General features: G+C 46.3%; 64 non-coding genes across 64 annotated transcripts; 31 read left to right on the forward strand and 33 right to left on the reverse strand.

Annotated features, from left to right (window-relative positions):
- Positions 1-320: 320 nt before the first annotated feature.
- Positions 321-394, reverse strand: TRNAN-GUU (transfer RNA asparagine (anticodon GUU)). The gene has a single exon. It is a non-coding gene; the product is annotated as a tRNA-Asn (tRNA).
- A 2,142-nt stretch (positions 395-2,536) lies between these two features.
- TRNAI-AAU (transfer RNA isoleucine (anticodon AAU)) lies at positions 2,537-2,610 on the forward strand. The gene has a single exon. It is a non-coding gene; the product is annotated as a tRNA-Ile (tRNA).
- Positions 2,611-7,636: 5,026 nt separating this feature from the next.
- Positions 7,637-7,710, reverse strand: TRNAN-GUU (transfer RNA asparagine (anticodon GUU)). The gene has a single exon. It is a non-coding gene; the product is annotated as a tRNA-Asn (tRNA).
- A 2,143-nt stretch (positions 7,711-9,853) lies between these two features.
- On the forward strand, positions 9,854-9,927 carry TRNAI-AAU (transfer RNA isoleucine (anticodon AAU)). The gene has a single exon. It is a non-coding gene; the product is annotated as a tRNA-Ile (tRNA).
- A 4,956-nt stretch (positions 9,928-14,883) lies between these two features.
- TRNAN-GUU (transfer RNA asparagine (anticodon GUU)) lies at positions 14,884-14,957 on the reverse strand. The gene has a single exon. It is a non-coding gene; the product is annotated as a tRNA-Asn (tRNA).
- A 2,143-nt stretch (positions 14,958-17,100) lies between these two features.
- On the forward strand, positions 17,101-17,174 carry TRNAI-AAU (transfer RNA isoleucine (anticodon AAU)). The gene has a single exon. It is a non-coding gene; the product is annotated as a tRNA-Ile (tRNA).
- A 5,095-nt stretch (positions 17,175-22,269) lies between these two features.
- Positions 22,270-22,343, reverse strand: TRNAN-GUU (transfer RNA asparagine (anticodon GUU)). Its single transcript has one exon. It is a non-coding gene; the product is annotated as a tRNA-Asn (tRNA).
- Positions 22,344-24,486: 2,143 nt separating this feature from the next.
- Positions 24,487-24,560, forward strand: TRNAI-AAU (transfer RNA isoleucine (anticodon AAU)). The gene has a single exon. It is a non-coding gene; the product is annotated as a tRNA-Ile (tRNA).
- Positions 24,561-29,516: 4,956 nt separating this feature from the next.
- On the reverse strand, positions 29,517-29,590 carry TRNAN-GUU (transfer RNA asparagine (anticodon GUU)). The gene has a single exon. It is a non-coding gene; the product is annotated as a tRNA-Asn (tRNA).
- Positions 29,591-31,736: 2,146 nt separating this feature from the next.
- On the forward strand, positions 31,737-31,810 carry TRNAI-AAU (transfer RNA isoleucine (anticodon AAU)). The gene has a single exon. It is a non-coding gene; the product is annotated as a tRNA-Ile (tRNA).
- A 7,176-nt stretch (positions 31,811-38,986) lies between these two features.
- TRNAI-AAU (transfer RNA isoleucine (anticodon AAU)) lies at positions 38,987-39,060 on the forward strand. The gene has a single exon. It is a non-coding gene; the product is annotated as a tRNA-Ile (tRNA).
- Positions 39,061-44,016: 4,956 nt separating this feature from the next.
- On the reverse strand, positions 44,017-44,090 carry TRNAN-GUU (transfer RNA asparagine (anticodon GUU)). The gene has a single exon. It is a non-coding gene; the product is annotated as a tRNA-Asn (tRNA).
- A 2,145-nt stretch (positions 44,091-46,235) lies between these two features.
- Positions 46,236-46,309, forward strand: TRNAI-AAU (transfer RNA isoleucine (anticodon AAU)). The gene has a single exon. It is a non-coding gene; the product is annotated as a tRNA-Ile (tRNA).
- Positions 46,310-51,265: 4,956 nt separating this feature from the next.
- Positions 51,266-51,339, reverse strand: TRNAN-GUU (transfer RNA asparagine (anticodon GUU)). Its single transcript has one exon. It is a non-coding gene; the product is annotated as a tRNA-Asn (tRNA).
- Positions 51,340-53,483: 2,144 nt separating this feature from the next.
- On the forward strand, positions 53,484-53,557 carry TRNAI-AAU (transfer RNA isoleucine (anticodon AAU)). The gene has a single exon. It is a non-coding gene; the product is annotated as a tRNA-Ile (tRNA).
- A 7,173-nt stretch (positions 53,558-60,730) lies between these two features.
- Positions 60,731-60,804, forward strand: TRNAI-AAU (transfer RNA isoleucine (anticodon AAU)). Its single transcript has one exon. It is a non-coding gene; the product is annotated as a tRNA-Ile (tRNA).
- A 4,956-nt stretch (positions 60,805-65,760) lies between these two features.
- On the reverse strand, positions 65,761-65,834 carry TRNAN-GUU (transfer RNA asparagine (anticodon GUU)). Its single transcript has one exon. It is a non-coding gene; the product is annotated as a tRNA-Asn (tRNA).
- A 2,142-nt stretch (positions 65,835-67,976) lies between these two features.
- On the forward strand, positions 67,977-68,050 carry TRNAI-AAU (transfer RNA isoleucine (anticodon AAU)). Its single transcript has one exon. It is a non-coding gene; the product is annotated as a tRNA-Ile (tRNA).
- A 5,026-nt stretch (positions 68,051-73,076) lies between these two features.
- On the reverse strand, positions 73,077-73,150 carry TRNAN-GUU (transfer RNA asparagine (anticodon GUU)). Its single transcript has one exon. It is a non-coding gene; the product is annotated as a tRNA-Asn (tRNA).
- Positions 73,151-75,293: 2,143 nt separating this feature from the next.
- TRNAI-AAU (transfer RNA isoleucine (anticodon AAU)) lies at positions 75,294-75,367 on the forward strand. Its single transcript has one exon. It is a non-coding gene; the product is annotated as a tRNA-Ile (tRNA).
- Positions 75,368-82,540: 7,173 nt separating this feature from the next.
- Positions 82,541-82,614, forward strand: TRNAI-AAU (transfer RNA isoleucine (anticodon AAU)). The gene has a single exon. It is a non-coding gene; the product is annotated as a tRNA-Ile (tRNA).
- Positions 82,615-89,787: 7,173 nt separating this feature from the next.
- Positions 89,788-89,861, forward strand: TRNAI-AAU (transfer RNA isoleucine (anticodon AAU)). The gene has a single exon. It is a non-coding gene; the product is annotated as a tRNA-Ile (tRNA).
- A 5,026-nt stretch (positions 89,862-94,887) lies between these two features.
- TRNAN-GUU (transfer RNA asparagine (anticodon GUU)) lies at positions 94,888-94,961 on the reverse strand. The gene has a single exon. It is a non-coding gene; the product is annotated as a tRNA-Asn (tRNA).
- A 2,143-nt stretch (positions 94,962-97,104) lies between these two features.
- Positions 97,105-97,178, forward strand: TRNAI-AAU (transfer RNA isoleucine (anticodon AAU)). Its single transcript has one exon. It is a non-coding gene; the product is annotated as a tRNA-Ile (tRNA).
- Positions 97,179-104,351: 7,173 nt separating this feature from the next.
- TRNAI-AAU (transfer RNA isoleucine (anticodon AAU)) lies at positions 104,352-104,425 on the forward strand. Its single transcript has one exon. It is a non-coding gene; the product is annotated as a tRNA-Ile (tRNA).
- A 4,956-nt stretch (positions 104,426-109,381) lies between these two features.
- Positions 109,382-109,455, reverse strand: TRNAN-GUU (transfer RNA asparagine (anticodon GUU)). Its single transcript has one exon. It is a non-coding gene; the product is annotated as a tRNA-Asn (tRNA).
- A 2,144-nt stretch (positions 109,456-111,599) lies between these two features.
- TRNAI-AAU (transfer RNA isoleucine (anticodon AAU)) lies at positions 111,600-111,673 on the forward strand. Its single transcript has one exon. It is a non-coding gene; the product is annotated as a tRNA-Ile (tRNA).
- A 5,164-nt stretch (positions 111,674-116,837) lies between these two features.
- Positions 116,838-116,911, reverse strand: TRNAN-GUU (transfer RNA asparagine (anticodon GUU)). Its single transcript has one exon. It is a non-coding gene; the product is annotated as a tRNA-Asn (tRNA).
- A 2,144-nt stretch (positions 116,912-119,055) lies between these two features.
- On the forward strand, positions 119,056-119,129 carry TRNAI-AAU (transfer RNA isoleucine (anticodon AAU)). The gene has a single exon. It is a non-coding gene; the product is annotated as a tRNA-Ile (tRNA).
- A 4,956-nt stretch (positions 119,130-124,085) lies between these two features.
- Positions 124,086-124,159, reverse strand: TRNAN-GUU (transfer RNA asparagine (anticodon GUU)). The gene has a single exon. It is a non-coding gene; the product is annotated as a tRNA-Asn (tRNA).
- A 2,144-nt stretch (positions 124,160-126,303) lies between these two features.
- TRNAI-AAU (transfer RNA isoleucine (anticodon AAU)) lies at positions 126,304-126,377 on the forward strand. The gene has a single exon. It is a non-coding gene; the product is annotated as a tRNA-Ile (tRNA).
- Positions 126,378-131,333: 4,956 nt separating this feature from the next.
- TRNAN-GUU (transfer RNA asparagine (anticodon GUU)) lies at positions 131,334-131,407 on the reverse strand. Its single transcript has one exon. It is a non-coding gene; the product is annotated as a tRNA-Asn (tRNA).
- A 7,163-nt stretch (positions 131,408-138,570) lies between these two features.
- On the reverse strand, positions 138,571-138,644 carry TRNAN-GUU (transfer RNA asparagine (anticodon GUU)). Its single transcript has one exon. It is a non-coding gene; the product is annotated as a tRNA-Asn (tRNA).
- A 2,144-nt stretch (positions 138,645-140,788) lies between these two features.
- On the forward strand, positions 140,789-140,862 carry TRNAI-AAU (transfer RNA isoleucine (anticodon AAU)). Its single transcript has one exon. It is a non-coding gene; the product is annotated as a tRNA-Ile (tRNA).
- A 4,956-nt stretch (positions 140,863-145,818) lies between these two features.
- Positions 145,819-145,892, reverse strand: TRNAN-GUU (transfer RNA asparagine (anticodon GUU)). The gene has a single exon. It is a non-coding gene; the product is annotated as a tRNA-Asn (tRNA).
- Positions 145,893-153,053: 7,161 nt separating this feature from the next.
- Positions 153,054-153,127, reverse strand: TRNAN-GUU (transfer RNA asparagine (anticodon GUU)). Its single transcript has one exon. It is a non-coding gene; the product is annotated as a tRNA-Asn (tRNA).
- Positions 153,128-155,273: 2,146 nt separating this feature from the next.
- TRNAI-AAU (transfer RNA isoleucine (anticodon AAU)) lies at positions 155,274-155,347 on the forward strand. Its single transcript has one exon. It is a non-coding gene; the product is annotated as a tRNA-Ile (tRNA).
- A 4,956-nt stretch (positions 155,348-160,303) lies between these two features.
- On the reverse strand, positions 160,304-160,377 carry TRNAN-GUU (transfer RNA asparagine (anticodon GUU)). Its single transcript has one exon. It is a non-coding gene; the product is annotated as a tRNA-Asn (tRNA).
- A 7,161-nt stretch (positions 160,378-167,538) lies between these two features.
- Positions 167,539-167,612, reverse strand: TRNAN-GUU (transfer RNA asparagine (anticodon GUU)). Its single transcript has one exon. It is a non-coding gene; the product is annotated as a tRNA-Asn (tRNA).
- Positions 167,613-174,831: 7,219 nt separating this feature from the next.
- TRNAN-GUU (transfer RNA asparagine (anticodon GUU)) lies at positions 174,832-174,905 on the reverse strand. The gene has a single exon. It is a non-coding gene; the product is annotated as a tRNA-Asn (tRNA).
- A 2,141-nt stretch (positions 174,906-177,046) lies between these two features.
- TRNAI-AAU (transfer RNA isoleucine (anticodon AAU)) lies at positions 177,047-177,120 on the forward strand. Its single transcript has one exon. It is a non-coding gene; the product is annotated as a tRNA-Ile (tRNA).
- Positions 177,121-182,076: 4,956 nt separating this feature from the next.
- Positions 182,077-182,150, reverse strand: TRNAN-GUU (transfer RNA asparagine (anticodon GUU)). The gene has a single exon. It is a non-coding gene; the product is annotated as a tRNA-Asn (tRNA).
- Positions 182,151-189,310: 7,160 nt separating this feature from the next.
- On the reverse strand, positions 189,311-189,384 carry TRNAN-GUU (transfer RNA asparagine (anticodon GUU)). Its single transcript has one exon. It is a non-coding gene; the product is annotated as a tRNA-Asn (tRNA).
- A 2,143-nt stretch (positions 189,385-191,527) lies between these two features.
- TRNAI-AAU (transfer RNA isoleucine (anticodon AAU)) lies at positions 191,528-191,601 on the forward strand. The gene has a single exon. It is a non-coding gene; the product is annotated as a tRNA-Ile (tRNA).
- A 4,956-nt stretch (positions 191,602-196,557) lies between these two features.
- On the reverse strand, positions 196,558-196,631 carry TRNAN-GUU (transfer RNA asparagine (anticodon GUU)). The gene has a single exon. It is a non-coding gene; the product is annotated as a tRNA-Asn (tRNA).
- Positions 196,632-203,791: 7,160 nt separating this feature from the next.
- TRNAN-GUU (transfer RNA asparagine (anticodon GUU)) lies at positions 203,792-203,865 on the reverse strand. The gene has a single exon. It is a non-coding gene; the product is annotated as a tRNA-Asn (tRNA).
- A 7,161-nt stretch (positions 203,866-211,026) lies between these two features.
- On the reverse strand, positions 211,027-211,101 carry TRNAN-GUU (transfer RNA asparagine (anticodon GUU)). Its single transcript has one exon. It is a non-coding gene; the product is annotated as a tRNA-Asn (tRNA).
- Positions 211,102-218,261: 7,160 nt separating this feature from the next.
- Positions 218,262-218,335, reverse strand: TRNAN-GUU (transfer RNA asparagine (anticodon GUU)). The gene has a single exon. It is a non-coding gene; the product is annotated as a tRNA-Asn (tRNA).
- A 2,144-nt stretch (positions 218,336-220,479) lies between these two features.
- TRNAI-AAU (transfer RNA isoleucine (anticodon AAU)) lies at positions 220,480-220,553 on the forward strand. The gene has a single exon. It is a non-coding gene; the product is annotated as a tRNA-Ile (tRNA).
- A 4,956-nt stretch (positions 220,554-225,509) lies between these two features.
- Positions 225,510-225,583, reverse strand: TRNAN-GUU (transfer RNA asparagine (anticodon GUU)). The gene has a single exon. It is a non-coding gene; the product is annotated as a tRNA-Asn (tRNA).
- Positions 225,584-227,710: 2,127 nt separating this feature from the next.
- TRNAI-AAU (transfer RNA isoleucine (anticodon AAU)) lies at positions 227,711-227,784 on the forward strand. Its single transcript has one exon. It is a non-coding gene; the product is annotated as a tRNA-Ile (tRNA).
- A 4,886-nt stretch (positions 227,785-232,670) lies between these two features.
- On the reverse strand, positions 232,671-232,744 carry TRNAN-GUU (transfer RNA asparagine (anticodon GUU)). The gene has a single exon. It is a non-coding gene; the product is annotated as a tRNA-Asn (tRNA).
- A 2,141-nt stretch (positions 232,745-234,885) lies between these two features.
- Positions 234,886-234,959, forward strand: TRNAI-AAU (transfer RNA isoleucine (anticodon AAU)). Its single transcript has one exon. It is a non-coding gene; the product is annotated as a tRNA-Ile (tRNA).
- A 4,956-nt stretch (positions 234,960-239,915) lies between these two features.
- Positions 239,916-239,989, reverse strand: TRNAN-GUU (transfer RNA asparagine (anticodon GUU)). The gene has a single exon. It is a non-coding gene; the product is annotated as a tRNA-Asn (tRNA).
- Positions 239,990-242,132: 2,143 nt separating this feature from the next.
- On the forward strand, positions 242,133-242,206 carry TRNAI-AAU (transfer RNA isoleucine (anticodon AAU)). Its single transcript has one exon. It is a non-coding gene; the product is annotated as a tRNA-Ile (tRNA).
- A 4,956-nt stretch (positions 242,207-247,162) lies between these two features.
- Positions 247,163-247,236, reverse strand: TRNAN-GUU (transfer RNA asparagine (anticodon GUU)). Its single transcript has one exon. It is a non-coding gene; the product is annotated as a tRNA-Asn (tRNA).
- Positions 247,237-249,379: 2,143 nt separating this feature from the next.
- TRNAI-AAU (transfer RNA isoleucine (anticodon AAU)) lies at positions 249,380-249,453 on the forward strand. The gene has a single exon. It is a non-coding gene; the product is annotated as a tRNA-Ile (tRNA).
- A 4,956-nt stretch (positions 249,454-254,409) lies between these two features.
- TRNAN-GUU (transfer RNA asparagine (anticodon GUU)) lies at positions 254,410-254,483 on the reverse strand. Its single transcript has one exon. It is a non-coding gene; the product is annotated as a tRNA-Asn (tRNA).
- Positions 254,484-256,626: 2,143 nt separating this feature from the next.
- On the forward strand, positions 256,627-256,700 carry TRNAI-AAU (transfer RNA isoleucine (anticodon AAU)). Its single transcript has one exon. It is a non-coding gene; the product is annotated as a tRNA-Ile (tRNA).
- Positions 256,701-261,656: 4,956 nt separating this feature from the next.
- TRNAN-GUU (transfer RNA asparagine (anticodon GUU)) lies at positions 261,657-261,730 on the reverse strand. The gene has a single exon. It is a non-coding gene; the product is annotated as a tRNA-Asn (tRNA).
- A 7,172-nt stretch (positions 261,731-268,902) lies between these two features.
- Positions 268,903-268,976, reverse strand: TRNAN-GUU (transfer RNA asparagine (anticodon GUU)). Its single transcript has one exon. It is a non-coding gene; the product is annotated as a tRNA-Asn (tRNA).
- A 2,142-nt stretch (positions 268,977-271,118) lies between these two features.
- On the forward strand, positions 271,119-271,192 carry TRNAI-AAU (transfer RNA isoleucine (anticodon AAU)). Its single transcript has one exon. It is a non-coding gene; the product is annotated as a tRNA-Ile (tRNA).
- Positions 271,193-278,363: 7,171 nt separating this feature from the next.
- TRNAI-AAU (transfer RNA isoleucine (anticodon AAU)) lies at positions 278,364-278,437 on the forward strand. Its single transcript has one exon. It is a non-coding gene; the product is annotated as a tRNA-Ile (tRNA).
- A 7,171-nt stretch (positions 278,438-285,608) lies between these two features.
- Positions 285,609-285,682, forward strand: TRNAI-AAU (transfer RNA isoleucine (anticodon AAU)). The gene has a single exon. It is a non-coding gene; the product is annotated as a tRNA-Ile (tRNA).
- The last annotated feature ends 975 nt before the right edge of the window (positions 285,683-286,657 follow it).

Here is a 286,657-nt window from a genome sequence, read left to right on the forward strand (position 1 = left end):
CATGAAACTGGGTATTGAAAGACAAACGCCTATGCCAGATTCCCACATCAGAATACCAGAAATATAGGGCCATGAAAGTGGGTTTTGAAAGACAAACGCCTATGCCAGATTCCCACATCAGAATACAAGAACTATAGGGCCATGTAAGCGTGTATTGAAAGACAATCAGACTGGCCATGGATGTGTGACTTGAGGGAAATGTCAGCACAGGAAGCACCTTACATATGGTTTCAGAATTAAGCAGTGCACCCTGCACGTTGGTTGTTTTTTTTTTTTTGAACGGGAGTTGGCTCACGTTTGCCAAAATCCAAAATAAACTGCGTCCCTGGGTGGGCTTGAACCACCAACCTTTCGGTTAACAGCCGAACGCGCTAACCGATTGCGCCACAGAGATGATGTGTGCCCTGCTGCGCAAAAGCCATATATGTAGGCTAATCGCGCAGGCCTGGATCCAGGTGAAGACTTCATCTTTTATTAAAGCCCTGGGGAGGAGCGCTGTCTGCACACAGCAAGGCTGTAAGTTAGGATAGGCGCCTCCATTTCTCTGAAGCGTCTCTTTCTCAGTATGGTACAAGTAATGTTCAGCTTCAAACAGTACACAAAGCACTTTGGGCTATGGGCTTGATTGAAAAGCCCGTTTTGGGCTAACATTTGAATGTCCTGCCACACAGTGCACCATAGAGACTGCTGAGCACCTCACCATTGCAAGACTTATTTATCTCTCCAGCTCCACAGCTATCTATGACTTCCTAAACACTGGTGGCACCTGAAACCCCTGAGAAGTATTAAGGCAGCAGGGGGCCTGGCTGCTGCTTAACTCCTCACACCTCCTTCCTACCAGCAGGGCGGGCTGAGAATGTGTCACCTCCCGTGAGGCCCCATTTTAAGATGAAAGTTGGGATGGGGGGGGGCACTTGCTTATTGCGGATAACAGTCCGAGAAGCACGGAGTAGCCAGCATTTCAAGAGTGGGGTTGGGGGTGAGCCATGAACAAAGTCCTGCTACTCCTCCCCCTAAATGCAGTGGGTGCAATTGCATTCGGTCTCATTCGAGCCCCCACACCACCCACCCTGCCCCAATCTACTTTTTTGGTAACATTAGTAACTGATGGTATTTTGACACATAACGAAAAAAATAAAACTGCAGGAACATTACAGATGCAGGAAACTCATCTATAAGAGCTCTGTCCGGGCGTTCTGGGGCAAAATACATGCAAACATTCTACTTTGCATATGGATTGCACGGACAGAAGTGACTTCCCGGAAAAAAGACATTTCAAGGAGCATCATCAGTCTTTGATACTTAGAGGCAGAGCTTTAAGTGGGCTGGGGCTAGCATGGGCCGAGCCCCGGCAGTCTCCAGAAAAGGCTCCTGAGCCGGGGCCCTGCCGGGGGCTCACCCCCGACTAGCTCCAGCCATGCTGACACCTGAGGCCGCCCGTGCAGCGGCTGCACGGTTACACAAGCTGCCTGCAGGTGTCAGCACTATGGTTTAGAAAAAAAGCAATTGCCTTTTCTTTTTTTCTAAACCAAAGTGCTGTCACCTGCAAGCAGCAGGTGCAGCCTTCCAGTGCGGGCTGCCTGGTGGCTCTGTACTCTGAAACAGGAGGAGGGCTGGACTGCCAGGCCTCCTTTTGTTTCTGAGTAAATAGCCATCACCCAGCATGAAGCCCCTGCGCTACTCACGCTGGCTAATGGCTATCTACTCGGAAACAAAAGGCGAGCTGGGCAGTTCAGACCTCCTCCTGTTTCAGAGTACAGAGCCATCAGCAGCAGGCATCACTTTCATTCAAGGAGCCTGTGGTAAAGCATTGCAGCATGTGGCTCCTTGAATGAAAAGGCTGCCTGCTGGGTGTGAGCTGTGGCATATTGGTGTCACACCTTTGCTCCGCTTAGCCGGGGAGGGGCTGTGCGCATTAAATGTAATAATGCCAGTGCTCCCCAGCTCTGCTTCTTTTAGCGGCCCCCACCTCTTAGGCGACGGGGGCTCTTGATGGGGGCATGGACTAAGCACACCCATGCCTAGGCCAAACCCCCTAACGAGAGCCACCCTCAATTTCTAATCCCACTTAAAGCACTGCTTAGAGTCACCTTGGAAGTGACTTTAGAATAGGTTGCCATAAGTAAGTCAAGTGGCAAATAACTATGTGGTGCAAAATACCTAAATTGCACTCGTATTATATATGGAGCAACTCTATAGTCATTAGGCATTGAGGCTTGGCCAGGACAGCTGCCCCTCATAATGTAGCCTCGAGCGTGGAGTCTATAATGGCAGCAGTCCGTGGCAGCAGTAAGCCTTCCCAAAAGTGGTTGTAACTGGCCCAAAGACGACATCTTGTGCAAATGCTCTTATCCAGTGCATGCCAAAGAATGGTCTAGATGTCACCTGCTCCATCTTGTCAGGCGCGTCTCCTGGGCTGCAAGTTGCCTTCCGATGTGCTGACAGCAGGCGCTAAGGGCTGAATGGGAATGTACTAAGAACATTGTTCTGTTGACAGTGGCTGCTAGTAGCTGTTGCTGTGATCTTGAGTATTAATGGCCGGTTAGCTCAGTTGGTTAGAGCGTGGTGCTAATAACGCCAAGGTCGCGGGTTCGATCCCCGTACTGGCCACACCTTTTTTAAGTTTCCTTTTAAAATTGGAGCTTCATGAATGAAGAACTCTCATTGGACGAATATGAAATCTGTAAAATAATAAGCCGATGTGGAATTCTGAGTAATAGCACAATATAAGCAAAGACTTCCTCTGGCTAATACCAAAAACAGTTCTTTGGCTCCTGAAATGACTACATGTCCTAGTGCTGTAGCAAAAGGGCTGCAAGAAGGCAGTCTATCCGTGGTCCTCCTCTTCTTAGCCGGTGGTGGCAGCACAGGTATTTCCCTCCAGTCCCAAATTGATAACATCACTCCAACTTTGCAGTGTGCTGACATCTCAGGAGTCTTCTGGCTTCTGAATTGTGGGAGTCGGATCACCCTGCGGGGAGGAGATGGGCCCAACATCGCAGCACAGCACCCCTCTGGCCCGCCATGGGTAACTTAAACTTTGGACACCCCCTGGGCACCCCCCCTTTTTTGCAGGCCCCCCATCAAACAAATCGCTGTGTACCAATCTTTCCTCTTGGTTTCCTCTACAAGGTCTCAATGTTTGGAATAGGTCAAGGACCTACTGGGATATCCTATCAGCAGCATCCCTGCCCCACTTAGCCGTGCCCAGCTTCTGATCCTGGCAAATGCTATGGGACCTGGGCAGTCATTGCCAAAGAATGGCAACTGATTGATTGCCTGTGCAAATGATAACTATGCCCGGCAAATGTGTGAGTGCAAAGGCAATTGATTAGAATTCCTGTAAATGGAGCAGGTATCTGGCAAAGGATAACAGGGCTGTCACCCACTCAACTGAAAATGCTGCAGGCAGGAGGCATGACTGCGCAACGATGCTCAATACGGCGGGGTAGAAGCGGCTTGGAATGGGGAGTAAGCAAGAGCACAACAAATCTCACAGCTTTGAGAGCAGAGAGTGAGTGTTTAAACAATCATTAACAGGCAGCAACCCCAAAGGGACGTCATTTCACCAAAATGCCAGGGGTAGCGGAAGTGACATCACACGACCGTTGACCCCCTGATGACATCACAGGAAGTGATTTCATTTGACCCCACCCTGAAGTGATATCGCAGGAAGCGATGGAACACAACCATTCACCCGTTGATGAAACAGGAAGTGGCATCACATAGCATTGTACACCACAAAAAATATGGTTACAAAATCACTATAGTGTGATGTACATAATGTGATGTACATTTCATACAAGAATCGATCGCCATATGTATTGTTAAGATCAGAGTGTATAGGCCCATATTACCAAATTACTGTGAATGCAAGCAGAAGTCCATGACCAAATGATAATGATGTGTTATTATGTAGCACTTACGCTTAAGCTCTTTATATAGTAAAAATATACACCCAATATCACCCAACATGTGTTGGTACTCTTTTATCGACCTCAGAAAGATGAAAGGTTGAGTTGAGGCGTTTAAGAACAGACTAAATCAGTGACTCACCCCCTGAAGTGTGCCTGAAATAAACCTTTAATAAGTCTAGCAATGATTGTATAGCATTCCAGAAATACACATTATTTGGTATTCCTATTCTTTCTTATTTAGGGTCAGTGCCGAAAGTGTTAGACTTTTGGCACTCCTGTTCTTATTTTTCTTATTTTTTTTAACGGCCCTGAACAAGAAAGCCAGCCACTCCAGATTTAAAGAGCTACATGGTGCTGGCCGCAGCCTAGGAGCTTGCATTACAAAACCCCCCCAAAAAAACAAAAAAGAGAACTTTTTTTCAAGAGGTTGCAAGGGAGAACAGAGATGTCGCAAGGGAGACCTCAGAGGTTGCGACCCCCAACTGACGTCCCCGGGTAAAGTGGCAGGAGACATCTCTGCCCATATCAATATACGCCCCAGGGTGAAGACAAAGACTTAATGCTGGGCCCGATTTTACATGCCTCGCACTCCCAATGATTAGTCTCTCTTTGTGAAACTAAATATCCTCAACATTGGGGTGGAAAATGGTTGCCATTGGCCAATGGAAGTAATACTAGATGAAGGAAGCGAAATGCACCAACATTCAACCTGATGCCTCAGAGGAAGTCCAGTTTTTTGCAGCATGTGTTTGTGTGCATGTGTGTCTTGCAAGTCCAAGGTTTGAAACCTGATAAGCTCGCCTAGTGGTTTAATGCACCTACCACAGCAATCTATATGTAACCTGCAGGCAATACATCCAGTTCCTGGTGAGATACTGACACATTATTGCATTCTGTGCCTGGACTCCACCTCATGAAGGTGCTGTGGTCTAACGGAGCGGGAGCGGTGCTCTTCTACTTTTCTTAATCAGGTTCTACTGTGTCTATAGTTTTATTTTAAAAAGAACCCGTTCCGGAATGGTTTTGGTTTAAAATAAAAGTGTAGGAAGCAGTTGAAACTTGCACTGCACTAAATGTTCCCTTAAACAGCAGGCACATGTGTTTGGGGGTTTGTGTTGTGTGTGGAAGGGGACGTGGCCATGTGGTTTGTGGGGAGCGGGGCAGGCCAGCAGGGAATATAGTTCCACTACTTGTTTTCATACACTTTGACCACTGGTGCCTGTTTTCATTCCCAGCACAGGTAACTTATCAACAGTGATCCCTATGCATCACTTTAGTTCCTCAATTTTCTCCTCAGGTCACTTGGGAGCAGAGAGACAGCATATGTATTTCCAGCACTACGGAGGCCAGAGTACACAAATCAAAGGCATAATTTATAGTGGGCACGCAGGAACTTGCAGGTGCAGGGGTTATTGTACCGGGGTATTTTATGAACACTTATGTACCCACTTGGAGGTGTTGCTAGGCTCAAGATTAGCTTTATAAAACCATACTCTAGCCCCCTGTGCGTATGGGCCTTTAATCACATTAACCGAAACAGTCCCACCACTTAAGAAGTGAGCACACGGTTGTGCATAAAGCAAGTTTATTGTACACAGTTTCAGGGAGTGGTTAGATGGTGTTGCAGGACCAAACTAACCCAGGTTTGAACAATACAACATCAGTTGGCATCTTACATCCTTTTCGCAACAATTACAATAATCCCAGATGTTCTATAACAATCCACCCCCAAAATATGATTGGACCAAAATCTTTTAAAAGGAATCCCATCTTCTCCCAATTCTCCACTTATCCTTGGTCAGTTTTATCTTGATAGTCATCTTCATGTCATAATCAGAGCACACCTTCTTAGGATTGGTCCGTAGGAGGCCATGGCGTCAGTACATGGTTAAACATTGGTCTTGAAAACATAATTAATTGCTAGCAATAACTGGCCTAAAGCCTTTAACTTTCATTGTGGTTGCACATGGTCCGCACAACAAATTTGAGCAAATAGAGGAAGGCCTGAATAAACAGGATCTCAACTAACCCATACCCCATACTCCTGGCGCTTCTGAAGACCTACTAATTTATACGACCACAACTTCAGAACATATAGCCACTGATGACCTTTAAAGACAATTAACTGTCAGATACCCTGGCCTCAGGCCTAACTTTTATTACCACCGAACAAAAAACCAACGCCCTCTAGCGACACCAATCCAATGAGCGAGATAACATCTGTTCCCTTGCAGGACTCTTAAATCATAAACCGTGTCCTGCTTCTGAGCTGACTTTCATACTAGGTGACTAATATTTCTTTCCGTCAAGACTGTCCCTGCTACTTAAAATTCATGTGCAGCAGCGAACCAAGGAGATGAAAATGAATGATTTACTCATTTGTCTGACATCTGCAAACCTTAGAAAGTCAGTTTAAATCTCAACATGCATTTTGCAAGAGAGTCCCAACTACCTTTTTACAAAGCACCCCGTTGTGTAGATTGTTTTCATGTTGCATTTGCAGTTTATCCCTCTACGTGCGTGGTGATTATGTATACATTCTAAAGAGCTGTAACATTAAAAGAAACATCATAACTAACTGCACTCGATACAAATGGGTTCACATATTGTGACCAGTTCGCTGCCATCCGCCATCATCAATGTGGTGCGCTCAACATTAATCCCTCATAATAATGGGGACCCTTCCTGACCTCCCGGACACCCCCAAAAAAGTTAAGGGAGACTCCTCTGTTGTCAGCGCTGCTATATAGGGTGGGCAATGGAATAGCAAAATGTGTCCTTCCCAAACTAGTGCTGCAACGCCTCTGCCAGATTCCCACATCAGAATACTAGAACTATAGGGCCATGAAATCGGGTATTGAAAGAAAAACGCCTATGCCAGATTCCCACATCAGAATACTAGAACTATAGGGCCATGAAATCGGGTATTGAAAGAAAAACGCCTATGCCAGATTCCCACATCAGAATACAAGAACTATAGGGCCATGAAACCGGGTATTGAAAGGCAAACGCCTATGCCAGATTCCCACATCAGAATACAAGAACTGTAGGGCCATGAAACTGGGTATTGAAAATCAACCCCTATGCCAGATTCCCACATCAAAATACTAACTATAGGGCCATGAAACCGGGTATCGAAAGGCAAACACCTATGCCAAATTCCCACATCAGAATACCAAAACTATCGGCCCATGAAAAAGGGTATTGAAATACAAACGCCTATGCCAGATTCCCACATCGGAAAACAAGAACTATTGGGCCATGAAACTGGGTATTGAAAGACAAACGCCTATGCCAGATTCCCACAACAGACTACCAGAAATATAGGGCCATGAAAGTGGATATTGAAAGACAACGCCTATGCCTGATTCCCACATCAGAATACCAGAACTATGGGGCCATGAAACTGGGTATTGAAAGACAAACGCCTATGCCAGATTCCCACATCAGAATACCAGAAATATAGGGCCATGAAAGTGGGTTTTGAAAGACAAACGCCTATGCCAGATTCCCACATCAGAATACAAGAACTATAGGGCCATGTAAGCGTGTATTGAAAGACAATCAGACTGGCCATGGATGTGTGACTTGAGGGAAATGTCAGCACAGGAAGCACCTTACATATGGTTTCAGAATTAAGCAGTGCACCCTGCACGTTGGTTGTTTTTTTTTTTTTGAACGGGAGTTGGCTCACGTTTGCCAAAATCCAAAATAAACTGCGTCCCTGGGTGGGCTTGAACCACCAACCTTTCGGTTAACAGCCAAACGCGCTAACCGATTGCGCCACAGAGACGAAGTGTGCCCTGCTGCGCAAAAGCCATATATGTAGGCTAATCGCGCAGGCCTGGATCCAGGTGAAGACTTCATCTTTTATTAAAGCCCTGGGGAGGAGCGCTGTCTGCACACAGCAAGGCTGTAAGTTAGGATAGGCGCCTCCATTTCTCTGAAGCGTCTCTTTCTCAGTATGGTACAAGTAATGTTCAGCTTCAAACAGTACACAAAGCACTTTGGGCTATGGGCTTGATTGAAAAGCCCGTTTTGGGCTAACATTTGAATGTCCTGCCACACAGTGCACCATAGAGACTGCTGAGCACCTCACCATTGCAAGACTTATTTATCTCTCCAGCTCCACAGCTATCTATGACTTCCTAAACACTGGTGGCACCTGAAACCCCTGAGAAGTGTTAAGGCAGCAGGGGGCCTGGCTGCTGCTTAACTCCTCACACCTCCTTCCTACCAGCAGGGCGGGCTGAGAATGTGTCACCTCCCGTGAGGCCCCATTTTAAGATGAAAGTTGGGATGGGGGGGGGGCACTTGCTTATTGCAGATAACAGTCCGAGAAGCACGGAGTAGCCAGCATTTCAAGAGTGGGGTTGGGGGTGAGCCATGAACAAAGTCCTGCTACTCCTCCCCCTAAATGCAGTGGGTGCAATTGCATACGGTCTCATTCGAGCCCCCACACCACCCACCCTGCCCCAATTTACTTTTTTGGTAACATTAGTAACTGATGGTATTTTGACACATAACGAAAAAAATAAAACTGCAGGAACATTACAGATGCAGGAAACTCATCTATAAGAGCTCTGTCCGGGCGTTCTGGGGCAAAATACATGCAAACATTCTACTTTGTATATGGATTGCACGGACAGAAGTGACTTCCCGGAAAAAAGACATTTCAAGGAGCATCATCAGTCTTTGATACTTAGAGGCAGAGCTTTAAGTGGGCTGGGGCTAGCATGGGCCGAGCCCCGGCAGTCTCCAGAAAAGGCTCCTGAGCCGGGGCCCTGCCGGGGGCTCACACCCGACTAGCTCCAGCCATGCTGACACCTGAGGCCGCCCGTGCAGCGGCTGCACGGTTACACAAGCTGCCTGCAGGTGTCAGCACTATGGTTTAGAAAAAAAGCAATTGCCTTTTCTTTTTTTCTAAACCGAAGTGCTGTCACCTGCAAGCAGCAGGTGCAGCCTTCCAGTGCGGGCTGCCTGGTGGCTCTGTACTCTGAAACAGGAGGAGGGCTGGACTGCCAGGCCTCCTTTTGTTTCTGAGTAAATAGCCATCACCCAGCATGAAGCCCCTGCGCTACTCACGCTGGCTAATGGCTATCTACTCGGAAACAAAAGGCGAGCTGGGCAGTTCAGACCTCCTCCTGTTTCAGAGTACAGAGCCATCAGCAGCAGGCATCACTTTCATTCAAGGAGCCTGTGGTAAAGCATTGCAGCATGTGGCTCCTTGAATGAAAAGGCTGCCTGCTGGGTGTGAGCTGTGGCATACTGGTGTCACACCTTTGCTCCGCTTAGCCGGGGAGGGGCTGTGCGCATTAAATGTAATAATGCCAGTGCTCCCCAGCTCTGCTTCTTTTAGCGGCCCCCACCTCTTAGGCGACGGGGGCTCTTGATGGGGGCATGGACTAAGCACACCCATGCCTAGGCCAAACCCCCTAACGAGAGCCACCCTCAATTTCTAATCCCACTTAAAGCACTGCTTAGAGTCACCTTGGAACTGACTTTAGAATAGGTTGCCATAAGTAAGTCAAGTGGCAAATAACTTTGTGGTGCAAAATACCTAAATTGCACTCGTATTATATATGGAGCAACTCTATAGTCATTAGGCATTGAGGCTTGGCCAGGACAGCTGCCCCTCATAATGTAGCCTCGAGCGTGGAGTCTATAATGGCAGCAGTCCGTGGCAGCAGTAAGCCTTCCCAAAAGTGGTTGTAACTGGCCCAAAGACGACATCTTGTGCAAATGCTCTTATCCAGTGCATGCCAAAGAATGGTCTAGATGTCACCTGCTCCATCTTGTCAGGCGCGTCTCCTGGGCTGCAAGTTGCCTTCCGATGTGCTGACAGCAGGCGCTAAGGGATGAATGGGAATGTACTAAGAACATTGTTCTGTTGACAGTGGCTGCTAGTAGCTGTTGCTGTGATCTTGAGTATTAATGGCCGGTTAGCTCAGTTGGTTAGAGCTTGGTGCCAATAACGCCAAGGTCGCGGGTTCGATCCCCGTACTGGCCACACCTTTTTTAAGTTTCCTTTTAAAATTGGAGCTTCATGAATGAAGAACTCTCATTGGACGAATATGAAATCTGTTAAATAATAAGCCGATGTGGAATTCTGAGTAATAGCACAATATAAGCAAAGACTTCCTCTGGCTAATGCCAAAAACAGTTCTTTGGCTCCTGAAATGACTACATGTCCTAGTGCTGTAGCAAAAGGGCTGCAAGAAGGCAGTCTATCCGTGGTCCTCCTCTTCTTAGCCGGTGGTGGCAGCACAGGTATTTCCCTCCAGTCCCAAATTGATAACATCACTCCAACTTTGCAGTGTGCTGACATCTCAGGAGTCTTCTGGCTTCTGAATTGTGGGAGTCGGATCACCCTGCGGGGAGGAGATGGGCCCAACATCGCAGCACAGCACCCCTCTGGCCCGCCTTGGGTAACTTAAACTTTGGACACCCCCTGGGCATCCCCCCTTTTTTGCAGGCCCCCCATCAAACAAATCGCTGTGTACCAATCTTTCCTCTTGGTTTCCTCTACAAGGTCTCAATGTTTGGAATAGGTCAAGGACCTACTGGGATATCCTATCAGCAGCATCCCTGCCCCACTTAGCCGTGCCCAGCTTCTGATCCTGGCAAATGCTATGGGACCTGGGCAGTCATTGCCAAAGAATGGCAACTGATTGATTGCCTGTGCAAATGATAACTATGCCCGGCAAATGTGTGAGTGCAAAGGCAATTGATTAGAATTCCTGTAAATGGAGCAGGTATCTGGCAAAGGATAACAGGGCTGTCACCCACTCAACTGAAAATGCTGCAGGCAGGAGGCATGACTGCGCAACGATGCTCAGTACGGCGGGGTAGAAGCGGCTTGGAATGGGGAGTAAGCAAGAGCACAACAAATCTCACAGCTTTGAGAGCAGAGAGTGAGTGTTTAAACAATCATTAACAGGCAGCAACCCCAAAGGGACGTCATTTCACCAAAATGCCAGGGGTAGCGGAAGTGACATCACACGACCGTTGACCCCCTGATGACATCACAGGAAGTGATTTCATTTGACCCCACCCTGAAGTGATATCGCAGGAAGCGATGGAACACAACCATTCACCCGTTGATGAAACAGGAAGTGGCATCACATAGCATTGTACACCACAAAAAATATGGTTACAATATCACTATAGTGTGATGTACATAATGTGATGTACATTTCATACAAGAATCGATCGCCATATGTATTGTTAAGATCAGAGTGTATAGGCCCATATTACCAAATTACTGTGAATGCAAGCAGAAGTCCATGACCAAATGATAATGATGTGTTATTATGTAGCACTTACGCTTAAGCTCTTTATATAGTAAAAATATACACCCAATATCACCCAACATGTGTTGGTACTCTTTTATCGACCTCAGAAAGATGAAAGGTTGAGTTGAGGCGTTTAAGAACAGACTAAATCAGTGACTCACCCCCTGAAGTGTGCCTGAAATAAACCTTTAATAAGTCTAGCAATGATTGTATAGCATTCCAGAAAGACACATTATTTGGTATTCCTATTCTTTCTTATTTAGGGTCAGTGCTGAAAGTGTTAGACCTTTGGCACTCCTGTTGTTATTTTTCTTATTTTTTTTAACGGCCCTGAACAAGAAAGCCAGCCACTCCAGATTTAAAGAGCTACATGGTGCTGGCCGCAGCCTAGGAGCTTGCATTACAAAACCCCCCCAAAAAAACAAAAAAGAGAACTTTTTTTCAAGAGGTTGCAAGGGAGAACAGAGATGTCGCAAGGGAGACCTCAGAGGTTGCGACCCCCAACTGACGTCCCCGGGTAAAGTGGCAGGAGACATCTCTGCCCATATCAATATACGCCCCAGGGTGAAGACAAAGACTTAATGCTGGGCCCGATTTTACATGCCTCGCACTCCCAATGATTAGTCTCTCTTTGTGAAACTAAATATCCTCAACATTGGGGTGGAAAATGGTTGCCATTGGCCAATGGAAGTAATACTAGATGAAGGAAGCGAAATGCACCAACATTCAACCTGATGCCTCAGAGGAAGTCCAGTTTTTTGCAGCATGTGTTTGTGTGCATGTGTGTCTTGCAAGTCCAAGGTTTGAAACCTGATAAGCTCGCCTAGTGGTTTAATGCACCTACCACAGCAATCTATATGTAACCTGCAGGCAATACATCCAGTTCCTGGTGAGATACTGACACATTATTGCATTCTGTGCCTGGACTCCACCTCATGAAGGTGCTGTGGTCTAACGGAGCGGGAGCGGTGCTCTTCTACTTTTCTTAATCAGGTTCTACTGTGTCTATAGTTTTATTTTAAAAAGAACCCGTTCCGGAATGGTTTTGGTTTAAAATAAAAGTGTAGGAAGCAGTTGAAACTTGCACTGCACTAAATGTTCCCTTAAACAGCAGGCGCATGTGTTTGGGGGTTTGTGTTGTGTGTGGAAGGGGACGTGGCCATGTGGTTTGTGGGGAGCGGGGCAGGCCAGCAGGGAATATAGTTCCGCTACTTGTTTTCATACACTTTGACCACTGGTGCCTGTTTTCATTCCCAGCACAGGTAACTTATCAACAGTGATCCCTATGCATCACTTTAGTTCCTCAATTTTCTCCTCAGGTCACTTGGGAGCAGAGAGACAGCATATGTATTTCCAGCACTACGGAGGCCAGAGTACACAAATCAAAGGCATAATTTATAGTGGGCACGCAGGAACTTGCAGGTGCAGGGGTTATTGTACCGGGGTATTTTATGAACACTTATGTACCCACTTGGAGGTGTTGCTAGGCTCAAGATTAGCTTTATAAAACCATACTCTAGCCCCCTGTGCGTATGGGCCTTTAATCACATTAACCGAAACAGTCCCACCACTTAAGAAGTGAGCACACGGTTGTGCATAAAGCAAGTTTATTGTACACAGTTTCAGGGAGTGGTTAGATGGTGTTGCAGGACCAAACTAACCCAGGTTTGAACAATACAACATCAGTTGGCATCTTACATCCTTTTTGCAACAATTACAATAATCCCAGATGTTCTATAACAATCCACCCCCAAAATATGATTGGACCAAAATCTTTTAAAAGGAATCCCATCTTCTCCCAATTCTCCACTTATCCTTGGTCAGTTTTATCTTGATAGTCATCTTCATGTCATAATCAGAGCACACCTTCTTAGGATTGGTCCGTAGGAGTCCATGGCGTCAGTACATGGTTAAACATTGGTCTTGAAAACATAATTAATTGCTAGCAATAACTGGCCTAAAGCCTTTAACTTTCATTGTGGTTGCACATGGTCCGCACAACAAATTTGAGCAAATAGAGGAAGGCCTGAATAAACAGGATCTCAACTAACCCATACCCCATACTCCTGGCGCTTCTGAAGACCTACTAATTTATACGACCACAACTTCAGAACATATAGCCACTGATGACCTTTAAAGACAATTAACTGTCAGATACCCTGGCCTCAGGCCTAACTTTTATTACCACCGAACAAAAAACCAACGCCCTCTAGCGACACCAATCCAATGAGCGAGATAACATCTGTTCCCTTGCAGGACTCTTAAATCATAAACCGTGTCCTGCTTCTGAGCTGACTTTCTTACTAGGTGACTAATATTTCTTTCCGTCAAGACTGTCCCTGCTACTTAAAATTCATGTGCAGCAGCGAACCAAGGAGATGAAAATGAATGATTTACTCATTTGTCTGTCATCTGCAAACCTGAGAAAGTCAGTTTAAATCTCAACATGCATTTTGCAAGAGAGTCCCAACTACCTTTTTACAAAGCACCCCGTTGTGTAGATTGTTTTCATGTTGCATTTGCAGTTTATCCCTCTACGTGCGTGGTGATTATGTATACATTCTAAAGAGCTGTAACATTAAAAGAAACATCATAACTAACTGCACTCGATACAAATGGGTTCACATATTGTGACCAGTTCGCTGCCATCCGCCATCATCAATGTGGTGCGCTCAACATTAATCCCTCATAATAATGGGGACCCTTCCTGACCTCCCGGACACCCCCAAAAAAGTTAAGGGAGACTCCTCTGTTGTCAGCGCTGCTATATAGGGTGGGCAATGGAATAGCAAAATGTGTCCTTCCCAAACTAGTGCTGCAACGCCTCTGCCAGATTCCCACATCAGAATACTAGAACTATAGGGCCATGAAATCGGGTATTGAAAGAAAAACGCCTATGCCAGATTCCCACATCAGAATACAAGAACTATAGGGCCATGAAACCGGGTATTGAAAGGCAAACGCCTATGCCAGATTCCCACATCAGAATACAAGAACTGTAGGGCCATGAAACTGGGTATTGAAAATCAAACCCTATGCCAGATTCCCACATCAAAATACTAACTATAGGGCCATGAAACCGGGTATCGAAAGGCAAACACCTATGCCAAATTCCCACATCAGAATACCAAAACTATCGGCCCATGAAAAAGGGTATTGAAATACAAACGCCTATGCCAGATTCCCACATCGGAAAACAAGAACTATTGGGCCATGAAACTGGGTATTGAAAGACAAACGCCTATGCCAGATTCCCACAACAGACTACCAGAAATATAGGGCCATGAAAGTGGATATTGAAAGACAACGCCTATGCCAGATTCCCACATCAGAATACCAGAACTATGGGGCCATGAAACTGGGTATTGAAAGACAAACGCCTATGCCAGATTCCCACATCAGAATACCAGAAATATAGGGCCATGAAAGTGGGTTTTGAAAGACAAACGCCTATGCCAGATTCCCACATCAGAATACAAGAACTATAGGGCCATGTAAGCGTGTATTGAAAGACAATCAGACTGGCCATGGATGTGTGACTTGAGGGAAATGTCAGCACAGGAAGCACCTTACATATGGTTTCAGAATTAAGCAGTGCACCCTGCACGTTGGTTGTTTTTTTTTTTTTGAACGGGAGTTGGCTCACGTTTGCCAAAATCCAAAATAAACTGCGTCCCTGGGTGGGCTTGAACCACCAACCTTTCGGTTAACAGCCGAACGCGCTAACCGATTGCGCCACAGAGATGATGTGTGCCCTGCTGCGCAAAAGCCATATATGTAGGCTAATCGCGCAGGCCTGGATCCAGGTGAAGACTTCATCTTTTATTAAAGCCCTGGGGAGGAGCGCTGTCTGCACACAGCAAGGCTGTAAGTTAGGATAGGCGCCTCCATTTCTCTGAAGCGTCTCTTTCTCAGTATGGTACAAGTAATGTTCAGCTTCAAACAGTACACAAAGCACTTTGGGCTATGGGCTTGATTGAAAAGCCCGTTTTGGGCTAACATTTGAATGTCCTGCCACACAGTGCACCATAGAGACTGCTGAGCACCTCACCATTGCAAGACTTATTTATCTCTCTAGCTCCACAGCTATCTATGACTTCCTAAACACTGGTGGCACCTGAAACCCCTGAGAAGTGTTAAGGCAGCAGGGGGCCTGGCTGCTGCTTAACTCCTCACACCTCCTTCCTACCAGCAGGGCGGGCTGAGAATGTGTCACCTCCCGTGAGGCCCCATTTTAAGATGAAAGTTGGGATGGGGGGGGGGCACTTGCTTATTGCGGATAACAGTCCGAGAAGCACGGAGTAGCCAGCATTTCAAGAGTGGGGTTGGGGGTGAGCCATGAACAAAGTCCTGCTACTCCTCCCCCTAAATGCAGTGGGTGCAATTGCATTCGGTCTCATTCGAGCCCCCACACCACCCACCCTGCCCCAATCTACGTTTTTGGTAACATTAGTAACTGATGGTATTTTGACACATAACGAAAAAAATAAAACTGCAGGAACATTACAGATGCAGGAAACTCATCTATAAGAGCTCTGTCCGGGCGTTCTGGGGCAAAATACATGCAAACATTCTACTTTGTATATGGATTGCACGGACAGAAGTGACTTCCCGGAAAAAAGACATTTCAAGGAGCATCATCAGTCTTTGATACTTAGAGGCAGAGCTTTAAGTGGGCTGGGGCTAGCATGGGCCGAGCCCCGGCAGTCTCCAGAAAAGGCTCCTGAGCCGGGGCCCTGCCGGGGGCTCACCCCCGACTAGCTCCAGCCATGCTGACACCTGAGGCCGCCCGTGCAGCGGCTGCACGGTTACACAAGCTGCCTGCAGGTGTCAGCACTATGGTTTAGAAAAAAAGCAATTGCCTTTTCTTTTTTTCTAAACCAAAGTGCTGTCACCTGCAAGCAGCAGGTGCAGCCTTCCAGTGCGGGCTGCCTGGTGGCTCTGTACTCTGAAACAGGAGGAGGGCTGGACTGCCAGGCCTCCTTTTGTTTCTGAGTAAATAGCCATCACCCAGCATGAAGCCCCTGCGCTACTCACGCTGGCTAATGGCTATCTACTCGGAAACAAAAGGCGAGCTGGGCAGTTCAGACCTCCTCCTGTTTCAGAGTACAGAGCCATCAGCAGCAGGCATCACTTTCATTCAAGGAGCCTGTGGTAAAGCATTGCAGCATGTGGCTCCTTGAATGAAAAGGCTGCCTGCTGGGTGTGAGCTGTGGCATACTGGTGTCACACCTTTGCTCCGCTTAGCCGGGGAGGGGCTGTGCGCATTAAATGTAATAATGCCAGTGCTCCCCAGCTCTGCTTCTTTTAGCGGCCCCCACCTCTTAGGCGACGGGGGCTCTTGATGGGGGCATGGACTAAGCACACCCATGCCTAGGCCAAACCCCCTAACGAGAGCCACCCTCAATTTCTAATCCCACTTAAAGCACTGCTTAGAGTCACCTTGGAAGTGACTTTAGAATAGGTTGCCATAAGTAAGTCAAGTGGCAAATAACTATGTGGTGCAAAATACCTAAATTGCACTCGTATTATATATGGAGCAACTCTATAGTCATTAGGCATTGAGGCTTGGCCAGGACAGCTGCCCCTCATAATGTAGCCTCGAGCGTGGAGTCTATAATGGCAGCAGTCCGTGGCAGCAGTAAGCCTTCCCAAAAGTGGTTGTAACTGGCCCAAAGACGACATCTTGTGCAAATGCTCTTATCCAGTGCATGCCAAAGAATGGTCTAGATGTCACCTGCTCCATCTTGTCAGGCGCGTCTCCTGGGCTGCAAGTTGCCTTCCGATGTGCTGACAGCAGGCGCTAAGGGCTGAATGGGAATGTACTAAGAACATTGTTCTGTTGACAGTGGCTGCTAGTAGCTGTTGCTGTGATCTTGAGTATCAATGGCCGGTTAGCTCAGTTGGTTAGAGCGTGGTGCTAATAACGCCAAGGTCGCGGGTTCGATCCCCGTACTGGCCACACCTTTTTTAAGTTTCCTTTTAAAATTGGAGCTTCATGAATGAAGAACTCTCATTGGACGAATATGAAATCTGTAAAATAATAAGCCGATGTGGAATTCTGAGTAATAGCACAATATAAGCAAAGACTTCCTCTGGCTAATGCCAAAAACAGTTCTTTGGCTCCTGAAATGACTACATGTCCTAGTGCTGTAGCAAAAGGGCTGCAAGAAGGCAGTCTATCCGTGGTCCTCCTCTTCTTAGCCGGTGGTGGCAGCACAGGTATTTCCCTCCAGTCCCAAATTGATAACATCACTCCAACTTTGCAGTGTGCTGACATCTCAGGAGTCTTCTGGCTTCTGAATTGTGGGAGTCGGATCACCCTGCGGGGAGGAGATGGGCCCAACATCGCAGCACAGCACCCCTCTGGCCCGCCATGGGTAACTTAAACTTTGGACACCCCCTGGGCATCCCCCCTTTTTTGCAGGCCCCCCATCAAACAAATCGCTGTGTACCAATCTTTCCTCTTGGTTTCCTCTACAAGGTCTCAATGTTTGGAATAGGTCAAGGACCTACTGGGATATCCTATCAGCAGCATCCCTGCCCCACTTAGCCGTGCCCAGCTTCTGATCCTGGCAAATGCTATGGGACCTGGGCAGTCATTGCCAAAGAATGGCAACTGATTGATTGCCTGTGCAAATGATAACTATGCCCGGCAAATGTGTGAGTGCAAAGGCAATTGATTAGAATTCCTGTAAATGGAGCAGGTATCTGGCAAAGGATAACAGGGCTGTCACCCACTCAACTGAAAATGCTGCAGGCAGGAGGCATGACTGCGCAACGATGCTCAGTACGGCGGGGTAGAAGCGGCTTGGAATGGGGAGTAAGCAAGAGCACAACAAATCTCACAGCTTTGAGAGCAGAGAGTGAGTGTTTAAACAATCATTAACAGGCAGCAACCCCAAAGGGACGTCATTTCACCAAAATGCCAGGGGTAGCGGAAGTGACATCACACGACCGTTGACCCCCTGATGACATCACAGGAAGTGATTTCATTTGACCCCACCCTGAAGTGATATCGCAGGAAGCGATGGAACACAACCATTCACCCGTTGATGAAACAGGAAGTGGCATCACATAGCATTGTACACCACAAAAAATATGGTTACAATATCACTATAGTGTGATGTACATAATGTGATGTACATTTCATACAAGAATCGATCGCCATATGTATTGTTAAGATCAGAGTGTATAGGCCCATATTACCAAATTACTGTGAATGCAAGCAGAAGTCCATGACCAAATGATAATGATGTGTTATTATGTAGCACTTACGCTTAAGCTCTTTATATAGTAAAAATATACACCCAATATCACCCAACATGTGTTGGTACTCTTTTATCGACCTCAGAAAGATGAAAGGTTGAGTTGAGGCGTTTAAGAACAGACTAAATCAGTGACTCACCCCCTGAAGTGTGCCTGAAATAAACCTTTAATAAGTCTAGCAATGATTGTATAGCATTCCAGAAATACACATTATTTGGTATTCCTATTCTTTCTTATTTAGGGTCAGTGCCGAAAGTGTTAGACTTTTGGCACTCCTGTTCTTATTTTTCTTATTTTTTTTAACGGCCCTGAACAAGAAAGCCAGCCACTCCAGATTTAAAGAGCTACATGGTGCTGGCCGCAGCCTAGGAGCTTGCATTACAAAACCCCCCCAAAAAAACAAAAAAGAGAACTTTTTTTCAAGAGGTTGCAAGGGAGAACAGAGATGTCGCAAGGGAGACCTCAGAGGTTGCGACCCCCAACTGACGTCCCCGGGTAAAGTGGCAGGAGACATCTCTGCCCATATCAATATACGCCCCAGGGTGAAGACAAAGACTTAATGCTGGGCCCGATTTTACATGCCTCGCACTCCCAATGATTAGTCTCTCTTTGTGAAACTAAATATCCTCAACATTGGGGTGGAAAATGGTTGCCATTGGCCAATGGAAGTAATACTAGATGAAGGAAGCGAAATGCACCAACATTCAACCTGATGCCTCAGAGGAAGTCCAGTTTTTTGCAGCATGTGTTTGTGTGCATGTGTGTCTTGCAAGTCCAAGGTTTGAAACCTGATAAGCTCGCCTAGTGGTTTAATGCACCTACCACAGCAATCTATATGTAACCTGCAGGCAATACATCCAGTTCCTGGTGAGATACTGACACATTATTGCATTCTGTGCCTGGACTCCACCTCATGAAGGTGCTGTGGTCTAACGGAGCGGGAGCGGTGCTCTTCTACTTTTCTTAATCAGGTTCTACTGTGTCTATAGTTTTATTTTAAAAAGAATCCGTTCCGGAATGGTTTTGGTTTAAAATAAAAGTGTAGGAAGCAGTTGAAACTTGCACTGCACTAAATGTTCCCTTAAACAGCAGGCGCATGTGTTTGGGGGTTTGTGTTGTGTGTGGAAGGGGACGTGGCCATGTGGTTTGTGGGGAGCGGGGCAGGCCAGCAGGGAATATAGTTCCACTACTTGTTTTCATACACTTTGACCACTGGTGCCTGTTTTCATTCCCAGCACAGGTAACTTATCAACAGTGATCCCTATGCATCACTTTAGTTCCTCAATTTTCTCCTCAGGTCACTTGGGAGCAGAGAGACAGCATATGTATTTCCAGCACTACGGAGGCCAGAGTACACAAATCAAAGGCATAATTTATAGAGGGCACGCAGGAACTTGCAGGTGCAGGGGTTATTGTACCGGGGTATTTTATGAACACTTATGTACCCACTTGGAGGTGTTGCTAGGCTCAAGATTAGCTTTATAAAACCATACTCTAGCCCCCTGTGCGTATGGGCCTTTAATCACATTAACCGAAACAGTCCCACCACTTAAGAAGTGAGCACACGGTTGTGCATAAAGCAAGTTTATTGTACACAGTTTCAGGGAGTGGTTAGATGGTGTTGCAGGACCAAACTAACCCAGGTTTGAACAATACAACATCAGTTGGCATCTTACATCCTTTTCGCAACAATTACAATAATCCCAGATGTTCTATAACAATCCACCCCCAAAATATGATTGGACCAAAATCTTTTAAAAGGAATCCCATCTTCTCCCAATTCTCCACTTATCCTTGGTCAGTTTTATCTTGATAGTCATCTTCATGCCATAATCAGAGCACACCTTCTTAGGATTGGTCCGTAGGAGGCCATGGCGTCAGTACATGGTTAAACATTGGTCTTGAAAACATAATTAATTGCTAGCAATAACTGGCCTAAAGCCTTTAACTTTCATTGTGGTTGCACATGGTCCGCACAACAAATTTGAGCAAATAGAGGAAGGCCTGAATAAACAGGATCTCAACTAACCCATACCCCATACTCCTGGCGCTTCTGAAGACCTACTAATTTATACGACCACAACTTCAGAACATATAGCCACTGATGACCTTTAAAGACAATTAACTGTCAGATACCCTGGCCTCAGGCCTAACTTTTATTACCACCGAACAAAAAACCAACGCCCTCTAGCGACACCAATCCAATGAGCGAGATAACATCTGTTCCCTTGCAGGACTCTTAAATCATAAACCGTGTCCTGCTTCTGAGCTGACTTTCATACTAGGTGACTAATATTTCTTTCCGTCAAGACTGTCCCTGCTACTTAAAATTCATGTGCAGCAGCGAACCAAGGAGATGAAAATGAATGATTTACTCATTTGTCTGACATCTGCAAACCTTAGAAAGTCAGTTTAAATCTCAACATGCATTTTGCAAGAGAGTCCCAACTACCTTTTTACAAAGCACCCCGTTGTGTAGATTGTTTTCATGTTGCATTTGCAGTTTATCCCTCTACGTGCGTGGTGATTATGTATACATTCTAAAGAGCTGTAACATTAAAAGAAACATCATAACTAACTGCACTCGATACAAATGGGTTCACATATTGTGACCAGTTCGCTGCCATCCGCCATCATCAATGTGGTGCGCTCAACATTAATCCCTCATAATAATGGGGACCCTTCCTGACCTCCCGGACACCCCCAAAAAAGTTAAGGGAGACTCCTCTGTTGTCAGCGCTGCTATATAGGGTGGGCAATGGAATAGCAAAATGTGTCCTTCCCAAACTAGTGCTGCAACGCCTCTGCCAGATTCCCACATCAGAATACTAGAACTATAGGGCCATGAAATCGGGTATTGAAAGAAAAACGCCTATGCCAGATTCCCACATCAGAATACAAGAACTATAGGGCCATGAAACCGGGTATTGAATGAAAAACGCCTATGCCAGATTCCCACATCAGAATACTAGAACTATAGGGCCATGAAATCGGGTATTGAAAGGCAAACGCCTATGCCAGATTCCCACATCAGAATACAAGAACTATAGGGCCATGAAACCGGGTATTGAAAGGCAAACGCCTATGCCAGATTCCCACATCAGAATACAAGAACTGTAGGGCCATGAAACTGGGTATTGAAAATCAACCCCTATGCCAGATTCCCACATCAAAATACTAACTATAGGGCCATGAAACCGGGTATCGAAAGGCAAACACCTATGCCAAATTCCCACATCAGAATACCAAAACTATCGGCCCATGAAAAAGGGTATTGAAATACAAACGCCTATGCCAGATTCCCACATCGGAAAACAAGAACTATTGGGCCATGAAACTGGGTATTGAAAGACAAACGCCTATGCCAGATTCCCACAACAGACTACCAGAAATATAGGGCCATGAAAGTGGATATTGAAAGACAACGCCTATGCCTGATTCCCACATCAGAATACCAGAACTATGGGGCCATGAAACTGGGTATTGAAAGACAAACGCCTATGCCAGATTCCCACATCAGAATACCAGAAATATAGGGCCATGAAAGTGGGTTTTGAAAGACAAACGCCTATGCCAGATTCCCACATCAGAATACAAGAACTATAGGGCCATGTAAGCGTGTATTGAAAGACAATCAGACTGGCCATGGATGTGTGACTTGAGGGAAATGTCAGCACAGGAAGCACCTTACATATGGTTTCAGAATTAAGCAGTGCACCCTGCACGTTGGTTGTTTTTTTTTTTTGAACGGGAGTTGGCTCACGTTTGCCAAAATCCAAAATAAACTGCGTCCCTGGGTGGGCTTGAACCACCAACCTTTCGGTTAACAGCCGAACGCGCTAACCGATTGCGCCACAGAGACGATGTGTGCCCTGCTGCGCAAAAGCCATATATGTAGGCTAATCGCGCAGGCCTGGATCCAGGTGAAGACTTCATCTTTTATTAAAGCCCTGGGGAGGAGCGCTGTCTGCACACAGCAAGGCTGTAAGTTAGGATAGGCGCCTCCATTTCTCTGAAGCGTCTCTTTCTCAGTATGGTACAAGTAATGTTCAGCTTCAAACAGTACACAAAGCACTTTGGGCTATGGGCTTGATTGAAAAGCCCGTTTTGGGCTAACATTTGAATGTCCTGCCACACAGTGCACCATAGAGACTGCTGAGCACCTCACCATTGCAAGACTTATTTATCTCTCCAGCTCCACAGCTATCTATGACTTCCTAAACACTGGTGGCACCTGAAACCCCTGAGAAGTGTTAAGGCAGCAGGGGGCCTGGCTGCTGCTTAACTCCTCACACCTCCTTCCTACCAGCAGGGCGGGCTGAGAATGTGTCACCTCCCGTGAGGCCCCATTTTAAGATGAAAGTTGGGATGGGGGGGGGGCACTTGCTTATTGCGGATAACAGTCCGAGAAGCACGGAGTAGCCAGCATTTCAAGAGTGGGGTTGGGGGTGAGCCATGAACAAAGTCCTGCTACTCCTCCCCCTAAATGCAGTGGGTGCAATTGCATACGGTCTCATTCGAGCCCCCACACCACCCACTCTGCCCCAATCTACTTTTTTGGTAACATTAGTAACTGATGGTATTTTGACACATAACGAAAAAAATAAAACTGCAGGAACATTACAGATGCAGGAAACTCATCTATAAGAGCTCTGTCCGGGCGTTCTGGGGCAAAATACATGCAAACATTCTACTTTGTATATGGATTGCACGGACAGAAGTGACTTCCCGGAAAAAAGACATTTCAAGGAGCATCATCAGTCTTTGATACTTAGAGGCAGAGCTTTAAGTGGGCTGGGGCTAGCATGGGCCGAGCCCCGGCAGTCTCCAGAAAAGGCTCCTGAGCCGGGGCCCTGCCGGGGGCTCACCCCCGACTAGCTCCAGCCATGCTGACACCTGAGGCCGCCCGTGCAGCGGCTGCACGGTTACACAAGCTGCCTGCAGGTGTCAGCACTATGGTTTAGAAAAAAAGCAATTGCCTTTTCTTTTTTTCTAAACCGAAGTGCTGTCACCTGCAAGCAGCAGGTGCAGCCTTCCAGTGCGGGCTGCCTGGTGGCTCTGTACTCTGAAACAGGAGGAGGGCTGGACTGCCAGGCCTCCTTTTGTTTCTGAGTAAATAGCCATCACCCAGCATGAAGCCCCTGCGCTACTCACGCTGGCTAATGGCTATCTACTCGGAAACAAAAGGCGAGCTGGGCAGTTCAGACCTCCTCCTGTTTCAGAGTACAGAGCCATCAGCAGCAGGCATCACTTTCATTCAAGGAGCCTGTGGTAAAGCATTGCAGCATGTGGCTCCTTGAATGAAAAGGCTGCCTGCTGGGTGTGAGCTGTGGCATACTGGTGTCACACCTTTGCTCCGCTTAGCCGGGGAGGGGCTGTGCGCATTAAATGTAATAATGCCAGTGCTCCCCAGCTCTGCTTCTTTTAGCGGCCCCCACCTCTTAGGCGACGGGGGCTCTTGATGGGGGCATGGACTAAGCACACCCATGCCTAGGCCAAACCCCCTAACGAGAGCCACCCTCAATTTCTAATCCCACTTAAAGCACTGCTTAGAGTCACCTTGGAAGTGACTTTAGAATAGGTTGCCATAAGTAAGTCAAGTGGCAAATAACTTTGTGGTGCAAAATACCTAAATTGCACTCGTATTATATATGGAGCAACTCTATAGTCATTAGGCATTGAGGCTTGGCCAGGACAGCTGCCCCTCATAATGTAGCCTCGAGCGTGGAGTCTATAATGGCAGCAGTCCGTGGCAGCAGTAAGCCTTCCCAAAAGTGGTTGTAACTGGCCCAAAGACGACATCTTGTGCAAATGCTCTTATCCAGTGCATGCCAAAGAATGGTCTAGATGTCACCTGCTCCATCTTGTCAGGCGCGTCTCCTGGGCTGCAAGTTGCCTTCCGATGTGCTGACAGCAGGCGCTAAGGGATGAATGGGAATGTACTAAGAACATTGTTCTGTTGACAGTGGCTGCTAGTAGCTGTTGCTGTGATCTTGAGTATTAATGGCCGGTTAGCTCAGTTGGTTAGAGCGTGGTGCTAATAACGCCAAGGTCGCGGGTTCGATCCCCGTACTGGCCACACCTTTTTTAAGTTTCCTTTTAAAATTGGAGCTTCATGAATGAAGAACTCTCATTGGACGAATATGAAATCTGTTAAATAATAAGCCGATGTGGAATTCTGAGTAATAGCACAATATAAGCAAAGACTTCCTCTGGCTAATGCCAAAAACAGTTCTTTGGCTCCTGAAATGACTACATGTCCTAGTGCTGTAGCAAAAGGGCTGCAAGAAGGCAGTCTATCCGTGGTCCTCCTCTTCTTAGCCGGTGGTGGCAGCACAGGTATTTCCCTCCAGTCCCAAATTGATAACATCACTCCAACTTTGCAGTGTGCTGACATCTCAGGAGTCTTCTGGCTTCTGAATTGTGGGAGTCGGATCACCCTGCGGGGAGGAGATGGGCCCAACATCGCAGCACAGCACCCCTCTGGCCCGCCTTGGGTAACTTAAACTTTGGACACCCCCTGGGCATCCCCCCTTTTTTGCAGGCCCCCCATCAAACAAATCGCTGTGTACCAATCTTTCCTCTTGGTTTCCTCTACAAGGTCTCAATGTTTGGAATAGGTCAAGGACCTACTGGGATATCCTATCAGCAGCATCCCTGCCCCACTTAGCCGTGCCCAGCTTCTGATCCTGGCAAATGCTATGGGACCTGGGCAGTCATTGCCAAAGAATGGCAACTGATTGATTGCCTGTGCAAATGATAACTATGCCCGGCAAATGTGTGAGTGCAAAGGCAATTGATTAGAATTCCTGTAAATGGAGCAGGTATCTGGCAAAGGATAACAGGGCTGTCACCCACTCAACTGAAAATGCTGCAGGCAGGAGGCATGACTGCGCAACGATGCTCAGTACGGCGGGGTAGAAGCGGCTTGGAATGGGGAGTAAGCAAGAGCACAACAAATCTCACAGCTTTGAGAGCAGAGAGTGAGTGTTTAAACAATCATTAACAGGCAGCAACCCCAAAGGGACGTCATTTCACCAAAATGCCAGGGGTAGCGGAAGTGACATCACACGACCGTTGACCCCCTGATGACATCACAGGAAGTGATTTCATTTGACCCCACCCTGAAGTGATATCGCAGGAAGCGATGGAACACAACCATTCACCCGTTGATGAAACAGGAAGTGGCATCACATAGCATTGTACACCACAAAAAATATGGTTACAATATCACTATAGTGTGATGTACATAATGTGATGTACATTTCATACAAGAATCGATCGCCATATGTATTGTTAAGATCAGAGTGTATAGGCCCATATTACCAAATTACTGTGAATGCAAGCAGAAGTCCATGACCAAATGATAATGATGTGTTATTATGTAGCACTTACGCTTAAGCTCTTTATATAGTAAAAATATACACCCAATATCACCCAACATGTGTTGGTACTCTTTTATCGACCTCAGAAAGATGAAAGGTTGAGTTGAGGCGTTTAAGAACAGACTAAATCAGTGACTCACCCCCTGAAGTGTGCCTGAAATAAACCTTTAATAAGTCTAGCAATGATTGTATAGCATTCCAGAAATACACATTATTTGGTATTCCTATTCTTTCTTATTTAGGGTCAGTGCCGAAAGTGTTAGACTTTTGGCACTCCTGTTCTTATTTTTCTTATTTTTTTTAACGGCCCTGAACAAGAAAGCCAGCCACTCCAGATTTAAAGAGCTACATGGTGCTGGCCGCAGCCTAGGAGCTTGCATTACAAAACCCCCCCAAAAAAACAAAAAAGAGAACTTTTTTTCAAGAGGTTGCAAGGGAGAACAGAGATGTCGCAAGGGAGACCTCAGAGGTTGCGACCCCCAACTGACGTCCCCGGGTAAAGTGGCAGGAGACATCTCTGCCCATATCAATATACGCCCCAGGGTGAAGACAAAGACTAAATGCTGGGCCCGATTTTACATGCCTCGCACTCCCAATGATTAGTCTCTCTTTGTGAAACTAAATATCCTCAACATTGGGGTGGAAAATGGTTGCCATTGGCCAATGGAAGTAATACTAGATGAAGGAAGCGAAATGCACCAACATTCAACCTGATGCCTCAGAGGAAGTCCAGTTTTTTGCAGCATGTGTTTGTGTGCATGTGTGTCTTGCAAGTCCAAGGTTTGAAACCTGATAAGCTCGCCTAGTGGTTTAATGCACCTACCACAGCAATCTATATGTAACCTGCAGGCAATACATCCAGTTCCTGGTGAGATACTGACACATTATTGCATTCTGTGCCTGGACTCCACCTCATGAAGGTGCTGTGGTCTAACGGAGCGGGAGCGGTGCTCTTCTACTTTTCTTAATCAGGTTCTACTGTGTCTATAGTTTTATTTTAAAAAGAACCCGTTCCGGAATGGTTTTGGTTTAAAATAAAAGTGTAGGAAGCAGTTGAAACTTGCACTGCACTAAATGTTCCCTTAAACAGCAGGCGCATGTGTTTGGGGGTTTGTGTTGTGTGTGGAAGGGGACGTGGCCATGTGGTTTGTGGGGAGCGGGGCAGGCCAGCAGGGAATATAGTTCCACTACTTGTTTTCATACACTTTGACCACTGGTGCCTGTTTTCATTCCCAGCACAGGTAACTTATCAACAGTGATCCCTATGCATCACTTTAGTTCCTCAATTTTCTCCTCAGGTCACTTGGGAGCAGAGAGACAGCATATGTATTTCCAGCACTACGGAGGCCAGAGTACACAAATCAAAGGCATAATTTATAGTGGGCACGCAGGAACTTGCAGGTGCAGGGGTTATTGTACCGGGGTATTTTATGAACATTTATGTACCCACTTGGAGGTGTTGCTAGGCTCAAGATTAGCTTTATAAAACCATACTCTAGCCCCCTGTGCGTATGGGCCTTTAATCACATTAACCGAAACAGTCCCACCACTTAAGAAGTGAGCACACGGTTGTGCATAAAGCAAGTTTATTGTACACAGTTTCAGGGAGTGGTTAGATGGTGTTGCAGGACCAAACTAACCCAGGTTTGAACAATACAACATCAGTTGGCATCTTACATCCTTTTTGCAACAATTACAATAATCCCAGATGTTCTATAACAATCCACCCCCAAAATATGATTGGACCAAAATCTTTTAAAAGGAATCCCATCTTCTCCCAATTCTCCACTTATCCTTGGTCAGTTTTATCTTGATAGTCATCTTCATGTCATAATCAGAGCACACCTTCTTAGGATTGGTCCGTAGGAGTCCATGGCGTCAGTACATGGTTAAACATTGGTCTTGAAAACATAATTAATTGCTAGCAATAACTGGCCTAAAGCCTTTAACTTTCATTGTGGTTGCACATGGTCCGCACAACAAATTTGAGCAAATAGAGGAAGGCCTGAATAAACAGGATCTCAACTAACCCATACCCCATACTCCTGGCGCTTCTGAAGACCTACTAATTTATACGACCACAACTTCAGAACATATAGCCACTGATGACCTTTAAAGACAATTAACTGTCAGATACCCTGGCCTCAGGCCTAACTTTTATTACCACCGAACAAAAAACCAACGCCCTCTAGCGACACCAATCCAATGAGCGAGATAACATCTGTTCCCTTGCAGGACTCTTAAATCATAAACCGTGTCCTGCTTCTGAGCTGACTTTCTTACTAGGTGACTAATATTTCTTTCCGTCAAGACTGTCCCTGCTACTTAAAATTCATGTGCAGCAGCGAACCAAGGAGATGAAAATGAATGATTTACTCATTTGTCTGACATCTGCAAACCTGAGAAAGTCAGTTTAAATCTCAACATGCATTTTGCAAGAGAGTCCCAACTACCTTTTTACAAAGCACCCCGTTGTGTAGATTGTTTTCATGTTGCATTTGCAGTTTATCCCTCTACGTGCGTGGTGATTATGTATACATTCTAAAGAGCTGTAACATTAAAAGAAACATCATAACTAACTGCACTCGATACAAATGGGTTCACATATTGTGACCAGTTCGCTGCCATCCGCCATCATCAATGTGGTGCGCTCAACATTAATCCCTCATAATAATGGGGACCCTTCCTGACCTCCCGGACACCCCCAAAAAAGTTAAGGGAGACTCCTCTGTTGTCAGCGCTGCTATATAGGGTGGGCAATGGAATAGCAAAATGTGTCCTTCCCAAACTAGTGCTGCAACGCCTCTGCCAGATTCCCACATCAGAATACTAGAACTATAGGGCCATGAAATCGGGTATTGAAAGAAAAACGCCTATGCCAGATTCCCACATCAGAATACAAGAACTATAGGGCCATGAAACCGGGTATTGAAAGGCAAACGCCTATGCCAGATTCCCACATCAGAATACAAGAACTGTAGGGCCATGAAACTGGGTATTGAAAATCAACCCCTATGCCAGATTCCCACATCAAAATACTAACTATAGGGCCATGAAACCGGGTATCGAAAGGCAAACACCTATGCCAAATTCCCACATCAGAATACCAAAACTATCGGCCCATGAAAAAGGGTATTGAAATACAAACGCCTATGCCAGATTCCCACATCGGAAAACAAGAACTATTGGGCCATGAAACTGGGTATTGAAAGACAAACGCCTATGCCAGATTCCCACAACAGACTACCAGAAATATAGGGCCATGAAAGTGGATATTGAAAGACAACGCCTATGCCAGATTCCCACATCAGAATACCAGAACTATGGGGCCATGAAACTGGGTATTGAAAGACAAACGCCTATGCCAGATTCCCACATCAGAATACCAGAAATATAGGGCCATGAAAGTGGGTTTTGAAAGACAAACGCCTATGCCAGATTCCCACATCAGAATACAAGAACTATAGGGCCATGTAAGCGTGTATTGAAAGACAATCAGACTGGCCATGGATGTGTGACTTGAGGGAAATGTCAGCACAGGAAGCACCTTACATATGGTTTCAGAATTAAGCAGTGCACCCTGCACGTTGGTTGTTTTTTTTTTTTTGAACGGGAGTTGGCTCACGTTTGCCAAAATCCAAAATAAACTGCGTCCCTGGGTGGGCTTGAACCACCAACCTTTCGGTTAACAGCCGAACGCGCTAACCGATTGCGCCACAGAGATGATGTGTGCCCTGCTGCGCAAAAGCCATATATGTAGGCTAATCGCGCAGGCCTGGATCCAGGTGAAGACTTCATCTTTTATTAAAGCCCTGGGGAGGAGCGCTGTCTGCACACAGCAAGGCTGTAAGTTAGGATAGGCGCCTCCATTTCTCTGAAGCGTCTCTTTCTCAGTATGGTACAAGTAATGTTCAGCTTCAAACAGTACACAAAGCACTTTGGGCTATGGGCTTGATTGAAAAGCCCGTTTTGGGCTAACATTTGAATGTCCTGCCACACAGTGCACCATAGAGACTGCTGAGCACCTCACCATTGCAAGACTTATTTATCTCTCCAGCTCCACAGCTATCTATGACTTCCTAAACACTGGTGGCACCTGAAACCCCTGAGAAGTATTAAGGCAGCAGGGGGCCTGGCTGCTGCTTAACTCCTCACACCTCCTTCCTACCAGCAGGGCGGGCTGAGAATGTGTCACCTCCCGTGAGGCCCCATTTTAAGATGAAAGTTGGGATGGGGGGGGGGGGGCACTTGCTTATTGCGGATAACAGTCCGAGAAGCACGGAGTAGCCAGCATTTCAAGAGTGGGGTTGGGGGTGAGCCATGAACAAAGTCCTGCTACTCCTCCCCCTAAATGCAGTGGGTGCAATTGCATTCGGTCTCATTCGAGCCCCCACACCACCCACCCTGCCCCAATCTACTTTTTTGGTAACATTAGTAACTGATGGTATTTTGACACATAACGAAAAAAATAAAACTGCAGGAACATTACAGATGCAGGAAACTCATCTATAAGAGCTCTGTCCGGGCGTTCTGGGGCAAAATACATGCAAACATTCTACTTTGTATATGGATTGCACGGACAGAAGTGACTTCCCGGAAAAAAGACATTTCAAGGAGCATCATCAGTCTTTGATACTTAGAGGCAGAGCTTTAAGTGGGCTGGGGCTAGCATGGGCCGAGCCCCGGCAGTCTCCAGAAAAGGCTCCTGAGCCGGGGCCCTGCCGGGGGCTCACCCCCGACTAGCTCCAGCCATGCTGACACCTGAGGCCGCCCGTGCAGCGGCTGCACGGTTACACAAGCTGCCTGCAGGTGTCAGCACTATGGTTTAGAAAAAAAGCAATTGCCTTTTCTTTTTTTCTAAACCAAAGTGCTGTCACCTGCAAGCAGCAGGTGCAGCCTTCCAGTGCGGGCTGCCTGGTGGCTCTGTACTCTGAAACAGGAGGAGGGCTGGACTGCCAGGCCTCCTTTTGTTTCTGAGTAAATAGCCATCACCCAGCATGAAGCCCCTGCGCTACTCACGCTGGCTAATGGCTATCTACTCGGAAACAAAAGGCGAGCTGGGCAGTTCAGACCTCCTCCTGTTTCAGAGTACAGAGCCATCAGCAGCAGGCATCACTTTCATTCAAGGAGCCTGTGGTAAAGCATTGCAGCATGTGGCTCCTTGAATGAAAAGGCTGCCTGCTGGGTGTGAGCTGTGGCATACTGGTGTCACACCTTTGCTCCGCTTAGCCGGGGAGGGGCTGTGCGCATTAAATGTAATAATGCCAGTGCTCCCCAGCTCTGCTTCTTTTAGCGGCCCCCACCTCTTAGGCGACGGGGGCTCTTGATGGGGGCATGGACTAAGCACACCCATGCCTAGGCCAAACCCCCTAACGAGAGTCACCCTCAATTTCTAATCCCACTTAAAGCACTGCTTAGAGTCACCTTGGAAGTGACTTTAGAATAGGTTGCCATAAGTAAGTCAAGTGGCAAATAACTATGTGGTGCAAAATACCTAAATTGCACTCGTATTATATATGGAGCAACTCTATAGTCATTAGGCATTGAGGCTTGGCCAGGACAGCTGCCCCTCATAATGTAGCCTCGAGCGTGGAGTCTATAATGGCAGCAGTCCGTGGCAGCAGTAAGCCTTCCCAAAAGTGGTTGTAACTGGCCCAAAGACGACATCTTGTGCAAATGCTCTTATCCAGTGCATGCCAAAGAATGGTCTAGATGTCACCTGCTCCATCTTGTCAGGCGCGTCTCCTGGGCTGCAAGTTGCCTTCCGATGTGCTGACAGCAGGCGCTAAGGGATGAATGGGAATGTACTAAGAACATTGTTCTGTTGACAGTGGCTGCTAGTAGCTGTTGCTGTGATCTTGAGTATTAATGGCCGGTTAGCTCAGTTGGTTAGAGCGTGGTGCTAATAACGCCAAGGTCGCGGGTTCGATCCCCGTACTGGCCACACCTTTTTTAAGTTTCCTTTTAAAATTGGAGCTTCATGAATGAAGAACTCTCATTGGACGAATATGAAATCTGTTAAATAATAAGCCGATGTGGAATTCTGAGTAATAGCACAATATAAGCAAAGACTTCCTCTGGCTAATGCCAAAAACAGTTCTTTGGCTCCTGAAATGACTACATGTCCTAGTGCTGTAGCAAAAGGGCTGCAAGAAGGCAGTCTATCCGTGGTCCTCCTCTTCTTAGCCGGTGGTGGCAGCACAGGTATTTCCCTCCAGTCCCAAATTGATAACATCACTCCAACTTTGCAGTGTGCTGACATCTCAGGAGTCTTCTGGCTTCTGAATTGTGGGAGTCGGATCACCCTGCGGGGAGGAGATGGGCCCAACATCGCAGCACAGCACCCCTCTGGCCCGCCTTGGGTAACTTAAACTTTGGACACCCCCTGGGCATCCCCCCTTTTTTGCAGGCCCCCCATCAAACAAATCGCTGTGTACCAATCTTTCCTCTTGGTTTCCTCTACAAGGTCTCAATGTTTGGAATAGGTCAAGGACCTACTGGGATATCCTATCAGCAGCATCCCTGCCCCACTTAGCCGTGCCCAGCTTCTGATCCTGGCAAATGCTATGGGACCTGGGCAGTCATTGCCAAAGAATGGCAACTGATTGATTGCCTGTGCAAATGATAACTATGCCCGGCAAATGTGTGAGTGCAAAGGCAATTGATTAGAATTCCTGTAAATGGAGCAGGTATCTGGCAAAGGATAACAGGGCTGTCACCCACTCAACTGAAAATGCTGCAGGCAGGAGGCATGACTGCGCAACGATGCTCAGTACGGCGGGGTAGAAGCGGCTTGGAATGGGGAGTAAGCAAGAGCACAACAAATCTCACAGCTTTGAGAGCAGAGAGTGAGTGTTTAAACAATCATTAACAGGCAGCAACCCCAAAGGGACGTCATTTCACCAAAATGCCAGGGGTAGCGGAAGTGACATCACACGACCGTTGACCCCCTGATGACATCACAGGAAGTGATTTCATTTGACCCCACCCTGAAGTGATATCGCAGGAAGCGATGGAACACAACCATTCACCCGTTGATGAAACAGGAAGTGGCATCACATAGCATTGTACACCACAAAAAATATGGTTACAATATCACTATAGTGTGATGTACATAATGTGATGTACATTTCATACAAGAATCGATCGCCATATGTATTGTTAAGATCAGAGTGTATAGGCCCATATTACCAAATTACTGTGAATGCAAGCAGAAGTCCATGACCAAATGATAATGATGTGTTATTATGTAGCACTTACGCTTAAGCTCTTTATATAGTAAAAATATACACCCAATATCACCCAACATGTGTTGGTACTCTTTTATCGACCTCAGAAAGATGAAAGGTTGAGTTGAGGCGTTTAAGAACAGACTAAATCAGTGACTCACCCCCTGAAGTGTGCCTGAAATAAACCTTTAATAAGTCTAGCAATGATTGTATAGCATTCCAGAAATACACATTATTTGGTATTCCTATTCTTTCTTATTTAGGGTCAGTGCCGAAAGTGTTAGACTTTTGGCACTCCTGTTCTTATTTTTCTTATTTTTTTTAACGGCCCTGAACAAGAAAGCCAGCCACTCCAGATTTAAAGAGCTACATGGTGCTGGCCGCAGCCTAGGAGCTTGCATTACAAACCCCCCCCAAAAAAACAAAAAAGAGAACTTTTTTTCAAGAGGTTGCAAGGGAGAACAGAGATGTCGCAAGGGAGACCTCAGAGGTTGCGACCCCCAACTGACGTCCCCGGGTAAAGTGGCAGGAGACATCTCTGCCCATATCAATATACGCCCCAGGGTGAAGACAAAGACTAAATGCTGGGCCCGATTTTACATGCCTCGCACTCCCAATGATTAGTCTCTCTTTGTGAAACTAAATATCCTCAACATTGGGGTGGAAAATGGTTGCCATTGGCCAATGGAAGTAATACTAGATGAAGGAAGCGAAATGCACCAACATTCAACCTGATGCCTCAGAGGAAGTCCAGTTTTTTGCAGCATGTGTTTGTGTGCATGTGTGTCTTGCAAGTCCAAGGTTTGAAACCTGATAAGCTCGCCTAGTGGTTTAATGCACCTACCACAGCAATCTATATGTAACCTGCAGGCAATACATCCAGTTCCTGGTGAGATACTGACACATTATTGCATTCTGTGCCTGGACTCCACCTCATGAAGGTGCTGTGGTCTAACGGAGCGGGAGCGGTGCTCTTCTACTTTTCTTAATCAGGTTCTACTGTGTCTATAGTTTTATTTTAAAAAGAACCCGTTCCGGAATGGTTTTGGTTTAAAATAAAAGTGTAGGAAGCAGTTGAAACTTGCACTGCACTAAATGTTCCCTTAAACAGCAGGCGCATGTGTTTGGGGGTTTGTGTTGTGTGTGGAAGGGGACGTGGCCATGTGGTTTGTGGGGAGCGGGGCAGGCCAGCAGGGAATATAGTTCCACTACTTGTTTTCATACACTTTGACCACTGGTGCCTGTTTTCATTCCCAGCACAGGTAACTTATCAACAGTGATCCCTATGCATCACTTTAGTTCCTCAATTTTCTCCTCAGGTCACTTGGGAGCAGAGAGACAGCATATGTATTTCCAGCACTACGGAGGCCAGAGTACACAAATCAAAGGCATAATTTATAGTGGGCACGCAGGAACTTGCAGGTGCAGGGGTTATTGTACCGGGGTATTTTATGAACACTTATGTACCCACTTGGAGGTGTTGCTAGGCTCAAGATTAGCTTTATAAAACCATACTCTAGCCCCCTGTGCGTATGGGCCTTTAATCACATTAACCGAAACAGTCCCACCACTTAAGAAGTGAGCACACGGTTGTGCATAAAGCAAGTTTATTGTACACAGTTTCAGGGAGTGGTTAGATGGTGTTGCAGGACCAAACTAACCCAGGTTTGAACAATACAACATCAGTTGGCATCTTACATCCTTTTTGCAACAATTACAATAATCCCAGATGTTCTATAACAATCCACCCCCAAAATATGATTGGACCAAAATCTTTTAAAAGGAATCCCATCTTCTCCCAATTCTCCACTTATCCTTGGTCAGTTTTATCTTGATAGTCATCTTCATGTCATAATCAGAGCACACCTTCTTAGGATTGGTCCGTAGGAGTCCATGGCGTCAGTACATGGTTAAACATTGGTCTTGAAAACATAATTAATTGCTAGCAATAACTGGCCTAAAGCCTTTAACTTTCATTGTGGTTGCACATGGTCCGCACAACAAATTTGAGCAAATAGAGGAAGGCCTGAATAAACAGGATCTCAACTAACCCATACCCCATACTCCTGGCGCTTCTGAAGACCTACTAATTTATACGACCACAACTTCAGAACATATAGCCACTGATGACCTTTAAAGACAATTAACTGTCAGATACCCTGGCCTCAGGCCTAACTTTTATTACCACCGAACAAAAAACCAACGCCCTCTAGCGACACCAATCCAATGAGCGAGATAACATCTGTTCCCTTGCAGGACTCTTAAATCATAAACCGTGTCCTGCTTCTGAGCTGACTTTCTTACTAGGTGACTAATATTTCTTTCCGTCAAGACTGTCCCTGCTACTTAAAATTCATGTGCAGCAGCGAACCAAGGAGATGAAAATGAATGATTTACTCATTTGTCTGACATCTGCAAACCTGAGAAAGTCAGTTTAAATCTCAACATGCATTTTGCAAGAGAGTCCCAACTACCTTTTTACAAAGCACCCCGTTGTGTAGATTGTTTTCATGTTGCATTTGCAGTTTATCCCTCTACGTGCGTGGTGATTATGTATACATTCTAAAGAGCTGTAACATTAAAAGAAACATCATAACTAACTGCACTCGATACAAATGGGTTCACATATTGTGACCAGTTCGCTGCCATCCGCCATCATCAATGTGGTGCGCTCAACATTAATCCCTCATAATAATGGGGACCCTTCCTGACCTCCCGGACACCCCCAAAAAAGTTAAGGGAGACTCCTCTGTTGTCAGCGCTGCTATATAGGGTGGGCAATGGAATAGCAAAATGTGTCCTTCCCAAACTAGTGCTGCAACGCCTCTGCCAGATTCCCACATCAGAATACTAGAACTATAGGGCCATGAAATCGGGTATTGAAAGAAAAACGCCTATGCCAGATTCCCACATCAGAATACAAGAACTATAGGGCCATGAAACCGGGTATTGAAAGGCAAACGCCTATGCCAGATTCCCACATCAGAATACAAGAACTGTAGGGCCATGAAACTGGGTATTGAAAATCAACCCCTATGCCAGATTCCCACATCAAAATACTAACTATAGGGCCATGAAACCGGGTATCGAAAGGCAAACACCTATGCCAAATTCCCACATCAGAATACCAAAACTATCGGCCCATGAAAAAGGGTATTGAAATACAAACGCCTATGCCAGATTCCCACATCGGAAAACAAGAACTATTGGGCCATGAAACTGGGTATTGAAAGACAAACGCCTATGCCAGATTCCCACAACAGACTACCAGAAATATAGGGCCATGAAAGTGGATATTGAAAGACAACGCCTATGCCAGATTCCCACATCAGAATACCAGAACTATGGGGCCATGAAACTGGGTATTGAAAGACAAACGCCTATGCCAGATTCCCACATCAGAATACCAGAAATATAGGGCCATGAAAGTGGGTTTTGAAAGACAAACGCCTATGCCAGATTCCCACATCAGAATACAAGAACTATAGGGCCATGTAAGCGTGTATTGAAAGACAATCAGACTGGCCATGGATGTGTGACTTGAGGGAAATGTCAGCACAGGAAGCACCTTACATATGGTTTCAGAATTAAGCAGTGCACCCTGCACGTTGGTTGTTTTTTTTTTTTTGAACGGGAGTTGGCTCACGTTTGCCAAAATCCAAAATAAACTGCGTCCCTGGGTGGGCTTGAACCACCAACCTTTCGGTTAACAGCCGAACGCGCTAACCGATTGCGCCACAGAGAGGATGTGTGCCCTGCTGCGCAAAAGCCATATATGTAGGCTAATCGCGCAGGCCTGGATCCAGGTGAAGACTTCATCTTTTATTAAAGCCCTGGGGAGGAGCGCTGTCTGCACACAGCAAGGCTGTAAGTTAGGATAGGCGCCTCCATTTCTCTGAAGCGTCTCTTTCTCAGTATGGTACAAGTAATGTTCAGCTTCAAACAGTACACAAAGCACTTTGGGCTATGGGCTTGATTGAAAAGCCCGTTTTGGGCTAACATTTGAATGTCCTGCCACACAGTGCACCATAGAGACTGCTGAGCACCTCACCATTGCAAGACTTATTTATCTCTCCAGCTCCACAGCTATCTATGACTTCCTAAACACTGGTGGCACCTGAAACCCCTGAGAAGTGTTAAGGCAGCAGGGGGCCTGGCTGCTGCTTAACTCCTCACACCTCCTTCCTACCAGCAGGGCGGGCTGAGAATGTGTCACCTCCCGTGAGGCCCCATTTTAAGATGAAAGTTGGGATGGGGTGGGGGGGGCACTTGCTTATTGCGGATAACAGTCCGAGAAGCACGGAGTAGCCAGCATTTCAAGAGTGGGGTTGGGAGTGAGCCATGAACAAAGTCCTGCTACTCCTCCCCCTAAATGCAGTGGGTGCAATTGCATTCGGTCTCATTCGAGCCCCCACACCACCCACCCTGCCCCAATCTACGTTTTTGGTAACATTAGTAACTGATGGTATTTTGACACATAACGAAAAAAATAAAACTGCAGGAACATTACAGATGCAGGAAACTCATCTATAAGAGCTCTGTCCGGGCGTTCTGGGGCAAAATACATGCAAACATTCTACTTTGTATATGGATTGCACGGACAGAAGTGACTTCCCGGAAAAAAGACATTTCAAGGAGCATCATCAGTCTTTGATACTTAGAGGCAGAGCTTTAAGTGGGCTGGGGCTAGCATGGGCCGAGCCCCGGCAGTCTCCAGAAAAGGCTCCTGAGCCGGGGCCCTGCCGGGGGCTCACCCCCGACTAGCTCCAGCCATGCTGACACCTGAGGCCGCCCGTGCAGCGGCTGCACGGTTACACAAGCTGCCTGCAGGTGTCAGCACTATGGTTTAGAAAAAAAGCAATTGCCTTTTCTTTTTTTCTAAACCGAAGTGCTGTCACCTGCAAGCAGCAGGTGCAGCCTTCCAGTGCGGGCTGCCTGGTGGCTCTGTACTCTGAAACAGGAGGAGGGCTGGACTGCCAGGCCTCCTTTTGTTTCTGAGTAAATAGCCATCACCCAGCATGAAGCCCCTGCGCTACTCACGCTGGCTAATGGCTATCTACTCGGAAACAAAAGGCGAGCTGGGCAGTTCAGACCTCCTCCTGTTTCAGAGTACAGAGCCATCAGCAGCAGGCATCACTTTCATTCAAGGAGCCTGTGGTAAAGCATTGCAGCATGTGGCTCCTTGAATGAAAAGGCTGCCTGCTGGGTGTGAGCTGTGGCATACTGGTGTCACACCTTTGCTCCGCTTAGCCGGGGAGGGGCTGTGCGCATTAAATGTAATAATGCCAGTGCTCCCCAGCTCTGCTTCTTTTAGCGGCCCCCACCTCTTAGGCGACGGGGGCTCTTGATGGGGGCATGGACTAAGCACACCCATGCCTAGGCCAAACCCCCTAACGAGAGCCACCCTCAATTTCTAATCCCACTTAAAGCACTGCTTAGAGTCACCTTGGAAGTGACTTTAGAATAGGTTGCCATAAGTAAGTCAAGTGGCAAATAACTTTGTGGTGCAAAATACCTAAATTGCACTCGTATTATATATGGAGCAACTCTATAGTCATTAGGCATTGAGGCTTGGCCAGGACAGCTGCCCCTCATAATGTAGCCTCGAGCGTGGAGTCTATAATGGCAGCAGTCCGTGGCAGCAGTAAGCCTTCCCAAAAGTGGTTGTAACTGGCCCAAAGACGACATCTTGTGCAAATGCTCTTATCCAGTGCATGCCAAAGAATGGTCTAGATGTCACCTGCTCCATCTTGTCAGGCGCGTCTCCTGGGCTGCAAGTTGCCTTCCGATGTGCTGACAGCAGGCGCTAAGGGATGAATGGGAATGTACTAAGAACATTGTTCTGTTGACAGTGGCTGCTAGTAGCTGTTGCTGTGATCTTGAGTATTAATGGCCGGTTAGCTCAGTTGGTTAGAGCGTGGTGCTAATAACGCCAAGGTCGCGGGTTCGATCCCCGTACTGGCCACACCTTTTTTAAGTTTCCTTTTAAAATTGGAGCTTCATGAATGAAGAACTCTCATTGGACGAATATGAAATCTGTTAAATAATAAGCCGATGTGGAATTCTGAGTAATAGCACAATATAAGCAAAGACTTCCTCTGGCTAATGCCAAAAACAGTTCTTTGGCTCCTGAAATGACTACATGTCCTAGTGCTGTAGCAAAAGGGCTGCAAGAAGGCAGTCTATCCGTGGTCCTCCTCTTCTTAGCCGGTGGTGGCAGCACAGGTATTTCCCTCCAGTCCCAAATTGATAACATCACTCCAACTTTGCAGTGTGCTGACATCTCAGGAGTCTTCTGGCTTCTGAATTGTGGGAGTCGGATCACCCTGCGGGGAGGAGATGGGCCCAACATCGCAGCACAGCACCCCTCTGGCCCGCCTTGGGTAACTTAAACTTTGGACACCCCCTGGGCATCCCCCCTTTTTTGCAGGCCCCCCATCAAACAAATCGCTGTGTACCAATCTTTCCTCTTGGTTTCCTCTACAAGGTCTCAATGTTTGGAATAGGTCAAGGACCTACTGGGATATCCTATCAGCAGCATCCCTGCCCCACTTAGCCGTGCCCAGCTTCTGATCCTGGCAAATGCTATGGGACCTGGGCAGTCATTGCCAAAGAATGGCAACTGATTGATTGCCTGTGCAAATGATAACTATGCCCGGCAAATGTGTGAGTGCAAAGGCAATTGATTAGAATTCCTGTAAATGGAGCAGGTATCTGGCAAAGGATAACAGGGCTGTCACCCACTCAACTGAAAATGCTGCAGGCAGGAGGCATGACTGCGCAACGATGCTCAGTACGGCGGGGTAGAAGCGGCTTGGAATGGGGAGTAAGCAAGAGCACAACAAATCTCACAGCTTTGAGAGCAGAGAGTGAGTGTTTAAACAATCATTAACAGGCAGCAACCCCAAAGGGACGTCATTTCACCAAAATGCCAGGGGTAGCGGAAGTGACATCACACGACCGTTGACCCCCTGATGACATCACAGGAAGTGATTTCATTTGACCCCACCCTGAAGTGATATCGCAGGAAGCGATGGAACACAACCATTCACCCGTTGATGAAACAGGAAGTGGCATCACATAGCATTGTACACCACAAAAAATATGGTTACAATATCACTATAGTGTGATGTACATAATGTGATGTACATTTCATACAAGAATCGATCGCCATATGTATTGTTAAGATCAGAGTGTATAGGCCCATATTACCAAATTACTGTGAATGCAAGCAGAAGTCCATGACCAAATGATAATGATGTGTTATTATGTAGCACTTACGCTTAAGCTCTTTATATAGTAAAAATATACACCCAATATCACCCAACATGTGTTGGTACTCTTTTATCGACCTCAGAAAGATGAAAGGTTGAGTTGAGGCGTTTAAGAACAGACTAAATCAGTGACTCACCCCCTGAAGTGTGCCTGAAATAAACCTTTAATAAGTCTAGCAATGATTGTATAGCATTCCAGAAATACACATTATTTGGTATTCCTATTCTTTCTTATTTAGGGTCAGTGCCGAAAGTGTTAGACTTTTGGCACTCCTGTTCTTATTTTTCTTATTTTTTTTAACGGCCCTGAACAAGAAAGCCAGCCACTCCAGATTTAAAGAGCTACATGGTGCTGGCCGCAGCCTAGGAGCTTGCATTACAAAACCCCCCCAAAAAAACAAAAAAGAGAACTTTTTTTCAAGAGGTTGCAAGGGAGAACAGAGATGTCGCAAGGGAGACCTCAGAGGTTGCGACCCCCAACTGACGTCCCCGGGTAAAGTGGCAGGAGACATCTCTGCCCATATCAATATACGCCCCAGGGTGAAGACAAAGACTAAATGCTGGGCCCGATTTTACATGCCTCGCACTCCCAATGATTAGTCTCTCTTTGTGAAACTAAATATCCTCAACATTGGGGTGGAAAATGGTTGCCATTGGCCAATGGAAGTAATACTAGATGAAGGAAGCGAAATGCACCAACATTCAACCTGATGCCTCAGAGGAAGTCCAGTTTTTTGCAGCATGTGTTTGTGTGCATGTGTGTCTTGCAAGTCCAAGGTTTGAAACCTGATAAGCTCGCCTAGTGGTTTAATGCACCTACCACAGCAATCTATATGTAACCTGCAGGCAATACATCCAGTTCCTGGTGAGATACTGACACATTATTGCATTCTGTGCCTGGACTCCACCTCATGAAGGTGCTGTGGTCTAACGGAGCGGGAGCGGTGCTCTTCTACTTTTCTTAATCAGGTTCTACTGTGTCTATAGTTTTATTTTAAAAAGAACCCGTTCCGGAATGGTTTTGGTTTAAAATAAAAGTGTAGGAAGCAGTTGAAACTTGCACTGCACTAAATGTTCCCTTAAACAGCAGGCGCATGTGTTTGGGGGTTTGTGTTGTGTGTGGAAGGGGACGTGGCCATGTGGTTTGTGGGGAGCGGGGCAGGCCAGCAGGGAATATAGTTCCACTACTTGTTTTCATACACTTTGACCACTGGTGCCTGTTTTCATTCCCAGCACAGGTAACTTATCAACAGTGATCCCTATGCATCACTTTAGTTCCTCAATTTTCTCCTCAGGTCACTTGGGAGCAGAGAGACAGCATATGTATTTCCAGCACTACGGAGGCCAGAGTACACAAATCAAAGGCATAATTTATAGTGGGCACGCAGGAACTTGCAGGTGCAGGGGTTATTGTACCGGGGTATTTTATGAACATTTATGTACCCACTTGGAGGTGTTGCTAGGCTCAAGATTAGCTTTATAAAACCATACTCTAGCCCCCTGTGCGTATGGGCCTTTAATCACATTAACCGAAACAGTCCCACCACTTAAGAAGTGAGCACACGGTTGTGCATAAAGCAAGTTTATTGTACACAGTTTCAGGGAGTGGTTAGATGGTGTTGCAGGACCAAACTAACCCAGGTTTGAACAATACAACATCAGTTGGCATCTTACATCCTTTTTGCAACAATTACAATAATCCCAGATGTTCTATAACAATCCACCCCCAAAATATGATTGGACCAAAATCTTTTAAAAGGAATCCCATCTTCTCCCAATTCTCCACTTATCCTTGGTCAGTTTTATCTTGATAGTCATCTTCATGTCATAATCAGAGCACACCTTCTTAGGATTGGTCCGTAGGAGTCCATGGCGTCAGTACATGGTTAAACATTGGTCTTGAAAACATAATTAATTGCTAGCAATAACTGGCCTAAAGCCTTTAACTTTCATTGTGGTTGCACATGGTCCGCACAACAAATTTGAGCAAATAGAGGAAGGCCTGAATAAACAGGATCTCAACTAACCCATACCCCATACTCCTGGCGCTTCTGAAGACCTACTAATTTATACGACCACAACTTCAGAACATATAGCCACTGATGACCTTTAAAGACAATTAACTGTCAGATACCCTGGCCTCAGGCCTAACTTTTATTACCACCGAACAAAAAACCAACGCCCTCTAGCGACACCAATCCAATGAGCGAGATAACATCTGTTCCCTTGCAGGACTCTTAAATCATAAACCGTGTCCTGCTTCTGAGCTGACTTTCTTACTAGGTGACTAATATTTCTTTCCGTCAAGACTGTCCCTGCTACTTAAAATTCATGTGCAGCAGCGAACCAAGGAGATGAAAATGAATGATTTACTCATTTGTCTGACATCTGCAAACCTGAGAAAGTCAGTTTAAATCTCAACATGCATTTTGCAAGAGAGTCCCAACTACCTTTTTACAAAGCACCCCGTTGTGTAGATTGTTTTCATGTTGCATTTGCAGTTTATCCCTCTACGTGCGTGGTGATTATGTATACATTCTAAAGAGCTGTAACATTAAAAGAAACATCATAACTAACTGCACTCGATACAAATGGGTTCACATATTGTGACCAGTTCGCTGCCATCCGCCATCATCAATGTGGTGCGCTCAACATTAATCCCTCATAATAATGGGGACCCTTCCTGACCTCCCGGACACCCCCAAAAAAGTTAAGGGAGACTCCTCTGTTGTCAGCGCTGCTATATAGGGTGGGCAATGGAATAGCAAAATGTGTCCTTCCCAAACTAGTGCTGCAACGCCTCTGCCAGATTCCCACATCAGAATACTAGAACTATAGGGCCATGAAATCGGGTATTGAAAGAAAAACGCCTATGCCAGATTCCCACATCAGAATACAAGAACTATAGGGCCATGAAACCGGGTATTGAAAGGCAAACGCCTATGCCAGATTCCCACATCAGAATACAAGAACTGTAGGGCCATGAAACTGGGTATTGAAAATCAACCCCTATGCCAGATTCCCACATCAAAATACTAACTATAGGGCCATGAAACCGGGTATCGAAAGGCAAACACCTATGCCAAATTCCCACATCAGAATACCAAAACTATCGGCCCATGAAAAAGGGTATTGAAATACAAACGCCTATGCCAGATTCCCACATCGGAAAACAAGAACTATTGGGCCATGAAACTGGGTATTGAAAGACAAACGCCTATGCCAGATTCCCACAACAGACTACCAGAAATATAGGGCCATGAAAGTGGATATTGAAAGACAACGCCTATGCCAGATTCCCACATCAGAATACCAGAACTATGGGGCCATGAAACTGGGTATTGAAAGACAAACGCCTATGCCAGATTCCCACATCAGAATACCAGAAATATAGGGCCATGAAAGTGGGTTTTGAAAGACAAACGCCTATGCCAGATTCCCACATCAGAATACAAGAACTATAGGGCCATGTAAGCGTGTATTGAAAGACAATCAGACTGGCCATGGATGTGTGACTTGAGGGAAATGTCAGCACAGGAAGCACCTTACATATGGTTTCAGAATTAAGCAGTGCACCCTGCACGTTGGTTGTTTTTTTTTTTTTGAACGGGAGTTGGCTCACGTTTGCCAAAATCCAAAATAAACTGCGTCCCTGGGTGGGCTTGAACCACCAACCTTTCGGTTAACAGCCGAACGCGCTAACCGATTGCGCCACAGAGATGATGTGTGCCCTGCTGCGCAAAAGCCATATATGTAGGCTAATCGCGCAGGCCTGGATCCAGGTGAAGACTTCATCTTTTATTAAAGCCCTGGGGAGGAGCGCTGTCTGCACACAGCAAGGCTGTAAGTTAGGATAGGCGCCTCCATTTCTCTGAAGCGTCTCTTTCTCAGTATGGTACAAGTAATGTTCAGCTTCAAACAGTACACAAAGCACTTTGGGCTATGGGCTTGATTGAAAAGCCCGTTTTGGGCTAACATTTGAATGTCCTGCCACACAGTGCACCATAGAGACTGCTGAGCACCTCACCATTGCAAGACTTATTTATCTCTCCAGCTCCACAGCTATCTATGACTTCCTAAACACTGGTGGCACCTGAAACCCCTGAGAAGTATTAAGGCAGCAGGGGGCCTGGCTGCTGCTTAACTCCTCACACCTCCTTCCTACCAGCAGGGCGGGCTGAGAATGTGTCACCTCCCGTGAGGCCCCATTTTAAGATGAAAGTTGGGATGGGGGGGGGGGGCACTTGCTTATTGCGGATAACAGTCCGAGAAGCACGGAGTAGCCAGCATTTCAAGAGTGGGGTTGGGGGTGAGCCATGAACAAAGTCCTGCTACTCCTCCCCCTAAATGCAGTGGGTGCAATTGCATTCGGTCTCATTCGAGCCCCCACACCACCCACCCTGCCCCAATCTACTTTTTTGGTAACATTAGTAACTGATGGTATTTTGACACATAACGAAAAAAATAAAACTGCAGGAACATTACAGATGCAGGAAACTCATCTATAAGAGCTCTGTCCGGGCGTTCTGGGGCAAAATACATGCAAACATTCTACTTTGTATATGGATTGCACGGACAGAAGTGACTTCCCGGAAAAAAGACATTTCAAGGAGCATCATCAGTCTTTGATACTTAGAGGCAGAGCTTTAAGTGGGCTGGGGCTAGCATGGGCCGAGCCCCGGCAGTCTCCAGAAAAGGCTCCTGAGCCGGGGCCCTGCCGGGGGCTCACCCCCGACTAGCTCCAGCCATGCTGACACCTGAGGCCGCCCGTGCAGCGGCTGCACGGTTACACAAGCTGCCTGCAGGTGTCAGCACTATGGTTTAGAAAAAAAGCAATTGCCTTTTCTTTTTTTCTAAACCAAAGTGCTGTCACCTGCAAGCAGCAGGTGCAGCCTTCCAGTGCGGGCTGCCTGGTGGCTCTGTACTCTGAAACAGGAGGAGGGCTGGACTGCCAGGCCTCCTTTTGTTTCTGAGTAAATAGCCATCACCCAGCATGAAGCCCCTGCGCTACTCACGCTGGCTAATGGCTATCTACTCGGAAACAAAAGGCGAGCTGGGCAGTTCAGACCTCCTCCTGTTTCAGAGTACAGAGCCATCAGCAGCAGGCATCACTTTCATTCAAGGAGCTTGTGGTAAAGCATTGCAGCATGTGGCTCCTTGAATGAAAAGGCTGCCTGCTGGGTGTGAGCTGTGGCATACTGGTGTCACACCTTTGCTCCGCTTAGCCGGGGAGGGGCTGTGCGCATTAAATGTAATAATGCCAGTGCTCCCCAGCTCTGCTTCTTTTAGCGGCCCCCACCTCTTAGGCGACGGGGGCTCTTGATGGGGGCATGGACTAAGCACACCCATGCCTAGGCCAAACCCCCTAACGAGAGTCACCCTCAATTTCTAATCCCACTTAAAGCACTGCTTAGAGTCACCTTGGAAGTGACTTTAGAATAGGTTGCCATAAGTAAGTCAAGTGGCAAATAACTATGTGGTGCAAAATACCTAAATTGCACTCGTATTATATATGGAGCAACTCTATAGTCATTAGGCATTGAGGCTTGGCCAGGACAGCTGCCCCTCATAATGTAGCCTCGAGCGTGGAGTCTATAATGGCAGCAGTCCGTGGCAGCAGTAAGCCTTCCCAAAAGTGGTTGTAACTGGCCCAAAGACGACATCTTGTGCAAATGCTCTTATCCAGTGCATGCCAAAGAATGGTCTAGATGTCACCTGCTCCATCTTGTCAGGCGCGTCTCCTGGGCTGCAAGTTGCCTTCCGATGTGCTGACAGCAGGCGCTAAGGGATGAATGGGAATGTACTAAGAACATTGTTCTGTTGACAGTGGCTGCTAGTAGCTGTTGCTGTGATCTTGAGTATTAATGGCCGGTTAGCTCAGTTGGTTAGAGCGTGGTGCTAATAACGCCAAGGTCGCGGGTTCGATCCCCGTACTGGCCACACCTTTTTTAAGTTTCCTTTTAAAATTGGAGCTTCATGAATGAAGAACTCTCATTGGACGAATATGAAATCTGTTAAATAATAAGCCGATGTGGAATTCTGAGTAATAGCACAATATAAGCAAAGACTTCCTCTGGCTAATGCCAAAAACAGTTCTTTGGCTCCTGAAATGACTACATGTCCTAGTGCTGTAGCAAAAGGGCTGCAAGAAGGCAGTCTATCCGTGGTCCTCCTCTTCTTAGCCGGTGGTGGCAGCACAGGTATTTCCCTCCAGTCCCAAATTGATAACATCACTCCAACTTTGCAGTGTGCTGACATCTCAGGAGTCTTCTGGCTTCTGAATTGTGGGAGTCGGATCACCCTGCGGGGAGGAGATGGGCCCAACATCGCAGCACAGCACCCCTCTGGCCCGCCATGGGTAACTTAAACTTTGGACACCCCCTGGGCATCCCCCCTTTTTTGCAGGCCCCCCATCAAACAAATCGCTGTGTACCAATCTTTCCTCTTGGTTTCCTCTACAAGGTCTCAATGTTTGGAATAGGTCAAGGACCTACTGGGATATCCTATCAGCAGCATCCCTGCCCCACTTAGCCGTGCCCAGCTTCTGATCCTGGCAAATGCTATGGGACCTGGGCAGTCATTGCCAAAGAATGGCAACTGATTGATTGCCTGTGCAAATGATAACTATGCCCGGCAAATGTGTGAGTGCAAAGGCAATTGATTAGAATTCCTGTAAATGGAGCAGGTATCTGGCAAAGGATAACAGGGCTGTCACCCACTCAACTGAAAATGCTGCAGGCAGGAGGCATGACTGCGCAACGATGCTCAGTACGGCGGGGTAGAAGCGGCTTGGAATGGGGAGTAAGCAAGAGCACAACAAATCTCACAGCTTTGAGAGCAGAGAGTGAGTGTTTAAACAATCATTAACAGGCAGCAACCCCAAAGGGACGTCATTTCACCAAAATGCCAGGGGTAGCGGAAGTGACATCACACGACCGTTGACCCCCTGATGACATCACAGGAAGTGATTTCATTTGACCCCACCCTGAAGTGATATCGCAGGAAGCGATGGAACACAACCATTCACCCGTTGATGAAACAGGAAGTGGCATCACATAGCATTGTACACCACAAAAAATATGGTTACAATATCACTATAGTGTGATGTACATAATGTGATGTACATTTCATACAAGAATCGATCGCCATATGTATTGTTAAGATCAGAGTGTATAGGCCCATATTACCAAATTACTGTGAATGCAAGCAGAAGTCCATGACCAAATGATAATGATGTGTTATTATGTAGCACTTACGCTTAAGCTCTTTATATAGTAAAAATATACACCCAATATCACCCAACATGTGTTGGTACTCTTTTATCGACCTCAGAAAGATGAAAGGTTGAGTTGAGGCGTTTAAGAACAGACTAAATCAGTGACTCACCCCCTGAAGTGTGCCTGAAATAAACCTTTAATAAGTCTAGCAATGATTGTATAGCATTCCAGAAATACACATTATTTGGTATTCCTATTCTTTCTTATTTAGGGTCAGTGCCGAAAGTGTTAGACTTTTGGCACTCCTGTTCTTATTTTTCTTATTTTTTTTAACGGCCCTGAACAAGAAAGCCAGCCACTCCAGATTTAAAGAGCTACATGGTGCTGGCCGCAGCCTAGGAGCTTGCATTACAAACCCCCCCCAAAAAAACAAAAAAGAGAACTTTTTTTCAAGAGGTTGCAAGGGAGAACAGAGATGTCGCAAGGGAGACCTCAGAGGTTGCGACCCCCAACTGACGTCCCCGGGTAAAGTGGCAGGAGACATCTCTGCCCATATCAATATACGCCCCAGGATGAAGACAAAGACTAAATGCTGGGCCCGATTTTACATGCCTCGCACTCCCAATGATTAGTCTCTCTTTGTGAAACTAAATATCCTCAACATTGGGGTGGAAAATGGTTGCCATTGGCCAATGGAAGTAATACTAGATGAAGGAAGCGAAATGCACCAACATTCAACCTGATGCCTCAGAGGAAGTCCAGTTTTTTGCAGCATGTGTTTGTGTGCATGTGTGTCTTGCAAGTCCAAGGTTTGAAACCTGATAAGCTCGCCTAGTGGTTTAATGCACCTACCACAGCAATCTATATGTAACCTGCAGGCAATACATCCAGTTCCTGGTGAGATACTGACACATTATTGCATTCTGTGCCTGGACTCCACCTCATGAAGGTGCTGTGGTCTAACGGAGCGGGAGCGGTGCTCTTCTACTTTTCTTAATCAGGTTCTACTGTGTCTATAGTTTTATTTTAAAAAGAACCCGTTCCGGAATGGTTTTGGTTTAAAATAAAAGTGTAGGAAGCAGTTGAAACTTGCACTGCACTAAATGTTCCCTTAAACAGCAGGCGCATGTGTTTGGGGGTTTGTGTTGTGTGTGGAAGGGGACGTGGCCATGTGGTTTGTGGGGAGCGGGGCAGGCCAGCAGGGAATATAGTTCCACTACTTGTTTTCATACACTTTGACCACTGGTGCCTGTTTTCATTCCCAGCACAGGTAACTTATCAACAGTGATCCCTATGCATCACTTTAGTTCCTCAATTTTCTCCTCAGGTCACTTGGGAGCAGAGAGACAGCATATGTATTTCCAGCACTACGGAGGCCAGAGTACACAAATCAAAGGCATAATTTATAGTGGGCACGCAGGAACTTGCAGGTGCAGGGGTTATTGTACCGGGGTATTTTATGAACACTTATGTACCCACTTGGAGGTGTTGCTAGGCTCAAGATTAGCTTTATAAAACCATACTCTAGCCCCCTGTGCGTATGGGCCTTTAATCACATTAACCGAAACAGTCCCACCACTTAAGAAGTGAGCACACGGTTGTGCATAAAGCAAGTTTATTGTACACAGTTTCAGGGAGTGGTTAGATGGTGTTGCAGGACCAAACTAACCCAGGTTTGAACAATACAACATCAGTTGGCATCTTACATCCTTTTTGCAACAATTACAATAATCCCAGATGTTCTATAACAATCCACCCCCAAAATATGATTGGACCAAAATCTTTTAAAAGGAATCCCATCTTCTCCCAATTCTCCACTTATCCTTGGTCAGTTTTATCTTGATAGTCATCTTCATGTCATAATCAGAGCACACCTTCTTAGGATTGGTCCGTAGGAGTCCATGGCGTCAGTACATGGTTAAACATTGGTCTTGAAAACATAATTAATTGCTAGCAATAACTGGCCTAAAGCCTTTAACTTTCATTGTGGTTGCACATGGTCCGCACAACAAATTTGAGCAAATAGAGGAAGGCCTGAATAAACAGGATCTCAACTAACCCATACCCCATACTCCTGGCGCTTCTGAAGACCTACTAATTTATACGACCACAACTTCAGAACATATAGCCACTGATGACCTTTAAAGACAATTAACTGTCAGATACCCTGGCCTCAGGCCTAACTTTTATTACCACCGAACAAAAAACCAACGCCCTCTAGCGACACCAATCCAATGAGCGAGATAACATCTGTTCCCTTGCAGGACTCTTAAATCATAAACCGTGTCCTGCTTCTGAGCTGACTTTCTTACTAGGTGACTAATATTTCTTTCCGTCAAGACTGTCCCTGCTACTTAAAATTCATGTGCAGCAGCGAACCAAGGAGATGAAAATGAATGATTTACTCATTTGTCTGACATCTGCAAACCTGAGAAAGTCAGTTTAAATCTCAACATGCATTTTGCAAGAGAGTCCCAACTACCTTTTTACAAAGCACCCCGTTGTGTAGATTGTTTTCATGTTGCATTTGCAGTTTATCCCTCTACGTGCGTGGTGATTATGTATACATTCTAAAGAGCTGTAACATTAAAAGAAACATCATAACTAACTGCACTCGATACAAATGGGTTCACATATTGTGACCAGTTCGCTGCCATCCGCCATCATCAATGTGGTGCGCTCAACATTAATCCCTCATAATAATGGGGACCCTTCCTGACCTCCCGGACACCCCCAAAAAAGTTAAGGGAGACTCCTCTGTTGTCAGCGCTGCTATATAGGGTGGGCAATGGAATAGCAAAATGTGTCCTTCCCAAACTAGTGCTGCAACGCCTCTGCCAGATTCCCACATCAGAATACTAGAACTATAGGGCCATGAAATCGGGTATTGAAAGAAAAACGCCTATGCCAGATTCCCACATCAGAATACAAGAACTATAGGGCCATGAAACCGGGTATTGAAAGGCAAACGCCTATGCCAGATTCCCACATCAGAATACAAGAACTGTAGGGCCATGAAACTGGGTATTGAAAATCAACCCCTATGCCAGATTCCCACATCAAAATACTAACTATAGGGCCATGAAACCGGGTATCGAAAGGCAAACACCTATGCCAAATTCCCACATCAGAATACCAAAACTATCGGCCCATGAAAAAGGGTATTGAAATACAAACGCCTATGCCAGATTCCCACATCGGAAAACAAGAACTATTGGGCCATGAAACTGGGTATTGAAAGACAAACGCCTATGCCAGATTCCCACAACAGACTACCAGAAATATAGGGCCATGAAAGTGGATATTGAAAGACAACGCCTATGCCAGATTCCCACATCAGAATACCAGAACTATGGGGCCATGAAACTGGGTATTGAAAGACAAACGCCTATGCCAGATTCCCACATCAGAATACCAGAAATATAGGGCCATGAAAGTGGGTTTTGAAAGACAAACGCCTATGCCAGATTCCCACATCAGAATACAAGAACTATAGGGCCATGTAAGCGTGTATTGAAAGACAATCAGACTGGCCATGGATGTGTGACTTGAGGGAAATGTCAGCACAGGAAGCACCTTACATATGGTTTCAGAATTAAGCAGTGCACCCTGCACGTTGGTTGTTTTTTTTTTTTTGAACGGGAGTTGGCTCACGTTTGCCAAAATCCAAAATAAACTGCGTCCCTGGGTGGGCTTGAACCACCAACCTTTCGGTTAACAGCCGAACGCGCTAACCGATTGCGCCACAGAGATGATGTGTGCCCTGCTGCGCAAAAGCCATATATGTAGGCTAATCGCGCAGGCCTGGATCCAGGTGAAGACTTCATCTTTTATTAAAGCCCTGGGGAGGAGCGCTGTCTGCACACAGCAAGGCTGTAAGTTAGGATAGGCGCCTCCATTTCTCTGAAGCGTCTCTTTCTCAGTATGGTACAAGTAATGTTCAGCTTCAAACAGTACACAAAGCACTTTGGGCTATGGGCTTGATTGAAAAGCCCGTTTTGGGCTAACATTTGAATGTCCTGCCACACAGTGCACCATAGAGACTGCTGAGCACCTCACCATTGCAAGACTTATTTATCTCTCCAGCTCCACAGCTATCTATGACTTCCTAAACACTGGTGGCACCTGAAACCCCTGAGAAGTATTAAGGCAGCAGGGGGCCTGGCTGCTGCTTAACTCCTCACACCTCCTTCCTACCAGCAGGGCGGGCTGAGAATGTGTCACCTCCCGTGAGGCCCCATTTTAAGATGAAAGTTGGGATGGGGGGGGGGGCACTTGCTTATTGCGGATAACAGTCCGAGAAGCACGGAGTAGCCAGCATTTCAAGAGTGGGGTTGGGGGTGAGCCATGAACAAAGTCCTGCTACTCCTCCCCCTAAATGCAGTGGGTGCAATTGCATTCGGTCTCATTCGAGCCCCCACACCACCCACCCTGCCCCAATCTACTTTTTTGGTAACATTAGTAACTGATGGTATTTTGACACATAACGAAAAAAATAAAACTGCAGGAACATTACAGATGCAGGAAACTCATCTATAAGAGCTCTGTCCGGGCGTTCTGGGGCAAAATACATGCAAACATTCTACTTTGTATATGGATTGCACGGACAGAAGTGACTTCCCGGAAAAAAGACATTTCAAGGAGCATCATCAGTCTTTGATACTTAGAGGCAGAGCTTTAAGTGGGCTGGGGCTAGCATGGGCCGAGCCCCGGCAGTCTCCAGAAAAGGCTCCTGAGCCGGGGCCCTGCCGGGGGCTCACCCCCGACTAGCTCCAGCCATGCTGACACCTGAGGCCGCCCGTGCAGCGGCTGCACGGTTACACAAGCTGCCTGCAGGTGTCAGCACTATGGTTTAGAAAAAAAGCAATTGCCTTTTCTTTTTTTCTAAACCAAAGTGCTGTCACCTGCAAGCAGCAGGTGCAGCCTTCCAGTGCGGGCTGCCTGGTGGCTCTGTACTCTGAAACAGGAGGAGGGCTGGACTGCCAGGCCTCCTTTTGTTTCTGAGTAAATAGCCATCACCCAGCATGAAGCCCCTGCGCTACTCACGCTGGCTAATGGCTATCTACTCGGAAACAAAAGGCGAGCTGGGCAGTTCAGACCTCCTCCTGTTTCAGAGTACAGAGCCATCAGCAGCAGGCATCACTTTCATTCAAGGAGCCTGTGGTAAAGCATTGCAGCATGTGGCTCCTTGAATGAAAAGGCTGCCTGCTGGGTGTGAGCTGTGGCATACTGGTGTCACACCTTTGCTCCGCTTAGCCGGGGAGGGGCTGTGCGCATTAAATGTAATAATGCCAGTGCTCCCCAGCTCTGCTTCTTTTAGCGGCCCCCACCTCTTAGGCGACGGGGGCTCTTGATGGGGGCATGGACTAAGCACACCCATGCCTAGGCCAAACCCCCTAACGAGAGCCACCCTCAATTTCTAATCCCACTTAAAGCACTGCTTAGAGTCACCTTGGAAGTGACTTTAGAATAGGTTGCCATAAGTAAGTCAAGTGGCAAATAACTATGTGGTGCAAAATACCTAAATTGCACTCGTATTATATATGGAGCAACTCTATAGTCATTAGGCATTGAGGCTTGGCCAGGACAGCTGCCCCTCATAATGTAGCCTCGAGCGTGGAGTCTATAATGGCAGCAGTCCGTGGCAGCAGTAAGCCTTCCCAAAAGTGGTTGTAACTGGCCCAAAGACGACATCTTGTGCAAATGCTCTTATCCAGTGCATGCCAAAGAATGGTCTAGATGTCACCTGCTCCATCTTGTCAGGCGCGTCTCCTGGGCTGCAAGTTGCCTTCCGATGTGCTGACAGCAGGCGCTAAGGGCTGAATGGGAATGTACTAAGAACATTGTTCTGTTGACAGTGGCTGCTAGTAGCTGTTGCTGTGATCTTGAGTATTAATGGCCGGTTAGCTCAGTTGGTTAGAGCGTGGTGCTAATAACGCCAAGCTCGCGGGTTCGATCCCCGTACTGGCCACACCTTTTTTAAGTTTCCTTTTAAAATTGGAGCTTCATGAATGAAGAACTCTCATTGGACGAATATGAAATCTGTAAAATAATAAGCCGATGTGGAATTCTGAGTAATAGCACAATATAAGCAAAGACTTCCTCTGGCTAATGCCAAAAACAGTTCTTTGGCTCCTGAAATGACTACATGTCCTAGTGCTGTAGCAAAAGGGCTGCAAGAAGGCAGTCTATCCGTGGTCCTCCTCTTCTTAGCCGGTGGTGGCAGCACAGGTATTTCCCTCCAGTCCCAAATTGATAACATCACTCCAACTTTGCAGTGTGCTGACATCTCAGGAGTCTTCTGGCTTCTGAATTGTGGGAGTCGGATCACCCTGCGGGGAGGAGATGGGCCCAACATCGCAGCACAGCACCCCTCTGGCCCGCCATGGGTAACTTAAACTTTGGACACCCCCTGGGCATCCCCCCTTTTTTGCAGGCCCCCCATCAAACAAATCGCTGTGTACCAATCTTTCCTCTTGGTTTCCTCTACAAGGTCTCAATGTTTGGAATAGGTCAAGGACCTACTGGGATATCCTATCAGCAGCATCCCTGCCCCACTTAGCCGTGCCCAGCTTCTGATCCTGGCAAATGCTATGGGACCTGGGCAGTCATTGCCAAAGAATGGCAACTGATTGATTGCCTGTGCAAATGATAACTATGCCCGGCAAATGTGTGAGTGCAAAGGCAATTGATTAGAATTCCTGTAAATGGAGCAGGTATCTGGCAAAGGATAACAGGGCTGTCACCCACTCAACTGAAAATGCTGCAGGCAGGAGGCATGACTGCGCAACGATGCTCAGTACGGCGGGGTAGAAGCGGCTTGGAATGGGGAGTAAGCAAGAGCACAACAAATCTCACAGCTTTGAGAGCAGAGAGTGAGTGTTTAAACAATCATTAACAGGCAGCAACCCCAAAGGGACGTCATTTCACCAAAATGCCAGGGGTAGCGGAAGTGACATCACACGACCGTTGACCCCCTGATGACATCACAGGAAGTGATTTCATTTGACCCCACCCTGAAGTGATATCGCAGGAAGCGATGGAACACAACCATTCACCCGTTGATGAAACAGGAAGTGGCATCACATAGCATTGTACACCACAAAAAATATGGTTACAATATCACTATAGTGTGATGTACATAATGTGATGTACATTTCATACAAGAATCGATCGCCATATGTATTGTTAAGATCAGAGTGTATAGGCCCATATTACCAAATTACTGTGAATGCAAGCAGAAGTCCATGACCAAATGATAATGATGTGTTATTATGTAGCACTTACGCTTAAGCTCTTTATATAGTAAAAATATACACCCAATATCACCCAACATGTGTTGGTACTCTTTTATCGACCTCAGAAAGATGAAAGGTTGAGTTGAGGCGTTTAAGAACAGACTAAATCAGTGACTCACCCCCTGAAGTGTGCCTGAAATAAACCTTTAATAAGTCTAGCAATGATTGTATAGCATTCCAGAAATACACATTATTTGGTATTCCTATTCTTTCTTATTTAGGGTCAGTGCCGAAAGTGTTAGACTTTTGGCACTCCTGTTCTTATTTTTCTTATTTTTTTTAACGGCCCTGAACAAGAAAGCCAGCCACTCCAGATTTAAAGAGCTACATGGTGCTGGCCGCAGCCTAGGAGCTTGCATTACAAAACCCCCCCAAAAAAACAAAAAAGAGAACTTTTTTTCAAGAGGTTGCAAGGGAGAACAGAGATGTCGCAAGGGAGACCTCAGAGGTTGCGACCCCCAACTGACGTCCCCGGGTAAAGTGGCAGGAGACATCTCTGCCCATATCAATATACGCCCCAGGGTGAAGACAAAGACTAAATGCTGGGCCCGATTTTACATGCCTCGCACTCCCAATGATTAGTCTCTCTTTGTGAAACTAAATATCCTCAACATTGGGGTGGAAAATGGTTGCCATTGGCCAATGGAAGTAATACTAGATGAAGGAAGCGAAATGCACCAACATTCAACCTGATGCCTCAGAGGAAGTCCAGTTTTTTGCAGCATGTGTTTGTGTGCATGTGTGTCTTGCAAGTCCAAGGTTTGAAACCTGATAAGCTCGCCTAGTGGTTTAATGCACCTACCACAGCAATCTATATGTAACCTGCAGGCAATACATCCAGTTCCTGGTGAGATACTGACACATTATTGCATTCTGTGCCTGGACTCCACCTCATGAAGGTGCTGTGGTCTAACGGAGCGGGAGCGGTGCTCTTCTACTTTTCTTAATCAGGTTCTACTGTGTCTATAGTTTTATTTTAAAAAGAACCCGTTCCGGAATGGTTTTGGTTTAAAATAAAAGTGTAGGAAGCAGTTGAAACTTGCACTGCACTAAATGTTCCCTTAAACAGCAGGCGCATGTGTTTGGGGGTTTGTGTTGTGTGTGGAAGGGGACGTGGCCATGTGGTTTGTGGGGAGCGGGGCAGGCCAGCAGGGAATATAGTTCCACTACTTGTTTTCATACACTTTGACCACTGGTGCCTGTTTTCATTCCCAGCACAGGTAACTTATCAACAGTGATCCCTATGCATCACTTTAGTTCCTCAATTTTCTCCTCAGGTCACTTGGGAGCAGAGAGACAGCATATGTATTTCCAGCACTACGGAGGCCAGAGTACACAAATCAAAGGCATAATTTATAGTGGGCACGCAGGAACTTGCAGGTGCAGGGGTTATTGTACCGGGGTATTTTATGAACACTTATGTACCCACTTGGAGGTGTTGCTAGGCTCAAGATTAGCTTTATAAAACCATACTCTAGCCCCCTGTGCGTATGGGCCTTTAATCACATTAACCGAAACAGTCCCACCACTTAAGAAGTGAGCACACGGTTGTGCATAAAGCAAGTTTATTGTACACAGTTTCAGGGAGTGGTTAGATGGTGTTGCAGGACCAAACTAACCCAGGTTTGAACAATACAACATCAGTTGGCATCTTACATCCTTTTTGCAACAATTACAATAATCCCAGATGTTCTATAACAATCCACCCCCAAAATATGATTGGACCAAAATCTTTTAAAAGGAATCCCATCTTCTCCCAATTCTCCACTTATCCTTGGTCAGTTTTATCTTGATAGTCATCTTCATGTCATAATCAGAGCACACCTTCTTAGGATTGGTCCGTAGGAGTCCATGGCGTCAGTACATGGTTAAACATTGGTCTTGAAAACATAATTAATTGCTAGCAATAACTGGCCTAAAGCCTTTAACTTTCATTGTGGTTGCACATGGTCCGCACAACAAATTTGAGCAAATAGAGGAAGGCCTGAATAAACAGGATCTCAACTAACCCATACCCCATACTCCTGGCGCTTCTGAAGACCTACTAATTTATACGACCACAACTTCAGAACATATAGCCACTGATGACCTTTAAAGACAATTAACTGTCAGATACCCTGGCCTCAGGCCTAACTTTTATTACCACCGAACAAAAAACCAACGCCCTCTAGCGACACCAATCCAATGAGCGAGATAACATCTGTTCCCTTGCAGGACTCTTAAATCATAAACCGTGTCCTGCTTCTGAGCTGACTTTCTTACTAGGTGACTAATATTTCTTTCCGTCAAGACTGTCCCTGCTACTTAAAATTCATGTGCAGCAGCGAACCAAGGAGATGAAAATGAATGATTTACTCATTTGTCTGACATCTGCAAACCTGAGAAAGTCAGTTTAAATCTCAACATGCATTTTGCAAGAGAGTCCCAACTACCTTTTTACAAAGCACCCCGTTGTGTAGATTGTTTTCATGTTGCATTTGCAGTTTATCCCTCTACGTGCGTGGTGATTATGTATACATTCTAAAGAGCTGTAACATTAAAAGAAACATCATAACTAACTGCACTCGATACAAATGGGTTCACATATTGTGACCAGTTCGCTGCCATCCGCCATCATCAATGTGGTGCGCTCAACATTAATCCCTCATAATAATGGGGACCCTTCCTGACCTCCCGGACACCCCCAAAAAAGTTAAGGGAGACTCCTCTGTTGTCAGCGCTGCTATATAGGGTGGGCAATGGAATAGCAAAATGTGTCCTTCCCAAACTAGTGCTGCAACGCCTCTGCCAGATTCCCACATCAGAATACTAGAACTATAGGGCCATGAAATCGGGTATTGAAAGAAAAACGCCTATGCCAGATTCCCACATCAGAATACAAGAACTATAGGGCCATGAAACCGGGTATTGAAAGGCAAACGCCTATGCCAGATTCCCACATCAGAATACAAGAACTGTAGGGCCATGAAACTGGGTATTGAAAATCAACCCCTATGCCAGATTCCCACATCAAAATACTAACTATAGGGCCATGAAACCGGGTATCGAAAGGCAAACACCTATGCCAAATTCCCACATCAGAATACCAAAACTATCGGCCCATGAAAAAGGGTATTGAAATACAAACGCCTATGCCAGATTCCCACATCGGAAAACAAGAACTATTGGGCCATGAAACTGGGTATTGAAAGACAAACGCCTATGCCAGATTCCCACAACAGACTACCAGAAATATAGGGCCATGAAAGTGGATATTGAAAGACAACGCCTATGCCAGATTCCCACATCAGAATACCAGAACTATGGGGCCATGAAACTGGGTATTGAAAGACAAACGCCTATGCCAGATTCCCACATCAGAATACCAGAAATATAGGGCCATGAAAGTGGGTTTTGAAAGACAAACGCCTATGCCAGATTCCCACATCAGAATACAAGAACTATAGGGCCATGTAAGCGTGTATTGAAAGACAATCAGACTGGCCATGGATGTGTGACTTGAGGGAAATGTCAGCACAGGAAGCACCTTACATATGGTTTCAGAATTAAGCAGTGCACCCTGCACGTTGGTTGTTTTTTTTTTTTTGAACGGGAGTTGGCTCACGTTTGCCAAAATCCAAAATAAACTGCGTCCCTGGGTGGGCTTGAACCACCAACCTTTCGGTTAACAGCCGAACGCGCTAACCGATTGCGCCACAGAGAGGATGTGTGCCCTGCTGCGCAAAAGCCATATATGTAGGCTAATCGCGCAGGCCTGGATCCAGGTGAAGACTTCATCTTTTATTAAAGCCCTGGGGAGGAGCGCTGTCTGCACACAGCAAGGCTATAAGTTAGGATAGGCGCCTCCATTTCTCTGAAGCGTCTCTTTCTCAGTATGGTACAAGTAATGTTCAGCTTCAAACAGTACACAAAGCACTTTGGGCTATGGGCTTGATTGAAAAGCCCGTTTTGGGCTAACATTTGAATGTCCTGCCACACAGTGCACCATAGAGACTGCTGAGCACCTCACCATTGCAAGACTTATTTATCTCTCCAGCTCCACAGCTATCTATGACTTCCTAAACACTGGTGGCACCTGAAACCCCTGAGAAGTATTAAGGCAGCAGGGGGCCTGGCTGCTGCTTAACTCCTCACACCTCCTTCCTACCAGCAGGGCGGGCTGAGAATGTGTCACCTCCCGTGAGGCCCCATTTTAAGATGAAAGTTGGGATGGGGGGGGGGCACTTGCTTATTGCGGATAACAGTCCGAGAAGCACGGAGTAGCCAGCATTTCAAGAGTGGGGTTGGGGGTGAGCCATGAACAAAGTCCTGCTACTCCTCCCCCTAAATGCAGTGGGTGCAATTGCATTCGGTCTCATTCGAGCCCCCACACCACCCACCCTGCCCCAATCTACTTTTTTGGTAACATTAGTAACTGATGGTATTTTGACACATAACGAAAAAAATAAAACTGCAGGAACATTACAGATGCAGGAAACTCATCTATAAGAGCTCTGTCCGGGCGTTCTGGGGCAAAATACATGCAAACATTCTACTTTGTATATGGATTGCACGGACAGAAGTGACTTCCCGGAAAAAAGACATTTCAAGGAGCATCATCAGTCTTTGATACTTAGAGGCAGAGCTTTAAGTGGGCTGGGGCTAGCATGGGCCGAGCCCCGGCAGTCTCCAGAAAAGGCTCCTGAGCCGGGGCCCTGCCGGGGGCTCACCCCCGACTAGCTCCAGCCATGCTGACACCTGAGGCCGCCCGTGCAGCGGCTGCACGGTTACACAAGCTGCCTGCAGGTGTCAGCACTATGGTTTAGAAAAAAAGCAATTGCCTTTTCTTTTTTTCTAAACCAAAGTGCTGTCACCTGCAAGCAGCAGGTGCAGCCTTCCAGTGCGGGCTGCCTGGTGGCTCTGTACTCTGAAACAGGAGGAGGGCTGGACTGCCAGGCCTCCTTTTGTTTCTGAGTAAATAGCCATCACCCAGCATGAAGCCCCTGCGCTACTCACGCTGGCTAATGGCTATCTACTCGGAAACAAAAGGCGAGCTGGGCAGTTCAGACCTCCTCCTGTTTCAGAGTACAGAGCCATCAGCAGCAGGCATCACTTTCATTCAAGGAGCCTGTGGTAAAGCATTGCAGCATGTGGCTCCTTGAATGAAAAGGCTGCCTGCTGGGTGTGAGCTGTGGCATACTGGTGTCACACCTTTGCTCCGCTTAGCCGGGGAGGGGCTGTGCGCATTAAATGTAATAATGCCAGTGCTCCCCAGCTCTGCTTCTTTTAGCGGCCCCCACCTCTTAGGCGACGGGGGCTCTTGATGGGGGCATGGACCAAGCACACCCATGCCTAGGCCAAACCCCCTAACGAGAGCCACCCTCAATTTCTAATCCCACTTAAAGCACTGCTTAGAGTCACCTTGGAAGTGACTTTAGAATAGGTTGCCATAAGTAAGTCAAGTGGCAAATAACTATGTGGTGCAAAATACCTAAATTGCACTCGTATTATATATGGAGCAACTCTATAGTCATTAGGCATTGAGGCTTGGCCAGGACAGCTGCCCCTCATAATGTAGCCTCGAGCGTGGAGTCTATAATGGCAGCAGTCCGTGGCAGCAGTAAGCCTTCCCAAAAGTGGTTGTAACTGGCCCAAAGACGACATCTTGTGCAAATGCTCTTATCCAGTGCATGCCAAAGAATGGTCTAGATGTCACCTGCTCCATCTTGTCAGGCGCGTCTCCTGGGCTGCAAGTTGCCTTCCGATGTGCTGACAGCAGGCGCTAAGGGCTGAATGGGAATGTACTAAGAACATTGTTCTGTTGACAGTGGCTGCTAGTAGCTGTTGCTGTGATCTTGAGTATTAATGGCCGGTTAGCTCAGTTGGTTAGAGCGTGGTGCTAATAACGCCAAGCTCGCGGGTTCGATCCCCGTACTGGCCACACCTTTTTTAAGTTTCCTTTTAAAATTGGAGCTTCATGAATGAAGAACTCTCATTGGACGAATATGAAATCTGTAAAATAATAAGCCGATGTGGAATTCTGAGTAATAGCACAATATAAGCAAAGACTTCCTCTGGCTAATGCCAAAAACAGTTCTTTGGCTCCTGAAATGACTACATGTCCTAGTGCTGTAGCAAAAGGGCTGCAAGAAGGCAGTCTATCCGTGGTCCTCCTCTTCTTAGCCGGTGGTGGCAGCACAGGTATTTCCCTCCAGTCCCAAATTGATAACATCACTCCAACTTTGCAGTGTGCTGACATCTCAGGAGTCTTCTGGCTTCTGAATTGTGGGAGTCGGATCACCCTGCGGGGAGGAGATGGGCCCAACATCGCAGCACAGCACCCCTCTGGCCCGCCATGGGTAACTTAAACTTTGGACACCCCCTGGGCATCCCCCCTTTTTTGCAGGCCCCCCATCAAACAAATCGCTGTGTACCAATCTTTCCTCTTGGTTTCCTCTACAAGGTCTCAATGTTTGGAATAGGTCAAGGACCTACTGGGATATCCTATCAGCAGCATCCCTGCCCCACTTAGCCGTGCCCAGCTTCTGATCCTGGCAAATGCTATGGGACCTGGGCAGTCATTGCCAAAGAATGGCAACTGATTGATTGCCTGTGCAAATGATAACTATGCCCGGCAAATGTGTGAGTGCAAAGGCAATTGATTAGAATTCCTGTAAATGGAGCAGGTATCTGGCAAAGGATAACAGGGCTGTCACCCACTCAACTGAAAATGCTGCAGGCAGGAGGCATGACTGCGCAACGATGCTCAGTACGGCGGGGTAGAAGCGGCTTGGAATGGGGAGTAAGCAAGAGCACAACAAATCTCACAGCTTTGAGAGCAGAGAGTGAGTGTTTAAACAATCATTAACAGGCAGCAACCCCAAAGGGACGTCATTTCACCAAAATGCCAGGGGTAGCGGAAGTGACATCACACGACCGTTGACCCCCTGATGACATCACAGGAAGTGATTTCATTTGACCCCACCCTGAAGTGATATCGCAGGAAGCGATGGAACACAACCATTCACCCGTTGATGAAACAGGAAGTGGCATCACATAGCATTGTACACCACAAAAAATATGGTTACAATATCACTATAGTGTGATGTACATAATGTGATGTACATTTCATACAAGAATCGATCGCCATATGTATTGTTAAGATCAGAGTGTATAGGCCCATATTACCAAATTACTGTGAATGCAAGCAGAAGTCCATGACCAAATGATAATGATGTGTTATTATGTAGCACTTACGCTTAAGCTCTTTATATAGTAAAAATATACACCCAATATCACCCAACATGTGTTGGTACTCTTTTATCGACCTCAGAAAGATGAAAGGTTGAGTTGAGGCGTTTAAGAACAGACTAAATCAGTGACTCACCCCCTGAAGTGTGCCTGAAATAAACCTTTAATAAGTCTAGCAATGATTGTATAGCATTCCAGAAATACACATTATTTGGTATTCCTATTCTTTCTTATTTAGGGTCAGTGCCGAAAGTGTTAGACTTTTGGCACTCCTGTTCTTATTTTTCTTATTTTTTTTAACGGCCCTGAACAAGAAAGCCAGCCACTCCAGATTTAAAGAGCTACATGGTGCTGGCCGCAGCCTAGGAGCTTGCATTACAAAACCCCCCCAAAAAAACAAAAAAGAGAACTTTTTTTCAAGAGGTTGCAAGGGAGAACAGAGATGTCGCAAGGGAGACCTCAGAGGTTGCGACCCCCAACTGACGTCCCCGGGTAAAGTGGCAGGAGACATCTCTGCCCATATCAATATACGCCCCAGGGTGAAGACAAAGACTTAATGCTGGGCCCGATTTTACATGCCTCGCACTCCCAATGATTAGTCTCTCTTTGTGAAACTAAATATCCTCAACATTGGGGTGGAAAATGGTTGCCATTGGCCAATGGAAGTAATACTAGATGAAGGAAGCGAAATGCACCAACATTCAACCTGATGCCTCAGAGGAAGTCCAGTTTTTTGCAGCATGTGTTTGTGTGCATGTGTGTCTTGCAAGTCCAAGGTTTGAAACCTGATAAGCTCGCCTAGTGGTTTAATGCACCTACCACAGCAATCTATATGTAACCTGCAGGCAATACATCCAGTTCCTGGTGAGATACTGACACATTATTGCATTCTGTGCCTGGACTCCACCTCATGAAGGTGCTGTGGTCTAACGGAGCGGGAGCGGTGCTCTTCTACTTTTCTTAATCAGGTTCTACTGTGTCTATAGTTTTATTTTAAAAAGAATCCGTTCCGGAATGGTTTTGGTTTAAAATAAAAGTGTAGGAAGCAGTTGAAACTTGCACTGCACTAAATGTTCCCTTAAACAGCAGGCGCATGTGTTTGGGGGTTTGTGTTGTGTGTGGAAGGGGACGTGGCCATGTGGTTTGTGGGGAGCGGGGCAGGCCAGCAGGGAATATAGTTCCACTACTTGTTTTCATACACTTTGACCACTGGTGCCTGTTTTCATTCCCAGCACAGGTAACTTATCAACAGTGATCCCTATGCATCACTTTAGTTCCTCAATTTTCTCCTCAGGTCACTTGGGAGCAGAGAGACAGCATATGTATTTCCAGCACTACGGAGGCCAGAGTACACAAATCAAAGGCATAATTTATAGAGGGCACGCAGGAACTTGCAGGTGCAGGGGTTATTGTACCGGGGTATTTTATGAACACTTATGTACCCACTTGGAGGTGTTGCTAGGCTCAAGATTAGCTTTATAAAACCATACTCTAGCCCCCTGTGCGTATGGGCCTTTAATCACATTAACCGAAACAGTCCCACCACTTAAGAAGTGAGCACACGGTTGTGCATAAAGCAAGTTTATTGTACACAGTTTCAGGGAGTGGTTAGATGGTGTTGCAGGACCAAACTAACCCAGGTTTGAACAATACAACATCAGTTGGCATCTTACATCCTTTTCGCAACAATTACAATAATCCCAGATGTTCTATAACAATCCACCCCCAAAATATGATTGGACCAAAATCTTTTAAAAGGAATCCCATCTTCTCCCAATTCTCCACTTATCCTTGGTCAATTTTATCTTGATAGTCATCTTCATGCCATAATCAGAGCACACCTTCTTAGGATTGGTCCGTAGGAGGCCATGGCGTCAGTACATGGTTAAACATTGGTCTTGAAAACATAATTAATTGCTAGCAATAACTGGCCTAAAGCCTTTAACTTTCATTGTGGTTGCACATGGTCCGCACAACAAATTTGAGCAAATAGAGGAAGGCCTGAATAAACAGGATCTCAACTAACCCATACCCCATACTCCTGGCGCTTCTGAAGACCTACTAATTTATACGACCACAACTTCAGAACATATAGCCACTGATGACCTTTAAAGACAATTAACTGTCAGATACCCTGGCCTCAGGCCTAACTTTTATTACCACCGAACAAAAAACCAACGCCCTCTAGCGACACCAATCCAATGAGCGAGATAACATCTGTTCCCTTGCAGGACTCTTAAATCATAAACCGTGTCCTGCTTCTGAGCTGACTTTCATACTAGGTGACTAATATTTCTTTCCGTCAAGACTGTCCCTGCTACTTAAAATTCATGTGCAGCAGCGAACCAAGGAGATGAAAATGAATGATTTACTCATTTGTCTGACATCTGCAAACCTTAGAAAGTCAGTTTAAATCTCAACATGCATTTTGCAAGAGAGTCCCAACTACCTTTTTACAAAGCACCCCGTTGTGTAGATTGTTTTCATGTTGCATTTGCAGTTTATCCCTCTACGTGCGTGGTGATTATGTATACATTCTAAAGAGCTGTAACATTAAAAGAAACATCATAACTAACTGCACTCGATACAAATGGGTTCACATATTGTGACCAGTTCGCTGCCATCCGCCATCATCAATGTGGTGCGCTCAACATTAATCCCTCATAATAATGGGGACCCTTCCTGACCTCCCGGACACCCCCAAAAAAGTTAAGGGAGACTCCTCTGTTGTCAGCGCTGCTATATAGGGTGGGCAATGGAATAGCAAAATGTGTCCTTCCCAAACTAGTGCTGCAACGCCTCTGCCAGATTCCCACATCAGAATACTAGAACTATAGGGCCATGAAATCGGGTATTGAAAGAAAAACGCCTATGCCAGATTCCCACATCAGAATACAAGAACTATAGGGCCATGAAACCGGGTATTGAAAGGCAAACGCCTATGCCAGATTCCCACATCAGAATACAAGAACTGTAGGGCCATGAAACTGGGTATTGAAAATCAACCCCTATGCCAGATTCCCACATCAAAATACTAACTATAGGGCCATGAAACCGGGTATCGAAAGGCAAACACCTATGCCAAATTCCCACATCAGAATACCAAAACTATCGGCCCATGAAAAAGGGTATTGAAATACAAACGCCTATGCCAGATTCCCACATCGGAAAACAAGAACTATTGGGCCATGAAACTGGGTATTGAAAGACAAACGCCTATGCCAGATTCCCACAACAGACTACCAGAAATATAGGGCCATGAAAGTGGATATTGAAAGACAACGCCTATGCCTGATTCCCACATCAGAATACCAGAACTATGGGGCCATGAAACTGGGTATTGAAAGACAAACGCCTATGCCAGATTCCCACATCAGAATACCAGAAATATAGGGCCATGAAAGTGGGTTTTGAAAGACAAACGCCTATGCCAGATTCCCACATCAGAATACAAGAACTATAGGGCCATGTAAGCGTGTATTGAAAGACAATCAGACTGGCCATGGATGTGTGACTTGAGGGAAATGTCAGCACAGGAAGCACCTTACATATGGTTTCAGAATTAAGCAGTGCACCCTGCACGTTGGTTTTTTTTTTTTTTTTGAACGGGAGTTGGCTCACGTTTGCCAAAATCCAAAATAAACTGCGTCCCTGGGTGGGCTTTAACCACCAACCTTTCGGTTAACAGCCGAACGCGCTAACCGATTGCGCCACAGAGACGATGTGTGCCCTGCTGCGCAAAAGCCATATATGTAGGCTAATCGCGCAGGCCTGGATCCAGGTGAAGACTTCATCTTTTATTAAAGCCCTGGGGAGGAGCGCTGTCTGCACACAGCAAGGCTGTAAGTTAGGATAGGCGCCTCCATTTCTCTGAAGCGTCTCTTTCTCAGTATGGTACAAGTAATGTTCAGCTTCAAACAGTACACAAAGCACTTTGGGCTATGGGCTTGATTGAAAAGCCCGTTTTGGGCTAACATTTGAATGTCCTGCCACACAGTGCACCATAGAGACTGCTGAGCACCTCACCATTGCAAGACTTATTTATCTCTCCAGCTCCACAGCTATCTATGACTTCCTAAACACTGGTGGCACCTGAAACCCCTGAGAAGTATTAAGGCAGCAGGGGGCCTGGCTGCTGCTTAACTCCTCACACCTCCTTCCTACCAGCAGGGCGGGCTGAGAATGTGTCACCTCCCGTGAGGCCCCATTTTAAGATGAAAGTTGGGATGGGGGGGGGCACTTGCTTATTGCGGATAACAGTCCGAGAAGCACGGAGTAGCCAGCATTTCAAGAGTGGGGTTGGGGGTGAGCCATGAACAAAGTCCTGCTACTCCTCCCCCTAAATGCAGTGGGTGCAATTGCATACGGTCTCATTCGAGCCCCCACACCACCCACTCTGCCCCAATCTACTTTTTTGGTAACATTAGTAACTGATGGTATTTTGACACATAACGAAAAAAATAAAACTGCAGGAACATTACAGATGCAGGAAACTCATCTATAAGAGCTCTGTCCGGGCGCTCTGGGGCAAAATACATGCAAACATTCTACTTTGTATATGGATTGCACGGACAGAAGTGACTTCCCGGAAAAAAGACATTTCAAGGAGCATCATCAGTCTTTGATACTTAGAGGCAGAGCTTTAAGTGGGCTGGGGCTAGCATGGGCCGAGCCCCGGCAGTCTCCAGAAAAGGCTCCTGAGCCGGGGCCCTGCCGGGGGCTCACCCCCGACTAGCTCCAGCCATGCTGACACCTGAGGCCGCCCGTGCAGCGGCTGCACGGTTACACAAGCTGCCTGCAGGTGTCAGCACTATGGTTTAGAAAAAAAGCAATTGCCTTTTCTTTTTTTCTAAACCGAAGTGCTGTCACCTGCAAGCAGCAGGTGCAGCCTTCCAGTGCGGGCTGCCTGGTGGCTCTGTACTCTGAAACAGGAGGAGGGCTGGACTGCCAGGCCTCCTTTTGTTTCTGAGTAAATAGCCATCACCCAGCATGAAGCCCCTGCGCTACTCACGCTGGCTAATGGCTATCTACTCGGAAACAAAAGGCGAGCTGGGCAGTTCAGACCTCCTCCTGTTTCAGAGTACAGAGCCATCAGCAGCAGGCATCACTTTCATTCAAGGAGCCTGTGGTAAAGCATTGCAGCATGTGGCTCCTTGAATGAAAAGGCTGCCTGCTGGGTGTGAGCTGTGGCATACTGGTGTCACACCTTTGCTCCGCTTAGCCGGGGAGGGGCTGTGCGCATTAAATGTAATAATGCCAGTGCTCCCCAGCTCTGCTTCTTTTAGCGGCCCCCACCTCTTAGGCGACGGGGGCTCTTGATGGGGGCATGGACTAAGCACACCCATGCCTAGGCCAAACCCCCTAACGAGAGCCACCCTCAATTTCTAATCCCACTTAAAGCACTGCTTAGAGTCACCTTGGAAGTGACTTTAGAATAGGTTGCCATAAGTAAGTCAAGTGGCAAATAACTTTGTGGTGCAAAATACCTAAATTGCACTCGTATTATATATGGAGCAACTCTATAGTCATTAGGCATTGAGGCTTGGCCAGGACAGCTGCCCCTCATAATGTAGCCTCGAGCGTGGAGTCTATAATGGCAGCAGTCCGTGGCAGCAGTAAGCCTTCCCAAAAGTGGTTGTAACTGGCCCAAAGACGACATCTTGTGCAAATGCTCTTATCCAGTGCATGCCAAAGAATGGTCTAGATGTCACCTGCTCCATCTTGTCAGGCGCGTCTCCTGGGCTGCAAGTTGCCTTCCGATGTGCTGACAGCAGGCGCTAAGGGATGAATGGGAATGTACTAAGAACATTGTTCTGTTGACAGTGGCTGCTAGTAGCTGTTGCTGTGATCTTGAGTATTAATGGCCGGTTAGCTCAGTTGGTTAGAGCGTGGTGCTAATAACGCCAAGGTCGCGGGTTCGATCCCCGTACTGGCCACACCTTTTTTAAGTTTCCTTTTAAAATTGGAGCTTCATGAATGAAGAACTCTCATTGGACGAATATGAAATCTGTTAAATAATAAGCCGATGTGGAATTCTGAGTAATAGCACAATATAAGCAAAGACTTCCTCTGGCTAATGCCAAAAACAGTTCTTTGGCTCCTGAAATGACTACATGTCCTAGTGCTGTAGCAAAAGGGCTGCAAGAAGGCAGTCTATCCGTGGTCCTCCTCTTCTTAGCCGGTGGTGGCAGCACAGGTATTTCCCTCCAGTCCCAAATTGATAACATCACTCCAACTTTGCAGTGTGCTGACATCTCAGGAGTCTTCTGGCTTCTGAATTGTGGGAGTCGGATCACCCTGCGGGGAGGAGATGGGCCCAACATCGCAGCACAGCACCCCTCTGGCCCGCCTTGGGTAACTTAAACTTTGGACACCCCCTGGGCATCCCCCCTTTTTTGCAGGCCCCCCATCAAACAAATCGCTGTGTACCAATCTTTCCTCTTGGTTTCCTCTACAAGGTCTCAATGTTTGGAATAGGTCAAGGACCTACTGGGATATCCTATCAGCAGCATCCCTGCCCCACTTAGCCGTGCCCAGCTTCTGATCCTGGCAAATGCTATGGGACCTGGGCAGTCATTGCCAAAGAATGGCAACTGATTGATTGCCTGTGCAAATGATAACTATGCCCGGCAAATGTGTGAGTGCAAAGGCAATTGATTAGAATTCCTGTAAATGGAGCAGGTATCTGGCAAAGGATAACAGGGCTGTCACCCACTCAACTGAAAATGCTGCAGGCAGGAGGCATGACTGCGCAACGATGCTCAGTACGGCGGGGTATAAGCGGCTTGGAATGGGGAGTAAGCAAGAGCACAACAAATCTCACAGCTTTGAGAGCAGAGAGTGAGTGTTTAAACAATCATTAACAGGCAGCAACCCCAAAGGGACGTCATTTCACCAAAATGCCAGGGGTAGCGGAAGTGACATCACACGACCGTTGACCCCCTGATGACATCACAGGAAGTGATTTCATTTGACCCCACCCTGAAGTGATATCGCAGGAAGCGATGGAACACAACCATTCACCCGTTGATGAAACAGGAAGTGGCATCACATAGCATTGTACACCACAAAAAATATGGTTACAATATCACTATAGTGTGATGTACATAATGTGATGTACATTTCATACAAGAATCGATCGCCATATGTATTGTTAAGATCAGAGTGTATAGGCCCATATTACCAAATTACTGTGAATGCAAGCAGAAGTCCATGACCAAATGATAATGATGTGTTATTATGTAGCACTTACGCTTAAGCTCTTTATATAGTAAAAATATACACCCAATATCACCCAACATGTGTTGGTACTCTTTTATCGACCTCAGAAAGATGAAAGGTTGAGTTGAGGCGTTTAAGAACAGACTAAATCAGTGACTCACCCCCTGAAGTGTGCCTGAAATAAACCTTTAATAAGTCTAGCAATGATTGTATAGCATTCCAGAAATACACATTATTTGGTATTCCTATTCTTTCTTATTTAGGGTCAGTGCCGAAAGTGTTAGACTTTTGGCACTCCTGTTCTTATTTTTCTTATTTTTTTTAACGGCCCTGAACAAGAAAGCCAGCCACTCCAGATTTAAAGAGCTACATGGTGCTGGCCGCAGCCTAGGAGCTTGCATTACAAAACCCCCCCAAAAAAACAAAAAAGAGAACTTTTTTTCAAGAGGTTGCAAGGGAGAACAGAGATGTCGCAAGGGAGACCTCAGAGGTTGCGACCCCCAACTGACGTCCCCGGGTAAAGTGGCAGGAGACATCTCTGCCCATATCAATATACGCCCCAGGGTGAAGACAAAGACTAAATGCTGGGCCCGATTTTACATGCCTCGCACTCCCAATGATTAGTCTCTCTTTGTGAAACTAAATATCCTCAACATTGGGGTGGAAAATGGTTGCCATTGGCCAATGGAAGTAATACTAGATGAAGGAAGCGAAATGCACCAACATTCAACCTGATGCCTCAGAGGAAGTCCAGTTTTTTGCAGCATGTGTTTGTGTGCATGTGTGTCTTGCAAGTCCAAGGTTTGAAACCTGATAAGCTCGCCTAGTGGTTTAATGCACCTACCACAGCAATCTATATGTAACCTGCAGGCAATACATCCAGTTCCTGGTGAGATACTGACACATTATTGCATTCTGTGCCTGGACTCCACCTCATGAAGGTGCTGTGGTCTAACGGAGCGGGAGCGGTGCTCTTCTACTTTTCTTAATCAGGTTCTACTGTGTCTATAGTTTTATTTTAAAAAGAATCCGTTCCGGAATGGTTTTGGTTTAAAATAAAAGTGTAGGAAGCAGTTGAAACTTGCACTGCACTAAATGTTCCCTTAAACAGCAGGCGCATGTGTTTGGGGGTTTGTGTTGTGTGTGGAAGGGGACGTGGCCATGTGGTTTGTGGGGAGCGGGGCAGGCCAGCAGGGAATATAGTTCCACTACTTGTTTTCATACACTTTGACCACTGGTGCCTGTTTTCATTCCCAGCACAGGTAACTTATCAACAGTGATCCCTATGCATCACTTTAGTTCCTCAATTTTCTCCTCAGGTCACTTGGGAGCAGAGAGACAGCATATGTATTTCCAGCACTACGGAGGCCAGAGTACACAAATCAAAGGCATAATTTATAGAGGGCACGCAGGAACTTGCAGGTGCAGGGGTTATTGTACCGGGGTATTTTATGAACACTTATGTACCCACTTGGAGGTGTTGCTAGGCTCAAGATTAGCTTTATAAAACCATACTCTAGCCCCCTGTGCGTATGGGCCTTTAATCACATTAACCGAAACAGTCCCACCACTTAAGAAGTGAGCACACGGTTGTGCATAAAGCAAGTTTATTGTACACAGTGTCAGGGAGTGGTTAGATGGTGTTGCAGGACCAAACTAACCCAGGTTTGAACAATACAACATCAGTTGGCATCTTACATCCTTTTCGCAACAATTACAATAATCCCAGATGTTCTATAACAATCCACCCCCAAAATATGATTGGACCAAAATCTTTTAAAAGGAATCCCATCTTCTCCCAATTCTCCACTTATCCTTGGTCAGTTTTATCTTGATAGTCATCTTCATGTCATAATCAGAGCACACCTTCTTAGGATTGGTCCGTAGGAGGCCATGGCGTCAGTACATGGTTAAACATTGGTCTTGAAAACATAATTAATTGCTAGCAATAACTGGCCTAAAGCCTTTAACTTTCATTGTGGTTGCACATGGTCCGCACAACAAATTTGAGCAAATAGAGGAAGGCCTGAATAAACAGGATCTCAACTAACCCATACCCCATACTCCTGGCGCTTCTGAAGACCTACTAATTTATACGACCACAACTTCAGAACATATAGCCACTGATGACCTTTAAAGACAATTAACTGTCAGATACCCTGGCCTCAGGCCTAACTTTTATTACCACCGAACAAAAAACCAACGCCCTCTAGCGACACCAATCCAATGAGCGAGATAACATCTGTTCCCTTGCAGGACTCTTAAATCATAAACCGTGTCCTGCTTCTGAGCTGACTTTCATACTAGGTGACTAATATTTCTTTCCGTCAAGACTGTCCCTGCTACTTAAAATTCATGTGCAGCAGCGAACCAAGGAGATGAAAATGAATGATTTACTCATTTGTCTGACATCTGCAAACCTTAGAAAGTCAGTTTAAATCTCAACATGCATTTTGCAAGAGAGTCCCAACTACCTTTTTACAAAGCACCCCGTTGTGTAGATTGTTTTCATGTTGCATTTGCAGTTTATCCCTCTACGTGCGTGGTGATTATGTATACATTCTAAAGAGCTGTAACATTAAAAGAAACATCATAACTAACTGCACTCGATACAAATGGGTTCACATATTGTGACCAGTTCGCTGCCATCCGCCATCATCAATGTGGTGCGCTCAACATTAATCCCTCATAATAATGGGGACCCTTCCTGACCTCCCGGACACCCCCAAAAAAGTTAAGGGAGACTCCTCTGTTGTCAGCGCTGCTATATAGGGTGGGCAATGGAATAGCAAAATGTGTCCTTCCCAAACTAGTGCTGCAACGCCTCTGCCAGATTCCCACATCAGAATACTAGAACTATAGGGCCATGAAATCGGGTATTGAAAGAAAAACGCCTATGCCAGATTCCCACATCAGAATACAAGAACTATAGGGCCATGAAACCGGGTATTGAAAGGCAAACGCCTATGCCAGATTCCCACATCAGAATACAAGAACTGTAGGGCCATGAAACTGGGTATTGAAAATCAACCCCTATGCCAGATTCCCACATCAAAATACTAACTATAGGGCCATGAAACCGGGTATCGAAAGGCAAACACCTATGCCAAATTCCCACATCAGAATACCAAAACTATCGGCCCATGAAAAAGGGTATTGAAATACAAACGCCTATGCCAGATTCCCACATCGGAAAACAAGAACTATTGGGCCATGAAACTGGGTATTGAAAGACAAACGCCTATGCCAGATTCCCACAACAGACTACCAGAAATATAGGGCCATGAAAGTGGATATTGAAAGACAACGCCTATGCCTGATTCCCACATCAGAATACCAGAACTATGGGGCCATGAAACTGGGTATTGAAAGACAAACGCCTATGCCAGATTCCCACATCAGAATACCAGAAATATAGGGCCATGAAAGTGGGTTTTGAAAGACAAACGCCTATGCCAGATTCCCACATCAGAATACCAGAAATATAGGGCCATGAAAGTGGGTTTTGAAAGACAAACGCCTATGCCAGATTCCCACATCAGAATACAAGAACTATAGGGCCATGTAAGCGTGTATTGAAAGACAATCAGACTGGCCATGGATGTGTGATTTGAGGGAAACGTCAGCACAGGAAGCACCTTACATATGGTTTCAGAATTAAGCAGTGCACCCTGCACGTTGGTTGTTTTTTTTTTTTTGAACGGGAGTTGGCTCACGTTTGCCAAAATCCAAAATAAACTGCGTCCCTGGGTGGGCTTGAACCACCAACCTTTCGGTTAACAGCCGAACGCGCTAACCGATTGCGCCACAGAGATGATGTGTGCCCTGCTGCGCAAAAGCCATATATGTAGGCTAATCGCGCAGGCCTGGATCCAGGTGAAGACTTCATCTTTTATTAAAGCCCTGGGGAGGAGCGCTGTCTGCACACAGCAAGGCTGTAAGTTAGGATAGGCGCCTCCATTTCTCTGAAGCGTCTCTTTCTCAGTATGGTACAAGTAATGTTCAGCTTCAAACAGTACACAAAGCACTTTGGGCTATGGGCTTGATTGAAAAGCCCGTTTTGGGCTAACATTTGAATGTCCTGTCACACAGTGCACCATAGAGACTGCTGAGCACCTCACCATTGCAAGACTTATTTATCTCTCCAGCTCCACAGCTATCTATGACTTCCTAAACACTGGTGGCACCTGAAACCCCTGAGAAGTGTTAAGGCAGCAGGGGGCCTGGCTGCTGCTTAACTCCTCACACCTCCTTCCTACCAGCAGGGCGGGCTGAGAATGTGTCACCTCCCGTGAGGCCCCATTTTAAGATGAAAGTTGGGATGGGGGGGGGGCACTTGCTTATTGCGGATAACAGTCCGAGAAGCACGGAGTAGCCAGCATTTCAAGAGTGGGGTTGGGGGTGAGCCATGAACAAAGTCCTGCTACTCCTCCCCCTAAATGCAGTGGGTGCAATTGCATACGGTCTCATTCGAGCCCCCACACCACCCACTCTGCCCCAATCTACTTTTTTGGTAACATTAGTAACTGATGGTATTTTGACACATAACGAAAAAAATAAAACTGCAGGAACATTACAGATGCAGGAAACTCATCTATAAGAGCTCTGTCCGGGCGTTCTGGGGCAAAATACATGCAAACATTCTACTTTGTATATGGATTGCACGGACAGAAGTGACTTCCCGGAAAAAAGACATTTCAAGGAGCATCATCAGTCTTTGATACTTAGAGGCAGAGCTTTAAGTGGGCTGGGGCTAGCATGGGCCGAGCCCCGGCAGTCTCCAGAAAAGGCTCCTGAGCCGGGGCCCTGCCGGGGGCTCACCCCCGACTAGCTCCAGCCATGCTGACACCTGAGGCCGCCCGTGCAGCGGCTGCACGGTTACACAAGCTGCCTGCAGGTGTCAGCACTATGGTTTAGAAAAAAAGCAATTGCCTTTTCTTTTTTTCTAAACCAAAGTGCTGTCACCTGCAAGCAGCAGGTGCAGCCTTCCAGTGCGGGCTGCCTGGTGGCTCTGTACTCTGAAACAGGAGGAGGGCTGGACTGCCAGGCCTCCTTTTGTTTCTGAGTAAATAGCCATCACCCAGCATGAAGCCCCTGCGCTACTCACGCTGGCTAATGGCTATCTACTCGGAAACAAAAGGCGAGCTGGGCAGTTCAGACCTCCTCCTGTTTCAGAGTACAGAGCCATCAGCAGCAGGCATCACTTTCATTCAAGGAGCCTGTGGTAAAGCATTGCAGCATGTGGCTCCTTGAATGAAAAGGCTGCCTGCTGGGTGTGAGCTGTGGCATACTGGTGTCACACCTTTGCTCCGCTTAGCCGGGGAGGGGCTGTGCGCATTAAATGTAATAATGCCAGTGCTCCCCAGCTCTGCTTCTTTTAGCGGCCCCCACCTCTTAGGCGACGGGGGCTCTTGATGGGGGCATGGACTAAGCACACCCATGCCTAGGCCAAACCCCCTAACGAGAGTCACCCTCAATTTCTAATCCCACTTAAAGCACTGCTTAGAGTCACCTTGGAAGTGACTTTAGAATAGGTTGCCATAAGTAAGTCAAGTGGCAAATAACTATGTGGTGCAAAATACCTAAATTGCACTCGTATTATATATGGAGCAACTCTATAGTCATTAGGCATTGAGGCTTGGCCAGGACAGCTGCCCCTCATAATGTAGCCTCGAGCGTGGAGTCTATAATGGCAGCAGTCCGTGGCAGCAGTAAGCCTTCCCAAAAGTGGTTGTAACTGGCCCAAAGACGACATCTTGTGCAAATGCTCTTATCCAGTGCATGCCAAAGAATGGTCTAGATGTCACCTGCTCCATCTTGTCAGGCGCGTCTCCTGGGCTGCAAGTTGCCTTCCGATGTGCTGACAGCAGGCGCTAAGGGATGAATGGGAATGTACTAAGAACATTGTTCTGTTGACAGTGGCTGCTAGTAGCTGTTGCTGTGATCTTGAGTATTAATGGCCGGTTAGCTCAGTTGGTTAGAGCGTGGTGCTAATAACGCCAAGGTCGCGGGTTCGATCCCCGTACTGGCCACACCTTTTTTAAGTTTCCTTTTAAAATTGGAGCTTCATGAATGAAGAACTCTCATTGGACGAATATGAAATCTGTTAAATAATAAGCCGATGTGGAATTCTGAGTAATAGCACAATATAAGCAAAGACTTCCTCTGGCTAATGCCAAAAACAGTTCTTTGGCTCCTGAAATGACTACATGTCCTAGTGCTGTAGCAAAAGGGCTGCAAGAAGGCAGTCTATCCGTGGTCCTCCTCTTCTTAGCCGGTGGTGGCAGCACAGGTATTTCCCTCCAGTCCCAAATTGATAACATCACTCCAACTTTGCAGTGTGCTGACATCTCAGGAGTCTTCTGGCTTCTGAATTGTGGGAGTCGGATCACCCTGCGGGGAGGAGATGGGCCCAACATCGCAGCACAGCACCCCTCTGGCCCGCCTTGGGTAACTTAAACTTTGGACACCCCCTGGGCATCCCCCCTTTTTTGCAGGCCCCCCATCAAACAAATCGCTGTGTACCAATCTTTCCTCTTGGTTTCCTCTACAAGGTCTCAATGTTTGGAATAGGTCAAGGACCTACTGGGATATCCTATCAGCAGCATCCCTGCCCCACTTAGCCGTGCCCAGCTTCTGATCCTGGCAAATGCTATGGGACCTGGGCAGTCATTGCCAAAGAATGGCAACTGATTGATTGCCTGTGCAAATGATAACTATGCCCGGCAAATGTGTGAGTGCAAAGGCAATTGATTAGAATTCCTGTAAATGGAGCAGGTATCTGGCAAAGGATAACAGGGCTGTCACCCACTCAACTGAAAATGCTGCAGGCAGGAGGCATGACTGCGCAACGATGCTCAGTACGGCGGGGTAGAAGCGGCTTGGAATGGGGAGTAAGCAAGAGCACAACAAATCTCACAGCTTTGAGAGCAGAGAGTGAGTGTTTAAACAATCATTAACAGGCAGCAACCCCAAAGGGACGTCATTTCACCAAAATGCCAGGGGTAGCGGAAGTGACATCACACGACCGTTGACCCCCTGATGACATCACAGGAAGTGATTTCATTTGACCCCACCCTGAAGTGATATCGCAGGAAGCGATGGAACACAACCATTCACCCGTTGATGAAACAGGAAGTGGCATCACATAGCATTGTACACCACAAAAAATATGGTTACAATATCACTATAGTGTGATGTACATAATGTGATGTACATTTCATACAAGAATCGATCGCCATATGTATTGTTAAGATCAGAGTGTATAGGCCCATATTACCAAATTACTGTGAATGCAAGCAGAAGTCCATGACCAAATGATAATGATGTGTTATTATGTAGCACTTACGCTTAAGCTCTTTATATAGTAAAAATATACACCCAATATCACCCAACATGTGTTGGTACTCTTTTATCGACCTCAGAAAGATGAAAGGTTGAGTTGAGGCGTTTAAGAACAGACTAAATCAGTGACTCACCCCCTGAAGTGTGCCTGAAATAAACCTTTAATAAGTCTAGCAATGATTGTATAGCATTCCAGAAATACACATTATTTGGTATTCCTATTCTTTCTTATTTAGGGTCAGTGCCGAAAGTGTTAGACTTTTGGCACTCCTGTTCTTATTTTTCTTATTTTTTTTAACGGCCCTGAACAAGAAAGCCAGCCACTCCAGATTTAAAGAGCTACATGGTGCTGGCCGCAGCCTAGGAGCTTGCATTACAAACCCCCCCCAAAAAAACAAAAAAGAGAACTTTTTTTCAAGAGGTTGCAAGGGAGAACAGAGATGTCGCAAGGGAGACCTCAGAGGTTGCGACCCCCAACTGACGTCCCCGGGTAAAGTGGCAGGAGACATCTCTGCCCATATCAATATACGCCCCAGGGTGAAGACAAAGACTAAATGCTGGGCCCGATTTTACATGCCTCGCACTCCCAATGATTAGTCTCTCTTTGTGAAACTAAATATCCTCAACATTGGGGTGGAAAATGGTTGCCATTGGCCAATGGAAGTAATACTAGATGAAGGAAGCGAAATGCACCAACATTCAACCTGATGCCTCAGAGGAAGTCCAGTTTTTTGCAGCATGTGTTTGTGTGCATGTGTGTCTTGCAAGTCCAAGGTTTGAAACCTGATAAGCTCGCCTAGTGGTTTAATGCACCTACCACAGCAATCTATATGTAACCTGCAGGCAATACATCCAGTTCCTGGTGAGATACTGACACATTATTGCATTCTGTGCCTGGACTCCACCTCATGAAGGTGCTGTGGTCTAACGGAGCGGGAGCGGTGCTCTTCTACTTTTCTTAATCAGGTTCTACTGTGTCTATAGTTTTATTTTAAAAAGAACCCGTTCCGGAATGGTTTTGGTTTAAAATAAAAGTGTAGGAAGCAGTTGAAACTTGCACTGCACTAAATGTTCCCTTAAACAGCAGGCGCATGTGTTTGGGGGTTTGTGTTGTGTGTGGAAGGGGACGTGGCCATGTGGTTTGTGGGGAGCGGGGCAGGCCAGCAGGGAATATAGTTCCACTACTTGTTTTCATACACTTTGACCACTGGTGCCTGTTTTCATTCCCAGCACAGGTAACTTATCAACAGTGATCCCTATGCATCACTTTAGTTCCTCAATTTTCTCCTCAGGTCACTTGGGAGCAGAGAGACAGCATATGTATTTCCAGCACTACGGAGGCCAGAGTACACAAATCAAAGGCATAATTTATAGTGGGCACGCAGGAACTTGCAGGTGCAGGGGTTATTGTACCGGGGTATTTTATGAACACTTATGTACCCACTTGGAGGTGTTGCTAGGCTCAAGATTAGCTTTATAAAACCATACTCTAGCCCCCTGTGCGTATGGGCCTTTAATCACATTAACCGAAACAGTCCCACCACTTAAGAAGTGAGCACACGGTTGTGCATAAAGCAAGTTTATTGTACACAGTTTCAGGGAGTGGTTAGATGGTGTTGCAGGACCAAACTAACCCAGGTTTGAACAATACAACATCAGTTGGCATCTTACATCCTTTTTGCAACAATTACAATAATCCCAGATGTTCTATAACAATCCACCCCCAAAATATGATTGGACCAAAATCTTTTAAAAGGAATCCCATCTTCTCCCAATTCTCCACTTATCCTTGGTCAGTTTTATCTTGATAGTCATCTTCATGTCATAATCAGAGCACACCTTCTTAGGATTGGTCCGTAGGAGTCCATGGCGTCAGTACATGGTTAAACATTGGTCTTGAAAACATAATTAATTGCTAGCAATAACTGGCCTAAAGCCTTTAACTTTCATTGTGGTTGCACATGGTCCGCACAACAAATTTGAGCAAATAGAGGAAGGCCTGAATAAACAGGATCTCAACTAACCCATACCCCATACTCCTGGCGCTTCTGAAGACCTACTAATTTATACGACCACAACTTCAGAACATATAGCCACTGATGACCTTTAAAGACAATTAACTGTCAGATACCCTGGCCTCAGGCCTAACTTTTATTACCACCGAACAAAAAACCAACGCCCTCTAGCGACACCAATCCAATGAGCGAGATAACATCTGTTCCCTTGCAGGACTCTTAAATCATAAACCGTGTCCTGCTTCTGAGCTGACTTTCTTACTAGGTGACTAATATTTCTTTCCGTCAAGACTGTCCCTGCTACTTAAAATTCATGTGCAGCAGCGAACCAAGGAGATGAAAATGAATGATTTACTCATTTGTCTGACATCTGCAAACCTGAGAAAGTCAGTTTAAATCTCAACATGCATTTTGCAAGAGAGTCCCAACTACCTTTTTACAAAGCACCCCGTTGTGTAGATTGTTTTCATGTTGCATTTGCAGTTTATCCCTCTACGTGCGTGGTGATTATGTATACATTCTAAAGAGCTGTAACATTAAAAGAAACATCATAACTAACTGCACTCGATACAAATGGGTTCACATATTGTGACCAGTTCGCTGCCATCCGCCATCATCAATGTGGTGCGCTCAACATTAATCCCTCATAATAATGGGGACCCTTCCTGACCTCCCGGACACCCCCAAAAAAGTTAAGGGAGACTCCTCTGTTGTCAGCGCTGCTATATAGGGTGGGCAATGGAATAGCAAAATGTGTCCTTCCCAAACTAGTGCTGCAACGCCTCTGCCAGATTCCCACATCAGAATACTAGAACTATAGGGCCATGAAATCGGGTATTGAAAGAAAAACGCCTATGCCAGATTCCCACATCAGAATACAAGAACTATAGGGCCATGAAACCGGGTATTGAAAGGCAAACGCCTATGCCAGATTCCCACATCAGAATACAAGAACTGTAGGGCCATGAAACTGGGTATTGAAAATCAACCCCTATGCCAGATTCCCACATCAAAATACTAACTATAGGGCCATGAAACCGGGTATCGAAAGGCAAACACCTATGCCAAATTCCCACATCAGAATACCAAAACTATCGGCCCATGAAAAAGGGTATTGAAATACAAACGCCTATGCCAGATTCCCACATCGGAAAACAAGAACTATTGGGCCATGAAACTGGGTATTGAAAGACAAACGCCTATGCCAGATTCCCACAACAGACTACCAGAAATATAGGGCCATGAAAGTGGATATTGAAAGACAACGCCTATGCCAGATTCCCACATCAGAATACCAGAACTATGGGGCCATGAAACTGGGTATTGAAAGACAAACGCCTATGCCAGATTCCCACATCAGAATACCAGAAATATAGGGCCATGAAAGTGGGTTTTGAAAGACAAACGCCTATGCCAGATTCCCACATCAGAATACAAGAACTATAGGGCCATGTAAGCGTGTATTGAAAGACAATCAGACTGGCCATGGATGTGTGACTTGAGGGAAATGTCAGCACAGGAAGCACCTTACATATGGTTTCAGAATTAAGCAGTGCACCCTGCACGTTGGTTGTTTTTTTTTTTTTGAACGGGAGTTGGCTCACGTTTGCCAAAATCCAAAATAAACTGCGTCCCTGGGTGGGCTTGAACCACCAACCTTTCGGTTAACAGCCGAACGCGCTAACCGATTGCGCCACAGAGAGGATGTGTGCCCTGCTGCGCAAAAGCCATATATGTAGGCTAATCGCGCAGGCCTGGATCCAGGTGAAGACTTCATCTTTTATTAAAGCCCTGGGGAGGAGCGCTGTCTGCACACAGCAAGGCTGTAAGTTAGGATAGGCGCCTCCATTTCTCTGAAGCGTCTCTTTCTCAGTATGGTACAAGTAATGTTCAGCTTCAAACAGTACACAAAGCACTTTGGGCTATGGGCTTGATTGAAAAGCCCGTTTTGGGCTAACATTTGAATGTCCTGCCACACAGTGCACCATAGAGACTGCTGAGCACCTCACCATTGCAAGACTTATTTATCTCTCCAGCTCCACAGCTATCTATGACTTCCTAAACACTGGTGGCACCTGAAACCCCTGAGAAGTGTTAAGGCAGCAGGGGGCCTGGCTGCTGCTTAACTCCTCACACCTCCTTCCTACCAGCAGGGCGGGCTGAGAATGTGTCACCTCCCGTGAGGCCCCATTTTAAGATGAAAGTTGGGATGGGGGGGGGGCACTTGCTTATTGCGGATAACAGTCCGAGAAGCACGGAGTAGCCAGCATTTCAAGAGTGGGGTTGGGGGTGAGCCATGAACAAAGTCCTGCTACTCCTCCCCCTAAATGCAGTGGGTGCAATTGCATACGGTCTCATTCGAGCCCCCACACCACCCACTCTGCCCCAATCTACTTTTTTGGTAACATTAGTAACTGATGGTATTTTGACACATAACGAAAAAAATAAAACTGCAGGAACATTACAGATGCAGGAAACTCATCTATAAGAGCTCTGTCCGGGCGTTCTGGGGCAAAATACATGCAAACATTCTACTTTGTATATGGATTGCACGGACAGAAGTGACTTCCCGGAAAAAAGACATTTCAAGGAGCATCATCAGTCTTTGATACTTAGAGGCAGAGCTTTAAGTGGGCTGGGGCTAGCATGGGCCGAGCCCCGGCAGTCTCCAGAAAAGGCTCCTGAGCCGGGGCCCTGCCGGGGGCTCACCCCCGACTAGCTCCAGCCATGCTGACACCTGAGGCCGCCCGTGCAGCGGCTGCACGGTTACACAAGCTGCCTGCAGGTGTCAGCACTATGGTTTAGAAAAAAAGCAATTGCCTTTTCTTTTTTTCTAAACCAAAGTGCTGTCACCTGCAAGCAGCAGGTGCAGCCTTCCAGTGCGGGCTGCCTGGTGGCTCTGTACTCTGAAACAGGAGGAGGGCTGGACTGCCAGGCCTCCTTTTGTTTCTGAGTAAATAGCCATCACCCAGCATGAAGCCCCTGCGCTACTCACGCTGGCTAATGGCTATCTACTCGGAAACAAAAGGCGAGCTGGGCAGTTCAGACCTCCTCCTGTTTCAGAGTACAGAGCCATCAGCAGCAGGCATCACTTTCATTCAAGGAGCCTGTGGTAAAGCATTGCAGCATGTGGCTCCTTGAATGAAAAGGCTGCCTGCTGGGTGTGAGCTGTGGCATACTGGTGTCACACCTTTGCTCCGCTTAGCCGGGGAGGGGCTGTGCGCATTAAATGTAATAATGCCAGTGCTCCCCAGCTCTGCTTCTTTTAGCGGCCCCCACCTCTTAGGCGACGGGGGCTCTTGATGGGGGCATGGACTAAGCACACCCATGCCTAGGCCAAACCCCCTAACGAGAGTCACCCTCAATTTCTAATCCCACTTAAAGCACTGCTTAGAGTCACCTTGGAAGTGACTTTAGAATAGGTTGCCATAAGTAAGTCAAGTGGCAAATAACTATGTGGTGCAAAATACCTAAATTGCACTCGTATTATATATGGAGCAACTCTATAGTCATTAGGCATTGAGGCTTGGCCAGGACAGCTGCCCCTCATAATGTAGCCTCGAGCGTGGAGTCTATAATGGCAGCAGTCCGTGGCAGCAGTAAGCCTTCCCAAAAGTGGTTGTAACTGGCCCAAAGACGACATCTTGTGCAAATGCTCTTATCCAGTGCATGCCAAAGAATGGTCTAGATGTCACCTGCTCCATCTTGTCAGGCGCGTCTCCTGGGCTGCAAGTTGCCTTCCGATGTGCTGACAGCAGGCGCTAAGGGATGAATGGGAATGTACTAAGAACATTGTTCTGTTGACAGTGGCTGCTAGTAGCTGTTGCTGTGATCTTGAGTATTAATGGCCGGTTAGCTCAGTTGGTTAGAGCGTGGTGCTAATAACGCCAAGGTCGCGGGTTCGATCCCCGTACTGGCCACACCTTTTTTAAGTTTCCTTTTAAAATTGGAGCTTCATGAATGAAGAACTCTCATTGGACGAATATGAAATCTGTTAAATAATAAGCCGATGTGGAATTCTGAGTAATAGCACAATATAAGCAAAGACTTCCTCTGGCTAATGCCAAAAACAGTTCTTTGGCTCCTGAAATGACTACATGTCCTAGTGCTGTAGCAAAAGGGCTGCAAGAAGGCAGTCTATCCGTGGTCCTCCTCTTCTTAGCCGGTGGTGGCAGCACAGGTATTTCCCTCCAGTCCCAAATTGATAACATCACTCCAACTTTGCAGTGTGCTGACATCTCAGGAGTCTTCTGGCTTCTGAATTGTGGGAGTCGGATCACCCTGCGGGGAGGAGATGGGCCCAACATCGCAGCACAGCACCCCTCTGGCCCGCCTTGGGTAACTTAAACTTTGGACACCCCCTGGGCATCCCCCCTTTTTTGCAGGCCCCCCATCAAACAAATCGCTGTGTACCAATCTTTCCTCTTGGTTTCCTCTACAAGGTCTCAATGTTTGGAATAGGTCAAGGACCTACTGGGATATCCTATCAGCAGCATCCCTGCCCCACTTAGCCGTGCCCAGCTTCTGATCCTGGCAAATGCTATGGGACCTGGGCAGTCATTGCCAAAGAATGGCAACTGATTGATTGCCTGTGCAAATGATAACTATGCCCGGCAAATGTGTGAGTGCAAAGGCAATTGATTAGAATTCCTGTAAATGGAGCAGGTATCTGGCAAAGGATAACAGGGCTGTCACCCACTCAACTGAAAATGCTGCAGGCAGGAGGCATGACTGCGCAACGATGCTCAGTACGGCGGGGTAGAAGCGGCTTGGAATGGGGAGTAAGCAAGAGCACAACAAATCTCACAGCTTTGAGAGCAGAGAGTGAGTGTTTAAACAATCATTAACAGGCAGCAACCCCAAAGGGACGTCATTTCACCAAAATGCCAGGGGTAGCGGAAGTGACATCACACGACCGTTGACCCCCTGATGACATCACAGGAAGTGATTTCATTTGACCCCACCCTGAAGTGATATCGCAGGAAGCGATGGAACACAACCATTCACCCGTTGATGAAACAGGAAGTGGCATCACATAGCATTGTACACCACAAAAAATATGGTTACAATATCACTATAGTGTGATGTACATAATGTGATGTACATTTCATACAAGAATCGATCGCCATATGTATTGTTAAGATCAGAGTGTATAGGCCCATATTACCAAATTACTGTGAATGCAAGCAGAAGTCCATGACCAAATGATAATGATGTGTTATTATGTAGCACTTACGCTTAAGCTCTTTATATAGTAAAAATATACACCCAATATCACCCAACATGTGTTGGTACTCTTTTATCGACCTCAGAAAGATGAAAGGTTGAGTTGAGGCGTTTAAGAACAGACTAAATCAGTGACTCACCCCCTGAAGTGTGCCTGAAATAAACCTTTAATAAGTCTAGCAATGATTGTATAGCATTCCAGAAATACACATTATTTGGTATTCCTATTCTTTCTTATTTAGGGTCAGTGCCGAAAGTGTTAGACTTTTGGCACTCCTGTTCTTATTTTTCTTATTTTTTTTAACGGCCCTGAACAAGAAAGCCAGCCACTCCAGATTTAAAGAGCTACATGGTGCTGGCCGCAGCCTAGGAGCTTGCATTACAAACCCCCCCCAAAAAAACAAAAAAGAGAACTTTTTTTCAAGAGGTTGCAAGGGAGAACAGAGATGTCGCAAGGGAGACCTCAGAGGTTGCGACCCCCAACTGACGTCCCCGGGTAAAGTGGCAGGAGACATCTCTGCCCATATCAATATACGCCCCAGGGTGAAGACAAAGACTAAATGCTGGGCCCGATTTTACATGCCTCGCACTCCCAATGATTAGTCTCTCTTTGTGAAACTAAATATCCTCAACATTGGGGTGGAAAATGGTTGCCATTGGCCAATGGAAGTAATACTAGATGAAGGAAGCGAAATGCACCAACATTCAACCTGATGCCTCAGAGGAAGTCCAGTTTTTTGCAGCATGTGTTTGTGTGCATGTGTGTCTTGCAAGTCCAAGGTTTGAAACCTGATAAGCTCGCCTAGTGGTTTAATGCACCTACCACAGCAATCTATATGTAACCTGCAGGCAATACATCCAGTTCCTGGTGAGATACTGACACATTATTGCATTCTGTGCCTGGACTCCACCTCATGAAGGTGCTGTGGTCTAACGGAGCGGGAGCGGTGCTCTTCTACTTTTCTTAATCAGGTTCTACTGTGTCTATAGTTTTATTTTAAAAAGAACCCGTTCCGGAATGGTTTTGGTTTAAAATAAAAGTGTAGGAAGCAGTTGAAACTTGCACTGCACTAAATGTTCCCTTAAACAGCAGGCGCATGTGTTTGGGGGTTTGTGTTGTGTGTGGAAGGGGACGTGGCCATGTGGTTTGTGGGGAGCGGGGCAGGCCAGCAGGGAATATAGTTCCACTACTTGTTTTCATACACTTTGACCACTGGTGCCTGTTTTCATTCCCAGCACAGGTAACTTATCAACAGTGATCCCTATGCATCACTTTAGTTCCTCAATTTTCTCCTCAGGTCACTTGGGAGCAGAGAGACAGCATATGTATTTCCAGCACTACGGAGGCCAGAGTACACAAATCAAAGGCATAATTTATAGTGGGCACGCAGGAACTTGCAGGTGCAGGGGTTATTGTACCGGGGTATTTTATGAACACTTATGTACCCACTTGGAGGTGTTGCTAGGCTCAAGATTAGCTTTATAAAACCATACTCTAGCCCCCTGTGCGTATGGGCCTTTAATCACATTAACCGAAACAGTCCCACCACTTAAGAAGTGAGCACACGGTTGTGCATAAAGCAAGTTTATTGTACACAGTTTCAGGGAGTGGTTAGATGGTGTTGCAGGACCAAACTAACCCAGGTTTGAACAATACAACATCAGTTGGCATCTTACATCCTTTTTGCAACAATTACAATAATCCCAGATGTTCTATAACAATCCACCCCCAAAATATGATTGGACCAAAATCTTTTAAAAGGAATCCCATCTTCTCCCAATTCTCCACTTATCCTTGGTCAGTTTTATCTTGATAGTCATCTTCATGTCATAATCAGAGCACACCTTCTTAGGATTGGTCCGTAGGAGTCCATGGCGTCAGTACATGGTTAAACATTGGTCTTGAAAACATAATTAATTGCTAGCAATAACTGGCCTAAAGCCTTTAACTTTCATTGTGGTTGCACATGGTCCGCACAACAAATTTGAGCAAATAGAGGAAGGCCTGAATAAACAGGATCTCAACTAACCCATACCCCATACTCCTGGCGCTTCTGAAGACCTACTAATTTATACGACCACAACTTCAGAACATATAGCCACTGATGACCTTTAAAGACAATTAACTGTCAGATACCCTGGCCTCAGGCCTAACTTTTATTACCACCGAACAAAAAACCAACGCCCTCTAGCGACACCAATCCAATGAGCGAGATAACATCTGTTCCCTTGCAGGACTCTTAAATCATAAACCGTGTCCTGCTTCTGAGCTGACTTTCTTACTAGGTGACTAATATTTCTTTCCGTCAAGACTGTCCCTGCTACTTAAAATTCATGTGCAGCAGCGAACCAAGGAGATGAAAATGAATGATTTACTCATTTGTCTGACATCTGCAAACCTGAGAAAGTCAGTTTAAATCTCAACATGCATTTTGCAAGAGAGTCCCAACTACCTTTTTACAAAGCACCCCGTTGTGTAGATTGTTTTCATGTTGCATTTGCAGTTTATCCCTCTACGTGCGTGGTGATTATGTATACATTCTAAAGAGCTGTAACATTAAAAGAAACATCATAACTAACTGCACTCGATACAAATGGGTTCACATATTGTGACCAGTTCGCTGCCATCCGCCATCATCAATGTGGTGCGCTCAACATTAATCCCTCATAATAATGGGGACCCTTCCTGACCTCCCGGACACCCCCAAAAAAGTTAAGGGAGACTCCTCTGTTGTCAGCGCTGCTATATAGGGTGGGCAATGGAATAGCAAAATGTGTCCTTCCCAAACTAGTGCTGCAACGCCTCTGCCAGATTCCCACATCAGAATACTAGAACTATAGGGCCATGAAATCGGGTATTGAAAGAAAAACGCCTATGCCAGATTCCCACATCAGAATACAAGAACTATAGGGCCATGAAACCGGGTATTGAAAGGCAAACGCCTATGCCAGATTCCCACATCAGAATACAAGAACTGTAGGGCCATGAAACTGGGTATTGAAAATCAACCCCTATGCCAGATTCCCACATCAAAATACTAACTATAGGGCCATGAAACCGGGTATCGAAAGGCAAACACCTATGCCAAATTCCCACATCAGAATACCAAAACTATCGGCCCATGAAAAAGGGTATTGAAATACAAACGCCTATGCCAGATTCCCACATCGGAAAACAAGAACTATTGGGCCATGAAACTGGGTATTGAAAGACAAACGCCTATGCCAGATTCCCACAACAGACTACCAGAAATATAGGGCCATGAAAGTGGATATTGAAAGACAACGCCTATGCCAGATTCCCACATCAGAATACCAGAACTATGGGGCCATGAAACTGGGTATTGAAAGACAAACGCCTATGCCAGATTCCCACATCAGAATACCAGAAATATAGGGCCATGAAAGTGGGTTTTGAAAGACAAACGCCTATGCCAGATTCCCACATCAGAATACAAGAACTATAGGGCCATGTAAGCGTGTATTGAAAGACAATCAGACTGGCCATGGATGTGTGACTTGAGGGAAATGTCAGCACAGGAAGCACCTTACATATGGTTTCAGAATTAAGCAGTGCACCCTGCACGTTGGTTGTTTTTTTTTTTTTGAACGGGAGTTGGCTCACGTTTGCCAAAATCCAAAATAAACTGCGTCCCTGGGTGGGCTTGAACCACCAACCTTTCGGTTAACAGCCGAACGCGCTAACCGATTGCGCCACAGAGAGGATGTGTGCCCTGCTGCGCAAAAGCCATATATGTAGGCTAATCGCGCAGGCCTGGATCCAGGTGAAGACTTCATCTTTTATTAAAGCCCTGGGGAGGAGCGCTGTCTGCACACAGCAAGGCTGTAAGTTAGGATAGGCGCCTCCATTTCTCTGAAGCGTCTCTTTCTCAGTATGGTACAAGTAATGTTCAGCTTCAAACAGTACACAAAGCACTTTGGGCTATGGGCTTGATTGAAAAGCCCGTTTTGGGCTAACATTTGAATGTCCTGCCACACAGTGCACCATAGAGACTGCTGAGCACCTCACCATTGCAAGACTTATTTATCTCTCCAGCTCCACAGCTATCTATGACTTCCTAAACACTGGTGGCACCTGAAACCCCTGAGAAGTGTTAAGGCAGCAGGGGGCCTGGCTGCTGCTTAACTCCTCACACCTCCTTCCTACCAGCAGGGCGGGCTGAGAATGTGTCACCTCCCGTGAGGCCCCATTTTAAGATGAAAGTTGGGATGGGGGGGGGGCACTTGCTTATTGCGGATAACAGTCCGAGAAGCACGGAGTAGCCAGCATTTCAAGAGTGGGGTTGGGGGTGAGCCATGAACAAAGTCCTGCTACTCCTCCCCCTAAATGCAGTGGGTGCAATTGCATACGGTCTCATTCGAGCCCCCACACCACCCACTCTGCCCCAATCTACTTTTTTGGTAACATTAGTAACTGATGGTATTTTGACACATAACGAAAAAAATAAAACTGCAGGAACATTACAGATGCAGGAAACTCATCTATAAGAGCTCTGTCCGGGCGTTCTGGGGCAAAATACATGCAAACATTCTACTTTGTATATGGATTGCACGGACAGAAGTGACTTCCCGGAAAAAAGACATTTCAAGGAGCATCATCAGTCTTTGATACTTAGAGGCAGAGCTTTAAGTGGGCTGGGGCTAGCATGGGCCGAGCCCCGGCAGTCTCCAGAAAAGGCTCCTGAGCCGGGGCCCTGCCGGGGGCTCACCCCCGACTAGCTCCAGCCATGCTGACACCTGAGGCCGCCCGTGCAGCGGCTGCACGGTTACACAAGCTGCCTGCAGGTGTCAGCACTATGGTTTAGAAAAAAAGCAATTGCCTTTTCTTTTTTTCTAAACCAAAGTGCTGTCACCTGCAAGCAGCAGGTGCAGCCTTCCAGTGCGGGCTGCCTGGTGGCTCTGTACTCTGAAACAGGAGGAGGGCTGGACTGCCAGGCCTCCTTTTGTTTCTGAGTAAATAGCCATCACCCAGCATGAAGCCCCTGCGCTACTCACGCTGGCTAATGGCTATCTACTCGGAAACAAAAGGCGAGCTGGGCAGTTCAGACCTCCTCCTGTTTCAGAGTACAGAGCCATCAGCAGCAGGCATCACTTTCATTCAAGGAGCCTGTGGTAAAGCATTGCAGCATGTGGCTCCTTGAATGAAAAGGCTGCCTGCTGGGTGTGAGCTGTGGCATACTGGTGTCACACCTTTGCTCCGCTTAGCCGGGGAGGGGCTGTGCGCATTAAATGTAATAATGCCAGTGCTCCCCAGCTCTGCTTCTTTTAGCGGCCCCCACCTCTTAGGCGACGGGGGCTCTTGATGGGGGCATGGACTAAGCACACCCATGCCTAGGCCAAACCCCCTAACGAGAGCCACCCTCAATTTCTAATCCCACTTAAAGCACTGCTTAGAGTCACCTTGGAAGTGACTTTAGAATAGGTTGCCATAAGTAAGTCAAGTGGCAAATAACTTTGTGGTGCAAAATACCTAAATTGCACTCGTATTATATATGGAGCAACTCTATAGTCATTAGGCATTGAGGCTTGGCCAGGACAGCTGCCCCTCATAATGTAGCCTCGAGCGTGGAGTCTATAATGGCAGCAGTCCGTGGCAGCAGTAAGCCTTCCCAAAAGTGGTTGTAACTGGCCCAAAGACGACATCTTGTGCAAATGCTCTTATCCAGTGCATGCCAAAGAATGGTCTAGATGTCACCTGCTCCATCTTGTCAGGCGCGTCTCCTGGGCTGCAAGTTGCCTTCCGATGTGCTGACAGCAGGCGCTAAGGGATGAATGGGAATGTACTAAGAACATTGTTCTGTTGACAGTGGCTGCTAGTAGCTGTTGCTGTGAACTTGAGTATTAATGGCCGGTTAGCTCAGTTGGTTAGAGCGTGGTGCTAATAACGCCAAGGTCGCGGGTTCGATCCCCGTACTGGCCACACCTTTTTTAAGTTTCCTTTTAAAATTGGAGCTTCATGAATGAAGAACTCTCATTGGACGAATATGAAATCTGTTAAATAATAAGCCGATGTGGAATTCTGAGTAATAGCACAATATAAGCAAAGACTTCCTCTGGCTAATGCCAAAAACAGTTCTTTGGCTCCTGAAATGACTACATGTCCTAGTGCTGTAGCAAAAGGGCTGCAAGAAGGCAGTCTATCCGTGGTCCTCCTCTTCTTAGCCGGTGGTGGCAGCACAGGTATTTCCCTCCAGTCCCAAATTGATAACATCACTCCAACTTTGCAGTGTGCTGACATCTCAGGAGTCTTCTGGCTTCTGAATTGTGGGAGTCGGATCACCCTGCGGGGAGGAGATGGGCCCAACATCGCAGCACAGCACCCCTCTGGCCCGCCTTGGGTAACTTAAACTTTGGACACCCCCTGGGCATCCCCCCTTTTTTGCAGGCCCCCCATCAAACAAATCGCTGTGTACCAATCTTTCCTCTTGGTTTCCTCTACAAGGTCTCAATGTTTGGAATAGGTCAAGGACCTACTGGGATATCCTATCAGCAGCATCCCTGCCCCACTTAGCCGTGCCCAGCTTCTGATCCTGGCAAATGCTATGGGACCTGGGCAGTCATTGCCAAAGAATGGCAACTGATTGATTGCCTGTGCAAATGATAACTATGCCCGGCAAATGTGTGAGTGCAAAGGCAATTGATTAGAATTCCTGTAAATGGAGCAGGTATCTGGCAAAGGATAACAGGGCTGTCACCCACTCAACTGAAAATGCTGCAGGCAGGAGGCATGACTGCGCAACGATGCTCAGTACGGCGGGGTATAAGCGGCTTGGAATGGGGAGTAAGCAAGAGCACAACAAATCTCACAGCTTTGAGAGCAGAGAGTGAGTGTTTAAACAATCATTAACAGGCAGCAACCCCAAAGGGACGTCATTTCACCAAAATGCCAGGGGTAGCGGAAGTGACATCACACGACCGTTGACCCCCTGATGACATCACAGGAAGTGATTTCATTTGACCCCACCCTGAAGTGATATCGCAGGAAGCGATGGAACACAACCATTCACCCGTTGATGAAACAGGAAGTGGCATCACATAGCATTGTACACCACAAAAAATATGGTTACAATATCACTATAGTGTGATGTACATAATGTGATGTACATTTCATACAAGAATCGATCGCCATATGTATTGTTAAGATCAGAGTGTATAGGCCCATATTACCAAATTACTGTGAATGCAAGCAGAAGTCCATGACCAAATGATAATGATGTGTTATTATGTAGCACTTACGCTTAAGCTCTTTATATAGTAAAAATATACACCCAATATCACCCAACATGTGTTGGTACTCTTTTATCGACCTCAGAAAGATGAAAGGTTGAGTTGAGGCGTTTAAGAACAGACTAAATCAGTGACTCACCCCCTGAAGTGTGCCTGAAATAAACCTTTAATAAGTCTAGCAATGATTGTATAGCATTCCAGAAATACACATTATTTGGTATTCCTATTCTTTCTTATTTAGGGTCAGTGCCGAAAGTGTTAGACTTTTGGCACTCCTGTTCTTATTTTTCTTATTTTTTTTAACGGCCCTGAACAAGAAAGCCAGCCACTCCAGATTTAAAGAGCTACATGGTGCTGGCCGCAGCCTAGGAGCTTGCATTACAAAACCCCCCCAAAAAAACAAAAAAGAGAACTTTTTTTCAAGAGGTTGCAAGGGAGAACAGAGATGTCGCAAGGGAGACCTCAGAGGTTGCGACCCCCAACTGACGTCCCCGGGTAAAGTGGCAGGAGACATCTCTGCCCATATCAATATACGCCCCAGGGTGAAGACAAAGACTAAATGCTGGGCCCGATTTTACATGCCTCGCACTCCCAATGATTAGTCTCTCTTTGTGAAACTAAATATCCTCAACATTGGGGTGGAAAATGGTTGCCATTGGCCAATGGAAGTAATACTAGATGAAGGAAGCGAAATGCACCAACATTCAACCTGATGCCTCAGAGGAAGTCCAGTTTTTTGCAGCATGTGTTTGTGTGCATGTGTGTCTTGCAAGTCCAAGGTTTGAAACCTGATAAGCTCGCCTAGTGGTTTAATGCACCTACCACAGCAATCTATATGTAACCTGCAGGCAATACATCCAGTTCCTGGTGAGATACTGACACATTATTGCATTCTGTGCCTGGACTCCACCTCATGAAGGTGCTGTGGTCTAACGGAGCGGGAGCGGTGCTCTTCTACTTTTCTTAATCAGGTTCTACTGTGTCTATAGTTTTATTTTAAAAAGAATCCGTTCCGGAATGGTTTTGGTTTAAAATAAAAGTGTAGGAAGCAGTTGAAACTTGCACTGCACTAAATGTTCCCTTAAACAGCAGGCGCATGTGTTTGGGGGTTTGTGTTGTGTGTGGAAGGGGACGTGGCCATGTGGTTTGTGGGGAGCGGGGCAGGCCAGCAGGGAATATAGTTCCACTACTTGTTTTCATACACTTTGACCACTGGTGCCTGTTTTCATTCCCAGCACAGGTAACTTATCAACAGTGATCCCTATGCATCACTTTAGTTCCTCAATTTTCTCCTCAGGTCACTTGGGAGCAGAGAGACAGCATATGTATTTCCAGCACTACGGAGGCCAGAGTACACAAATCAAAGGCATAATTTATAGAGGGCACGCAGGAACTTGCAGGTGCAGGGGTTATTGTACCGGGGTATTTTATGAACACTTATGTACCCACTTGGAGGTGTTGCTAGGCTCAAGATTAGCTTTATAAAACCATACTCTAGCCCCCTGTGCGTATGGGCCTTTAATCACATTAACCGAAACAGTCCCACCACTTAAGAAGTGAGCACACGGTTGTGCATAAAGCAAGTTTATTGTACACAGTGTCAGGGAGTGGTTAGATGGTGTTGCAGGACCAAACTAACCCAGGTTTGAACAATACAACATCAGTTGGCATCTTACATCCTTTTCGCAACAATTACAATAATCCCAGATGTTCTATAACAATCCACCCCCAAAATATGATTGGACCAAAATCTTTTAAAAGGAATCCCATCTTCTCCCAATTCTCCACTTATCCTTGGTCAGTTTTATCTTGATAGTCATCTTCATGTCATAATCAGAGCACACCTTCTTAGGATTGGTCCGTAGGAGGCCATGGCGTCAGTACATGGTTAAACATTGGTCTTGAAAACATAATTAATTGCTAGCAATAACTGGCCTAAAGCCTTTAACTTTCATTGTGGTTGCACATGGTCCGCACAACAAATTTGAGCAAATAGAGGAAGGCCTGAATAAACAGGATCTCAACTAACCCATACCCCATACTCCTGGCGCTTCTGAAGACCTACTAATTTATACGACCACAACTTCAGAACATATAGCCACTGATGACCTTTAAAGACAATTAACTGTCAGATACCCTGGCCTCAGGCCTAACTTTTATTACCACCGAACAAAAAACCAACGCCCTCTAGCGACACCAATCCAATGAGCGAGATAACATCTGTTCCCTTGCAGGACTCTTAAATCATAAACCGTGTCCTGCTTCTGAGCTGACTTTCATACTAGGTGACTAATATTTCTTTCCGTCAAGACTGTCCCTGCTACTTAAAATTCATGTGCAGCAGCGAACCAAGGAGATGAAAATGAATGATTTACTCATTTGTCTGACATCTGCAAACCTTAGAAAGTCAGTTTAAATCTCAACATGCATTTTGCAAGAGAGTCCCAACTACCTTTTTACAAAGCACCCCGTTGTGTAGATTGTTTTCATGTTGCATTTGCAGTTTATCCCTCTACGTGCGTGGTGATTATGTATACATTCTAAAGAGCTGTAACATTAAAAGAAACATCATAACTAACTGCACTCGATACAAATGGGTTCACATATTGTGACCAGTTCGCTGCCATCCGCCATCATCAATGTGGTGCGCTCAACATTAATCCCTCATAATAATGGGGACCCTTCCTGACCTCCCGGACACCCCCAAAAAAGTTAAGGGAGACTCCTCTGTTGTCAGCGCTGCTATATAGGGTGGGCAATGGAATAGCAAAATGTGTCCTTCCCAAACTAGTGCTGCAACGCCTCTGCCAGATTCCCACATCAGAATACTAGAACTATAGGGCCATGAAATCGGGTATTGAAAGAAAAACGCCTATGCCAGATTCCCACATCAGAATACAAGAACTATAGGGCCATGAAACCGGGTATTGAAAGGCAAACGCCTATGCCAGATTCCCACATCAGAATACAAGAACTGTAGGGCCATGAAACTGGGTATTGAAAATCAACCCCTATGCCAGATTCCCACATCAAAATACTAACTATAGGGCCATGAAACCGGGTATCGAAAGGCAAACACCTATGCCAAATTCCCACATCAGAATACCAAAACTATCGGCCCATGAAAAAGGGTATTGAAATACAAACGCCTATGCCAGATTCCCACATCGGAAAACAAGAACTATTGGGCCATGAAACTGGGTATTGAAAGACAAACGCCTATGCCAGATTCCCACAACAGACTACCAGAAATATAGGGCCATGAAAGTGGATATTGAAAGACAACGCCTATGCCTGATTCCCACATCAGAATACCAGAACTATGGGGCCATGAAACTGGGTATTGAAAGACAAACGCCTATGCCAGATTCCCACATCAGAATACCAGAAATATAGGGCCATGAAAGTGGGTTTTGAAAGACAAACGCCTATGCCAGATTCCCACATCAGAATACCAGAAATATAGGGCCATGAAAGTGGGTTTTGAAAGACAAACGCCTATGCCAGATTCCCACATCAGAATACAAGAACTATAGGGCCATGTAAGCGTGTATTGAAAGACAATCAGACTGGCCATGGATGTGTGATTTGAGGGAAACGTCAGCACAGGAAGCACCTTACATATGGTTTCAGAATTAAGCAGTGCACCCTGCACGTTGGTTGTTTTTTTTTTTTTGAACGGGAGTTGGCTCACGTTTGCCAAAATCCAAAATAAACTGCGTCCCTGGGTGGGCTTGAACCACCAACCTTTCGGTTAACAGCCGAACGCGCTAACCGATTGCGCCACAGAGATGATGTGTGCCCTGCTGCGCAAAAGCCATATATGTAGGCTAATCGCGCAGGCCTGGATCCAGGTGAAGACTTCATCTTTTATTAAAGCCCTGGGGAGGAGCGCTGTCTGCACACAGCAAGGCTGTAAGTTAGGATAGGCGCCTCCATTTCTCTGAAGCGTCTCTTTCTCAGTATGGTACAAGTAATGTTCAGCTTCAAACAGTACACAAAGCACTTTGGGCTATGGGCTTGATTGAAAAGCCCGTTTTGGGCTAACATTTGAATGTCCTGTCACACAGTGCACCATAGAGACTGCTGAGCACCTCACCATTGCAAGACTTATTTATCTCTCCAGCTCCACAGCTATCTATGACTTCCTAAACACTGGTGGCACCTGAAACCCCTGAGAAGTGTTAAGGCAGCAGGGGGCCTGGCTGCTGCTTAACTCCTCACACCTCCTTCCTACCAGCAGGGCGGGCTGAGAATGTGTCACCTCCCGTGAGGCCCCATTTTAAGATGAAAGTTGGGATGGGGGGGGGGCACTTGCTTATTGCGGATAACAGTCCGAGAAGCACGGAGTAGCCAGCATTTCAAGAGTGGGGTTGGGGGTGAGCCATGAACAAAGTCCTGCTACTCCTCCCCCTAAATGCAGTGGGTGCAATTGCATACGGTCTCATTCGAGCCCCCACACCACCCACTCTGCCCCAATCTACTTTTTTGGTAACATTAGTAACTGATGGTATTTTGACACATAACGAAAAAAATAAAACTGCAGGAACATTACAGATGCAGGAAACTCATCTATAAGAGCTCTGTCCGGGCGTTCTGGGGCAAAATACATGCAAACATTCTACTTTGTATATGGATTGCACGGACAGAAGTGACTTCCCGGAAAAAAGACATTTCAAGGAGCATCATCAGTCTTTGATACTTAGAGGCAGAGCTTTAAGTGGGCTGGGGCTAGCATGGGCCGAGCCCCGGCAGTCTCCAGAAAAGGCTCCTGAGCCGGGGCCCTGCCGGGGGCTCACCCCCGACTAGCTCCAGCCATGCTGACACCTGAGGCCGCCCGTGCAGCGGCTGCACGGTTACACAAGCTGCCTGCAGGTGTCAGCACTATGGTTTAGAAAAAAAGCAATTGCCTTTTCTTTTTTTCTAAACCAAAGTGCTGTCACCTGCAAGCAGCAGGTGCAGCCTTCCAGTGCGGGCTGCCTGGTGGCTCTGTACTCTGAAACAGGAGGAGGGCTGGACTGCCAGGCCTCCTTTTGTTTCTGAGTAAATAGCCATCACCCAGCATGAAGCCCCTGCGCTACTCACGCTGGCTAATGGCTATCTACTCGGAAACAAAAGGCGAGCTGGGCAGTTCAGACCTCCTCCTGTTTCAGAGTACAGAGCCATCAGCAGCAGGCATCACTTTCATTCAAGGAGCCTGTGGTAAAGCATTGCAGCATGTGGCTCCTTGAATGAAAAGGCTGCCTGCTGGGTGTGAGCTGTGGCATACTGGTGTCACACCTTTGCTCCGCTTAGCCGGGGAGGGGCTGTGCGCATTAAATGTAATAATGCCAGTGCTCCCCAGCTCTGCTTCTTTTAGCGGCCCCCACCTCTTAGGCGACGGGGGCTCTTGATGGGGGCATGGACTAAGCACACCCATGCCTAGGCCAAACCCCCTAACGAGAGTCACCCTCAATTTCTAATCCCACTTAAAGCACTGCTTAGAGTCACCTTGGAAGTGACTTTAGAATAGGTTGCCATAAGTAAGTCAAGTGGCAAATAACTATGTGGTGCAAAATACCTAAATTGCACTCGTATTATATATGGAGCAACTCTATAGTCATTAGGCATTGAGGCTTGGCCAGGACAGCTGCCCCTCATAATGTAGCCTCGAGCGTGGAGTCTATAATGGCAGCAGTCCGTGGCAGCAGTAAGCCTTCCCAAAAGTGGTTGTAACTGGCCCAAAGACGACATCTTGTGCAAATGCTCTTATCCAGTGCATGCCAAAGAATGGTCTAGATGTCACCTGCTCCATCTTGTCAGGCGCGTCTCCTGGGCTGCAAGTTGCCTTCCGATGTGCTGACAGCAGGCGCTAAGGGATGAATGGGAATGTACTAAGAACATTGTTCTGTTGACAGTGGCTGCTAGTAGCTGTTGCTGTGATCTTGAGTATTAATGGCCGGTTAGCTCAGTTGGTTAGAGCGTGGTGCTAATAACGCCAAGGTCGCGGGTTCGATCCCCGTACTGGCCACACCTTTTTTAAGTTTCCTTTTAAAATTGGAGCTTCATGAATGAAGAACTCTCATTGGACGAATATGAAATCTGTTAAATAATAAGCCGATGTGGAATTCTGAGTAATAGCACAATATAAGCAAAGACTTCCTCTGGCTAATGCCAAAAACAGTTCTTTGGCTCCTGAAATGACTACATGTCCTAGTGCTGTAGCAAAAGGGCTGCAAGAAGGCAGTCTATCCGTGGTCCTCCTCTTCTTAGCCGGTGGTGGCAGCACAGGTATTTCCCTCCAGTCCCAAATTGATAACATCACTCCAACTTTGCAGTGTGCTGACATCTCAGGAGTCTTCTGGCTTCTGAATTGTGGGAGTCGGATCACCCTGCGGGGAGGAGATGGGCCCAACATCGCAGCACAGCACCCCTCTGGCCCGCCTTGGGTAACTTAAACTTTGGACACCCCCTGGGCATCCCCCCTTTTTTGCAGGCCCCCCATCAAACAAATCGCTGTGTACCAATCTTTCCTCTTGGTTTCCTCTACAAGGTCTCAATGTTTGGAATAGGTCAAGGACCTACTGGGATATCCTATCAGCAGCATCCCTGCCCCACTTAGCCGTGCCCAGCTTCTGATCCTGGCAAATGCTATGGGACCTGGGCAGTCATTGCCAAAGAATGGCAACTGATTGATTGCCTGTGCAAATGATAACTATGCCCGGCAAATGTGTGAGTGCAAAGGCAATTGATTAGAATTCCTGTAAATGGAGCAGGTATCTGGCAAAGGATAACAGGGCTGTCACCCACTCAACTGAAAATGCTGCAGGCAGGAGGCATGACTGCGCAACGATGCTCAGTACGGCGGGGTAGAAGCGGCTTGGAATGGGGAGTAAGCAAGAGCACAACAAATCTCACAGCTTTGAGAGCAGAGAGTGAGTGTTTAAACAATCATTAACAGGCAGCAACCCCAAAGGGACGTCATTTCACCAAAATGCCAGGGGTAGCGGAAGTGACATCACACGACCGTTGACCCCCTGATGACATCACAGGAAGTGATTTCATTTGACCCCACCCTGAAGTGATATCGCAGGAAGCGATGGAACACAACCATTCACCCGTTGATGAAACAGGAAGTGGCATCACATAGCATTGTACACCACAAAAAATATGGTTACAATATCACTATAGTGTGATGTACATAATGTGATGTACATTTCATACAAGAATCGATCGCCATATGTATTGTTAAGATCAGAGTGTATAGGCCCATATTACCAAATTACTGTGAATGCAAGCAGAAGTCCATGACCAAATGATAATGATGTGTTATTATGTAGCACTTACGCTTAAGCTCTTTATATAGTAAAAATATACACCCAATATCACCCAACATGTGTTGGTACTCTTTTATCGACCTCAGAAAGATGAAAGGTTGAGTTGAGGCGTTTAAGAACAGACTAAATCAGTGACTCACCCCCTGAAGTGTGCCTGAAATAAACCTTTAATAAGTCTAGCAATGATTGTATAGCATTCCAGAAATACACATTATTTGGTATTCCTATTCTTTCTTATTTAGGGTCAGTGCCGAAAGTGTTAGACTTTTGGCACTCCTGTTCTTATTTTTCTTATTTTTTTTAACGGCCCTGAACAAGAAAGCCAGCCACTCCAGATTTAAAGAGCTACATGGTGCTGGCCGCAGCCTAGGAGCTTGCATTACAAACCCCCCCCAAAAAAACAAAAAAGAGAACTTTTTTTCAAGAGGTTGCAAGGGAGAACAGAGATGTCGCAAGGGAGACCTCAGAGGTTGCGACCCCCAACTGACGTCCCCGGGTAAAGTGGCAGGAGACATCTCTGCCCATATCAATATACGCCCCAGGGTGAAGACAAAGACTAAATGCTGGGCCCGATTTTACATGCCTCGCACTCCCAATGATTAGTCTCTCTTTGTGAAACTAAATATCCTCAACATTGGGGTGGAAAATGGTTGCCATTGGCCAATGGAAGTAATACTAGATGAAGGAAGCGAAATGCACCAACATTCAACCTGATGCCTCAGAGGAAGTCCAGTTTTTTGCAGCATGTGTTTGTGTGCATGTGTGTCTTGCAAGTCCAAGGTTTGAAACCTGATAAGCTCGCCTAGTGGTTTAATGCACCTACCACAGCAATCTATATGTAACCTGCAGGCAATACATCCAGTTCCTGGTGAGATACTGACACATTATTGCATTCTGTGCCTGGACTCCACCTCATGAAGGTGCTGTGGTCTAACGGAGCGGGAGCGGTGCTCTTCTACTTTTCTTAATCAGGTTCTACTGTGTCTATAGTTTTATTTTAAAAAGAACCCGTTCCGGAATGGTTTTGGTTTAAAATAAAAGTGTAGGAAGCAGTTGAAACTTGCACTGCACTAAATGTTCCCTTAAACAGCAGGCGCATGTGTTTGGGGGTTTGTGTTGTGTGTGGAAGGGGACGTGGCCATGTGGTTTGTGGGGAGCGGGGCAGGCCAGCAGGGAATATAGTTCCACTACTTGTTTTCATACACTTTGACCACTGGTGCCTGTTTTCATTCCCAGCACAGGTAACTTATCAACAGTGATCCCTATGCATCACTTTAGTTCCTCAATTTTCTCCTCAGGTCACTTGGGAGCAGAGAGACAGCATATGTATTTCCAGCACTACGGAGGCCAGAGTACACAAATCAAAGGCATAATTTATAGTGGGCACGCAGGAACTTGCAGGTGCAGGGGTTATTGTACCGGGGTATTTTATGAACACTTATGTACCCACTTGGAGGTGTTGCTAGGCTCAAGATTAGCTTTATAAAACCATACTCTAGCCCCCTGTGCGTATGGGCCTTTAATCACATTAACCGAAACAGTCCCACCACTTAAGAAGTGAGCACACGGTTGTGCATAAAGCAAGTTTATTGTACACAGTTTCAGGGAGTGGTTAGATGGTGTTGCAGGACCAAACTAACCCAGGTTTGAACAATACAACATCAGTTGGCATCTTACATCCTTTTTGCAACAATTACAATAATCCCAGATGTTCTATAACAATCCACCCCCAAAATATGATTGGACCAAAATCTTTTAAAAGGAATCCCATCTTCTCCCAATTCTCCACTTATCCTTGGTCAGTTTTATCTTGATAGTCATCTTCATGTCATAATCAGAGCACACCTTCTTAGGATTGGTCCGTAGGAGTCCATGGCGTCAGTACATGGTTAAACATTGGTCTTGAAAACATAATTAATTGCTAGCAATAACTGGCCTAAAGCCTTTAACTTTCATTGTGGTTGCACATGGTCCGCACAACAAATTTGAGCAAATAGAGGAAGGCCTGAATAAACAGGATCTCAACTAACCCATACCCCATACTCCTGGCGCTTCTGAAGACCTACTAATTTATACGACCACAACTTCAGAACATATAGCCACTGATGACCTTTAAAGACAATTAACTGTCAGATACCCTGGCCTCAGGCCTAACTTTTATTACCACCGAACAAAAAACCAACGCCCTCTAGCGACACCAATCCAATGAGCGAGATAACATCTGTTCCCTTGCAGGACTCTTAAATCATAAACCGTGTCCTGCTTCTGAGCTGACTTTCTTACTAGGTGACTAATATTTCTTTCCGTCAAGACTGTCCCTGCTACTTAAAATTCATGTGCAGCAGCGAACCAAGGAGATGAAAATGAATGATTTACTCATTTGTCTGACATCTGCAAACCTGAGAAAGTCAGTTTAAATCTCAACATGCATTTTGCAAGAGAGTCCCAACTACCTTTTTACAAAGCACCCCGTTGTGTAGATTGTTTTCATGTTGCATTTGCAGTTTATCCCTCTACGTGCGTGGTGATTATGTATACATTCTAAAGAGCTGTAACATTAAAAGAAACATCATAACTAACTGCACTCGATACAAATGGGTTCACATATTGTGACCAGTTCGCTGCCATCCGCCATCATCAATGTGGTGCGCTCAACATTAATCCCTCATAATAATGGGGACCCTTCCTGACCTCCCGGACACCCCCAAAAAAGTTAAGGGAGACTCCTCTGTTGTCAGCGCTGCTATATAGGGTGGGCAATGGAATAGCAAAATGTGTCCTTCCCAAACTAGTGCTGCAACGCCTCTGCCAGATTCCCACATCAGAATACTAGAACTATAGGGCCATGAAATCGGGTATTGAAAGAAAAACGCCTATGCCAGATTCCCACATCAGAATACAAGAACTATAGGGCCATGAAACCGGGTATTGAAAGGCAAACGCCTATGCCAGATTCCCACATCAGAATACAAGAACTGTAGGGCCATGAAACTGGGTATTGAAAATCAACCCCTATGCCAGATTCCCACATCAAAATACTAACTATAGGGCCATGAAACCGGGTATCGAAAGGCAAACACCTATGCCAAATTCCCACATCAGAATACCAAAACTATCGGCCCATGAAAAAGGGTATTGAAATACAAACGCCTATGCCAGATTCCCACATCGGAAAACAAGAACTATTGGGCCATGAAACTGGGTATTGAAAGACAAACGCCTATGCCAGATTCCCACAACAGACTACCAGAAATATAGGGCCATGAAAGTGGATATTGAAAGACAACGCCTATGCCAGATTCCCACATCAGAATACCAGAACTATGGGGCCATGAAACTGGGTATTGAAAGACAAACGCCTATGCCAGATTCCCACATCAGAATACCAGAAATATAGGGCCATGAAAGTGGGTTTTGAAAGACAAACGCCTATGCCAGATTCCCACATCAGAATACAAGAACTATAGGGCCATGTAAGCGTGTATTGAAAGACAATCAGACTGGCCATGGATGTGTGACTTGAGGGAAATGTCAGCACAGGAAGCACCTTACATATGGTTTCAGAATTAAGCAGTGCACCCTGCACGTTGGTTGTTTTTTTTTTTTTGAACGGGAGTTGGCTCACGTTTGCCAAAATCCAAAATAAACTGCGTCCCTGGGTGGGCTTGAACCACCAACCTTTCGGTTAACAGCCGAACGCGCTAACCGATTGCGCCACAGAGAGGATGTGTGCCCTGCTGCGCAAAAGCCATATATGTAGGCTAATCGCGCAGGCCTGGATCCAGGTGAAGACTTCATCTTTTATTAAAGCCCTGGGGAGGAGCGCTGTCTGCACACAGCAAGGCTGTAAGTTAGGATAGGCGCCTCCATTTCTCTGAAGCGTCTCTTTCTCAGTATGGTACAAGTAATGTTCAGCTTCAAACAGTACACAAAGCACTTTGGGCTATGGGCTTGATTGAAAAGCCCGTTTTGGGCTAACATTTGAATGTCCTGCCACACAGTGCACCATAGAGACTGCTGAGCACCTCACCATTGCAAGACTTATTTATCTCTCCAGCTCCACAGCTATCTATGACTTCCTAAACACTGGTGGCACCTGAAACCCCTGAGAAGTGTTAAGGCAGCAGGGGGCCTGGCTGCTGCTTAACTCCTCACACCTCCTTCCTACCAGCAGGGCGGGCTGAGAATGTGTCACCTCCCGTGAGGCCCCATTTTAAGATGAAAGTTGGGATGGGGGGGGGGCACTTGCTTATTGCGGATAACAGTCCGAGAAGCACGGAGTAGCCAGCATTTCAAGAGTGGGGTTGGGGGTGAGCCATGAACAAAGTCCTGCTACTCCTCCCCCTAAATGCAGTGGGTGCAATTGCATACGGTCTCATTCGAGCCCCCACACCACCCACTCTGCCCCAATCTACTTTTTTGGTAACATTAGTAACTGATGGTATTTTGACACATAACGAAAAAAATAAAACTGCAGGAACATTACAGATGCAGGAAACTCATCTATAAGAGCTCTGTCCGGGCGTTCTGGGGCAAAATACATGCAAACATTCTACTTTGTATATGGATTGCACGGACAGAAGTGACTTCCCGGAAAAAAGACATTTCAAGGAGCATCATCAGTCTTTGATACTTAGAGGCAGAGCTTTAAGTGGGCTGGGGCTAGCATGGGCCGAGCCCCGGCAGTCTCCAGAAAAGGCTCCTGAGCCGGGGCCCTGCCGGGGGCTCACCCCCGACTAGCTCCAGCCATGCTGACACCTGAGGCCGCCCGTGCAGCGGCTGCACGGTTACACAAGCTGCCTGCAGGTGTCAGCACTATGGTTTAGAAAAAAAGCAATTGCCTTTTCTTTTTTTCTAAACCAAAGTGCTGTCACCTGCAAGCAGCAGGTGCAGCCTTCCAGTGCGGGCTGCCTGGTGGCTCTGTACTCTGAAACAGGAGGAGGGCTGGACTGCCAGGCCTCCTTTTGTTTCTGAGTAAATAGCCATCACCCAGCATGAAGCCCCTGCGCTACTCACGCTGGCTAATGGCTATCTACTCGGAAACAAAAGGCGAGCTGGGCAGTTCAGACCTCCTCCTGTTTCAGAGTACAGAGCCATCAGCAGCAGGCATCACTTTCATTCAAGGAGCCTGTGGTAAAGCATTGCAGCATGTGGCTCCTTGAATGAAAAGGCTGCCTGCTGGGTGTGAGCTGTGGCATACTGGTGTCACACCTTTGCTCCGCTTAGCCGGGGAGGGGCTGTGCGCATTAAATGTAATAATGCCAGTGCTCCCCAGCTCTGCTTCTTTTAGCGGCCCCCACCTCTTAGGCGACGGGGGCTCTTGATGGGGGCATGGACTAAGCACACCCATGCCTAGGCCAAACCCCCTAACGAGAGTCACCCTCAATTTCTAATCCCACTTAAAGCACTGCTTAGAGTCACCTTGGAAGTGACTTTAGAATAGGTTGCCATAAGTAAGTCAAGTGGCAAATAACTATGTGGTGCAAAATACCTAAATTGCACTCGTATTATATATGGAGCAACTCTATAGTCATTAGGCATTGAGGCTTGGCCAGGACAGCTGCCCCTCATAATGTAGCCTCGAGCGTGGAGTCTATAATGGCAGCAGTCCGTGGCAGCAGTAAGCCTTCCCAAAAGTGGTTGTAACTGGCCCAAAGACGACATCTTGTGCAAATGCTCTTATCCAGTGCATGCCAAAGAATGGTCTAGATGTCACCTGCTCCATCTTGTCAGGCGCGTCTCCTGGGCTGCAAGTTGCCTTCCGATGTGCTGACAGCAGGCGCTAAGGGATGAATGGGAATGTACTAAGAACATTGTTCTGTTGACAGTGGCTGCTAGTAGCTGTTGCTGTGATCTTGAGTATTAATGGCCGGTTAGCTCAGTTGGTTAGAGCGTGGTGCTAATAACGCCAAGGTCGCGGGTTCGATCCCCGTACTGGCCACACCTTTTTTAAGTTTCCTTTTAAAATTGGAGCTTCATGAATGAAGAACTCTCATTGGACGAATATGAAATCTGTTAAATAATAAGCCGATGTGGAATTCTGAGTAATAGCACAATATAAGCAAAGACTTCCTCTGGCTAATGCCAAAAACAGTTCTTTGGCTCCTGAAATGACTACATGTCCTAGTGCTGTAGCAAAAGGGCTGCAAGAAGGCAGTCTATCCGTGGTCCTCCTCTTCTTAGCCGGTGGTGGCAGCACAGGTATTTCCCTCCAGTCCCAAATTGATAACATCACTCCAACTTTGCAGTGTGCTGACATCTCAGGAGTCTTCTGGCTTCTGAATTGTGGGAGTCGGATCACCCTGCGGGGAGGAGATGGGCCCAACATCGCAGCACAGCACCCCTCTGGCCCGCCTTGGGTAACTTAAACTTTGGACACCCCCTGGGCATCCCCCCTTTTTTGCAGGCCCCCCATCAAACAAATCGCTGTGTACCAATCTTTCCTCTTGGTTTCCTCTACAAGGTCTCAATGTTTGGAATAGGTCAAGGACCTACTGGGATATCCTATCAGCAGCATCCCTGCCCCACTTAGCCGTGCCCAGCTTCTGATCCTGGCAAATGCTATGGGACCTGGGCAGTCATTGCCAAAGAATGGCAACTGATTGATTGCCTGTGCAAATGATAACTATGCCCGGCAAATGTGTGAGTGCAAAGGCAATTGATTAGAATTCCTGTAAATGGAGCAGGTATCTGGCAAAGGATAACAGGGCTGTCACCCACTCAACTGAAAATGCTGCAGGCAGGAGGCATGACTGCGCAACGATGCTCAGTACGGCGGGGTAGAAGCGGCTTGGAATGGGGAGTAAGCAAGAGCACAACAAATCTCACAGCTTTGAGAGCAGAGAGTGAGTGTTTAAACAATCATTAACAGGCAGCAACCCCAAAGGGACGTCATTTCACCAAAATGCCAGGGGTAGCGGAAGTGACATCACACGACCGTTGACCCCCTGATGACATCACAGGAAGTGATTTCATTTGACCCCACCCTGAAGTGATATCGCAGGAAGCGATGGAACACAACCATTCACCCGTTGATGAAACAGGAAGTGGCATCACATAGCATTGTACACCACAAAAAATATGGTTACAATATCACTATAGTGTGATGTACATAATGTGATGTACATTTCATACAAGAATCGATCGCCATATGTATTGTTAAGATCAGAGTGTATAGGCCCATATTACCAAATTACTGTGAATGCAAGCAGAAGTCCATGACCAAATGATAATGATGTGTTATTATGTAGCACTTACGCTTAAGCTCTTTATATAGTAAAAATATACACCCAATATCACCCAACATGTGTTGGTACTCTTTTATCGACCTCAGAAAGATGAAAGGTTGAGTTGAGGCGTTTAAGAACAGACTAAATCAGTGACTCACCCCCTGAAGTGTGCCTGAAATAAACCTTTAATAAGTCTAGCAATGATTGTATAGCATTCCAGAAATACACATTATTTGGTATTCCTATTCTTTCTTATTTAGGGTCAGTGCCGAAAGTGTTAGACTTTTGGCACTCCTGTTCTTATTTTTCTTATTTTTTTTAACGGCCCTGAACAAGAAAGCCAGCCACTCCAGATTTAAAGAGCTACATGGTGCTGGCCGCAGCCTAGGAGCTTGCATTACAAACCCCCCCCAAAAAAACAAAAAAGAGAACTTTTTTTCAAGAGGTTGCAAGGGAGAACAGAGATGTCGCAAGGGAGACCTCAGAGGTTGCGACCCCCAACTGACGTCCCCGGGTAAAGTGGCAGGAGACATCTCTGCCCATATCAATATACGCCCCAGGGTGAAGACAAAGACTAAATGCTGGGCCCGATTTTACATGCCTCGCACTCCCAATGATTAGTCTCTCTTTGTGAAACTAAATATCCTCAACATTGGGGTGGAAAATGGTTGCCATTGGCCAATGGAAGTAATACTAGATGAAGGAAGCGAAATGCACCAACATTCAACCTGATGCCTCAGAGGAAGTCCAGTTTTTTGCAGCATGTGTTTGTGTGCATGTGTGTCTTGCAAGTCCAAGGTTTGAAACCTGATAAGCTCGCCTAGTGGTTTAATGCACCTACCACAGCAATCTATATGTAACCTGCAGGCAATACATCCAGTTCCTGGTGAGATACTGACACATTATTGCATTCTGTGCCTGGACTCCACCTCATGAAGGTGCTGTGGTCTAACGGAGCGGGAGCGGTGCTCTTCTACTTTTCTTAATCAGGTTCTACTGTGTCTATAGTTTTATTTTAAAAAGAACCCGTTCCGGAATGGTTTTGGTTTAAAATAAAAGTGTAGGAAGCAGTTGAAACTTGCACTGCACTAAATGTTCCCTTAAACAGCAGGCGCATGTGTTTGGGGGTTTGTGTTGTGTGTGGAAGGGGACGTGGCCATGTGGTTTGTGGGGAGCGGGGCAGGCCAGCAGGGAATATAGTTCCACTACTTGTTTTCATACACTTTGACCACTGGTGCCTGTTTTCATTCCCAGCACAGGTAACTTATCAACAGTGATCCCTATGCATCACTTTAGTTCCTCAATTTTCTCCTCAGGTCACTTGGGAGCAGAGAGACAGCATATGTATTTCCAGCACTACGGAGGCCAGAGTACACAAATCAAAGGCATAATTTATAGTGGGCACGCAGGAACTTGCAGGTGCAGGGGTTATTGTACCGGGGTATTTTATGAACACTTATGTACCCACTTGGAGGTGTTGCTAGGCTCAAGATTAGCTTTATAAAACCATACTCTAGCCCCCTGTGCGTATGGGCCTTTAATCACATTAACCGAAACAGTCCCACCACTTAAGAAGTGAGCACACGGTTGTGCATAAAGCAAGTTTATTGTACACAGTTTCAGGGAGTGGTTAGATGGTGTTGCAGGACCAAACTAACCCAGGTTTGAACAATACAACATCAGTTGGCATCTTACATCCTTTTTGCAACAATTACAATAATCCCAGATGTTCTATAACAATCCACCCCCAAAATATGATTGGACCAAAATCTTTTAAAAGGAATCCCATCTTCTCCCAATTCTCCACTTATCCTTGGTCAGTTTTATCTTGATAGTCATCTTCATGTCATAATCAGAGCACACCTTCTTAGGATTGGTCCGTAGGAGTCCATGGCGTCAGTACATGGTTAAACATTGGTCTTGAAAACATAATTAATTGCTAGCAATAACTGGCCTAAAGCCTTTAACTTTCATTGTGGTTGCACATGGTCCGCACAACAAATTTGAGCAAATAGAGGAAGGCCTGAATAAACAGGATCTCAACTAACCCATACCCCATACTCCTGGCGCTTCTGAAGACCTACTAATTTATACGACCACAACTTCAGAACATATAGCCACTGATGACCTTTAAAGACAATTAACTGTCAGATACCCTGGCCTCAGGCCTAACTTTTATTACCACCGAACAAAAAACCAACGCCCTCTAGCGACACCAATCCAATGAGCGAGATAACATCTGTTCCCTTGCAGGACTCTTAAATCATAAACCGTGTCCTGCTTCTGAGCTGACTTTCTTACTAGGTGACTAATATTTCTTTCCGTCAAGACTGTCCCTGCTACTTAAAATTCATGTGCAGCAGCGAACCAAGGAGATGAAAATGAATGATTTACTCATTTGTCTGACATCTGCAAACCTGAGAAAGTCAGTTTAAATCTCAACATGCATTTTGCAAGAGAGTCCCAACTACCTTTTTACAAAGCACCCCGTTGTGTAGATTGTTTTCATGTTGCATTTGCAGTTTATCCCTCTACGTGCGTGGTGATTATGTATACATTCTAAAGAGCTGTAACATTAAAAGAAACATCATAACTAACTGCACTCGATACAAATGGGTTCACATATTGTGACCAGTTCGCTGCCATCCGCCATCATCAATGTGGTGCGCTCAACATTAATCCCTCATAATAATGGGGACCCTTCCTGACCTCCCGGACACCCCCAAAAAAGTTAAGGGAGACTCCTCTGTTGTCAGCGCTGCTATATAGGGTGGGCAATGGAATAGCAAAATGTGTCCTTCCCAAACTAGTGCTGCAACGCCTCTGCCAGATTCCCACATCAGAATACTAGAACTATAGGGCCATGAAATCGGGTATTGAAAGAAAAACGCCTATGCCAGATTCCCACATCAGAATACAAGAACTATAGGGCCATGAAACCGGGTATTGAAAGGCAAACGCCTATGCCAGATTCCCACATCAGAATACAAGAACTGTAGGGCCATGAAACTGGGTATTGAAAATCAACCCCTATGCCAGATTCCCACATCAAAATACTAACTATAGGGCCATGAAACCGGGTATCGAAAGGCAAACACCTATGCCAAATTCCCACATCAGAATACCAAAACTATCGGCCCATGAAAAAGGGTATTGAAATACAAACGCCTATGCCAGATTCCCACATCGGAAAACAAGAACTATTGGGCCATGAAACTGGGTATTGAAAGACAAACGCCTATGCCAGATTCCCACAACAGACTACCAGAAATATAGGGCCATGAAAGTGGATATTGAAAGACAACGCCTATGCCAGATTCCCACATCAGAATACCAGAACTATGGGGCCATGAAACTGGGTATTGAAAGACAAACGCCTATGCCAGATTCCCACATCAGAATACCAGAAATATAGGGCCATGAAAGTGGGTTTTGAAAGACAAACGCCTATGCCAGATTCCCACATCAGAATACAAGAACTATAGGGCCATGTAAGCGTGTATTGAAAGACAATCAGACTGGCCATGGATGTGTGACTTGAGGGAAATGTCAGCACAGGAAGCACCTTACATATGGTTTCAGAATTAAGCAGTGCACCCTGCACGTTGGTTGTTTTTTTTTTTTTGAACGGGAGTTGGCTCACGTTTGCCAAAATCCAAAATAAACTGCGTCCCTGGGTGGGCTTGAACCACCAACCTTTCGGTTAACAGCCGAACGCGCTAACCGATTGCGCCACAGAGATGATGTGTGCCCTGCTGCGCAAAAGCCATATATGTAGGCTAATCGCGCAGGCCTGGATCCAGGTGAAGACTTCATCTTTTATTAAAGCCCTGGGGAGGAGCGCTGTCTGCACACAGCAAGGCTGTAAGTTAGGATAGGCGCCTCCATTTCTCTGAAGCGTCTCTTTCTCAGTATGGTACAAGTAATGTTCAGCTTCAAACAGTACACAAAGCACTTTGGGCTATGGGCTTGATTGAAAAGCCCGTTTTGGGCTAACATTTGAATGTCCTGCCACACAGTGCACCATAGAGACTGCTGAGCACCTCACCATTGCAAGACTTATTTATCTCTCCAGCTCCACAGCTATCTATGACTTCCTAAACACTGGTGGCACCTGAAACCCCTGAGAAGTATTAAGGCAGCAGGGGGCCTGGCTGCTGCTTAACTCCTCACACCTCCTTCCTACCAGCAGGGCGGGCTGAGAATGTGTCACCTCCCGTGAGGCCCCATTTTAAGATGAAAGTTGGGATGGGGGGGGGGGCACTTGCTTATTGCGGATAACAGTCCGAGAAGCACGGAGTAGCCAGCATTTCAAGAGTGGGGTTGGGGGTGAGCCATGAACAAAGTCCTGCTACTCCTCCCCCTAAATGCAGTGGGTGCAATTGCATTCGGTCTCATTCGAGCCCCCACACCACCCACCCTGCCCCAATCTACTTTTTTGGTAACATTAGTAACTGATGGTATTTTGACACATAACGAAAAAAATAAAACTGCAGGAACATTACAGATGCAGGAAACTCATCTATAAGAGCTCTGTCCGGGCGTTCTGGGGCAAAATACATGCAAACATTCTACTTTGTATATGGATTGCACGGACAGAAGTGACTTCCCGGAAAAAAGACATTTCAAGGAGCATCATCAGTCTTTGATACTTAGAGGCAGAGCTTTAAGTGGGCTGGGGCTAGCATGGGCCGAGCCCCGGCAGTCTCCAGAAAAGGCTCCTGAGCCGGGGCCCTGCCGGGGGCTCACCCCCGACTAGCTCCAGCCATGCTGACACCTGAGGCCGCCCGTGCAGCGGCTGCACGGTTACACAAGCTGCCTGCAGGTGTCAGCACTATGGTTTAGAAAAAAAGCAATTGCCTTTTCTTTTTTTCTAAACCAAAGTGCTGTCACCTGCAAGCAGCAGGTGCAGCCTTCCAGTGCGGGCTGCCTGGTGGCTCTGTACTCTGAAACAGGAGGAGGGCTGGACTGCCAGGCCTCCTTTTGTTTCTGAGTAAATAGCCATCACCCAGCATGAAGCCCCTGCGCTACTCACGCTGGCTAATGGCTATCTACTCGGAAACAAAAGGCGAGCTGGGCAGTTCAGACCTCCTCCTGTTTCAGAGTACAGAGCCATCAGCAGCAGGCATCACTTTCATTCAAGGAGCCTGTGGTAAAGCATTGCAGCATGTGGCTCCTTGAATGAAAAGGCTGCCTGCTGGGTGTGAGCTGTGGCATACTGGTGTCACACCTTTGCTCCGCTTAGCCGGGGAGGGGCTGTGCGCATTAAATGTAATAATGCCAGTGCTCCCCAGCTCTGCTTCTTTTAGCGGCCCCCACCTCTTAGGCGACGGGGGCTCTTGATGGGGGCATGGACTAAGCACACCCATGCCTAGGCCAAACCCCCTAACGAGAGCCACCCTCAATTTCTAATCCCACTTAAAGCACTGCTTAGAGTCACCTTGGAAGTGACTTTAGAATAGGTTGCCATAAGTAAGTCAAGTGGCAAATAACTATGTGGTGCAAAATACCTAAATTGCACTCGTATTATATATGGAGCAACTCTATAGTCATTAGGCATTGAGGCTTGGCCAGGACAGCTGCCCCTCATAATGTAGCCTCGAGCGTGGAGTCTATAATGGCAGCAGTCCGTGGCAGCAGTAAGCCTTCCCAAAAGTGGTTGTAACTGGCCCAAAGACGACATCTTGTGCAAATGCTCTTATCCAGTGCATGCCAAAGAATGGTCTAGATGTCACCTGCTCCATCTTGTCAGGCGCGTCTCCTGGGCTGCAAGTTGCCTTCCGATGTGCTGACAGCAGGCGCTAAGGGCTGAATGGGAATGTACTAAGAACATTGTTCTGTTGACAGTGGCTGCTAGTAGCTGTTGCTGTGATCTTGAGTATTAATGGCCGGTTAGCTCAGTTGGTTAGAGCGTGGTGCTAATAACGCCAAGCTCGCGGGTTCGATCCCCGTACTGGCCACACCTTTTTTAAGTTTCCTTTTAAAATTGGAGCTTCATGAATGAAGAACTCTCATTGGACGAATATGAAATCTGTAAAATAATAAGCCGATGTGGAATTCTGAGTAATAGCACAATATAAGCAAAGACTTCCTCTGGCTAATGCCAAAAACAGTTCTTTGGCTCCTGAAATGACTACATGTCCTAGTGCTGTAGCAAAAGGGCTGCAAGAAGGCAGTCTATCCGTGGTCCTCCTCTTCTTAGCCGGTGGTGGCAGCACAGGTATTTCCCTCCAGTCCCAAATTGATAACATCACTCCAACTTTGCAGTGTGCTGACATCTCAGGAGTCTTCTGGCTTCTGAATTGTGGGAGTCGGATCACCCTGCGGGGAGGAGATGGGCCCAACATCGCAGCACAGCACCCCTCTGGCCCGCCATGGGTAACTTAAACTTTGGACACCCCCTGGGCATCCCCCCTTTTTTGCAGGCCCCCCATCAAACAAATCGCTGTGTACCAATCTTTCCTCTTGGTTTCCTCTACAAGGTCTCAATGTTTGGAATAGGTCAAGGACCTACTGGGATATCCTATCAGCAGCATCCCTGCCCCACTTAGCCGTGCCCAGCTTCTGATCCTGGCAAATGCTATGGGACCTGGGCAGTCATTGCCAAAGAATGGCAACTGATTGATTGCCTGTGCAAATGATAACTATGCCCGGCAAATGTGTGAGTGCAAAGGCAATTGATTAGAATTCCTGTAAATGGAGCAGGTATCTGGCAAAGGATAACAGGGCTGTCACCCACTCAACTGAAAATGCTGCAGGCAGGAGGCATGACTGCGCAACGATGCTCAGTACGGCGGGGTAGAAGCGGCTTGGAATGGGGAGTAAGCAAGAGCACAACAAATCTCACAGCTTTGAGAGCAGAGAGTGAGTGTTTAAACAATCATTAACAGGCAGCAACCCCAAAGGGACGTCATTTCACCAAAATGCCAGGGGTAGCGGAAGTGACATCACACGACCGTTGACCCCCTGATGACATCACAGGAAGTGATTTCATTTGACCCCACCCTGAAGTGATATCGCAGGAAGCGATGGAACACAACCATTCACCCGTTGATGAAACAGGAAGTGGCATCACATAGCATTGTACACCACAAAAAATATGGTTACAATATCACTATAGTGTGATGTACATAATGTGATGTACATTTCATACAAGAATCGATCGCCATATGTATTGTTAAGATCAGAGTGTATAGGCCCATATTACCAAATTACTGTGAATGCAAGCAGAAGTCCATGACCAAATGATAATGATGTGTTATTATGTAGCACTTACGCTTAAGCTCTTTATATAGTAAAAATATACACCCAATATCACCCAACATGTGTTGGTACTCTTTTATCGACCTCAGAAAGATGAAAGGTTGAGTTGAGGCGTTTAAGAACAGACTAAATCAGTGACTCACCCCCTGAAGTGTGCCTGAAATAAACCTTTAATAAGTCTAGCAATGATTGTATAGCATTCCAGAAATACACATTATTTGGTATTCCTATTCTTTCTTATTTAGGGTCAGTGCCGAAAGTGTTAGACTTTTGGCACTCCTGTTCTTATTTTTCTTATTTTTTTTAACGGCCCTGAACAAGAAAGCCAGCCACTCCAGATTTAAAGAGCTACATGGTGCTGGCCGCAGCCTAGGAGCTTGCATTACAAAACCCCCCCAAAAAAACAAAAAAGAGAACTTTTTTTCAAGAGGTTGCAAGGGAGAACAGAGATGTCGCAAGGGAGACCTCAGAGGTTGCGACCCCCAACTGACGTCCCCGGGTAAAGTGGCAGGAGACATCTCTGCCCATATCAATATACGCCCCAGGGTGAAGACAAAGACTTAATGCTGGGCCCGATTTTACATGCCTCGCACTCCCAATGATTAGTCTCTCTTTGTGAAACTAAATATCCTCAACATTGGGGTGGAAAATGGTTGCCATTGGCCAATGGAAGTAATACTAGATGAAGGAAGCGAAATGCACCAACATTCAACCTGATGCCTCAGAGGAAGTCCAGTTTTTTGCAGCATGTGTTTGTGTGCATGTGTGTCTTGCAAGTCCAAGGTTTGAAACCTGATAAGCTCGCCTAGTGGTTTAATGCACCTACCACAGCAATCTATATGTAACCTGCAGGCAATACATCCAGTTCCTGGTGAGATACTGACACATTATTGCATTCTGTGCCTGGACTCCACCTCATGAAGGTGCTGTGGTCTAACGGAGCGGGAGCGGTGCTCTTCTACTTTTCTTAATCAGGTTCTACTGTGTCTATAGTTTTATTTTAAAAAGAACCCGTTCCGGAATGGTTTTGGTTTAAAATAAAAGTGTAGGAAGCAGTTGAAACTTGCACTGCACTAAATGTTCCCTTAAACAGCAGGCGCATGTGTTTGGGGGTTTGTGTTGTGTGTGGAAGGGGACGTGGCCATGTGGTTTGTGGGGAGCGGGGCAGGCCAGCAGGGAATATAGTTCCACTACTTGTTTTCATACACTTTGACCACTGGTGCCTGTTTTCATTCCCAGCACAGGTAACTTATCAACAGTGATCCCTATGCATCACTTTAGTTCCTCAATTTTCTCCTCAGGTCACTTGGGAGCAGAGAGACAGCATATGTATTTCCAGCACTACGGAGGCCAGAGTACACAAATCAAAGGCATAATTTATAGTGGGCACGCAGGAACTTGCAGGTGCAGGGGTTATTGTACCGGGGTATTTTATGAACACTTATGTACCCACTTGGAGGTGTTGCTAGGCTCAAGATTAGCTTTATAAAACCATACTCTAGCCCCCTGTGCGTATGGGCCTTTAATCACATTAACCGAAACAGTCCCACCACTTAAGAAGTGAGCACACGGTTGTGCATAAAGCAAGTTTATTGTACACAGTTTCAGGGAGTGGTTAGATGGTGTTGCAGGACCAAACTAACCCAGGTTTGAACAATACAACATCAGTTGGCATCTTACATCCTTTTTGCAACAATTACAATAATCCCAGATGTTCTATAACAATCCACCCCCAAAATATGATTGGACCAAAATCTTTTAAAAGGAATCCCATCTTCTCCCAATTCTCCACTTATCCTTGGTCAGTTTTATCTTGATAGTCATCTTCATGTCATAATCAGAGCACACCTTCTTAGGATTGGTCCGTAGGAGTCCATGGCGTCAGTACATGGTTAAACATTGGTCTTGAAAACATAATTAATTGCTAGCAATAACTGGCCTAAAGCCTTTAACTTTCATTGTGGTTGCACATGGTCCGCACAACAAATTTGAGCAAATAGAGGAAGGCCTGAATAAACAGGATCTCAACTAACCCATACCCCATACTCCTGGCGCTTCTGAAGACCTACTAATTTATACGACCACAACTTCAGAACATATAGCCACTGATGACCTTTAAAGACAATTAACTGTCAGATACCCTGGCCTCAGGCCTAACTTTTATTACCACCGAACAAAAAACCAACGCCCTCTAGCGACACCAATCCAATGAGCGAGATAACATCTGTTCCCTTGCAGGACTCTTAAATCATAAACCGTGTCCTGCTTCTGAGCTGACTTTCTTACTAGGTGACTAATATTTCTTTCCGTCAAGACTGTCCCTGCTACTTAAAATTCATGTGCAGCAGCGAACCAAGGAGATGAAAATGAATGATTTACTCATTTGTCTGACATCTGCAAACCTGAGAAAGTCAGTTTAAATCTCAACATGCATTTTGCAAGAGAGTCCCAACTACCTTTTTACAAAGCACTCCGTTGTGTAGATTGTTTTCATGTTGCATTTGCAGTTTATCCCTCTACGTGCGTGGTGATTATGTATACATTCTAAAGAGCTGTAACATTAAAAGAAACATCATAACTAACTGCACTCGATACAAATGGGTTCACATATTGTGACCAGTTCGCTGCCATCCGCCATCATCAATGTGGTGCGCTCAACATTAATCCCTCATAATAATGGGGACCCTTCCTGACCTCCCGGACACCCCCAAAAAAGTTAAGGGAGACTCCTCTGTTGTCAGCGCTGCTATATAGGGTGGGCAATGGAATAGCAAAATGTGTCCTTCCCAAACTAGTGCTGCAACGCCTCTGCCAGATTCCCACATCAGAATACTAGAACTATAGGGCCATGAAACCGGGTATTGAAAGGCAAACGCCTATGCCAGATTCCCACATCAGAATACAAGAACTGTAGGGCCATGAAACTGGGTATTGAAAATCAACCCCTATGCCAGATTCCCACATCAAAATACTAACTATAGGGCCATGAAACCGGGTATCGAAAGGCAAACACCTATGCCAAATTCCCACATCAGAATACCAAAACTATCGGCCCATGAAAAAGGGTATTGAAATACAAACGCCTATGCCAGATTCCCACATCGGAAAACAAGAACTATTGGGCCATGAAACTGGGTATTGAAAGACAAACGCCTATGCCAGATTCCCACAACAGACTACCAGAAATATAGGGCCATGAAAGTGGATATTGAAAGACAACGCCTATGCCAGATTCCCACATCAGAATACCAGAACTATGGGGCCATGAAACTGGGTATTGAAAGACAAACGCCTATGCCAGATTCCCACATCAGAATACCAGAAATATAGGGCCATGAAAGTGGGTTTTGAAAGACAAACGCCTATGCCAGATTCCCACATCAGAATACCAGAACTATGGGGCCATGAAACTGGGTATTGAAAGACAAACGCCTATGCCAGATTCCCACATCAGAATACCAGAAATATAGGGCCATGAAAGTGGATATTGAAAGACAACGCCTATGCCAGATTCCCACATCAGAATACCAGAACTATGGGGCCATGAAACTGGGTATTGAAAGACAAACGCCTATGCCAGATTCCCACATCAGAATACCAGAAATATAGGGCCATGAAAGTGGGTTTTGAAAGACAAACGCCTATGCCAGATTCCCACATCAGAATACAAGAACTATAGGGCCATGTAAGCGTGTATTGAAAGACAATCAGACTGGCCATGGATGTGTGACTTGAGGGAAATGTCAGCACAGGAAGCACCTTACATATGGTTTCAGAATTAAGCAGTGCACCCTGCACGTTGGTTGTTTTTTTTTTTTGAACGGGAGTTGGCTCACGTTTGCCAAAATCCAAAATAAACTGCGTCCCTGGGTGGGCTTGAACCACCAACCTTTCGGTTAACAGCCGAACGCGCTAACCGATTGCGCCACAGAGATGATGTGTGCCCTGCTGCGCAAAAGCCATATATGTAGGCTAATCGCGCAGGCCTGGATCCAGGTGAAGACTTCATCTTTTATTAAAGCCCTGGGGAGGAGCGCTGTCTGCACACAGCAAGGCTGTAAGTTAGGATAGGCGCCTCCATTTCTCTGAAGCGTCTCTTTCTCAGTATGGTACAAGTAATGTTCAGCTTCAAACAGTACACAAAGCACTTTGGGCTATGGGCTTGATTGAAAAGCCCGTTTTGGGCTAACATTTGAATGTCCTGCCACACAGTGCACCATAGAGACTGCTGAGCACCTCACCATTGCAAGACTTATTTATCTCTCCAGCTCCACAGCTATCTATGACTTCCTAAACACTGGTGGCACCTGAAACCCCTGAGAAGTGTTAAGGCAGCAGGGGGCCTGGCTGCTGCTTAACTCCTCACACCTCCTTCCTACCAGCAGGGCGGGCTGAGAATGTGTCACCTCCCGTGAGGCCCCATTTTAAGATGAAAGTTGGGATGGGGGGGGGGGCACTTGCTTATTGCGGATAACAGTCCGAGAAGCACGGAGTAGCCAGCATTTCAAGAGTGGGGTTGGGGGTGAGCCATGAACAAAGTCCTGCTACTCCTCCCCCTAAATGCAGTGGGTGCAATTGCATACGGTCTCATTCGAGCCCCCACACCACCCACCCTGCCCCAATCTACGTTTTTGGTAACATTAGTAACTGATGGTATTTTGACACATAACGAAAAAAATAAAACTGCAGGAACATTACAGATGCAGGAAACTCATCTATAAGAGCTCTGTCCGGGCGTTCTGGGGCAAAATACATGCAAACATTCTACTTTGTATATGGATTGCACGGACAGAAGTGACTTCCCGGAAAAAAGACATTTCAAGGAGCATCATCAGTCTTTGATACTTAGAGGCAGAGCTTTAAGTGGGCTGGGGCTAGCATGGGCCGAGCCCCGGCAGTCTCCAGAAAAGGCTCCTGAGCCGGGGCCCTGCCGGGGGCTCACCCCCGACTAGCTCCAGCCATGCTGACACCTGAGGCCGCCCGTGCAGCGGCTGCACGGTTACACAAGCTGCCTGCAGGTGTCAGCACTATGGTTTAGAAAAAAAGCAATTGCCTTTTCTTTTTTTCTAAACCAAAGTGCTGTCACCTGCAAGCAGCAGGTGCAGCCTTCCAGTGCGGGCTGCCTGGTGGCTCTGTACTCTGAAACAGGAGGAGGGCTGGACTGCCAGGCCTCCTTTTGTTTCTGAGTAAATAGCCATCACCCAGCATGAAGCCCCTGCGCTACTCACGCTGGCTAATGGCTATCTACTCGGAAACAAAAGGCGAGCTGGGCAGTTCAGACCTCCTCCTGTTTCAGAGTACAGAGCCATCAGCAGCAGGCATCACTTTCATTCAAGGAGCCTGTGGTAAAGCATTGCAGCATGTGGCTCCTTGAATGAAAAGGCTGCCTGCTGGGTGTGAGCTGTGGCATACTGGTGTCACACCTTTGCTCCGCTTAGCCGGGGAGGGGCTGTGCGCATTAAATGTAATAATGCCAGTGCTCCCCAGCTCTGCTTCTTTTAGCGGCCCCCACCTCTTAGGCGACGGGGGCTCTTGATGGGGGCATGGACTAAGCACACCCATGCCTAGGCCAAACCCCCTAACGAGAGCCACCCTCAATTTCTAATCCCACTTAAAGCACTGCTTAGAGTCACCTTGGAAGTGACTTTAGAATAGGTTGCCATAAGTAAGTCAAGTGGCAAATAACTATGTGGTGCAAAATACCTAAATTGCACTCGTATTATATATGGAGCAACTCTATAGTCATTAGGCATTGAGGCTTGGCCAGGACAGCTGCCCCTCATAATGTAGCCTCGAGCGTGGAGTCTATAATGGCAGCAGTCCGTGGCAGCAGTAAGCCTTCCCAAAAGTGGTTGTAACTGGCCCAAAGACGACATCTTGTGCAAATGCTCTTATCCAGTGCATGCCAAAGAATGGTCTAGATGTCACCTGCTCCATCTTGTCAGGCGCGTCTCCTGGGCTGCAAGTTGCCTTCCGATGTGCTGACAGCAGGCGCTAAGGGATGAATGGGAATGTACTAAGAACATTGTTCTGTTGACAGTGGCTGCTAGTAGCTGTTGCTGTGATCTTGAGTATTAATGGCCGGTTAGCTCAGTTGGTTAGAGCGTGGTGCTAATAACGCCAAGGTCGTGGGTTCGATCCCCGTACTGGCCACACCTTTTTTAAGTTTCCTTTTAAAATTGGAGCTTCATGAATGAAGAACTCTCATTGGACGAATATGAAATCTGTTAAATAATAAGCCGATGTGGAATTCTGAGTAATAGCACAATATAAGCAAAGACTTCCTCTGGCTAATGCCAAAAACAGTTCTTTGGCTCCTGAAATGACTACATGTCCTAGTGCTGTAGCAAAAGGGCTGCAAGAAGGCAGTCTATCCGTGGTCCTCCTCTTCTTAGCCGGTGGTGGCAGCACAGGTATTTCCCTCCAGTCCCAAATTGATAACATCACTCCAACTTTGCAGTGTGCTGACATCTCAGGAGTCTTCTGGCTTCTGAATTGTGGGAGTCGGATCACCCTGCGGGGAGGAGATGGGCCCAACATCGCAGCACAGCACCCCTCTGGCCCGCCTTGGGTAACTTAAACTTTGGACACCCCCTGGGCATCCCCCCTTTTTTGCAGGCCCCCCATCAAACAAATCGCTGTGTACCAATCTTTCCTCTTGGTTTCCTCTACAAGGTCTCAATGTTTGGAATAGGTCAAGGACCTACTGGGATATCCTATCAGCAGCATCCCTGCCCCACTTAGCCGTGCCCAGCTTCTGATCCTGGCAAATGCTATGGGACCTGGGCAGTCATTGCCAAAGAATGGCAACTGATTGATTGCCTGTGCAAATGATAACTATGCCCGGCAAATGTGTGAGTGCAAAGGCAATTGATTAGAATTCCTGTAAATGGAGCAGGTATCTGGCAAAGGATAACAGGGCTGTCACCCACTCAACTGAAAATGCTGCAGGCAGGAGGCATGACTGCGCAACGATGCTCAGTACGGCGGGGTAGAAGCGGCTTGGAATGGGGAGTAAGCAAGAGCACAACAAATCTCACAGCTTTGAGAGCAGAGAGTGAGTGTTTAAACAATCATTAACAGGCAGCAACCCCAAAGGGACGTCATTTCACCAAAATGCCAGGGGTAGCGGAAGTGACATCACACGACCGTTGACCCCCTGATGACATCACAGGAAGTGATTTCATTTGACCCCACCCTGAAGTGATATCGCAGGAAGCGATGGAACACAACCATTCACCCGTTGATGAAACAGGAAGTGGCATCACATAGCATTGTACACCACAAAAAATATGGTTACAATATCACTATAGTGTGATGTACATAATGTGATGTACATTTCATACAAGAATCGATCGCCATATGTATTGTTAAGATCAGAGTGTATAGGCCCATATTACCAAATTACTGTGAATGCAAGCAGAAGTCCATGACCAAATGATAATGATGTGTTATTATGTAGCACTTACGCTTAAGCTCTTTATATAGTAAAAATATACACCCAATATCACCCAACATGTGTTGGTACTCTTTTATCGACCTCAGAAAGATGAAAGGTTGAGTTGAGGCGTTTAAGAACAGACTAAATCAGTGACTCACCCCCTGAAGTGTGCCTGAAATAAACCTTTAATAAGTCTAGCAATGATTGTATAGCATTCCAGAAATACACATTATTTGGTATTCCTATTCTTTCTTATTTAGGGTCAGTGCCGAAAGTGTTAGACTTTTGGCACTCCTGTTCTTATTTTTCTTATTTTTTTTAACGGCCCTGAACAAGAAAGCCAGCCACTCCAGATTTAAAGAGCTACATGGTGCTGGCCGCAGCCTAGGAGCTTGCATTACAAAACCCCCCCAAAAAAACAAAAAAGAGAACTTTTTTTCAAGAGGTTGCAAGGGAGAACAGAGATGTCGCAAGGGAGACCTCAGAGGTTGCGACCCCCAACTGACGTCCCCGGGTAAAGTGGCAGGAGACATCTCTGCCCATATCAATATACGCCCCAGGGTGAAGACAAAGACTAAATGCTGGGCCCGATTTTACATGCCTCGCACTCCCAATGATTAGTCTCTCTTTGTGAAACTAAATATCCTCAACATTGGGGTGGAAAATGGTTGCCATTGGCCAATGGAAGTAATACTAGATGAAGGAAGCGAAATGCACCAACATTCAACCTGATGCCTCAGAGGAAGTCCAGTTTTTTGCAGCATGTGTTTGTGTGCATGTGTGTCTTGCAAGTCCAAGGTTTGAAACCTGATAAGCTCGCCTAGTGGTTTAATGCACCTACCACAGCAATCTATATGTAACCTGCAGGCAATACATCCAGTTCCTGGTGAGATACTGACACATTATTGCATTCTGTGCCTGGACTCCACCTCATGAAGGTGCTGTGGTCTAACGGAGCGGGAGCGGTGCTCTTCTACTTTTCTTAATCAGGTTCTACTGTGTCTATAGTTTTATTTTAAAAAGAACCCGTTCCGGAATGGTTTTGGTTTAAAATAAAAGTGTAGGAAGCAGTTGAAACTTGCACTGCACTAAATGTTCCCTTAAACAGCAGGCGCATGTGTTTGGGGGTTTGTGTTGTGTGTGGAAGGGGACGTGGCCATGTGGTTTGTGGGGAGCGGGGCAGGCCAGCAGGGAATATAGTTCCACTACTTGTTTTCATACACTTTGACCACTGGTGCCTGTTTTCATTCCCAGCACAGGTAACTTATCAACAGTGATCCCTATGCATCACTTTAGTTCCTCAATTTTCTCCTCAGGTCACTTGGGAGCAGAGAGACAGCATATGTATTTCCAGCACTACGGAGGCCAGAGTACACAAATCAAAGGCATAATTTATAGTGGGCACGCAGGAACTTGCAGGTGCAGGGGTTATTGTACCGGGGTATTTTATGAACACTTATGTACCCACTTGGAGGTGTTGCTAGGCTCAAGATTAGCTTTATAAAACCATACTCTAGCCCCCTGTGCGTATGGGCCTTTAATCACATTAACCGAAACAGTCCCACCACTTAAGAAGTGAGCACACGGTTGTGCATAAAGCAAGTTTATTGTACACAGTTTCAGGGAGTGGTTAGATGGTGTTGCAGGACCAAACTAACCCAGGTTTGAACAATACAACATCAGTTGGCATCTTACATCCTTTTTGCAACAATTACAATAATCCCAGATGTTCTATAACAATCCACCCCCAAAATATGATTGGACCAAAATCTTTTAAAAGGAATCCCATCTTCTCCCAATTCTCCACTTATCCTTGGTCAGTTTTATCTTGATAGTCATCTTCATGTCATAATCAGAGCACACCTTCTTAGGATTGGTCCGTAGGAGTCCATGGCGTCAGTACATGGTTAAACATTGGTCTTGAAAACATAATTAATTGCTAGCAATAACTGGCCTAAAGCCTTTAACTTTCATTGTGGTTGCACATGGTCCGCACAACAAATTTGAGCAAATAGAGGAAGGCCTGAATAAACAGGATCTCAACTAACCCATACCCCATACTCCTGGCGCTTCTGAAGACCTACTAATTTATACGACCACAACTTCAGAACATATAGCCACTGATGACCTTTAAAGACAATTAACTGTCAGATACCCTGGCCTCAGGCCTAACTTTTATTACCACCGAACAAAAAACCAACGCCCTCTAGCGACACCAATCCAATGAGCGAGATAACATCTGTTCCCTTGCAGGACTCTTAAATCATAAACCGTGTCCTGCTTCTGAGCTGACTTTCTTACTAGGTGACTAATATTTCTTTCCGTCAAGACTGTCCCTGCTACTTAAAATTCATGTGCAGCAGCGAACCAAGGAGATGAAAATGAATGATTTACTCATTTGTCTGACATCTGCAAACCTGAGAAAGTCAGTTTAAATCTCAACATGCATTTTGCAAGAGAGTCCCAACTACCTTTTTACAAAGCACCCCGTTGTGTAGATTGTTTTCATGTTGCATTTGCAGTTTATCCCTCTACGTGCGTGGTGATTATGTATACATTCTAAAGAGCTGTAACATTAAAAGAAACATCATAACTAACTGCACTCGATACAAATGGGTTCACATATTGTGACCAGTTCGCTGCCATCCGCCATCATCAATGTGGTGCGCTCAACATTAATCCCTCATAATAATGGGGACCCTTCCTGACCTCCCGGACACCCCCAAAAAAGTTAAGGGAGACTCCTCTGTTGTCAGCGCTGCTATATAGGGTGGGCAATGGAATAGCAAAATGTGTCCTTCCCAAACTAGTGCTGCAACGCCTCTGCCAGATTCCCACATCAGAATACTAGAACTATAGGGCCATGAAATCGGGTATTGAAAGAAAAACGCCTATGCCAGATTCCCACATCAGAATACAAGAACTATAGGGCCATGAAACCGGGTATTGAAAGGCAAACGCCTATGCCAGATTCCCACATCAGAATACAAGAACTGTAGGGCCATGAAACTGGGTATTGAAAATCAACCCCTATGCCAGATTCCCACATCAAAATACTAACTATAGGGCCATGAAACCGGGTATCGAAAGGCAAACACCTATGCCAAATTCCCACATCAGAATACCAAAACTATCGGCCCATGAAAAAGGGTATTGAAATACAAACGCCTATGCCAGATTCCCACATCGGAAAACAAGAACTATTGGGCCATGAAACTGGGTATTGAAAGACAAACGCCTATGCCAGATTCCCACAACAGACTACCAGAAATATAGGGCCATGAAAGTGGATATTGAAAGACAACGCCTATGCCAGATTCCCACATCAGAATACCAGAACTATGGGGCCATGAAACTGGGTATTGAAAGACAAACGCCTATGCCAGATTCCCACATCAGAATACCAGAAATATAGGGCCATGAAAGTGGGTTTTGAAAGACAAACGCCTATGCCAGATTCCCACATCAGAATACAAGAACTATAGGGCCATGTAAGCGTGTATTGAAAGACAATCAGACTGGCCATGGATGTGTGACTTGAGGGAAATGTCAGCACAGGAAGCACCTTACATATGGTTTCAGAATTAAGCAGTGCACCCTGCACGTTGGTTGTTTTTTTTTTTTTGAACGGGAGTTGGCTCACGTTTGCCAAAATCCAAAATAAACTGCGTCCCTGGGTGGGCTTGAACCACCAACCTTTCGGTTAACAGCCGAACGCGCTAACCGATTGCGCCACAGAGACGATGTGTGCCCTGCTGCGCAAAAGCCATATATGTAGGCTAATCGCGCAGGCCTGGATCCAGGTGAAGACTTCATCTTTTATTAAAGCCCTGGGGAGGAGCGCTGTCTGCACACAGCAAGGCTGTAAGTTAGGATAGGCGCCTCCATTTCTCTGAAGCGTCTCTTTCTCAGTATGGTACAAGTAATGTTCAGCTTCAAACAGTACACAAAGCACTTTGGGCTATGGGCTTGATTGAAAAGCCCGTTTTGGGCTAACATTTGAATGTCCTGCCACACAGTGCACCATAGAGACTGCTGAGCACCTCACCATTGCAAGACTTATTTATCTCTCCAGCTCCACAGCTATCTATGACTTCCTAAACACTGGTGGCACCTGAAACCCCTGAGAAGTATTAAGGCAGCAGGGGGCCTGGCTGCTGCTTAACTCCTCACACCTCCTTCCTACCAGCAGGGCGGGCTGAGAATGTGTCACCTCCCGTGAGGCCCCATTTTAAGATGAAAGTTGGGATGGGGGGGGGGGCACTTGCTTATTGCGGATAACAGTCCGAGAAGCACGGAGTAGCCAGCATTTCAAGAGTGGGGTTGGGGGTGAGCCATGAACAAAGTCCTGCTACTCCTCCCCCTAAATGCAGTGGGTGCAATTGCATTCGGTCTCATTCGAGCCCCCACACCACCCACCCTGCCCCAATCTACTTTTTTGGTAACATTAGTAACTGATGGTATTTTGACACATAACGAAAAAAATAAAACTGCAGGAACATTACAGATGCAGGAAACTCATCTATAAGAGCTCTGTCCGGGCGTTCTGGGGCAAAATACATGCAAACATTCTACTTTGCATATGGATTGCACGGACAGAAGTGACTTCCCGGAAAAAAGACATTTCAAGGAGCATCATCAGTCTTTGATACTTAGAGGCAGAGCTTTAAGTGGGCTGGGGCTAGCATGGGCCGAGCCCCGGCAGTCTCCAGAAAAGGCTCCTGAGCCGGGGCCCTGCCGGGGGCTCACCCCCGACTAGCTCCAGCCATGCTGACACCTGAGGCCGCCCGTGCAGCGGCTGCACGGTTACACAAGCTGCCTGCAGGTGTCAGCACTATGGTTTAGAAAAAAAGCAATTGCCTTTTCTTTTTTTCTAAACCAAAGTGCTGTCACCTGCAAGCAGCAGGTGCAGCCTTCCAGTGCGGGCTGCCTGGTGGCTCTGTACTCTGAAACAGGAGGAGGGCTGGACTGCCAGGCCTCCTTTTGTTTCTGAGTAAATAGCCATCACCCAGCATGAAGCCCCTGCGCTACTCACGCTGGCTAATGGCTATCTACTCGGAAACAAAAGGCGAGCTGGGCAGTTCAGACCTCCTCCTGTTTCAGAGTACAGAGCCATCAGCAGCAGGCATCACTTTCATTCAAGGAGCCTGTGGTAAAGCATTGCAGCATGTGGCTCCTTGAATGAAAAGGCTGCCTGCTGGGTGTGAGCTGTGGCATATTGGTGTCACACCTTTGCTCCGCTTAGCCGGGGAGGGGCTGTGCGCATTAAATGTAATAATGCCAGTGCTCCCCAGCTCTGCTTCTTTTAGCGGCCCCCACCTCTTAGGCGACGGGGGCTCTTGATGGGGGCATGGACTAAGCACACCCATGCCTAGGCCAAACCCCCTAACGAGAGCCACCCTCAATTTCTAATCCCACTTAAAGCACTGCTTAGAGTCACCTTGGAAGTGACTTTAGAATAGGTTGCCATAAGTAAGTCAAGTGGCAAATAACTATGTGGTGCAAAATACCTAAATTGCACTCGTATTATATATGGAGCAACTCTATAGTCATTAGGCATTGAGGCTTGGCCAGGACAGCTGCCCCTCATAATGTAGCCTCGAGCGTGGAGTCTATAATGGCAGCAGTCCGTGGCAGCAGTAAGCCTTCCCAAAAGTGGTTGTAACTGGCCCAAAGACGACATCTTGTGCAAATGCTCTTATCCAGTGCATGCCAAAGAATGGTCTAGATGTCACCTGCTCCATCTTGTCAGGCGCGTCTCCTGGGCTGCAAGTTGCCTTCCGATGTGCTGACAGCAGGCGCTAAGGGCTGAATGGGAATGTACTAAGAACATTGTTCTGTTGACAGTGGCTGCTAGTAGCTGTTGCTGTGATCTTGAGTATTAATGGCCGGTTAGCTCAGTTGGTTAGAGCGTGGTGCTAATAACGCAAAGGTCGCGGGTTCGATCCCCGTACTGGCCACACCTTTTTTAAGTTTCCTTTTAAAATTGGAGCTTCATGAATGAAGAACTCTCATTGGACGAATATGAAATCTGTAAAATAATAAGCCGATGTGGAATTCTGAGTAATAGCACAATATAAGCAAAGACTTCCTCTGGCTAATGCCAAAAACAGTTCTTTGGCTCCTGAAATGACTACATGTCCTAGTGCTGTAGCAAAAGGGCTGCAAGAAGGCAGTCTATCCGTGGTCCTCCTCTTCTTAGCCGGTGGTGGCAGCACAGGTATTTCCCTCCAGTCCCAAATTGATAACATCACTCCAACTTTGCAGTGTGCTGACATCTCAGGAGTCTTCTGGCTTCTGAATTGTGGGAGTCGGATCACCCTGCGGGGAGGAGATGGGCCCAACATCGCAGCACAGCACCCCTCTGGCCCGCCATGGGTAACTTAAACTTTGGACACCCCCTGGGCATCCCCCCTTTTTTGCAGGCCCCCCATCAAACAAATCGCTGTGTACCAATCTTTCCTCTTGGTTTCCTCTACAAGGTCTCAATGTTTGGAATAGGTCAAGGACCTACTGGGATATCCTATCAGCAGCATCCCTGCCCCACTTAGCCGTGCCCAGCTTCTGATCCTGGCAAATGCTATGGGACCTGGGCAGTCATTGCCAAAGAATGGCAACTGATTGATTGCCTGTGCAAATGATAACTATGCCCGGCAAATGTGTGAGTGCAAAGGCAATTGATTAGAATTCCTGTAAATGGAGCAGGTATCTGGCAAAGGATAACAGGGCTGTCACCCACTCAACTGAAAATGTTGCAGGCAGGAGGCATGACTGCGCAACGATGCTCAATACGGCGGGGTAGAAGCGGCTTGGAATGGGGAGTAAGCAAGAGCACAACAAATCTCACAGCTTTGAGAGCAGAGAGTGAGTGTTTAAACAATCATTAACAGGCAGCAACCCCAAAGGGACGTCATTTCACCAAAATGCCAGGGGTAGCGGAAGTGACATCACACGACCGTTGACCCCCTGATGACATCACAGGAAGTGATTTCATTTGACCCCACCCTGAAGTGATATCGCAGGAAGCGATGGAACACAACCATTCACCCGTTGATGAAACAGGAAGTGGCATCACATAGCATTGTACACCACAAAAAATATGGTTACAAAATCACTATAGTGTGATGTACATAATGTGATGTACATTTCATACAAGAATCGATCGCCATATGTATTGTTAAGATCAGAGTGTATAGGCCCATATTACCAAATTACTGTGAATGCAAGCAGAAGTCCATGACCAAATGATAATGATGTGTTATTATGTAGCACTTACGCTTAAGCTCTTTATATAGTAAAAATATACACCCAATATCACCCAACATGTGTTGGTACTCTTTTATCGACCTCAGAAAGATGAAAGGTTGAGTTGAGGCGTTTAAGAACAGACTAAATCAGTGACTCACCCCCTGAAGTGTGCCTGAAATAAACCTTTAATAAGTCTAGCAATGATTGTATAGCATTCCAGAAATACACATTATTTGGTATTCCTATTCTTTCTTATTTAGGGTCAGTGCCGAAAGTGTTAGACTTTTGGCACTCCTGTTCTTATTTTTCTTATTTTTTTTAACGGCCCTGAACAAGAAAGCCAGCCACTCCAGATTTAAAGAGCTACATGGTGCTGGCCGCAGCCTAGGAGCTTGCATTACAAAACCCCCCCAAAAAAACAAAAAAGAGAACTTTTTTTCAAGAGGTTGCAAGGGAGAACAGAGATGTCGCAAGGGAGACCTCAGAGGTTGCGACCCCCAACTGACGTCCCCGGGTAAAGTGGCAGGAGACATCTCTGCCCATATCAATATACGCCCCAGGGTGAAGACAAAGACTTAATGCTGGGCCCGATTTTACATGCCTCGCACTCCCAATGATTAGTCTCTCTTTGTGAAACTAAATATCCTCAACATTGGGGTGGAAAATGGTTGCCATTGGCCAATGGAAGTAATACTAGATGAAGGAAGCGAAATGCACCAACATTCAACCTGATGCCTCAGAGGAAGTCCAGTTTTTTGCAGCATGTGTTTGTGTGCATGTGTGTCTTGCAAGTCCAAGGTTTGAAACCTGATAAGCTCGCCTAGTGGTTTAATGCACCTACCACAGCAATCTATATGTAACCTGCAGGCAATACATCCAGTTCCTGGTGAGATACTGACACATTATTGCATTCTGTGCCTGGACTCCACCTCATGAAGGTGCTGTGGTCTAACGGAGCGGGAGCGGTGCTCTTCTACTTTTCTTAATCAGGTTCTACTGTGTCTATAGTTTTATTTTAAAAAGAACCCGTTCCGGAATGGTTTTGGTTTAAAATAAAAGTGTAGGAAGCAGTTGAAACTTGCACTGCACTAAATGTTCCCTTAAACAGCAGGCACATGTGTTTGGGGGTTTGTGTTGTGTGTGGAAGGGGACGTGGCCATGTGGTTTGTGGGGAGCGGGGCAGGCCAGCAGGGAATATAGTTCCACTACTTGTTTTCATACACTTTGACCACTGGTGCCTGTTTTCATTCCCAGCACAGGTAACTTATCAACAGTGATCCCTATGCATCACTTTAGTTCCTCAATTTTCTCCTCAGGTCACTTGGGAGCAGAGAGACAGCATATGTATTTCCAGCACTACGGAGGCCAGAGTACACAAATCAAAGGCATAATTTATAGTGGGCACGCAGGAACTTGCAGGTGCAGGGGTTATTGTACCGGGGTATTTTATGAACACTTATGTACCCACTTGGAGGTGTTGCTAGGCTCAAGATTAGCTTTATAAAACCATACTCTAGCCCCCTGTGCGTATGGGCCTTTAATCACATTAACCGAAACAGTCCCACCACTTAAGAAGTGAGCACACGGTTGTGCATAAAGCAAGTTTATTGTACACAGTTTCAGGGAGTGGTTAGATGGTGTTGCAGGACCAAACTAACCCAGGTTTGAACAATACAACATCAGTTGGCATCTTACATCCTTTTCGCAACAATTACAATAATCCCAGATGTTCTATAACAATCCACCCCCAAAATATGATTGGACCAAAATCTTTTAAAAGGAATCCCATCTTCTCCCAATTCTCCACTTATCCTTGGTCAGTTTTATCTTGATAGTCATCTTCATGTCATAATCAGAGCACACCTTCTTAGGATTGGTCCGTAGGAGGCCATGGCGTCAGTACATGGTTAAACATTGGTCTTGAAAACATAATTAATTGCTAGCAATAACTGGCCTAAAGCCTTTAACTTTCATTGTGGTTGCACATGGTCCGCACAACAAATTTGAGCAAATAGAGGAAGGCCTGAATAAACAGGATCTCAACTAACCCATACCCCATACTCCTGGCGCTTCTGAAGACCTACTAATTTATACGACCACAACTTCAGAACATATAGCCACTGATGACCTTTAAAGACAATTAACTGTCAGATACCCTGGCCTCAGGCCTAACTTTTATTACCACCGAACAAAAAACCAACGCCCTCTAGCGACACCAATCCAATGAGCGAGATAACATCTGTTCCCTTGCAGGACTCTTAAATCATAAACCGTGTCCTGCTTCTGAGCTGACTTTCATACTAGGTGACTAATATTTCTTTCCGTCAAGACTGTCCCTGCTACTTAAAATTCATGTGCTGCAGCGAACCAAGGAGATGAAAATGAATGATTTACTCATTTGTCTGACATCTGCAAACCTTAGAAAGTCAGTTTAAATCTCAACATGCATTTTGCAAGAGAGTCCCAACTACCTTTTTACAAAGCACCCCGTTGTGTAGATTGTTTTCATGTTGCATTTGCAGTTTATCCCTCTACGTGCGTGGTGATTATGTATACATTCTAAAGAGCTGTAACATTAAAAGAAACATCATAACTAACTGCACTCGATACAAATGGGTTCACATATTGTGACCAGTTCGCTGCCATCCGCCATCATCAATGTGGTGCGCTCAACATTAATCCCTCATAATAATGGGGACCCTTCCTGACCTCCCGGACACCCCCAAAAAAGTTAAGGGAGACTCCTCTGTTGTCAGCGCTGCTATATAGGGTGGGCAATGGAATAGCAAAATGTGTCCTTCCCAAACTAGTGCTGCAACGCCTCTGCCAGATTCCCACATCAGAATACTAGAACTATAGGGCCATGAAATCGGGTATTGAAAGAAAAACGCCTATGCCAGATTCCCACATCAGAATACAAGAACTATAGGGCCATGAAACCGGGTATTGAAAGGCAAACGCCTATGCCAGATTCCCACATCAGAATACAAGAACTGTAGGGCCATGAAACTGGGTATTGAAAATCAACCCCTATGCCAGATTCCCACATCAAAATACTAACTATAGGGCCATGAAACCGGGTATCGAAAGGCAAACACCTATGCCAAATTCCCACATCAGAATACCAAAACTATCGGCCCATGAAAAAGGGTATTGAAATACAAACGCCTATGCCAGATTCCCACATCGGAAAACAAGAACTATTGGGCCATGAAACTGGGTATTGAAAGACAAACGCCTATGCCAGATTCCCACAACAGACTACCAGAAATATAGGGCCATGAAAGTGGATATTGAAAGACAACGCCTATGCCTGATTCCCACATCAGAATACCAGAACTATGGGGCCATGAAACTGGGTATTGAAAGACAAACGCCTATGCCAGATTCCCACATCAGAATACCAGAAATATAGGGCCATGAAAGTGGGTTTTGAAAGACAAACGCCTATGCCAGATTCCCACATCAGAATACAAGAACTATAGGGCCATGTAAGCGTGTATTGAAAGACAATCAGACTGGCCATGGATGTGTGACTTGAGGGAAATGTCAGCACAGGAAGCACCTTACATATGGTTTCAGAATTAAGCAGTGCACCCTGCACGTTGGTTGTTTTTTTTTTTTTGAACGGGAGTTGGCTCACGTTTGCCAAAATCCAAAATAAACTGCATCCCTGGGTGGGCTTGAACCACCAACCTTTCGGTTAACAGCCGAACGCGCTAACCGATTGCGCCACAGAGACGATGTGTGCCCTGCTGCGCAAAAGCCATATATGTAGGCTAATCGCGCAGGCCTGGATCCAGGTGAAGACTTCATCTTTTATTAAAGCCCTGGGGAGGAGCGCTGTCTGCACACAGCAAGGCTGTAAGTTAGGATAGGCGCCTCCATTTCTCTGAAGCGTCTCTTTCTCAGTATGGTACAAGTAATGTTCAGCTTCAAACAGTACACAAAGCACTTTGGGCTATGGGCTTGATTGAAAAGCCCGTTTTGGGCTAACATTTGAATGTCCTGCCACACAGTGCACCATAGAGACTGCTGAGCACCTCACCATTGCAAGACTTATTTATCTCTCCAGCTCCACAGCTATCTATGACTTCCTAAACACTGGTGGCACCTGAAACCCCTGAGAAGTATTAAGGCAGCAGGGGGCCTGGCTGCTGCTTAACTCCTCACACCTCCTTCCTACCAGCAGGGCGGGCTGAGAATGTGTCACCTCCCGTGAGGCCCCATTTTAAGATGAAAGTTGGGATGGGGGGGGGGGGCACTTGCTTATTGCGGATAACAGTCCGAGAAGCACGGAGTAGCCAGCATTTCAAGAGTGGGGTTGGGGGTGAGCCATGAACAAAGTCCTGCTACTCCTCCCCCTAAATGCAGTGGGTGCAATTGCATACGGTCTCATTCGAGCCCCCACACCACCCACCCTGCCCCAATCTACTTTTTTGGTAACATTAGTAACTGATGGTATTTTGACACATAACGAAAAAAATAAAACTGCAGGAACATTACAGATGCAGGAAACTCATCTATAAGAGCTCTGTCCGGGCGTTCTGGGGCAAAATACATGCAAACATTCTACTTTGTATATGGATTGCACGGACAGAAGTGACTTCCCGGAAAAAAGACATTTCAAGGAGCATCATCAGTCTTTGATACTTAGAGGCAGAGCTTTAAGTGGGCTGGGGCTAGCATGGGCCGAGCCCCGGCAGTCTCCAGAAAAGGCTCCTGAGCCGGGGCCCTGCCGGGGGCTCACCCCCGACTAGCTCCAGCCATGCTGACACCTGAGGCCGCCCGTGCAGCGGCTGCACGGTTACACAAGCTGCCTGCAGGTGTCAGCACTATGGTTTAGAAAAAAAGCAATTGCCTTTTCTTTTTTTCTAAACCAAAGTGCTGTCACCTGCAAGCAGCAGGTGCAGCCTTCCAGTGCGGGCTGCCTGGTGGCTCTGTACTCTGAAACAGGAGGAGGGCTGGACTGCCAGGCCTCCTTTTGTTTCTGAGTAAATAGCCATCACCCAGCATGAAGCCCCTGCGCTACTCACGCTGGCTAATGGCTATCTACTCGGAAACAAAAGGCGAGCTGGGCAGTTCAGACCTCCTCCTGTTTCAGAGTACAGAGCCATCAGCAGCAGGCATCACTTTCATTCAAGGAGCCTGTGGTAAAGCATTGCAGCATGTGGCTCCTTGAATGAAAAGGCTGCCTGCTGGGTGTGAGCTGTGGCATACTGGTGTCACACCTTTGCTCCGCTTAGCCGGGGAGGGGCTGTGCGCATTAAATGTAATAATGCCAGTGCTCCCCAGCTCTGCTTCTTTTAGCGGCCCCCACCTCTTAGGCGACGGGGGCTCTTGATGGGGGCATGGACTAAGCACACCCATGCCTAGGCCAAACCCCCTAACGAGAGCCACCCTCAATTTCTAATCCCACTTAAAGCACTGCTTAGAGTCACCTTGGAACTGACTTTAGAATAGGTTGCCATAAGTAAGTCAAGTGGCAAATAACTTTGTGGTGCAAAATACCTAAATTGCACTCGTATTATATATGGAGCAACTCTATAGTCATTAGGCATTGAGGCTTGGCCAGGACAGCTGCCCCTCATAATGTAGCCTCGAGCGTGGAGTCTATAATGGCAGCAGTCCGTGGCAGCAGTAAGCCTTCCCAAAAGTGGTTGTAACTGGCCCAAAGACGACATCTTGTGCAAATGCTCTTATCCAGTGCATGCCAAAGAATGGTCTAGATGTCACCTGCTCCATCTTGTCAGGCGCGTCTCCTGGGCTGCAAGTTGCCTTCCGATGTGCTGACAGCAGGCGCTAAGGGCTGAATGGGAATGTACTAAGAACATTGTTCTGTTGACAGTGGCTGCTAGTAGCTGTTGCTGTGATCTTGAGTATTAATGGCCGGTTAGCTCAGTTGGTTAGAGCGTGGTGCTAATAACGCCAAGGTCGCGGTACTGGCCACACCTTTTTTAAGTTTCCTTTTAAAATTGGAGCTTCATGAATGAAGAACTCTCATTGGACGAATATGAAATCTGTAAAATAATAAGCCGATGTGGAATTCTGAGTAATAGCACAATATAAGCAAAGACTTCCTCTGGCTAATGCCAAAAACAGTTCTTTGGCTCCTGAAATGACTACATGTCCTAGTGCTGTAGCAAAAGGGCTGCAAGAAGGCAGTCTATCCGTGGTCCTCCTCTTCTTAGCCGGTGGTGGCAGCACAGGTATTTCCCTCCAGTCCCAAATTGATAACATCACTCCAACTTTGCAGTGTGCTGACATCTCAGGAGTCTTCTGGCTTCTGAATTGTGGGAGTCGGATCACCCTGCGGGGAGGAGATGGGCCCAACATCGCAGCACAGCACCCTTCTGGCCCGCCATGGGTAACTTAAACTTTGGACACCCCCTGGGCATCCCCCCTTTTTTGCAGGCCCCCCATCAAACAAATCGCTGTGTACCAATCTTTCCTCTTGGTTTCCTCTACAAGGTCTCAATGTTTGGAATAGGTCAAGGACCTACTGGGATATCCTATCAGCAGCATCCCTGCCCCACTTAGCCGTGCCAAGCTTCTGATCCTGGCAAATGCTATGGGACCTGGGCAGTCATTGCCAAAGAATGGCAACTGATTGATTGCCTGTGCAAATGATAACTATGCCCGGCAAATGTGTGAGTGCAAAGGCAATTGATTAGAATTCCTGTAAATGGAGCAGGTATCTGGCAAAGGATAACAGGGCTGTCACCCACTCAACTGAAAATGCTGCAGGCAGGAGGCATGACTGCGCAACGATGCTCAGTACGGCGGGGTAGAAGCGGCTTGGAATGGGGAGTAAGCAAGAGCACAACAAATCTCACAGCTTTGAGAGCAGAGAGTGAGTGTTTAAACAATCATTAACAGGCAGCAACCCCAAAGGGACGTCATTTCACCAAAATGCCAGGGGTAGCGGAAGTGACATCACACGACCGTTGACCCCCTGATGACATCACAGGAAGTGATTTCATTTGACCCCACCCTGAAGTGATATCGCAGGAAGCGATGGAACACAACCATTCACCCGTTGATGAAACAGGAAGTGGCATCACATAGCATTGTACACCACAAAAAATATGGTTACAATATCACTATAGTGTGATGTACATAATGTGATGTACATTTCATACAAGAATCGATCGCCATATGTATTGTTAAGATCAGAGTGTATAGGCCCATATTACCAAATTACTGTGAATGCAAGCAGAAGTCCATGACCAAATGATAATGATGTGTTATTATGTAGCACTTACGCTTAAGCTCTTTATATAGTAAAAATATACACCCAATATCAACCAACATGTGTTGGTACTCTTTTATCGACCTCAGAAAGATGAAAGGTTGAGTTGAGGCGTTTAAGAACAGACTAAATCAGTGACTCACCCCCTGAAGTGTGCCTGAAATAAACCTTTAATAAGTCTAGCAATGATTGTATAGCATTCCAGAAAGACACATTATTTGGTATTCCTATTCTTTCTTATTTAGGGTCAGTGCTGAAAGTGTTAGACTTTTGGCACTCCTGTTCTTATTTTTCTTATTTTTTTTAACGGCCCTGAACAAGAAAGCCAGCCACTCCAGATTTAAAGAGCTACATGGTGCTGGCCGCAGCCTAGGAGCTTGCATTACAAAACCCCCCCAAAAAAACAAAAAAGAGAACTTTTTTTCAAGAGGTTGCAAGGGAGAACAGAGATGTTGCAAGGGAGACCTCAGAGGTTGCGACCCCCAACTGACGTCCCCGGGTAAAGTGGCAGGAGACATCTCTGCCCATATCAATATACGCCCCAGGGTGAAGACAAAGACTTAATGCTGGGCCCGATTTTACATGCCTCGCACTCCCAATGATTAGTCTCTCTTTGTGAAACTAAATATCCTCAACATTGGGGTGGAAAATGGTTGCCATTGGCCAATGGAAGTAATACTAGATGAAGGAAGCGAAATGCACCAACATTCAACCTGATGCCTCAGAGGAAGTCCAGTTTTTTGCAGCATGTGTTTGTGTGCATGTGTGTCTTGCAAGTCCAAGGTTTGAAACCTGATAAGCTCGCCTAGTGGTTTAATGCACCTACCACAGCAATCTATATGTAACCTGCAGGCAATACATCCAGTTCCTGGTGAGATACTGACACATTATTGCATTCTGTGCCTGGACTCCACCTCATGAAGGTGCCGTGGTCTAACGGAGCGGGAGCGGTGCTCTTCTACTTTTCTTAATCAGGTTCTACTGTGTCTATAGTTTTATTTTAAAAAGAACCCGTTCCGGAATGGTTTTGGTTTAAAATTAAAGTGTAGGAAGCAGTTGAAACTTGCACTGCACTAAATGTTCCCTTAAACAGCAGGCGCATGTGTTTGGGGGTTTGTGTTGTGTGTGGAAGGGGACGTGGCCATGTGGTTTGTGGGGAGCGGGGCAGGCCAGCAGGGAATATAGTTCCACTACTTGTTTTCATACACTTTGACCACTGGTGCCTGTTTTCATTCCCAGCACAGGTAACTTATCAACAGTGATCCCTATGCATCACTTTAGTTCCTCAATTTTCTCCTCAGGTCACTTGGGAGCAGAGAGACAGCATATGTATTTCCAGCACTACGGAGGCCAGAGTACACAAATCAAAGGCATAATTTATAGTGGGCACGCAGGAACTTGCAGGTGCAGGGGTTATTGTACCGGGGTATTTTATGAACACTTATGTACCCACTTGGAGGTGTTGCTAGGCTCAAGATTAGCTTTATAAAACCATACTCTAGCCCCCTGTGCGTATGGGCCTTTAATCACATTAACCGAAACAGTCCCACCACTTAAGAAGTGAGCACACGGTTGTGCATAAAGCAAGTTTATTGTACACAGTTTCAGGGAGTGGTTAGATGGTGTTGCAGGACCAAACTAACCCAGGTTTGAACAATACAACATCAGTTGGCATCTTACATCCTTTTTGCAACAATTACAATAATCCCAGATGTTCTATAACAATCCACCCCCAAAATATGATTGGACCAAAATCTTTTAAAAGGAATCCCATCTTCTCCCAATTCTCCACTTATCCTTGGTCAGTTTTATCTTGATAGTCATCTTCATGTCATAATCAGAGCACACCTTCTTAGGATTGGTCCGTAGGAGTCCATGGCGTCAGTACATGGTTAAACATTGGTCTTGAAAACATAATTAATTGCTAGCAATAACTGGCCTAAAGCCTTTAACTTTCATTGTGGTTGCACATGGTCCGCACAACAAATTTGAGCAAATAGAGGAAGGCCTGAATAAACAGGATCTCAACTAACCCATACCCCATACTCCTGGCGCTTCTGAAGACCTACTAATTTATACGACCACAACTTCAGAACATATAGCCACTGATGACCTTTAAAGACAATTAACTGTCAGATACCCTGGCCTCAGGCCTAACTTTTATTACCACCGAACAAAAAACCAACGCCCTCTAGCGACACCAATCCAATGAGCGAGATAACATCTGTTCCCTTGCAGGACTCTTAAATCATAAACCGTGTCCTGCTTCTGAGCTGACTTTCTTACTAGGTGACTAATATTTCTTTCCGTCAAGACTGTCCCTGCTACTTAAAATTCATGTGCAGCAGCGAACCAAGGAGATGAAAATGAATGATTTACTCATTTGTCTGACATCTGCAAACCTGAGAAAGTCAGTTTAAATCTCAACATGCATTTTGCAAGAGAGTCCCAACTACCTTTTTACAAAGCACCCCGTTGTGTAGATTGTTTTCATGTTGCATTTGCAGTTTATCCCTCTACGTGCGTGGTGATTATGTATACATTCTAAAGAGCTGTAACATTAAAAGAAACATCATAACTAACTGCACTCGATACAAATGGGTTCACATATTGTGACCAGTTCGCTGCCATCCGCCATCATCAATGTGGTGCGCTCAACATTAATCCCTCATAATAATGGGGACCCTTCCTGACCTCCCGGACACCCCCAAAAAAGTTAAGGGAGACTCCTCTGTTGTCAGCGCTGCTATATAGGGTGGGCAATGGAATAGCAAAATGTGTCCTTCCCAAACTAGTGCTGCAACGCCTCTGCCAGATTCCCACATCAGAATACTAGAACTATAGGGCCATGAAATCGGGTATTGAAAGAAAAACGCCTATGCCAGATTCCCACATCAGAATACAAGAACTATAGGGCCATGAAACCGGGTATTGAAAGGCAAACGCCTATGCCAGATTCCCACATCAGAATACAAGAACTGTAGGGCCATGAAACTGGGTATTGAAAATCAACCCCTATGCCAGATTCCCACATCAAAATACTAACTATAGGGCCATGAAACCGGGTATCGAAAGGCAAACACCTATGCCAAATTCCCACATCAGAATACCAAAACTATCGGCCCATGAAAAAGGGTATTGAAATACAAACGCCTATGCCAGATTCCCACATCGGAAAACAAGAACTATTGGGCCATGAAACTGGGTATTGAAAGACAAACGCCTATGCCAGATTCCCACAACAGACTACCAGAAATATAGGGCCATGAAAGTGGATATTGAAAGACAACGCCTATGCCAGATTCCCACATCAGAATACCAGAACTATGGGGCCATGAAACTGGGTATTGAAAGACAAACGCCTATGCCAGATTCCCACATCAGAATACCAGAAATATAGGGCCATGAAAGTGGGTTTTGAAAGACAAACGCCTATGCCAGATTCCCACATCAGAATACAAGAACTATAGGGCCATGTAAGCGTGTATTGAAAGACAATCAGACTGGCCATGGATGTGTGACTTGAGGGAAATGTCAGCACAGGAAGCACCTTACATATGGTTTCAGAATTAAGCAGTGCACCCTGCACGTTGGTTGTTTTTTTTTTTTTGAACGGGAGTTGGCTCACGTTTGCCAAAATCCAAAATAAACTGCGTCCCTGGGTGGGCTTGAACCACCAACCTTTCGGTTAACAGCCGAACGCGCTAACCGATTGCGCCACAGAGACGATGTGTGCCCTGCTGCGCAAAAGCCATATATGTAGGCTAATCGCGCAGGCCTGGATCCAGGTGAAGACTTCATCTTTTATTAAAGCCCTGGGGAGGAGCGCTGTCTGCACACAGCAAGGCTGTAAGTTAGGATAGGCGCCTCCATTTCTCTGAAGCGTCTCTTTCTCAGTATGGTACAAGTAATGTTCAGCTTCAAACAGTACACAAAGCACTTTGGGCTATGGGCTTGATTGAAAAGCCCGTTTTGGGCTAACATTTGAATGTCCTGCCACACAGTGCACCATAGAGACTGCTGAGCACCTCACCATTGCAAGACTTATTTATCTCTCCAGCTCCACAGCTATCTATGACTTCCTAAACACTGGTGGCACCTGAAACCCCTGAGAAGTGTTAAGGCAGCAGGGGGCCTGGCTGCTGCTTAACTCCTCACACCTCCTTCCTACCAGCAGGGCGGGCTGAGAATGTGTCACCTCCCTTGAGGCCCCATTTTAAGATGAAAGTTGGGATGGGGGGGGGGGCACTTGCTTATTGCGGATAACAGTCCGAGAAGCACGGAGTAGCCAGCATTTCAAGAGTGGGGTTGGGGGTGAGCCATGAACAAAGTCCTGCTACTCCTCCCCCTAAATGCAGTGGGTGCAATTGCATTCGGTCTCATTCGAGCCCCCACACCACCCATCCTGCCCCAATCTACTTTTTTGGTAACATTAGTAACTGATGGTATTTTGACACATAACGAAAAAAATAAAACTGCAGGAACATTACAGATGCAGGAAACTCATCTATAAGAGCTCTGTCCGGGCGTTCTGGGGCAAAATACATGCAAACATTCTACTTTGCATATGGATTGCACGGACAGAAGTGACTTCCCGGAAAAAAGACATTTCAAGGAGCATCATCAGTCTTTGATACTTAGAGGCAGAGCTTTAAGTGGGCTGGGGCTAGCATGGGCCGAGCCCCGGCAGTCTCCAGAAAAGGCTCCTGAGCCGGGGCCCTGCCGGGGGCTCACCCCCGACTAGCTCCAGCCATGCTGACACCTGAGGCCGCCCGTGCAGCGGCTGCACGGTTACACAAGCTGCCTGCAGGTGTCAGCACTATGGTTTAGAAAAAAAGCAATTGCCTTTTCTTTTTTTCTAAACCAAAGTGCTGTCACCTGCAAGCAGCAGGTGCAGCCTTCCAGTGCGGGCTGCCTGGTGGCTCTGTACTCTGAAACAGGAGGAGGGCTGGACTGCCAGGCCTCCTTTTGTTTCTGAGTAAATAGCCATCACCCAGCATGAAGCCCCTGCGCTACTCACGCTGGCTAATGGCTATCTACTCGGAAACAAAAGGCGAGCTGGGCAGTTCAGACCTCCTCCTGTTTCAGAGTACAGAGCCATCAGCAGCAGGCATCACTTTCATTCAAGGAGCCTGTGGTAAAGCATTGCAGCATGTGGCTCCTTGAATGAAAAGGCTGCCTGCTGGGTGTGAGCTGTGGCATACTGGTGTCACACCTTTGCTCCGCTTAGCCGGGGAGGGGCTGTGCGCATTAAATGTAATAATGCCAGTGCTCCCCAGCTCTGCTTCTTTTAGCGGCCCCCACCTCTTAGGCGACGGGGGCTCTTGATGGGGGCATGGACTAAGCACACCCATGCCTAGGCCAAACCCCCTAACGAGAGCCACCCTCAATTTCTAATCCCACTTAAAGCACTGCTTAGAGTCACCTTGGAACTGACTTTAGAATAGGTTGCCATAAGTAAGTCAAGTGGCAAATAACTTTGTGGTGCAAAATACCTAAATTGCACTCGTATTATATATGGAGCAACTCTATAGTCATTAGGCATTGAGGCTTGGCCAGGACAGCTGCCCCTCATAATGTAGCCTCGAGCGTGGAGTCTATAATGGCAGCAGTCCGTGGCAGCAGTAAGCCTTCCCAAAAGTGGTTGTAACTGGCCCAAAGACGACATCTTGTGCAAATGCTCTTATCCAGTGCATGCCAAAGAATGGTCTAGATGTCACCTGCTCCATCTTGTCAGGCGCGTCTCCTGGGCTGCAAGTTGCCTTCCGATGTGCTGACAGCAGGCGCTAAGGGATGAATGGGAATGTACTAAGAACATTGTTCTGTTGACAGTGGCTGCTAGTAGCTGTTGCTGTGATCTTGAGTATTAATGGCCGGTTAGCTCAGTTGGTTAGAGCGTGGTGCCAATAACGCCAAGGTCGCGGGTTCGATCCCCGTACTGGCCACACCTTTTTTAAGTTTCCTTTTAAAATTGGAGCTTCATGAATGAAGAACTCTCATTGGACGAATATGAAATCTGTTAAATAATAAGCCGATGTGGAATTCTGAGTAATAGCACAATATAAGCAAAGACTTCCTCTGGCTAATGCCAAAAACAGTTCTTTGGCTCCTGAAATGACTACATGTCCTAGTGCTGTAGCAAAAGGGCTGCAAGAAGGCAGTCTATCCGTGGTCCTCCTCTTCTTAGCCGGTGGTGGCAGCACAGGTATTTCCCTCCAGTCCCAAATTGATAACATCACTCCAACTTTGCAGTGTGCTGACATCTCAGGAGTCTTCTGGCTTCTGAATTGTGGGAGTCGGATCACCCTGCGGGGAGGAGATGGGCCCAACATCGCAGCACAGCACCCCTCTGGCCCGCCTTGGGTAACTTAAACTTTGGACACCCCCTGGGCATCCCCCCTTTTTTGCAGGCCCCCCATCAAACAAATCGCTGTGTACCAATCTTTCCTCTTGGTTTCCTCTACAAGGTCTCAATGTTTGGAATAGGTCAAGGACCTACTGGGATATCCTATCAGCAGCATCCCTGCCCCACTTAGCCGTGCCCAGCTTCTGATCCTGGCAAATGCTATGGGACCTGGGCAGTCATTGCCAAAGAATGGCAACTGATTGATTGCCTGTGCAAATGATAACTATGCCCGGCAAATGTGTGAGTGCAAAGGCAATTGATTAGAATTCCTGTAAATGGAGCAGGTATCTGGCAAAGGATAACAGGGCTGTCACCCACTCAACTGAAAATGCTGCAGGCAGGAGGCATGACTGCGCAACGATGCTCAGTACGGCGGGGTAGAAGCGGCTTGGAATGGGGAGTAAGCAAGAGCACAACAAATCTCACAGCTTTGAGAGCAGAGAGTGAGTGTTTAAACAATCATTAACAGGCAGCAACCCCAAAGGGACGTCATTTCACCAAAATGCCAGGGGTAGCGGAAGTGACATCACACGACCGTTGACCCCCTGATGACATCACAGGAAGTGATTTCATTTGACCCCACCCTGAAGTGATATCGCAGGAAGCGATGGAACACAACCATTCACCCGTTGATGAAACAGGAAGTGGCATCACATAGCATTGTACACCACAAAAAATATGGGTACAATATCACTATAGTGTGATGTACATAATGTGATGTACATTTCATACAAGAATCGATCGCCATATGTATTGTTAAGATCAGAGTGTATAGGCCCATATTACCAAATTACTGTGAATGCAAGCAGAAGTCCATGACCAAATGATAATGATGTGTTATTATGTAGCACTTACGCTTAAGCTCTTTATATAGTAAAAATATACACCCAATATCACCCAACATGTGTTGGTACTCTTTTATCGACCTCAGAAAGATGAAAGGTTGAGTTGAGGCGTTTAAGAACAGACTAAATCAGTGACTCACCCCCTGAAGTGTGCCTGAAATAAACCTTTAATAAGTCTAGCAATGATTGTATAGCATTCCAGAAAGACACATTATTTGGTATTCCTATTCTTTCTTATTTAGGGTCAGTGCTGAAAGTGTTAGACCTTTGGCACTCCTGTTGTTATTTTTCTTATTTTTTTTAACGGCCCTGAACAAGAAAGCCAGCCACTCCAGATTTAAAGAGCTACATGGTGCTGGCCGCAGCCTAGGAGCTTGCATTACAAAACCCCCCCAAAAAAACAAAAAAGAGAACTTTTTTTCAAGAGGTTGCAAGGGAGAACAGAGATGTCGCAAGGGAGACCTCAGAGGTTGCGACCCCCAACTGACGTCCCCGGGTAAAGTGGCAGGAGACATCTCTGCCCATATCAATATACGCCCCAGGGTGAAGACAAAGACTTAATGCTGGGCCCGATTTTACATGCCTCGCACTCCCAATGATTAGTCTCTCTTTGTGAAACTAAATATCCTCAACATTGGGGTGGAAAATGGTTGCCATTGGCCAATGGAAGTAATACTAGATGAAGGAAGCGAAATGCACCAACATTCAACCTGATGCCTCAGAGGAAGTCCAGTTTTTTGCAGCATGTGTTTGTGTGCATGTGTGTCTTGCAAGTCCAAGGTTTGAAACCTGATAAGCTCGCCTAGTGGTTTAATGCACCTACAACAGCAATCTATATGTAACCTGCAGGCAATACATCCAGTTCCTGGTGAGATACTGACACATTATTGCATTCTGTGCCTGGACTCCACCTCATGAAGGTGCTGTGGTCTAACGGAGCGGGAGCGGTGCTCTTCTACTTTTCTTAATCAGGTTCTACTGTGTCTATAGTTTTATTTTAAAAAGAACCCGTTCCGGAATGGTTTTGGTTTAAAATAAAAGTGTAGGAAGCAGTTGAAACTTGCACTGCACTAAATGTTCCCTTAAACAGCAGGCGCATGTGTTTGGGGGTTTGTGTTGTGTGTGGAAGGGGACGTGGCCATGTGGTTTGTGGGGAGCGGGGCAGGCCAGCAGGGAATATAGTTCCGCTACTTGTTTTCATACACTTTGACCACTGGTGCCTGTTTTCATTCCCAGCACAGGTAACTTATCAACAGTGATCCCTATGCATCACTTTAGTTCCTCAATTTTCTCCTCAGGTCACTTGGGAGCAGAGAGACAGCATATGTATTTCCAGCACTACGGAGGCCAGAGTACACAAATCAAAGGCATAATTTATAGTGGGCACGCAGGAACTTGCAGGTGCAGGGGTTATTGTACCGGGGTATTTTATGAACACTTATGTACCCACTTGGAGGTGTTGCTAGGCTCAAGATTAGCTTTATAAAACCATACTCTAGCCCCCTGTGCGTATGGGCCTTTAATCACATTAACCGAAACAGTCCCACCACTTAAGAAGTGAGCACACGGTTATGCATAAAGCAAGTTTATTGTACACAGTTTCAGGGAGTGGTTAGATGGTGTTGCAGGACCAAACTAACCCAGGTTTGAACAATACAACATCAGTTGGCATCTTACATCCTTTTTGCAACAATTACAATAATCCCAGATGTTCTATAACAATCCACCCCCAAAATATGATTGGACCAAAATCTTTTAAAAGGAATCCCATCTTCTCCCAATTCTCCACTTATCCTTGGTCAGTTTTATCTTGATAGTCATCTTCATGTCATAATCAGAGCACACCTTCTTAGGATTGGTCCGTAGGAGTCCATGGCGTCAGTACATGGTTAAACATTGGTCTTGAAAACATAATTAATTGCTAGCAATAACTGGCCTAAAGCCTTTAACTTTCATTGTGGTTGCACATGGTCCGCACAACAAATTTGAGCAAATAGAGGAAGGCCTGAATAAACAGGATCTCAACTAACCCATACCCCATACTCCTGGCGCTTCTGAAGACCTACTAATTTATACGACCACAACTTCAGAACATATAGCCACTGATGACCTTTAAAGACAATTAACTGTCAGATACCCTGGCCTCAGGCCTAACTTTTATTACCACCGAACAAAAAACCAACGCCCTCTAGCGACACCAATCCAATGAGCGAGATAACATCTGTTCCCTTGCAGGACTCTTAAATCATAAACCGTGTCCTGCTTCTGAGCTGACTTTCTTACTAGGTGACTAATATTTCTTTCCGTCAAGACTGTCCCTGCTACTTAAAATTCATGTGCAGCAGCGAACCAAGGAGATGAAAATGAATGATTTACTCATTTGTCTGTCATCTGCAAACCTGAGAAAGTCAGTTTAAATCTCAACATGCATTTTGCAAGAGAGTCCCAACTACCTTTTTACAAAGCACCCCGTTGTGTAGATTGTTTTCATGTTGCATTTGCAGTTTATCCCTCTACGTGCGTGGTGATTATGTATACATTCTAAAGAGCTGTAACATTAAAAGAAACATCATAACTAACTGCACTCGATACAAATGGGTTCACATATTGTGACCAGTTCGCTGCCATCCGCCATCATCAATGTGGTGCGCTCAACATTAATCCCTCATAATAATGGGGACCCTTCCTGACCTCCCGGACACCCCCAAAAAAGTTAAGGGAGACTCCTCTGTTGTCAGCGCTGCTATATAGGGTGGGCAATGGAATAGCAAAATGTGTCCTTCCCAAACTAGTGCTGCAACGCCTCTGCCAGATTCCCACATCAGAATACTAGAACTATAGGGCCATGAAATCGGGTATTGAAAGAAAAACGCCTATGCCAGATTCCCACATCAGAATACAAGAACTATAGGGCCATGAAACCGGGTATTGAAAGGCAAACGCCTATGCCAGATTCCCACATCAGAATACAAGAACTGTAGGGCCATGAAACTGGGTATTGAAAATCAACGGCTATGCCAGATTCCCACATCAAAATACCAACTATAGGGCCATGAAACCGGGTATCGAAAGGCAAACACCTATGCCAGATTCCCACATCAGAATACCAAAACTATCGGCCCATGAAAAAGGGTATTGAAATACAAACGCCTATGCCAGATTCCCACATCGGAAAACAAGAACTATTGGGCCATGAAACTGGGTATTGAAAGACAAACGCCTATGCCAGATTCCCACAACAGACTACCAGAAATATAGGGCCATGAAAGTGGATATTGAAAGACAACGCCTATGCCAGATTCCCACATCAGAATACCAGAACTATGGGGCCATGAAACTGGGTATTGAAAGACAAACGCCTATGCCAGATTCCCACATCAGAATACCAGAAATATAGGGCCATGAAAGTGGGTTTTGAAAGACAAACGCCTATGCCAGATTCCCACATCAGAATACAAGAACTATAGGGCCATGTAAGCGTGTATTGAAAGACAATCAGACTGGCCATGGATGTGTGACTTGAGGGAAATGTCAGCACAGGAAGCACCTTACATATGGTTTCAGAATTAAGCAGTGCACCCTGCACGTTGGTTGTTTTTTTTTTTTTGAACGGGAGTTGGCTCACGTTTGCCAAAATCCAAAATAAACTGCGTCCCTGGATGGGCTTGAACCACCAACCTTTCGGTTAACAGCCGAACGCGCTAACCGATTGCGCCACAGAGACGATGTGTGCCCTGCTGCGCAAAAGCCATATATGTAGGCTAATCGCGCAGGCCTGGATCCAGGTGAAGACTTCATCTTTTATTAAAGCCCTGGGGAGGAGCGCTGTCTGCACACAGCAAGGCTGTAAGTTAGGATAGGCGCCTCCATTTCTCTGAAGCGTCTCTTTCTCAGTATGGTACAAGTAATGTTCAGCTTCAAACAGTACACAAAGCACTTTGGGCTATGGGCTTGATTGAAAAGCCCGTTTTGGGCTAACATTTGAATGTCCTGCCACACAGTGCACCATAGAGACTGCTGAGCACCTCACCATTGCAAGACTTATTTATCTCTCCAGCTCCACAGCTATCTATGACTTCCTAAACACTGGTGGCACCTGAAACCCCTGAGAAGTGTTAAGGCAGCAGGGGGCCTGGCTGCTGCTTAACTCCTCACACCTCCTTCCTACCAGCAGGGCGGGCTGAGAATGTGTCACCTCCCGTGAGGCCCCATTTTAAGATGAAAGTTGGGATGGGGGGGGGGCACTTGCTTATTGTGGCTAACAGTCCGAGAAGCACGGAGTAGCCAGCATTTCAAGAGTGGGGTTGGGGGTGAGCCATGAACAAAGTCCTGCTACTCCTCCCCCTAAATGCAGTGGGTGCAATTGCATTCGGTCTCATTCGAGCCCCCACACTACCCACTCTGCCCCAATCTACTTTTTTGGTAACATTAGTAACTGATGGTATTTTGACACATAACGAAAAAAATAAAACTGCAGGAACATTACAGATGCAGGAAACTCATCTATAAGAGCTCTGTCCTGGCGTTCTGGGGCAAAATACATGCAAACATTCTACTTTGTATATGGATTGCACGGACAGAAGTGACTTCCCGGAAAAAAGACATTTCAAGGAGCATCATCAGTCTTTGATACTTAGAGGCAGAGCTTTAAGTGGGCTGGGGCTAGCATGGGCCGAGCCCCGGCAGTCTCCAGAAAAGGCTCCTGAGCCGGGGCCCTGCCGGGGGCTCACCCCCGACTAGCTCCAGCCATGCTGACACCTGAGGCCGCCCGTGCAGCGGCTGCACGGTTACACAAGCTGCCTGCAGGTGTCAGCACTATGGTTTAGAAAAAAAGCAATTGCCTTTTCTTTTTTTCTAAACCGAAGTGCTGTCACCTGCAAGCAGCAGGTGCAGCCTTCCAGTGCGGGCTGCCTGGTGGCTCTGTACTCTGAAACAGGAGGAGGGCTGGACTGCCAGGCCTCCTTTTGTTTCTGAGTAAATAGCCATCACCCAGCATGAAGCCCCTGCGCTACTCACGCTGGCTAATTGCTATCTACTCGGAAACAAAAGGCGAGCTGGGCAGTTCAGACCTCCTCCTGTTTCAGAGTACAGAGCCATCAGCAGCAGGCATCACTTTCATTCAAGGAGCCTGTGGTAAAGCATTGCAGCATGTGGCTCCTTGAATGAAAAGGCTGCCTGCTGGGTGTGAGCTGTGGCATACTGGTGTCACACCTTTGCTCCGCTTAGCCGGGGAGGGGCTGTGCGCATTAAATGTAATAATGCCAGTGCTCCCCAGCTCTGCTTCTTTTAGCGGCCCCCACCTCTTAGGCGACGGGGGCTCTTGATGGGGGCATGGACTAAGCACACCCATGCCTAGGCCAAACCCCCTAACGAGAGCCACCCTCAATTTCTAATCCCACTTAAAGCACTGCTTAGAGTCACCTTGGAACTGACTTTAGAATAGGTTGCCATAAGTAAGTCAAGTGGCAAATAACTTTGTGGTGCAAAATACCTAAATTGCACTCGTATTATATATGGAGCAACTCTATAGTCATTAGGCATTGAGGCTTGGCCAGGACAGCTGCCCCTCATAATGTAGCCTCGAGCGTGGAGTCTATAATGGCAGCAGTCCGTGGCAGCAGTAAGCCTTCCCAAAAGTGGTTGTAACTGGCCCAAAGACGACATCTTGTGCAAATGCTCTTATCCAGTGCATGCCAAAGAATGGTCTAGATGTCACCTGCTCCATCTTGTCAGGCGCGTCTCCTGGGCTGCAAGTTGCCTTCCGATGTGCTGACAGCAGGCGCTAAGGGCTGAATGGGAATGTACTAAGAACATTGTTCTGTTGACAGTGGCTGCTAGTAGCTGTTGCTGTGATCTTGAGTATTAATGGCCGGTTAGCTCAGTTGGTTAGAGCGTGGTGCTAATAACGCCAAGGTCGCGGTACTGGCCACACCTTTTTTAAGTTTCCTTTTAAAATTGGAGCTTCATGAATGAAGAACTCTCATTGGACGAATATGAAATCTGTAAAATAATAAGCCGATGTGGAATTCTGAGTAATAGCACAATATAAGCAAAGACTTCCTCTGGCTAATGCCAAAAACAGTTCTTTGGCTCCTGAAATGACTACATGTCCTAGTGCTGTAGCAAAAGGGCTGCAAGAAGGCAGTCTATCCGTGGTCCTCCTCTTCTTAGCCGGTGGTGGCAGCACAGGTATTTCCCTCCAGTCCCAAATTGATAACATCACTCCAACTTTGCAGTGTGCTGACATCTCAGGAGTCTTCTGGCTTCTGAATTGTGGGAGTCGGATCACCCTGCGGGGAGGAGATGGGCCCAACATCGCAGCACAGCACCCCTCTGGCCCGCCATGGGTAACTTAAACTTTGGACACCCCCTGGGCATCCCCCCTTTTTTGCAGGCCCCCCATCAAACAAATCGCTGTGTACCAATCTTTCCTCTTGGTTTCCTCTACAAGGTCTCAATGTTTGGAATAGGTCAAGGACCTACTGGGATATCCTATCAGCAGCATCCCTGCCCCACTTAGCCGTGCCAAGCTTCTGATCCTGGCAAATGCTATGGGACCTGGGCAGTCATTGCCAAAGAATGGCAACTGATTGATTGCCTGTGCAAATGATAACTATGCCCGGCAAATGTGTGAGTGCAAAGGCAATTGATTAGAATTCCTGTAAATGGAGCAGGTATCTGGCAAAGGATAACAGGGCTGTCACCCACTCAACTGAAAATGCTGCAGGCAGGAGGCATGACTGCGCAACGATGCTCAGTACGGCGGGGTAGAAGCGGCTTGGAATGGGGAGTAAGCAAGAGCACAACAAATCTCACAGCTTTGAGAGCAGAGAGTGAGTGTTTAAACAATCATTAACAGGCAGCAACCCCAAAGGGACGTCATTTCACCAAAATGCCAGGGGTAGCGGAAGTGACATCACACGACCGTTGACCCCCTGATGACATCACAGGAAGTGATTTCATTTGACCCCACCCTGAAGTGATATCGCAGGAAGCGATGGAACACAACCATTCACCCGTTGATGAAACAGGAAGTGGCATCACATAGCATTGTACACCACAAAAAATATGGTTACAATATCACTATAGTGTGATGTACATAATGTGATGTACATTTCATACAAGAATCGATCGCCATATGTATTGTTAAGATCAGAGTGTATAGGCCCATATTACCAAATTACTGTGAATGCAAGCAGAAGTCCATGACCAAATGATAATGATGTGTTATTATGTAGCACTTACGCTTAAGCTCTTTATATAGTAAAAATATACACCCAATATCAACCAACATGTGTTGGTACTCTTTTATCGACCTCAGAAAGATGAAAGGTTGAGTTGAGGCGTTTAAGAACAGACTAAATCAGTGACTCACCCCCTGAAGTGTGCCTGAAATAAACCTTTAATAAGTCTAGCAATGATTGTATAGCATTCCAGAAAGACACATTATTTGGTATTCCTATTCTTTCTTATTTAGGGTCAGTGCTGAAAGTGTTAGACTTTTGGCACTCCTGTTCTTATTTTTCTTATTTTTTTTAACGGCCCTGAACAAGAAAGCCAGCCACTCCAGATTTAAAGAGCTACATGGTGCTGGCCGCAGCCTAAGAGCTTGCATTACAAAACCCCCCCAAAAAAACAAAAAAGAGAACTTTTTTTCAAGAGGTTGCAAGGGAGAACAGAGATGTTGCAAGGGAGACCTCAGAGGTTGCGACCCCCAACTGACGTCCCCGGGTAAAGTGGCAGGAGACATCTCTGCCCATATCAATATACGCCCCAGGGTGAAGACAAAGACTTAATGCTGGGCCCGATTTTACATGCCTCGCACTCCCAATGATTAGTCTCTCTTTGTGAAACTAAATATCCTCAACATTGGGGTGGAAAATGGTTGCCATTGGCCAATGGAAGTAATACTAGATGAAGGAAGCGAAATGCACCAACATTCAACCTGATGCCTCAGAGGAAGTCCAGTTTTTTGCAGCATGTGTTTGTGTGCATGTGTGTCTTGCAAGTCCAAGGTTTGAAACCTGATAAGCTCGCCTAGTGGTTTAATGCACCTACCACAGCAATCTATATGTAACCTGCAGGCAATACATCCAGTTCCTGGTGAGATACTGACACATTATTGCATTCTGTGCCTGGACTCCACCTCATGAAGGTGCTGTGGTCTAACGGAGCGGGAGCGGTGCTCTTCTACTTTTCTTAATCAGGTTCTACTGTGTCTATAGTTTTATTTTAAAAAGAACCCGTTCCGGAATGGTTTTGGTTTAAAATTAAAGTGTAGGAAGCAGTTGAAACTTGCACTGCACTAAATGTTCCCTTAAACAGCAGGCGCATGTGTTTGGGGGTTTGTGTTGTGTGTGGAAGGGGACGTGGCCATGTGGTTTGTGGGGAGCGGGGCAGGCCAGCAGGGAATATAGTTCCACTACTTGTTTTCATACACTTTGACCACTGGTGCCTGTTTTCATTCCCAGCACAGGTAACTTATCAACAGTGATCCCTATGCATCACTTTAGTTCCTCAATTTTCTCCTCAGGTCACTTGGGAGCAGAGAGACAGCATATGTATTTCCAGCACTACGGAGGCCAGAGTACACAAATCAAAGGCATAATTTATAGTGGGCACGCAGGAACTTGCAGGTGCAGGGGTTATTGTACCGGGGTATTTTATGAACACTTATGTACCCACTTGGAGGTGTTGCTAGGCTCAAGATTAGCTTTATAAAACCATACTCTAGCCCCCTGTGCGTATGGGCCTTTAATCACATTAACCGAAACAGTCCCACCACTTAAGAAGTGAGCACACGGTTGTGCATAAAGCAAGTTTATTGTACACAGTTTCAGGGAGTGGTTAGATGGTGTTGCAGGACCAAACTAACCCAGGTTTGAACAATACAACATCAGTTGGCATCTTACATCCTTTTTGCAACAATTACAATAATCCCAGATGTTCTATAACAATCCACCCCCAAAATATGATTGGACCAAAATCTTTTAAAAGGAATCCCATCTTCTCCCAATTCTCCACTTATCCTTGGTCAGTTTTATCTTGATAGTCATCTTCATGTCATAATCAGAGCACACCTTCTTAGGATTGGTCCGTAGGAGTCCATGGCGTCAGTACATGGTTAAACATTGGTCTTGAAAACATAATTAATTGCTAGCAATAACTGGCCTAAAGCCTTTAACTTTCATTGTGGTTGCACATGGTCCGCACAACAAATTTGAGCAAATAGAGGAAGGCCTGAATAAACAGGATCTCAACTAACCCATACCCCATACTCCTGGCGCTTCTGAAGACCTACTAATTTATACGACCACAACTTCAGAACATATAGCCACTGATGACCTTTAAAGACAATTAACTGTCAGATACCCTGGCCTCAGGCCTAACTTTTATTACCACCGAACAAAAAACCAACGCCCTCTAGCGACACCAATCCAATGAGCGAGATAACATCTGTTCCCTTGCAGGACTCTTAAATCATAAACCGTGTCCTGCTTCTGAGCTGACTTTCTTACTAGGTGACTAATATTTCTTTCCGTCAAGACTGTCCCTGCTACTTAAAATTCATGTGCAGCAGCGAACCAAGGAGATGAAAATGAATGATTTACTCATTTGTCTGACATCTGCAAACCTGAGAAAGTCAGTTTAAATCTCAACATGCATTTTGCAAGAGAGTCCCAACTACCTTTTTACAAAGCACCCCGTTGTGTAGATTGTTTTCATGTTGCATTTGCAGTTTATCCCTCTACGTGCGTGGTGATTATGTATACATTCTAAAGAGCTGTAACATTAAAAGAAACATCATAACTAACTGCACTCGATACAAATGGGTTCACATATTGTGACCAGTTCGCTGCCATCCGCCATCATCAATGTGGTGCGCTCAACATTAATCCCTCATAATAATGGGGACCCTTCCTGACCTCCCGGACACCCCCAAAAAAGTTAAGGGAGACTCCTCTGTTGTCAGCGCTGCTATATAGGGTGGGCAATGGAATAGCAAAATGTGTCCTTCCCAAACTAGTGCTGCAACGCCTCTGCCAGATTCCCACATCAGAATACTAGAACTATAGGGCCATGAAATCGGGTATTGAAAGAAAAACGCCTATGCCAGATTCCCACATCAGAATACAAGAACTATAGGGCCATGAAACCGGGTATTGAAAGGCAAACGCCTATGCCAGATTCCCACATCAGAATACAAGAACTGTAGGGCCATGAAACTGGGTATTGAAAATCAACCCCTATGCCAGATTCCCACATCAAAATACTAACTATAGGGCCATGAAACCGGGTATCGAAAGGCAAACACCTATGCCAAATTCCCACATCAGAATACCAAAACTATCGGCCCATGAAAAAGGGTATTGAAATACAAACGCCTATGCCAGATTCCCACATCGGAAAACAAGAACTATTGGGCCATGAAACTGGGTATTGAAAGACAAACGCCTATGCCAGATTCCCACAACAGACTACCAGAAATATAGGGCCATGAAAGTGGATATTGAAAGACAACGCCTATGCCAGATTCCCACATCAGAATACCAGAACTATGGGGCCATGAAACTGGGTATTGAAAGACAAACGCCTATGCCAGATTCCCACATCAGAATACCAGAAATATAGGGCCATGAAAGTGGGTTTTGAAAGACAAACGCCTATGCCAGATTCCCACATCAGAATACAAGAACTATAGGGCCATGTAAGCGTGTATTGAAAGACAATCAGACTGGCCATGGATGTGTGACTTGAGGGAAATGTCAGCACAGGAAGCACCTTACATATGGTTTCAGAATTAAGCAGTGCACCCTGCACGTTGGTTGTTTTTTTTTTTTTGAACGGGAGTTGGCTCACGTTTGCCAAAATCCAAAATAAACTGCGTCCCTGGGTGGGCTTGAACCACCAACCTTTCGGTTAACAGCCGAACGCGCTAACCGATTGCGCCACAGAGATGATGTGTGCCCTGCTGCGCAAAAGCCATATATGTAGGCTAATCGCGCAGGCCTGGATCCAGGTGAAGACTTCATCTTTTATTAAAGCCCTGGGGAGGAGCGCTGTCTGCACACAGCAAGGCTGTAAGTTAGGATAGGCGCCTCCATTTCTCTGAAGCGTCTCTTTCTCAGTATGGTACAAGTAATGTTCAGCTTCAAACAGTACACAAAGCACTTTGGGCTATGGGCTTGATTGAAAAGCCCGTTTTGGGCTAACATTTGAATGTCCTGCCACACAGTGCACCATAGAGACTGCTGAGCACCTCACCATTGCAAGACTTATTTATCTCTCCAGCTCCACAGCTATCTATGACTTCCTAAACACTGGTGGCACCTGAAACCCCTGAGAAGTGTTAAGGCAGCAGGGGGCCTGGCTGCTGCTTAACTCCTCACACCTCCTTCCTACCAGCAGGGCGGGCTGAGAATGTGTCACCTCCCGTGAGGCCCCATTTTAAGATGAAAGTTGGGATGGGGGGGGGGGGGCACTTGCTTATTGCGGATAACAGTCCGAGAAGCACGGAGTAGCCAGCATTTCAAGAGTGGGGTTGGGGGTGAGCCATGAACAAAGTCCTGCTACTCCTCCCCCTAAATGCAGTGGGTGCAATTGCATTCGGTCTCATTCGAGCCCCCACACCACCCATCCTGCCCCAATCTACTTTTTTGGTAACATTAGTAACTGATGGTATTTTGACACATAACGAAAAAAATAAAACTGCAGGAACATTACAGATGCAGGAAACTCATCTATAAGAGCTCTGTCCGGGCGTTCTGGGGCAAAATACATGCAAACATTCTACTTTGCATATGGATTGCACGGACAGAAGTGACTTCCCGGAAAAAAGACATTTCAAGGAGCATCATCAGTCTTTGATACTTAGAGGCAGAGCTTTAAGTGGGCTGGGGCTAGCATGGGCCGAGCCCCGGCAGTCTCCAGAAAAGGCTCCTGAGCCGGGGCCCTGCCGGGGGCTCACCCCCGACTAGCTCCAGCCATGCTGACACCTGAGGCCGCCCGTGCAGCGGCTGCACGGTTACACAAGCTGCCTGCAGGTGTCAGCACTATGGTTTAGAAAAAAAGCAATTGCCTTTTCTTTTTTTCTAAACCAAAGTGCTGTCACCTGCAAGCAGCAGGTGCAGCCTTCCAGTGCGGGCTGCCTGGTGGCTCTGTACTCTGAAACAGGAGGAGGGCTGGACTGCCAGGCCTCCTTTTGTTTCTGAGTAAATAGCCATCACCCAGCATGAAGCCCCTGCGCTACTCACGCTGGCTAATGGCTATCTACTCGGAAACAAAAGGCGAGCTGGGCAGTTCAGACCTCCTCCTGTTTCAGAGTACAGAGCCATCAGCAGCAGGCATCACTTTCATTCAAGGAGCCTGTGGTAAAGCATTGCAGCATGTGGCTCCTTGAATGAAAAGGCTGCCTGCTGGGTGTGAGCTGTGGCATACTGGTGTCACACCTTTGCTCCGCTTAGCCGGGGAGGGGCTGTGCGCATTAAATGTAATAATGCCAGTGCTCCCCAGCTCTGCTTCTTTTAGCGGCCCCCACCTCTTAGGCGACGGGGGCTCTTGATGGGGGCATGGACTAAGCACACCCATGCCTAGGCCAAACCCCCTAACGAGAGCCACCCTCAATTTCTAATCCCACTTAAAGCACTGCTTAGAGTCACCTTGGAACTGACTTTAGAATAGGTTGCCATAAGTAAGTCAAGTGGCAAATAACTTTGTGGTGCAAAATACCTAAATTGCACTCGTATTATATATGGAGCAACTCTATAGTCATTAGGCATTGAGGCTTGGCCAGGACAGCTGCCCCTCATAATGTAGCCTCGAGCGTGGAGTCTATAATGGCAGCAGTCCGTGGCAGCAGTAAGCCTTCCCAAAAGTGGTTGTAACTGGCCCAAAGACGACATCTTGTGCAAATGCTCTTATCCAGTGCATGCCAAAGAATGGTCTAGATGTCACCTGCTCCATCTTGTCAGGCGCGTCTCCTGGGCTGCAAGTTGCCTTCCGATGTGCTGACAGCAGGCGCTAAGGGATGAATGGGAATGTACTAAGAACATTGTTCTGTTGACAGTGGCTGCTAGTAGCTGTTGCTGTGATCTTGAGTATTAATGGCCGGTTAGCTCAGTTGGTTAGAGCGTGGTGCCAATAACGCCAAGGTCGCGGGTTCGATCCCCGTACTGGCCACACCTTTTTTAAGTTTCCTTTTAAAATTGGAGCTTCATGAATGAAGAACTCTCATTGGACGAATATGAAATCTGTTAAATAATAAGCCGATGTGGAATTCTGAGTAATAGCACAATATAAGCAAAGACTTCCTCTGGCTAATGCCAAAAACAGTTCTTTGGCTCCTGAAATGACTACATGTCCTAGTGCTGTAGCAAAAGGGCTGCAAGAAGGCAGTCTATCCGTGGTCCTCCTCTTCTTAGCCGGTGGTGGCAGCACAGGTATTTCCCTCCAGTCCCAAATTGATAACATCACTCCAACTTTGCAGTGTGCTGACATCTCAGGAGTCTTCTGGCTTCTGAATTGTGGGAGTCGGATCACCCTGCGGGGAGGAGATGGGCCCAACATCGCAGCACAGCACCCCTCTGGCCCGCCTTGGGTAACTTAAACTTTGGACACCCCCTGGGCATCCCCCCTTTTTTGCAGGCCCCCCATCAAACAAATCGCTGTGTACCAATCTTTCCTCTTGGTTTCCTCTACAAGGTCTCAATGTTTGGAATAGGTCAAGGACCTACTGGGATATCCTATCAGCAGCATCCCTGCCCCACTTAGCCGTGCCCAGCTTCTGATCCTGGCAAATGCTATGGGACCTGGGCAGTCATTGCCAAAGAATGGCAACTGATTGATTGCCTGTGCAAATGATAACTATGCCCGGCAAATGTGTGAGTGCAAAGGCAATTGATTAGAATTCCTGTAAATGGAGCAGGTATCTGGCAAAGGATAACAGGGCTGTCACCCACTCAACTGAAAATGCTGCAGGCAGGAGGCATGACTGCGCAACGATGCTCAGTACGGCGGGGTAGAAGCGGCTTGGAATGGGGAGTAAGCAAGAGCACAACAAATCTCACAGCTTTGAGAGCAGAGAGTGAGTGTTTAAACAATCATTAACAGGCAGCAACCCCAAAGGGACGTCATTTCACCAAAATGCCAGGGGTAGCGGAAGTGACATCACACGACCGTTGACCCCCTGATGACATCACAGGAAGTGATTTCATTTGACCCCACCCTGAAGTGATATCGCAGGAAGCGATGGAACACAACCATTCACCCGTTGATGAAACAGGAAGTGGCATCACATAGCATTGTACACCACAAAAAATATGGGTACAATATCACTATAGTGTGATGTACATAATGTGATGTACATTTCATACAAGAATCGATCGCCATATGTATTGTTAAGATCAGAGTGTATAGGCCCATATTACCAAATTACTGTGAATGCAAGCAGAAGTCCATGACCAAATGATAATGATGTGTTATTATGTAGCACTTACGCTTAAGCTCTTTATATAGTAAAAATATACACCCAATATCACCCAACATGTGTTGGTACTCTTTTATCGACCTCAGAAAGATGAAAGGTTGAGTTGAGGCGTTTAAGAACAGACTAAATCAGTGACTCACCCCCTGAAGTGTGCCTGAAATAAACCTTTAATAAGTCTAGCAATGATTGTATAGCATTCCAGAAAGACACATTATTTGGTATTCCTATTCTTTCTTATTTAGGGTCAGTGCTGAAAGTGTTAGACCTTTGGCACTCCTGTTGTTATTTTTCTTATTTTTTTTAACGGCCCTGAACAAGAAAGCCAGCCACTCCAGATTTAAAGAGCTACATGGTGCTGGCCGCAGCCTAGGAGCTTGCATTACAAAACCCCCCCAAAAAAACAAAAAAGAGAACTTTTTTTCAAGAGGTTGCAAGGGAGAACAGAGATGTCGCAAGGGAGACCTCAGAGGTTGCGACCCCCAACTGACGTCCCCGGGTAAAGTGGCAGGAGACATCTCTGCCCATATCAATATACGCCCCAGGGTGAAGACAAAGACTTAATGCTGGGCCCGATTTTACATGCCTCGCACTCCCAATGATTAGTCTCTCTTTGTGAAACTAAATACCCTCAACATTGGGGTGGAAAATGGTTGCCATTGGCCAATGGAAGTAATACTAGATGAAGGAAGCGAAATGCACCAACATTCAACCTGATGCCTCAGAGGAAGTCCAGTTTTTTGCAGCATGTGTTTGTGTGCATGTGTGTCTTGCAAGTCCAAGGTTTGAAACCTGATAAGCTCGCCTAGTGGTTTAATGCACCTACAACAGCAATCTATATGTAACCTGCAGGCAATACATCCAGTTCCTGGTGAGATACTGACACATTATTGCATTCTGTGCCTGGACTCCACCTCATGAAGGTGCTGTGGTCTAACGGAGCGGGAGCGGTGCTCTTCTACTTTTCTTAATCAGGTTCTACTGTGTCTATAGTTTTATTTTAAAAAGAACCCGTTCCGGAATGGTTTTGGTTTAAAATAAAAGTGTAGGAAGCAGTTGAAACTTGCACTGCACTAAATGTTCCCTTAAACAGCAGGCGCATGTGTTTGGGGGTTTGTGTTGTGTGTGGAAGGGGACGTGGCCATGTGGTTTGTGGGGAGCGGGGCAGGCCAGCAGGGAATATAGTTCCGCTACTTGTTTTCATACACTTTGACCACTGGTGCCTGTTTTCATTCCCAGCACAGGTAACTTATCAACAGTGATCCCTATGCATCACTTTAGTTCCTCAATTTTCTCCTCAGGTCACTTGGGAGCAGAGAGACAGCATATGTATTTCCAGCACTACGGAGGCCAGAGTACACAAATCAAAGGCATAATTTATAGTGGGCACGCAGGAACTTGCAGGTGCAGGGGTTATTGTACCGGGGTATTTTATGAACACTTATGTACCCACTTGGAGGTGTTGCTAGGCTCAAGATTAGCTTTATAAAACCATACTCTAGCCCCCTGTGCGTATGGGCCTTTAATCACATTAACCGAAACAGTCCCACCACTTAAGAAGTGAGCACACGGTTATGCATAAAGCAAGTTTATTGTGCACAGTTTCAGGGAGTGGTTAGATGGTGTTGCAGGACCAAACTAACCCAGGTTTGAACAATACAACATCAGTTGGCATCTTACATCCTTTTTGCAACAATTACAATAATCCCAGATGTTCTATAACAATCCACCCCCAAAATATGATTGGACCAAAATCTTTTAAAAGGAATCCCATCTTCTCCCAATTCTCCACTTATCCTTGGTCAGTTTTATCTTGATAGTCATCTTCATGTCATAATCAGAGCACACCTTCTTAGGATTGGTCCGTAGGAGTCCATGGCGTCAGTACATGGTTAAACATTGGTCTTGAAAACATAATTAATTGCTAGCAATAACTGGCCTAAAGCCTTTAACTTTCATTGTGGTTGCACATGGTCCGCACAACAAATTTGAGCAAATAGAGGAAGGCCTGAATAAACAGGATCTCAACTAACCCATACCCCATACTCCTGGCGCTTCTGAAGACCTACTAATTTATACGACCACAACTTCAGAACATATAGCCACTGATGACCTTTAAAGACAATTAACTGTCAGATACCCTGGCCTCAGGCCTAACTTTTATTACCACCGAACAAAAAACCAACGCCCTCTAGCGACACCAATCCAATGAGCGAGATAACATCTGTTCCCTTGCAGGACTCTTAAATCATAAACCGTGTCCTGCTTCTGAGCTGACTTTCTTACTAGGTGACTAATATTTCTTTCCGTCAAGACTGTCCCTGCTACTTAAAATTCATGTGCAGCAGCGAACCAAGGAGATGAAAATGAATGATTTACTCATTTGTCTGTCATCTGCAAACCTGAGAAAGTCAGTTTAAATCTCAACATGCATTTTGCAAGAGAGTCCCAACTACCTTTTTACAAAGCACCCCGTTGTGTAGATTGTTTTCATGTTGCATTTGCAGTTTATCCCTCTACGTGCGTGGTGATTATGTATACATTCTAAAGAGCTGTAACATTAAAAGAAACATCATAACTAACTGCACTCGATACAAATGGGTTCACATATTGTGACCAGTTCGCTGCCATCCGCCATCATCAATGTGGTGCGCTCAACATTAATCCCTCATAATAATGGGGACCCTTCCTGACCTCCCGGACACCCCCAAAAAAGTTAAGGGAGACTCCTCTGTTGTCAGCGCTGCTATATAGGGTGGGCAATGGAATAGCAAAATGTGTCCTTCCCAAACTAGTGCTGCAACGCCTCTGCCAGATTCCCACATCAGAATACTAGAACTATAGGGCCATGAAATCGGGTATTGAAAGAAAAACGCCTATGCCAGATTCCCACATCAGAATACAAGAACTATAGGGCCATGAAACCGGGTATTGAAAGGCAAACGCCTATGCCAGATTCCCACATCAGAATACAAGAACTGTAGGGCCATGAAACTGGGTATTGAAAATCAACGGCTATGCCAGATTCCCACATCAAAATACCAACTATAGGGCCATGAAACCGGGTATCGAAAGGCAAACACCTATGCCAGATTCCCACATCAGAATACCAAAACTATCGGCCCATGAAAAAGGGTATTGAAATACAAACGCCTATGCCAGATTCCCACATCGGAAAACAAGAACTATTGGGCCATGAAACTGGGTATTGAAAGACAAACGCCTATGCCAGATTCCCACAACAGACTACCAGAAATATAGGGCCATGAAAGTGGATATTGAAAGACAACGCCTATGCCAGATTCCCACATCAGAATACCAGAACTATGGGGCCATGAAACTGGGTATTGAAAGACAAACGCCTATGCCAGATTCCCACATCAGAATACCAGAAATATAGGGCCATGAAAGTGGGTTTTGAAAGACAAACGCCTATGCCAGATTCCGACATCAGAATACAAGAACTATAGGGCCATGTAAGCGTGTATTGAAAGACAATCAGACTGGCCATGGATGTGTGACTTGAGGGAAATGTCAGCACAGGAAGCACCTTACATATGGTTTCAGAATTAAGCAGTGCACCCTGCACGTTGGTTGTTTTTTTTTTTTTGAACGGGAGTTGGCTCACGTTTGCCAAAATCCAAAATAAACTGCGTCCCTGGGTGGGCTTGAACCACCAACCTTTCGGTTAACAGCCGAACGCGCTAACCGATTGCGCCACAGAGACGATGTGTGCCCTGCTGCGCAAAAGCCATATATGTAGGCTAATCGCGCAGGCCTGGATCCAGGTGAAGACTTCATCTTTTATTAAAGCCCTGGGGAGGAGCGCTGTCTGCACACAGCAAGGCTGTAAGTTAGGATAGGCGCCTCCATTTCTCTGAAGCGTCTCTTTCTCAGTATGGTACAAGTAATGTTCAGCTTCAAACAGTACACAAAGCACTTTGGGCTATGGGCTTGATTGAAAAGCCCGTTTTGGGCTAACATTTGAATGTCCTGCCACACAGTGCACCATAGAGACTGCTGAGCACCTCACCATTGCAAGACTTATTTATCTCTCCAGCTCCACAGCTATCTATGACTTCCTAAACACTGGTGGCACCTGAAACCCCTGAGAAGTGTTAAGGCAGCAGGGGGCCTGGCTGCTGCTTAACTCCTCACACCTCCTTCCTACCAGCAGGGCGGGCTGAGAATGTGTCACCTCCCGTGAGGCCCCATTTTAAGATGAAAGTTGGGATGGGGGGGGGGCACTTGCTTATTGCGGATAACAGTCCGAGAAGCACGGAGTAGCCAGCATTTCAAGAGTGGGGTTGGGGGTGAGCCATGAACAAAGTCCTGCTACTCCTCCCCCTAAATGCAGTGGGTGCAATTGCATTCGGTCTCATTCGAGCCCCCACACCACCCACCCTGCCCCAATCTACTTTTTTGGTAACATTAGTAACTGATGGTATTTTGACACATAACGAAAAAAATAAAACTGCAGGAACATTACAGATGCAGGAAACTCATCTATAAGAGCTCTGTCCTGGCGTTCTGGGGCAAAATACATGCAAACATTCTACTTTGTATATGGATTGCACGGACAGAAGTGACTTCCCGGAAAAAAGACATTTCAAGGAGCATCATCAGTCTTTGATACTTAGAGGCAGAGCTTTAAGTGGGCTGGGGCTAGCATGGGCCGAGCCCCGGCAGTCTCCAGAAAAGGCTCCTGAGCCGGGGCCCTGCCGGGGGCTCACCCCCGACTAGCTCCAGCCATGCTGACACCTGAGGCCGCCCGTGCAGCGGCTGCACGGTTACACAAGCTGCCTGCAGGTGTCAGCACTATGGTTTAGAAAAAAAGCAATTGCCTTTTCTTTTTTTCTAAACCGAAGTGCTGTCACCTGCAAGCAGCAGGTGCAGCCTTCCAGTGCGGGCTGCCTGGTGGCTCTGTACTCTGAAACAGGAGGAGGGCTGGACTGCCAGGCCTCCTTTTGTTTCTGAGTAAATAGCCATCACCCAGCATGAAGCCCCTGCGCTACTCACGCTGGCTAATTGCTATCTACTCGGAAACAAAAGGCGAGCTGGGCAGTTCAGACCTCCTCCTGTTTCAGAGTACAGAGCCATCAGCAGCAGGCATCACTTTCATTCAAGGAGCCTGTGGTAAAGCATTGCAGCATGTGGCTCCTTGAATGAAAAGGCTGCCTGCTGGGTGTGAGCTGTGGCATACTGGTGTCACACCTTTGCTCCGCTTAGCCGGGGAGGGGCTGTGCGCATTAAATGTAATAATGCCAGTGCTCCCCAGCTCTGCTTCTTTTAGCGGCCCCCACCTCTTAGGCGACGGGGGCTCTTGATGGGGGCATGGACTAAGCACACCCATGCCTAGGCCAAACCCCCTAACGAGAGCCACCCTCAATTTCTAATCCCACTTAAAGCACTGCTTAGAGTCACCTTGGAACTGACTTTAGAATAGGTTGCCATAAGTAAGTCAAGTGGCAAATAACTTTGTGGTGCAAAATACCTAAATTGCACTCGTATTATATATGGAGCAACTCTATAGTCATTAGGCATTGAGGCTTGGCCAGGACAGCTGCCCCTCATAATGTAGCCTCGAGCGTGGAGTCTATAATGGCAGCAGTCCGTGGCAGCAGTAAGCCTTCCCAAAAGTGGTTGTAACTGGCCCAAAGACGACATCTTGTGCAAATGCTCTTATCCAGTGCATGCCAAAGAATGGTCTAGATGTCACCTGCTCCATCTTGTCAGGCGCGTCTCCTGGGCTGCAAGTTGCCTTCCGATGTGCTGACAGCAGGCGCTAAGGGCTGAATGGGAATGTACTAAGAACATTGTTCTGTTGACAGTGGCTGCTAGTAGCTGTTGCTGTGATCTTGAGTATTAATGGCCGGTTAGCTCAGTTGGTTAGAGCGTGGTGCTAATAACGCCAAGGTCGCGGTACTGGCCACACCTTTTTTAAGTTTCCTTTTAAAATTGGAGCTTCATGAATGAAGAACTCTCATTGGACGAATATGAAATCTGTAAAATAATAAGCCGATGTGGAATTCTGAGTAATAGCACAATATAAGCAAAGACTTCCTCTGGCTAATGCCAAAAACAGTTCTTTGGCTCCTGAAATGACTACATGTCCTAGTGCTGTAGCAAAAGGGCTGCAAGAAGGCAGTCTATCCGTGGTCCTCCTCTTCTTAGCCGGTGGTGGCAGCACAGGTATTTCCCTCCAGTCCCAAATTGATAACATCACTCCAACTTTGCAGTGTGCTGACATCTCAGGAGTCTTCTGGCTTCTGAATTGTGGGAGTCGGATCACCCTGCGGGGAGGAGATGGGCCCAACATCGCAGCACAGCACCCCTCTGGCCCGCCATGGGTAACTTAAACTTTGGACACCCCCTGGGCATCCCCCCTTTTTTGCAGGCCCCCCATCAAACAAATCGCTGTGTACCAATCTTTCCTCTTGGTTTCCTCTACAAGGTCTCAATGTTTGGAATAGGTCAAGGACCTACTGGGATATCCTATCAGCAGCATCCCTGCCCCACTTAGCCGTGCCAAGCTTCTGATCCTGGCAAATGCTATGGGACCTGGGCAGTCATTGCCAAAGAATGGCAACTGATTGATTGCCTGTGCAAATGATAACTATGCCCGGCAAATGTGTGAGTGCAAAGGCAATTGATTAGAATTCCTGTAAATGGAGCAGGTATCTGGCAAAGGATAACAGGGCTGTCACCCACTCAACTGAAAATGCTGCAGGCAGGAGGCATGACTGCGCAACGATGCTCAGTACGGCGGGGTAGAAGCGGCTTGGAATGGGGAGTAAGCAAGAGCACAACAAATCTCACAGCTTTGAGAGCAGAGAGTGAGTGTTTAAACAATCATTAACAGGCAGCAACCCCAAAGGGACGTCATTTCACCAAAATGCCAGGGGTAGCGGAAGTGACATCACACGACCGTTGACCCCCTGATGACATCACAGGAAGTGATTTCATTTGACCCCACCCTGAAGTGATATCGCAGGAAGCGATGGAACACAACCATTCACCCGTTGATGAAACAGGAAGTGGCATCACATAGCATTGTACACCACAAAAAATATGGTTACAATATCACTATAGTGTGATGTACATAATGTGATGTACATTTCATACAAGAATCGATCGCCATATGTATTGTTAAGATCAGAGTGTATAGGCCCATATTACCAAATTACTGTGAATGCAAGCAGAAGTCCATGACCAAATGATAATGATGTGTTATTATGTAGCACTTACGCTTAAGCTCTTTATATAGTAAAAATATACACCCAATATCAACCAACATGTGTTGGTACTCTTTTATCGACCTCAGAAAGATGAAAGGTTGAGTTGAGGCGTTTAAGAACAGACTAAATCAGTGACTCACCCCCTGAAGTGTGCCTGAAATAAACCTTTAATAAGTCTAGCAATGATTGTATAGCATTCCAGAAAGACACATTATTTGGTATTCCTATTCTTTCTTATTTAGGGTCAGTGCTGAAAGTGTTAGACTTTTGGCACTCCTGTTCTTATTTTTCTTATTTTTTTTAACGGCCCTGAACAAGAAAGCCAGCCACTCCAGATTTAAAGAGCTACATGGTGCTGGCCGCAGCCTAGGAGCTTGCATTACAAAACCCCCCCAAAAAAACAAAAAAGAGAACTTTTTTTCAAGAGGTTGCAAGGGAGAACAGAGATGTTGCAAGGGAGACCTCAGAGGTTGCGACCCCCAACTGACGTCCCCGGGTAAAGTGGCAGGAGACATCTCTGCCCATATCAATATACGCCCCAGGGTGAAGACAAAGACTTAATGCTGGGCCCGATTTTACATGCCTCGCACTCCCAATGATTAGTCTCTCTTTGTGAAACTAAATATCCTCAACATTGGGGTGGAAAATGGTTGCCATTGGCCAATGGAAGTAATACTAGATGAAGGAAGCGAAATGCACCAACATTCAACCTGATGCCTCAGAGGAAGTCCAGTTTTTTGCAGCATGTGTTTGTGTGCATGTGTGTCTTGCAAGTCCAAGGTTTGAAACCTGATAAGCTCGCCTAGTGGTTTAATGCACCTACCACAGCAATCTATATGTAACCTGCAGGCAATACATCCAGTTCCTGGTGAGATACTGACACATTATTGCATTCTGTGCCTGGACTCCACCTCATGAAGGTGCTGTGGTCTAACGGAGCGGGAGCGGTGCTCTTCTACTTTTCTTAATCAGGTTCTACTGTGTCTATAGTTTTATTTTAAAAAGAACCCGTTCCGGAATGGTTTTGGTTTAAAATTAAAGTGTAGGAAGCAGTTGAAACTTGCACTGCACTAAATGTTCCCTTAAACAGCAGGCGCATGTGTTTGGGGGTTTGTGTTGTGTGTGGAAGGGGACGTGGCCATGTGGTTTGTGGGGAGCGGGGCAGGCCAGCAGGGAATATAGTTCCACTACTTGTTTTCATACACTTTGACCACTGGTGCCTGTTTTCATTCCCAGCACAGGTAACTTATCAACAGTGATCGCTATGCATCACTTTAGTTCCTCAATTTTCTCCTCAGGTCACTTGGGAGCAGAGAGACAGCATATGTATTTCCAGCACTACGGAGGCCAGAGTACACAAATCAAAGGCATAATTTATAGTGGGCACGCAGGAACTTGCAGGTGCAGGGGTTATTGTACCGGGGTATTTTATGAACACTTATGTACCCACTTGGAGGTGTTGCTAGGCTCAAGATTATCTTTATAAAACCATACTCTAGCCCCCTGTGCGTATGGGCCTTTAATCACATTCACCGAAACAGTCCCACCACTTAAGAAGTGAGCACACGGTTGTGCATAAAGCAAGTTTATTGTACACAGTTTCAGGGAGTGGTTAGATGGTGTTGCAGGACCAAACTAACCCAGGTTTGAACAATACAACATCAGTTGGCATCTTACATCCTTTTTGCAACAATTACAATAATCCCAGATGTTCTATAACAATCCACCCCCAAAATATGATTGGACCAAAATCTTTTAAAAGGAATCCCATCTTCTCCCAATTCTCCACTTATCCTTGGTCAGTTTTATCTTGATAGTCATCTTCATGTCATAATCAGAGCACACCTTCTTAGGATTGGTCCGTAGGAGTCCATGGCGTCAGTACATGGTTAAACATTGGTCTTGAAAACATAATTAATTGCTAGCAATAACTGGCCTAAAGCCTTTAACTTTCATTGTGGTTGCACATGGTCCGCACAACAAATTTGAGCAAATAGAGGAAGGCCTGAATAAACAGGATCTCAACTAACCCATACCCCATACTCCTGGCGCTTCTGAAGACCTACTAATTTATACGACCACAACTTCAGAACATATAGCCACTGATGACCTTTAAAGACAATTAACTGTCAGATACCCTGGCCTCAGGCCTAACTTTTATTACCACCGAACAAAAAACCAACGCCCTCTAGCGACACCAATCCAATGAGCGAGATAACATCTGTTCCCTTGCAGGACTCTTAAATCATAAACCGTGTCCTGCTTCTGAGCTGACTTTCTTACTAGGTGACTAATATTTCTTTCCGTCAAGACTGTCCCTGCTACTTAAAATTCATGTGCAGCAGCGAACCAAGGAGATGAAAATGAATGATTTACTCATTTGTCTGACATCTGCAAACCTGAGAAAGTCAGTTTAAATCTCAACATGCATTTTGCAAGAGAGTCCCAACTACCTTTTTACAAAGCACCCCGTTGTGTAGATTGTTTTCATGTTGCATTTGCAGTTTATCCCTCTACGTGCGTGGTGATTATGTATACATTCTAAAGAGCTGTAACATTAAAAGAAACATCATAACTAACTGCACTCGATACAAATGGGTTCACATATTGTGACCAGTTCGCTGCCATCCGCCATCATCAATGTGGTGCGCTCAACATTAATCCCTCATAATAATGGGGACCCTTCCTGACCTCCCGGACACCCCCAAAAAAGTTAAGGGAGACTCCTCTGTTGTCAGCGCTGCTATATAGGGTGGGCAATGGAATAGCAAAATGTGTCCTTCCCAAACTAGTGCTGCAACGCCTCTGCCAGATTCCCACATCAGAATACTAGAACTATAGGGCCATGAAATCGGGTATTGAAAGAAAAACGCCTATGCCAGATTCCCACATCAGAATACAAGAACTATAGGGCCATGAAACCGGGTATTGAAAGGCAAACGCCTATGCCAGATTCCCACATCAGAATACAAGAACTGTAGGGCCATGAAACTGGGTATTGAAAATCAACCCCTATGCCAGATTCCCACATCAAAATACTAACTATAGGGCCATGAAACCGGGTATCGAAAGGCAAACACCTATGCCAAATTCCCACATCAGAATACCAAAACTATCGGCCCATGAAAAAGGGTATTGAAATACAAACGCCTATGCCAGATTCCCACATCTGAAAACAAGAACTATTGGGCCATGAAACTGGGTATTGAAAGACAAACGCCTATGCCAGATTCCCACAACAGACTACCAGAAATATAGGGCCATGAAAGTGGATATTGAAAGACAACGCCTATGCCAGATTCCCACATCAGAATACCAGAACTATGGGGCCATGAAACTGGGTATTGAAAGACAAACGCCTATGCCAGATTCCCACCTCAAAATACCAGAAATATAGGGCCATGAAAGTGGGTTTTGCAAGACAAACGCCTATGCCAGATTCCCACATCAGAATACAAGAACTATAGGGCCATGTAAGCGTGTATTGAAAGACAATCAGACTGGCCATGGATGTGTGACTTGAGGGAAATGTCAGCACAGGAAGCACCTTACATATGGTTTCAGAATTAAGCAGTGCACCCTGCACGTTGGTTGTTTTTTTTTTTTTGAACGGGAGTTGGCTCACGTTTGCCAAAATCCAAAATAAACTGCGTCTCTGGGTGGGCTTGAACCACCAACCTTTCGGTTAACAGCCGAACGCGCTAACCGATTGCGCCACAGAGACGATGTGTGCCCTGCTGCGCAAAAGCCATATATGTAGGCTAATCGCGCAGGCCTGGATCCAGGTGAAGACTTCATCTTTTATTAAAGCCCTGGGGAGGAGCGCTGTCTGCACACAGCAAGGCTGTAAGTTAGGATAGGCGCCTCCATTTCTCTGAAGCGTCTCTTTCTCAGTATGGTACAAGTAATGTTCAGCTTCAAACAGTACACAAAGCACTTTGGGCTATGGGCTTGATTGAAAAGCCCGTTTTGGGCTAACATTTGAATGTCCTGCCACACAGTGCACCATAGAGACTGCTGAGCACCTCACCATTGCAAGACTTATTTATCTCTCCAGCTCCACAGCTATCTATGACTTCCTAAACACTGGTGGCACCTGAAACCCCTGAGAAGTGTTAAGGCAGCAGGGGGCCTGGCTGCTGCTTAACTCCTCACACCTCCTTCCTACCAGCAGGGCGGGCTGAGAATGTGTCACCTCCCGTGAGGCCCCATTTTAAGATGAAAGTTGGGATGGGGGGGGGGCACTTGCTTATTGCGGATAACAGTCCGAGAAGCACGGAGTAGCCAGCATTTCAAGAGTGGGGTTGGGGGTGAGCCATGAACAAAGTCCTGCTACTCCTCCCCCTAAATGCAGTGGGTGCAATTGCATTCGGTCTCATTCGAGCCCCCACACCACCCACCCTGCCCCAATCTACGTTTTTGGTAACATTAGTAACTGATGGTATTTTGACACATAACGAAAAAAATAAAACTGCAGGAACATTACAGATGCAGGAAACTCATCTATAAGAGCTCTGTCCGGGCGTTCTGGGGCAAAATACATGCAAACATTCTACTTTGTATATGGATTGCACGGACAGAAGTGACTTCCCGGAAAAAAGACATTTCAAGGAGCATCATCAGTCTTTGATACTTAGAGGCAGAGCTTTAAGTGGGCTGGGGCTAGCATGGGCCGAGCCCCGGCAGTCTCCAGAAAAGGCTCCTGAGCCGGGGCCCTGCCGGGGGCTCACCCCCGACTAGCTCCAGCCATGCTGACACCTGAGGCCGCCCGTGCAGCGGCTGCACGGTTACACAAGCTGCCTGCAGGTGTCAGCACTATGGTTTAGAAAAAAAGCAATTGCCTTTTCTTTTTTTCTAAACCGAAGTGCTGTCACCTGCAAGCAGCAGGTGCAGCCTTCCAGTGCGGGCTGCCTGGTGGCTCTGTACTCTGAAACAGGAGGAGGGCTGGACTGCCAGGCCTCCTTTTGTTTCTGAGTAAATAGCCATCACCCAGCATGAAGCCCCTGCGCTACTCACGCTGGCTAATGGCTATCTACTCGGAAACAAAAGGCGAGCTGGGCAGTTCAGACCTCCTCCTGTTTCAGAGTACAGAGCCATCAGCAGCAGGCATCACTTTCATTCAAGGAGCCTGTGGTAAAGCATTGCAGCATGTGGCTCCTTGAATGAAAAGGCTGCCTGCTGGGTGTGAGCTGTGGCATACTGGTGTCACACCTTTGCTCCGCTTAGCCGGGGAGGGGCTGTGCGCATTAAATGTAATAATGCCAGTGCTCCCCAGCTCTGCTTCTTTTAGCGGCCCCCACCTCTTAGGCGACGGGGGCTCTTGATGGGGGCATGGACTAAGCACACCCATGCCTAGGCCAAACCCCCTAACGAGAGCCACCCTCAATTTCTAATCCCACTTAAAGCACTGCTTAGAGTCACCTTGGAACTGACTTTAGAATAGGTTGCCATAAGTAAGTCAAGTGGCAAATAACTTTGTGGTGCAAAATACCTAAATTGCACTCGTATTATATATGGAGCAACTCTATAGTCATTAGGCATTGAGGCTTGGCCAGGACAGCTGCCCCTCATAATGTAGCCTCGAGCGTGGAGTCTATAATGGCAGCAGTCCGTGGCAGCAGTAAGCCTTCCCAAAAGTGGTTGTAACTGGCCCAAAGACGACATCTTGTGCAAATGCTCTTATCCAGTGCATGCCAAAGAATGGTCTAGATGTCACCTGCTCCATCTTGTCAGGCGCGTCTCCTGGGCTGCAAGTTGCCTTCCGATGTGCTGACAGCAGGCGCTAAGGGATGAATGGGAATGTACTAAGAACATTGTTCTGTTGACAGTGGCTGCTAGTAGCTGTTGCTGTGATCTTGAGTATTAATGGCCGGTTAGCTCAGTTGGTTAGAGCGCGGGTTCGATCCCCGTACTGGCCACACCTTTTTTAAGTTTCCTTTTAAAATTGGAGCTTCATGAATGAAGAACTCTCATTGGACGAATATGAAATCTGTTAAATAATAAGCCGATGTGGAATTCTGAGTAATAGCACAATATAAGCAAAGACTTCCTCTGGCTAATGCCAAAAACAGTTCTTTGGCTCCTGAAATGACTACATGTCCTAGTGCTGTAGCAAAAGGGCTGCAAGAAGGCAGTCTATCCGTGGTCCTCCTCTTCTTAGCCGGTGGTGGCAGCACAGGTATTTCCCTCCAGTCCCAAATTGATAACATCACTCCAACTTTGCAGTGTGCTGACATCTCAGGAGTCTTCTGGCTTCTGAATTGTGGGAGTCGGATCACCCTGCGGGGAGGAGATGGGCCCAACATCGCAGCACAGCACCCCTCTGGCCCGCCTTGGGTAACTTAAACTTTGGACACCCCCTGGGCATCCCCCCTTTTTTGCAGGCCCCCATCAAACAAATCGCTGTGTACCAATCTTTCCTCTTGGTTTCCTCTACAAGGTCTCAATGTTTGGAATAGGTCAAGGACCTACTGGGATATCCTATCAGCAGCATCCCTGCCCCACTTAGCCGTGCCCAGCTTCTGATCCTGGCAAATGCTATGGGACCTGGGCAGTCATTGCCAAAGAATGGCAACTGATTGATTGCCTGTGCAAATGATAACTATGCCCGGCAAATGTGTGAGTGCAAAGGCAATTGATTAGAATTCCTGTAAATGGAGCAGGTATCTGGCAAAGGATAACAGGGCTGTCACCTACTCAACTGAAAATGCTGCAGGCAGGAGGCATGACTGCGCAACGATGCTCAGTACGGCGGGGTAGAAGCGGCTTGGAATGGGGAGTAAGCAAGAGCACAACAAATCTCACAGCTTTGAGAGCAGAGAGTGAGTGTTTAAACAATCATTAACAGGCAGCAACCCCAAAGGGACGTCATTTCACCAAAATGCCAGGGGTAGCGGAAGTGACATCACACGACCGTTGACCCCCTGATGACATCACAGGAAGTGATTTCATTTGACCCCACCCTGAAGTGATATCGCAGGAAGCGATGGAACACAACCATTCACCCGTTGATGAAACAGGAAGTGGCATCACATAGCATTGTACACCACAAAAAATATGGTTACAATATCACTATAGTGTGATGTACATAATGTGATGTACATTTCATACAAGAATCGATCGCCATATGTATTGTTAAGATCAGAGTGTATAGGCCCATATTACCAAATTACTGTGAATGCAAGCAGAAGTCCATGACCAAATGATAATGATGTGTTATTATGTAGCACTTACGCTTAAGCTCTTTATATAGTAAAAATATACACCCAATATCACCCAACATGTGTTGGTACTCTTTTATCGACCTCAGAAAGATGAAAGGTTGAGTTGAGGCGTTTAAGAACAGACTAAATCAGTGACTCACCCCCTGAAGTGTGCCTGAAATAAACCTTTAATAAGTCTAGCAATGATTGTTTAGCATTCCAGAAAGACACATTATTTGGTATTCCTATTCTTTCTTATTTAGGGTCAGTGCTGAAAGTGTTAGACTTTTGGCACTCCTGTTCTTATTTTTCTTATTTTTTTTAACGGCCCTGAACAAGAAAGCCAGCCACTCCAGATTTAAAGAGCTACATGGTGCTGGCCGCAGCCTAGGAGCTTGCATTACAAAACCCCCCCAAAAAAACAAAAAAGAGAACTTTTTTTCAAGAGGTTGCAAGGGAGAACAGAGATGTCGCAAGGGAGACCTCAGAGGTTGCGACCCCCAACTGACGTCCCCGGGTAAAGTGGCAGGAGACATCTCTGCCCATATCAATATACGCCCCAGGGTGAAGACAAAGACTTAATGCTGGGCCCGATTTTACATGCCTCGCACTCCCAATGATTAGTCTCTCTTTGTGAAACTAAATATCCTCAACATTGGGGTGGAAAATGGTTGCCATTGGCCAATGGAAGTAATACTAGATGAAGGAAACGAAATGCACCAACATTCAACCTGATGCCTCAGAGGAAGTCCAGTTTTTTGCAGCATGTGTTTGTGTGCATGTGTGTCTTGCAAGTCCAAGGTTTGAAACCTGATAAGCTCGCCTAGTGGTTTAATGCACCTACCACAGCAATCTATATGTAACCTGCAGGCAATACATCCAGTTCCTGGTGAGATACTGACACATTATTGCATTCTGTGCCTGGACTCCACCTCATGAAGGTGCTGTGGTCTAACGGAGCGGGAGCGGTGCTCTTCTACTTTTCTTAATCAGGTTCTACTGTGTCTATAGTTTTATTTTAAAAAGAACCCGTTCCGGAATGGTTTTGGTTTAAAATAAAAGTGTAGGAAGCAGTTGAAACTTGCACTGCACTAAATGTTCCCTTAAACAGCAGGCGCATGTGTTTGGGGGTTTGTGTTGTGTGTGGAAGGGGACGTGGCCATGTGGTTTGTGGGGAGCGGGGCAGGCCAGCAGGGAATATAGTTCCGCTACTTGTTTTCATACACTTTGACCACTGGTGCCTGTTTTCATTCCCAGCACAGGTAACTTATCAACAGTGATCCCTATGCATCACTTTAGTTCCTCAATTCTCTCCTCAGGTCACTTGGGAGCAGAGAGACAGCATATGTATTTCCAGCACTACGGAGGCCAGAGTACACAAATCAAAGGCATAATTTATAGTGGGCACGCAGGAACTTGCAGGTGCAGGGGTTATTTTACCGGGGTATTTTATGAACACTTATGTACCCACTTGGAGGTGTTGCTAGGCTCAAGATTAGCTTTATAAAACCATACTCTAGCCCCCTGTGCGTATGGGCCTTTAATCACATTAACCGAAACAGTCCCACCACTTAAGAAGTGAGCACACGGTTGTGCATAAAGCAAGTTTATTGTACACAGTTTCAGGGAGTGGTTAGATGGTGTTGCAGGACCAAACTAACCCAGGTTTGAACAATACAACATCAGTTGGCATCTTACATCCTTTTTGCAACAATTACAATAATCCCAGATGTTCTATAACAATCCACCCCCAAAATATGATTGGACCAAAATCTTTTAAAAGGAATCCCATCTTCTCCCAATTCTCCACTTATCCTTGGTCAGTTTTATCTTGATAGTCATCTTCATGTCATAATCAGAGCACACCTTCTTAGGATTGGTCCGTAGGAGTCCATGGCGTCAGTACATGGTTAAACATTGGTCTTGAAAACATAATTAATTGCTAGCAATAACTGGCCTAAAGCCTTTAACTTTCATTGTGGTTGCACATGGTCCGCACAACAAATTTGAGCAAATAGAGGAAGGCCTGAATAAACAGGATCTCAACTAACCCATACCCCATACTCCTGGCGCTTCTGAAGACCTACTAATTTATACGACCACAACTTCAGAACATATAGCCACTGATGACCTTTAAAGACAATTAACTGTCAGATACCCTGGCCTCAGGCCTAACTTTTATTACCACCGAACAAAAAACCAACGCCCTCTAGCGACACCAATCCAATGAGCGAGATAACATCTGTTCCCTTGCAGGACTCTTAAATCATAAACCGTGTCCTGCTTCTGAGCTGACTTTCATACTAGGTGACTAATATTTCTTTCCGTCAAGACTGTCCCTGCTACTTAAAATTCATGTGCAGCAGCGAACCAAGGAGATGAAAATGAATGATTTACTCATTTGTCTGACATCTGCAAACCTTAGAAAGTCAGTTTAAATCTCAACATGCATTTTGCAAGAGAGTCCCAACTACCTTTTTACAAAGCACCCCGTTGTGTAGATTGTTTTCATGTTGCATTTGCAGTTTATCCCTCTACGTGCGTGGTGATTATGTATACATTCTAAAGAGCTGTAACATTAAAAGAAACATCATAACTAACTGCACTCGATACAAATGGGTTCACATATTGTGACCAGTTCGCTGCCATCCGCCATCATCAATGTGGTGCGCTCAACATTAATCCCTCATAATAATGGGGACCCTTCCTGACCTCCCGGACACCCCCAAAAAAGTTAAGGGAGACTCCTCTGTTGTCAGCGCTGCTATATAGGGTGGGCAATGGAATAGCAAAATGTGTCCTTCCCAAACTAGTGCTGCAACGCCTCTGCCAGATTCCCACATCAGAATACTAGAACTATAGGGCCATGAAATCGGGTATTGAAAGAAAAACGCCTATGCCAGATTCCCACATCAGAATACAAGAACTATAGGGCCATGAAACCGGGTATTGAAAGGCAAACGCCTATGCCAGATTCCCACATCAGAATACAAGAACTATAGGGCCATGAAACCGGGTATTGAAAGGCAAACGCCTATGCCAGATTCCCACATCAGAATACAAGAACTGTAGGGCCATGAAACTGGGTATTGAAAATCAACCCCTATGCCAGATTCCCACATCAAAATACTAACTATAGGGCCATGAAACCGGGTATCGAAAGGCAAACACCTATGCCAAATTCCCACATCAGAATACCAAAACTATCGGCCCATGAAAAAGGGTATTGAAATACAAACGCCTATGCCAGATTCCCACATCGGAAAACAAGAACTATTGGGCCATGAAACTGGGTATTGAAAGACAAACGCCTATGCCAGATTCCCACAACAGACTACCAGAAATATAGGGCCATGAAAGTGGATATTGAAAGACAACGCCTATGCCAGATTCCCACATCAGAATACCAGAACTATGGGGCCATGAAACTGGGTATTGAAAGACAAACGCCTATGCCAGATTCCCACATCAGAATACCAGAAATATAGGGCCATGAAAGTGGGTTTTGAAAGACAAACGCCTATGCCAGATTCCCACATCAGAATACAAGAACTATAGGGCCATGTAAGCGTGTATTGAAAGACAATCAGACTGGCCATGGATGTGTGACTTGAGGGAAATGTCAGCACAGGAAGCACCTTACATATGGTTTCAGAATTAAGCAGTGCACCCTGCACGTTGGTTGTTTTTTTTTTTTTGAACGGGAGTTGGCTCACGTTTGCCAAAATCCAAAATAAACTGCGTCCCTGGGTGGGCTTGAACCACCAACCTTTCGGTTAACAGCCGAACGCGCTAACCGATTGCGCCACAGAGACGATGTGTGCCCTGCCGCGCAAAAGCCATATATGTAGGCTAATCGCGCAGGCCTGGATCCAGGTGAAGACTTCATCTTTTATTAAAGCCCTGGGGAGGAGCGCTGTCTGCACACAGCAAGGCTGTAAGTTAGGATAGGCGCCTCCATTTCTCTGAAGCGTCTCTTTCTCAGTATGGTACAAGTAATGTTCAGCTTCAAACAGTACACAAAGCACTTTGGGCTATGGGCTTGATTGAAAAGCCCGTTTTGGGCTAACATTTGAATGTCCTGCCACACAGTGCACCATAGAGACTGCTGAGCACCTCACCATTGCAAGACTTATTTATCTCTCCAGCTCCACAGCTATCTATGACTTCCTAAACACTGGTGGCACCTGAAACCCCTGAGAAGTATTAAGGCAGCAGGGGGCCTGGCTGCTGCTTAACTCCTCACACCTCCTTCCTACCAGCAGGGCGGGCTGAGAATGTGTCACCTCCCGTGAGGCCCCATTTTAAGATGAAAGTTGGGATGGGGGGGGCACTTGCTTATTGCGGATAACAGTCCGAGAAGCACGGAGTAGCCAGCATTTCAAGAGTGGGGTTGGGGGTGAGCCATGAACAAAGTCCTGCTACTCCTCCCCCTAAATGCAGTGGGTGCAATTGCATTCGGTCTCATTCGAGCCCCCACACCACCCACCCTGCCCCAATCTACTTTTTTGGTAACATTAGTAACTGATGGTATTTTGACACATAACGAAAAAAATAAAACTGCAGGAACATTACATATGCAGGAAACTCATCTATAAGAGCTCTGTCCGGGCGTTCTGGGGCAAAATACATGCAAACATTCTACTTTGTATATGGATTGCACGGACAGAAGTGACTTCCCGGAAAAAAGACATTTCAAGGAGCATCATCAGTCTTTGATACTTAGAGGCAGAGCTTTAAGTGGGCTGGGGCTAGCATGGGCCGAGCCCCGGCAGTCTCCAGAAAAGGCTCCTGAGCCGGGGCCCTGCCGGGGGCTCACCCCCGACTAGCTCCAGCCATGCTGACACCTGAGGCCGCCCGTGCAGCGGCTGCACGGTTACACAAGCTGCCTGCAGGTGTCAGCACTATGGTTTAGAAAAAAAGCAATTGCCTTTTCTTTTTTTCTAAACCGAAGTGCTGTCACCTGCAAGCAGCAGGTGCAGCCTTCCAGTGCGGGCTGCCTGGTGGCTCTGTACTCTGAAACAGGAGGAGGGCTGGACCGCCAGGCCTCCTTTTGTTTCTGAGTAAATAGCCATCACCCTGCATGAAGCCCCTGCGCTACTCACGCTGGCTAATGGCTATCTACTCAGAAACAAAAGGCGAGCTGGGCAGTTCAGACCTCCTCCTGTTTCAGAGTACAGAGCCATCAGCAGCAGGCATCACTTTCATTCAAGGAGCCTGTGGTAAAGCATTGCAGCATGTGGCTCCTTGAATGAAAAGGCTGCCTGCTGGGTGTGAGCTGTGGCATACTGGTGTCACACCTTTGCTCCGCTTAGCCGGGGAGGGGCTGTGCGCATTAAATGTAATAATGCCAGTGCTCCCCAGCTCTGCTTCTTTTAGCGGCCCCCACCTCTTAGGCGACGGGGGCTCTTGATGGGGGCATGGACTAAGCACACCCATGCCTAGGCCAAACCCCCTAACGAGAGCCACCCTCAATTTCTAATCCCACTTAAAGCACTGCTTAGAGTCACCTTGGAAGTGACTTTAGAATAGGTTGCCATAAGTAAGTCAAGTGGCAAATAACTTTGTGGTGCAAAATACCTAAATTGCACTCGTATTATATATGGAGCAACTCTATAGTCATTAGGCATTGAGGCTTGGCCAGGACAGCTGCCCCTCATAATGTAGCCTCGAGCGTGGTGTCTATAATGGCAGCAGTCCGTGGCAGCAGTAAGCCTTCCCAAAAGTGGTTGTAACTGGCCCAAAGACGACATCTTGTGCAAATGCTCTTATCCAGTGCATGCCAAAGAATGGTCTAGATGTCACCTGCTCCATCTTGTCAGGCGCGTCTCCTGGGCTGCAAGTTGCCTTCCGATGTGCTGACAGCAGGCGCTAAGGGCTGAATGGGAATGTACTAAGAACATTGTTCTGTTGACAGTGGCTGCTAGTAGCTGTTGCTGTGATCTTGAGTATTAATGGCCGGTTAGCTCAGTTGGTTAGAGCGTGGTGCTAATAACGCCAAGGTCGCGGGTTCGATCCCCGTACTGGCCACACCTTTTTTAAGTTTCCTTTTAAAATTGGAGCTTCATGAATGAAGAACTCTCATTGGACGAATATGAAATCTGTAAAATAATAAGCCGATGTGGAATTCTGAGTAATAGCACAATATAAGCAAAGACTTCCTCTGGCTAATGCCAAAAACAGTTCTTTGGCTCCTGAAATGACTACATGTCCTAGTGCTGTAGCAAAAGGGCTGCAAGAAGGCAGTCTATCCGTGGTCCTCCTCTTCTTAGCCGGTGGTGGCAGCACAGGTATTTCCCTCCAGTCCCAAATTGATAACATCACTCCAACTTTGCAGTGTGCTGACATCTCAGGAGTCTTCTGGCTTCTGAATTGTGGGAGTCGGATCACCCTGCGGGGAGGAGATGGGCCCAACATCGCAGCACAGCACCCCTCTGGCCCGCCATGGGTAACTTAAACTTTGGACACCCCCTGGGCATCCCCCCTTTTTTGCAGGCCCCCCATCAAACAAATCGCTGTGTACCAATCTTTCCTCTTGGTTTCCTCTACAAGGTCTCAATGTTTGGAATAGGTCAAGGACCTACTGGGATATCCTATCAGCAGCATCCCTGCCCCACTTAGCCGTGCCCAGCTTCTGATCCTGGCAAATGCTATGGGACCTGGGCAGTCATTGCCAAAGAATGGCAACTGATTGATTGCCTGTGCAAATGATAACTATGCCCGGCAAATGTGTGAGTGCAAAGGCAATTGATTAGAATTCCTGTAAATGGAGCAGGTATCTGGCAAAGGATAACAGGGCTGTCACCCACTCAACTGAAAATGCTGCAGGCAGGAGGCATGACTGCGCAACGATGCTCAGTACGGCGGGGTAGAAGCGGCTTGGAATGGGGAGTAAGCAAGAGCACAACAAATCTCACAGCTTTGAGAGCAGAGAGTGAGTGTTTAAACAATCATTAACAGGCAGCAACCCCAAAGGGACGTCATTTCACCAAAATGCCAGGGGTAGCGGAAGTGACATCACACGACCGTTGACCCCCTGATGACATCACAGGAAGTGATTTCATTTGATCCCACCCTGAAGTGATATCGCAGGAAGCGATGGAACACAACCATTCACCCGTTGATGAAACAGGAAGTGGCATCACATAGCATTGTACACCACAAAAAATATGGTTACAATATCACTATAGTGTGATGTACATAATGTGATGTACATTTCATACAAGAATCGATCGCCATATGTATTGTTAAGATCAGAGTGTATAGGCCCATATTACCAAATTACTGTGAATGCAAGCAGAAGTCCATGACCAAATGATAATGATGTGTTATTATGTAGCACTTACGCTTAAGCTCTTTATATAGTAAAAATATACACCCAATATCACCCAACATGTGTTGGTACTCTTTTATCGACCTCAGAAAGATGAAAGGTTGAGTTGAGGCGTTTAAGAACAGACTAAATCAGTGACTCACCCCCTGAAGTGTGCCTGAAATAAACCTTTAATAAGTCTAGCAATGATTGTATAGCATTCCAGAAAGACACATTATTTGGTATTCCTATTCTTTCTTATTTAGGGTCAGTGCTGAAAGTGTTAGACTTTTGGCACTCCTGTTCTTATTTTTCTTATTTTTTTTAACGGCCCTGAACAAGAAAGCCAGCCACTCCAGATTTAAAGAGCTACATGGTGCTGGCCGCAGCCTAGGAGCTTGCATTACAAAACCCCCCCAAAAAAACAAAAAAGAGAACTTTTTTTCAAGAGGTTGCAAGGGAGAACAGAGATGTCGCAAGGGAGACCTCAGAGGTTGCGACCCCCAACTGACGTCCCCGGGTAAAGTGGCAGGAGACATCTCTGCCCATATCAATATACGCCCCAGGGTGAAGACAAAGACTTAATGCTGGGCCCGATTTTACATGCCTCGCACTCCCAATGATTAGTCTCTCTTTGTGAAACTAAATATCCTCAACATTGGGGTGGAAAATGGTTGCCATTGGCCAATGGAAGTAATACTAGATGAAGGAAGCGAAATGCACCAACATTCAACCTGATGCCTCAGAGGAAGTCCAGTTTTTTGCAGCATGTGTTTGTGTGCATGTGTGTCTTGCAAGTCCAAGGTTTGAAACCTGATAAGCTCGCCTAGTGGTTTAATGCACCTACCACAGCAATCTATATGTAACCTGCAGGCAATACATCCAGTTCCTGGTGAGATACTGACACATTATTGCATTCTGTGCCTGGACTCCACCTCATGAAGGTGCTGTGGTCTAACGGAGCGGGAGCGGTGCTCTTCTACTTTTCTTAATCAGGTTCTACTGTGTCTATAGTTTTATTTTAAAAAGAACCCGTTCCGGAATGGTTTTGGTTTAAAATAAAAGTGTAGGAAGCAGTTGAAACTTGCACTGCACTAAATGTTCCCTTAAACAGCAGGCGCATGTGTTTGGGGGTTTGTGTTGTGTGTGGAAGGGGACGTGGCCATGTGGTTTGTGGGGAGCGGGGCAGGCCAGCAGGGAATATAGTTCCGCTACTTGTTTTCATACACTTTGACCACTGGTGCCTGTTTTCATTCCCAGCACAGGTAACTTATCAACAGTGATCCCTATGCATCACTTTAGTTCCTCAATTTTCTCCTCAGGTCACTTGGGAGCAGAGAGACAGCATATGTATTTCCAGCACTACGGAGGCCAGAGTACACAAATCAAAGGCATAATTTATAGTGGGCACGCAGGAACTTGCAGGTGCAGGGGTTATTGTACCGGGGTATTTTATGAACACTTATGTACCCACTTGGAGGTGTTGCTAGGCTCAAGATTAGCTTTATAAAACCATACTCTAGCCCCCTGTGCGTATGGGCCTTTAATCACATTAACCGAAACAGTCCCACCACTTAAGAAGTGAGCACACGGTTGTGCATAAAGCAAGTTTATTGTACACAGTTTCAGGGAGTGGTTAGATGGTGTTGCAGGACCAAACTAACCCAGGTTTGAACAATACAACATCAGTTGGCATCTTACATCCTTTTTGCAACAATTACAATAATCCCAGATGTTCTATAACAATCCACCCCCAAAATATGATTGGACCAAAATCTTTTAAAAGGAATCCCATCTTCTCCCAATTCTCCACTTATCCTTGGTCAGTTTTATCTTGATAGTCATCTTCATGTCATAATCAGAGCACACCTTCTTAGGATTGGTCCGTAGGAGTCCATGGCGTCAGTACATGGTTAAACATTGGTCTTGAAAACATAATTAATTGCTAGCAATAACTGGCCTAAAGCCTTTAACTTTCATTGTGGTTGCACATGGTCCGCACAACAAATTTGAGCAAATAGAGGAAGGCCTGAATAAACAGGATCTCAACTAACCCATACCCCATACTCCTGGCGCTTCTGAAGACCTACTAATTTATACGACCACAACTTCAGAACATATAGCCACTGATGACCTTTAAAGACAATTAACTGTCAGATACCCTGGCCTCAGGCCTAACTTTTATTACCACCGAACAAAAAACCAACGCCCTCTAGCGACACCAATCCAATGAGCGAGATAACATCTGTTCCCTTGCAGGACTCTTAAATCATAAACCGTGTCCTGCTTCTGAGCTGACTTTCTTACTAGGTGACTAATATTTCTTTCCGTCAAGACTGTCCCTGCTACTTAAAATTCATGTGCAGCAGCGAACCAAGGAGATGAAAATGAATGATTTACTCATTTGTCTGACATCTGCAAACCTGAGAAAGTCAGTTTAAATCTCAACATGCATTTTGCAAGAGAGTCCCAACTACCTTTTTACAAAGCACCCCGTTGTGTAGATTGTTTTCATGTTGCATTTGCAGTTTATCCCTCTACGTGCGTGGTGATTATGTATACATTCTAAAGAGCTGTAACATTAAAAGAAACATCATAACTAACTGCACTCGATACAAATGGGTTCACATATTGTGACCAGTTCGCTGCCATCCGCCATCATCAATGTGGTGCGCTCAACATTAATCCCTCATAATAATGGGGACCCTTCCTGACCTCCCGGACACCCCCAAAAAAGTTAAGGGAGACTCCTCTGTTGTCAGCGCTGCTATATAGGGTGGGCAATGGAATAGCAAAATGTGTCCTTCCCAAACTAGTGCTGCAACGCCTCTGCCAGATTCCCACATCAGAATACTAGAACTATAGGGCCATGAAATCGGGTATTGAAAGAAAAACGCCTATGCCAGATTCCCACATCAGAATACAAGAACTATAGGGCCATGAAACCGGGTATTGAAAGGCAAACGCCTATGCCAGATTCCCACATCAGAATACAAGAACTGTAGGGCCATGAAACTGGGTATTGAAAATCAACCCCTATGCCAGATTCCCACATCAAAATACTAACTATAGGGCCATGAAACCGGGTATCGAAAGGCAAACACCTATGCCAAATTCCCACATCAGAATACCAAAACTATCGGCCCATGAAAAAGGGTATTGAAATACAAACGCCTATGCCAGATTCCCACATCGGAAAACAAGAACTATTGGGCCATGAAACTGGGTATTGAAAGACAAACGCCTATGCCAGATTCCCACAACAGACTACCAGAAATATAGGGCCATGAAAGTGGATATTGAAAGACAACGCCTATGCCAGATTCCCACATCAGAATACCAGAACTATGGGGCCATGAAACTGGGTATTGAAAGACAAACGCCTATGCCAGATTCCCACATCAGAATACCAGAAATATAGGGCCATGAAAGTGGGTTTTGAAAGACAAACGCCTATGCCAGATTCCCACATCAGAATACAAGAACTATAGGGCCATGTAAGCGTGTATTGAAAGACAATCAGACTGGCCATGGATGTGTGACTTGAGGGAAATGTCAGCACAGGAAGCACCTTACATATGGTTTCAGAATTAAGCAGTGCACCCTGCACGTTGGTTGTTTTTTTTTTTTTGAACGGGAGTTGGCTCACGTTTGCCAAAATCCAAAATAAACTGCGTCCCTGGGTGGGCTTGAACCACCAACCTTTCGGTTAACAGCCGAACGCGCTAACCGATTGCGCCACAGAGACGATGTGTGCCCTGCTGCGCAAAAGCCATATATGTAGGCTAATCGCGCAGGCCTGGATCCAGGCGAAGACTTCATCTTTTATTAAAGCCCTGGGGAGGAGCGCTGTCTGCACACAGCAAGGCTGTAAGTTAGGATAGGCGCCTCCATTTCTCTGAAGCGTCTCTTTCTCAGTATGGTACAAGTAATGTTCAGCTTCAAACAGTACACAAAGCACTTTGGGCTATGGGCTTGATTGAAAAGCCCGTTTTGGGCTAACATTTGAATGTCCTGCCACACAGTGCACCATAGAGACTGCTGAGCACCTCACCATTGCAAGACTTATTTATCTCTCCAGCTCCACAGCTATCTATGACTTCCTAAACACTGGTGGCACCTGAAACCCCTGAGAAGTATTAAGGCAGCAGGGGGCCTGGCTGCTGCTTAACTCCTCACACCTCCTTCCTACCAGCAGGGCGGGCTGAGAATGTGTCACCTCCCGTGAGGCCCCATTTTAAGATGAAAGTTGGGATGGGGGGGGGGCACTTGCTTATTGCGGATAACAGTCCGAGAAGCACGGAGTAGCCAGCATTTCAAGAGTGGGGTTGTGGGTGAGCCATGAACAAAGTCCTGCTACTCCTCCCCCTAAATGCAGTGGGTGCAATTGCATTCGGTCTCATTCGAGCCCCCACACCACCCACCCTGCCCCAATCTACGTTTTTGGTAACATTAGTAACTGATGGTATTTTGAAACATAACGAAAAAAATAAAACTGCAGGAACATTACAGATGCAGGAAACTCATCTATAAGAGCTCTGTCCGGGCGTTCTGGGGCAAAATACATGCAAACATTCTACTTTGTATATGGATTGCACGGACAGAAGTGACTTCCCGGAAAAAAGACATTTCAAGGAGCATCATCAGTCTTTGATACTTAGAGGCAGAGCTTTAAGTGGGCTGGGGCTAGCATGGGCCGAGCCCCGGCAGTCTCCAGAAAAGGCTCCTGAGCCGGGGCCCTGCCGGGGGCTCACCCCCGACTAGCTCCAGCCATGCTGACACCTGAGGCCGCCCGTGCAGCGGCTGCACGGTTACACAAGCTGCCTGCAGGTGTCAGCACTATGGTTTAGAAAAAAAGCAATTGCCTTTTCTTTTTTTCTAAACCGAAGTGCTGTCACCTGCAAGCAGCAGGTGCAGCCTTCCAGTGCGGGCTGCCTGGTGGCTCTGTACTCTGAAACAGGAGGAGGGCTGGACTGCCAGGCCTCCTTTTGTTTCTGAGTAAATAGCCATCACCCAGCATGAAGCCCCTGCGCTACTCACGCTGGCTAATGGCTATCTACTCGGAAACAAAAGGCGAGCTGGGCAGTTCAGACCTCCTCCTGTTTCAGAGTACAGAGCCATCAGCAGCAGGCATCACTTTCATTCAAGGAGCCTGTGGTAAAGCATTGCAGCATGTGGCTCCTTGAATGAAAAGGCTGCCTGCTGGGTGTGAGCTGTGGCATACTGGTGTCACACCTTTGCTCCGCTTAGCCGGGGAGGGGCTGTGCGCATTAAATGTAATAATGCCAGTGCTCCCCAGCTCTGCTTCTTTTAGCGGCCCCCACCTCTTAGGCGACGGGGGCTCTTGATGGGGGCATGGACTAAGCACACCCATGCCTAGGCCAAACCCCCTAACGAGAGCCACCCTCAATTTCTAATCCCACTTAAAGCACTGCTTAGAGTCACCTTGGAACTGACTTTAGAATAGGTTGCCATAAGTAAGTCAAGTGGCAAATAACTTTGTGGTGCAAAATACCTAAATTGCACTCGTATTATATATGGAGCAACTCTATAGTCATTAGGCATTGAGGCTTGGCCAGGACAGCTGCCCCTCATAATGTAGCCTCGAGCGTGGAGTCTATAATGGCAGCAGTCCGTGGCAGCAGTAAGCCTTCCCAAAAGTGGTTGTAACTGGCCCAAAGACGACATCTTGTGCAAATGCTCTTATCCAGTGCATGCCAAAGAATGGTCTAGATGTCACCTGCTCCATCTTGTCAGGCGCGTCTCCTGGGCTGCAAGTTGCCTTCCGATGTGCTGACAGCAGGCGCTAAGGGCTGAATGGGAATGTACTAAGAACATTGTTCTGTTGACAGTGGCTGCTAGTAGCTGTTGCTGTGATCTTGAGTATTAATGGCCGGTTAGCTCAGTTGGTTAGAGCGTGGTGCTAATAACGCCAAGGTCGCGGTACTGGCCACACCTTTTTTAAGTTTCCTTTTAAAATTGGAGCTTCATGAATGAAGAACTCTCATTGGACGAATATGAAATCTGTAAAATAATAAGCCGATGTGGAATTCTGAGTAATAGCACAATATAAGCAAAGACTTCCTCTGGCTAATGCCAAAAACAGTTCTTTGGCTCCTGAAATGACTACATGTCCTAGTGCTGTAGCAAAAGGGCTGCAAGAAGGCAGTCTATCCGTGGTCCTCCTCTTCTTAGCCGGTGGTGGCAGCACAGGTATTTCCCTCCAGTCCCAAATTGATAACATCACTCCAACTTTGCAGTGTGCTGACATCTCAGGAGTCTTCTGGCTTCTGAATTGTGGGAGTCGGATCACCCTGCGGGGAGGAGATGGGCCCAACATCGCAGCACAGCACCCCTCTGGCCCGCCATGGGTAACTTAAACTTTGGACACCCCCTGGGCATCCCCCCTTTTTTGCAGGCCCCCCATCAAACAAATCGCTGTGTACCAATCTTTCCTCTTGGTTTCCTCTACAAGGTCTCAATGTTTGGAATAGGTCAAGGACCTACTGGGATATCCTATCAGCAGCATCCCTGCCCCACTTAGCCGTGCCCAGCTTCTGATCCTGGCAAATGCTGTGGGACCTGGGCAGTCATTGCCAAAGAATGGCAACTGATTGATTGCCTGTGCAAATGATAACTATGCCCGGCAAATGTGTGAGTGCAAAGGCAATTGATTAGAATTCCTGTAAATGGAGCAGGTATCTGGCAAAGGATAACAGGGCTGTCACCCACTCAACTGAAAATGCTGCAGGCAGGAGGCATGACTGCGCAACGATGCTCAGTACGGCGGGGTAGAAGCGGCTTGGAATGGGGAGTAAGCAAGAGCACAACAAATCTCACAGCTTTGAGAGCAGAGAGTGAGTGTTTAAACAATCATTAACAGGCAGCAACCCCAAAGGGACGTCATTTCACCAAAATGCCAGGGGTAGCGGAAGTGACATCACACGACCGTTGACCCCCTGATGACATCACAGGAAGTGATTTCATTTGATCCCACCCTGAAGTGATATCGCAGGAAGCGATGGAACACAACCATTCACCCGTTGATGAAACAGGAAGTGGCATCACATAGCATTGTACACCACAAAAAATATGGTTACAATATCACTATAGTGTGATGTACATAATGTGATGTACATTTCATACAAGAATCGATCGCCATATGTATTGTTAAGATCAGAGTGTATAGGCCCATATTACCAAATTACTGTGAATGCAAGCAGAAGTCCATGACCAAATGATAATGATGTGTTATTATGTAGCACTTACGCTTAAGCTCTTTATATAGTAAAAATATACACCCAATATCACCCAACATGTGTTGGTACTCTTTTATCGACCTCAGAAAGATGAAAGGTTGAGTTGAGGCGTTTAAGAACAGACTAAATCAGTGACTCACCCCCTGAAGTGTGCCTGAAATAAACCTTTAATAAGTCTAGCAATGATTGTATAGCATTCCAGAAAGACACATTATTTGGTATTCCTATTCTTTCTTATTTAGGGTCAGTGCTGAAAGTGTTAGACTTTTGGCACTCCTGTTCTTATTTTTCTTATTTTTTTTAACGGCCCTGAACAAGAAAGCCAGCCACTCCAGATTTAAAGAGCTACATGGTGCTGGCCGCAGCCTAGGAGCTTGCATTACAAAACCCCCCCAAAAAAACAAAAAAGAGAACTTTTTTTCAAGAGGTTGCAAGGGAGAACAGAGATGTCGCAAGGGAGACCTCAGAGGTTGCGACCCCCAACTGACGTCCCCGGGTAAAGTGGCAGGAGACATCTCTGCCCATATCAATATACGCCCCAGGGTGAAGACAAAGACTTAATGCTGGGCCCGATTTTACATGCCTCGCACTCCCAATGATTAGTCTCTCTTTGTGAAACTAAATATCCTCAACATTGGGGTGGAAAATGGTTGCCATTGGCCAATGGAAGTAATACTAGATGAAGGAAGCGAAATGCACCAACATTCAACCTGATGCCTCAGAGGAAGTCCAGTTTTTTGCAGCATGTGTTTGTGTGCATGTGTGTCTTGCAAGTCCAAGGTTTGAAACCTGATAAGCTCGCCTAGTGGTTTAATGCACCTACCACAGCAATCTATATGTAACCTGCAGGCAATACATCCAGTTCCTGGTGAGATACTGACACATTATTGCATTCTGTGCCTGGACTCCACCTCATGAAGGTGCTGTGGTCTAACGGAGCGGGAGCGGTGCTCTTCTACTTTTCTTAATCAGGTTCTACTGTGTCTATAGTTTTATTTTAAAAAGAACCCGTTCCGGAATGGTTTTGGTTTAAAATAAAAGTGTAGGAAGCAGTTGAAACTTGCACTGCACTAAATGTTCCCTTAAACAGCAGGCGCATGTGTTTGGGGGTTTGTGTTGTGTGTGGAAGGGGACGTGGCCATGTGGTTTGTGGGGAGCGGGGCAGGCCAGCAGGGAATATAGTTCCACTACTTGTTTTCATACACTTTGACCACTGGTGCCTGTTTTCATTCCCAGCACAGGTAACTTATCAACAGTGATCCCTATGCATCACTTTAGTTCCTCAATTTTCTCCTCAGGTCACTTGGGAGCAGAGAGACAGCATATGTATTTCCAGCACTACGGAGGCCAGAGTACACAAATCAAAGGCATAATTTATAGTGGGCACGCAGGAACTTGCAGGTGCAGGGGTTATTGTACCGGGGTATTTTATGAACACTTATGTACCCACTTGGAGGTGTTGCTAGGCTCAAGATTAGCTTTATAAAACCATACTCTAGCCCCCTGTGCGTATGGGCCTTTAATCACATTAACCGAAACAGTCCCACCACTTAAGAAGTGAGCACACGGTTGTGCATAAAGCAAGTTTATTGTACACAGTTTCAGGGAGTGGTTAGATGGTGTTGCAGGACCAAACTAACCCAGGTTTGAACAATACAACATCAGTTGGCATCTTACATCCTTTTTGCAACAATTACAATAATCCCAGATGTTCTATAACAATCCACCCCCAAAATATGATTGGACCAAAATCTTTTAAAAGGAATCCCATCTTCTCCCAATTCTCCACTTATCCTTGGTCAGTTTTATCTTGATAGTCATCTTCATGTCATAATCAGAGCACACCTTCTTAGGATTGGTCCGTAGGAGTCCATGGCGTCAGTACATGGTTAAACATTGGTCTTGAAAACATAATTAATTGCTAGCAATAACTGGCCTAAAGCCTTTAACTTTCATTGTGGTTGCACATGGTCCGCACAACAAATTTGAGCAAATAGAGGAAGGCCTGAATAAACAGGATCTCAACTAACCCATACCCCATACTCCTGGCGCTTCTGAAGACCTACTAATTTATACGACCACAACTTCAGAACATATAGCCACTGATGACCTTTAAAGACAATTAACTGTCAGATACCCTGGCCTCAGGCCTAACTTTTATTACCACCGAACAAAAAACCAACGCCCTCTAGCGACACCAATCCAATGAGCGAGATAACATCTGTTCCCTTGCAGGACTCTTAAATCATAAACCGTGTCCTGCTTCTGAGCTGACTTTCTTACTAGGTGACTAATATTTCTTTCCGTCAAGACTGTCCCTGCTACTTAAAATTCATGTGCAGCAGCGAACCAAGGAGATGAAAATGAATGATTTACTCATTTGTCTGACATCTGCAAACCTGAGAAAGTCAGTTTAAATCTCAACATGCATTTTGCAAGAGAGTCCCAACTACCTTTTTACAAAGCACCCCGTTGTGTAGATTGTTTTCATGTTGCATTTGCAGTTTATCCCTCTACGTGCGTGGTGATTATGTATACATTCTAAAGAGCTGTAACATTAAAAGAAACATCATAACTAACTGCACTCGATACAAATGGGTTCACATATTGTGACCAGTTCGCTGCCATCCGCCATCATCAATGTGGTGCGCTCAACATTAATCCCTCATAATAATGGGGACCCTTCCTGACCTCCCGGACACCCCCAAAAAAGTTAAGGGAGACTCCTCTGTTGTCAGCGCTGCTATATAGGGTGGGCAATGGAATAGCAAAATGTGTCCTTCCCAAACTAGTGCTGCAACGCCTCTGCCAGATTCCCACATCAGAATACTAGAACTATAGGGCCATGAAATCGGGTATTGAAAGAAAAACGCCTATGCCAGATTCCCACATCAGAATACAAGAACTATAGGGCCATGAAACCGGGTATTGAAAGGCAAACGCCTATGCCAGATTCCCACATCAGAATACAAGAACTGTAGGGCCATGAAACTGGGTATTGAAAATCAACCCCTATGCCAGATTCCCACATCAAAATACTAACTATAGGGCCATGAAACCGGGTATCGAAAGGCAAACACCTATGCCAAATTCCCACATCAGAATACCAAAACTATCGGCCCATGAAAAAGGGTATTGAAATACAAACGCCTATGCCAGATTCCCACATCGGAAAACAAGAACTATTGGGCCATGAAACTGGGTATTGAAAGACAAACGCCTATGCCAGATTCCCACAACAGACTACCAGAAATATAGGGCCATGAAAGTGGATATTGAAAGACAACGCCTATGCCAGATTCCCACATCAGAATACCAGAACTATGGGGCCATGAAACTGGGTATTGAAAGACAAACGCCTATGCCAGATTCCCACATCAGAATACCAGAAATATAGGGCCATGAAAGTGGGTTTTGAAAGACAAACGCCTATGCCAGATTCCCACATCAGAATACAAGAACTATAGGGCCATGTAAGCGTGTATTGAAAGACAATCAGACTGGCCATGGATGTGTGACTTGAGGGAAATGTCAGCACAGGAAGCACCTTACATATGGTTTCAGAATTAAGCAGTGCACCCTGCACGTTGGTTGTTTTTTTTTTTTGAACGGGAGTTGGCTCACGTTTGCCAAAATCCAAAATAAACTGCGTCCCTGGGTGGGCTTGAACCACCAACCTTTCGGTTAACAGCCGAACGCGCTAACCGATTGCGCCACAGAGACGATGTGTGCCCTGCTGCGCAAAAGCCATATATGTAGGCTAATCGCGCAGGCCTGGATCCAGGTGAAGACTTCATCTTTTATTAAAGCCCTGGGGAGGAGCGCTGTCTGCACACAGCAAGGCTGTAAGTTAGGATAGGCGCCTCCATTTCTCTGAAGCGTCTCTTTCTCAGTATGGTACAAGTAATGTTCAGCTTCAAACAGTACACAAAGCACTTTGGGCTATGGGCTTGATTGAAAAGCCCGTTTTGGGCTAACATTTGAATGTCCTGCCACACAGTGCACCATAGAGACTGCTGAGCACCTCACCATTGCAAGACTTATTTATCTCTCCAGCTCCACAGCTATCTATGACTTCCTAAACACTGGTGGCACCTGAAACCCCTGAGAAGTATTAAGGCAGCAGGGGGCCTGGCTGCTGCTTAACTCCTCACACCTCCTTCCTACCAGCAGGGCGGGCTGAGAATGTGTCACCTCCCGTGAGGCCCCATTTTAAGATGAAAGTTGGGATGGGGGGGGGGCACTTGCTTATTGCGGATAACAGTCCGAGAAGCACGGAGTAGCCAGCATTTCAAGAGTGGGGTTGGGGGTGAGCCATGAACAAAGTCCTGCTACTCCTCCCCCTAAATGCAGTGGGTGCAATTGCATTCGGTCTCATTCGAGCCCCCACACCACCCACCCTGCCCCAATCTACGTTTTTGGTAACATTAGTAACTGATGGTATTTTGAAACATAACGAAAAAAATAAAACTGCAGGAACATTACAGATGCAGGAAACTCATCTATAAGAGCTCTGTCCGGGCGTTCTGGGGCAAAATACATGCAAACATTCTACTTTGTATATGGATTGCACGGACAGAAGTGACTTCCCGGAAAAAAGACATTTCAAGGAGCATCATCAGTCTTTGATACTTAGAGGCAGAGCTTTAAGTGGGCTGGGGCTAGCATGGGCCGAGCCCCGGCAGTCTCCAGAAAAGGCTCCTGAGCCGGGGCCCTGCCGGGGGCTCACCCCCGACTAGCTCCAGCCATGCTGACACCTGAGGCCGCCCGTGCAGCGGCTGCACGGTTACACAAGCTGCCTGCAGGTGTCAGCACTATGGTTTAGAAAAAAAGCAATTGCCTTTTCTTTTTTTCTAAACCGAAGTGCTGTCACCTGCAAGCAGCAGGTGCAGCCTTCCAGTGCGGGCTGCCTGGTGGCTCTGTACTCTGAAACAGGAGGAGGGCTGGACTGCCAGGCCTCCTTTTGTTTCTGAGTAAATAGCCATCACCCAGCATGAAGCCCCTGCGCTACTCACGCTGGCTAATGGCTATCTACTCGGAAACAAAAGGCGAGCTGGGCAGTTCAGACCTCCTCCTGTTTCAGAGTACAGAGCCATCAGCAGCAGGCATCACTTTCATTCAAGGAGCCTGTGGTAAAGCATTGCAGCATGTGGCTCCTTGAATGAAAAGGCTGCCTGCTGGGTGTGAGCTGTGGCATACTGGTGTCACACCTTTGCTCCGCTTAGCCGGGGAGGGGCTGTGCGCATTAAATGTAATAATGCCAGTGCTCCCCAGCTCTGCTTCTTTTAGCGGCCCCCACCTCTTAGGCGACGGGGGCTCTTGATGGGGGCATGGACTAAGCACACCCATGCCTAGGCCAAACCCCCTAACGAGAGCCACCCTCAATTTCTAATCCCACTTAAAGCACTGCTTAGAGTCACCTTGGAACTGACTTTAGAATAGGTTGCCATAAGTAAGTCAAGTGGCAAATAACTTTGTGGTGCAAAATACCTAAATTGCACTCGTATTATATATGGAGCAACTCTATAGTCATTAGGCATTGAGGCTTGGCCAGGACAGCTGCCCCTCATAATGTAGCCTCGAGCGTGGAGTCTATAATGGCAGCAGTCCGTGGCAGCAGTAAGCCTTCCCAAAAGTGGTTGTAACTGGCCCAAAGACGACATCTTGTGCAAATGCTCTTATCCAGTGCATGCCAAAGAATGGTCTAGATGTCACCTGCTCCATCTTGTCAGGCGCGTCTCCTGGGCTGCAAGTTGCCTTCCGATGTGCTGACAGCAGGCGCTAAGGGCTGAATGGGAATGTACTAAGAACATTGTTCTGTTGACAGTGGCTGCTAGTAGCTGTTGCTGTGATCTTGAGTATTAATGGCCGGTTTGCTCAGTTGGTTAGAGCGTGGTGCTAATAACGCCAAGGTCGCGGGTTCGATCCCCGTACTGGCCACACCTTTTTTAAGTTTCCTTTTAAAATTGGAGCTTCATGAATGAAGAACTCTCATTGGACGAATATGAAATCTGTAAAATAATAAGCCGATGTGGAATTCTGAGTAATAGCACAATATAAGCAAAGACTTCCTCTGGCTAATGCCAAAAACAGTTCTTTGGCTCCTGAAATGACTACATGTCCTAGTGCTGTAGCAAAAGGGCTGCAAGAAGGCAGTCTATCCGTGGTCCTCCTCTTCTTAGCCGGTGGTGGCAGCACAGGTATTTCCCTCCAGTCCCAAATTGATAACATCACTCCAACTTTGCAGTGTGCTGACATCTCAGGAGTCTTCTGGCTTCTGAATTGTGGGAGTCGGATCACCCTGCGGGGAGGAGATGGGCCCAACATCGCAGCACAGCACCCCTCTGGCCCGCCATGGGTAACTTAAACTTTGGACACCCCCTGGGCATCCCCCCTTTTTTGCAGGCCCCCCATCAAACAAATCGCTGTGTACCAATCTTTCCTCTTGGTTTCCTCTACAAGGTCTCAATGTTTGGAATAGGTCAAGGACCTACTGGGATATCCTATCAGCAGCATCCCTGCCCCACTTAGCCGTGCCCAGCTTCTGATCCTGGCAAATGCTATGGGACCTGGGCAGTCATTGCCAAAGAATGGCAACTGATTGATTGCCTGTGCAAATGATAACTATGCCCGGCAAATGTGTGAGTGCAAAGGCAATTGATTAGAATTCCTGTAAATGGAGCAGGTATCTGGCAAAGGATAACAGGGCTGTCACCCACTCAACTGAAAATGCTGCAGGCAGGAGGCATGACTGCGCAACGATGCTCAGTACGGCGGGGTAGAAGCGGCTTGGAATGGGGAGTAAGCAAGAGCACAACAAATCTCACAGCTTTGAGAGCAGAGAGTGAGTGTTTAAACAATCATTAACAGGCAGCAACCCCAAAGGGACGTCATTTCACCAAAATGCCAGGGGTAGCGGAAGTGACATCACACGACCGTTGACCCCCTGATGACATCACAGGAAGTGATTTCATTTGATCCCACCCTGAAGTGATATCGCAGGAAGCGATGGAACACAACCATTCACCCGTTGATGAAACAGGAAGTGGCATCACATAGCATTGTACACCACAAAAAATATGGTTACAATATCACTATAGTGTGATGTACATAATGTGATGTACATTTCATACAAGAATCGATCGCCATATGTATTGTTAAGATCAGAGTGTATAGGCCCATATTACCAAATTACTGTGAATGCAAGCAGAAGTCCATGACCAAATGATAATGATGTGTTATTATGTAGCACTTACGCTTAAGCTCTTTATATAGTAAAAATATACACCCAATATCACCCAACATGTGTTGGTACTCTTTTATCGACCTCAGAAAGATGAAAGGTTGAGTTGAGGCGTTTAAGAACAGACTAAATCAGTGACTCACCCCCTGAAGTGTGCCTGAAATAAACCTTTAATAAGTCTAGCAATGATTGTATAGCATTCCAGAAAGACACATTATTTGGTATTCCTATTCTTTCTTATTTAGGGTCAGTGCTGAAAGTGTTAGACTTTTGGCACTCCTGTTCTTATTTTTCTTATTTTTTTTAACGGCCCTGAACAAGAAAGCCAGCCACTCCAGATTTAAAGAGCTACATGGTGCTGGCCGCAGCCTAGGAGCTTGCATTACAAAACCCCCCCAAAAAAACAAAAAAGAGAACTTTTTTTCAAGAGGTTGCAAGGGAGAACAGAGATGTCGCAAGGGAGACCTCAGAGGTTGCGACCCCCAACTGACGTCCCCGGGTAAAGTGGCAGGAGACATCTCTGCCCATATCAATATACGCCCCAGGGTGAAGACAAAGACTTAATGCTGGGCCCGATTTTACATGCCTCGCACTCCCAATGATTAGTCTCTCTTTGTGAAACTAAATATCCTCAACATTGGGGTGGAAAATGGTTGCCATTGGCCAATGGAAGTAATACTAGATGAAGGAAGCGAAATGCACCAACATTCAACCTGATGCCTCAGAGGAAGTCCAGTTTTTTGCAGCATGTGTTTGTGTGCATGTGTGTCTTGCAAGTCCAAGGTTTGAAACCTGATAAGCTCGCCTAGTGGTTTAATGCACCTACCACAGCAATCTATATGTAACCTGCAGGCAATACATCCAGTTCCTGGTGAGATACGGACACATTATTGCATTCTGTGCCTGGACTCCACCTCATGAAGGTGCTGTGGTCTAACGGAGCGGGAGCGGTGCTCTTCTACTTTTCTTAATCAGGTTCTACTGTGTCTATAGTTTTATTTTAAAAAGAACCCGTTCCGGAATGGTTTTGGTTTAAAATAAAAGTGTAGGAAGCAGTTGAAACTTGCACTGCACTAAATGTTCCCTTAAACAGCAGGCGCATGTGTTTGGGGGTTTGTGTTGTGTGTGGAAGGGGACGTGGCCATGTGGTTTGTGGGGAGCGGGGCAGGCCAGCAGGGAATATAGTTCCGCTACTTGTTTTCATACACTTTGACCACTGGTGCCTGTTTTCATTCCCAGCACAGGTAACTTATCAACAGTGATCCCTATGCATCACTTTAGTTCCTCAATTTTCTCCTCAGGTCACTTGGGAGCAGAGAGACAGCATATGTATTTCCAGCACTACGGAGGCCAGAGTACACAAATCAAAGGCATAATTTATAGTGGGCACGCAGGAACTTGCAGGTGCAGGGGTTATTTTACCGGGGTATTTTATGAACACTTATGTACCCACTTGGAGGTGTTGCTAGGCTCAAGATTAGCTTTATAAAACCATACTCTAGCCCCCTGTGCGTATGGGCCTTTAATCACATTAACCGAAACAGTCCCACCACTTAAGAAGTGAGCACACGGTTGTGCATAAAGCAAGTTTATTGTACACAGTTTCAGGGAGTGGTTAGATGGTGTTGCAGGACCAAACTAACCCAGGTTTGAACAATACAACATCAGTTGGCATCTTACATCCTTTTTGCAACAATTACAATAATCCCAGATGTTCTATAACAATCCACCCCCAAAATATGATTGGACCAAAATATTTTAAAAGGAATCCCATCTTCTCCCAATTCTCCACTTATCCTTGGTCAGTTTTATCTTGATAGTCATCTTCATGTCATAATCAGAGCACACCTTCTTAGGATTGGTCCGTAGGAGTCCATGGCGTCAGTACATGGTTAAACATTGGTCTTGAAAACATAATTAATTGCTAGCAATAACTGGCCTAAAGCCTTTAACTTTCATTGTGGTTGCACATGGTCCGCACAACAAATTTGAGCAAATAGAGGAAGGCCTGAATAAACAGGATCTCAACTAACCCATACCCCATACTCCTGGCGCTTCTGAAGACCTACTAATTTATACGACCACAACTTCAGAACATATAGCCACTGATGACCTTTAAAGACATTTAACTGTCAGATACCCTGGCCTCAGGCCTAACTTTTATTACCACCGAACAAAAAACCAACGCCCTCTAGCGACACCAATCCAATGAGCGAGATAACATCTGTTCCCTTGCAGGACTCTTAAATCATAAACCGTGTCCTGCTTCTGAGCTGACTTTCATACTAGGTGACTAATATTTCTTTCCGTCAAGACTGTCCCTGCTACTTAAAATTCATGTGCAGCAGCGAACCAAGGAGATGAAAATGAATGATTTACTCATTTGTCTGACATCTGCAAACCTTAGAAAGTCAGTTTAAATCTCAACATGCATTTTGCAAGAGAGTCCCAACTACCTTTTTACAAAGCACCCCGTTGTGTAGATTGTTTTCATGTTGCATTTGCAGTTTATCCCTCTACGTGCGTGGTGATTATGTATACATTCTAAAGAGCTGTAACATTAAAAGAAACATCATAACTAACTGCACTCGATACAAATGGGTTCACATATTGTGACCAGTTCGCTGCCATCCGCCATCATCAATGTGGTGCGCACAACATTAATCCCTCATAATAATGGGGACCCTTCCTGACCTCCCGGACACCCCCAAAAAAGTTAAGGGAGACTCCTCTGTTGTCAGCGCTGCTATATAGGGTGGGCAATGGAATAGCAAAATGTGTCCTTCCCAAACTAGTGCTGCAACGCCTCTGCCAGATTCCCACATCAGAATACTAGAACTATAGGGCCATGAAATCGGGTATTGAAAGAAAAACGCCTATGCCAGATTCCCACATCAGAATACAAGAACTATAGGGCCATGAAACCGGGTATTGAAAGGCAAACGCCTATGCCAGATTCCCACATCAGAATACAAGAACTGTAGGGCCATGAAACTGGGTATTGAAAATCAACCCCTATGCCAGATTCCCACATCAAAATACTAACTATAGGGCCATGAAACCGGGTATCGAAAGGCAAACACCTATGCCAAATTCCCACATCAGAATACCAAAACTATCGGCCCATGAAAAAGGGTATTGAAATACAAACGCCTATGCCAGATTCCCACATCGGAAAACAAGAACTATTGGGCCATGAAACTGGGTATTGAAAGACAAACGCCTATGCCAGATTCCCACAACAGACTACCAGAAATATAGGGCCATGAAAGTGGATATTGAAAGACAACGCCTATGCCAGATTCCCACATCAGAATACCAGAACTATGGGGCCATGAAACTGGGTATTGAAAGACAAACGCCTATGCCAGATTCCCACATCAGAATACCAGAAATATAGGGCCATGAAAGTGGGTTTTGAAAGACAAACGCCTATGCCAGATTCCCACATCAGAATACAAGAACTATAGGGCCATGTAAGCGTGTATTGAAAGACAATCAGACTGGCCATGGATGTGTGACTTGAGGGAAATGTCAGCACAGGAAGCACCTTACATATGGTTTCAGAATTAAGCAGTGCACCCTGCACGTTGGTTGTTTTTTTTTTTTTGAACGGGAGTTGGCTCACGTTTGCCAAAATCCAAAATAAACTGCGTCCCTGGGTGGGCTTGAACCACCAACCTTTCGGTTAACAGCCGAACGCGCTAACCGATTGCGCCACAGAGACGATGTGTGCCCTGCTGCGCAAAAGCCATATATGTAGGCTAATCGCGCAGGCCTGGATCCAGACGAAGACTTCATCTTTTATTAAAGCCCTGGGGAGGAGCGCTGTCTGCACACAGCAAGGCTGTAAGTTAGGATAGGCGCCTCCATTTCTCTGAAGCGTCTCTTTCTCAGTATGGTACAAGTAATGTTCAGCTTCAAACAGTACACAAAGCACTTTGGGCTATGGGCTTGATTGAAAAGCCCGTTTTGGGCTAACATTTGAATGTCCTGCCACACAGTGCACCATAGAGACTGCTGAGCACCTCACCATTGCAAGACTTATTTATCTCTCCAGCTCCACAGCTATCTATGACTTCCTAAACACTGGTGGCACCTGAAACCCCTGAGAAGTGTTAAGGCAGCAGGGGGCCTGGCTGCTGCTTAACTCCTCACACCTCCTTCCTACCAGCAGGGCGGGCTGAGAATGTGTCACCTCCCGTGAGGCCCCATTTTAAGATGAAAGTTGGGATGGGGGGGGGCACTTGCTTATTGCGGATAACAGTCCGAGAAGCACGGAGTAGCCAGCATTTCAAGAGTGGGGTTGGGGGTGAGCCATGAACAAAGTCCTGCTACTCCTCCCCCTAAATGCAGTGGGTGCAATTGCATTCGGTCTCATTCGAGCCCCCACACCACCCACCCTGCCCCAATCTACGTTTTTGGTAACATTAGTAACTGATGGTATTTTGAAACATAACGAAAAAAATAAAACTGCAGGAACATTACAGATGCAGGAAACTCATCTATAAGAGCTCTGTCCGGGCGTTCTGGGGCAAAATACATGCAAACATTCTACTTTGTATATGGATTGCACGGACAGAAGTGACTTCCCGGAAAAAAGACATTTCAAGGAGCATCATCAGTCTTTGATACTTAGAGGCAGAGCTTTAAGTGGGCTGGGGCTAGCATGGGCCGAGCCCCGGCAGTCTCCAGAAAAGGCTCCTGAGCCGGGGCCCTGCCGGGGGCTCACCCCCGACTAGCTCCAGCCATGCTGACACCTGAGGCCGCCCGTGCAGCGGCTGCACGGTTACACAAGCTGTCTGCAGGTGTCAGCACTATGGTTTAGAAAAAAAGCAATTGCCTTTTCTTTTTTTCTAAACCGAAGTGCTGTCACCTGCAAGCAGCAGGTGCAGCCTTCCAGTGCGGGCTGCCTGGTGGCTCTGTACTCTGAAACAGGAGGAGGGCTGGACTGCCAGGCCTCCTTTTGTTTCTGAGTAAATAGCCATCACCCAGCATGAAGCCCCTGCGCTACTCACGCTGGCTAATGGCTATCTACTCGGAAACAAAAGGCGAGCTGGGCAGTTCAGACCTCCTCCTGTTTCAGAGTACAGAGCCATCAGCAGCAGGCATCACTTTCATTCAAGGAGCCTGTGGTAAAGCATTGCAGCATGTGGCTCCTTGAATGAAAAGGCTGCCTGCTGGGTGTGAGCTGTGGCATACTGGTGTCACACCTTTGCTCCGCTTAGCCGGGGAGGGGCTGTGCGCATTAAATGTAATAATGCCAGTGCTCCCCAGCTCTGCTTCTTTTAGCGGCCCCCACCTCTTAGGCGACGGGGGCTCTTGATGGGGGCATGGACTAAGCACACCCATGCCTAGGCCAAACCCCCTAACGAGAGCCACCCTCAATTTCTAATCCCACTTAAAGCACTGCTTAGAGTCACCTTGGAACTGACTTTAGAATAGGTTGCCATAAGTAAGTCAAGTGGCAAATAACTTTGTGGTGCAAAATACCTAAATTGCACTCGTATTATATATGGAGCAACTCTATAGTCATTAGGCATTGAGGCTTGGCCAGGACAGCTGCCCCTCATAATGTAGCCTCGAGCGTGGAGTCTATAATGGCAGCAGTCCGTGGCAGCAGTAAGCCTTCCCAAAAGTGGTTGTAACTGGCCCAAAGACGACATCTTGTGCAAATGCTCTTATCCAGTGCATGCCAAAGAATGGTCTAGATGTCACCTGCTCCATCTTGTCAGGCGCGTCTCCTGGGCTGCAAGTTGCCTTCCGATGTGCTGACAGCAGGCGCTAAGGGCTGAATGGGAATGTACTAAGAACATTGTTCTGTTGACAGTGGCTGCTAGTAGCTGTTGCTGTGATCTTGAGTATTAATGGCCGGTTAGCTCAGTTGGTTAGAGCGTGGTGCTAATAACGCCAAGGTCGCGGTACTGGCCACACCTTTTTTAAGTTTCCTTTTAAAATTGGAGCTTCATGAATGAAGAACTCTCATTGGACGAATATGAAATCTGTAAAATAATAAGCCGATGTGGAATTCTGAGTAATAGCACAATATAAGCAAAGACTTCCTCTGGCTAATGCCAAAAACAGTTCTTTGGCTCCTGAAATGACTACATGTCCTAGTGCTGTAGCAAAAGGGCTGCAAGAAGGCAGTCTATCCGTGGTCCTCCTCTTCTTAGCCGGTGGTGGCAGCACAGGTATTTCCCTCCAGTCCCAAATTGATAACATCACTCCAACTTTGCAGTGTGCTGACATCTCAGGAGTCTTCTGGCTTCTGAATTGTGGGAGTCGGATCACCCTGCGGGGAGGAGATGGGCCCAACATCGCAGCACAGCACCCCTCTGGCCCGCCATGGGTAACTTAAACTTTGGACACCCCCTGGGCATCCCCCCTTTTTTGCAGGCCCCCCATCAAACAAATCGCTGTGTACCAATCTTTCCTCTTGGTTTCCTCTACAAGGTCTCAATGTTTGGAATAGGTCAAGGACCTACTGGGATATCCTATCAGCAGCATCCCTGCCCCACTTAGCCGTGCCCAGCTTCTGATCCTGGCAAATGCTGTGGGACCTGGGCAGTCATTGCCAAAGAATGGCAACTGATTGATTGCCTGTGCAAATGATAACTATGCCCGGCAAATGTGTGAGTGCAAAGGCAATTGATTAGAATTCCTGTAAATGGAGCAGGTATCTGGCAAAGGATAACAGGGCTGTCACCCACTCAACTGAAAATGCTGCAGGCAGGAGGCATGACTGCGCAACGATGCTCAGTACGGCGGGGTAGAAGCGGCTTGGAATGGGGAGTAAGCAAGAGCACAACAAATCTCACAGCTTTGAGAGCAGAGAGTGAGTGTTTAAACAATCATTAACAGGCAGCAACCCCAAAGGGACGTCATTTCACCAAAATGCCAGGGGTAGCGGAAGTGACATCACACGACCGTTGACCCCCTGATGACATCACAGGAAGTGATTTCATTTGATCCCACCCTGAAGTGATATCGCAGGAAGCGATGGAACACAACCATTCACCCGTTGATGAAACAGGAAGTGGCATCACATAGCATTGTACACCACAAAAAATATGGTTACAATATCACTATAGTGTGATGTACATAATGTGATGTACATTTCATACAAGAATCGATCGCCATATGTATTGTTAAGATCAGAGTGTATAGGCCCATATTACCAAATTACTGTGAATGCAAGCAGAAGTCCATGACCAAATGATAATGATGTGTTATTATGTAGCACTTACGCTTAAGCTCTTTATATAGTAAAAATATACACCCAATATCACCCAACATGTGTTGGTACTCTTTTATCGACCTCAGAAAGATGAAAGGTTGAGTTGAGGCGTTTAAGAACAGACTAAATCAGTGACTCACCCCCTGAAGTGTGCCTGAAATAAACCTTTAATAAGTCTAGCAATGATTGTATAGCATTCCAGAAAGACACATTATTTGGTATTCCTATTCTTTCTTATTTAGGGTCAGTGCTGAAAGTGTTAGACTTTTGGCACTCCTGTTCTTATTTTTCTTATTTTTTTTAACGGCCCTGAACAAGAAAGCCAGCCACTCCAGATTTAAAGAGCTACATGGTGCTGGCCGCAGCCTAGGAGCTTGCATTACAAAACCCCCCCAAAAAAACAAAAAAGAGAACTTTTTTTCAAGAGGTTGCAAGGGAGAACAGAGATGTCGCAAGGGAGACCTCAGAGGTTGCGACCCCCAACTGACGTCCCCGGGTAAAGTGGCAGGAGACATCTCTGCCCATATCAATATACGCCCCAGGGTGAAGACAAAGACTTAATGCTGGGCCCGATTTTACATGCCTCGCACTCCCAATGATTAGTCTCTCTTTGTGAAACTAAATATCCTCAACATTGGGGTGGAAAATGGTTGCCATTGGCCAATGGAAGTAATACTAGATGAAGGAAGCGAAATGCACCAACATTCAACCTGATGCCTCAGAGGAAGTCCAGTTTTTTGCAGCATGTGTTTGTGTGCATGTGTGTCTTGCAAGTCCAAGGTTTGAAACCTGATAAGCTCGCCTAGTGGTTTAATGCACCTACCACAGCAATCTATATGTAACCTGCAGGCAATACATCCAGTTCCTGGTGAGATACTGACACATTATTGCATTCTGTGCCTGGACTCCACCTCATGAAGGTGCTGTGGTCTAACGGAGCGGGAGCGGTGCTCTTCTACTTTTCTTAATCAGGTTCTACTGTGTCTATAGTTTTATTTTAAAAAGAACCCGTTCCGGAATGGTTTTGGTTTAAAATAAAAGTGTAGGAAGCAGTTGAAACTTGCACTGCACTAAATGTTCCCTTAAACAGCAGGCGCATGTGTTTGGGGGTTTGTGTTGTGTGTGGAAGGGGACGTGGCCATGTGGTTTGTGGGGAGCGGGGCAGGCCAGCAGGGAATATAGTTCCACTACTTGTTTTCATACACTTTGACCACTGGTGCCTGTTTTCATTCCCAGCACAGGTAACTTATCAACAGTGATCCCTATGCATCACTTTAGTTCCTCAATTTTCTCCTCAGGTCACTTGGGAGCAGAGAGACAGCATATGTATTTCCAGCACTACGGAGGCCAGAGTACACAAATCAAAGGCATAATTTATAGTGGGCACGCAGGAACTTGCAGGTGCAGGGGTTATTGTACCGGGGTATTTTATGAACACTTATGTACCCACTTGGAGGTGTTGCTAGGCTCAAGATTAGCTTTATAAAACCATACTCTAGCCCCCTGTGCGTATGGGCCTTTAATCACATTAACCGAAACAGTCCCACCACTTAAGAAGTGAGCACACGGTTGTGCATAAAGCAAGTTTATTGTACACAGTTTCAGGGAGTGGTTAGATGGTGTTGCAGGACCAAACTAACCCAGGTTTGAACAATACAACATCAGTTGGCATCTTACATCCTTTTTGCAACAATTACAATAATCCCAGATGTTCTATAACAATCCACCCCCAAAATATGATTGGACCAAAATCTTTTAAAAGGAATCCCATCTTCTCCCAATTCTCCACTTATCCTTGGTCAGTTTTATCTTGATAGTCATCTTCATGTCATAATCAGAGCACACCTTCTTAGGATTGGTCCGTAGGAGTCCATGGCGTCAGTACATGGTTAAACATTGGTCTTGAAAACATAATTAATTGCTAGCAATAACTGGCCTAAAGCCTTTAACTTTCATTGTGGTTGCACATGGTCCGCACAACAAATTTGAGCAAATAGAGGAAGGCCTGAATAAACAGGATCTCAACTAACCCATACCCCATACTCCTGGCGCTTCTGAAGACCTACTAATTTATACGACCACAACTTCAGAACATATAGCCACTGATGACCTTTAAAGACAATTAACTGTCAGATACCCTGGCCTCAGGCCTAACTTTTATTACCACCGAACAAAAAACCAACGCCCTCTAGCGACACCAATCCAATGAGCGAGATAACATCTGTTCCCTTGCAGGACTCTTAAATCATAAACCGTGTCCTGCTTCTGAGCTGACTTTCTTACTAGGTGACTAATATTTCTTTCCGTCAAGACTGTCCCTGCTACTTAAAATTCATGTGCAGCAGCGAACCAAGGAGATGAAAATGAATGATTTACTCATTTGTCTGACATCTGCAAACCTGAGAAAGTCAGTTTAAATCTCAACATGCATTTTGCAAGAGAGTCCCAACTACCTTTTTACAAAGCACCCCGTTGTGTAGATTGTTTTCATGTTGCATTTGCAGTTTATCCCTCTACGTGCGTGGTGATTATGTATACATTCTAAAGAGCTGTAACATTAAAAGAAACATCATAACTAACTGCACTCGATACAAATGGGTTCACATATTGTGACCAGTTCGCTGCCATCCGCCATCATCAATGTGGTGCGCTCAACATTAATCCCTCATAATAATGGGGACCCTTCCTGACCTCCCGGACACCCCCAAAAAAGTTAAGGGAGACTCCTCTGTTGTCAGCGCTGCTATATAGGGTGGGCAATGGAATAGCAAAATGTGTCCTTCCCAAACTAGTGCTGCAACGCCTCTGCCAGATTCCCACATCAGAATACTAGAACTATAGGGCCATGAAATCGGGTATTGAAAGAAAAACGCCTATGCCAGATTCCCACATCAGAATACAAGAACTATAGGGCCATGAAACCGGGTATTGAAAGGCAAACGCCTATGCCAGATTCCCACATCAGAATACAAGAACTGTAGGGCCATGAAACTGGGTATTGAAAATCAACCCCTATGCCAGATTCCCACATCAAAATACTAACTATAGGGCCATGAAACCGGGTATCGAAAGGCAAACACCTATGCCAAATTCCCACATCAGAATACCAAAACTATCGGCCCATGAAAAAGGGTATTGAAATACAAACGCCTATGCCAGATTCCCACATCGGAAAACAAGAACTATTGGGCCATGAAACTGGGTATTGAAAGACAAACGCCTATGCCAGATTCCCACAACAGACTACCAGAAATATAGGGCCATGAAAGTGGATATTGAAAGACAACGCCTATGCCAGATTCCCACATCAGAATACCAGAACTATGGGGCCATGAAACTGGGTATTGAAAGACAAACGCCTATGCCAGATTCCCACATCAGAATACCAGAAATATAGGGCCATGAAAGTGGGTTTTGAAAGACAAACGCCTATGCCAGATTCCCACATCAGAATACAAGAACTATAGGGCCATGTAAGCGTGTATTGAAAGACAATCAGACTGGCCATGGATGTGTGACTTGAGGGAAATGTCAGCACAGGAAGCACCTTACATATGGTTTCAGAATTAAGCAGTGCACCCTGCACGTTGGTTGTTTTTTTTTTTTTGAACGGGAGTTGGCTCACGTTTGCCAAAATCCAAAATAAACTGCGTCCCTGGGTGGGCTTGAACCACCAACCTTTCGGTTAACAGCCGAACGCGCTAACCGATTGCGCCACAGAGACGATGTGTGCCCTGCTGCGCAAAAGCCATATATGTAGGCTAATCGCGCAGGCCTGGATCCAGACGAAGACTTCATCTTTTATTAAAGCCCTGGGGAGGAGCGCTGTCTGCACACAGCAAGGCTGTAAGTTAGGATAGGCGCCTCCATTTCTCTGAAGCGTCTCTTTCTCAGTATGGTACAAGTAATGTTCAGCTTCAAACAGTACACAAAGCACTTTGGGCTATGGGCTTGATTGAAAAGCCCGTTTTGGGCTAACATTTGAATGTCCTGCCACACAGTGCACCATAGAGACTGCTGAGCACCTCACCATTGCAAGACTTATTTATCTCTCCAGCTCCACAGCTATCTATGACTTCCTAAACACTGGTGGCACCTGAAACCCCTGAGAAGTATTAAGGCAGCAGGGGGCCTGGCTGCTGCTTAACTCCTCACACCTCCTTCCTACCAGCAGGGCGGGCTGAGAATGTGTCACCTCCCGTGAGGCCCCATTTTAAGATGAAAGTTGGGATGGGGGGGGGGCACTTGCTTATTGCGGATAACAGTCCGAGAAGCACGGAGTAGCCAGCATTTCAAGAGTGGGGTTGTGGGTGAGCCATGAACAAAGTCCTGCTACTCCTCCCCCTAAATGCAGTGGGTGCAATTGCATTCGGTCTCATTCGAGCCCCCACACCACCCACCCTGCCCCAATCTACGTTTTTGGTAACATTAGTAACTGATGGTATTTTGAAACATAACGAAAAAAATAAAACTGCAGGAACATTACAGATGCAGGAAACTCATCTATAAGAGCTCTGTCCGGGCGTTCTGGGGCAAAATACATGCAAACATTCTACTTTGTATATGGATTGCACGGACAGAAGTGACTTCCCGGAAAAAAGACATTTCAAGGAGCATCATCAGTCTTTGATACTTAGAGGCAGAGCTTTAAGTGGGCTGGGGCTAGCATGGGCCGAGCCCCGGCAGTCTCCAGAAAAGGCTCCTGAGCCGGGGCCCTGCCGGGGGCTCACCCCCGACTAGCTCCAGCCATGCTGACACCTGAGGCCGCCCGTGCAGCGGCTGCACGGTTACACAAGCTGCCTGCAGGTGTCAGCACTATGGTTTAGAAAAAAAGCAATTGCCTTTTCTTTTTTTCTAAACCGAAGTGCTGTCACCTGCAAGCAGCAGGTGCAGCCTTCCAGTGCGGGCTGCCTGGTGGCTCTGTACTCTGAAACAGGAGGAGGGCTGGACTGCCAGGCCTCCTTTTGTTTCTGAGTAAATAGCCATCACCCAGCATGAAGCCCCTGCGCTACTCACGCTGGCTAATGGCTATCTACTCGGAAACAAAAGGCGAGCTGGGCAGTTCAGACCTCCTCCTGTTTCAGAGTACAGAGCCATCAGCAGCAGGCATCACTTTCATTCAAGGAGCCTGTGGTAAAGCATTGCAGCATGTGGCTCCTTGAATGAAAAGGCTGCCTGCTGGGTGTGAGCTGTGGCATACTGGTGTCACACCTTTGCTCCGCTTAGCCGGGGAGGGGCTGTGCGCATTAAATGTAATAATGCCAGTGCTCCCCAGCTCTGCTTCTTTTAGCGGCCCCCACCTCTTAGGCGACGGGGGCTCTTGATGGGGGCATGGACTAAGCACACCCATGCCTAGGCCAAACCCCCTAACGAGAGCCACCCTCAATTTCTAATCCCACTTAAAGCACTGCTTAGAGTCACCTTGGAACTGACTTTAGAATAGGTTGCCATAAGTAAGTCAAGTGGCAAATAACTTTGTGGTGCAAAATACCTAAATTGCACTCGTATTATATATGGAGCAACTCTATAGTCATTAGGCATTGAGGCTTGGCCAGGACAGCTGCCCCTCATAATGTAGCCTCGAGCGTGGAGTCTATAATGGCAGCAGTCCGTGGCAGCAGTAAGCCTTCCCAAAAGTGGTTGTAACTGGCCCAAAGACGACATCTTGTGCAAATGCTCTTATCCAGTGCATGCCAAAGAATGGTCTAGATGTCACCTGCTACATCTTGTCAGGCGCGTCTCCTGGGCTGCAAGTTGCCTTCCGATGTGCTGACAGCAGGCGCTAAGGGCTGAATGGGAATGTACTAAGAACATTGTTCTGTTGACAGTGGCTGCTAGTAGCTGTTGCTGTGATCTTGAGTATTAATGGCCGGTTAGCTCAGTTGGTTAGAGCGTGGTGCTAATAACGCCAAGGTCGCGGTACTGGCCACACCTTTTTTAAGTTTCCTTTTAAAATTGGAGCTTCATGAATGAAGAACTCTCATTGGACGAATATGAAATCTGTAAAATAATAAGCCGATGTGGAATTCTGAGTAATAGCACAATATAAGCAAAGACTTCCTCTGGCTAATGCCAAAAACAGTTCTTTGGCTCCTGAAATGACTACATGTCCTAGTGCTGTAGCAAAAGGGCTGCAAGAAGGCAGTCTATCCGTGGTCCTCCTCTTCTTAGCCGGTGGTGGCAGCACAGGTATTTCCCTCCAGTCCCAAATTGATAACATCACTCCAACTTTGCAGTGTGCTGACATCTCAGGAGTCTTCTGGCTTCTGAATTGTGGGAGTCGGATCACCCTGCGGGGAGGAGATGGGCCCAACATCGCAGCACAGCACCCCTCTGGCCCGCCATGGGTAACTTAAACTTTGGACACCCCCTGGGCATCCCCCCTTTTTTGCAGGCCCCCCATCAAACAAATCGCTGTGTACCAATCTTTCCTCTTGGTTTCCTCTACAAGGTCTCAATGTTTGGAATAGGTCAAGGACCTACTGGGATATCCTATCAGCAGCATCCCTGCCCCACTTAGCCGTGCCCAGCTTCTGATCCTGGCAAATGCTGTGGGACCTGGGCAGTCATTGCCAAAGAATGGCAACTGATTGATTGCCTGTGCAAATGATAACTATGCCCGGCAAATGTGTGAGTGCAAAGGCAATTGATTAGAATTCCTGTAAATGGAGCAGGTATCTGGCAAAGGATAACAGGGCTGTCACCCACTCAACTGAAAATGCTGCAGGCAGGAGGCATGACTGCGCAACGATGCTCAGTACGGCGGGGTAGAAGCGGCTTGGAATGGGGAGTAAGCAAGAGCACAACAAATCTCACAGCTTTGAGAGCAGAGAGTGAGTGTTTAAACAATCATTAACAGGCAGCAACCCCAAAGGGACGTCATTTCACCAAAATGCCAGGGGTAGCGGAAGTGACATCACACGACCGTTGACCCCCTGATGACATCACAGGAAGTGATTTCATTTGATCCCACCCTGAAGTGATATCGCAGGAAGCGATGGAACACAACCATTCACCCGTTGATGAAACAGGAAGTGGCATCACATAGCATTGTACACCACAAAAAATATGGTTACAATATCACTATAGTGTGATGTACATAATGTGATGTACATTTCATACAAGAATCGATCGCCATATGTATTGTTAAGATCAGAGTGTATAGGCCCATATTACCAAATTACTGTGAATGCAAGCAGAAGTCCATGACCAAATGATAATGATGTGTTATTATGTAGCACTTACGCTTAAGCTCTTTATATAGTAAAAATATACACCCAATATCACCCAACATGTGTTGGTACTCTTTTATCGACCTCAGAAAGATGAAAGGTTGAGTTGAGGCGTTTAAGAACAGACTAAATCAGTGACTCACCCCCTGAAGTGTGCCTGAAATAAACCTTTAATAAGTCTAGCAATGATTGTATAGCATTCCAGAAAGACACATTATTTGGTATTCCTATTCTTTCTTATTTAGGGTCAGTGCTGAAAGTGTTAGACTTTTGGCACTCCTGTTCTTATTTTTCTTATTTTTTTTAACGGCCCTGAACAAGAAAGCCAGCCACTCCAGATTTAAAGAGCTACATGGTGCTGGCCGCAGCCTAGGAGCTTGCATTACAAAACCCCCCCAAAAAAACAAAAAAGAGAACTTTTTTTCAAGAGGTTGCAAGGGAGAACAGAGATGTCGCAAGGGAGACCTCAGAGGTTGCGACCCCCAACTGACGTCCCCGGGTAAAGTGGCAGGAGACATCTCTGCCCATATCAATATACGCCCCAGGGTGAAGACAAAGACTTAATGCTGGGCCCGATTTTACATGCCTCGCACTCCCAATGATTAGTCTCTCTTTGTGAAACTAAATATCCTCAACATTGGGGTGGAAAATGGTTGCCATTGGCCAATGGAAGTAATACTAGATGAAGGAAGCGAAATGCACCAACATTCAACCTGATGCCTCAGAGGAAGTCCAGTTTTTTGCAGCATGTGTTTGTGTGCATGTGTGTCTTGCAAGTCCAAGGTTTGAAACCTGATAAGCTCGCCTAGTGGTTTAATGCACCTACCACAGCAATCTATATGTAACCTGCAGGCAATACATCCAGTTCCTGGTGAGATACTGACACATTATTGCATTCTGTGCCTGGACTCCACCTCATGAAGGTGCTGTGGTCTAACGGAGCGGGAGCGGTGCTCTTCTACTTTTCTTAATCAGGTTCTACTGTGTCTATAGTTTTATTTTAAAAAGAACCCGTTCCGGAATGGTTTTGGTTTAAAATAAAAGTGTAGGAAGCAGTTGAAACTTGCACTGCACTAAATGTTCCCTTAAACAGCAGGCGCATGTGTTTGGGGGTTTGTGTTGTGTGTGGAAGGGGACGTGGCCATGTGGTTTGTGGGGAGCGGGGCAGGCCAGCAGGGAATATAGTTCCACTACTTGTTTTCATACACTTTGACCACTGGTGCCTGTTTTCATTCCCAGCACAGGTAACTTATCAACAGTGATCCCTATGCATCACTTTAGTTCCTCAATTTTCTCCTCAGGTCACTTGGGAGCAGAGAGACAGCATATGTATTTCCAGCACTACGGAGGCCAGAGTACACAAATCAAAGGCATAATTTATAGTGGGCACGCAGGAACTTGCAGGTGCAGGGGTTATTGTACCGGGGTATTTTATGAACACTTATGTACCCACTTGGAGGTGTTGCTAGGCTCAAGATTAGCTTTATAAAACCATACTCTAGCCCCCTGTGCGTATGGGCCTTTAATCACATTAACCGAAACAGTCCCACCACTTAAGAAGTGAGCACACGGTTGTGCATAAAGCAAGTTTATTGTACACAGTTTCAGGGAGTGGTTAGATGGTGTTGCAGGACCAAACTAACCCAGGTTTGAACAATACAACATCAGTTGGCATCTTACATCCTTTTTGCAACAATTACAATAATCCCAGATGTTCTATAACAATCCACCCCCAAAATATGATTGGACCAAAATCTTTTAAAAGGAATCCCATCTTCTCCCAATTCTCCACTTATCCTTGGTCAGTTTTATCTTGATAGTCATCTTCATGTCATAATCAGAGCACACCTTCTTAGGATTGGTCCGTAGGAGTCCATGGCGTCAGTACATGGTTAAACATTGGTCTTGAAAACATAATTAATTGCTAGCAATAACTGGCCTAAAGCCTTTAACTTTCATTGTGGTTGCACATGGTCCGCACAACAAATTTGAGCAAATAGAGGAAGGCCTGAATAAACAGGATCTCAACTAACCCATACCCCATACTCCTGGCGCTTCTGAAGACCTACTAATTTATACGACCACAACTTCAGAACATATAGCCACTGATGACCTTTAAAGACAATTAACTGTCAGATACCCTGGCCTCAGGCCTAACTTTTATTACCACCGAACAAAAAACCAACGCCCTCTAGCGACACCAATCCAATGAGCGAGATAACATCTGTTCCCTTGCAGGACTCTTAAATCATAAACCGTGTCCTGCTTCTGAGCTGACTTTCTTACTAGGTGACTAATATTTCTTTCCGTCAAGACTGTCCCTGCTACTTAAAATTCATGTGCAGCAGCGAACCAAGGAGATGAAAATGAATGATTTACTCATTTGTCTGACATCTGCAAACCTGAGAAAGTCAGTTTAAATCTCAACATGCATTTTGCAAGAGAGTCCCAACTACCTTTTTACAAAGCACCCCGTTGTGTAGATTGTTTTCATGTTGCATTTGCAGTTTATCCCTCTACGTGCGTGGTGATTATGTATACATTCTAAAGAGCTGTAACATTAAAAGAAACATCATAACTAACTGCACTCGATACAAATGGGTTCACATATTGTGACCAGTTCGCTGCCATCCGCCATCATCAATGTGGTGCGCTCAACATTAATCCCTCATAATAATGGGGACCCTTCCTGACCTCCCGGACACCCCCAAAAAAGTTAAGGGAGACTCCTCTGTTGTCAGCGCTGCTATATAGGGTGGGCAATGGAATAGCAAAATGTGTCCTTCCCAAACTAGTGCTGCAACGCCTCTGCCAGATTCCCACATCAGAATACTAGAACTATAGGGCCATGAAATCGGGTATTGAAAGAAAAACGCCTATGCCAGATTCCCACATCAGAATACAAGAACTATAGGGCCATGAAACCGGGTATTGAAAGGCAAACGCCTATGCCAGATTCCCACATCAGAATACAAGAACTGTAGGGCCATGAAACTGGGTATTGAAAATCAACCCCTATGCCAGATTCCCACATCAAAATACTAACTATAGGGCCATGAAACCGGGTATCGAAAGGCAAACACCTATGCCAAATTCCCACATCAGAATACCAAAACTATCGGCCCATGAAAAAGGGTATTGAAATACAAACGCCTATGCCAGATTCCCACATCGGAAAACAAGAACTATTGGGCCATGAAACTGGGTATTGAAAGACAAACGCCTATGCCAGATTCCCACAACAGACTACCAGAAATATAGGGCCATGAAAGTGGATATTGAAAGACAACGCCTATGCCAGATTCCCACATCAGAATACCAGAACTATGGGGCCATGAAACTGGGTATTGAAAGACAAACGCCTATGCCAGATTCCCACATCAGAATACCAGAAATATAGGGCCATGAAAGTGGGTTTTGAAAGACAAACGCCTATGCCAGATTCCCACATCAGAATACAAGAACTATAGGGCCATGTAAGCGTGTATTGAAAGACAATCAGACTGGCCATGGATGTGTGACTTGAGGGAAATGTCAGCACAGGAAGCACCTTACATATGGTTTCAGAATTAAGCAGTGCACCCTGCACGTTGGTTGTTTTTTTTTTTTTGAACGGGAGTTGGCTCACGTTTGCCAAAATCCAAAATAAACTGCGTCCCTGGGTGGGCTTGAACCACCAACCTTTCGGTTCAACAGCCGAACGCGCTAACCGATTGCGCCACAGAGACGATGTGTGCCCTGCTGCGCAAAAGCCATATATGTAGGCTAATCGCGCAGGCCTGGATCCAGACGAAGACTTCATCTTTTATTAAAGCCCTGGGGAGGAGCGCTGTCTGCACACAGCAAGGCTGTAAGTTAGGATAGGCGCCTCCATTTCTCTGAAGCGTCTCTTTCTCAGTATGGTACAAGTAATGTTCAGCTTCAAACAGTACACAAAGCACTTTGGGCTATGGGCTTGATTGAAAAGCCCGTTTTGGGCTAACATTTGAATGTCCTGCCACACAGTGCACCATAGAGACTGCTGAGCACCTCACCATTGCAAGACTTATTTATCTCTCCAGCTCCACAGCTATCTATGACTTCCTAAACACTGGTGGCACCTGAAACCCCTGAGAAGTATTAAGGCAGCAGGGGGCCTGGCTGCTGCTTAACTCCTCACACCTCCTTCCTACCAGCAGGGCGGGCTGAGAATGTGTCACCTCCCGTGAGGCCCCATTTTAAGATGAAAGTTGGGATGGGGGGGGGGCACTTGCTTATTGCGGATAACAGTCCGAGAAGCACGGAGTAGCCAGCATTTCAAGAGTGGGGTTGTGGGTGAGCCATGAACAAAGTCCTGCTACTCCTCCCCCTAAATGCAGTGGGTGCAATTGCATTCGGTCTCATTCGAGCCCCCACACCACCCACCCTGCCCCAATCTACGTTTTTGGTAACATTAGTAACTGATGGTATTTTGAAACATAACGAAAAAAATAAAACTGCAGGAACATTACAGATGCAGGAAACTCATCTATAAGAGCTCTGTCCGGGCGTTCTGGGGCAAAATACATGCAAACATTCTACTTTGTATATGGATTGCACGGACAGAAGTGACTTCCCGGAAAAAAGACATTTCAAGGAGCATCATCAGTCTTTGATACTTAGAGGCAGAGCTTTAAGTGGGCTGGGGCTAGCATGGGCCGAGCCCCGGCAGTCTCCAGAAAAGGCTCCTGAGCCGGGGCCCTGCCGGGGGCTCACCCCCGACTAGCTCCAGCCATGCTGACACCTGAGGCCGCCCGTGCAGCGGCTGCACGGTTACACAAGCTGCCTGCAGGTGTCAGCACTATGGTTTAGAAAAAAAGCAATTGCCTTTTCTTTTTTTCTAAACCGAAGTGCTGTCACCTGCAAGCAGCAGGTGCAGCCTTCCAGTGCGGGCTGCCTGGTGGCTCTGTACTCTGAAACAGGAGGAGGGCTGGACTGCCAGGCCTCCTTTTGTTTCTGAGTAAATAGCCATCACCCAGCATGAAGCCCCTGCGCTACTCACGCTGGCTAATGGCTATCTACTCGGAAACAAAAGGCGAGCTGGGCAGTTCAGACCTCCTCCTGTTTCAGAGTACAGAGCCATCAGCAGCAGGCATCACTTTCATTCAAGGAGCCTGTGGTAAAGCATTGCAGCATGTGGCTCCTTGAATGAAAAGGCTGCCTGCTGGGTGTGAGCTGTGGCATACTGGTGTCACACCTTTGCTCCGCTTAGCCGGGGAGGGGCTGTGCGCATTAAATGTAATAATGCCAGTGCTCCCCAGCTCTGCTTCTTTTAGCGGCCCCCACCTCTTAGGCGACGGGGGCTCTTGATGGGGGCATGGACTAAGCACACCCATGCCTAGGCCAAACCCCCTAACGAGAGCCACCCTCAATTTCTAATCCCACTTAAAGCACTGCTTAGAGTCACCTTGGAACTGACTTTAGAATAGGTTGCCATAAGTAAGTCAAGTGGCAAATAACTTTGTGGTGCAAAATACCTAAATTGCACTCGTATTATATATGGAGCAACTCTATAGTCATTAGGCATTGAGGCTTGGCCAGGACAGCTGCCCCTCATAATGTAGCCTCGAGCGTGGAGTCTATAATGGCAGCAGTCCGTGGCAGCAGTAAGCCTTCCCAAAAGTGGTTGTAACTGGCCCAAAGACGACATCTTGTGCAAATGCTCTTATCCAGTGCATGCCAAAGAATGGTCTAGATGTCACCTGCTCCATCTTGTCAGGCGCGTCTCCTGGGCTGCAAGTTGCCTTCCGATGTGCTGACAGCAGGCGCTAAGGGCTGAATGGGAATGTACTAAGAACATTGTTCTGTTGACAGTGGCTGCTAGTAGCTGTTGCTGTGATCTTGAGTATTAATGGCCGGTTAGCTCAGTTGGTTAGAGCGTGGTGCTAATAACGCCAAGGTCGCGGTACTGGCCACACCTTTTTTAAGTTTCCTTTTAAAATTGGAGCTTCATGAATGAAGAACTCTCATTGGACGAATATGAAATCTGTAAAATAATAAGCCGATGTGGAATTCTGAGTAATAGCACAATATAAGCAAAGACTTCCTCTGGCTAATGCCAAAAACAGTTCTTTGGCTCCTGAAATGACTACATGTCCTAGTGCTGTAGCAAAAGGGCTGCAAGAAGGCAGTCTATCCGTGGTCCTCCTCTTCTTAGCCGGTGGTGGCAGCACAGGTATTTCCCTCCAGTCCCAAATTGATAACATCACTCCAACTTTGCAGTGTGCTGACATCTCAGGAGTCTTCTGGCTTCTGAATTGTGGGAGTCGGATCACCCTGCGGGGAGGAGATGGGCCCAACATCGCAGCACAGCACCCCTCTGGCCCGCCATGGGTAACTTAAACTTTGGACACCCCCTGGGCATCCCCCCTTTTTTGCAGGCCCCCCATCAAACAAATCGCTGTGTACCAATCTTTCCTCTTGGTTTCCTCTACAAGGTCTCAATGTTTGGAATAGGTCAAGGACCTACTGGGATATCCTATCAGCAGCATCCCTGCCCCACTTAGCCGTGCCCAGCTTCTGATCCTGGCAAATGCTGTGGGACCTGGGCAGTCATTGCCAAAGAATGGCAACTGATTGATTGCCTGTGCAAATGATAACTATGCCCGGCAAATGTGTGAGTGCAAAGGCAATTGATTAGAATTCCTGTAAATGGAGCAGGTATCTGGCAAAGGATAACAGGGCTGTCACCCACTCAACTGAAAATGCTGCAGGCAGGAGGCATGACTGCGCAACGATGCTCAGTACGGCGGGGTAGAAGCGGCTTGGAATGGGGAGTAAGCAAGAGCACAACAAATCTCACAGCTTTGAGAGCAGAGAGTGAGTGTTTAAACAATCATTAACAGGCAGCAACCCCAAAGGGACGTCATTTCACCAAAATGCCAGGGGTAGCGGAAGTGACATCACACGACCGTTGACCCCCTGATGACATCACAGGAAGTGATTTCATTTGATCCCACCCTGAAGTGATATCGCAGGAAGCGATGGAACACAACCATTCACCCGTTGATGAAACAGGAAGTGGCATCACATAGCATTGTACACCACAAAAAATATGGTTACAATATCACTATAGTGTGATGTACATAATGTGATGTACATTTCATACAAGAATCGATCGCCATATGTATTGTTAAGATCAGAGTGTATAGGCCCATATTACCAAATTACTGTGAATGCAAGCAGAAGTCCATGACCAAATGATAATGATGTGTTATTATGTAGCACTTACGCTTAAGCTCTTTATATAGTAAAAATATACACCCAATATCACCCAACATGTGTTGGTACTCTTTTATCGACCTCAGAAAGATGAAAGGTTGAGTTGAGGCGTTTAAGAACAGACTAAATCAGTGACTCACCCCCTGAAGTGTGCCTGAAATAAACCTTTAATAAGTCTAGCAATGATTGTATAGCATTCCAGAAAGACACATTATTTGGTATTCCTATTCTTTCTTATTTAGGGTCAGTGCTGAAAGTGTTAGACTTTTGGCACTCCTGTTCTTATTTTTCTTATTTTTTTTAACGGCCCTGAACAAGAAAGCCAGCCACTCCAGATTTAAAGAGCTACATGGTGCTGGCCGCAGCCTAGGAGCTTGCATTACAAAACCCCCCCAAAAAAACAAAAAAGAGAACTTTTTTTCAAGAGGTTGCAAGGGAGAACAGAGATGTCGCAAGGGAGACCTCAGAGGTTGCGACCCCCAACTGACGTCCCCGGGTAAAGTGGCAGGAGACATCTCTGCCCATATCAATATACGCCCCAGGGTGAAGACAAAGACTTAATGCTGGGCCCGATTTTACATGCCTCGCACTCCCAATGATTAGTCTCTCTTTGTGAAACTAAATATCCTCAACATTGGGGTGGAAAATGGTTGCCATTGGCCAATGGAAGTAATACTAGATGAAGGAAGCGAAATGCACCAACATTCAACCTGATGCCTCAGAGGAAGTCCAGTTTTTTGCAGCATGTGTTTGTGTGCATGTGTGTCTTGCAAGTCCAAGGTTTGAAACCTGATAAGCTCGCCTAGTGGTTTAATGCACCTACCACAGCAATCTATATGTAACCTGCAGGCAATACATCCAGTTCCTGGTGAGATACTGACACATTATTGCATTCTGTGCCTGGACTCCACCTCATGAAGGTGCTGTGGTCTAACGGAGCGGGAGCGGTGCTCTTCTACTTTTCTTAATCAGGTTCTACTGTGTCTATAGTTTTATTTTAAAAAGAACCCGTTCCGGAATGGTTTTGGTTTAAAATAAAAGTGTAGGAAGCAGTTGAAACTTGCACTGCACTAAATGTTCCCTTAAACAGCAGGCGCATGTGTTTGGGGGTTTGTGTTGTGTGTGGAAGGGGACGTGGCCATGTGGTTTGTGGGGAGCGGGGCAGGCCAGCAGGGAATATAGTTCCACTACTTGTTTTCATACACTTTGACCACTGGTGCCTGTTTTCATTCCCAGCACAGGTAACTTATCAACAGTGATCCCTATGCATCACTTTAGTTCCTCAATTTTCTCCTCAGGTCACTTGGGAGCAGAGAGACAGCATATGTATTTCCAGCACTACGGAGGCCAGAGTACACAAATCAAAGGCATAATTTATAGTGGGCACGCAGGAACTTGCAGGTGCAGGGGTTATTGTACCGGGGTATTTTATGAACACTTATGTACCCACTTGGAGGTGTTGCTAGGCTCAAGATTAGCTTTATAAAACCATACTCTAGCCCCCTGTGCGTATGGGCCTTTAATCACATTAACCGAAACAGTCCCACCACTTAAGAAGTGAGCACACGGTTGTGCATAAAGCAAGTTTATTGTACACAGTTTCAGGGAGTGGTTAGATGGTGTTGCAGGACCAAACTAACCCAGGTTTGAACAATACAACATCAGTTGGCATCTTACATCCTTTTTGCAACAATTACAATAATCCCAGATGTTCTATAACAATCCACCCCCAAAATATGATTGGACCAAAATCTTTTAAAAGGAATCCCATCTTCTCCCAATTCTCCACTTATCCTTGGTCAGTTTTATCTTGATAGTCATCTTCATGTCATAATCAGAGCACACCTTCTTAGGATTGGTCCGTAGGAGTCCATGGCGTCAGTACATGGTTAAACATTGGTCTTGAAAACATAATTAATTGCTAGCAATAACTGGCCTAAAGCCTTTAACTTTCATTGTGGTTGCACATGGTCCGCACAACAAATTTGAGCAAATAGAGGAAGGCCTGAATAAACAGGATCTCAACTAACCCATACCCCATACTCCTGGCGCTTCTGAAGACCTACTAATTTATACGACCACAACTTCAGAACATATAGCCACTGATGACCTTTAAAGACAATTAACTGTCAGATACCCTGGCCTCAGGCCTAACTTTTATTACCACCGAACAAAAAACCAACGCCCTCTAGCGACACCAATCCAATGAGCGAGATAACATCTGTTCCCTTGCAGGACTCTTAAATCATAAACCGTGTCCTGCTTCTGAGCTGACTTTCTTACTAGGTGACTAATATTTCTTTCCGTCAAGACTGTCCCTGCTACTTAAAATTCATGTGCAGCAGCGAACCAAGGAGATGAAAATGAATGATTTACTCATTTGTCTGACATCTGCAAACCTGAGAAAGTCAGTTTAAATCTCAACATGCATTTTGCAAGAGAGTCCCAACTACCTTTTTACAAAGCACCCCGTTGTGTAGATTGTTTTCATGTTGCATTTGCAGTTTATCCCTCTACGTGCGTGGTGATTATGTATACATTCTAAAGAGCTGTAACATTAAAAGAAACATCATAACTAACTGCACTCGATACAAATGGGTTCACATATTGTGACCAGTTCGCTGCCATCCGCCATCATCAATGTGGTGCGCTCAACATTAATCCCTCATAATAATGGGGACCCTTCCTGACCTCCCGGACACCCCCAAAAAAGTTAAGGGAGACTCCTCTGTTGTCAGCGCTGCTATATAGGGTGGGCAATGGAATAGCAAAATGTGTCCTTCCCAAACTAGTGCTGCAACGCCTCTGCCAGATTCCCACATCAGAATACTAGAACTATAGGGCCATGAAATCGGGTATTGAAAGAAAAACGCCTATGCCAGATTCCCACATCAGAATACAAGAACTATAGGGCCATGAAACCGGGTATTGAAAGGCAAACGCCTATGCCAGATTCCCACATCAGAATACAAGAACTGTAGGGCCATGAAACTGGGTATTGAAAATCAACCCCTATGCCAGATTCCCACATCAAAATACTAACTATAGGGCCATGAAACCGGGTATCGAAAGGCAAACACCTATGCCAAATTCCCACATCAGAATACCAAAACTATCGGCCCATGAAAAAGGGTATTGAAATACAAACGCCTATGCCAGATTCCCACATCGGAAAACAAGAACTATTGGGCCATGAAACTGGGTATTGAAAGACAAACGCCTATGCCAGATTCCCACAACAGACTACCAGAAATATAGGGCCATGAAAGTGGATATTGAAAGACAACGCCTATGCCAGATTCCCACATCAGAATACCAGAACTATGGGGCCATGAAACTGGGTATTGAAAGACAAACGCCTATGCCAGATTCCCACATCAGAATACCAGAAATATAGGGCCATGAAAGTGGGTTTTGAAAGACAAACGCCTATGCCAGATTCCCACATCAGAATACAAGAACTATAGGGCCATGTAAGCGTGTATTGAAAGACAATCAGACTGGCCATGGATGTGTGACTTGAGGGAAATGTCAGCACAGGAAGCACCTTACATATGGTTTCAGAATTAAGCAGTGCACCCTGCACGTTGGTTGTTTTTTTTTTTTGAACGGGAGTTGGCTCACGTTTGCCAAAATCCAAAATAAACTGCGTCCCTGGGTGGGCTTGAACCACCAACCTTTCGGTTAACAGCCGAACGCGCTAACCGATTGCGCCACAGAGACGATGTGTGCCCTGCTGCGCAAAAGCCATATATGTAGGCTAATCGCGCAGGCCTGGATCCAGGTGAAGACTTCATCTTTTATTAAAGCCCTGGGGAGGAGCGCTGTCTGCACACAGCAAGGCTGTAAGTTAGGATAGGCGCCTCCATTTCTCTGAAGCGTCTCTTTCTCAGTATGGTACAAGTAATGTTCAGCTTCAAACAGTACACAAAGCACTTTGGGCTATGGGCTTGATTGAAAAGCCCGTTTTGGGCTAACATTTGAATGTCCTGCCACACAGTGCACCATAGAGACTGCTGAGCACCTCACCATTGCAAGACTTATTTATCTCTCCAGCTCCACAGCTATCTATGACTTCCTAAACACTGGTGGCACCTGAAACCCCTGAGAAGTATTAAGGCAGCAGGGGGCCTGGCTGCTGCTTAACTCCTCACACCTCCTTCCTACCAGCAGGGCGGGCTGAGAATGTGTCACCTCCCGTGAGGCCCCATTTTAAGATGAAAGTTGGGATGGGGGGGGGGGCACTTGCTTATTGTGGATAACAGTCCGAGAAGCACGGAGTAGCCAGCATTTCAAGAGTGGGGTTGGGGGTGAGCCATGAACAAAGTCCTGCTACTCCTCCCCCTAAATGCAGTGGGTGCAATTGCATTCGGTCTCATTCGAGCCCCCACACCACCCACCCTGCCCCAATCTACTTTTTTGGTAACATTAGTAACTGATGGTATTTTGACACATAACGAAAAAAATAAAACTGCAGGAACATTACAGATGCAGGAAACTCATCTATAAGAGCTCTGTCCGGGCGTTCTGGGGCAAAATACATGCAAACATTCTACTTTGTATATGGATTGCACGGACAGAAGTGACTTCCCGGAAAAAAGACATTTCAAGGAGCATCATCAGTCTTTGATACTTAGAGGCAGAGCTTTAAGTGGGCTGGGGCTAGCATGGGCCGAGCCCCGGCAGTCTCCAGAAAAGGCTCCTGAGCCGGGGCCCTGCCGGGGGCTCACCCCCGACTAGCTCCAGCCATGCTGACACCTGAGGCCGCCCGTGCAGCGGCTGCACGGTTACACAAGCTGCCTGCAGGTGTCAGCACTATGGTTTAGAAAAAAAGCAATTGCCTTTTCTTTTTTTCTAAACCGAAGTGCTGTCACCTGCAAGCAGCAGGTGCAGCCTTCCAGTGCGGGCTGCCTGGTGGCTCTGTACTCTGAAACAGGAGGAGGGCTGGACTGCCAGGCCTCCTTTTGTTTCTGAGTAAATAGCCATCACCCAGCATGAAGCCCCTGCGCTACTCACGCTGGCTAATGGCTATCTACTCGGAAACAAAAGGCGAGCTGGGCAGTTCAGACCTCCTCCTGTTTCAGAGTACAGAGCCATCAGCAGCAGGCATCACTTTCATTCAAGGAGCCTGTGGTAAAGCATTGCAGCATGTGGCTCCTTGAATGAAAAGGCTGCCTGCTGGGTGTGAGCTGTGGCATACTGGTGTCACACCTTTGCTCCGCTTAGCCGGGGAGGGGCTGTGCGCATTAAATGTAATAATGCCAGTGCTCCCCAGCTCTGCTTCTTTTAGCGGCCCCCACCTCTTAGGCGACGGGGGCTCTTGATGGGGGCATGGACTAAGCACACCCATGCCTAGGCCAAACCCCCTAACGAGAGCCACCCTCAATTTCTAATCCCACTTAAAGCACTGCTTAGAGTCACCTTGGAAGTGACTTTAGAATAGGTTGCCATAAGTAAGTCAAGTGGCAAATAACTTTGTGGTGCAAAATACCTAAATTGCACTCGTATTATATATGGAGCAACTCTATAGTCATTAGGCATTGAGGCTTGGCCAGGACAGCTGCCCCTCATAATGTAGCCTCGAGCGTGGAGTCTATAATGGCAGCAGTCCGTGGCAGCAGTAAGCCTTCCCAAAAGTGGTTGTAACTGGCCCAAAGACGACATCTTGTGCAAATGCTCTTATCCAGTGCATGCCAAAGAATGGTCTAGATGTCACCTGCTCCATCTTGTCAGGCGCGTCTCCTGGGCTGCAAGTTGCCTTCCGATGTGCTGACAGCAGGCGCTAAGGGCTGAATGGGAATGTACTAAGAACATTGTTCTGTTGACAGTGGCTGCTAGTAGCTGTTGCTGTGATCTTGAGTATTAATGGCCGGTTAGCTCAGTTGGTTAGAGCGTGGTGCTAATAACGCCAAGGTCGCGGGTTCGATCCCCGTACTGGCCACACCTTTTTTAAGTTTCCTTTTAAAATTGGAGCTTCATGAATGAAGAACTCTCATTGGACGAATATGAAATCTGTAAAATAATAAGCCGATGTGGAATTCTGAGTAATAGCACAATATAAGCAAAGACTTCCTCTGGCTAATGCCAAAAACAGTTCTTTGGCTCCTGAAATGACTACATGTCCTAGTGCTGTAGCAAAAGGGCTGCAAGAAGGCAGTCTATCCGTGGTCCTCCTCTTCTTAGCCGGTGGTGGCAGCACAGGTATTTCCCTCCAGTCCCAAATTGATAACATCACTCCAACTTTGCAGTGTGCTGACATCTCAGGAGTCTTCTGGCTTCTGAATTGTGGGAGTCGGATCACCCTGCGGGGAGGAGATGGGCCCAACATCGCAGCACAGCACCCCTCTGGCCCGCCATGGGTAACTTAAACTTTGGACACCCCCTGGGCATCCCCCCTTTTTTGCAGGCCCCCCATCAAACAAATCGCTGTGTACCAATCTTTCCTCTTGGTTTCCTCTACAAGGTCTCAATGTTTGGAATAGGTCAAGGACCTACTGGGATATCCTATCAGCAGCATCCCTGCCCCACTTAGCCGTGCCCAGCTTCTGATCCTGGCAAATGCTATGGGACCTGGGCAGTCATTGCCAAAGAATGGCAACTGATTGATTGCCTGTGCAAATGATAACTATGCCCGGCAAATGTGTGAGTGCAAAGGCAATTGATTAGAATTCCTGTAAATGGAGCAGGTATCTGGCAAAGGATAACAGGGCTGTCACCCACTCAACTGAAAATGCTGCAGGCAGGAGGCATGACTGCGCAACGATGCTCAGTACGGCGGGGTAGAAGCGGCTTGGAATGGGGAGTAAGCAAGAGCACAACAAATCTCACAGCTTTGAGAGCAGAGAGTGAGTGTTTAAACAATCATTAACAGGCAGCAACCCCAAAGGGACGTCATTTCACCAAAATGCCAGGGGTAGCGGAAGTGACATCACACGACCGTTGACCCCCTGATGACATCACAGGAAGTGATTTCATTTGACCCCACCCTGAAGTGATATCGCAGGAAGCGATGGAACACAACCATTCACCCGTTGATGAAACAGGAAGTGGCATCACATAGCATTGTACACCACAAAAAATATGGTTACAATATCACTATAGTGTGATGTACATAATGTGATGTACATTTCATACAAGAATCGATCGCCATATGTATTGTTAAGATCAGAGTGTATAGGCCCATATTACCAAATTACTGTGAATGCAAGCAGAAGTCCATGACCAAATGATAATGATGTGTTATTATGTAGCACTTACGCTTAAGCTCTTTATATAGTAAAAATATACACCCAATATCACCCAACATGTGTTGGTACTCTTTTATCGACCTCAGAAAGATGAAAGGTTGAGTTGAGGCGTTTAAGAACAGACTAAATCAGTGACTCACCCCCTGAAGTGTGCCTGAAATAAACCTTTAATAAGTCTAGCAATGATTGTATAGCATTCCAGAAAGACACATTATTTGGTATTCCTATTCTTTCTTATTTAGGGTCAGTGCTGAAAGTGTTAGACTTTTGGCACTCCTGTTCTTATTTTTCTTATTTTTTTTAACGGCCCTGAACAAGAAAGCCAGCCACTCCAGATTTAAAGAGCTACATGGTGCTGGCCGCAGCCTAGGAGCTTGCATTACAAAACCCCCCCAAAAAAACAAAAAAGAGAACTTTTTTTCAAGAGGTTGCAAGGGAGAACAGAGATGTCGCAAGGGAGACCTCAGAGGTTGCGACCCCCAACTGACGTCCCCGGGTAAAGTGGCAGGAGACATCTCTGCCCATATCAATATACGCCCCAGGGTGAAGACAAAGACTTAATGCTGGGCCCGATTTTACATGCCTCGCACTCCCAATGATTAGTCTCTCTTTGTGAAACTAAATATCCTCAACATTGGGGTGGAAAATGGTTGCCATTGGCCAATGGAAGTAATACTAGATGAAGGAAGCGAAATGCACCAACATTCAACCTGATGCCTCAGAGGAAGTCCAGTTTTTTGCAGCATGTGTTTGTGTGCATGTGTGTCTTGCAAGTCCAAGGTTTGAAACCTGATAAGCTCGCCTAGTGGTTTAATGCACCTACCACAGCAATCTATATGTAACCTGCAGGCAATACATCCAGTTCCTGGTGAGATACTGACACATTATTGCATTCTGTGCCTGGACTCCACCTCATGAAGGTGCTGTGGTCTAACGGAGCGGGAGCGGTGCTCTTCTACTTTTCTTAATCAGGTTCTACTGTGTCTATAGTTTTATTTTAAAAAGAACCCGTTCCGGAATGGTTTTGGTTTAAAATAAAAGTGTAGGAAGCAGTTGAAACTTGCACTGCACTAAATGTTCCCTTAAACAGCAGGCGCATGTGTTTGGGGGTTTGTGTTGTGTGTGGAAGGGGACGTGGCCATGTGGTTTGTGGGGAGCGGGGCAGGCCAGCAGGGAATATAGTTCCACTACTTGTTTTCATACACTTTGACCACTGGTGCCTGTTTTCATTCCCAGCACAGGTAACTTATCAACAGTGATCCCTATGCATCACTTTAGTTCCTCAATTTTCTCCTCAGGTCACTTGGGAGCAGAGAGACAGCATATGTATTTCCAGCACTACGGAGGCCAGAGTACACAAATCAAAGGCATAATTTATAGTGGGCACGCAGGAACTTGCAGGTGCAGGGGTTATTGTACCGGGGTATTTTATGAACACTTATGTACCCACTTGGAGGTGTTGCTAGGCTCAAGATTAGCTTTATAAAACCATACTCTAGCCCCCTGTGCGTATGAGCCTTTAATCACATTAACCAAAACAGTCCCACCACTTAAGAAGTGAGCACACGGTTGTGCATAAAGCAAGTTTATTGTACACAGTTTCAGGGAGTGGTTAGATGGTGTCGCAGGACCAAACTAACCCAGGTTTGAACAATACAACATCAGTTGGCATCTTACATCCTTTTTGCAACAATTACAATAATCCCAGATGTTCTATAACAATCCACCCCCAAAATATGATTGGACCAAAATCTTTTAAAAGGAATCCCATCTTCTCCCAATTCTCCACTTATCCTTGGTCAGTTTTATCTTGATAGTCATCTTCATGTCATAATCAGAGCACACCTTCTTAGGATTGGTCCGTAGGAGTCCATGGCGTCAGTACATGGTTAAACATTGGTCTTGAAAACATAATTAATTGCTAGCAATAACTGGCCTAAAGCCTTTAACTTTCATTGTGGTTGCACATGGTCCGCACAACAAATTTGAGCAAATAGAGGAAGGCCTGAATAAACAGGATCTCAACTAACCCATACCCCATACTCCTGGCGCTTCTGAAGACCTACTAATTTATACGACCACAACTTCAGAACATATAGCCACTGATGACCTTTAAAGACAATTAACTGTCAGATACCCTGGCCTCAGGCCTAACTTTTATTACCACCGAACAAAAAACCAACGCCCTCTAGCGACACCAATCCAATGAGCGAGATAACATCTGTTCCCTTGCAGGACTCTTAAATCATAAACCGTGTCCTGCTTCTGAGCTGACTTTCTTACTAGGTGACTAATATTTCTTTCCGTCAAGACTGTCCCTGCTACTTAAAATTCATGTGCAGCAGCGAACCAAGGAGATGAAAATGAATGATTTACTCATTTGTCTGACATCTGCAAACCTGAGAAAGTCAGTTTAAATCTCAACATGCATTTTGCAAGAGAGTCCCAACTACCTTTTTACAAAGCACCCCGTTGTGTAGATTGTTTTCATGTTGCATTTGCAGTTTATCCCTCTACGTGCGTGGTGATTATGTATACATTCTAAAGAGCTGTAACATTAAAAGAAACATCATAACTAACTGCACTCGATACAAATGGGTTCACATATTGTGACCAGTTCGCTGCCATCCGCCATCATCAATGTGGTGCGCTCAACATTAATCCCTCATAATAATGGGGACCCTTCCTGACCTCCCGGACACCCCCAAAAAAGTTAAGGGAGACTCCTCTGTTGTCAGCGCTGCTATATAGGGTGGGCAATGGAATAGCAAAATGTGTCCTTCCCAAACTAGTGCTGCAACGCCTCTGCCAGATTCCCACATCAGAATACTAGAACTATAGGGCCATGAAATCGGGTATTGAAAGAAAAACGCCTATGCCAGATTCCCACATCAGAATACAAGAACTATAGGGCCATGAAACCGGGTATTGAAAGGCAAACGCCTATGCCAGATTCCCACATCAGAATACAAGAACTGTAGGGCCATGAAACTGGGTATTGAAAATCAACCCCTATGCCAGATTCCCACATCAAAATACTAACTATAGGGCCATGAAACCGGGTATCGAAAGGCAAACACCTATGCCAAATTCCCACATCAGAATACCAAAACTATCGGCCCATGAAAAAGGGTATTGAAATACAAACGCCTATGCCAGATTCCCACATCGGAAAGCAAGAACTATTGGGCCATGAAACTGGGTATTGAAAGACAAACGCCTATGCCAGATTCCCACAACAGACTACCAGAAATATAGGGCCATGAAAGTGGATATTGAAAGACAACGCCTATGCCAGATTCCCACATCAGAATACCAGAACTATGGGGCCATGAAACTGGGTATTGAAAGACAAACGCCTATGCCAGATTCCCACATCAGAATACCAGAAATATAGGGCCATGAAAGTGGGTTTTGAAAGACAAACGCCTATGCCAGATTCCCACATCAGAATACAAGAACTATAGGGCCATGTAAGCGTGTATTGAAAGACAATCAGACTGGCCATGGATGTGTGACTTGAGGGAAATGTCAGCACAGGAAGCACCTTACATATGGTTTCAGAATTAAGCAGTGCACCCTGCACGTTGGTTGTTTTTTTTTTTTTGAACGGGAGTTGGCTCACGTTTGCCAAAATCCAAAATAAACTGCGTCCCTGGGTGGGCTTGAACCACCAACCTTTCGGTTAACAGCCGAACGCGCTAACCGATTGCGCCACAGAGACGATGTGTGCCCTGCTGCGCAAAAGCCATATATGTAGGCTAATCGCGCAGGCCTGGATCCAGGTGAAGACTTCATCTTTTATTAAAGCCCTGGGGAGGAGCGCTGTCTGCACACAGCATAGGCGCCTCCATTTCTCTGAAGCGTCTCTTTCTCAGTATGGTACAAGTAATGTTCAGCTTCAAACAGTACACAAAGCACTTTGGGCTATGGGCCTGATTGAAAAGCCCGTTTTGGGCTAACATTTGAATGTCCTGCCACACAGTGCACCATAGAGACTGCTGAGCACCTCACCATTGCAAGACTTATTTATCTCTCCAGCTCCACAGCTATCTATGACTTCCTAAACACTGGTGGCACCTGAAACCCCTGAGAAGTGTTAAGGCAGCAGGGGGCCTGGCTGCTGCTTAACTCCTCACACCTCCTTCCTACCAGCAGGGCGGGCTGAGAATGTGTCACCTCCCGTGAGGCCCCATTTTAAGATGAAAGTTGGGATGGGGGGGGGGCACTTGCTTATTGCGGATAACAGTCCGAGAAGCACGGAGTAGCCAGCATTTCAAGAGTGGGGTTGGGGGTGAGCCATGAGCAAAGTCCTGCTACTCCTCCCCCTAAATGCAGTGGGTGCAATTGCATTCGGTCTCATTCGAGCCCCCACACCACCCACCCTGCCCCAATCTACTTTTTTGGTAACATTAGTAACTGATGGTATTTTGACACATAACGAAAAAAATAAAACTGCAGGAACATTACAGATGCAGGAAACTCATCTATAAGAGCTCTGTCCGGGCGTTCTGGGGCAAAATACATGCAAACATTCTACTTTGTATATGGATTGCACGGACAGAAGTGACTTCCCGGAAAAAAGACATTTCAAGGAGCATCATCAGTCTTTGATACTTAGAGGCAGAGCTTTAAGTGGGCTGGGGCTAGCATGGGCCGAGCCCCGGCAGTCTCCAGAAAAGGCTCCTGAGCCGGGGCCCTGCCGGGGGCTCACCCCCGACTAGCTCCAGCCATGCTGACACCTGAGGCCGCCCGTGCAGCGGCTGCACGGTTACACAAGCTGCCTGCAGGTGTCAGCACTATGGTTTAGAAAAAAAGCAATTGCCTTTTCTTTTTTTCTAAACCGAAGTGCTGTCACCTGCAAGCAGCAGGTGCAGCCTTCCAGTGCGGGCTGCCTGGTGGCTCTGTACTCTGAAACAGGAGGAGGGCTGGACTGCCAGGCCTCCTTTTGTTTCTGAGTAAATAGCCATCACCCAGCATGAAGCCCCTGCGCTACTCACGCTGGCTAATGGCTATCTACTCGGAAACAAAAGGCGAGCTGGGCAGTTCAGACCTCCTCCTGTTTCAGAGTACAGAGCCATCAGCAGCAGGCATCACTTTCATTCAAGGAGCCTGTGGTAAAGCATTGCAGCATGTGGCTCCTTGAATGAAAAGGCTGCCAGCTGGGTGTGAGCTGTGGCATACTGGTGTCACACCTTTGCTCCGCTTAGCCGGGGAGGGGCTGTGCGCATTAAATGTAATAATGCCAGTGCTCCCCAGCTCTGCTTCTTTTAGCGGCCCCCACCTCTTAGGCGACGGGGGCTCTTGATGGGGGCATGGACTAAGCACACCCATGCCTAGGCCAAACCCCCTAACGAGAGCCACCCTCAATTTCTAATCCCACTTAAAGCACTGCTTAGAGTCACCTTGGAAGTGACTTTAGAATAGGTTGCCATAAGTAAGTCAAGTGGCAAATAACTTTGTGGTGCAAAATACCTAAATTGCACTCGTATTATATATGGAGCAACTCTATAGTCATTAGGCATTGAGGCTTGGCCAGGACAGCTGCCCCTCATAATGTAGCCTCGAGCGTGGAGTCTATAATGGCAGCAGTCCGTGGCAGCAGTAAGCCTTCCCAAAAGTGGTTGTAACTGGCCCAAAGACGACATCTTGTGCAAATGCTCTTATCCAGTGCATGCCAAAGAATGGTCTAGATGTCACCTGCTCCATCTTGTCAGGCGCGTCTCCTGGGCTGCAAGTTGCCTTCCGATGTGCTGACAGCAGGCGCTAAGGGCTGAATGGGAATGTACTAAGAACATTGTTCTGTTGACAGTGGCTGCTAGTAGCTGTTGCTGTGATCTTGAGTATTAATGGCCGGTTAGCTCAGTTGGTTAGAGCGTGGTGCTAATAACGCCAAGGTCGCGGGTTCGATCCCCGTACTGGCCACACCTTTTTTAAGTTTCCTTTTAAAATTGGAGCTTCATGAATGAAGAACTCTCATTGGACGAATATGAAATCTGTAAAATAATAAGCCGATGTGGAATTCTGAGTAATAGCACAATATAAGCAAAGACTTCCTCTGGCTAATGCCAAAAACAGTTCTTTGGCTCCTGAAATGACTACATGTCCTAGTGCTGTAGCAAAAGGGCTGCAAGAAGGCAGTCTATCCGTGGTCCTCCTCTTCTTAGCCGGTGGTGGCAGCACAGGTATTTCCCTCCAGTCCCAAATTGATAACATCACTCCAACTTTGCAGTGTGCTGACATCTCAGGAGTCTTCTGGCTTCTGAATTGTGGGAGTCGGATCACCCTGCGGGGAGGAGATGGGCCCAACATCGCAGCACAGCACCCCTCTGGCCCGCCATGGGTAACTTAAACTTTGGACACCCCCTGGGCATCCCCCCTTTTTTGCAGGCCCCCCATCAAACAAATCGCTGTGTACCAATCTTTCCTCTTGGTTTCCTCTACAAGGTCTCAATGTTTGGAATAGGTCAAGGACCTACTGGGATATCCTATCAGCAGCATCCCTGCCCCACTTAGCCGTGCCCAGCTTCTGATCCTGGCAAATGCTATGGGACCTGGGCAGTCATTGCCAAAGAATGGCAACTGATTGATTGCCTGTGCAAATGATAACCATGCCCGGCAAATGTGTGAGTGCAAAGGCAATTGATTAGAATTCCTGTAAATGGAGCAGGTATCTGGCAAAGGATAACAGGGCTGTCACCCACTCAACTGAAAATGCTGCAGGCAGGAGGCATGACTGCGCAACGATGCTCAGTACGGCGGGGTAGAAGCGGCTTGGAATGGGGAGTAAGCAAGAGCACAACAAATCTCACAGCTTTGAGAGCAGAGAGTGAGTGTTTAAACAATCATTAACAGGCAGCAACCCCAAAGGGACGTCATTTCACCAAAATGCCAGGGGTAGCGGAAGTGACATCACACGACCGTTGACCCCCTGATGACATCACAGGAAGTGATTTCATTTGACCCCACCCTGAAGTGATATCGCAGGAAGCGATGGAACACAACCATTCACCCGTTGATGAAACAGGAAGTGGCATCACATAGCATTGTACACCACAAAAAATATGGTTACAATATCACTATAGTGTGATGTACATAATGTGATGTACATTTCATACAAGAATCGATCGCCATATGTATTGTTAAGATCAGAGTGTATAGGCCCATATTACCAAATTACTGTGAATGCAAGCAGAAGTCCATGACCAAATGATAATGATGTGTTATTATGTAGCACTTACGCTTAAGCTCTTTATATAGTAAAAATATACACCCAATATCACCCAACATGTGTTGGTACTCTTTTATCGACCTCAGAAAGATGAAAGGTTGAGTTGAGGCGTTTAAGAACAGACTAAATCAGTGACTCACCCCCTGAAGTGTGCCTGAAATAAACCTTTAATAAGTCTAGCAATGATTGTATAGCATTCCAGAAAGACACATTATTTGGTATTCCTATTCTTTCTTATTTAGGGTCAGTGCTGAAAGTGTTAGACTTTTGGCACTCCTGTTCTTATTTTTCTTATTTTTTTTAACGGCCCTGAACAAGAAAGCCAGCCACTCCAGATTTAAAGAGCTACATGGTGCTGGCCGCAGCCTAGGAGCTTGCATTACAAAACCCCCCCAAAAAAACAAAAAAGAGAACTTTTTTTCAAGAGGTTGCAAGGGAGAACAGAGATGTCGCAAGGGAGACCTCAGAGGTTGCGACCCCCAACTGACGTCCCCGGGTAAAGTGGCAGGAGACATCTCTGCCCATATCAATATACGCCCCAGGGTGAAGACAAAGACTTAATGCTGGGCCCGATTTTACATGCCTCGCACTCCCAATGATTAGTCTCTCTTTGTGAAACTAAATATCCTCAACATTGGGGTGGAAAATGGTTGCCATTGGCCAATGGAAGTAATACTAGATGAAGGAAGCGAAATGCACCAACATTCAACCTGATGCCTCAGAGGAAGTCCAGTTTTTTGCAGCATGTGTTTGTGTGCATGTGTGTCTTGCAAGTCCAAGGTTTGAAACCTGATAAGCTCGCCTAGTGGTTTAATGCACCTACCACAGCAATCTATATGTAACCTGCAGGCAATACATCCAGTTCCTGGTGAGATACTGACACATTATTGCATTCTGTGCCTGGACTCCACCTCATGAAGGTGCTGTGGTCTAACGGAGCGGGAGCGGTGCTCTTCTACTTTTCTTAATCAGGTTCTACTGTGTCTATAGTTTTATTTTAAAAAGAACCCGTTCCGGAATGGTTTTGGTTTAAAATAAAAGTGTAGGAAGCAGTTGAAACTTGCACTGCACTAAATGTTCCCTTAAACAGCAGGCGCATGTGTTTGGGGGTTTGTGTTGTGTGTGGAAGGGGACGTGGCCATGTGGTTTGTGGGGAGCGGGGCAGGCCAGCAGGGAATATAGTTCCACTACTTGTTTTCATACACTTTGACCACTGGTGCCTGTTTTCATTCCCAGCACAGGTAACTTATCAACAGTGATCCCTATGCATCACTTTAGTTCCTCAATTTTCTCCTCAGGTCACTTGGGAGCAGAGAGACAGCATATGTATTTCCAGCACTACGGAGGCCAGAGTACACAAATCAAAGGCATAATTTATAGTGGGCACGCAGGAACTTGCAGGTGCAGGGGTTATTGTACCGGGGTATTTTATGAACACTTATGTACCCACTTGGAGGTGTTGCTAGGCTCAAGATTAGCTTTATAAAACCATACTCTAGCCCCCTGTGCGTATGGGCCTTTAATCACATTAACCGAAACAGTCCCACCACTTAAGAAGTGAGCACACGGTTGTGCATAAAGCAAGTTTATTGTACACAGTTTCAGGGAGTGGTTAGATGGTGTTGCAGGACCAAACTAACCCAGGTTTGAACAATACAACATCAGTTGGCATCTTACATCCTTTTTGCAACAATTACAATAATCCCAGATGTTCTATAACAATCCACCCCCAAAATATGATTGGACCAAAATCTTTTAAAAGGAATCCCATCTTCTCCCAATTCTCCACTTATCCTTGGTCAGTTTTATCTTGATAGTCATCTTCATGTCATAATCAGAGCACACCTTCTTAGGATTGGTCCGTAGGAGTCCATGGCGTCAGTACATGGTTAAACATTGGTCTTGAAAACATAATTAATTGCTAGCAATAACTGGCCTAAAGCCTTTAACTTTCATTGTGGTTGCACATGGTCCGCACAACAAATTTGAGCAAATAGAGGAAGGCCTGAATAAACAGGATCTCAACTAACCCATACCCCATACTCCTGGCGCTTCTGAAGACCTACTAATTTATACGACCACAACTTCAGAACATATAGCCACTGATGACCTTTAAAGACAATTAACTGTCAGATACCCTGGCCTCAGGCCTAACTTTTATTACCACCGAACAAAAAACCAACGCCCTCTAGCGACACCAATCCAATGAGCGAGATAACATCTGTTCCCTTGCAGGACTCTTAAATCATAAACCGTGTCCTGCTTCTGAGCTGACTTTCTTACTAGGTGACTAATATTTCTTTCCGTCAAGACTGTCCCTGCTACTTAAAATTCATGTGCAGCAGCGAACCAAGGAGATGAAAATGAATGATTTACTCATTTGTCTGACATCTGCAAACCTGAGAAAGTCAGTTTAAATCTCAACATGCATTTTGCAAGAGAGTCCCAACTACCTTTTTACAAAGCACCCCGTTGTGTAGATTGTTTTCATGTTGCATTTGCAGTTTATCCCTCTACGTGCGTGGTGATTATGTATACATTCTAAAGAGCTGTAACATTAAAAGAAACATCATAACTAACTGCACTCGATACAAATGGGTTCACATATTGTGACCAGTTCGCTGCCATCCGCCATCATCAATGTGGTGCGCTCAACATTAATCCCTCATAATAATGGGGACCCTTCCTGACCTCCCGGACACCCCCAAAAAAGTTAAGGGAGACTCCTCTGTTGTCAGCGCTGCTATATAGGGTGGGCAATGGAATAGCAAAATGTGTCCTTCCCAAACTAGTGCTGCAACGCCTCTGCCAGATTCCCACATCAGAATACTAGAACTATAGGGCCATGAAACCGGGTATTGAAAGGCAAACGCCTATGCCAGATTCCCACATCAGAATACAAGAACTGTAGGGCCATGAAACTGGGTATTGAAAATCAACCCCTATGCCAGATTCCCACATCAAAATACTAACTATAGGGCCATGAAACCGGGTATCGAAAGGCAAACACCTATGCCAAATTCCCACATCAGAATACCAAAACTATCGGCCCATGAAAAAGGGTATTGAAATACAAACGCCTATGCCAGATTCCCACATCGGAAAACAAGAACTATTGGGCCATGAAACTGGGTATTGAAAGACAAACGCCTATGCCAGATTCCCACAACAGACTACCAGAAATATAGGGCCATGAAAGTGGATATTGAAAGACAACGCCTATGCCAGATTCCCACATCAGAATACCAGAACTATGGGGCCATGAAACTGGGTATTGAAAGACAAACGCCTATGCCAGATTCCCACATCAGAATACCAGAAATATAGGGCCATGAAAGTGGGTTTTGAAAGACAAACGCCTATGCCAGATTCCCACATCAGAATACAAGAACTATAGGGCCATGTAAGCGTGTATTGAAAGACAATCAGACTGGCCATGGATGTGTGACTTGAGGGAAATGTCAGCACAGGAAGCACCTTACATATGGTTTCAGAATTAAGCAGTGCACCCTGCACGTTGGTTGTTTTTTTTTTTTTGAACGGGAGTTGGCTCACGTTTGCCAAAATCCAAAATAAACTGCGTCCCTGGGTGGGCTTGAACCACCAACCTTTCGGTTAACAGCCGAACGCGCTAACCGATTGCGCCACAGAGACGATGTGTGCCCTGCTGCGCAAAAGCCATATATGTAGGCTAATCGCGCAGGCCTGGATCCAGACGAAGACTTCATCTTTTATTAAAGCCCTGGGGAGGAGCGCTGTCTGCACACAGCAAGGCTGTAAGTTAGGATAGGCGCCTCCATTTCTCTGAAGCGTCTCTTTCTCAGTATGGTACAAGTAATGTTCAGCTTCAAACAGTACACAAAGCACTTTGGGCTATGGGCTTGATTGAAAAGCCCGTTTTGGGCTAACATTTGAATGTCCTGCCACACAGTGCACCATAGAGACTGCTGAGCACCTCACCATTGCAAGACTTATTTATCTCTCCAGCTCCACAGCTATCTATGACTTCCTAAACACTGGTGGCACCTGAAACCCCTGAGAAGTATTAAGGCAGCAGGGGGCCTGGCTGCTGCTTAACTCCTCACACCTCCTTCCTACCAGCAGGGCGGGCTGAGAATGTGTCACCTCCCGTGAGGCCCCATTTTAAGATGAAAGTTGGGATGGGGGGGGCACTTGCTTATTGCGGATAACAGTCCGAGAAGCACGGAGTAGCCAGCATTTCAAGAGTGGGGTTGGGGGTGAGCCATGAACAAAGTCCTGCTACTCCTCCCCCTAAATGCAGTGGGTGCAATTGCATTCGGTCTCATTCGAGCCCCCACACCACCCACCCTGCCCCAATCTACTTTTTTGGTAACATTAGTAACTGATGGTATTTTGACACATAACGAAAAAAATAAAACTGCAGGAACATTACAGATGCAGGAAACTCATCTATAAGAGCTCTGTCCGGGCGTTCTGGGGCAAAATACATGCAAACATTCTACTTTGTATATGGATTGCACGGACAGAAGTGACTTCCCGGAAAAAAGACATTTCAAGGAGCATCATCAGTCTTTGATACTTAGAGGCAGAGCTTTAAGTGGGCTGGGGCTAGCATGGGCCGAGCCCCGGCAGTCTCCAGAAAAGGCTCCTGAGCCGGGGCCCTGCCGGGGGCTCACCCCCGACTAGCTCCAGCCATGCTGACACCTGAGGCCGCCCGTGCAGCGGCTGCACGGTTACACAAGCTGCCTGCAGGTGTCAGCACTATGGTTTAGAAAAAAAGCAATTGCCTTTTCTTTTTTTCTAAACCGAAGTGCTGTCACCTGCAAGCAGCAGGTGCAGCCTTCCAGTGCGGGCTGCCTGGTGGCTCTGTACTCTGAAACAGGAGGAGGGCTGGACTGCCAGGCCTCCTTTTGTTTCTGAGTAAATAGCCATCACCCAGCATGAAGCCCCTGCGCTACTCACGCTGGCTAATGGCTATCTACTCGGAAACAAAAGGCGAGCTGGGCAGTTCAGACCTCCTCCTGTTTCAGAGTACAGAGCCATCAGCAGCAGGCATCACTTTCATTCAAGGAGCCTGTGGTAAAGCATTGCAGCATGTGGCTCCTTGAATGAAAAGGCTGCCTGCTGGGTGTGAGCTGTGGCATACTGGTGTCACACCTTTGCTCCGCTTAGCCGGGGAGGGGCTGTGCGCATTAAATGTAATAATGCCAGTGCTCCCCAGCTCTGCTTCTTTTAGCGGCCCCCACCTCTTAGGCGACGGGGGCTCTTGATGGGGGCATGGACTAAGCACACCCATGCCTAGGCCAAACCCCCTAACGAGAGCCACCCTCAATTTCTAATCCCACTTAAAGCACTGCTTAGAGTCACCTTGGAAGTGACTTTAGAATAGGTTGCCATAAGTAAGTCAAGTGGCAAATAACTTTGTGGTGCAAAATACCTAAATTGCACTCGTATTATATATGGAGCAACTCTATAGTCATTAGGCATTGAGGCTTGGCCAGGACAGCTGCCCCTCATAATGTAGCCTCGAGCGTGGAGTCTATAATGGCAGCAGTCCGTGGCAGCAGTAAGCCTTCCCAAAAGTGGTTGTAACTGGCCCAAAGACGACATCTTGTGCAAATGCTCTTATCCAGTGCATGCCAAAGAATGGTCTAGATGTCACCTGCTCCATCTTGTCAGGCGCGTCTCCTGGGCTGCAAGTTGCCTTCCGATGTGCTGACAGCAGGCGCTAAGGGCTGAATGGGAATGTACTAAGAACATTGTTCTGTTGACAGTGGCTGCTGGTAGCTGTTGCTGTGATTTTGAGTATTAATGGCCGGTTAGCTCAGTTGGTTAGAGTGTGGTGCTAATAACGCCAAGGTCGCGGGTTCGATCCCCGTACTGGCCACACCTTTTTTAAGTTTCCTTTTAAAATTGGAGCTTCATGAATGAAGAACTCTCATTGGACGAATATGAAATCTGTAAAATAATAAGCCGATGTGGAATTCTGAGTAATAGCACAATATAAGCAAAGACTTCCTCTGGCTAATGCCAAAAACAGTTCTTTGGCTCCTGAAATGACTACATGTCCTAGTGCTGTAGCAAAAGGGCTGCAAGAAGGCAGTCTATCCGTGGTCCTCCTCTTCTTAGCCGGTGGTGGCAGCACAGGTATTTCCCTCCAGTCCCAAATTGATAACATCACTCCAACTTTGCAGTGTGCTGACATCTCAGGAGTCTTCTGGCTTCTGAATTGTGGGAGTCGGATCACCCTGCGGGGAGGAGATGGGCCCAACATCGCAGCACAGCACCCCTCTGGCCCGCCATGGGTAACTTAAACTTTGGACACCCCCTGGGCATCCCCCCTTTTTTGCAGGCCCCCCATCAAACAAATCGCTGTGTACCAATCTTTCCTCTTGGTTTCCTCTACAAGGTCTCAATGTTTGGAATAGGTCAAGGACCTACTGGGATATCCTATCAGCAGCATCCCTGCCCCACTTAGCCGTGCCCAGCTTCTGATCCTGGCAAATGCTATGGGACCTGGGCAGTCATTGCCAAAGAATGGCAACTGATTGATTGCCTGTGCAAATGATAACTATGCCCGGCAAATGTGTGAGTGCAAAGGCAATTGATTAGAATTCCTGTAAATGGAGCAGGTATCTGGCAAAGGATAACAGGGCTGTCACCCACTCAACTGAAAATGCTGCAGGCAGGAGGCATGACTGCGCAACGATGCTCAGTACGGCGGGGTAGAAGCGGCTTGGAATGGGGAGTAAGCAAGAGCACAACAAATCTCACAGCTTTGAGAGCAGAGAGTGAGTGTTTAAACAATCATTAACAGGCAGCAACCCCAAAGGGACGTCATTTCACCAAAATGCCAGGGGTAGCGGAAGTGACATCACACGACCGTTGACCCCCTGATGACATCACAGGAAGTGATTTCATTTGATCCCACCCTGAAGTGATATCGCAGGAAGCGATGGAACACAACCATTCACCCGTTGATGAAACAGGAAGTGGCATCACATAGCATTGTACACCACAAAAAATATGGTTACAATATCACTATAGTGTGATGTACATAATGTGATGTACATTTCATACAAGAATCGATCGCCATATGTATTGTTAAGATCAGAGTGTATAGGCCCATATTACCAAATTACTGTGAATGCAAGCAGAAGTCCATGACCAAATGATAATGATGTGTTATTATGTAGCACTTACGCTTAAGCTCTTTATATAGTAAAAATATACACCCAATATCACCCAACATGTGTTGGTACTCTTTTATCGACCTCAGAAAGATGAAAGGTTGAGTTGAGGCGTTTAAGAACAGACTAAATCAGTGACTCACCCCCTGAAGTGTGCCTGAAATAAACCTTTAATAAGTCTAGCAATGATTGTATAGCATTCCAGAAAGACACATTATTTGGTATTCCTATTCTTTCTTATTTAGGGTCAGTGCTGAAAGTGTTAGACTTTTGGCACTCCTGTTCTTATTTTTCTTATTTTTTTTAACGGCCCTGAACAAGAAAGCCAGCCACTCCAGATTTAAAGAGCTACATGGTGCTGGCCGCAGCCTAGGAGCTTGCATTACAAAACCCCCCCAAAAAAACAAAAAAGAGAACTTTTTTTCAAGAGGTTGCAAGGGAGAACAGAGATGTCGCAAGGGAGACCTCAGAGGTTGCGACCCCCAACTGACGTCCCCGGGTAAAGTGGCAGGAGACATCTCTGCCCATATCAATATACGCCCCAGGGTGAAGACAAAGACTTAATGCTGGGCCCGATTTTACATGCCTCGCACTCCCAATGATTAGTCTCTCTTTGTGAAACTAAATATCCTCAACATTGGGGTGGAAAATGGTTGCCATTGGCCAATGGAAGTAATACTAGATGAAGGAAGCGAAATGCACCAACATTCAACCTGATGCCTCAGAGGAAGTCCAGTTTTTTGCAGCATGTGTTTGTGTGCATGTGTGTCTTGCAAGTCCAAGGTTTGAAACCTGATAAGCTCGCCTAGTGGTTTAATGCACCTACCACAGCAATCTATATGTAACCTGCAGGCAATACATCCAGTTCCTGGTGAGATACTGACACATTATTGCATTCTGTGCCTGGACTCCACCTCATGAAGGTGCTGTGGTCTAACGGAGCGGGAGCGGTGCTCTTCTACTTTTCTTAATCAGGTTCTACTGTGTCTATAGTTTTATTTTAAAAAGAACCCGTTCCGGAATGGTTTTGGTTTAAAATAAAAGTGTAGGAAGCAGTTGAAACTTGCACTGCACTAAATGTTCCCTTAAACAGCAGGCGCATGTGTTTGGGGGTTTGTGTTGTGTGTGGAAGGGGACGTGGCCATGTGGTTTGTGGGGAGCGGGGCAGGCCAGCAGGGAATATAGTTCCGCTACTTGTTTTCATACACTTTGACCACTGGTGCCTGTTTTCATTCCCAGCACAGGTAACTTATCAACAGTGATCCCTATGCATCACTTTAGTTCCTCAATTTTCTCCTCAGGTCACTTGGGAGCAGAGAGACAGCATATGTATTTCCAGCACTACGGAGGCCAGAGTACACAAATCAAAGGCATAATTTATAGTGGGCACGCAGGAACTTGCAGGTGCAGGGGTTATTTTACCGGGGTATTTTATGAACACTTATGTACCCACTTGGAGGTGTTGCTAGGCTCAAGATTAGCTTTATAAAACCATACTCTAGCCCCCTGTGCGTATGGGCCTTTAATCACATTAACCGAAACAGTCCCACCACTTAAGAAGTGAGCACACGGTTGTGCATAAAGCAAGTTTATTGTACACAGTTTCAGGGAGTGGTTAGATGGTGTTGCAGGACCAAACTAACCCAGGTTTGAACAATACAACATCAGTTGGCATCTTACATCCTTTTTGCAACAATTACAATAATCCCAGATGTTCTATAACAATCCACCCCCAAAATATGATTGGACCAAAATCTTTTAAAAGGAATCCCATCTTCTCCCAATTCTCCACTTATCCTTGGTCAGTTTTATCTTGATAGTCATCTTCATGTCATAATCAGAGCACACCTTCTTAGGATTGGTCCGTAGGAGTCCATGGCGTCAGTACATGGTTAAACATTGGTCTTGAAAACATAATTAATTGCTAGCAATAACTGGCCTAAAGCCTTTAACTTTCATTGTGGTTGCACATGGTCCGCACAACAAATTTGAGCAAATAGAGGAAGGCCTGAATAAACAGGATCTCAACTAACCCATACCCCATACTCCTGGCGCTTCTGAAGACCTACTAATTTATACGACCACAACTTCAGAACATATAGCCACTGATGACCTTTAAAGACAATTAACTGTCAGATACCCTGGCCTCAGGCCTAACTTTTATTACCACCGAACAAAAAACCAACGCCCTCTAGCGACACCAATCCAATGAGCGAGATAACATCTGTTCCCTTGCAGGACTCTTAAATCATAAACCGTGTCCTGCTTCTGAGCTGACTTTCATACTAGGTGACTAATATTTCTTTCCGTCAAGACTGTCCCTGCTACTTAAAATTCATGTGCAGCAGCGAACCAAGGAGATGAAAATGAATGATTTACTCATTTGTCTGACATCTGCAAACCTTAGAAAGTCAGTTTAAATCTCAACATGCATTTTGCAAGAGAGTCCCAACTACCTTTTTACAAAGCACCCCGTTGTGTAGATTGTTTTCATGTTGCATTTGCAGTTTATCCCTCTACGTGCGTGGTGATTATGTATACATTCTAAAGAGCTGTAACATTAAAAGAAACATCATAACTAACTGCACTCGATACAAATGGGTTCACATATTGTGACCAGTTCGCTGCCATCCGCCATCATCAATGTGGTGCGCACAACATTAATCCCTCATAATAATGGGGACCCTTCCTGACCTCCCGGACACCCCCAAAAAAGTTAAGGGAGACTCCTCTGTTGTCAGCGCTGCTATATAGGGTGGGCAATGGAATAGCAAAATGTGTCCTTCCCAAACTAGTGCTGCAACGCCTCTGCCAGATTCCCACATCAGAATACTAGAACTATAGGGCCATGAAATCGGGTATTGAAAGAAAAACGCCTATGCCAGATTCCCACATCAGAATACAAGAACTATAGGGCCATGAAACCGGGTATTGAAAGGCAAACGCCTATGCCAGATTCCCACATCAGAATACAAGAACTGTAGGGCCATGAAACTGGGTATTGAAAATCAACCCCTATGCCAGATTCCCACATCAAAATACTAACTATAGGGCCATGAAACCGGGTATCGAAAGGCAAACACCTATGCCAAATTCCCACATCAGAATACCAAAACTATCAGCCCATGAAAAAGGGTATTGAAATACAAACGCCTATGCCAGATTCCCACATCGGAAAACAAGAACTATTGGGCCATGAAACTGGGTATTGAAAGACAAACGCCTATGCCAGATTCCCACAACAGACTACCAGAAATATAGGGCCATGAAAGTGGATATTGAAAGACAACGCCTATGCCAGATTCCCACATCAGAATACCAGAACTATGGGGCCATGAAACTGGGTATTGAAAGACAAACGCCTATGCCAGATTCCCACATCAGAATACCAGAAATATAGGGCCATGAAAGTGGGTTTTGAAAGACAAACGCCTATGCCAGATTCCCACATCAGAATACAAGAACTATAGGGCCATGTAAGCGTGTATTGAAAGACAATCAGACTGGCCATGGATGTGTGACTTGAGGGAAATGTCAGCACAGGAAGCACCTTACATATGGTTTCAGAATTAAGCAGTGCACCCTGCACGTTGGTTGTTTTTTTTTTTTTGAACGGGAGTTGGCTCACGTTTGCCAAAATCCAAAATAAACTGCGTCCCTGGGTGGGCTTGAACCACCAACCTTTCGGTTAACAGCCGAACGCGCTAACCGATTGCGCCACAGAGACGATGTGTGCCCTGCTGCGCAAAAGCCATATATGTAGGCTAATCGCGCAGGCCTGGATCCAGACGAAGACTTCATCTTTTATTAAAGCCCTGGGGAGGAGCGCTGTCTGCACACAGCAAGGCTGTAAGTTAGGATAGGCGCCTCCATTTCTCTGAAGCGTCTCTTTCTCAGTATGGTACAAGTAATGTTCAGCTTCAAACAGTACACAAAGCACTTTGGGCTATGGGCTTGATTGAAAAGCCCGTTTTGGGCTAACATTTGAATGTCCTGCCACACAGTGCACCATAGAGACTGCTGAGCACCTCACCATTGCAAGACTTATTTATCTCTCCAGCTCCACAGCTATCTATGACTTCCTAAACACTGGTGGCACCTGAAACCCCTGAGAAGTGTTAAGGCAGCAGGGGGCCTGGCTGCTGCTTAACTCCTCACACCTCCTTCCTACCAGCAGGGCGGGCTGAGAATGTGTCACCTCCCGTGAGGCCCCATTTTAAGATGAAAGTTGGGATGGGGGGGGGGCACTTGCTTATTGCGGATAACAGTCCGAGAAGCACGGAGTAGCCAGCATTTCAAGAGTGGGGTTGGGGGTGAGCCATGAACAAAGTCCTGCTACTCCTCCCCCTAAATGCAGTGGGTGCAATTGCATTCGGTCTCATTCGAGCCCCCACACCACCCACCCTGCCCCAATCTACGTTTTTGGTAACATTAGTAACTGATGGTATTTTGAAACATAACGAAAAAAATAAAACTGCAGGAACATTACAGATGCAGGAAACTCATCTATAAGAGCTCTGTCCGGGCGTTCTGGGGCAAAATACATGCAAACATTCTACTTTGTATATGGATTGCACGGACAGAAGTGACTTCCCGGAAAAAAGACATTTCAAGGAGCATCATCAGTCTTTGATACTTAGAGGCAGAGCTTTAAGTGGGCTGGGGCTAGCATGGGCCGAGCCCCGGCAGTCTCCAGAAAAGGCTCCTGAGCCGGGGCCCTGCCGGGGGCTCACCCCCGACTAGCTCCAGCCATGCTGACACCTGAGGCCGCCCGTGCAGCGGCTGCACGGTTACACAAGCTGCCTGCAGGTGTCAGCACTATGGTTTAGAAAAAAAGCAATTGCCTTTTCTTTTTTTCTAAACCGAAGTGCTGTCACCTGCAAGCAGCAGGTGCAGCCTTCCAGTGCGGGCTGCCTGGTGGCTCTGTACTCTGAAACAGGAGGAGGGCTGGACTGCCAGGCCTCCTTTTGTTTCTGAGTAAATAGCCATCACCCAGCATGAAGCCCCTGCGCTACTCACGCTGGCTAATGGCTATCTACTCGGAAACAAAAGGCGAGCTGGGCAGTTCAGACCTCCTCCTGTTTCAGAGTACAGAGCCATCAGCAGCAGGCATCACTTTCATTCAAGGAGCCTGTGGTAAAGCATTGCAGCATGTGGCTCCTTGAATGAAAAGGCTGCCTGCTGGGTGTGAGCTGTGGCATACTGGTGTCACACCTTTGCTCCGCTTAGCCGGGGAGGGGCTGTGCGCATTAAATGTAATAATGCCAGTGCTCCCCAGCTCTGCTTCTTTTAGCGGCCCCCACCTCTTAGGCGACGGGGGCTCTTGATGGGGGCATGGACTAAGCACACCCATGCCTAGGCCAAACCCCCTAACGAGAGCCACCCTCAATTTCTAATCCCACTTAAAGCACTGCTTAGAGTCACCTTGGAACTGACTTTAGAATAGGTTGCCATAAGTAAGTCAAGTGGCAAATAACTTTGTGGTGCAAAATACCTAAATTGCACTCGTATTATATATGGAGCAACTCTATAGTCATTAGGCATTGAGGCTTGGCCAGGACAGCTGCCCCTCATAATGTAGCCTCGAGCGTGGAGTCTATAATGGCAGCAGTCCGTGGCAGCAGTAAGCCTTCCCAAAAGTGGTTGTAACTGGCCCAAAGACGACATCTTGTGCAAATGCTCTTATCCAGTGCATGCCAAAGAATGGTCTAGATGTCACCTGCTCCATCTTGTCAGGCGCGTCTCCTGGGCTGCAAGTTGCCTTCCGATGTGCTGACAGCAGGCGCTAAGGGCTGAATGGGAATGTACTAAGAACATTGTTCTGTTGACAGTGGCTGCTAGTAGCTGTTGCTGTGATCTTGAGTATTAATGGCCGGTTTGCTCAGTTGGTTAGAGCGTGGTGCTAATAACGCCAAGGTCGCGGGTTCGATCCCCGTACTGGCCACACCTTTTTTAAGTTTCCTTTTAAAATTGGAGCTTCATGAATGAAGAACTCTCATTGGACGAATATGAAATCTGTAAAATAATAAGCCGATGTGGAATTCTGAGTAATAGCACAATATAAGCAAAGACTTCCTCTGGCTAATGCCAAAAACAGTTCTTTGGCTCCTGAAATGACTACATGTCCTAGTGCTGTAGCAAAAGGGCTGCAAGAAGGCAGTCTATCCGTGGTCCTCCTCTTCTTAGCCGGTGGTGGCAGCACAGGTATTTCCCTCCAGTCCCAAATTGATAACATCACTCCAACTTTGCAGTGTGCTGACATCTCAGGAGTCTTCTGGCTTCTGAATTGTGGGAGTCGGATCACCCTGCGGGGAGGAGATGGGCCCAACATCGCAGCACAGCACCCCTCTGGCCCGCCATGGGTAACTTAAACTTTGGACACCCCCTGGGCATCCCCCCTTTTTTGCAGGCCCCCCATCAAACAAATCGCTGTGTACCAATCTTTCCTCTTGGTTTCCTCTACAAGGTCTCAATGTTTGGAATAGGTCAAGGACCTACTGGGATATCCTATCAGCAGCATCCCTGCCCCACTTAGCCGTGCCCAGCTTCTGATCCTGGCAAATGCTATGGGACCTGGGCAGTCATTGCCAAAGAATGGCAACTGATTGATTGCCTGTGCAAATGATAACTATGCCCGGCAAATGTGTGAGTGCAAAGGCAATTGATTAGAATTCCTGTAAATGGAGCAGGTATCTGGCAAAGGATAACAGGGCTGTCACCCACTCAACTGAAAATGCTGCAGGCAGGAGGCATGACTGCGCAACGATGCTCAGTACGGCGGGGTAGAAGCGGCTTGGAATGGGGAGTAAGCAAGAGCACAACAAATCTCACAGCTTTGAGAGCAGAGAGTGAGTGTTTAAACAATCATTAACAGGCAGCAACCCCAAAGGGACGTCATTTCACCAAAATGCCAGGGGTAGCGGAAGTGACATCACACGACCGTTGACCCCCTGATGACATCACAGGAAGTGATTTCATTTGACCCCACCCTGAAGTGATATCGCAGGAAGCGATGGAACACAACCATTCACCCGTTTATGAAACAGGAAGTGGCATCACATAGCATTGTACACCACAAAAAATATGGTTACAATATCACTATAGTGTGATGTACATAATGTGATGTACATTTCATACAAGAATCGATCGCCATATGTATTGTTAAGATCAGAGTGTATAGGCCCATATTACCAAATTACTGTGAATGCAAGCAGAAGTCCATGACCAAATGATAATGATGTGTTATTATGTAGCACTTACGCTTAAGCTCTTTATATAGTAAAAATATACACCCAATATCAACCAACATGTGTTGGTACTCTTTTATCGACCTCAGAAAGATGAAAGGTTGAGTTGAGGCGTTTAAGAACAGACTAAATCAGTGACTCACCCCCTGAAGTGTGCCTGAAATAAACCTTTAATAAGTCTAGCAATGATTGTATAGCATTCCAGAAAGACACATTATTTGGTATTCCTATTCTTTCTTATTTAGGGTCAGTGCTGAAAGTGTTAGACTTTTGGCACTCCTGTTCTTATTTTTCTTATTTTTTTTAACGGCCCTGAACAAGAAAGCCAGCCACTCCAGATTTAAAGAGCTACATGGTGCTGGCCGCAGCCTAGGAGCTTGCATTACAAAACCCCCCCAAAAAAACAAAAAAGAGAACTTTTTTTCAAGAGGTTGCAAGGGAGAACAGAGATGTCGCAAGGGAGACCTCAGAGGTTGCGACCCCCAACTGACGTCCCCGGGTAAAGTGGCAGGAGACATCTCTGCCCATATCAATATACGCCCCAGGGTGAAGACAAAGACTTAATGCTGGGCCCAATTTTACATGCCTCGCACTCCCAATGATTAGTCTCTCTTTGTGAAACTAAATATCCTCAACATTGGGGTGGAAAATGGTTGCCATTGGCCAATGGAAGTAATACTAGATGAAGGAAGCAAAATGCACCAACATTCAACCTGATGCCTCAGAGGAAGTCCAGTTTTTTGCAGCATGTGTTTGTGTGCATGTGTGTCTTGCAAGTCCAAGGTTTGAAACCTGATAAGCTCGCCTAGTGGTTTAATGCACCTACCACAGCAATCTATATGTAACCTGCAGGCAATACATCCAGTTCCTGGTGAGATACTGACACATTATTGCATTCTGTGCCTGGACTCCACCTCATGAAGGTGCTGTGGTCTAACGGAGCGGGAGCGGTGCTCTTCTACTTTTCTTAATCAGGTTCTACTGTGTCTATAGTTTTATTTTAAAAAGAACCCGTTCCGGAATGGTTTTGGTTTAAAATAAAAGTGTAGGAAGCAGTTGAAACTTGCACTGCACTAAATGTTCCCTTAAACAGCAGGCGCATGTGTTTGGGGGTTTGTGTTGTGTGTGGAAGGGGACGTGGCCATGTGGTTTGTGGGGAGCGGGGCAGGCCAGCAGGGAATATAGTTCCGCTACTTGTTTTCATACACTTTGACCACTGGTGCCTGTTTTCATTCCCAGCACAGGTAACTTATCAACAGTGATCCCTATGCATCACTTTAGTTCCTCAATTTTCTCCTCAGGTCACTTGGGAGCAGAGAGACAGCATATGTATTTCCAGCACTACGGAGGCCAGAGTACACAAATCAAAGGCATAATTTATAGTGGGCACGCAGGAACTTGCAGGTGCAGGGGTTATTTTACCGGGGTATTTTATGAACACTTATGTACCCACTTGGAGGTGTTGCTAGGCTCAAGATTAGCTTTATAAAACCATACTCTAGCCCCCTGTGCGTATGGGCCTTTAATCACATTAACCGAAACAGTCCCACCACTTAAGAAGTGAGCACACGGTTGTGCATAAAGCAAGTTTATTGTACACAGTTTCAGGGAGTGGTTAGATGGTGTTGCAGGACCAAACTAACCCAGGTTTGAACAATACAACATCAGTTGGCATCTTACATCCTTTTTGCAACAATTACAATAATCCCAGATGTTCTATAACAATCCACCCCCAAAATATGATTGGACCAAAATCTTTTAAAAGGAATCCCATCTTCTCCCAATTCTCCACTTATCCTTGGTCAGTTTTATCTTGATAGTCATCTTCATGTCATAATCAGAGCACACCTTCTTAGGATTGGTCCGTAGGAGTCCATGGCGTCAGTACATGGTTAAACATTGGTCTTGAAAACATAATTAATTGCTAGCAATAACTGGCCTAAAGCCTTTAACTTTCATTGTGGTTGCACATGGTCCGCACAACAAATTTGAGCAAATAGAGGAAGGCCTGAATAAACAGGATCTCAACTAACCCATACCCCATACTCCTGGCGCTTCTGAAGACCTACTAATTTATACGACCACAACTTCAGAACATATAGCCACTGATGACCTTTAAAGACAATTAACTGTCAGATACCCTGGCCTCAGGCCTAACTTTTATTACCACCGAACAAAAAACCAACGCCCTCTAGCGACACCAATCCAATGAGCGAGATAACATCTGTTCCCTTGCAGGACTCTTAAATCATAAACCGTGTCCTGCTTCTGAGCTGACTTTCATACTAGGTGACTAATATTTCTTTCCGTCAAGACTGTCCCTGCTACTTAAAATTCATGTGCAGCAGCGAACCAAGGAGATGAAAATGAATGATTTACTCATTTGTCTGACATCTGCAAACCTTAGAAAGTCAGTTTAAATCTCAACATGCATTTTGCAAGAGAGTCCCAACTACCTTTTTACAAAGCACCCCGTTGTGTAGATTGTTTTCATGTTGCATTTGCAGTTTATCCCTCTACGTGCGTGGTGATTATGTATACATTCTAAAGAGCTGTAACATTAAAAGAAACATCATAACTAACTGCACTCGATACAAATGGGTTCACATATTGTGACCAGTTCGCTGCCATCCGCCATCATCAATGTGGTGCGCTCAACATTAATCCCTCATAATAATGGGGACCCTTCCTGACCTCCCGGACACCCCCAAAAAAGTTAAGGGAGACTCCTCTGTTGTCAGCGCTGCTATATAGGGTGGGCAATGGAATAGCAAAATGTGTCCTTCCCAAACTAGTGCTGCAACGCCTCTGCCAGATTCCCACATCAGAATACTAGAACTATAGGGCCATGAAATCGGGTATTGAAAGAAAAACGCCTATGCCAGATTCCCACATCAGAATACAAGAACTATAGGGCCATGAAACCGGGTATTGAAAGGCAAACGCCTATGCCAGATTCCCACATCAGAATACAAGAACTGTAGGGCCATGAAACTGGGTATTGAAAATCAACCCCTATGCCAGATTCCCACATCAAAATACTAACTATAGGGCCATGAAACCGGGTATCGAAAGGCAAACACCTATGCCAAATTCCCACATCAGAATACCAAAACTATCGGCCCATGAAAAAGGGTATTGAAATACAAACGCCTATGCCAGATTCCCACATCGGAAAACAAGAACTATTGGGCCATGAAACTGGGTATTGAAAGACAAACGCCTATGCCAGATTCCCACAACAGACTACCAGAAATATAGGGCCATGAAAGTGGATATTGAAAGACAACGCCTATGCCAGATTCCCACATCAGAATACCAGAACTATGGGGCCATGAAACTGGGTATTGAAAGACAAACGCCTATGCCAGATTCCCACATCAGAATACCAGAAATATAGGGCCATGAAAGTGGGTTTTGAAAGACAAACGCCTATGCCAGATTCCCACATCAGAATACAAGAACTATAGGGCCATGTAAGCGTGTATTGAAAGACAATCAGACTGGCCATGGATGTGTGACTTGAGGGAAATGTCAGCACAGGAAGCACCTTACATATGGTTTCAGAATTAAGCAGTGCACCCTGCACGTTGGTTGTTTTTTTTTTTTTGAACGGGAGTTGGCTCACGTTTGCCAAAATCCAAAATAAACTGCGTCCCTGGGTGGGCTTGAACCACCAACCTTTCGGTTAACAGCCGAACGCGCTAACCGATTGCGCCACAGAGACGATGTGTGCCCTGCTGCGCAAAAGCCATATATGTAGGCTAATCGCGCAGGCCTGGATCCAGGTGAAGACTTCATCTTTTATTAAAGCCCTGGGGAGGAGCGCTGTCTGCACACAGCAAGGCTGTAAGTTAGGATAGGCGCCTCCATTTCTCTGAAGCGTCTCTTTCTCAGTATGGTACAAGTAATGTTCAGCTTCAAACAGTACACAAAGCACTTTGGGCTATGGGCTTGATTGAAAAGCCCGTTTTGGGCTAACATTTGAATGTCCTGCCACACAGTGCACCATAGAGACTGCTGAGCACCTCACCATTGCAAGACTTATTTATCTCTCTAGCTCCACAGCTATCTATGACTTCCTAAACACTGGTGGCACCTGAAACCCCTGAGAAGTGTTAAGGCAGCAGGGGGCCTGGCTGCTGCTTAACTCCTCACACCTCCTTCCTACCAGCAGGGCGGGCTGAGAATGTGTCACCTCCCGTGAGGCCCCATTTTAAGATGAAAGTTGGGATGGGGGGGGGGCACTTGCTTATTGCGGATAACAGTCCGAGAAGCACGGAGTAGCCAGCATTTCAAGAGTGGGGTTGGGGGTGAGCCATGAACAAAGTCCTGCTACTCCTCCCCCTAAATGCAGTGGGTGCAATTGCATTCGGTCTCATTCGAGCCCCCACACCACCCACCCTGCCCCAATCTACGTTTTTGGTAACATTAGTAACTGATGGTATTTTGACACATAACGAAAAAAATAAAACTGCAGGAACATTACAGATGCAGGAAACTCATCTATAAGAGCTCTGTCCGGGCGTTCTGGGGCAAAATACATGCAAACATTCTACTTTGTATATGGATTGCACGGACAGAAGTGACTTCCCGGAAAAAAGACATTTCAAGGAGCATCATCAGTCTTTGATACTTAGAGGCAGAGCTTTAAGTGGGCTGGGGCTAGCATGGGCCGAGCCCCGGCAGTCTCCAGAAAAGGCTCCTGAGCCGGGGCCCTGCCGGGGGCTCACCCCCGACTAGCTCCAGCCATGCTGACACCTGAGGCCGCCCGTGCAGCGGCTGCACGGTTACACAAGCTGCCTGCAGGTGTCAGCACTATGGTTTAGAAAAAAAGCAATTGCCTTTTCTTTTTTTCTAAACCGAAGTGCTGTCACCTGCAAGCAGCAGGTGCAGCCTTCCAGTGCGGGCTGCCTGGTGGCTCTGTACTCTGAAACAGGAGGAGGGCTGGACTGCCAGGCCTCCTTTTGTTTCTGAGTAAATAGCCATCACCCAGCATGAAGCCCCTGCGCTACTCACGCTGGCTAATGGCTATCTACTCGGAAACAAAAGGCGAGCTGGGCAGTTCAGACCTCCTCCTGTTTCAGAGTACAGAGCCATCAGCAGCAGGCATCACTTTCATTCAAGGAGCCTGTGGTAAAGCATTGCAGCATGTGGCTCCTTGAATGAAAAGGCTGCCTGCTGGGTGTGAGCTGTGGCATACTGGTGTCACACCTTTGCTCCGCTTAGCCGGGGAGGGGCTGTGCGCATTAAATGTAATAATGCCAGTGCTCCCCAGCTCTGCTTCTTTTAGCGGCCCCCACCTCTTAGGCGACGGGGGCTCTTGATGGGGGCATGGACTAAGCACACCCATGCCTAGGCCAAACCCCCTAACGAGAGCCACCCTCAATTTCTAATCCCACTTAAAGCACTGCTTAGAGTCACCTTGGAACTGACTTTAGAATAGGTTGCCATAAGTAAGTCAAGTGGCAAATAACTTTGTGGTGCAAAATACCTAAATTGCACTCGTATTATATATGGAGCAACTCTATAGTCATTAGGCATTGAGGCTTGGCCAGGACAGCTGCCCCTCATAATGTAGCCTCGAGCGTGGAGTCTATAATGGCAGCAGTCCGTGGCAGCAGTAAGCCTTCCCAAAAGTGGTTGTAACTGGCCCAAAGACGACATCTTGTGCAAATGCTCTTATCCAGTGCATGCCAAAGAATGGTCTAGATGTCACCTGCTCCATCTTGTCAGGCGCGTCTCCTGGGCTGCAAGTTGCCTTCCGATGTGCTGACAGCAGGCGCTAAGGGCTGAATGGGAATGTACTAAGAACATTGTTCTGTTGACAGTGGCTGCTAGTAGCTGTTGCTGTGATCTTGAGTATTAATGGCCGGTTAGCTCAGTTGGTTAGAGCGTGGTGCTAATAACGCCAAGGTCGCGGGTTCGATCCCCGTACTGGCCACACCTTTTTTAAGTTTCCTTTTAAAATTGGAGCTTCATGAATGAAGAACTCTCATTGGACGAATATGAAATCTGTAAAATAATAAGCCGATGTGGAATTCTGAGTAATAGCACAATATAAGCAAAGACTTCCTCTGGCTAATGCCAAAAACAGTTCTTTGGCTCCTGAAATGACTACATGTCCTAGTGCTGTAGCAAAAGGGCTGCAAGAAGGCAGTCTATCCGTGGTCCTCCTCTTCTTAGCCGGTGGTGGCAGCACAGGTATTTCCCTCCAGTCCCAAATTGATAACATCACTCCAACTTTGCAGTGTGCTGACATCTCAGGAGTCTTCTGGCTTCTGAATTGTGGGAGTCGGATCACCCTGCGGGGAGGAGATGGGCCCAACATCGCAGCACAGCACCCCTCTGGCCCGCCATGGGTAACTTAAACTTTGGACACCCCCTGGGCATCCCCCCTTTTTTGCAGGCCCCCCATCAAACAAATCGCTGTGTACCAATCTTTCCTCTTGGTTTCCTCTACAAGGTCTCAATGTTTGGAATAGGTCAAGGACCTACTGGGATATCCTATCAGCAGCATCCCTGCCCCACTTAGCCGTGCCCAGCTTCTGATCCTGGCAAATGCTGTGGGACCTGGGCAGTCATTGCCAAAGAATGGCAACTGATTGATTGCCTGTGCAAATGATAACTATGCCCGGCAAATGTGTGAGTGCAAAGGCAATTGATTAGAATTCCTGTAAATGGAGCAGGTATCTGGCAAAGGATAACAGGGCTGTCACCCACTCAACTGAAAATGCTGCAGGCAGGAGGCATGACTGCGCAACGATGCTCAGTACGGCGGGGTAGAAGCGGCTTGGAATGGGGAGTAAGCAAGAGCACAACAAATCTCACAGCTTTGAGAGCAGAGAGTGAGTGTTTAAACAATCATTAACAGGCAGCAACCCCAAAGGGACGTCATTTCACCAAAATGCCAGGGGTAGCGGAAGTGACATCACACGACCGTTGACCCCCTGATGACATCACAGGAAGTGATTTCATTTGATCCCACCCTGAAGTGATATCGCAGGAAGCGATGGAACACAACCATTCACCCGTTGATGAAACAGGAAGTGGCATCACATAGCATTGTACACCACAAAAAATATGGTTACAATATCACTATAGTGTGATGTACATAATGTGATGTACATTTCATACAAGAATCGATCGCCATATGTATTGTTAAGATCAGAGTGTATAGGCCCATATTACCAAATTACTGTGAATGCAAGCAGAAGTCCATGACCAAATGATAATGATGTGTTATTATGTAGCACTTACGCTTAAGCTCTTTATATAGTAAAAATATACACCCAATATCACCCAACATGTGTTGGTACTCTTTTATCGACCTCAGAAAGATGAAAGGTTGAGTTGAGGCGTTTAAGAACAGACTAAATCAGTGACTCACCCCCTGAAGTGTGCCTGAAATAAACCTTTAATAAGTCTAGCAATGATTGTATAGCATTCCAGAAAGACACATTATTTGGTATTCCTATTCTTTCTTATTTAGGGTCAGTGCTGAAAGTGTTAGACTTTTGGCACTCCTGTTCTTATTTTTCTTATTTTTTTTAACGGCCCTGAACAAGAAAGCCAGCCACTCCAGATTTAAAGAGCTACATGGTGCTGGCCGCAGCCTAGGAGCTTGCATTACAAAACCCCCCCAAAAAAACAAAAAAGAGAACTTTTTTTCAAGAGGTTGCAAGGGAGAACAGAGATGTCGCAAGGGAGACCTCAGAGGTTGCGACCCCCAACTGACGTCCCCGGGTAAAGTGGCAGGAGACATCTCTGCCCATATCAATATACGCCCCAGGGTGAAGACAAAGACTTAATGCTGGGCCCGATTTTACATGCCTCGCACTCCCAATGATTAGTCTCTCTTTGTGAAACTAAATATCCTCAACATTGGGGTGGAAAATGGTTGCCATTGGCCAATGGAAGTAATACTAGATGAAGGAAGCGAAATGCACCAACATTCAACCTGATGCCTCAGAGGAAGTCCAGTTTTTTGCAGCATGTGTTTGTGTGCATGTGTGTCTTGCAAGTCCAAGGTTTGAAACCTGATAAGCTCGCCTAGTGGTTTAATGCACCTACCACAGCAATCTATATGTAACCTGCAGGCAATACATCCAGTTCCTGGTGAGATACTGACACATTATTGCATTCTGTGCCTGGACTCCACCTCATGAAGGTGCTGTGGTCTAACGGAGCGGGAGCGGTGCTCTTCTACTTTTCTTAATCAGGTTCTACTGTGTCTATAGTTTTATTTTAAAAAGAACCCGTTCCGGAATGGTTTTGGTTTAAAATAAAAGTGTAGGAAGCAGTTGAAACTTGCACTGCACTAAATGTTCCCTTAAACAGCAGGCGCATGTGTTTGGGGGTTTGTGTTGTGTGTGGAAGGGGACGTGGCCATGTGGTTTGTGGGGAGCGGGGCAGGCCAGCAGGGAATATAGTTCCGCTACTTGTTTTCATACACTTTGACCACTGGTGCCTGTTTTCATTCCCAGCACAGGTAACTTATCAACAGTGATCCCTATGCATCACTTTAGTTCCTCAATTTTCTCCTCAGGTCACTTGGGAGCAGAGAGACAGCATATGTATTTCCAGCACTACGGAGGCCAGAGTACACAAATCAAAGGCATAATTTATAGTGGGCACGCAGGAACTTGCAGGTGCAGGGGTTATTTTACCGGGGTATTTTATGAACACTTATGTACCCACTTGGAGGTGTTGCTAGGCTCAAGATTAGCTTTATAAAACCATACTCTAGCCCCCTGTGCGTATGGGCCTTTAATCACATTAACCGAAACAGTCCCACCACTTAAGAAGTGAGCACACGGTTGTGCATAAAGCAAGTTTATTGTACACAGTTTCAGGGAGTGGTTAGATGGTGTTGCAGGACCAAACTAACCCAGGTTTGAACAATACAACATCAGTTGGCATCTTACATCCTTTTTGCAACAATTACAATAATCCCAGATGTTCTATAACAATCCACCCCCAAAATATGATTGGACCAAAATCTTTTAAAAGGAATCCCATCTTCTCCCAATTCTCCACTTATCCTTGGTCAGTTTTATCTTGATAGTCATCTTCATGTCATAATCAGAGCACACCTTCTTAGGATTGGTCCGTAGGAGTCCATGGCGTCAGTACATGGTTAAACATTGGTCTTGAAAACATAATTAATTGCTAGCAATAACTGGCCTAAAGCCTTTAACTTTCATTGTGGTTGCACATGGTCCGCACAACAAATTTGAGCAAATAGAGGAAGGCCTGAATAAACAGGATCTCAACTAACCCATACCCCATACTCCTGGCGCTTCTGAAGACCTACTAATTTATACGACCACAACTTCAGAACATATAGCCACTGATGACCTTTAAAGACAATTAACTGTCAGATACCCTGGCCTCAGGCCTAACTTTTATTACCACCGAACAAAAAACCAACGCCCTCTAGCGACACCAATCCAATGAGCGAGATAACATCTGTTCCCTTGCAGGACTCTTAAATCATAAACCGTGTCCTGCTTCTGAGCTGACTTTCATACTAGGTGACTAATATTTCTTTCCGTCAAGACTGTCCCTGCTACTTAAAATTCATGTGCAGCAGCGAACCAAGGAGATGAAAATGAATGATTTACTCATTTGTCTGACATCTGCAAACCTTAGAAAGTCAGTTTAAATCTCAACATGCATTTTGCAAGAGAGTCCCAACTACCTTTTTACAAAGCACCCCGTTGTGTAGATTGTTTTCATGTTGCATTTGCAGTTTATCCCTCTACGTGCGTGGTGATTATGTATACATTCTAAAGAGCTGTAACATTAAAAGAAACATCATAACTAACTGCACTCGATACAAATGGGTTCACATATTGTGACCAGTTCGCTGCCATCCGCCATCATCAATGTGGTGCGCACAACATTAATCCCTCATAATAATGGGGACCCTTCCTGACCTCCCGGACACCCCCAAAAAAGTTAAGGGAGACTCCTCTGTTGTCAGCGCTGCTATATAGGGTGGGCAATGGAATAGCAAAATGTGTCCTTCCCAAACTAGTGCTGCAACGCCTCTGCCAGATTCCCACATCAGAATACTAGAACTATAGGGCCATGAAATCGGGTATTGAAAGAAAAACGCCTATGCCAGATTCCCACATCAGAATACAAGAACTATAGGGCCATGAAACCGGGTATTGAAAGGCAAACGCCTATGCCAGATTCCCACATCAGAATACAAGAACTGTAGGGCCATGAAACTGGGTATTGAAAATCAACCCCTATGCCAGATTCCCACATCAAAATACTAACTATAGGGCCATGAAACCGGGTATCGAAAGGCAAACACCTATGCCAAATTCCCACATCAGAATACCAAAACTATCGGCCCATGAAAAAGGGTATTGAAATACAAACGCCTATGCCAGATTCCCACATCGGAAAACAAGAACTATTGGGCCATGAAACTGGGTATTGAAAGACAAACGCCTATGCCAGATTCCCACAACAGACTACCAGAAATATAGGGCCATGAAAGTGGATATTGAAAGACAACGCCTATGCCAGATTCCCACATCAGAATACCAGAACTATGGGGCCATGAAACTGGGTATTGAAAGACAAACGCCTATGCCAGATTCCCACATCAGAATACCAGAAATATAGGGCCATGAAAGTGGGTTTTGAAAGACAAACGCCTATGCCAGATTCCCACATCAGAATACAAGAACTATAGGGCCATGTAAGCGTGTATTGAAAGACAATCAGACTGGCCATGGATGTGTGACTTGAGGGAAATGTCAGCACAGGAAGCACCTTACATATGGTTTCAGAATTAAGCAGTGCACCCTGCACGTTGGTTGTTTTTTTTTTTTTGAACGGGAGTTGGCTCACGTTTGCCAAAATCCAAAATAAACTGCGTCCCTGGGTGGGCTTGAACCACCAACCTTTCGGTTAACAGCCGAACGCGCTAACCGATTGCGCCACAGAGACGATGTGTGCCCTGCTGCGCAAAAGCCATATATGTAGGCTAATCGCGCAGGCCTGGATCCAGACGAAGACTTCATCTTTTATTAAAGCCCTGGGGAGGAGCGCTGTCTGCACACAGCAAGGCTGTAAGTTAGGATAGGCGCCTCCATTTCTCTGAAGCGTCTCTTTCTCAGTATGGTACAAGTAATGTTCAGCTTCAAACAGTACACAAAGCACTTTGGGCTATGGGCTTGATTGAAAAGCCCGTTTTGGGCTAACATTTGAATGTCCTGCCACACAGTGCACCATAGAGACTGCTGAGCACCTCACCATTGCAAGACTTATTTATCTCTCCAGCTCCACAGCTATCTATGACTTCCTAAACACTGGTGGCACCTGAAACCCCTGAGAAGTGTTAAGGCAGCAGGGGGCCTGGCTGCTGCTTAACTCCTCACACCTCCTTCCTACCAGCAGGGCGGGCTGAGAATGTGTCACCTCCCGTGAGGCCCCATTTTAAGATGAAAGTTGGGATGGGGGGGGGGCACTTGCTTATTGCGGATAACAGTCCGAGAAGCACGGAGTAGCCAGCATTTCAAGAGTGGGGTTGGGGGTGAGCCATGAACAAAGTCCTGCTACTCCTCCCCCTAAATGCAGTGGGTGCAATTGCATTCGGTCTCATTCGAGCCCCCACACCACCCACCCTGCCCCAATCTACGTTTTTGGTAACATTAGTAACTGATGGTATTTTGAAACATAACGAAAAAAATAAAACTGCAGGAACATTACAGATGCAGGAAACTCATCTATAAGAGCTCTGTCCGGGCGTTCTGGGGCAAAATACATGCAAACATTCTACTTTGTATATGGATTGCACGGACAGAAGTGACTTCCCGGAAAAAAGACATTTCAAGGAGCATCATCAGTCTTTGATACTTAGAGGCAGAGCTTTAAGTGGGCTGGGGCTAGCATGGGCCGAGCCCCGGCAGTCTCCAGAAAAGGCTCCTGAGCCGGGGCCCTGCCGGGGGCTCACCCCCGACTAGCTCCAGCCATGCTGACACCTGAGGCCGCCCGTGCAGCGGCTGCACGGTTACACAAGCTGCCTGCAGGTGTCAGCACTATGGTTTAGAAAAAAAGCAATTGCCTTTTCTTTTTTTCTAAACCGAAGTGCTGTCACCTGCAAGCAGCAGGTGCAGCCTTCCAGTGCGGGCTGCCTGGTGGCTCTGTACTCTGAAACAGGAGGAGGGCTGGACTGCCAGGCCTCCTTTTGTTTCTGAGTAAATAGCCATCACCCAGCATGAAGCCCCTGCGCTACTCACGCTGGCTAATGGCTATCTACTCGGAAACAAAAGGCGAGCTGGGCAGTTCAGACCTCCTCCTGTTTCAGAGTACAGAGCCATCAGCAGCAGGCATCACTTTCATTCAAGGAGCCTGTGGTAAAGCATTGCAGCATGTGGCTCCTTGAATGAAAAGGCTGCCTGCTGGGTGTGAGCTGTGGCATACTGGTGTCACACCTTTGCTCCGCTTAGCCGGGGAGGGGCTGTGCGCATTAAATGTAATAATGCCAGTGCTCCCCAGCTCTGCTTCTTTTAGCGGCCCCCACCTCTTAGGCGACGGGGGCTCTTGATGGGGGCATGGACTAAGCACACCCATGCCTAGGCCAAACCCCCTAACGAGAGCCACCCTCAATTTCTAATCCCACTTAAAGCACTGCTTAGAGTCACCTTGGAACTGACTTTAGAATAGGTTGCCATAAGTAAGTCAAGTGGCAAATAACTTTGTGGTGCAAAATACCTAAATTGCACTCGTATTATATATGGAGCAACTCTATAGTCATTAGGCATTGAGGCTTGGCCAGGACAGCTGCCCCTCATAATGTAGCCTCGAGCGTGGAGTCTATAATGGCAGCAGTCCGTGGCAGCAGTAAGCCTTCCCAAAAGTGGTTGTAACTGGCCCAAAGACGACATCTTGTGCAAATGCTCTTATCCAGTGCATGCCAAAGAATGGTCTAGATGTCACCTGCTCCATCTTGTCAGGCGCGTCTCCTGGGCTGCAAGTTGCCTTCCGATGTGCTGACAGCAGGCGCTAAGGGCTGAATGGGAATGTACTAAGAACATTGTTCTGTTGACAGTGGCTGCTAGTAGCTGTTGCTGTGATCTTGAGTATTAATGGCCGGTTTGCTCAGTTGGTTAGAGCGTGGTGCTAATAACGCCAAGGTCGCGGGTTCGATCCCCGTACTGGCCACACCTTTTTTAAGTTTCCTTTTAAAATTGGAGCTTCATGAATGAAGAACTCTCATTGGACGAATATGAAATCTGTAAAATAATAAGCCGATGTGGAATTCTGAGTAATAGCACAATATAAGCAAAGACTTCCTCTGGCTAATGCCAAAAACAGTTCTTTGGCTCCTGAAATGACTACATGTCCTAGTGCTGTAGCAAAAGGGCTGCAAGAAGGCAGTCTATCCGTGGTCCTCCTCTTCTTAGCCGGTGGTGGCAGCACAGGTATTTCCCTCCAGTCCCAAATTGATAACATCACTCCAACTTTGCAGTGTGCTGACATCTCAGGAGTCTTCTGGCTTCTGAATTGTGGGAGTCGGATCACCCTGCGGGGAGGAGATGGGCCCAACATCGCAGCACAGCACCCCTCTGGCCCGCCATGGGTAACTTAAACTTTGGACACCCCCTGGGCATCCCCCCTTTTTTGCAGGCCCCCCATCAAACAAATCGCTGTGTACCAATCTTTCCTCTTGGTTTCCTCTACAAGGTCTCAATGTTTGGAATAGGTCAAGGACCTACTGGGATATCCTATCAGCAGCATCCCTGCCCCACTTAGCCGTGCCCAGCTTCTGATCCTGGCAAATGCTATGGGACCTGGGCAGTCATTGCCAAAGAATGGCAACTGATTGATTGCCTGTGCAAATGATAACTATGCCCGGCAAATGTGTGAGTGCAAAGGCAATTGATTAGAATTCCTGTAAATGGAGCAGGTATCTGGCAAAGGATAACAGGGCTGTCACCCACTCAACTGAAAATGCTGCAGGCAGGAGGCATGACTGCGCAACGATGCTCAGTACGGCGGGGTAGAAGCGGCTTGGAATGGGGAGTAAGCAAGAGCACAACAAATCTCACAGCTTTGAGAGCAGAGAGTGAGTGTTTAAACAATCATTAACAGGCAGCAACCCCAAAGGGACGTCATTTCACCAAAATGCCAGGGGTAGCGGAAGTGACATCACACGACCGTTGACCCCCTGATGACATCACAGGAAGTGATTTCATTTGACCCCACCCTGAAGTGATATTGCAGGAAGCGATGGAACACAACCATTCACCCGTTGATGAAACAGGAAGTGGCATCACATAGCATTGTACACCACAAAAAATATGGTTACAATATCACTATAGTGTGATGTACATAATGTGATGTACATTTCATACAAGAATCGATCGCCATATGTATTGTTAAGATCAGAGTGTATAGGCCCATATTACCAAATTACTGTGAATGCAAGCAGAAGTCCATGACCAAATGATAATGATGTGTTATTATGTAGCACTTACGCTTAAGCTCTTTATATAGTAAAAATATACACCCAATATCACCCAACATGTGTTGGTACTCTTTTATCGACCTCAGAAAGATGAAAGGTTGAGTTGAGGCGTTTAAGAACAGACTAAATCAGTGACTCACCCCCTGAAGTGTGCCTGAAATAAACCTTTAATAAGTCTAGCAATGATTGTATAGCATTCCAGAAAGACACATTATTTGGTATTCCTATTCTTTCTTATTTAGGGTCAGTGCTGAAAGTGTTAGACTTTTGGCACTCCTGTTCTTATTTTTCTTATTTTTTTTAACGGCCCTGAACAAGAAAGCCAGCCACTCCAGATTTAAAGAGCTACATGGTGCTGGCCGCAGCCTAGGAGCTTGCATTACAAAACCCCCCCAAAAAAACAAAAAAGAGAACTTTTTTTCAAGAGGTTGCAAGGGAGAACAGAGATGTCGCAAGGGAGACCTCAGAGGTTGCGACCCCCAACTGACGTCCCCGGGTAAAGTGGCAGGAGACATCTCTGCCCATATCAATATACGCCCCAGGGTGAAGACAAAGACTTAATGCTGGGCCCGATTTTACATGCCTCGCACTCCCAATGATTAGTCTCTCTTTGTGAAACTAAATATCCTCAACATTGGGGTGGAAAATGGTTGCCATTGGCCAATGGAAGTAATACTAGATGAAGGAAGCGAAATGCACCAACATTCAACCTGATGCCTCAGAGGAAGTCCAGTTTTTTGCAGCATGTGTTTGTGTGCATGTGTGTCTTGCAAGTCCAAGGTTTGAAACCTGATAAGCTCGCCTAGTGGTTTAATGCACCTACCACAGCAATCTATATGTAACCTGCAGGCAATACATCCAGTTCCTGGTGAGATACTGACACATTATTGCATTCTGTGCCTGGACTCCACCTCATGAAGGTGCTGTGGTCTAACGGAGCGGGAGCGGTGCTCTTCTACTTTTCTTAATCAGGTTCTACTGTGTCTATAGTTTTATTTTAAAAAGAACCCGTTCCGGAATGGTTTTGGTTTAAAATAAAAGTGTAGGAAGCAGTTGAAACTTGCACTGCACTAAATGTTCCCTTAAACAGCAGGCGCATGTGTTTGGGGGTTTGTGTTGTGTGTGGAAGGGGACGTGGCCATGTGGTTTGTGGGGAGCGGGGCAGGCCAGCAGGGAATATAGTTCCACTACTTGTTTTCATACACTTTGACCACTGGTGCCTGTTTTCATTCCCAGCACAGGTAACTTATCAACAGTGATCCCTATGCATCACTTTAGTTCCTCAATTTTCTCCTCAGGTCACTTGGGAGCAGAGAGACAGCATATGTATTTCCAGCACTACGGAGGCCAGAGTACACAAATCAAAGGCATAATTTATAGTGGGCACGCAGGAACTTGCAGGTGCAGGGGTTATTGTACCGGGGTATTTTATGAACACTTATGTACCCACTTGGAGGTGTTGCTAGGCTCAAGATTAGCTTTATAAAACCATACTCTAGCCCCCTGTGCGTATGGGCCTTTAATCACATTAACCGAAACAGTCCCACCACTTAAGAAGTGAGCACACGGTTGTGCATAAAGCAAGTTTATTGTACACAGTTTCAGGGAGTGGTTAGATGGTGTTGCAGGACCAAACTAACCCAGGTTTGAACAATACAACATCAGTTGGCATCTTACATCCTTTTTGCAACAATTACAATAATCCCAGATGTTCTATAACAATCCACCCCCAAAATATGATTGGACCAAAATCTTTTAAAAGGAATCCCATCTTCTCCCAATTCTCCACTTATCCTTGGTCAGTTTTATCTTGATAGTCATCTTCATGTCATAATCAGAGCACACCTTCTTAGGATTGGTCCGTAGGAGTCCATGGCGTCAGTACATGGTTAAACATTGGTCTTGAAAACATAATTAATTGCTAGCAATAACTGGCCTAAAGCCTTTAACTTTCATTGTGGTTGCACATGGTCCGCACAACAAATTTGAGCAAATAGAGGAAGGCCTGAATAAACAGGATCTCAACTAACCCATACCCCATACTCCTGGCGCTTCTGAAGACCTACTAATTTATACGACCACAACTTCAGAACATATAGCCACTGATGACCTTTAAAGACAATTAACTGTCAGATACCCTGGCCTCAGGCCTAACTTTTATTACCACCGAACAAAAAACCAACGCCCTCTAGCGACACCAATCCAATGAGCGAGATAACATCTGTTCCCTTGCAGGACTCTTAAATCATAAACCGTGTCCTGCTTCTGAGCTGACTTTCTTACTAGGTGACTAATATTTCTTTCCGTCAAGACTGTCCCTGCTACTTAAAATTCATGTGCAGCAGCGAACCAAGGAGATGAAAATGAATGATTTACTCATTTGTCTGACATCTGCAAACCTGAGAAAGTCAGTTTAAATCTCAACATGCATTTTGCAAGAGAGTCCCAACTACCTTTTTACAAAGCACCCCGTTGTGTAGATTGTTTTCATGTTGCATTTGCAGTTTATCCCTCTACGTGCGTGGTGATTATGTATACATTCTAAAGAGCTGTAACATTAAAAGAAACATCATAACTAACTGCACTCGATACAAATGGGTTCACATATTGTGACCAGTTCGCTGCCATCCGCCATCATCAATGTGGTGCGCTCAACATTAATCCCTCATAATAATGGGGACCCTTCCTGACCTCCCGGACACCCCCAAAAAAGTTAAGGGAGACTCCTCTGTTGTCAGCGCTGCTATATAGGGTGGGCAATGGAATAGCAAAATGTGTCCTTCCCAAACTAGTGCTGCAACGCCTCTGCCAGATTCCCACATCAGAATACTAGAACTATAGGGCCATGAAATCGGGTATTGAAAGAAAAACGCCTATGCCAGATTCCCACATCAGAATACAAGAACTATAGGGCCATGAAACCGGGTATTGAAAGGCAAACGCCTATGCCAGATTCCCACATCAGAATACAAGAACTGTAGGGCCATGAAACTGGGTATTGAAAATCAACCCCTATGCCAGATTCCCACATCAAAATACTAACTATAGGGCCATGAAACCGGGTATCGAAAGGCAAACACCTATGCCAAATTCCCACATCAGAATACCAAAACTATCGGCCCATGGAAAAGGGTATTGAAATACAAACGCCTATGCCAGATTCCCACATCGGAAAACAAGAACTATTGGGCCATGAAACTGGGTATTGAAAGACAAACGCCTATGCCAGATTCCCACAACAGACTACCAGAAATATAGGGCCATGAAAGTGGATATTGAAAGACAACGCCTATGCCAGATTCCCACATCAGAATACCAGAACTATGGGGCCATGAAACTGGGTATTGAAAGACAAACGCCTATGCCAGATTCCCACATCAGAATACCAGAAATATAGGGCCATGAAAGTGGGTTTTGAAAGACAAACGCCTATGCCAGATTCCCACATCAGAATACAAGAACTATAGGGCCATGTAAGCGTGTATTGAAAGACAATCAGACTGGCCATGGATGTGTGACTTGAGGGAAATGTCAGCACAGGAAGCACCTTACATATGGTTTCAGAATTAAGCAGTGCACCCTGCACGTTGGTTGTTTTTTTTTTTTTGAACGGGAGTTGGCTCACGTTTGCCAAAATCCAAAATAAACTGCGTCCCTGGGTGGGCTTGAACCACCAACCTTTCGGTTAACAGCCGAACGCGCTAACCGATTGCGCCACAGAGACGATGTGTGCCCTGCTGCGCAAAAGCCATATATGTAGGCTAATCGCGCAGGCCTGGATCCAGGTGAAGACTTCATCTTTTATTAAAGCCCTGGGGAGGAGCGCTGTCTGCACACAGCAAGGCTGTAAGTTAGGATAGGCGCCTCCATTTCTCTGAAGCGTCTCTTTCTCAGTATGGTACAAGTAATGTTCAGCTTCAAACAGTACACAAAGCACTTTGGGCTATGGGCCTGATTGAAAAGCCCGTTTTGGGCTAACATTTGAATGTCCTGCCACACAGTGCACCATAGAGACTGCTGAGCACCTCACCATTGCAAGACTTATTTATCTCTCCAGCTCCACAGCTATCTATGACTTCCTAAACACTGGTGGCACCTGAAACCCCTGAGAAGTGTTAAGGCAGCAGGGGGCCTGGCTGCTGCTTAACTCCTCACACCTCCTTCCTACCAGCAGGGCGGGCTGAGAATGTGTCACCTCCCGTGAGGCCCCATTTTAAGATGAAAGTTGGGATGGGGGGGGGGCACTTGCTTATTGCGGATAACAGTCCGAGAAGCACGGAGTAGCCAGCATTTCAAGAGTGGGGTTGGGGGTGAGCCATGAACAAAGTCCTGCTACTCCTCCCCCTAAATGCAGTGGGTGCAATTGCATACGGTCTCATTCGAGCCCCCACACCACCCACCCTGCCCCAATCTACTTTTTTGGTAACATTAGTAACTGATGGTATTTTGACACATAACGAAAAAAAATAAAACTGCAGGAACATTACATATGCAGGAAACTCATCTATAAGAGCTCTGTCCGGGCGTTCTGGGGCAAAATACATGCAAACATTCTACTTTGTATATGGATTGCACGGACAGAAGTGACTTCCCGGAAAAAAGACATTTCAAGGAGCATCATCAGTCTTTGATACTTAGAGGCAGAGCTTTAAGTGGGCTGGGGCTAGCATGGGCCGAGCCCCGGCAGTCTCCAGAAAAGGCTCCTGAGCCGGGGCCCTGCCGGGGGCTCACCCCCGACTAGCTCCAGCCATGCTGACACCTGAGGCCGCCCGTGCAGCGGCTGCACGGTTACACAAGCTGCCTGCAGGTGTCAGCACTATGGTTTAGAAAAAAAGCAATTGCCTTTTCTTTTTTTCTAAACCGAAGTGCTGTCACCTGCAAGCAGCAGGTGCAGCCTTCCAGTGCGGGCTGCCTGGTGGCTCTGTACTCTGAAACAGGAGGAGGGCTGGACTGCCAGGCCTCCTTTTGTTTCTGAGTAAATAGCCATCACCCAGCATGAAGCCCCTGCGCTACTCACGCTGGCTAATGGCTATCTACTCGGAAACAAAAGGCGAGCTGGGCAGTTCAGACCTCCTCCTGTTTCAGAGTACAGAGCCATCAGCAGCAGGCATCACTTTCATTCAAGGAGCCTGTGGTAAAGCATTGCAGCATGTGGCTCCTTGAATGAAAAGGCTGCCTGCTGGGTGTGAGCTGTGGCATACTGGTGTCACACCTTTGCTCCGCTTAGCCGGGGAGGGGCTGTGCGCATTAAATGTAATAATGCCAGTGCTCCCCAGCTCTGCTTCTTTTAGCGGCCCCCACCTCTTAGGCGACGGGGGCTCTTGATGGGGGCATGGACTAAGCACACCCATGCCTAGGCCAAACCCCCTAACGAGAGCCACCCTCAATTTCTAATCCCACTTAAAGCACTGCTTAGAGTCACCTTGGAAGTGACTTTAGAATAGGTTGCCATAAGTAAGTCAAGTGGCAAATAACTTTGTGGTGCAAAATACCTAAATTGCACTCGTATTATATATGGAGCAACTCTATAGTCATTAGGCATTGAGGCTTGGCCAGGACAGCTGCCCCTCATAATGTAGCCTCGAGCGTGGAGTCTATAATGGCAGCAGTCCGTGGCAGCAGTAAGCCTTCCCAAAAGTGGTTGTAACTGGCCCAAAGACGACATCTTGTGCAAATGCTCTTATCCAGTGCATGCCAAAGAATGGTCTAGATGTCACCTGCTCCATCTTGTCAGGCGCGTCTCCTGGGCTGCAAGTTGCCTTCCGATGTGCTGACAGCAGGCGCTAAGGGCTGAATGGGAATGTACTAAGAACATTGTTCTGTTGACAGTGGCTGCTAGTAGCTGTTGCTGTGATCTTGAGTATTAATGGCCGGTTAGCTCAGTTGGTTAGATCGTGGTGCTAATAACGCCAAGGTCACGGGTACTGGCCACACCTTTTTTAAGTTTCCTTTTAAAATTGGAGCTTCATGAATGAAGAACTCTCATTGGACGAATATGAAATCTGTAAAATAATAAGCCGATGTGGAATTCTGAGTAATAGCACAATATAAGCAAAGACTTCCTCTGGCTAATGCCAAAAACAGTTCTTTGGCTCCTGAAATGACTACATGTCCTAGTGCTGTAGCAAAAGGGCTGCAAGAAGGCAGTCTATCCGTGGTCCTCCTCTTCTTAGCCGGTGGTGGCAGCACAGGTATTTCCCTCCAGTCCCAAATTGATAACATCACTCCAACTTTGCAGTGTGCTGACATCTCAGGAGTCTTCTGGCTTCTGAATTGTGGGAGTCGGATCACCCTGCGGGGAGGAGATGGGCCCAACATCGCAGCACAGCACCCCTCTGGCCCGCCATGGGTAACTTAAACTTTGGACACCCCCTGGGCATCCCCCCTTTTTTGCAGGCCCCCCATCAAACAAATCGCTGTGTACCAATCTTTCCTCTTGGTTTCCTCTACAAGGTCTCAATGTTTGGAATAGGTCAAGGACCTACTGGGATATCCTATCAGCAGCATCCCTGCCCCACTTAGCCGTGCCCAGCTTCTGATCCTGGCAAATGCTATGGGACCTGGGCAGTCATTGCCAAAGAATGGCAACTGATTGATTGCCTGTGCAAATGATAACTATGCCCGGCAAATGTGTGAGTGCAAAGGCAATTGATTAGAATTCCTGTAAATGGAGCAGGTATCTGGCAAAGGATAACAGGGCTGTCACCCACTCAACTGAAAATGCTGCAGGCAGGAGGCATGACTGCGCAACGATGCTCAGTACGGCGGGGTAGAAGCGGCTTGGAATGGGGAGTAAGCAAGAGCACAACAAATCTCACAGCTTTGAGAGCAGAGAGTGAGTGTTTAAACAATCATTAACAGGCAGCAACCCCAAAGGGACGTCATTTCACCAAAATGCCAGGGGTAGCGGAAGTGACATCACACGACCGTTGACCCCCTGATGACATCACAGGAAGTGATTTCATTTGACCCCACCCTGAAGTGATATCGCAGGAAGCGATGGAACACAACCATTCACCCGTTGATGAAACAGGAAGTGGCATCACATAGCATTGTACACCACAAAAAATATGGTTACAATATCACTATAGTGTGATGTACATAATGTGATGTACATTTCATACAAGAATCGATCGCCATATGTATTGTTAAGATCAGAGTGTATAGGCCCATATTACCAAATTACTGTGAATGCAAGCAGAAGTCCATGACCAAATGATAATGATGTGTTATTATGTAGCACTTACGCTTAAGCTCTTTATATAGTAAAAATATACACCCAATATCACCCAACATGTGTTGGTACTCTTTTATCGACCTCAGAAAGATGAAAGGTTGAGTTGAGGCGTTTAAGAACAGACTAAATCAGTGACTCACCCCCTGAAGTGTGCCTGAAATAAACCTTTAATAAGTCTAGCAATGATTGTATAGCATTCCAGAAAGACACATTATTTGGTATTCCTATTCTTTCTTATTTAGGGTCAGTGCTGAAAGTGTTAGACTTTTGGCACTCCTGTTCTTATTTTTCTTATTTTTCTTATTTTTTTTAACGGCCCTGAACAAGAAAGCCAGCCACTCCAGATTTAAAGAGCTACATGGTGCTGGACGCAGCCTACGAGCTTGCATTACAAAACCCCCCCAAAAAAACAAAAAAGAGAACTTTTTTTCAAGAGGTTGCAAGGGAGAACAGAGATGTCGCAAGGGAGACCTCAGAGGTTGCGACCCCCAACTGACGTCCCCGGGTAAAGTGGCAGGAGACATCTCTGCCCATATCAATATACGCCCCAGGGTGAAGACAAAGACTTAATGCTGGGCCCGATTTTACATGCCTCGCACTCCCAATGATTAGTCTCTCTTTGTGAAACTAAATATCCTCAACATTGGGGTGGAAAATGGTTGCCATTGGCCAATGGAAGTAATACTAGATGAAGGAAGCGAAATGCACCAACATTCAACCTGATGCCTCAGAGGAAGTCCAGTTTTTTGCAGCATGTGTTTGTGTGCATGTGTGTCTTGCAAGTCCAAGGTTTGAAACCTGATAAGCTCGCCTAGTGGTTTAATGCACCTACCACAGCAATCTATATGTAACCTGCAGGCAATACATCCAGTTCCTGGTGAGATACTGACACATTATTGCATTCTGTGCCTGGACTCCACCTCATGAAGGTGCTGTGGTCTAACGGAGCGGGAGCGGTGCTCTTCTACTTTTCTTAATCAGGTTCTACTGTGTCTATAGTTTTATTTTAAAAAGAACCCGTTCCGGAATGGTTTTGGTTTAAAATAAAAGTGTAGGAAGCAGTTGAAACTTGCACTGCACTAAATGTTCCCTTAAACAGCAGGCGCATGTGTTTGGGGGTTTGTGTTGTGTGTGGAAGGGGACGTGGCCATGTGGTTTGTGGGGAGCGGGGCAGGCCAGCAGGGAATATAGTTCCACTACTTGTTTTCATACACTTTGACCACTGGTGCCTGTTTTCATTCCCAGCACAGGTAACTTATCAACAGTGATCCCTATGCATCACTTTAGTTCCTCAATTTTCTCCTCAGGTCACTTGGGAGCAGAGAGACAGCATATGTATTTCCAGCACTACGGAGGCCAGAGTACACAAATCAAAGGCATAATTTATAGTGGGCACGCAGGAACTTGCAGGTGCAGGGGTTATTGTACCGGGGTATTTTATGAACACTTATGTACCCACTTGGAGGTGTTGCTAGGCTCAAGATTAGCTTTATAAAACCATACTCTAGCCCCCTGTGCGTATGGGCCTTTAATCACATTAACCGAAACAGTCCCACCACTTAAGAAGTGAGCACACGGTTGTGCATAAAGCAAGTTTATTGTACACAGTTTCAGGGAGTGGTTAGATGGTGTTGCAGGACCAAACTAACCCAGGTTTGAACAATACAACATCAGTTGGCATCTTACATCCTTTTTGCAACAATTACAATAATCCCAGATGTTCTATAACAATCCACCCCCAAAATATGATTGGACCAAAATCTTTTAAAAGGAATCCCATCTTCTCCCAATTCTCCACTTATCCTTGGTCAGTTTTATCTTGATAGTCATCTTCATGTCATAATCAGAGCACACCTTCTTAGGATTGGTCCGTAGGAGTCCATGGCGTCAGTACATGGTTAAACATTGGTCTTGAAAACATAATTAATTGCTAGCAATAACTGGCCTAAAGCCTTTAACTTTCATTGTGGTTGCACATGGTCCGCACAACAAATTTGAGCAAATAGAGGAAGGCCTGAATAAACAGGATCTCAACTAACCCATACCCCATACTCCTGGCGCTTCTGAAGACCTACTAATTTATACGACCACAACTTCAGAACATATAGCCACTGATGACCTTTAAAGACAATTAACTGTCAGATACCCTGGCCTCAGGCCTAACTTTTATTACCACCGAACAAAAAACCAACGCCCTCTAGCGACACCAATCCAATGAGCGAGATAACATCTGTTCCCTTGCAGGACTCTTAAATCATAAACCGTGTCCTGCTTCTGAGCTGACTTTCTTACTAGGTGACTAATATTTCTTTCCGTCAAGACTGTCCCTGCTACTTAAAATTCATGTGCAGCAGCGAACCAAGGAGATGAAAATGAATGATTTACTCATTTGTCTGACATCTGCAAACCTGAGAAAGTCAGTTTAAATCTCAACATGCATTTTGCAAGAGAGTCCCAACTACCTTTTTACAAAGCACCCCGTTGTGTAGATTGTTTTCATGTTGCATTTGCAGTTTATCCCTCTACGTGCGTGGTGATTATGTATACATTCTAAAGAGCTGTAACATTAAAAGAAACATCATAACTAACTGCACTCGATACAAATGGGTTCACATATTGTGACCAGTTCGCTGCCATCCGCCATCATCAATGTGGTGCGCTCAACATTAATCCCTCATAATAATGGGGACCCTTCCTGACCTCCCGGACACCCCCAAAAAAGTTAAGGGAGACTCCTCTGTTGTCAGCGCTGCTATATAGGGTGGGCAATGGAATAGCAAAATGTGTCCTTCCCAAACTAGTGCTGCAACGCCTCTGCCAGATTCCCACATCAGAATACTAGAACTATAGGGCCATGAAATCGGGTATTGAAAGAAAAACGCCTATGCCAGATTCCCACATCAGAATACAAGAACTATAGGGCCATGAAACCGGGTATTGAAAGGCAAACGCCTATGCCAGATTCCCACATCAGAATACAAGAACTGTAGGGCCATGAAACTGGGTATTGAAAATCAACCCCTATGCCAGATTCCCACATCAAAATACTAACTATAGGGCCATGAAACCGGGTATCGAAAGGCAAACACCTATGCCAAATTCCCACATCAGAATACCAAAACTATCGGCCCATGAAAAAGGGTATTGAAATACAAACGCCTATGCCAGATTCCCACATCGGAAAACAAGAACTATTGGGCCATGAAACTGGGTATTGAAAGACAAACGCCTATGCCAGATTCCCACAACAGACTACCAGAAATATAGGGCCATGAAAGTGGATATTGAAAGACAACGCCTATGCCAGATTCCCACATCAGAATACCAGAACTATGGGGCCATGAAACTGGGTATTGAAAGACAAACGCCTATGCCAGATTCCCACATCAGAATACCAGAAATATAGGGCCATGAAAGTGGGTTTTGAAAGACAAACGCCTATGCCAGATTCCCACATCAGAATACAAGAACTATAGGGCCATGTAAGCGTGTATTGAAAGACAATCAGACTGGCCATGGATGTGTGACTTGAGGGAAATGTCAGCACAGGAAGCACCTTACATATGGTTTCAGAATTAAGCAGTGCACCCTGCACGTTGGTTGTTTTTTTTTTTTTGAACGGGAGTTGGCTCACGTTTGCCAAAATCCAAAATAAACTGCGTCCCTGGGTGGGCTTGAACCACCAACCTTTCGGTTAACAGCCGAACGCGCTAACCGATTGCGCCACAGAGACGATGTGTGCCCTGCTGCGCAAAAGCCATATATGTAGGCTAATCGCGCAGGCCTGGATCCAGACGAAGACTTCATCTTTTATTAAAGCCCTGGGGAGGAGCGCTGTCTGCACACAGCAAGGCTGTAAGTTAGGATAGGCGCCTCCATTTCTCTGAAGCGTCTCTTTCTCAGTATGGTACAAGTAATGTTCAGCTTCAAACAGTACACAAAGCACTTTGGGCTATGGGCCTGATTGAAAAGCCCGTTTTGGGCTAACATTTGAATGTCCTGCCACACAGTGCACCATAGAGACTGCTGTGCACCTCACCATTGCAAGACTTATTTATCTCTCCAGCTCCACAGCTATCTATGACTTCCTAAACACTGGTGGCACCTGAAACCCCTGAGAAGTATTAAGGCAGCAGGGGGCCTGGCTGCTGCTTAACTCCTCACACCTCCTTCCTACCAGCAGGGCGGGCTGAGAATGTGTCACCTCCCGTGAGGCCCCATTTTAAGATGAAAGTTGGGATGGGGGGGGCACTTGCTTATTGCGGATAACAGTCCGAGAAGCACGGAGTAGCCAGCATTTCAAGAGTGGGGTTGGGGGTGAGCCATGAACAAAGTCCTGCTACTCCTCCCCCTAAATGCAGTGGGTGCAATTGCATTCGGTCTCATTCGAGCCCCCACACCACCCACTCTGCCCCAATCTACTTTTTTGGTAACATTAGTAACTGATGGTATTTTGACACATAACGAAAAAAATAAAACTGCAGGAACATTACAGATGCAGGAAACTCATCTATAAGAGCTCTGTCCTGGCGTTCTGGGGCAAAATACATGCAAACATTTTACTTTGTATATGGATTGCACGGACAGAAGTGACTTCCCGGAAAAAAGACATTTCAAGGAGCATCATCAGTCTTTGATACTTAGAGGCAGAGCTTTAAGTGGGCTGGGGCTAGCATGGGCCGAGCCCCGGCAGTCTCCAGAAAAGGCTCCTGAGCCGGGGCCCTGCCGGGGGCTCACCCCCGACTAGCTCCAGCCATGCTGACACCTGAGGCCGCCCGTGCAGCGGCTGCACGGTTACACAAGCTGCCTGCAGGTGTCAGCACTATGGTTTAGAAAAAAAGCAATTGCCTTTTCTTTTTTTCTAAACCGAAGTGCTGTCACCTGCAAGCAGCAGGTGCAGCCTTCCAGTGCGGGCTGCCTGGTGGCTCTGTACTCTGAAACAGGAGGAGGGCTGGACTGCCAGGCCTCCTTTTGTTTCTGAGTAAATAGCCATCACCCAGCATGAAGCCCCTGCGCTACTCACGCTGGCTAATGGCTATCTACTCGGAAACAAAAGGCGAGCTGGGCAGTTCAGACCTCCTCCTGTTTCAGAGTACAGAGCCATCAGCAGCAGGCATCACTTTCATTCAAGGAGCCTGTGGTAAAGCATTGCAGCATGTGGCTCCTTGAATGAAAAGGCTGCCTGCTGGGTGTGAGCTGTGGCATACTGGTGTCACACCTTTGCTCCGCTTAGCCGGGGAGGGGCTGTGCGCATTAAATGTAATAATGCCAGTGCTCCCCAGCTCTGCTTCTTTTAGCGGCCCCCACCTCTTAGGCGACGGGGGGCTCTTGATGGGGGCATGGACTAAGCACACCCATGCCTAGGCCAAACCCCCTAACGAGAGCCACCCTCAATTTCTAATCCCACTTAAAGCACTGCTTAGAGTCACCTTGGAAGTGACTTTAGAATAGGTTGCCATAAGTAAGTCAAGTGGCAAATAACTTTGTGGTGCAAAATACCTAAATTGCACTCGTATTATATATGGAGCAACTCTATAGTCATTAGGCATTGAGGCTTGGCCAGGACAGCTGCCCCTCATAATGTAGCCTCGAGCGTGGAGTCTATAATGGCAGCAGTCCGTGGCAGCAGTAAGCCTTCCCAAAAGTGGTTGTAACTGGCCCAAAGACGACATCTTGTGCAAATGCTCTTATCCAGTGCATGCCAAAGAATGGTCTAGATGTCACCTGCTCCATCTTGTCAGGCGCGTCTCCTGGGCTGCAAGTTGCCTTCCGATGTGCTGACAGCAGGCGCTAAGGGCTGAATGGGAATGTACTAAGAACATTGTTCTGTTGACAGTGGCTGCTGGTAGCTGTTGCTGTGATTTTGAGTATTAATGGCCGGTTAGCTCAGTTGGTTAGAGCGTGGTGCTAATAACGCCAAGGTCGCGGGTTCGATCCCCGTACTGGCCACACCTTTTTTAAGTTTCCTTTTAAAATTGGAGCTTCATGAATGAAGAACTCTCATTGGACGAATATGAAATCTGTAAAATAATAAGCCGATGTGGAATTCTGAGTAATAGCACAATATAAGCAAAGACTTCCTCTGGCTAATGCCAAAAACAGTTCTTTGGCTCCTGAAATGACTACATGTCCTAGTGCTGTAGCAAAAGGGCTGCAAGAAGGCAGTCTATCCGTGGTCCTCCTCTTCTTAGCCGGTGGTGGCAGCACAGGTATTTCCCTCCAGTCCCAAATTGATAACATCACTCCAACTTTGCAGTGTGCTGACATCTCAGGAGTCTTCTGGCTTCTGAATTGTGGGAGTCGGATCACCCTGCGGGGAGGAGATGGGCCCAACATCGCAGCACAGCACCCCTCTGGCCCGCCATGGGTAACTTAAACTTTGGACACCCCCTGGGCATCCCCCCTTTTTTGCAGGCCCCCCATCAAACAAATCGCTGTGTACCAATCTTTCCTCTTGGTTTCCTCTACAAGGTCTCAATGTTTGGAATAGGTCAAGGACCTACTGGGATATCCTATCAGCAGCATCCCTGCCCCACTTAGCCGTGCCCAGCTTCTGATCCTGGCAAATGCTATGGGACCTGGGCAGTCATTGCCAAAGAATGGCAACTGATTGATTGCCTGTGCAAATGATAACCATGCCCGGCAAATGTGTGAGTGCAAAGGCAATTGATTACAATTCCTGTAAATGGAGCAGGTATCTGGCAAAGGATAACAGGGCTGTCACCCACTCAACTGAAAATGCTGCAGGCAGGAGGCATGACTGCGCAACGATGCTCAGTACGGCGGGGTAGAAGCGGCTTGGAATGGGGAGTAAGCAAGAGCACAACAAATCTCACAGCTTTGAGAGCAGAGAGTGAGTGTTTAAACAATCATTAACAGGCAGCAACCCCAAAGGGACGTCATTTCACCAAAATGCCAGGGGTAGCGGAAGTGACATCACACGACCGTTGACCCCCTGATGACATCACAGGAAGTGATTTCATTTGACCCCACCCTGAAGTGATATCGCAGGAAGCGATGGAACACAACCATTCACCCGTTGATGAAACAGGAAGTGGCATCACATAGCATTGTACACCACAAAAAATATGGTTACAATATCACTATAGTGTGATGTACATAATGTGATGTACATTTCATACAAGAATCGATCGCCATATGTATTGTTAAGATCAGAGTGTATAGGCCCATATTACCAAATTACTGTGAATGCAAGCAGAAGTCCATGACCAAATGATAATGATGTGTTATTATGTAGCACTTACGCTTAAGCTCTTTATATAGTAAAAATATACACCCAATATCACCCAACATGTGTTGGTACTCTTTTATCGACCTCAGAAAGATGAAAGGTTGAGTTGAGACGTTTAAGAACAGACTAAATCAGTGACTCACCCCCTGAAGTGTGCCTGAAATAAACCTTTAATAAGTCTAGCAATGATTGTATAGCATTCCAGAAAGACACATTATTTGGTATTCCTATTCTTTCTTATTTAGGGTCAGTGCTGAAAGTGTTAGACTTTTGGCACTCCTGTTCTTATTTTTCTTATTTTTTTTAACGGCCCTGAACAAGAAAGCCAGCCACTCCAGATTTAAAGAGCTACATGGTGCTGGCCGCAGCCTAGGAGCTTGCACTACAAAACCCCCCCAAAAAACAAAAAAGAGAACTTTTTTTCAAGAGGTTGCAAGGGAGAACAGAGATGTCGCAAGGGAGACCTCAGAGGTTGCGACCCCCAACTGACGTCCCCGGGTAAAGTGGCAGGAGACATCTCTGCCCATATCAATATACGCCCCAGGGTGAAGACAAAGACTTAATGCTGGGCCCGATTTTACATGCCTCGCACTCCCAATGATTAGTCTCTCTTTGTGAAACTAAATATCCTCAACATTGGGGTGGAAAATGGTTGCCATTGGCCAATGGAAGTAATACTAGATGAAGGAAGCGAAATGCACCAACATTCAACGTGATGCCTCAGAGGAAGTCCAGTTTTTTGCAGCATGTGTTTGTGTGCATGTGTGTCTTGCAAGTCCAAGGTTTGAAACCTGATAAGCTCGCCTAGTGGTTTAATGCACCTACCACAGCAATCTATATGTAACCTGCAGGCAATACATCCAGTTCCTGGTGAGATACTGACACATTATTGCATTCTGTGCCTGGACTCCACCTCATGAAGGTGCTGTGGTCTAACGGAGCGGGAGCGGTGCTCTTCTACTTTTCTTAATCAGGTTCTACTGTGTCTATAGTTTTATTTTAAAAAGAACCCGTTCCGGAATGGTTTTGGTTTAAAATAAAAGTGTAGGAAGCAGTTGAAACTTGCACTGCACTAAATGTTCCCTTAAACAGCAGGCGCATGTGTTTGGGGGTTTGTGTTGTGTGTGGAAGGGGACGTGGCCATGTGGTTTGTGGGGAGCGGGGCAGGCCAGCAGGGAATATAGTTCCACTACTTGTTTTCATACACTTTGACCACTGGTGCCTGTTTTCATTCCCAGCACAGGTAACTTATCAACAGTGATCCCTATGCATCACTTTAGTTCCTCAATTTTCTCCTCAGGTCACTTGGGAGCAGAGAGACAGCATATGTATTTCCAGCACTACGGAGGCCAGAGTACACAAATCAAAGGCATAATTTATAGTGGGCACGCAGGAACTTGCAGGTGCAGGGGTTATTGTACCGGGGTATTTTATGAACACTTATGTACCCACTTGGAGGTGTTGCTAGGCTCAAGATTAGCTTTATAAAACCATACTCTAGCCCCCTGTGCGTATGGGCCTTTAATCACATTAACCGAAACAGTCCCACCACTTAAGAAGTGAGCACACGGTTGTGCATAAAGCAAGTTTATTGTACACAGTTTCAGGGAGTGGTTAGATGGTGTTGCAGGACCAAACTAACCCAGGTTTGAACAATACAACATCAGTTGGCATCTTACATCCTTTTTGCAACAATTACAATAATCCCAGGTGTTCTATAACAATCCACCCCCAAAATATGATTGGACCAAAATCTTTTAAAAGGAATCCCATCTTCTCCCAATTCTCCACTTATCCTTGGTCAGTTTTATCTTGATAGTCATCTTCATGTCATAATCAGAGCACACCTTCTTAGGATTGGTCCGTAGGAGTCCATGGCGTCAGTACATGGTTAAACATTGGTCTTGAAAACATAATTAATTGCTAGCAATAACTGGCCTAAAGCCTTTAACTTTCATTGTGGTTGCACATGGTCCGCACAACAAATTTGAGCAAATAGAGGAAGGCCTGAATAAACAGGATCTCAACTAACCCATACCCCATACTCCTGGCGCTTCTGAAGACCTACTAATTTATACGACCACAACTTCAGAACATATAGCCACTGATGACCTTTAAAGACAATTAACTGTCAGATACCCTGGCCTCAGGCCTAACTTTTATTACCACCGAACAAAAAACCAACGCCCTCTAGCGACACCAATCCAATGAGCGAGATAACATCTGTTCCCTTGCAGGACTCTTAAATCATAAACCGTGTCCTCCTTCTGAGCTGACTTTCTTACTAGGTGACTAATATTTCTTTCCGTCAAGACTGTCCCTGCTACTTAAAATTCATGTGCAGCAGCGAACCAAGGAGATGAAAATGAATGATTTACTCATTTGTCTGACATCTGCAAACCTGAGAAAGTCAGTTTAAATCTCAACATGCATTTTGCAAGAGAGTCCCAACTACCTTTTTACAAAGCACCCCGTTGTGTAGATTGTTTTCATGTTGCATTTGCAGTTTATCCCTCTACGTGCGTGGTGATTATGTATACATTCTAAAGAGCTGTAACATTAAAAGAAACATCATAACTAACTGCACTCGATACAAATGGGTTCACATATTGTGACCAGTTCGCTGCCATCCGCCATCATCAATGTGGTGCGCTCAACATTAATCCCTCATAATAATGGGGACCCTTCCTGACCTCCCGGACACCCCCAAAAAAGTTAAGGGAGACTCCTCTGTTGTCAGCGCTGCTATATAGGGTGGGCAATGGAATAGCAAAATGTGTCCTTCCCAAACTAGTGCTGCAACGCCTCTGCCAGATTCCCACATCAGAATACTAGAACTATAGGGCCATGAAATCGGGTATTGAAAGAAAAACGCCTATGCCAGATTCCCACATCAGAATACAAGAACTATAGGGCCATGAAACCGGGTATTGAAAGGCAAACGCCTATGCCAGATTCCCACATCAGAATACAAGAACTGTAGGGCCATGAAACTGGGTATTGAAAATCAACCCCTATGCCAGATTCCCACATCAAAATACTAACTATAGGGCCATGAAACCGGGTATCGAAAGGCAAACACCTATGCCAAATTCCCACATCAGAATACCAAAACTATCGGCCCATGAAAAAGGGTATTGAAATACAAACGCCTATGCCAGATTCCCACATCGGAAAACAAGAACTATTGGGCCATGAAACTGGGTATTGAAAGACAAACGCCTATGCCAGATTCCCACAACAGACTACCAGAAATATAGGGCCATGAAAGTGGATATTGAAAGACAACGCCTATGCCAGATTCCCACATCAGAATACCAGAACTATGGGGCCATGAAACTGGGTATTGAAAGACAAACGCCTATGCCAGATTCCCACATCAGAATACCAGAAATATAGGGCCATGAAACTGGGTTTTGAAAGACAAACGCCTATGCCAGATTCCCACATCAGAATACAAGAACTATAGGGCCATGTAAGCGTGTATTGAAAGACAATCAGACTGGTCATGGATGTGTGATTTGAGGGAAACGTCAGCACAGGAAGCACCTTACATATGGTTTCAGAATTAAGCAGTGCACCCTGCACGTTGGTTGTTTTTTTTTTTTGAACGGGAGTTGGCTCACGTTTGCCAAAATCCAAAATAAACTGCGTCCTTGGGTGGGCTTGAACCACCAACCTTTCGGTGAACAGCCGAACGCGCTAAACGATTGCGCCACAGAGATGATGTGTGCCCTACTGCGCAAAAGCCATATATGTAGGCTAATCGCGCAGGCCTGGATCCAGGTGAAGACTTCATCTTTTATTAAAGCCCTGGGGAGGAGCGCTGTCTGCACACAGCAAGGCTGTAAGTTAGGATAGGCGCCTCCATTTCTCTGAAGCGTCTCTTTCTCAGTATGGTACAAGTAATGTTCAGCTTCAAACAGTACACAAAGCACTTTGGGCTATGGGCTTGATTGAAAAGCCCGTTTTGGGCTAACATTTGAATGTCCTGCCACACAGTGCACCATAGAGACTGCTGAGCACCTCACCATTGCAAGACTTATTTATCTCTCTAGCTCCACAGCTATCTATGACTTCCTAAACACTGGTGGCACCTGAAACCCCTGAGAAGTGTTAAGGCAGCAGGGGGCCTGGCTGCTGCTTAACTCCTCACACCTCCTTCCTACCAGCAGGGCGGGCTGAGAATGTGTCACCTCCCGTGAGGCCCCATTTTAAGATGAAAGTTGGGATGGGGGGGGGGCACTTGCTTATTGCGGATAACAGTCCGAGAAGCACGGAGTAGCCAGCATTTCAAGAGTGGGGTTGGGGGTGAGCCATGAACAAAGTCCTGCTACTCCTCCCCCTAAATGCAGTGGGTGCAATTGCATACGGTCTCATTCGAGCCCCCACACCACCCACTCTGCCCCAATCTACTTTTTTGGTAACATTAGTAACTGATGGTATTTTGACACATAACGAAAAAAATAAAACTGCAGGAACATTACAGATGCAGGAAACTCATCTATAAGAGCTCTGTCCGGGCGTTCTGGGGCAAAATACATGCAAACATTCTACTTTGTATATGGATTGCACGGACAGAAGTGACTTCCCGGAAAAAAGACATTTCAAGGAGCATCATCAGTCTTTGATACTTAGAGGCAGAGCTTTAAGTGGGCTGGGGCTAGCATGGGCCGAGCCCCGGCAGTCTCCAGAAAAGGCTCCTGAGCCGGGGCCCTGCCGGGGGCTCACCCCCGACTAGCTCCAGCCATGCTGACACCTGAGGCCGCCCGTGCAGCGGCTGCACGGTTACACAAGCTGCCTGCAGGTGTCAGCACTATGGTTTAGAAAAAAAGCAATTGCCTTTTCTTTTTTTCTAAACCGAAGTGCTGTCACCTGCAAGCAGCAGGTGCAGCCTTCCAGTGCGGGCTGCCTGGTGGCTCTGTACTCTGAAACAGGAGGAGGGCTGGACTGCCAGGCCTCCTTTTGTTTCTGAGTAAATAGCCATCACCCAGCATGAAGCCCCTGCGCTACTCACGCTGGCTAATGGCTATCTACTCGGAAACAAAAGGCGAGCTGGGCAGTTCAGACCTCCTCCTGTTTCAGAGTACAGAGCCATCAGCAGCAGGCATCACTTTCATTCAAGGAGCCTGTGGTAAAGCATTGCAGCATGTGGCTCCTTGAATGAAAAGGCTGCCTGCTGGGTGTGAGCTGTGGCATACTGGTGTCACACCTTTGCTCCGCTTAGCCGGGGAGGGGCTGTGCGCATTAAATGTAATAATGCCAGTGCTCCCCAGCTCTGCTTCTTTTAGCGGCCCCCACCTCTTAGGCGACGGGGGCTCTTGATGGGGGCATGGACTAAGCACACCCATGCCTAGGCCAAACCCCCTAACGAGAGCCACCCTCAATTTCTAATCCCACTTAAAGCACTGCTTAGAGTCACCTTGGAAGTGACTTTAGAATAGGTTGCCATAAGTAAGTCAAGTGGCAAATAACTTTGTGGTGCAAAATACCTAAATTGCACTCGTATTATATATGGAGCAACTCTATAGTCATTAGGCATTGAGGCTTGGCCAGGACAGCTGCCCCTCATAATGTAGCCTCGAGCGTGGAGTCTATAATGGCAGCAGTCCGTGGCAGCAGTAAGCCTTCCCAAAAGTGGTTGTAACTGGCCCAAAGACGACATCTTGTGCAAATGCTCTTATCCAGTGCATGCCAAAGAATGGTCTAGATGTCACCTGCTCCATCTTGTCAGGCGCGTCTCCTGGGCTGCAAGTTGCCTTCCGATGTGCTGACAGCAGGCGCTAAGGGCTGAATGGGAATGTACTAAGAACATTGTTCTGTTGACAGTGGCTGCTGGTAGCTGTTGCTGTGATCTTGAGTATTAATGGCCGGTTAGCTCAGTTGGTTAGAGCGTGGTGCTAATAACGCCAAGGTCGCGGGTTCGATCCCCGTACTGGCCACACCTTTTTTAAGTTTCCTTTTAAAATTGGAGCTTCATGAATGAAGAACTCTCATTGGACGAATATGAAATCTGTAAAATAATAAGCCGATGTGGAATTCTGAGTAATAGCACAATATAAGCAAAGACTTCCTCTGGCTAATGCCAAAAACAGTTCTTTGGCTCCTGAAATGACTACATGTCCTAGTGCTGTAGCAAAAGGGCTGCAAGAAGGCAGTCTATCCGTGGTCCTCCTCTTCTTAGCCGGTGGTGGCAGCACAGGTATTTCCCTCCAGTCCCAAATTGATAACATCACTCCAACTTTGCAGTGTGCTGACATCTCAGGAGTCTTCTGGCTTCTGAATTGTGGGAGTCGGATCACCCTGCGGGGAGGAGATGGGCCCAACATCGCAGCACAGCACCCCTCTGGCCCGCCATGGGTAACTTAAACTTTGGACACCCCCTGGGCATCCCCCCTTTTTTGCAGGCCCCCCATCAAACAAATCGCTGTGTACCAATCTTTCCTCTTGGTTTCCTCTACAAGGTCTCAATGTTTGGAATAGGTCAAGGACCTACTGGGATATCCTATCAGCAGCATCCCTGCCCCACTTAGCCGTGCCCAGCTTCTGATCCTGGCAAATGCTATGGGACCTGGGCAGTCATTGCCAAAGAATGGCAACTGATTGATTGCCTGTGCAAATGATAACCATGCCCGGCAAATGTGTGAGTGCAAAGGCAATTGATTACAATTCCTGTAAATGGAGCAGGTATCTGGCAAAGGATAACAGGGCTGTCACCCACTCAACTGAAAATGCTGCAGGCAGGAGGCATGACTGCGCAACGATGCTCAGTACGGCGGGGTAGAAGCGGCTTGGAATGGGGAGTAAGCAAGAGCACAACAAATCTCACAGCTTTGAGAGCAGAGAGTGAGTGTTTAAACAATCATTAACAGGCAGCAACCCCAAAGGGACGTCATTTCACCAAAATGCCAGGGGTAGCGGAAGTGACATCACACGACCGTTGACCCCCTGATGACATCACAGGAAGTGATTTCATTTGACCCCATCCTGAAGTGATATCGCAGGAAGCGATGGAACACAACCTTTCACCCGTTGATGAAACAGGAAGTGGCATCACATAGCATTGTACACCACAAAAAATATGGTTACAATATCACTATAGTGTGATGTACATAATGTGATGTACATTTCATACAAGAATCGATCGCCATATGTATTGTTAAGATCAGAGTGTATAGGCCCATATTACCAAATTACTGTGAATGCAAGCAGAAGTCCATGACCAAATGATAATGATGTGTTATTATGTAGCACTTACGCTTAAGCTCTTTATATAGTAAAAATATACACCCAATATCACCCAACATGTGTTGGTACTCTTTTATCGACCTCAGAAAGATGAAAGGTTGAGTTGAGACGTTTAAGAACAGACTAAATCAGTGACTCACCCCCTGAAGTGTGCCTGAAATAAACCTTTAATAAGTCTAGCAATGATTGTATAGCATTCCAGAAAGACACATTATTTGGTATTCCTATTCTTTCTTATTTAGGGTCAGTGCTGAAAGTGTTAGACTTTTGGCACTCCTGTTCTTATTTTTCTTATTTTTTTTAACGGCCCTGAACAAGAAAGCCAGCCACTCCAGATTTAAAGAGCTACATGGTGCTGGCCGCAGCCTAGGAGCTTGCACTACAAAACCCCCCCAAAAAACAAAAAAGAGAACTTTTTTTCAAGAGGTTGCAAGGGAGAACAGAGATGTCGCAAGGGAGACCTCAGAGGTTGCGACCCCCAACTGACGTCCCCGGGTAAAGTGGCAGGAGACATCTCTGCCCATATCAATATACGCCCCAGGGTGAAGACAAAGACTTAATGCTGGGCCCGATTTTACATGCCTCGCACTCCCAATGATTAGTCTCTCTTTGTGAAACTAAATATCCTCAACATTGGGGTGGAAAATGGTTGCCATTGGCCAATGGAAGTAATACTAGATGAAGGAAGCGAAATGCACCAACATTCAACGTGATGCCTCAGAGGAAGTCCAGTTTTTTGCAGCATGTGTTTGTGTGCATGTGTGTCTTGCAAGTCCAAGGTTTGAAACCTGATAAGCTCGCCTAGTGGTTTAATGCACCTACCACAGCAATCTATATGTAACCTGCAGGCAATACATCCAGTTCCTGGTGAGATACTGACACATTATTGCATTCTGTGCCTGGACTCCACCTCATGAAGGTGCTGTGGTCTAACGGAGCGGGAGCGGTGCTCTTCTACTTTTCTTAATCAGGTTCTACTGTGTCTATAGTTTTATTTTAAAAAGAACCCGTTCCGGAATGGTTTTGGTTTAAAATAAAAGTGTAGGAAGCAGTTGAAACTTGCACTGCACTAAATGTTCCCTTAAACAGCAGGCGCATGTGTTTGGGGGTTTGTGTTGTGTGTGGAAGGGGACGTGGCCATGTGGTTTGTGGGGAGCGGGGCAGGCCAGCAGGGAATATAGTTCCACTACTTGTTTTCATACACTTTGACCACTGGTGCCTGTTTTCATTCCCAGCACAGGTAACTTATCAACAGTGATCCCTATGCATCACTTTAGTTCCTCAATTTTCTCCTCAGGTCACTTGGGAGCAGAGAGACAGCATATGTATTTCCAGCACTACGGAGGCCAGAGTACACAAATCAAAGGCATAATTTATAGTGGGCACGCAGGAACTTGCAGGTGCAGGGGTTATTGTACCGGGGTATTTTATGAACACTTATGTACCCACTTGGAGGTGTTGCTAGGCTCAAGATTAGCTTTATAAAACCATACTCTAGCCCCCTGTGCGTATGGGCCTTTAATCACATTAACCGAAACAGTCCCACCACTTAAGAAGTGAGCACACGGTTGTGCATAAAGCAAGTTTATTGTACACAGTTTCAGGGAGTGGTTAGATGGTGTTGCAGGACCAAACTAACCCAGGTTTGAACAATACAACATCAGTTGGCATCTTACATCCTTTTTGCAACAATTACAATAATCCCAGGTGTTCTATAACAATCCACCCCCAAAATATGATTGGACCAAAATCTTTTAAAAGGAATCCCATCTTCTCCCAATTCTCCACTTATCCTTGGTCAGTTTTATCTTGATAGTCATCTTCATGTCATAATCAGAGCACACCTTCTTAGGATTGGTCCGTAGGAGTCCATGGCGTCAGTACATGGTTAAACATTGGTCTTGAAAACATAATTAATTGCTAGCAATAACTGGCCTAAAGCCTTTAACTTTCATTGTGGTTGCACATGGTCCGCACAACAAATTTGAGCAAATAGAGGAAGGCCTGAATAAACAGGATCTCAACTAACCCATACCCCATACTCCTGGCGCTTCTGAAGACCTACTAATTTATACGACCACAACTTCAGAACATATAGCCACTGATGACCTTTAAAGACAATTAACTGTCAGATACCCTGGCCTCAGGCCTAACTTTTATTACCACCGAACAAAAAACCAACGCCCTCTAGCGACACCAATCCAATGAGCGAGATAACATCTGTTCCCTTGCAGGACTCTTAAATCATAAACCGTGTCCTCCTTCTGAGCTGACTTTCTTACTAGGTGACTAATATTTCTTTCCGTCAAGACTGTCCCTGCTACTTAAAATTCATGTGCAGCAGCGAACCAAGGAGATGAAAATGAATGATTTACTCATTTGTCTGACATCTGCAAACCTGAGAAAGTCAGTTTAAATCTCAACATGCATTTTGCAAGAGAGTCCCAACTACCTTTTTACAAAGCACCCCGTTGTGTAGATTGTTTTCATGTTGCATTTGCAGTTTATCCCTCTACGTGCGTGGTGATTATGTATACATTCTAAAGAGCTGTAACATTAAAAGAAACATCATAACTAACTGCACTCGATACAAATGGGTTCACATATTGTGACCAGTTCGCTGCCATCCGCCATCATCAATGTGGTGCGCTCAACATTAATCCCTCATAATAATGGGGACCCTTCCTGACCTCCCGGACACCCCCAAAAAAGTTAAGGGAGACTCCTCTGTTGTCAGCGCTGCTATATAGGGTGGGCAATGGAATAGCAAAATGTGTCCTTCCCAAACTAGTGCTGCAACGCCTCTGCCAGATTCCCACATCAGAATACTAGAACTATAGGGCCATGAAATCGGGTATTGAAAGAAAAACGCCTATGCCAGATTCCCACATCAGAATACAAGAACTATAGGGCCATGAAACCGGGTATTGAAAGGCAAACGCCTATGCCAGATTCCCACATCAGAATACAAGAACTGTAGGGCCATGAAACTGGGTATTGAAAATCAACCCCTATGCCAGATTCCCACATCAAAATACTAACTATAGGGCCATGAAACCGGGTATCGAAAGGCAAACACCTATGCCAAATTCCCACATCAGAATACCAAAACTATCGGCCCATGAAAAAGGGTATTGAAATACAAACGCCTATGCCAGATTCCCACATCGGAAAACAAGAACTATTGGGCCATGAAACTGGGTATTGAAAGACAAACGCCTATGCCAGATTCCCACAACAGACTACCAGAAATATAGGGCCATGAAAGTGGATATTGAAAGACAACGCCTATGCCAGATTCCCACATCAGAATACCAGAACTATGGGGCCATGAAACTGGGTATTGAAAGACAAACGCCTATGCCAGATTCCCACATCAGAATACCAGAAATATAGGGCCATGAAACTGGGTTTTGAAAGACAAACGCCTATGCCAGATTCCCACATCAGAATACAAGAACTATAGGGCCATGTAAGCGTGTATTGAAAGACAATCAGACTGGTCATGGATGTGTGATTTGAGGGAAACGTCAGCACAGGAAGCACCTTACATATGGTTTCAGAATTAAGCAGTGCACCCTGCACGTTGGTTGTTTTTTTTTTTTGAACGGGAGTTGGCTCACGTTTGCCAAAATCCAAAATAAACTGCGTCCTTGGGTGGGCTTGAACCACCAACCTTTCGGTGAACAGCCGAACGCGCTAAACGATTGCGCCACAGAGATGATGTGTGCCCTACTGCGCAAAAGCCATATATGTAGGCTAATCGCGCAGGCCTGGATCCAGGTGAAGACTTCATCTTTTATTAAAGCCCTGGGGAGGAGCGCTGTCTGCACACAGCAAGGCTGTAAGTTAGGATAGGCGCCTCCATTTCTCTGAAGCGTCTCTTTCTCAGTATGGTACAAGTAATGTTCAGCTTCAAACAGTACACAAAGCACTTTGGGCTATGGGCTTGATTGAAAAGCCCGTTTTGGGCTAACATTTGAATGTCCTGCCACACAGTGCACCATAGAGACTGCTGAGCACCTCACCATTGCAAGACTTATTTATCTCTCTAGCTCCACAGCTATCTATGACTTCCTAAACACTGGTGGCACCTGAAACCCCTGAGAAGTGTTAAGGCAGCAGGGGGCCTGGCTGCTGCTTAACTCCTCACACCTCCTTCCTACCAGCAGGGCGGGCTGAGAATGTGTCACCTCCCGTGAGGCCCCATTTTAAGATGAAAGTTGGGATGGGGGGGGGGCACTTGCTTATTGCGGATAACAGTCCGAGAAGCACGGAGTAGCCAGCATTTCAAGAGTGGGGTTGGGGGTGAGCCATGAACAAAGTCCTGCTACTCCTCCCCCTAAATGCAGTGGGTGCAATTGCATACGGTCTCATTCGAGCCCCCACACCACCCACTCTGCCCCAATCTACTTTTTTGGTAACATTAGTAACTGATGGTATTTTGACACATAACGAAAAAAATAAAACTGCAGGAACATTACAGATGCAGGAAACTCATCTATAAGAGCTCTGTCCGGGCGTTCTGGGGCAAAATACATGCAAACATTCTACTTTGTATATGGATTGCACGGACAGAAGTGACTTCCCGGAAAAAAGACATTTCAAGGAGCATCATCAGTCTTTGATACTTAGAGGCAGAGCTTTAAGTGGGCTGGGGCTAGCATGGGCCGAGCCCCGGCAGTCTCCAGAAAAGGCTCCTGAGCCGGGGCCCTGCCGGGGGCTCACCCCCGACTAGCTCCAGCCATGCTGACACCTGAGGCCGCCCGTGCAGCGGCTGCACGGTTACACAAGCTGCCTGCAGGTGTCAGCACTATGGTTTAGAAAAAAAGCAATTGCCTTTTCTTTTTTTCTAAACCGAAGTGCTGTCACCTGCAAGCAGCAGGTGCAGCCTTCCAGTGCGGGCTGCCTGGTGGCTCTGTACTCTGAAACAGGAGGAGGGCTGGACTGCCAGGCCTCCTTTTGTTTCTGAGTAAATAGCCATCACCCAGCATGAAGCCCCTGCGCTACTCACGCTGGCTAATGGCTATCTACTCGGAAACAAAAGGCGAGCTGGGCAGTTCAGACCTCCTCCTGTTTCAGAGTACAGAGCCATCAGCAGCAGGCATCACTTTCATTCAAGGAGCCTGTGGTAAAGCATTGCAGCATGTGGCTCCTTGAATGAAAAGGCTGCCTGCTGGGTGTGAGCTGTGGCATACTGGTGTCACACCTTTGCTCCGCTTAGCCGGGGAGGGGCTGTGCGCATTAAATGTAATAATGCCAGTGCTCCCCAGCTCTGCTTCTTTTAGCGGCCCCCACCTCTTAGGCGACGGGGGCTCTTGATGGGGGCATGGACTAAGCACACCCATGCCTAGGCCAAACCCCCTAACGAGAGCCACCCTCAATTTCTAATCCCACTTAAAGCACTGCTTAGAGTCACCTTGGAAGTGACTTTAGAATAGGTTGCCATAAGTAAGTCAAGTGGCAAATAACTTTGTGGTGCAAAATACCTAAATTGCACTCGTATTATATATGGAGCAACTCTATAGTCATTAGGCATTGAGGCTTGGCCAGGACAGCTGCCCCTCATAATGTAGCCTCGAGCGTGGAGTCTATAATGGCAGCAGTCCGTGGCAGCAGTAAGCCTTCCCAAAAGTGGTTGTAACTGGCCCAAAGACGACATCTTGTGCAAATGCTCTTATCCAGTGCATGCCAAAGAATGGTCTAGATGTCACCTGCTCCATCTTGTCAGGCGCGTCTCCTGGGCTGCAAGTTGCCTTCCGATGTGCTGACAGCAGGCGCTAAGGGCTGAATGGGAATGTACTAAGAACATTGTTCTGTTGACAGTGGCTGCTGGTAGCTGTTGCTGTGATTTTGAGTATTAATGGCCGGTTAGCTCAGTTGGTTAGAGCGTGGTGCTAATAACGCCAAGGTCGCGGGTTCGATCCCCGTACTGGCCACACCTTTTTTAAGTTTCCTTTTAAAATTGGAGCTTCATGAATGAAGAACTCTCATTGGACGAATATGAAATCTGTAAAATAATAAGCCGATGTGGAATTCTGAGTAATAGCACAATATAAGCAAAGACTTCCTCTGGCTAATGCCAAAAACAGTTCTTTGGCTCCTGAAATGACTACATGTCCTAGTGCTGTAGCAAAAGGGCTGCAAGAAGGCAGTCTATCCGTGGTCCTCCTCTTCTTAGCCGGTGGTGGCAGCACAGGTATTTCCCTCCAGTCCCAAATTGATAACATCACTCCAACTTTGCAGTGTGCTGACATCTCAGGAGTCTTCTGGCTTCTGAATTGTGGGAGTCGGATCACCCTGCGGGGAGGAGATGGGCCCAACATCGCAGCACAGCACCCCTCTGGCCCGCCATGGGTAACTTAAACTTTGGACACCCCCTGGGCATCCCCCCTTTTTTGCAGGCCCCCCATCAAACAAATCGCTGTGTACCAATCTTTCCTCTTGGTTTCCTCTACAAGGTCTCAATGTTTGGAATAGGTCAAGGACCTACTGGGATATCCTATCAGCAGCATCCCTGCCCCACTTAGCCGTGCCCAGCTTCTGATCCTGGCAAATGCTATGGGACCTGGGCAGTCATTGCCAAAGAATGGCAACTGATTGATTGCCTGTGCAAATGATAACCATGCCCGGCAAATGTGTGAGTGCAAAGGCAATTGATTACAATTCCTGTAAATGGAGCAGGTATCTGGCAAAGGATAACAGGGCTGTCACCCACTCAACTGAAAATGCTGCAGGCAGGAGGCATGACTGCGCAACGATGCTCAGTACGGCGGGGTAGAAGCGGCTTGGAATGGGGAGTAAGCAAGAGCACAACAAATCTCACAGCTTTGAGAGCAGAGAGTGAGTGTTTAAACAATCATTAACAGGCAGCAACCCCAAAGGGACGTCATTTCACCAAAATGCCAGGGGTA

The sequence above is a fragment of the Ambystoma mexicanum genome, chromosome 1p (assembly GCF_040938575.1).
Source record: "Ambystoma mexicanum isolate Mex_15411 chromosome 1p, UKY_AmexF1_1, whole genome shotgun sequence".
In the NCBI taxonomy this organism is placed as follows: Eukaryota; Metazoa; Chordata; class Amphibia; order Caudata; family Ambystomatidae; genus Ambystoma; species Ambystoma mexicanum.